This window comes from Gobius niger, assembly GCF_951799975.1.
Source record: "Gobius niger genome assembly, chromosome: 21".
NCBI lineage: Eukaryota > Metazoa > Chordata > Actinopteri > Gobiiformes > Gobiidae > Gobius > Gobius niger.
Genome location: NC_136872.1, coordinates 16,542,499 through 16,797,308, shown reverse-complemented (window position 1 = coordinate 16,797,308; position 254,810 = coordinate 16,542,499). Strand labels below are relative to the sequence as shown.

Sequence of the window (254,810 nt, the reverse complement as noted above, 5' to 3'; positions counted from 1 at the left end):
AATTGTGGTTTTCTGGCCAGAGACACCAGGGGGAGATGAAAGACCCTCCAATCATCCCATTAAAATATATATATATATATATATATATATATATATATATATATATATTACCCCCAGAGGGACTACGAAAAGGATTTATTAAGCCAAACAAGTTACTTGGTATTGCTTTAATGTCACTATGATCATATTTGACAACTTACTCCGCAGCCTGTTGCTTGTGGAAATAGCTGTGAAATAACGCATTTCACAACTTGGTTGCCATTTAGTTGAAGTTAACAAAAGTGTAGGGAAATGGTGAAATGTTTCAAAGCTTTCAAGGATACAAAGGCGATGGTGGTCCAAATGTTTTTAGTTTAGTTTAGTTTTATTTCCAAAATTGACCATGGGTTTTTACAGTCCTAACTTTATCAACATACAAAGAAATAGTTATCTAAGAGCAAGTCAAGTTTAATGAATATTATATATTATATTATTTTCTAGTCTATGAGCACAATGTAAACAAACTACATTTATTTAAGGCATCGGTTTTCATCTGTCACTGCTGTACATCCCGAACAAAGGAACCTGCCAGTCCACCCACCTACAACACGTACACAAAAAGGCAAATGAGCCCTACCTCTCTGCTGCTTTACACCCAACCGTACATTTGTGCTTGTGTAGGGATTAGTCACAATGGGCAGCTACTAGCACTGTGGTACATTCAGTAGCACTATACACTGAAGTTATACAGCGTTGAACTTTTCACAGACAAAACACAAGCACTTTGGATAAACAGCTTCAGAACTTTTTCCCCCAAACTGGGTTACATCTACCCAGTAACAAATCCTGGGGCCAGTGAAAGTAAATGTTTAATCATATACAAACAGTTGGGACCTCAGGGTGTATTTTTATGACACAGGAAATGGGTCCACATGATATGAAGGCACAAGAACAAGCAAAACCTCTCAGACTGTTTTTTTTTTAATTAAGCAAAGCCAGTGAGGAGGAAGTGTGAAGCGCCATCAAAGCCCCCCAGAAACAAGGTCATCTCAGTTCAACTCGGTCTAAAATGTTTACTTTTACTTTCTGTCTTTTCAGTGCTCCATCTCTGTCTGACGAGCACGGAAACTGGAGGGCTATTTTTAGACTTTCTCAAGCTTTTTACACCTTTAAAGCCTCTCTCGCTGGAGTGAAGATCTGACTTTGGGGATAAAATAGCCTGAGATCGTCTCATTGTGCCTGCAAAGAAAGACACGACTCCCAGTGCACACTCAGGGCCACACCCATTTCAAGTGAATTTACGCCAAAGGAAAGTACATGCAAATGGAAAACAACAATGAAAGTCCACAAACTCAACTAGACATGTTTTAGCTAATCCGCAGCTTTCAGTATATAGATAATGAAAGATACTGTTGGTTGGTTTGGTAAATTCACGAACAAATTTTTTTTGAAATACAGTGGGAGGAAAACGTGAGTACACCGTTGGAATTTCTTACATTTCTGCCTAAATTGCTCAGAAAATGTGGTTCTTAACTAGTGTGTGTTTTTCAGTGGCAAGTGCAGCTTTAAGTCATGCCTCAGGTCGGCTCACACCTGACTCTGAATGTCTGAATAAACTAATCATCCTTAGCCAGGGGGTGTACTCACTTATTCCACGCTGTCCTGTGAATGTTTACATGTTATGGCCAATAAAAATACAATATAATATACATTTGTGGGTGGTATTAGTTTAAGCAGACACTCTTTATTCATTCTTGCGATTTTAATAAAGCTCAGACCATATTTTATGAACAATTTAGGCAGAAATGTAAGAAAGTCCTCCCACTGTATCTAGCAAAGCCACAAAACATGCACAACTTAATTGATATTTTTGAATTTTTATAGTTCAAAGACAAAAGTAGCCATCAGTAGTCATGATTCATAGTATGTCCTGTTGGAAAATGTGGTGGTTCTGTGAGTAAAGCATCTACATCTAAACTAGAATCCTCAAATCAATCTTCACCATTATTGTGGCCGTACCACATTGAGAAAGGTTGCCCGCTCGATGCCCAGTGGTTAGTAGCATGATGGAAATACTTTCTGAAAGGGGTGGCACTGCCCCAGTGACAGAGCATTCACCCACCAATCCAAAGGTTGGCAGTTGTCCATGGGCAAGACATTTCACCAGCCTTGGCTCCAGTGTCTGCATTGTGTATGAATTAGGGCGTGAAGAATGTAGAATACATTTCACTCCTGATTCCCTTTCCTGATAAAATCCCCTTCATCTCTTGAGGCTTCGATCAGTCTGTTCCAAACACTGCACTGTTTTGTGAGCCCAATTTGCCACATTCAATTGAAAAGTAGAATTATTTTCCGTGCCTGGTGCTTCTGCAGCACCACCAGCTCTGCAAAATTTAATATTTAACTACCGCCATGCGAGCCATTAGCAGCCCTCATCAGCATTAGCCTGTTGTGCGTGTTATTGGGAAGCAGGCACGGGAGAAGCCGCACACGAGGAGATTTCTGACTAGAATGAATATTTGATTTCACCTTACAAGGGAAATATACCGCTAGTCCCATCATACTCCCATCCCGCACACACACACACACACACACACACAAACGCTGTCCAGCCCAGTGCAGGTGTGACAACAATGGAAAGTGACAGGCAAGAGGAGACAGACGCATCACGAATCGTCTCCGGGCCATAGCAGCATGCAACTACAGACAGTATAAGACACAGCAGACTGCAATAACACAGCCGAATGTGCATGATCAAGGAACAATAATAAATCAAGTACATGATGCAGCTTGGTTAAGAAGATGGATGCTAAGACTGCAGTAACTATGAAGGGTTTATACATTTGGACACTATTATGAAACTTGTACTTCGGGAGGCCCACACCATTCTCTTCTTGTTTCAAATGATCTCTTCCTGGTCACACTTCCTGAATGTGGTCTAGCGCCAAGATGTAATGACTTGACATAAAACACAATAACAACTAACTTTTTGTACCCAGGGCTTAGAGTACAGAAGTAGATGTAAAATATTTCTAGTTTCTTTTGGCGTGGGAACCCACAGAAAATGTTGAGTGCGTCCAAACAACACAGCACTATATTTTCTCATTCATATCTGGGACACCTCTCTTTATTAGTATTGGCACAAGCCCTGTTTGTTGCTGGATTTATGTACTTTGCAAACCATAATGTCAATGTCAGGTGATATGCCAAATAAATGTGTTTAGTCCTGGTGATACATGGTGATTCATGTCCAGTAATTATCATATTCATTTGATTTGAGCCACTTTCTAAGTATCCAAATGCACTGGGAAATACTAAACACTCGTAGCAGAGGTCAAATGAGTTAAGGAGACAGTAAAATGTGTCACGGCTCACAAGCCATTTTAAAACTTTATACCACCCCCTTTTCTGCTGACGTTGGTGTCTGGCGTGCAGGACAAAATGAGGAAGTCCCCAGAGTATTGTAATAAACATGTTAAAAACGCATGTGGGTGTCTTTATGCAGTGAGTAAGGATTTTCCCTGGCAAGGATCGTGTTTCTAACAATGTTTACAGTGAAATCAAATATCTAAAATGTCTATGGGCTGCAGCATTGCAAAAAATAGCCTTGCATAAAGAAATTAGACACTCTCTCTAACCATTGGGAGATAGAGGTTGGCATATCAATGTAAAATGTCTATATTCCTGCCATGTCAGAACACTTTTAAAAGGCATGCCTCACCCAGATAAGCCCAAGTTATGGTAGGTGTGGTCCCTACAGTGCCCAGCTGCTGTCTTATTTGTAAACTTCTCCGATTAGCATTGAAAACAGTTGGCTCATGCTTGCATTTTTATGACCAAAAACATGTCAAAAGCTCGCAGTAATCTCAGTTTCTTCCCTTCAACAAAAAGCAGCTGGTCGGTAGCCAAGCTTTCAACCCGCTTTCTGTTTCCTTGTGTGCACAGCAATGTCAGAAAAGTAACAATCTGTCACAGCGGCACGCCAAAAAAAGAAAATCTTCTCGCACGCCACACAAAACACAAACAAAGCGGAGTGATGTGTAGTTTACTCACCTCACAGGTTTCCTCCGTGGATGATCGCGTTATAAAGGCACAGAAATGTGACTGTTAACTTTCTCCCCCCTCTGCCATGTTTAGTCTCGCTGGTTCCCTCCCCTTCGCTCTTTGCTAGGGCGGATTTTTTTTTTTGGACTGAAACGCCCTGCAAGTCCACCTCTTGACTCTCCCCTGCGCTGTTTGCTGTTTACTGCCCCGTGGTGCGTCTGCGCAGTGGCCGCATGCCTGTCATTAACCACGGTTTACTGTACAACTGGGCTGCAAATGGTTATTTTCGGTGTTTCCCTCTTGGGTTTGCTAATTTATTCTGTTTATTTGTTTCTACAGCTAATTCATCCGCTGCCTACCTTAACCATAACGGTACTGGGGGGTTTCCATGACAGCGAGATCAAAAATGTTCCTCCACAACAGACATTTTCCCCCTGTAATGCTATTTACAATGTTTATTTCTGACCCAATTATGATTTACCCACATTTCAGATGAATTAACGAGCAAACACTGACACCTAAAGGCTGAAAAGCGCAAATGCAGCGTACCTGACTTCCGACTTCAATCCCCACCATGCATTGCGGGAAAAAAAGAATCCCATCATGCTCTGCGCCGGCCTCGCTGTCGTGTGTTTCTTCCGGTCCCCGCGGCCGCTGCTGTTGTTTCATTGAGCAAAGAAAACTCAACATGGCATCCGACGGGCCACCGGGAGCCGAGGTTCTTCCACCCGATTTGGGGGCTGCTATCGCGGCTTTAAACTCATGGAGCAACCCGGAGCTGCAGGCGCGACTGGCGGAGATCGGGGCCCCGAACATGGGTAAGAGCAAACGGCATGAGCCCTTGGGAAACAACTGCGCTGCGTTGCCGACTTAGCTAACTTAGGCTAGCTGTTGCTAACTGCTGGGACAGTTGGAAATGCTTTAAGGCTGTTATGAGCATTTTTAAAACTGCTTCTCAGTGTTGTTCAAGTTATATTCATAAGTGTGCTATAAAATATTTCTTATTGTCAATGTTTTTGACTAAAATCGTTAGTTATGTCAATGAAGCTAACTTTGGTGGCTTTGCTAGCTTGATCTGACCTGTGAAGTAATCAATCAAGCAGTCAAAGTTTATTTCTTGTAATGTTGTGAAGGCAGATTGTTTGAGTGTTACTTCAACATAATGATGTGTTTATTGTCCTGCAGGTCCCAGAGAGGAGCTGATTGACAGACTGAAGGGCTACATGATTCAGGCAGGTGGACATTTGTCATTCACAATCATTGAATGGTGTGATGAATGGTTGTTTGTCATGTTTATCCATGACATGAAGGCTTCTTGGTGAGTTCTCATACATCTTTATCTTATTATAACTTATCTTTATTTTTCTTCTTCATAGACTGGGATGCTTGTTACGAAACCCAGTGATGTACAGGTAAACTGACTTGAGACACCGTCACACTATTTGGGTATTTCTGTCTGATCTGAGTGAAGTTTTATCTACTGTGTTCATATGTCTTCTGTTCAGATGGGGGGTATGCCCATGCCACAAATGCCCTTGCCTCCAGGGATGGGGATGATGCCAGCTATGAACATGATGCCAGGAGGGCCCCCGCCCCCAGGCATGCACATGGGCATGGAGCCTGGGTTGCCTCCAGGCATGTCCCAGGACGATCAGCTAAAGATGGCTCAGCATAGGGCCGCTATGGTGCTGCAGCAGGAGGAGATGGCCAAACAGGTGAGATGGACGGTCAGTTGAGCTTTTGTAGTGTGACGCCTGTTACTCATAACTTTTATCTTACTTCTGTCACAGGGAGATGTCAGAGTTATGAATGAGCAGGACCTCCTGGAACAACAGAAAAGAGTGAGTTTGGATTTTGAATGCTGCGTTTTGTTCCTTTGTTGTTCAAGGAGTCTTTGTTTTTCCTTCCATACTTATTTTATTTGATTGTCATCTGCACCAGGCTGCTGTGCTGTTGGAGCAGGAGCGACAACACGAAATGGCCATGCAGGGAGGTCCCGGCTTATCTCTGCCCACTGCCACTTTAATACAAGGTGAGGTGGATACATATAAAGTTAAAGAACAATAGGTTTTACATTCAAAGTTATTTCAATGAAAGCATCTTAAATCATGATTTGTCCACACTTGTTGATGTTATAAAGTATTTGGTGTCGTATGTTTATAGGGCCATTGCCTCCTGGTTTGATTCCCAACCAAAAACATCGTGGTCCGCTTCTGCCAGGAGACGATAGAGAGGTTGGACATCTTTGTGGTTATTATTTTCTGCTTTTAAACTATATAATATAAAGGTATTGTAAGCTAAACATTGTCTTTCATCTGTAGTGGCAAAATGAGGAGGTGAGTGTGACTGGGCCAAAGATTCCTCAGGCTTTGGAAAAGATCCTCCAGCTGAAGGAGATCCGACAGGAGCAGAACACAGACGCAGCAGGTCAGTTCATTGTCATCTTTATCCTTTCTTCTTAATGTCAGAATGATCTCCATAAAGTGGTTTCTATTCTGGTTTCTTTAAACAGACGATGATGACGAAGGAGATGACGCCAACTCAGCTGCTCAAATGGCTGATGACGATGACGACCTCTCAAAGAAAGATGTGAGGTTTTTGCATATATGAATTGAATCCCTGCGAAGTTGCGACTTTAAAGTTACTCATCAAATGTCTTTACAGAAAAATCGTAGACGTAGAAATCGCAAGAAGAAAAGCAAAAAGAAGCGAGCCCTGGAGAAGAAGGAGCAGGCCGAGCAGCAGGAGGAAACTGGAGGAAAGGACAAAGAAAATGAGAAGGAGCCAGAGGTGGAGATCGAGTATGTTACAGAGGAGCCCGAGATCTATGACCCCAACTTCATCTTCTTTAAGAGGATTTTTGACGCATTTAAGGTAAAAAAACAACAACTCTTCCCTGTATTTTTTGGATATATTCATCATTTAGTGTATGGAAAAATACCTCTACTTTTGAGTATGGTCCTAAGTTTTCCTAAGTAGTCTGTAATATCTTGTTTCCCCTCCAGGTGACAGACGATGTGAAGAAAGAGAAGGAGAAGGAGCCCGAGAAAGAGAAGCACGAGCTGCCCTACCTGAAGAAGAAAGGCGTTGAGCTGCTGAGGAAGGACGACAGTGACGACAGCGACGAGGAGGACGATAAAAACGATGGTCCCAAAATCTCTAAGAAGAAGCTGAGGAGAATGAACCGACTGACGGTGGCTGAACTCAAGCAGGTTTGATTCAGTCATATTTTGCCTTTTGGACCTGTTAAAAGTTAAACCTCACTGCAATATCTGGTGTGTTCTCGTGTTTCAGCTGGTGGCTCGCCCGGACGTGGTGGAGATGCACGATGTGACGGCGCAGGAGCCAAAGCTTCTGGTCCACCTCAAGGCCACCCGGAACACGGTGCCCGTCCCTCGTCACTGGTGCTTCAAGCGGAAGTACCTCCAGGGAAAGAGGGGTATAGAGAAGCCCCCATTCCAGCTGCCCGAATTCATCCGGAGGACGGGCATTCAGGAGATGAGAGAGGCTCTGCAGGAGAAGGTGGGTTGGATAGGCGTCTTTCCTCAGTAATGGGAGTTTTTTTTCTAGCATGGCATAAAGTGTCCCTTAAATTCTATTATGAGTCACAATAACAAGATTTTTTTTGTCTCTCCATCTACAGGAAGACGCCAAAACGATGAAAACCAAAATGAGGGAGAAAGTTCGACCGAAGATGGGAAAGATTGACATTGACTACCAGAAACTCCACGACGCCTTCTTCAAATGGCAGATCAAACCAAAGCTCACCATCCACGGAGACCTGTACTATGAGGTAATGTAGCTCAATTACCAATTCATATACTGTACATAGAAGTCTGACATCTAACATTTGGGGTTTTGTTTGTAGGGTAAAGAGTTTGAAACGCGTCTGAAAGAGAAGAAGCCAGGTGATCTGTCGGATGAGTTGAGAATTGCTCTGGGAATGCCTGTTGGACCTGTGAGTTTACAATACAGTGCTATAGATTGTGATGTACTAACTTTCTGCATTTTGTGTCCACATTTACAGTTTACATTCAATTTAATCGTCACATATGTCCTTATATAAACTAAACCTGGGCCGAGTGTTGATATTTTGAACATGGCACTATTTCCTGTTTAAAGCATTGATTTCTTTTACCATCAGAATGCCCACAAGGTGCCCCCTCCCTGGTTGATCGCCATGCAGAGATATGGACCCCCTCCATCCTACCCCAACCTCAAAATCCCTGGACTCAACGCACCCATCCCAGACGTAAGGCGACAAATCACTATTTTTATCCACTAAGTAATCGCGTACTGTATTACAAATGATGTGTGTATTGTGTCCCGTTAGAACTGCACGTTCGGGTACCACGCTGGAGGATGGGGCAAACCTCCTGTGGACGAAATGGGGAAGCCGCTGTACGGAGACGTGTTCGGGACAAATTCAGGAGACTTCATGGTAATCGGAAGATAGTAGAAGATAGATATTCAGCTGTAACCCATTCCACAAACACACCATTTTATCGCAAACCAGACAATAATGGCTCTGTTTGCTCCTGTGTCCAGTCCAAAGCGGAGGATGAGGAGGTGGACCACACGCCGTGGGGAGAGTTAGAGCCATCTGACGAAGAGTCTTCAGAGGAGGAGGAGGAAGAGGAGAGCGACGAGGAGAAACCAGACGAGACCGGATTCTTCACTCCAGCCGACAGGTACTAAACACACACAGACTGACGCTGCCTACTGCCGGTTCAGGCACATTATTGGGCTTTCGATGATTATTCTGGACCGTGTCGCTGATGCAAGTGATCCTCTTCAACCTCTTAACCCTCACCTGAACCAAGCACATGTTCCCCAGTTTGGCTTTACCCAAATTTAAAAGCCTCTTGGAAAAAGCATGATAATGGCGACAAAAACGGGGAAAAAACGAAGACAAAAAGCGACAAAAACTAAAAAAAAAGTGGCAAAAAACTGACAGCAAAGCAACAGGGCAAGGAAAGAGATACGTTTAGATCAGTTTTGTAGGTCTTTGATTTCAAAAATACACTGGCCTATAGGCTGTAAGCTCCAGTCAAGAAGCTTTAGATTTGGTTAAAGCTGAACTGGGGGAAATCAGAGCAAGAAAGCTCTGTCTAGAATGAAAAAGAATGACGATCTTTTGGCTTGTATTCAGAGCTTTCTTGGTTCTGTTAAATCAATTGAAATAACTAGCACATATTTACAGCACTTAAGAAGAACTAAGTAACTTGTTAATCTTAATAAATCCTTTCCGTAGTCCCTCTGGAGGTAATACAAATACAAGTGTTAATGGGATGATTGGGGGGTCTTTCATCTCCCCCTGGTGTCTCTGGCCAGAAAACCACAATTGCAACTTTCCCCCCACCGAGGCGTAGGCCTCAATACACACTAATGGAATAACGAAGAAGAAGCTAACAGGCTAATGGGCAAAGCTAACTGCGGGCTAACGCCACTTAAACAGTATTTACAACCAAGATTGAGTGAAAAAAATGTTCTCCATTGTGTAATTAGATGTACAGTATCCTTCTCTCCCTTTGTCTTTTCTGTCAGTGTAGTATACGTGGTACGGACAATTAATGAGTAACCTGCACCTGCAGTGGCGCTTCCGGCCTTTAGGGGCAAGAGTTACTTAGTTCTGCTTTAAATGCTTGTAACCTTTTGGTTTATACTGATAGAGGCTGATGTAACTGTGGCTGTTGCTCTTTGCTTGCCATAAACAGCTCGTCTTTATCCCTTTCATTTCCCAATCTCTACAAGCGATACAGAAATACTGGCTTACTCTGCACTCAAGCGCTTTGTGCTATAAAAAGCTTGATATGATTTGAGACCATTTAGAAGCTTTTTGGAGCATTTGTCCTTGTTTCCGTGTTTTTCCAGGGACTAGTGTTTGTTAAAAGAATAAACGGGAGAATAATCCACTCTAATAAATGCAGATAAGCTCTTTGATGGTTACTCTCTCCTAAATTATCCGATTACCATAATTTACCATGTCATTATGAGATGAACCGGCCTGTGAACCTGCAGATTAAACCCTTGATTACAGAGAAGTGTTGAAAATGGGTTCGTTAGCCTCTGTAATGGAGGCTGTAGCTTCAGTATAATCTTTGTCTTTCCTGCTATATGGAAAAATGCCTAATTCTGATGATTATTTAACGACGTGCGCTTCAAATCAAGATTCACCTGGGAGTAAAGTGCTGATCAAAAAACAATATTTCAAAAACATGACCCTTTGTGGAGGCTTTTTTCTAGCATCTCTGCTCTATGGTGTTAATGCACAAGTGATTTTGTAGCTTACGCATCAATAGACACACTTTGCCCCTAGGTTTCAATGCATGAAGCTAATCTGCACAGACGCACATATTGACGTACCCAGGCCGGGATGAAGTACTAATGTATGTTTTTGTCACAGTGGGCTGATCACTCCTGGAGGGTTTTCGTCCGTACCCGCCGGTATGGAGACGCCAGAGCTGATCGAACTCAGGAAGAAGAAGATCGAGGAAGCCATGGACGGGTGCGTATTATAGAACCAATGTACAACTCAATAATATGCTTTTATCTTTTACATAACAAGCCCTGATAAAAGACCACATTATTTGGCAACCATGCACTAGGAAGCTTGAACAAAATGATTTTTTCTTTGACAAATTCTAAATAGAGCACCCAAACTAGTGTCAGTATTTGTATTCATAGTTTACTGTTGCTCAAGTCTTTCAAATATAGTGTTTGCACATGGATAATTAATAATACTACTACTACTATTGCAGAAACGAGACCCCGCAGCTGTTCACGGTGCTCCCGGAGAGACGCACGGGCCCAGTGGGAGCCGCCATGATGGCCTCCACGCACATTTACGACATGTCCGCTGTAAGAAAACCTTTTATGCTGGTTGTTTCATTTTCTGACTGTCTCATAATACTGTGCATGGTACTAAAAACCTCCTAACTCTTCGGTTTCCAGGCCATGGCGGGGCGAAAGGCGGGCGGCGGCTCGGAGTCCCAGGGCGTGGAGGTGGCCCTGGCGCCCGAGGAGTTGGAGCTGGACCCGATGGCCATGACGCAGAAATACGAGGAGCACGTGAGGGAGCAGCAGGCGCAGGTGGCCAAGGAGGACTTCAGCGACATGGTGGCTGAGCACGCCGCCAAACAGAAGGTAGATTCCAGAAATAAACGCACCTTTTTTTTTTTTTTAAATCATCTGCAGCCTTTTGAGGTCATCTTAATGTTTTTTGTTTTTTTTTTGTCTCTTGCAGCAAAAGAAGAGGAAGGCCCAGCCACAGGACACGAGAGGCGGAGCCAAAAAGTACAAGGAGTTCAAGTTTTAGAGGCGCGGGAAAGCAGGAAGGAAATTTCAACATCAGCATTTTCTGTAACACCTTGGACCGCCAATATATTTTCATTAGTGTCTCGTTTGTTTTTTTATCTTGAATAAAGTGCGCTCATGTAATCAGTGTCGTAACCATGTTTGTTTCTGTAAATAAATGAATCGATTACATGAGAACACAGTGATTTTGTCATATTTTAATTGTTTTCTGTCACACTGATCATTAGTTGGAATGAAAATTACACAAGTTACACAGAAATACAGATGTGCAAGTGCGTTTTCTCCAAATCTAAAAGTTTACAGATTTTCCATTGTTGCCATTTCTTTTCATTGCATTTTTGTCACTTTTTCCATCACTTTTTCTCGTCACTTTTCTGTTACTCTTTTGTGGCTTTATCGTTGCATATTCATCACTGTTTTGTCTCTATTGTGGCGTTTTTGTCTCTTTTCTGTTGCTCTTTTGTGCTGTTTTTCTTGCTTTTTCTGTCACACATTTTCGTCTCTTCGGTTATTGTTTGGTTGATTTTTCGTCACTGTGTCGTCAAGTTATTGTCACTCTTTTGTTGCCTTTTCATCCTGATTTTTGTTGCTATTTTGACACTTTTCCCAAGAAGCTGTTAGATTTGGGTAAAGCCAAACTGGAGAAAAAGTGCTCGGTTTAGAGGTTAAAATGATCCTAGTCAGTAGCACATAGTGTGACTTCACAGGCGGAAGGCGTGTCCTAGCGGTTTTTAAAGGGTACTACAATGACACATGGGTATTTATTTATTTATGAAAGCTAATCCTCCATACACTTCAAATGGTGCTCTTCACCGCTAGAGGGCGCAGTTGGACTTCTAACCCCGGAGTCACCTGACCGTCTCAGCCGCAGCCGCAGCAGCAGCAGCACACTGACCTAAATACCTGCGGCAGACTGCGCTCCTCCCGGTCACTGGTGCAACCGAGGAGCAACAACCCCCCGCGAGCTTCACATCACTTAAGCCATGAACTGTGTGGCTTTCACTACGTTTTTGTCAACGTCAGGATTTCATATGTAGGCCACGGAGTTAGTATGAAAACAGAACATTTGTATTAAATTTAAATAGGCTATCAATGTCACACTGACAGCATGGAAGGAATGGTGTTAACCTCTTAACCCTCACCTGAACTGAGCACACTCTCTCCAGTTTCGCCTTACTCATTAAACAGTGACAAAAGGAGGATGAAAACAACAACAATGTGACCAAAAAAGTGACAAAGCACAATGAAAGTAATGGAAAAAGCAACAGAAAACAACAAAAGAGAGACAAAAATGTGTCGGAAAGGCAACAATAACACAATAAAAAAAAGGGCAACAAAAACACGACTAGAAAGTGATGAAAAAGAAACAAAAGAGCCACAAAAACGTGCTGGAAAAGCGATGAAGAAAGCTACGAAAAGATGGGGTCAGCCCTATGTTACCCGGTACCTATTTTCCCCAGTACTATTGATTAAGATTAGGCACCAGCCCACTATCCTTAAGGTTAGTGGCTAGGGCAGGGTCAGGGTTAAGCTGATACATTGATGACGTTTTACTCATGACTTGTGATCGGTTGATGTACCAACTCCCCTACGAATAAAAAATTGTACCCGGGGAACATAGGTACGCACCCCGAAAAGATACCAAAAAAAAAAAAAGAGTTGCGGCAACAATGCAACAAAAAGTTTAGATCACTTTAGTAAGTCTTAGCTTTCAAACGAGGCCAATAGGCAGTAAACTCCAGTCAAGGAGCTTTTAAATTGGGGTAAAGTCGAACTAGAGAAAATGTGCAGTACAAAGTAACTTATGCCCCTAGAGGCCATAAGTGCCACTGCAGGTGTCGTAGCATGTTACGGTTTTATACTCATTATTTGTCCGTGAGAGTAAATACTACACTGACAGACAAGAGGGATATTGTACATCCAATTACACAATCATATTTTTTACAGTTAGCTTTGCCCGTTAGCCTGTTAGCTTCTTCTTCATGATTCCATTAGTGTGTATTGGGGCCTCCGAACCGTATGCAGCGAAGTTGCAATTGTGGTTTTCTGGCCAAGGACACTGGGGGAGATGTAAGACCCCCCAATCAACCCATTAACACTTGTATTACCCCCAGAGGGACTACGGAAATGATTAATCAAGGTAAACAAGTTACTTAGTAGCTACTGCTTTTAGGCGGTTGGGCAAGAGGTTCAAAAAATATAGTTTGCAGTTACATTTTTGACAGATGATATTAAACTTCATGCTAGTTTTTGTTTCATTTGAAATATTAGCCAATAACCAAAACCTCTGGAAACTAAAAGACAAATTCTAGAGTTCTGACTGGTCCTCTTTCTTAATCAAAACAGGCAATGTATTACTTGTAGGGCAATTAAAACTAGTTCTGAGACTGGGCGGTGGTGCCAGAACATTATACACGATGATGAAATTAAACAGAAAGTGATGACTCAATGTACAGGTGTGTGACTTTAGGAACAATGACAACATCTCGTGCTAAAAATACCTTGGCGTGTTGCCTTAGCCCTGGTTCAGTTTGATCGTGGGAAGGCGCTGAAGAACAACCAATCACATCTGGATGAAACCAGGTCTTAAAAAGGGGACTCAAATAGACCTCATTTTTGAACCACTAAATGATGTCCAAACTAGAAAAAAACACAATTCATATGCTTGCTTTCCCAGTCTCGCTTCTTGCTTGAAACGCCCCCACTGGTCACTCTTTGGTTTGGTAACAGCGCTGTGTCACTCGTTGACCGGGCAGATTTGGGCCGCCAAGGGCTAATCCCGTGACCACGGCTTAATCTGGGTTTAATCGCTTTATCAGCAGCAAAAGCGGGTGACAAAAGCATGTTAAAAAGAGCAGGACTTTATTTAAATCCTTCTGCTGATTAAGCAACACGCTTTTGAACGTGCAGCGTACTTGCAAATGTCTCTTTATTTTTGTCTGCGATGTCGGCAACAACACTCACACATAGTTTTAAATACAGCTTCACACTCACAGCAGGAGGACACACAGGGAACAAGTGGGAGCTAAACCTACTTCAGAAATGGGGCTCGATGTGCCCATTGATATTAGAATGTGACCCTACCTAATACTTAGTGAAACCTGCAATTAAAGTTGTCCCATTGGCTCAAAACAGGTCATTAAAAATGGAACAGGCTGCAGAATACGCTCCCGACACCATCATGAGTGGCGTTTCTGTGAGGACTGCATGTTCCCTGGTCACTAAAATGGATCTCAGCTGTACATGTGTGAATTTATTCTAACAACACAGAGTCTGAGGTGACAGCACAGAAGATGGAGGATACATAGCTGGGCATAGCATACACATTAAGGGGAGACACTACAGGCATAACTAAATTTTTTCAGTTTTCAGGTTTTGGGCCAAATTGGTCTCTGAACATATAAGCTTTCACCCGGAAATAGAAAATACACCTAATCTTCACAATAACATGTTTAAATATTGCGCTGATTCAATGTTCCCCCATAGACTTATATGGGACAATGCAATTTCAAGGGCCTTTTTCTTAAAACACATTTTTCTGTCATTGTGGCGACGCTATGTCCACGTCTAAAGACTTCAAATTTTCCAGCCTTGGACTGAACAATATTTGGAAGATTTTTTCAGAGGGATTTTTTATTATTTAATCCCTAGCCCCATTTATTGAGTTTAGAATGTCAAAATAAGGCGAAAATTACATTTTTACACATTTTCCCCCTGAAAAACAGCTTAATTTAAAACTAAACAAGAAATCCCAAATCCCCTCTGAGAAAGTCTTGGTAACTCATAAATCAATAAAATGAAACCATAAATTTGAATGTAGCTCTATCCATTATTCAGATTTTGTCGCCGAAACGATGGGAAATTTGGGGCATTTTTAGGCATAAAACACCTTGTTCTTATATGAAAAGATAAAATGACAGAAAACTTTCCATGTATTTTTTTCTCACATTTATGTCAGTGATCTACAGCAAAAGTTTCAAATGGATATCTGTAATTCACCTGCAGTGTCTCGCCTTAAATCGACAGACTATCTGTCTTTAAAAGCACCACCATCTGTCCTGTTATATTGCAGTGCAGATGCCTTATTGCAGCAAAGCCATGGGCAAACATCACATCTTTTCAGCAGCATCCAGGCGTGCGGTGGCGAGGGTGGAGCAGTGAGGTGCTTTCTGATTCATATTTGGATGCGCAGTTTGGGATCTCGCTCCAGTCGCCGGCGCCGCGGGCTGTTCACACGGCACCTGTTTAATCTAGAGCTGATTTGAAGCCAAAACCGAGGCACAGCGTGAGGCCGGTGCGACGGAGAGATCAGGTAACGCGAGGAGGGATTGTGTTCAGCAATCAGCCAGGAGGAAGACACAAAGAAGCAAGTGTTTTTGTATACAGAGGATGCAGAACAGATAAGTTAACATGAGGTGAGGAAAATGGTGGAAAATGAGGACTACAATGGCCATAGTGAACACTGAAGAACACATAACTGCAGTGGCTGGTGTAGTGTCCCTGAACATCTGTCTGGAAACCCCAAGGTCAAAGTGGGAAACACCTACAAAGGTGGTAGAGAATGACCGAGCCAAGATCCTGTGGGACTTCCAGATACAGATGGACAGAATGGTAATGGCGAACCAACCGGACACTGTGATGGTGGACAAAGAGCAGAAGAAAGACGTTGTGGTTGGCATGGCAAAACCAAGCGATTGTGACATCAGGAAAAAAGGAACACGAGAAACTAGGGAGATACCAGGGGCTCAGAGAGGAGCTGGAGGAGGCCTGGAGGGTGCCCGTGGTCATTGGAGCACTCTGTATCTTTATCTTTATTACGGATCCCCATTAGTTATTACCGCAACAATGACTGTTCTTCCAGGGGTCCCCATAAACAACGACACAAACATGTACAATAACACACTAGTCCATAATGTAAACAAAGCAGGTTAAGCTGACATGATAACTTGCAAGTAGAATTTCCAGTTTTAGCATAGAAATTGAAATGGTGCAGTGTCTTAAATACACACAAATACAATATAAGCCGAAACTTTGGCAAATACTTTAAATGTCTCCTCTGTACTGATCTGTGTTAAATATGGAGGCAGATTATAGACTCTGTGCATCACTTCAAATCATAACAACGCCGCCCAGGAAATGACTTCCTGTTTCGATCCAGCACACCAAAATAAAAGCACCATCAAATTCAACTTTCTTTCTGCCTAACTATTAACAGACAAATCACACAATGTGTGTATTTAATTATATTCTTATAATGTTGCAAGTACCTGCTGAACTAATCAATGACGAGATGTGTGCTTTTATTTTGGCGTGCTGGATTGAAACAGGAAGCAGCGTTGTGATGATTTGAAGTTTTGCACGGAGTCTGTTCCACTACAGCTCTATACAACACAGACTTCTTCAAAGCATTAGTTTTCAGTATTGGTCTTGAGTAATACATTAGAACTCCTTGTCTCGTATGGTACCCAGCTTTAGTCAGAGTCAACTGATTTTAGGGGCATACAGTTTCTTTTGTCAGTGAGAGCTTTTCGATAATTTGAGCACCTGGGGCAAACTGGAGGAGCGGCTGCAGCAGATCCAGGAAACACATCAGGCAATTCAGTACAGAAAAGTGCAGTTCTTGGAACAGACACTGCACAGAACCTTCAAGCTCCAAGGCCTCTGATAGGACCCGAGCTGGGAGGTGTCCATGTGTACTGGACCAAATATTTCCAGTTCTAGTCCTTGAAACACTTTTTATTCAAGATGCTACCAACCAACTGCTCTAAAGGTATATATATATCCAAAGCTAGCAATCAGTATAAGGTATCTTAAGCATGAAATAGACAAGATGGGTCTTTCATAAAACCCAGGCATTTCTGTGTAATCTCTTTCGTAAATCTACAAATTTCCCCAGCTGAACTTTCCCTTCACATGCAGCCTCGTCATGCAGACTTTGACAGAGCTAAAGATGACTTCACAAACCGGTTGAGCTCCATTGCTGCTCAAATGTGTGTCTACAATGTGTGAGTGAGGAGGAAGAGAAGCGCACGTGTGTGTGACTAATGGGCCTCTGCCACAGCACCTGAGACACTGGCCGACCAGCTGCAAGCCCGGAAATAGAGCAATTACAATGTATTTCCCCCTCCAAGCCAATCTATGCACGCTTATATAATGGTAGTAGGTCATAGATGTGTGCCAGTCAGGATAGAACTTGCCATTTGTCAATATTTCTGTTAACACTGGGCCAATATCCTTATGAAACAAAATCTGGCATAAAGTTTAATATCTCCTCTCCCTTTTTTTTACTATTGTGTTAAAAAAAATGTGTGAACCCAATCCCTAAGAAATGAAATGGTTCAGCACATGTTCGGTCATTTCTTTCAAACATCGTCCTACACGATCTGTCCCTGAGCTCCATTCGAAACACGAAAATACAAGAACTTATTGTTGAAATAGGAATTACCAGGTCGATAAACTATGAATATGTGAGTGGGGAGGTTATTAAAACCGCAATCAATGTGCTTTATATGCGAGACTGCTGTGCAATTGATAAAATATTGTAACATGCTGCCGGCTGTAATGAAGGGATACTGGGTTATTAAACTGGCAATAAAATAATCTTGTAAAAAGTACAATAAGACCTGAGCCCAGAGCTGCAAGCGACTCCTTCATGTCTTGACTATTGAACCTCGAAGGCTGTGGGGTCACTGAGTGTGAAATAAATGGAGTCATTAATGTAGAAGTCGCACAATATAATGTCAATTTGTCTTAAACAGTTAGATTCTGCACTGTTTTACCAAGATATAGATTATCATGGCTGGTCATTCACCAAAAGGATTATGCACTTTCATAGATTGCAATATTTCCTGAAGCCACACTCTCAGTGACCACATAAACTTTGATTCATATAATCCTTTGTTCATAAAGAAGGGTAAAGCCGTGGTTCTCAATCTTCATGTTGGACCATAAATAGCCAACTATCTCAAAAGAGGCAAAAACAGATTTAAATTGGAATGATTTATGTCTAGGGCTGGGTACCATTAAATGATATCGCCATGGTATTGAAAAGTATCGAGTATCGAAAGCAGATGCAGGAAAAAAACAAAACAACTTTTATCTTTAGATCCGAGTGTTAATGCTGTTAAAGGAAATGACTTGGTTGTTTCAGGAAGAAATTATTTCCCCCCCTTTTTGCCCTTTTATTTTTTCCCAATTTTTTTGCCTTATTTTTGCCCATTTTCCTTATTTTTTGCCCCAATGTTGTAAATATAAAAATACATATAAATAGCCTACTAATGTTTTCCCCATTTCCCATTTTTTTCCAATTTTCCCAATTTTTTTTACCCCCAGTATATTCCTAGTTTCCCTTATTTTTGCCCAAATTTTTCCCATATGATATTGTAAACTTGCAGATCTTCCACACATTATTGCTCTGTGTTCTGGTTCTAGATGACAAATACTTCACTGTAGTTATCCGATAAAGTATCGTTCAGGTATCGGTATCAAAACCAAGTATCGTTAAAGTACCGGTATTGAAAAAATAATGAACGGTACCAACACTATTTATGTCGAAGCTGTGTGTAAACTATGTCTAAACCAAAAAAAAACATACACGAGATACACTGAAGAACGACACTATTTTCCAACGAATTTTCAGCAAAAGAGGTCAAATGAAGTCCATACAAATCTAAATAATCTCCACTAAAAGCCTGACTGTTGTGATGACGGTGAAGGATTTCAAGGTTTAAAACGGCGCCGTGGTTTAAAACGCGCTGCACAGTCGCAACAATATCCCGTAAAGTCAATTAAAGACGCACTCGCGTTCGGTTTGAACACACACAGCAGCAGCAGCAGTAGTGCGCAGCTCGCCTCCCCATTGGCCCACTGCCTCCTGTGCCGCACGCGCTTACGTCCCTCCAACACAAGAGGCGTAGCTCCGCACTCACAGGGCTCACAGAGCGACCACAGCCGGAGAAATTTCCGCTTCCTCCAAAAACGATAAACACCACCGACACACGCCGCCGCCGCGCGCACCGCACCGCACCACACCGAGCCCCCCGACGCCGAGTTCAGGCTCCGGGACACACGGAGGGGAGCGCGCGCACTCGGCGGTGGGATTAGGAGAGGCACATTTTTCCACCAGCGCGACCGCAATGTGTGCACTTCCAGGCGGCGATTAGCGTTTCAACTTTTGCACAGGACGCTACGCATTCGCAACAAGCTGGATACGAACAAATAAGACAACAACAAAAAAAGAGGAGGAGGGAAGGCACCAGAAGAGGAGCAACAGCGAGGCAGGACAAAAAAAAACAAAAAATAAGCTGGGGTTTCCGTGCCGTTAGCCTCGCCTTGCGCTCAAAGCCTCCAGGATGTCGGAGCGTGGAGGGCTCCCGCGCACTGGGGGCGTCCCTTCCCCGCACATGCAGCCCTCCAAGCCGGTCAGCATCACCTCCAACCGCCCGGTGCACATGAACCTGTACGCTACCTGGGAGGTGGACCGATCTTCGCCCAGCTGCGTGCCCAGGTACGACAGAGCACGCGGGGAATCGTTATAGCTGCGTTTTCATGGGGAGGAAATTACTTGCGTTTACGCAGGGGAGCAGAAAGCCCCACGGGGATAAACCAGCACTATGGTTGCTCATTATCACCTCGTGAATTTGCTGTTGACTTGCCTGGTTGGATTTGTTATCATGATCAACTGGTTTCTTAGTTCAGTAAAAATGTCACAAGAGAGTTTAAAATGTCTAGCACTTAGAGAAATATTATCAATTGGACACAAAAAGCGAGTGTCTGGGTATCTGTTGCATTCATGTGATTCTCCTTCAGTGGGTTTTATTTTGGATGAATGGCCAGTTGTTGCTTGTTGTTGTGTTTCCTCTGGTCACTTGTCACCAACAAAAAGGCTTGTTGTCATCCTTGTTGACATTGAGGACGAGACATTGCAGCCCGTCATTGATAGGGTAAAACAGTCAGTCAGTCTGTGCAATTATATGTCCAGCGAAAGTGCTCGCCGCGGTGCGTTCAATGCTCCAAGGTCGTCGCCGTAATCGCGACACTTTATCCACCCCGTGCGCAATCCCCAACAACAAAGACATTCAAGTAGGCGTCTTTGTGTGTGTGTGAATGAGTCAACAAGCCGGCAGTCTACACAACACAGCGCTGCGAGGGAGCCACACACGCCAAGCAGCATCGTCATTAGACTCCAGGTTTTGTGTTAGTTTTTTGACCGTGCAGTTGTTATAAAGCTGTAATGACAGGGGGCTGAGGCGCATTCAGGGGCACAGGTTAACTGTGTGATGGAGTAGGGCCATTACGATTGATTGCTTTATAGAAAATCATGGGGTAATTTAGGCTAAAGACGGACCGGTGAGGCAGTGTGTGACAATTGCGACTACTCTATGGACCATTTTGTGCAAAAGAATGTATTGAATGAATAAATTAATGTTAAAATCCTCTCACAAAAAGCAATTGCTAAGACATTAACCTTTCCCTCCTGAGGCAGATAGTACATCAGAACCTATTCTTTTTGTCATAGCCTTTTCACAATCAAACCATCCAAAATGATATGCTTCCATGGATGTCTGATGCACTACTTTTTACAGATCCCCTGGGGTAGAACAATGAAAGTGAGGCTGTTAATCTGCGCCATCAGCCCCTCAAAACACCTCCAACTACTCACTGACACTCCACATTCACACATAGACGAGGCAGGTGAAGTGTCTTGCCCAAGGACACACAGCTTTGGATCAATGGCCGCTCGCTGGATGCTCTACTTCATGACCACGACGCTGGGGGCTGCCATTGCTGTAGTACCTCCATGTAGGGGCTGCAGCTAAAGCTAGTTTTCCATTACAAAGCATTGCACTTTACTTTACACATTCCTGGTTTCTAATTTTATTAAACTTTCTACAGCTTCGCTCCTGAATAACGTTGGGTTAGTTACAATTATAGAAACCGGGCTGGTTTTCATGAGGACATTTTTAGAAATCTTGTATAAATCTCGTATACTAATGAGGACCGGACTGTAGACGCCGTTAGCATTAGAGCTAACAGCGTCTACAGCACAGGCCTCCAACCTTTTTTACCTGACGAGCTACTTTTACACAATATGAACATCGGAGAGCTACTTTTGTTCAAAAACACTTGTGAAAAATGCATCTTAGGTGGAGATCACCCAGAAGAATTACTTGCCAAGATGGACTTGAGTTTAGTCCTTATACTTTACTATATTGAACCAACTGTTCACAGATTGTGTTCAGGATGTTCAGAACAAACAGAAAATGCATCTAGAATCTGAGTTGTCAAGCATGTAGACTCGTAGAGATGTGGAAAGTCTTTGGTGAGCTACCTGGAGAGGCTTGGCGAGCTACTGGTTGGAGATGCCTGGTCTACAGTGAAGATGCAGCCCTTTTGCCCTTTTTAGGAACATGCTTGGAGCTGGGTAGGAGGAGTTTTGTCTAGGCTTTGAATCCATACTGTTGTTGAGCCACTGTCGTCCATGTTTTTGTAGCTAAAACTTGTCGCTTCCAATCAATCTCTGTAATATATTGTCAAACTATTGTTATTGCGATATTCGGTGACAGAATATCCATATTACAAGAATCCACACTGTATCGCAAAATCACTGAGGTCCATCTGGCTAAGATTGACAATTGTTTTTAGCCTAGAACAAAATGCTTTAGGCAAACGTTCAGTTTTTGTCAAGTCTTCCTGAATTCCTAGTGTTTAGTTGTTTTGTTGTTTTGACACAATGACAAAACAGAGAAAGGCTGCGCCAGGAGTAGCATCTGGCAAAAAAAAACCCATGCCACCCAAAATTGAATCAACATTGATAATGAGCCTCGCGCTTCCCTGCATGTTACGGTAAATAGCTGCAAACCAGAGAATCCAGTTTGTCTCCACAAAATGTAGGCTAACGGTGGATGTTTAATTCATGTCCCAAAATGCCACAGCACTCCGCACTTTAAAACCCTAAGAAGCGGAGGGAGCATACCCCTGCGGCTTTGCTCCCCAGCTCTGCAAAGCCCCAAAGCGTTTCGAGAAAGCAGCATTAAGATGTCAGCAGCAGCATGTGAGCCTGGTGTGACGGTGGCTTTTAGCAGCCGACGGACTCACCACTAATTGCTAAGAGAGAAAGCAACCAAAACGTCTGAGGGTCTGCTCTGAAGATCAACAATATTGTGCTGTGAGGGCAAGAATTGTTGGAATACACAGAAGTATTTCAATTAACATTCTGATACCAACATTGTTTGAGCCTGATATTAGTTGTTTGCATAGTTTGGGTGATGCATATGCCACAAAAACAAAGAAAATTCAGCCTCGTCGTGATCTATTGGATGCTGCTTTATTTTTTTTGACTGGTCTTTACGGTTCGCCAAATACCTTCGATTTCACTGCGGTCGCTGCACCAGAGAAAGAGCGAGAGAGCGAGAATGTTGCACAAAGAGGAGAAAAGTGTGAGGAGGAGAGTGGAGATGTGCTGAAGCGCTGGCTGTGTCATCTCCATTTAAACAGGATTCTGCCTGAGTCGCTCCAGAGCCGGCCGGGTTCTCAGAAAACGCTGCTGACAAATAATAATCAGTGATTCCCCAAAGCGCCTGCAGGGTCTGAGTCACTCACTGTACATCCGTGTGGGACATCCTACTGCTACTATTCCCCCTGTTATTGACCTTTTTCTGTGTACTATGTGTGTAGGGATGCCTTTTTCCTATCTTTTTATTTCATAGCACTTCTTCTCTTATGATGTTTTGTGGACTATAACTGTTGCATTGGGAATCGGATCCTCTGCATTTGACCCTCCAGTTTCATTTAACCCACAAAAATCTTCCATTGTCTCGTCCAAACTCCAAAACTAGGAGCCGTTTCTGCCAAAGAATAGCCGTAAACCTGCCGATTATAAGATCCTAGGATGATTATTATGATTGACCAAAGTAGGGAATGCAATTTCACTTCAATTTGAACTAATTTCCCAGCCCAAGAATAGGATTTTGTCATATGATGCAGGTCAGTAGACATGGATTTGTTCTGTTTTATTAATTTGTTTAGCTTTTATTAAAAGGTACTAGGTTAAAACCCCCGCCTTAAACAGGCACATTATCTCCAGTTTGGCTTTACCCAAATCTAAAAGCTTCTCAACTGGCACGTTTTTATGATAAGTAATATGTTGATCTTAAAATGTGTAAAAAGAAAACGGTCATGTGTCCGAAGTTAAAAAAGTGTTAAGATTGAAAAAATGCACTAACACAACAAGGGAGTTTATAATAAAAATGCTTCTATGCTTCTAAACACAAGTATTGAAAGTATTTTTTATTTTTTTATATATAGCGCTTTTCTGAACACTCAAAGACGCATTACATTGCACTATTCATTCACTCCATACCCGGTGGTGGTAAGCTACTATTGTAGCCACAGCTGCCCTGGGGTAGACTGACAGAAGCGAGGCAACCAGTCTGCGCCATCGGCCCCTCCGACCACCACCACTCACTCACTCACTCACTACATTCGCTAGGCTTCCTGGTGTTACTTAAACGGTCTCCCATCCAAGTACCGACCAGGCCCTTCCCTGCTTAGCTTCCAAGGTCTGACGGGATTGGGCATCGCAAAGGCGGTATGACCTTTATCAAGTATTGCAATACTTGATAAAGTATCGATACTTAGTATTGCAGCAGTATTGTGATCCAAATCCAATCCGATATATTTCCCAGCCCTAGTTTTCATCCTCGTTTTCGTTCCTATATTGGCGCTTTTTTCAAGAAGCTTTCAGATCCGGGTAATGTCAAGCTGGAGAAATATGGGGGTTAAGAGATCGACAGGTTTTTGACATATCGTGATTTATGCCTCTTGTACTTGTACTATAGCTTATATGTAGTGGAGTTTAGCTGCATTAACATTTTTGGTGATTGGTAGAGAATAAGTATTTAATAGTTGTAACAATTGTAGTAGCAGCTGCAGTAGTAATAGAAGTTGTTGTTGTTGTTGTAGCTGTAAATGATAGTGTCTGGACTTGCAGAAGTAATAGCTGTAATAGCCTATTAGAAATACTTTTCATTACAGGCCTCGTCCATGAAAGAATGAAGCCTGTGTAAACCCTGCAGCTATGATATGTGTGATGTTGACTTTGTATCTGTTGCTTAATCTCGTGCAGAGGGCTGTGAACTGAAAAGGTGTCGTAGCCCTAACCTCTTCCTGCCTGTTGCCCAAAAATGCCACTTGGTATGTTGTTTACACAGAGTTGTGGGTTGCACTTGCCCTTGCAGACTCAAATACACTCACTCTGGGTTTCTCCCTCAGACCAATTTGTTCCGAAACCTGGAGGTAAATGACAAACATGTGCAAGTAAACAGGAAATATTTAGCAACGTCGACTCGGAAAACAATAAGCGACCACTTTGATGGATCTATGCTGGTAATGTAATCAAGCAACAATGCCCCCCTCTGACCATGACCAGGATTTCATGAGTTATAAATGTTAGAAATATGTTCCGTCTCCGGCCTGAGCTCCTCCCTTCCTCAGAGCCACAACAGCACAGCGGCCCCAGAGGTCACCGCTGTGTTGGAACTTCCTGACCTTTTCATTTGTGAAATACAGTGCTCCTTATCTCGCTTGCTCTAGTTTTGAACCTGGGCTTTGAACTCTGCAGGGATTCCTCAGAACTAGCTTTAGAAATACAAATTGGAGAGGTTTTTGTGTTTGTTTTTGTTGCTATTTGGAGTTTTTGGTCCCTTGACAAAAATGAGGATCTCGCTTGAATTATTTTTACTCGTATTGTGGTGAATTTTTGAACTGTTGCGTTTTACATAGTGGAAGTTTGTCTTTGCCTGGATTTGACTGCATGCACGATCCATTACGAAAACATGTTTTCCCTATTTTAAGTATTCAACCACAATTTAGGCATAAGAGTGATGGCACATGACAATTTCCCATACATTTTATACTATTTGTTTTTGTAGCTATTATAAAGTTGTAGGCAAAATGTTGACATATTGACCATAGAGCTGTCAAGACCATTACAATATCAACTTATCAATCAATACAATGTTATTTTTTACCCAAAGTAAGTTGTGTCTAATTGTGTTTCATGTTCATTGCGGGAAATTTTAAGAACTCCTTTTCGAGTTTTGAATATCGTTTATCACGGTAGTACGTGCCTCAATATATTGAACTTCAGATTTTGTTATTGCCCCTCCTGGAGCCGCCACCTTAACGTGGTGGAGGGGTTTGAGCTCCCGAATGATCCTGGAGCTCAGTTGTCGGGGGCTTCGGGCCCCTGGTAGGGTCTCCCATGGCAAACAGGTCCTTGGTGACGGGTCAGACAAAGAGCAGTTCAGAAGCCCCTTATGAGAGACCAACAGGCCCGGTTAATCGTGAGGCCATCCTTCTGTGGACCCACCACCTGCAGGAGGAGCCATAGGGGCTGGTGCAGTGTGATTTGGGCAGCTCCAACAGCTGCCCCCACGACCCGGAAACGGAAAAGTGGAAGAAGATGGATGGATGGATGGATTTTGTTATCGTGACAGGTGATCATACTGAGAGGGTTGTAGTAGATTGGTAGCAGTAGTAGTAGTAGGGCTGGGGTGGGTATTATTACGCCTTACAATTAGAGCTGGGAAATTCCCCCCCCCCAAAAAAAAAAAACCTTTCCAAACCCTTTCTCTAACTGAAAACTCATTGCGCACTGTGCAACAAAGATTGTTTAACATTCAAATTATTTATACTGTATTTGGATTGAGCTAATGAAACAAAAAAATCTGTTGGTGGGCTCTGTTCTTCTTAGCACTTTTGTACTGCAGGACCTTCTTCTTCTGAGGGCAGAGAGCTAAAAAAAAAAGGTTTTTAAAAAATATGATTTCCTTTAACCTACCGACTCAATTTTTAACTCAAATCGATTTTTTTCCCCAGCCCTACTTACAATTTATTACCCCTTTTTATCTGCTTAGAAAATGTTAATTTTTCACTTTTCACGTAACTGTATTTAAATGGGGAAAAAGTGGAACAGCTTGGTCGCTTCTAACTTCACCCCAGTTTGGAGCTATAGGAATATGCTGGGAGAGGCTAAATGCTAACAACATCTTTGGTCTATTTGCGTGACTGAGCCCACACACAAATACTAGACAGTTACGCATCAACTCGTCTAAGCTCAGGTAAGAACATATCTCAGTAAAAATGGTGGAATTCTGCTCAAAACCTGAAGTTGCAGGTGACGCTGCTGTGGCCTGTGTTCTGTTTGTGCGGGTTAATGACATCCTGAACCCGGCCCTGGTCGTAGGTGGTGGTGGTCTCTATTTGAGCAACTACGCATTCATTCCCTGCGTCTCACTTCACTTAAAACCAAGAATAGGCTTTGATCAGGTTGTGAGCCACATAACACCGTTTGTTTGTCTGCATCTCTTGACAATAGCGCTTTGATTATTTTTGATTTTCTGACAAGTTTTTTGTGACTGCTCAACCCTGTATCTCCCAGACAGTTTAATATAGAAAAACTCAGCATCAGCAGTCTTCCTTCTCTCCTCAAGACTTTTGACATTCTTTATTGCCTGACATGACATTGCAAGTTTTACTCTGTGACTGCGTTTTTTCATTCATTGTGGGGCTGACACTAAAACAATGCCAGGTGACTTTCTCAGCTGTTGGCTTAAAGACAGAGGAACAATGGCCCCCTAATGTATATGAGCCCCACAAAAACTATACTGCTTTCGCTCATGAGTGAGTGATAATAGAGTCGGGCTGTCACGGTTACTATATTGAATTATTGCTAGAGTTGAAGTCTGACTTAGTTGTAGATTTTATATTGCAGTTGTTTTCTCGTATCGCGCAGCCTGAGCATAGTCGTCTCCTCCGCCGTGTTCATTGGTTTTTCCTCCTCCACCTTCGGGAGCCCAATCATTCATTATGTTTAACCAAACAATCCCAGCCGCGATGAGAACATGACGTGCCCCTCATGCATATGTAGACCCTGTAGTGAGTGAGTAAGCCCTCTCCAGTGTATAGCACAGGAACAGGCTGTCAGACGCACACATGCTCGGGATTCCTTCAGCATACCATTTATAGGTTGCCTTCTCACAATGCTGTAGCTTTCTAAACGGACCGTAGAGTAGATTACTGGAAGTATTTGCCTTTTGTATGCCATAGTGTAGCTGTTTTGTCCTGGTTTATAAGATAAGATAAGATAAGATAAGATACGATAAACCTTTATTGATCTCACAAAGGAGACATTCACTTGTTACAGTCGGCGTTCAAGAAGAAGTTGTATTATTATGGTTAATAGCATCAAAATATTGACCTGAAACACAAAACGCCACAATGTTAGATGCCTCCCTCCAGTCCGTTGACCACAAAAATGAATATATTTGAAAACTCCCTTGAATTTTGTGCAAAAATATATTTTTTCCTTAACAATTTCAGCACACTTTCACTAAAACGGAACAAGTAGAATGGTTAAAATGGAACTAAATTAGGACCAGAGCAGAACCTTTGCACATTTTTAAGTTTAAGTGAGTGCTTTATTTGTCATTGTACGACAAAATAGTGTTCAGGTGTTAGTCCTGAGCCGCTGCGACTGAGCTGTGCCACCACTTTGGGTTAACCTGACCAGCATGTTTTTGGAGGTCGGGGAGACCTGGCTGCCTTCAGTCTCCTCTGATCCTCTGAAACCGTGCACCGCTTCCTGGGTTTGTCCCTGTTTCAGAGCGTGGTGTCCTGCACTGGTCAGCTCCACCTCCTCCAGCGCAGCTCCCTCCGCTCCACAACAGTTTTTCACCATCTTCTGGGAAGAGCTCAGCAGTTAATCTGTTATATTTTCCAGTGAACGTCCATTAGCCAGAACAATAGAAGGCATGTGTGGCTTAGCTGTGAGCCTTGCCCGGATACCTCCTTTGTCCCTTTTTTGTTTCCTGTAGCGCCTCATGTGACGCCTCTACTGTGCTGCAGGTGTGGGGGGCTCTTGGTGCCTCTTCAGTGTTTCAGAAGAAGAAATGTGTTGGTCTCGAATGGGTTTAGCTCATAAGCTGCTGTTTACTTTTCAAAAGCTGCTTTCTTCAGGACCATTATGGACACTGCAGTAAAAGAAATCCACCAATCCCCACAAAAACATGGCAAAGACGTATAAACGCATCCAGTAAAACAATGTGGAGCACAGAAACCACAAATGCAGTTTGCAGAAAAAGGCAAAAAAAAAAAGCAGCTGCACCAACAGAGGGGGAGGTTGCACTTTGTTTTAGGATGTGTTGAAAAAATGTGCAACTCTTGGTCATATGGAAAACCCTATTGTTATGTAATATGTCGTGGCTTCTTGCAATATGGATTTTTTTGGAGGTCTATTGCAAAAACAGTAAATGTTTCATAAGAGTTTGCCCCCCTCCTCTGCCCTCCGTCTGAAACACACCATCAAACTCTCTGATATGAACCCAACCTAAGGTGCTGCTGCTACAGTGTGTCGCATCAGGTGTTCCAGGAATGAGTCCTGTCTATCTGAGCACGTGCATTATTGAAGACACAGAGCTGTGAGGAGAAGCCGGGGGGGAAGTCCCGGGACTCGGAGCCGAATGATGGATTTGGGCGCTTCTGCAGTGGAGAGATTTGAAGCTCCAAGTGTGGAAAGTTAAGTCGGTTTAAAGTCGAGAAGAGAGAATGGATGTGCTGCTTCTGGGCAAGACTAATGAAGCGAAAAGGCAAGATTTAACTCCTCATAGTACTTTGTCTGTTTCCCACAATGAAAATTAGCCTCAGAGGAAATACAATTTGAATATACAAACTTGTGAAACAATCTCCGCAAGTTTTGTCCCTGTGCACCGCCTCCAACAGCATCCACTGTCTAACAACACCAGAGCGGGGCATTTAACTACGACTGCCTCTATTTTTATACAGAACAATAATAATAACACTCCGTATTACACTGGGAGCATTTAAAACGAGCACAAACTCGCTGCTAAAAATAAGAGCGAGAGTGAAAATTGCAGTTCCCGTTGCATTAAAAATAAATGGCGAAGTCCGGGTCTCTCGTAATGAATACCGTTGGCATAAAGAGGCGCAGCGGAGGACGCAGGATGTGCTGAATAATACATGCCGCATTTGTCGGTCGTTTGCTATAATTGCCCCAGAACACAATGCAAGGACGACACTGTGTTACAATTATCTCTAGTGCTGCCCCCTTTTTACCCTAACGCTGAAGGTAAATAAATGGAAAGTACCTCACAAATGCGTTATCTAATACGAGCAAACAGACTGCTGCGACTAGCCGTGTTGTTCATTAAGGAGCTTGGCCACTTTCTCTGGTGCTGCGGGGCTGATACTCGCTACACGGGCCAAGAAGGGCTGCATTTTCTCCATTGGATTGGCTTGCTGCTTGGAGATAAGGCGCTCCTGTGTGACTGTGAGCAGCTACACTTTCTTGGTTTGCACTTTTACCTTGAACAAGATGATGGTTGGTTCTCTTTGACTTTCATCTACTGTCCAAAACATGTCGGCCTTGGTGTAAAAAAGTCTCTATTCACTATAAATGGGAGGAACATCCGGACATGTGTGCAGAGTCCATGCCCCCTCTGGGTGAAATGAAAAAGGGAATTAGCATGGCAGCAGATAGGAAATTTCGGATTGCTTGTATGAAAGAATGAAATATTCCAAACCAGTGATAATAACCACCTAGAAATGGAAATGGAAGTCGACAGGGAGCAATTTATTTTCAATGGAAATCTAAAGAGAGTTTTTTGCTATTATCTGTCACATTAACGTCAGCAATAGCAGTAGTAGATTCATTACATCATAAACCAACCAGTGAAAAAGTTAGCCAAGCAAATATTCCACACATGTAAGTAGGAGTGAGAACCTCTACGTACCTCACGATCCAATACGCGATACGTGGCGTACGATAATCTCATGATACGTTGATACTGCGATAAAATAACCTGCGATACATCACGATTTTTAAGAAACATGTCATTTTTGACCTTTCTTTTTTACATACTACATATTATTCATCATTTACATTTGTTTTCATGCCCTTTGTACCCCTTGTTCTTAAATCATTAAGTGAATAAATGATCCATGACTTACTGAAAATAGAAATTGATCTGTCAGAAATCACCGTCCTGTTTCAGAAAGAGATAAATCAACCCCAAATGAATCTTATTTTTAATTGCATAAACTATCATTAAAAGTAATATAATTGTGTGACAGTGTTTGGTCCAAGTGCTCCCCTCTACTGCTCTGACACTACCTCATTAATATGCATGACGTCATCAAAATATCGATATCGGAGTAAAAAGTGTTGTATCGTCCTGCAAAATATCACGATATATCACAAAATCGATACATCATCACAGCCCTACATGCAATGATCACAGTGGGGAACAGCGATAACTTCTTCTGTATGAATTATCTGAAGCAAGATCACTTCCTTTGCATCATTTTCATATTCAACAAATGAATAAAACTAATGAAAATTTTTTTAGACATAAAAGTTCTCAGGCAATCTCAGACCATTCACTTCAATGGACAAGAGCTTCTGCTTCACCCAAAGGGGGGACGGTAACCTTCTCATGTAGACATTGCTCCCATATGTAGTAATGTCTGATTGTACATCTCTCAATGATATAACCCTCTAGGCTAGCCTCTTTTGACTTTGAGGAATTTACAATTTTTGATCTCCAACTTAGCTTAGCGCCATGATTGGTGGATGTGCAGTATAGTGGAGTTTAAAAACATCAAATTAAAGAAACACAAGCTAATTTTTTCTCCTTCTGTTTCTAAGTTAAAGCAATAGATTAAGGGAATACTCTGAATTGTGGCTCGGCTCAATACACGGAAGCCACATTAACAGGAAACCCAGTTGTGCAATGTTCATGAGTTGGTATGTGAGCCGTGTGTCGTAATTGGAGCTGAAATGAGTCTTTGTTAAGAGTACAGTGTGTGTTAAACGCAGGTCGGAGCCTGCTGTGAGCGTTTTCATGCTCGGGCTCTCGGCTGCTAAACCACAGAAAACACTTTCACCTCCAAAATACAGTATGAAATCAAAATCCTTCAAACATTCCCCCGCAGAGAAAGCATGATTGGTTCTCTTGGGGCTTTTCCCTATTAGGGCAAGATATGATAATCTGCTTGATCGACCCAATAGAACCTGGGACGACCACTTGTGTGTCCACTGTCATTGTTTTTTTTTTTGGCATATTCCATCAAAACAATAACAACAATCAGTATATAATCAACCTGCTGCTGGATAAAGATCATCGGCCCGTGACAAAGCACAAAAAACAAACAAAAAAACTTTAATCTGATGGATGGCTGATTTTTTTAAAGTTTCAGTTTTGGGATGTGTTAGGGCTGCTCGATTATTGAAAAAATAATAATCACAATTATTTTAGTCATAATTAAAATCACAATTATTCAAAAGATTATTTGTTGCCTTTAATAAATAAATAAAATAAATAGACCTTTTTTAATCAAAAAACTATGCTGAATATTTTCTGTTTTCTGAACAATCATAAAAGTGCAAATGATTTCAAGTATGCCTCGATTAAGGAGAGGTCTCTGTTTCACACCTGCCCCCTGCTGGCCAGCCCTCACACCTGCGCAAGTAAACTGAGCAGCGCGGCCTGATGACATCATCACACAGCGCTCTTTGTTTTTATGTCAGGCAAAAGCATGAGCCATGGCACGTGAAATGCGAAGGGAAAATAATCCCAGCACCATGAAATAATGCAAGTTTGCTTCGTGAGATCACTTCGAGTGGACAAGCGGGAGGGCATCCTTAATAATAGTTTTTACTATAGCAAGTTAAAAGGATAAACATCCCCATTATCAACCAAACATTTACTAAAGCTACTACTATTTTTGTTTCTTTATTTTTCTTTTTAGAATGGATTGTGCTGAATTGCAGTGTTGTCTGTACAGGACTATCGTCTACTCTATTTTGTTGTGTGTTTGACTATGCTTTTTTGTAATCGTTTAGTGTAATCAAAATTTGAATAGAATTTTGATTACTTGGGTAGCCCTAAGATTTGTTTTATGTTTGACGATGCTTTTACAAATTTGATTGCCACTAACATTTTGTGGGTACCGTCTGTGAGGCCCAAAAGAAAACAAGCTGCACAACCAGCCGTGTATTTCATTGTCCTAAGTCACGACATGGGTCCACTGCATTTGACGCAGTCTTCCATGTTACTGTCAGGAGCGAGATTTGGTCAGTCAGTACCAGGCTGGAGGATCATCCCGGGGCCTAACCACTCAGCCATTCCCAATTCGTCTTCCCAGTCGTTTGTCCTGTGGCAGGTGCGCCGTCTTTCCTCCCTCTGCTCTTTTGGGAGGGGACAAATTTATGCCGCTGCAGTGGAGAGGGGAGGCTGCGGTCGATTGGGCAGAGCGGGAGTAGCCAGGGGTCTTTTCTGCTCCTCTGTTTTTAAATCTTAAGGTGCGTGTGTGTTTTACGAGACCTGTTTTTTAGTGCCTACTGTTTACTCCCCTCTCGGCGGTGATGCATTATGGGTGGAGGGGAGGCGGTGTTGTTCTGGCGCGTGTCTCCCTTTGTTGAGGTGTGTCGTGGTGACAGTTTGCAGGCACCGTGGCTCTGACATATGCTCTGCTTTTCCTCAACGTGTCGAGGACAAGGACAGTGGCATCCAGTTACGTAAAAGGGAAAGATGAATCTCACTGATGATTCAAACTCAATAGGAGCTCAATATCAACAGCTTATTTCACATTCATCTTGTAAATGGACCTCGAGAGGAAAAAGCCTGGAACATCTCCATCGCACTGTGGAGATTTGGAAACTGTAGCAACGCGACTCGGGCCCTGAACGCATTACAGCCGCTTTAGTGCTCCACGACCCAGGCTCCAGCGATGCGTTCGAGGTCCTCCCGGCTCCCGCGACTCGAATTTCACACTGTCCCCCCCTGGGCGATAACACCGGCTCATAAAATGTACTTAATACGAGCTGACCTTGACAGGACGCCACAGTGTGAGGGATTTATGGAGTGAGACAGTCAGCCGTAACGTTGTGACCACTAACAGGTGAAGGCAATTACGCACATTATCTGTTCATCCTGGCACTGTTGCGGCGGGGATTAGCCAGCTTCAAGTTTATGAGCGAGAAGCAGAACAATTGCTTTAAGGATTTTGATAACATTGCCAAGGCAGTCGTGATGGAGCGAACGGAGGTGAACTGGAAACAGATGATCTAACTGTCTGATAGGTTTCATCAAAGTAGCGAGTTTTGTTCGTGTGTTAGAAGTATTTATTATTTTTCCCCACACAAAACCACAAGGGCTGGATACTGATAAACCATACCAGCACCATACAGCAAGAACCCCTCGTGTGGCTCTCGGTTCAATTTGACCCGAAAGCCACTGGAGTCACAGCCCATCAAAATCACCCAAAAGCCACAGGAGATTTTTGTAAAAAGAAGCAGGAAAAAAATTGGAATGTATGGTGATTTCAGGCTTTTTGACATTAGAGTCTTGACAGTATCGTGGAGGTTTGGGCTGAAAGAAGTATCGTTATCGTATCAACATCGAGATCCATCAATTAAACGGCACTCTTTTGTATTATGTTTTTATTTTTCTGAAAAATGCTTGGTTTTCACCTAACACACAGTTATATCGTATATCTGGCATAAATAGCGAGATATGAAATTTCGTCCAAATCGTTCAGCCCTAGTGGAAGTATTGGTATCGTAAACCGAATATCGTTGATGTACCCATATCAAAAACTCATGATTCAGTGTTTGGCAACACGTAGGGCAGGGGTAGGCAAGTTTGCTTCGAGGAGGGCCGATTTTCATCATTGCCATAACACCAAGGGCTGAACCTCATCATTGTAGCTCAAAGCAAAGAACCATTTCCTGCAAATGCCATTGTTTTACATTATATATACGACATATTGGGATGTTCGGCCAGGAAACTTAAAGCAGTACTAAGTAACGTGTTTACCTTAATAAATCCTTTTCGTAGTCCCTGTGGGGGTAATACAAGCGTTTATGGGATGATTGGAGGGTCTTTCATCTCCCCCTGGTGTCTCTGGCCAGAAAACCATGTTTGCAACTTGACTGCCACCGGTCCGGAGTCACCAATACACACTAATGGAATCACAAAGAAGAAGCTAACAGGCTAACGGGCAAAGCTAACGGTGAGCTAACGTCACTTTAAACAGTATTTACAGCCATTGTATAATTGGATGTACAATCTCTCCCTTCGGCTTTCCTGTCGGCGTAGTATTTACCCTCCAAGACAATTAATAAGTTGCACCTGCAGTTGCGCTTATGGCCTCTAGGGGCAAGAGTTACTTAGTACTGCTTTAAGAAATACTGACAGAATTTCACAGTTACACATTTCACTTTCAGAGTACTTTAACAGGTATTTGATCGCTTACTTGTGTAATAATATTTCTCAAAATCACCTTGGGGGCCAGAGATTCTGTGCTGAAGGGCCGGATTTGGCCCCTGGGCCTGACGTTGCCTACCCCTGACGTAGGGCATAAGTCATTCTCATTTGCCTGGTGCAGCTCCAAAGTGGGTTGTGTGCCATTAATACTTGTCATACTACAGGCCAAATTATATTAAAAGCTAGACCAAACACTATTGTATTAGACTAATCTGTTGACTTGTAATTTGAATTCCTTATCCAATAATCCCTCCCTTGGTCAAACGTCAAACGTTGCTCTATATATTCTGCCCTGAAAATAGCGGATTATGCAATACTGTCATATACTTTTGGTCCAGATTTGGTGGCAACGCTCAAGGTTAAATCTTGGGGAGAGTCGTAACTGTCTGTCTGTGATTCCTCCCGCGGCCTCTTTGTCGGTCACTCGCTACAACAGAGAAACTCCCCGTGGAGCTGAAATGGTTTTCCTTTCAACCATGCAACATAATGTGACACTGTGACCCAGGGATGTTTTAGTGTTTGAATTGTTGACGAGATTTAGCGCAGTTGGAAGGAGCAGCAGCACAAAGGACTCCAGCGTGGAGGGTAGAGGGATTCTGTACGCTCCACTTCTATTCAATCCCCATCTGTTATATCTTTGTTCATCCAAGAATATCTTTTGCACGTTATTTATATCTAATGCTTCCCTAATTGCCACTGATAAAAATACCCTGCTCCTGCTTTTAGCCACTGCATATTATTGACTTTCTGCTTAGGGCCGGGTGTGACGGGTGTGTGTGTGGACGCAGGAGTGATGTGATTGGCCGATAACCAGGAAGCTCAATTTGGTGTTCGCTCTGATAGAAGCTTCACGCTGCTTTAACTCTTCATTAGGCCTGCACTATTGCTCAAGAAGGCAAAAATATGTAATGGTATCGGAAAAAAGTTTAGTTACTACTGGTGAAGAAAAAATAAAATAAAAGTAGCGAAAGAAGGTACTGAAAAACGTTTATCTCTAGAGTGTTAGGGACAGCATTGAAGAAAGTTACTTGGTTAGCTTTTTGTCTTTCTTTAATTGCTTTATTGTTGTTTTTTTGTTTCTTATTTTGTTGCGTTTTCTGCACTTCATCTCTTTTTTGAAACTTTTTTGTGCCTTTTTTCATTCTTCATTCTTTTTTCCGCTCTTTTGCCACTTTTTTGCTTTCAGATTTGGGTAAAGCCAGACTGGAGAAACTGTGCTTGGGGCAATTTAAAAGGGCAGAAGTAGCTTAGGACAAGCAGTTCTATATGGCAAATATTTTAGTTCAGGTATCGGCATCGAAAACCAAGTATCGTTAATAGAGGCCGATATACCGATATTTGGGGATTTTACAATATCGGCTATCGGCTGATCTAGTGCCGAAAAAGCTGATATTTCCAGGACCGATGATGATACTTCCCGTTTTTTGCATTGGAAAGAGAAAAGTCAGGGCTTTAAAACGACTCCCTTGGCCTCAGGGGAGGTGAGAAACATCGCAATGAAAATTGGTTAGCTTAAAGTTTGTTAAACACAAGTTTCACTAAACCCCTGCATGTCATTTTTAATGTATTTTTGATCGCCGCGTAAAATGCAGCAGCTAGTAGCAATATGCTAATGCTACCGACAACTAATCAAAGCTGGGACAGAAGCTATGATTGGATCACCTAAAGTAATAAAATAAAATCGGCCAGTGCTGGAGCAGCCAAGTATTTATTTTTACAGGATTATAGACCAGACATTTGGAAAAATCGGCCAAAAATATTGGTTAAAAATATCGGCCAAGCATATCGAATTTGGCCAAATAACATCCCAAGTATCGTCATCGGCCTTAGAAAAACTCATATCAGTCGGCCTCTAATCGTTAAAATACGAGTATTTTAAAAAATTAAGTGTACCCAACCTTTTCTGAAAGGTCTTACAAAAATATCACCATCATTGCAAAGAACATTCTACCTTCATTTGATCCACTGGATGCATTCACAAAACATATCCAATAATCGCGCCAGATGTCGGAAAATTTGCAAATCAGACAATTTTCCAACACTCAGGCTCCTGGTGCAGCTGTGCAGTTGTGGCCTCGTCTCTCCGTCCTGAGCCAAACTGGATTAGGCGGGTGCTGCGTTCATTAAAGTGTAATCGCTTTAACGAAGGGTCAGCTGGACGCGTGTCTGTGCGAGAGCGGCGGAGCTGTCAGGCCAGAGCGACGCACGAGTACACGCGATATGCTCACGGTAAACAAGGGTGGTACAAGACTGTATTTGATCACATCGGATTAAGTCAGAGTGGAATACAGTAACAAGGCGTTAGTGAGGATGTAGTATTTTTTTGCTATTTGTTTTGGTGAGGAAAGATGTCAAAGCTGGGGTCTCGGATTTATAGCTTTCATAACCAGTTATACGTCAATAAACAAGTGCTTTAGACTGGCAGAGGAGACTTTTAATGGGACCTGGAATTAGAGTGGGACCGATCCAACTTTTTTGCTTCTGATACAGATACTGGGGGTTTGAGTATCTGCTGATATCTGATATTAACCAATACCAAGAGACTTTCTTCAAAGCAGTAGCTGTGAATGAAAAAGTTGGTCCTCTTTTCCCCAGATCAATAAAGTCATTTTTTTTTTCTGTTAATAAACTGTAATGGAAAACATTAACCAAAAATAACTGGATTTTTCTACATGATTCTACATATTTAGGTTACATTAATATGAACAACTGACATAAATTGATCTGATCATTACAACTTGTGCATAACGATAGATCAGCAATTCCTTAAAGGGACTATATAGAGTTTAAAAATGTTGAAATTATGTATTTTCCTTCCCCTACATGTTCCAGCCATGTCCTAATGTGTAGAATGAGCCCAGACCCGTTCACCACAACTGCCTCTAAAATCTTGCACTGTCACTCAAAAAGGTGTTAATTCGGGTCCAAAGCGCCGTCATGCATGAGCTTAATATAGAGCCTGCAGTTACGCATAAGACCTGAGGTGGCAGTAGTGAGCATAAAATATTCAGCTTGCATCTCGTCTCTTTAATAAAAGTTGCCTTTTATTATACTTTAGGTGATCAAAGCATGCTCCCGCTAGCTTCAGCATACTGTTGCTAGCTTTAGCATGCTGTTGCTAGTCGCAATCAAAAATCTGCCCTTCAAAATACAGCAAGCCTATATTCACTTGGATTTAGTCGATGAAAGTTGAGTTTTTAAAGCGGTGAGAGCCAAAATGGGTATAGGTTCAGTATTGGATATTTGTAGCTTATACCCGATATCATATTTTTCTAGTATCGGCTTCAATATAGGTGCATCCCTACCTGGAATGTTACCGAGTGTGGCTTTAAAAATGCCTCACAAATTCCACACGATTGCTAACACAGTTTGGGAACCAATGATACAGGTAATTGTTGGATTTCATCATTCTTTGTCTTGATACTTAGATTAGATTGACCATTTCATCATATTTATTGCACATATTCAATCTCTTTACATGTAATAACCACAGTTTATGATGGGATATGTTGTTGCCAAAGTAGGACAGCAGCAGTTTTTAGGCAGAAGAGCTAAGACCGCCTTTCACTTGCATGCCTCGTGTTGCTGAACTGCATGCGTAGCTTTCATAACTTCTGCTCGAGTTCACTCCACGCTGCCCCTGCAAAATTTGCGGCTGAATTTTCTCCCTCCTTCAGAGACTTGGGTGCGTCCTTGCCGGTGGCTGTGTGAACTAGAGCAGAGCCGAGGATGATGATGCTTGGGAAATTGGGCTGATAGGAAGAAAAAAAAGAAGAAGAAAAAAAAAGCATTGGACGAGACCGGGAGCCAACAAATCTGTGCCAATATGGATGTACTAGCTGAGACCCGGCCTTCGGCCGGGCCTCGCTAGTTTCCACATGTGATATTCTGAGAGTATGAGTTATTACAAAGAAATGTCCAACCCGTCACACAGTTCAGCTGTAGACCAGTGGTTCCCAACTCAGTCCAAAAACTATGGCCACTACAAATGTGTAAAATAATTAATGCTAAAAATAATTTCAAACAAACTGCAATTTGAGTGTTTGATGCACCCGTACTCCTTTCTTATTAACTACAACGACAATATGTTCGCTAAAAGGGAATAGAATTCAAGAGACAGTGGAATAATTATGGATAAATATTAGGGGTTCAGCTCTAACGGTTCGGTTCACGGTGCAGGGCCCGTGGTTTGGTGCATCACGGTAGTGTACAATGTAAAAAAAAAATAAGTTGGTTTAGAAATGAAATAGCCTAATGATCGTTGTTAGACAGTATTTATAACCGTACAATAAAATTCGCAATGCTTTCAAAGCTGCTTTAGAATAAAATGTACCTCTGGGCTCACAATACGTGAAAGCAAATGACACACATCGCCCTGTTTCGATGCGCGCGCGCTCACATACGCACACACGCACGCGCACACGCACGCACACACCGGCCTGTTGTGATGCACGCGCGCACACGCACGCACACACCGGCCTGTTGTGATGCACGCGCGCACACATACACGCACCGACGCACACACAATCGCGCGCACGCGCGCACACACGCATCGCCCTCTGTGGATGCGCGCACACGCACGGCAGTCAGATCTCGTGCACTCGCGTTGTTGTGACGGCGGGTTGTCCTCGGACAGCAGCACCGCGGTCCATATGGACCCGTGGTCAATGCCCGTGGGCGGCGGGACCGCAACGTGGGGGCCGGCACCACGCACACACTCAGTACTGTCGCCAGGCTTCCTGATGTTCCCAAACGGTCTCCCATCCCAGTCCTAACCAGGCCCTTCCCTGCTTAGCTTCGGAGGAACGGTCTCCCATCCCAGTCCTAACCAGGCCCGTCCCTGCTTAGCTTCAAAGTCGGTATGGGAAATAAACATGGCGGCGCCCAGGCGGCGGCCATTGAAATAGCGTTTTCTATTATAGATATGTGTATATGTGGGTGATCTAAATTTAGCCACGCCAAGAGGATTGTCACACTATAGATTGCCTGCTTCTCTTTCTTTCATTCTGTGATCGTCAGGGCGGCTTCTCTACACTTTAAATGTGCTATAGTTTTAATCGTATAGTCTAGTCTTACAGCTACAAGCGGTTCCGTTTATTGTGCAGCCTGTTGAATCATCTCTGCGTAGTTTTTTTTTCCACCTCCTCTCCAGCAGCTGTTGATTGTGCTCCTCACTCGAGTTAACACTTGTGGGTGAGTGAATAGAGACGCCGTGGCGGTATTGTGTTTTCAAGTCATCGTCGTAGCATCGAGTAGTGACACAATCGGGGGATTTACTATAGACACTTGTGCCGACAGATGAGCTGTTGCCGGGGATACGTCAAGTGTTAACCCCTCACCCCCCGCCTTCACCCAGAGCATTTTCTCCAGATCAGCTTTGCCCAAATCGAAAAAGCTTCTGGACTACAGCTTACAGGCCAGTGTAACACCTCATTTGAAAGCTAAGACCTACAAAAGTGATCTAAATTGATGTTATTCCTCGTGTTGTTGCCGTGTTATGGTCACTTTTTTCAACTGTTTTTGTCTGGCTTTTTTCGTCACTTTTGTTGCTCCTTTGTTGCCTTTTTTTGTGGCTTTGTTACTGCATTTTCGTCACATTTTTGCCACTTTTTTGTTGCTCTTTTTTTTGGCTTTTTATTGCGTTTTCATCACGTTTTTGTCACTTTTTTATTGCGTTTTCGTCACATTTGTGTTACATTTTTGCTGCACTTTCATTGCTTTTTTTTTGGTCACTTTTTGATGCTTTTTTCAAGAAGCTTTTAGATTTAGGTAAAGCCGAACTGGACAAGAAATGAAATGTTTTACACCTTGAATAATTACAAATGCTAATTTCATAGTTGTTGATTGAGTGATTTGACAGATAATGTAAAATACTTTATTTTCCGACAGAATATTGTTGATTTTACGCCCATGAAGCTGAAATGAATAGTTTAGAGAAGAACTAAGTAACTTGTTTACCTTAATAAATCCTTTTCGTAGTCCCTCTGAGGGTGATACAAGGGTTAGTGGGATGATTGGAGGGTCTTTCATCTCCCCCTGGTGCCTCTGGCCAGAAAACTACAATTGCAACTTCCCTGCCACCGTGTCGGAGGCGCAATACACACTAATGGAATCACGAAGAAGAAGCTAGCCAAGCTAACTGCGGGCTAGAGCCACTTTAAACAGTATTTACAGCCAAGTTTGAGTGAAAAGATGATCTCCATTGTGTAATTGGATGTACAATATCCCTCTGTCCCTTTGTCTTTTCTGTCAGCGTAGTATTTACTCTCACGGACAATGAATAAGTAAAAAAACGCAACATGCTACGACACCCGCAGTGGCGCTTATGGCCTCTAGTGGCATGAGTTACTTAGTTCTGCTTTAAACTACTTTAATCTGTGTATTGATTCTGATTACTGCTACATCTTTCAGTGTGCCTTACTCAAACTCACAGTAGGTTGTATTTTCCAGTGGTTTTGCTCCAGGTTGCTTACAAGTGCATTTTCTATGTTGCTATAGATTCAGTTCTTCTTGGTTTGCTTTGCACGTTACATCCGATCTGTGCATTCCAAGTGTTCCCGCTCCGGGCTAAGTGCCATCTCATGTCGAAGCGAAGGAAGCAAAGAACACGAGCGAAGAAACCACTACAAGATCTGCACTGGATTGTCTTCTGAACCCTTAAAGCCAAGTGGATGTTTTGTGACCTACTTTGAACTTGCTAATGTCCCAGTCTAGCCAGTGAGACAGTGAGTTGTAATTTGCATGTGGGTGAAAAACAAACTTGGTGGCGAGCCAAGCTGACACACAGTCACGTTCTAGACAAACTCCCAACCAGCTGATGTACACATTCAAATGTTAAGCTCCATATTGTAAACCCCAGTTCAGCATATTCACTTTTTCTACATTTTAACACTACTTTAACCAATTTCTAGCACATTCATATTCATAACATACTGAGAAAAGAGAACCCTGACCTGCTGCAGAAAGGGTATTGGGGTGAGGCTTGGCTGATTGGTACTGAGAGGTTGTGGGATCTCGGCGGGGGCTTCAGCCTGAGAGCAGAGCAGGGAAACAGGATTAGTCTGAAGTGGAGCAGAGCCCGGGCTGCAGGGACGGAGGTGATTGGTGGTTTGGGAATGAAACTTCACTTCTGGTGCAAAGGGAGGATCTGAGCTGTCTTTCTACATGCAGCCTTTGTGCTTCTATTGATCTAGCACAGTGGTTCCCAGACTCGTATGTCTTGGGCTTATTGTCATACTTTGAGTAACCCCTTTAAGTCTATTTTAGATAAGATTCCATTTGATTGTGTAAAATATTGCAGTCATTATTTATCAACTTAAAGGGATATTTCAGGATTGTTGACATAGGGCCTCATTTCTTATCCAGAGTGTTGTTGATTTCTAGAGATACAGTATATATATACATTTTTTAATTCATGCAGTCTTTATATTTGAAGAGTTTAGTGGTGCTAGGCTAGTTTATGTCTATGGTAACTAGTAGCCTGCATTAAAAACAGTCTGACCCAAGCACAGTGCACCTGAGGCAAATCACTTATAACACCAGACTATGCATATAAATGTCTGTGTTGACTGAATAATTTTTTAAATATTACCATTTTGCATTTAAAAGAACTTATCTCTGAGCAGCATCAGCTTCCTGGTTGTAAGCTACGCAGCGGCGGAGTGATCTGCTAGGTTACCGGATCTAGTTTGTTTACCTGCGGCCGGCATTACTACACGTGGAATTCACAAAGGAGCTTTCTACAAATCAGATATGGCAACGTTTGGAGGACGACCCCATGATTTTGAAGAGGTTTCTAATGCAGGCTACTAGTTACCATAGACATGCACTAGCCTAGCACTAGCCTAGCGCCACCAAACTCTTCAAATATAAGGGCTGCATGAATTAAAAATATAAATGTATCTCCAGAAATCAACAACACTCTGGATAACTAGGAAATGAGGCCCTAAAAATCCTGAAATAATACTTTAATGACTTAATGTAGCAATATGTATAGCCTGAAAGCTTTGTTTGTGGCCTAATTCTTTTTAAAAAATCCCTCTTTCTAATGATGAATTCTCAAACTTAAAGCCTCCCTAAAGTGCTGCTCAGCCTGCGAGAGAGAACGGGGCGGATCTGGATGGGCAGGAGGAGCACGGGGGCATTAAAACTAGTCGAATACATTGAACATTTTAGCAGTACCGCACAGTTTGTCTATGAGCTTTGGGTTGGGCTGTGTAACGTTACCCAGCCCTAGTTCTGGGTTCTGTCAGAAGCTATTTGGCGCGTCTGCCGCTGATATCTGGCAACCCTGAGGCCAGCTTAGTCAAATCAATAATTATTTACAAATCGTTGAATGTCCTGAAGCTACAAGGTGAAGGTGACATGTCAGATGTAATCAACATCTGTCAGGACATCAATAATTTAAGAGCATCTTGGATCTTTGGATCTTTCTTCAGGGGCTAATGCCATAGAAATAAAAAAAATAAGTGTTCGATCCCGTATCAAATGAGGACAGTTGGCAAGTTGGCTATAGTCCGGGAGACGTTTCAGTGTCTGTTAGCCTGTTCTATGTGTTTTTCCTATAGCTGCTAGCGTTAGCCATCAGTCTTCGCAAATTATGAAAGATCCAGATGTTTTCAGCTATTGTCAACCCATCGACCACATCTAGGTGAGGTCAAAGCCTAGTTTTAAATCATTAATGAATGTCCAGACCTTTAGAGATTTAGATACAAATTAGCGCACACAAATATCCTCTGGGCTAAATGCTATCTCCTTTTTTGCTTTTTGTTCACATCCAGGTGCCACTAAAACTTCATTTTATAATATGTTAAAGAGGCTAGATGCAAGTTGGCCATTTTATGCTCACTACTGCCACCTCAGGTCATACGTGTAACTGCAGCTTCTATATTGAGCTCGTGCATGATGGCACTTCGGACCCAAATTATCACCTTTCTGAGTGACAGTGAAGGATTTTAGCGGCAGTTGTGGTGAACAGGTCTGGGCTCATTCTACACATTAGGACATGTAAGGGAAGGAAAATACTTAATTTTAGCATTTTTAACCTCCCTATAGTCCCTTTAATGATAAAGAAGCCACAGAAATGAAATAAATGAAAAGGACAAAACATGCCTCCCCATATGTTAGTATTGCGCCTTGCTTTCCTATTCATTTGTATGGGGATAAAACGTTCAATTTAAATCGGGTCTCGGATTCTATTCAAAATGTGTGGATTTGTAGATACAGGCTCATATAGCGAAAGGAATATGTGTGATTTCTATGGGTAATACGAGTAAATAACGTCTAAACTAGAGACTTCCTACTTCTGTGATTCACAATAGTGTCTCATTACACACAAATTGATATTCACTGGTTGCCAGTATTCTCAAAAACTCACTTTATCCCATTTCTGGCAAAGCTGTCTGCTACTCATTATTATTAATTTTCGACACATTTTGAAGCAGTCCTTGGTGAAATAGCTCCGGAGAATCCCATTTGAAAAATCAAAATTCTTGCCAGGCCACTCTTCCTCTCCTCGAACATCTCTGTAGTGAAGTCCCACTGGGGTAACTGCGCTCTGTGCTGCAAGTCCAGCCCACGCGCTTTCTTCTCTCCCACTGAAAACGCTCTAAAACACGGTCATTATCCGAAGGCCATATGCTAAGCCGGCCTAAATGCTCCCTTTATGTTTACTGATTTTTCTGCCGCTGAAAAATGAGTCATTGTTATCATGGGACGTACGGCAGCCTACACAACTCCATTATTGAAGTCAATTTGGAGGCTTACGTCTGGGGTTATTAATGGCCATCTTCATCATGTCATGTTTTGTTATGCTGTCATGTCTGCAGGGCTCAGCATCAACTCTTTTGCTCACTCTTTTCCGAATGCTGAATATTTGACTAACCACAATTTAATTAGTTTGGGCTTTTTTTTTTTTCCTCACGTAAAATGAAAGCTTGTTGATTGTAATACAAATTGTGCTGGCAACTTTTGAAGCAAGAGCATTCCCACTCAGAACAGACCGTCCGCGAGGTCTTGAAAAGTCTTACATTTTCAAGAAACCTATTGAAACAAAACATTACACCGTAACACAATGTATTTCACATATTCTGCACTTTTAAAGGTTATTATTTTTGTAAAGTATGATCTATTGTAGGCCCAGAATAAGTGTCTTATTATTTCTGTCTATGACCCATAACGTTTTAAATTTGGCTTGAGGAGTCCTAAGCCCTTTATAATATTTTGCCATCTCTACCCACCAAACGGACTCTGATACGGGCCAAAGAAAGGAACCCTGGTCCGGCTGAAAACGTGGGCCTTGGTCCGGCTCTGATGAACATGGAAATGCATGTGCAGACCCTCTATGAACAGTAAATATGAAATTTACACCAAAACAAAGCAGTGACTCGGAAATATAATGCAGAAACCATTGATAGAATCAGCGACAGTGGCCAGTGACCAAAGCCCTGACTAGACCCTTTCTTTTTACCTTGCTCTGTGTCTGTAGTTTTTGATGTCTCTGCCCGGAGCCTCACAGCTAGAAGGTCCTGGGTTCCATTCCCACCAGGACGGGGGCCTTTTTGTGTGGAGTTTGCGTGTTCTCCTTGTATCTGCGTAGGTTTCCTCCTGGCACTCCGGTTTCCCCTTCCACTAAAACATGTACAATAGGTGAATCCTCTAACCAGGTGATTCTGACCCTCAGCCTGGCTCCACATCATAGAGATGGGTCCACTGCTCCTTACGGGTCACCTCAGTGGCGTCGAAGGATGGGTCAAATGCAGAGGACAAATTTCCCTACGGGGACAATAAAGTATACTATACTATATATACTGTCATTGTCATATTAAAAAGTGCAAAAAGTCTGATACCGCGCTATTTTATAAACAAAAGACGAAACAGGAAGTATAGTTTAATCGACCAATCAGAGAGCGTGTTTTCCTGTAGAAGGTTTTGATACAGCCCCCAGTCAAGGGGGGGGGTGCCTTGTCTTTTGACAAAGAAGATGTGTGAACGCCAACCGCGCCAGTTGGAAAGCTGAAACAATGTTGCAATTTTGGTCCCCAAATAAACCGAGTCTCAGGTGTGAATGCGACATAAGACACCTCCATTTAATTGTTTGCACATTTCCTGTCTATTGTTCACACACTGAGTGTTTTTTCTTACAGCTGAATGAAGTGAATTTCTCCTTTGTGAGATCAATAAAAGCTCGTCTTATCTTAACTTAAATGGGGTCTATCACTAGTTGAGATGACCTACTTATGTGGTCAATATAGTCTTCAAAAGTATATATTGATAACATTCATTCATCCAGCAGGCTAGTTTTTTTTCTGTTTTCTTTGGAAAAATGCATTAAACCTTGATCCCATTAAGCCACCGTTTGGGAAGCAGCCTGTGTGTGTCCAACATGTAGCTTTTCTTTCAGATTAAATTGAGGCCACGGGCTGCGATTTGTCCCTATTTCCCAGACAAACATTTCCCGCTGACGTATGTCTGGTCTGTTGGGTGGATTCGGTTGGTTACATAACTCCGTGGCCAGTGCGTTTCAGCGTGTTTGTGGAGGACTTTTGATGTGCTCAGAGGGGCTTGTGTATTTTACAGTCGGCGACATCGCGGAGAGCTGCAGATGGCATCACTGTCTCCCGGGGCAGTGCACACCTTCATGTCGGGTCAGATCTCGTAGTAAATGCTCTATTTTTATGTCCGAGTTCTGTTCTCCGGCTCGGGTCAAATTGTGTCTTATTTAATATATATATTGAAAGGGGCTGGATGCAAGTTTGCCATTTTATACTCACTACTGCCACCTCAGGCCATATGTGTAACTGCACCTTCTATATTAAGCTCGAGCATGACGGCAATTTGGACCCGAAGTGACACCTTTTTAAGTGACTTAAGTGACCTTTTTAGAGGCAGTTGTGGTGAACAGGTCTGATTTCATTCTACACATTAGGACATGGCTGGAACATGTAGGGGAAGGAAAATACATAATTTTAGCATTTATAAACTCACTATAGTCCCTTTAAATGTAACGTACAGTAGAATAACACAATTTGAAGTTCGATATCGAGGCGGGAAAATACCTCTATAAACGACCATTTTATGCCGACATAACTGTAACTAAAGCATAAAAATGACAATAAACCTTTTTTCTAAATGTACCTAGCTGCATTTTGAATATAGTGTAGTAATTATTTTGACAATGTACAGCCTGAATAATTGCAGACTCAAATTGCTAATTGGTAATTATGGAAATTCAAATATGAATGATCGCTGATGCCACTAGCTCCAGCAGAATAAAGTGAAGGTCCAGTTAGTGCCACCTCAGTCTCCTGATCTCAATCATTGAACCATGTGGAGAGATCTCAAACGTGCAGTTCATGCAACACAGCCCAGGAACTTACAGGAACTGGAGGCTTTTTGCCAAAAAGAATGGGCCGCTTTACTATTAGAAAAAATAAAGAACCTCATCCACAACTACCACAAAAGACTCCAAGCTGTCATTGATGTTAAACCCAAATCTGAAAGTTTCTTGACTGGAGAGCAACAGTGTAACGCCTCATTAGAAAGGAAGCTGATTGTTACTTTTTATGCGTTGTTGGCGCAGTTTCGTGAACCGTTTTTGTCTCTTTTTATGTTGTTGTTATTGCTTTTCTGGCACGTTTATGTCGCTCATTTGTTACTTTTTTTGGTCACTTTTTTCATTGCTTTTTTTGTTGAGTTTTGTCCCTTTTTGATTTTGTTATTATCGTCATGTTTTGTCACTTATTTATCTCATTTTTGTTGTATTTTCATCCTCATTTTTGTCGCTATTTTGACTTCTTTTTTTTTTTTTTTCAAGAAGCTTTGAGATTTGGGTAAAACCAACTGGGTAAAGCACGCTCGGTTCAGGCGGGGGTGAAGAGGTTAAGAACTGGGGAATGAAAACTTTTGATTAGGGTCATTGTGTTACTTTCCTCTTTTTCATTATGATTCAAAAAGAGCAAACTCAATTGTTTCACCATAAATGGCTTCACACAACCACTAATTATGAGTAAAAAAAAAAAAGAAAAGCAGATTGATTCGGCAGCGCTAGCGTAAGATAAGACTTTATTAATCTCAAAATTCACTTGTTACATCAGCTCTCAAGAAACTCTGTAAATAGTAGGAAAAATGTGCAATCGACCAAGAACAGAATTATGGGCAAACAAGTAATGAATGAATGAAAGAATAAAAAGCGTATTAGTAATCAAACTAGAGGAGAATATAGGATGTAGCCTAGAGTTTGTGTTTTAATTTTGAGCATTGTTGGCTCTCTCTGCCTATTCGAGAATGTTTTAATTAACTGTCTTTAACCTAACTTTATTTCGAAGGAACTTTATGAAGCGCTGCCTCTCTCTTCTATTCATTTCTCTGCTGCTGCTTCTGTTATTATCCCAATACTCTGCGCCGTGCTGTCGAGCCTGCCCTATAAGGAAAATGCAATTTAAGTTTGACAAGTTCCACTCAGAATTTGCATAATAGTCATTTGCACATGGGGTACGGCGATGGGTTTCTATCTGATCTAGGTCAGCTCCGATCCGCGCTGCGCCGAGACCTGGCACATTTTTCTTCATCCTTTGTCATTTGTGTTTCATTGGGGCGGCGTTGAGGCGAGGCGTGAAGGGACCGGTCGGGGCAAAGGCGTGATGGAGATGTTACTTTGAAGATGGATATTTGTGACTCATGAGCTTAATATAAAATGCTGTGATTTATTATTGCCGTAGCGGGGAAGGGAACATGCGCTGTCAAGGCTGTGTGTTTTTGAGATCCACACAGCCATGACATGTTTTCTTTAATACGCAGCGATACAGTGAGATATGAAAACAATCCATCATGGAAGTCAAGGCTGAAACGTATGAGCAGAAAGCAATAATTGTTTCCCGGGAGTTGTTCCCTCGTCAAAAACATACCTGGAGTAGTATTTTGCTCTCAGTTTTTGAGTATTCCTTATCACTTTGATCTGTATTTCTTGTAGATTTTGTGGTGTCATGGATGAAACCTGAAGCTGTCCTCCATCCATCGCCAGACTGGTTCAAACTGTGTTCATTATACAGTTTACTTAATGCCGTTTTACTGAAAGCGAAAGCTTGTATTCACTGTTCCCCATTGTGCCTACAGAGGGCGCTCCAGGCCAATGCAAAATTGTCCTTTTTGTTTTGTAAATATGTGCTTTATCATGAAACTAACTTCTTAACCCCTTGCCTTAACCCAGCACACTTTCTCCAGTTCAGCTTGACTCAAATCTAAAGCTTCTCAACTGGAGAGCAGCCTTGTCTCGCCTCATTTGAAAGTCCAACAAAACTGATTTTTACTGACTTTTTTACCACATTTTCGTCTCTTGTTTGTCATGTTTTTGTTGCTTTTTTCATTGTTTTTTTATGCTTTTTTTGTCGTGGTTTCGACACATTGTTTTATTTTGGTCACATCTTTGTTATATTATTGTTGCTTTCGGGCACGTTTTTGTCGCTCTTTTGTCGCTTCTTTGTCACTTTTTTTTGTCACGTATTGGTTGCGTTTTCATCCTTGTTTTCTCCAAATTAGAGGAAATTGTTCGGTTCCGGTGAGGGTTAAGAGGTTAAAGGCACAGTGCGCAACATTTAGGACTACGCTGTTGCCATCAGTACAAAACCAGCTCCTAATGACCAACTCCACACAGAAAATGTTACTGCAGTGGGTAATCAAAGAATGGGTTTGGATGAGAACCTAACCTTTGAAATCTGAAATTCAGCTGACTTTAGTCACATCTCCATGGAGACGAGCTGGAGACGTACCCACTCCTGGTAAAGTTACGGTCATGTCTTAGGAGAGCTGAGCCGCTCACAGCAAAAGTACATGTTTGTTTGTACATTTAAGAGGTATTTTTCAATGATGAAAATATCTGCCATACGATAAATGTACTTCTATTTTATATATTGGGTGAAATTCTACGTGGTGTGGCTTAAAGTAACATTTGAATACATGTAGTAATGATATATGAGATATGCAGATACAAATACTACTCTTTACAACTGTGATTTGGTTTGAAACGGCCAAAATGGCTCTTTGGATGCTGAAGCAAACCCCGACCTGAGGGGAAATGTATGTCCTCTGTTTTTGACCTATCCTTCACTGGGGCAGTCCGTCAGGCGAGGTCCCAACACCCAGGGGCCCATCTCCAGATCTATAGCCAGGTTTTATTTTCGGAATAAATACAATTTCTACTTGTATTAGGCTCCATTACAACATTCTCGCTTTCCTCCACATATTGACGTTTCTGATTGCAAACATATTGGAGTTTTGCTAAGGATGATAATAAAATGACTTTCAATCTTCGCCTGCCGCCCACCCTTACTTACCAACTCCACGCTCCACATCACAAAACTGCCTCTCCCCTCTCAGAGAGCGGCCCCCCTGCTGTGGAAACGAGCCCTGGGAAGTCGGCCATTATTGGTCCACGACTCCACACACACACACACGACTCTACGGAGATGTTTTCACCACTTCTTCAAATTAGAAAGACTCTCGCCGGCAAAAACTCATGTCTTGATTGCTAAACTCGTCTCCCGCTGCTTCTCACTGGTGCGGACTGAGCGATTGGGGAAATATCGAATTGATTCAGTTCACAGCGGGCATTTTGAACATGTCGAGGAGCGTCAACACATCATGACTGTCGAGGCCTGAACTACAGCAGCAGAGCAGACATTGTATTGCCTAAATAATTACAGCTCATTGCTATAGTTAGCACGTGTCCCGCCCACTTCTTTATACATTCACGTTTGGCTTTATACCTGCATGTGTAACCTCTGCGCCCCCTCATAGACTCGCTCCCACTCTCTCTCCCTCCACAGAGAACTAATTATACACACTTTGAGTCATGTATTTTGTGCGTTTTGAAATGACGAGGGTGGAAGAGGAGGAGAATTATCAAAAACGTTGGATACGAACTGCTCGATTATTAAAAGAAGCGCATACAATGTTTGGCATCTGCAGAGGGCCTTGTATGGCTTTGGCACTTTCTTCTTCAAATAGACCATTTTCATTGCACAGATGAAACCCAGTCCTGCCCTGGATGTTGCGGGGAGAAGAAGGGAGCGACGTGGACAGATGGAGAATGGCCGGCCGCTCGAGCGAAAAGTGGGCGAGGGGCGGAGAAGAGGGGGGGGGGAGCACATGCTTTTTACTTGGCCCTCGGTGCTGGACAGCTTGTGTTACTGGGACCGAGATAAGGAGGAGAAATGGGGTAAAATTGGAAGCGGCGCCGACAATAAGGGCCCTGCAACGACACAGCAGCCGTTTGGCTAATGCGTTTTGTCAGTGTGGAGAAGAGGGAAGTGATTCTGTTCGCGGTTTGGAGTAGTGGTGGGCAGCTTATGGAAACTTACCAGCAAGTATGGAGTGAATGATTACAATGACTTGGTGTCCTGCTTTACGTGAAGTTTACGTGATGCTCAATATGAGTTTAAGCCATTACTATTATTAAGATGTGATTTAAACCTATGAAAAATAATGGCAAATATACAGAAAAAAAAATCACATGCAACATTATCTTTGATCACAGCACCATTTGTCGTTGTTTCAATGAGCTTCTGCAATGTCAAGAGATCCAGTGTTGCATTAATTTTCCACCAAGATCTTGTATTGATGATGAGAGAGTGTGATCAATGCGCAAAGCCTTCTCCAGCACATCCCAAATATACTCAATGAGGTTAAGAACGAACACACGAATCAGCCCAACAATGGAGAAGGCAACAAAGCTTAAAGCAGCACTGGGTAACTTGTTTATCTTAACAAATCCTTTCCGTAGTCCCTCTGGGGGTAATACAAGTGTTAATGGGATGATTGGAGGGTGTTTCACATGCAAAACCACACTTTCAGCTTTCCCTTCTCCAACCTGGAGGCCCCAATACACACTAATAGACTCATGAAGAAGAAGCTAACAGGCTAATGGGCAAAGCTAACTGCGGGCTAGCGCCACTTAAACAGTATCTATGGCCAAGTTTGAGAGAAAATAATATCTCCATTGTGTAACTAGATGTACAATATCTCTCTCTCCCTTTGTCTTTTCTGTCAGCGTAGTATTTACTCAGACGGACAATTAATGAGTAAAAAAACACAACATGCTACGACACCTGCAGTGTCGCTTATGGCCTCTAGGGGCACGAGTTACTTACACTGCGTTCCAAATTATTATGCAAATTGGATTTTTGTGTCAAAAAGGTAAAAAAAAAAAGCAATAATAATGAAACTCATGGATGGTATCGTGTCTTGGGGCTCTATGAATCACTGACATTAATCTCAGAGACCTGGGATGATTAGTTGTCGGGTTAAGCCCAGTTAAGGGAAAAACTGCTGAAAAAGGGTGTTCCACTTTATTATGCAGATCATCATTTTCAAGCAATATGGTAAAGAAAAAGGGTCTTTCTGCTGATGAAAAGCGTGAAATAGTTGAATGCCTTGGTCTAGGTATGAAAACCTTCGATATTTCATGAAAGATTAAGTGTAATCATCGTACAGATAAGAGATTTGTGGATGATTCAGAGCACACTCCGTTTTGTGCCGATAAAGGCACAATATGGACGGTTTCTGCCAGACAAACACATCAGATTAGGAGAACAGATGCTACAAAGCAGCATACAGGTATTTGAAGCTGCTGGTGCCTCTGGAGTCTCCCAAACATCAAGGTGTAGGACCCTCCAGAGGCTGCAGTTGTGCATAAACCTTCTATCCGGGCCTCCCCTAAACTGTTAATTGAATGCTGATGAACAGAAACGGCTGCAGTGGCTCAGAAATACATGAGGACTCATTTTCAAACAGTCTTGTTCACTGATGAGGCCGTGTAGCCCTGGATGGTCAGATCAATGGAGTAGTGAATGGTTGGTGAATGGCCACAATGTCCCAACAAGGCTGTGACGTCAGTAAAGAGGTGGCGGAGTCATGTTTTGGGCCAGAATCATGGTGAGAGAGCTGGTTGGCCCCTTTATGCACTTTTAGGCTCCCTGAAGGTGTGAAAATGACCTTTGAAAAATATGTGGAGTTTCTGACTGACCACTGTCTTCTATGCTACAAAAAGAAGAGCCGTGCTTTCCCGAACACAATCCTCTTCATGCATGACAACGCACCATGTCCTGCTGTAAAGAATACCTCTGCATCACTGGCTGCTATGGGCAAAAAAGGAGAGAAACTCATGATGTGGACCCCCTCCTTTCCTGACCTCAACCCTGTTGAGAACATTTGGAGCCTCAACAAAAAAAACTTCTATGAGGGTGGGAGGCAGTTTTCATTCAAACAATAGCTCTGGGAGGCTATTCTAACATCCTGCAAAGAAATCCAAGCAGAAACTGTCCAAAAACGTACAATTTTAATGGATTTAAGAATTTTGAAGCTGCTATCACACAAGGGCTCCTATGGTAAAATATAACTTGACCTGTTAATATTTTTTTGATTGAAATAGCTTTTGGTTTCAGTAAGTATGACCTCCTAATGCTGCAAATACAACAAATGACCATTTTCAGTTAAATACAAGCTTTAAAATGTATTGAAACGATGAGTTGCATAATAACTTGGAACAGTGGATTTTGAGGTTTTTACTATATTTATTTTTGAAAAAAATACTGTTATCACTAGGAAATTTTTTCCACCACATTTAAATGATCCTCTACCAGTTAAAGACTTAAAAATTATGCTGACTCTCATTTGCGTTGACAATTTAGAAAATCTTAGAAAAATGTCATTTGCATAATAATTTGGAACGCAGTGTAGTTCTGCTTTAATCCACTAAAAATGATTTGTCAGACAGTTGCAGTCTCTTTTTTTAATTGTAAGTTTAGATGATTTAAATAAAAAAAGTGTGCCTTTTATTAGTTATCTGGCTGCCCGTATGAAAGGTTTACATTAAAAAGAGCCATTTATTTGAACAGCTCTTTGAAATCAAGGGATCCCAAAAACTCGGCTCCCAGTAACGAGCCTTAAAGCCCATCATGAGAAGTCTCATGCTCCCTGAACCGCTCTTTCACAATGTAAGCCCCAGAAGAAATCCATTAATGGAATAACCTGGTCATTCGGGATGTTCAGGTTAGTATAGCATGTGACTGGAATCCATAATAATAACAAGTACTTTTACTTCTACATCAGCACTAAGGCTTCCATTTCACTCTGCGACACTGTGGTTCAACACAATTCAGAGACAAAAACAAACCCTGTGCTTTCATGTAATTCTGTTGGAACAATGCTGCTAAAAATACGATTACCTCCCTCTGCGCTTCCTGCCACAGCGATATATATCTCACTTTCCTCTCTTTACAAATACAAATAGCCTTTCCAATTATAGCCGCCCTTGACACATGAGGTGAGTTTGAATAATTCTGATAACGGCGCAACACCGAGCTCTCTCTCTCACCGACTAATTGCTCGGAGAGACGTCTGAAAGCTCCTGTCCAGGACTAATTTAGTTATTTAGGCAAAACAAATGACAGATTAAATGATAGCCAGGTCGGTGCAGAGGGAGGGGAAAGTGAGTTTTGTTTGGCCAGATTAAAGCTTTTGAGGGCGGATTAGAGCCGAAATAAGCATCTATGACCTCGTCCTTTTTGCATGGACTCATATTAAACGTCTGTGCACGGTTGTGAGGCGGAGAATTTGCATACTCGCATGTAATCGATGTGTCACTTCGAAGAGGACGCTTGCATTTGTCACTCATCTTTTTACGTGAAAATAAACCCCATTCTGAATACACAGGCCCCAGCGCATGTGGGAAGAGCACTGACTCACAGCAGTAGTTAGTGGACTTGTTTTTGGTGCTGAGCCAGAGCCCGCCGTTGCCAACCAAATCGCATCTGCACCTGTGTCATCGCGTTCTCTCTGTTCCTTTCTGAGTCATCTTCACCAGCTGCCAGTCAAATATCTACTTTCGGTTCCTCCAGGGCACCCTTTCTGACATCTGAGAGGGCCGACATATCAAGTAATCAGGGTTTTAATTCGACTTTTTAACCTTGCATGCAGTCTTGGGGGCTGACTTGCCTTCCTGGTCAGTTTTAACTAATCATTCATGCACTCACACTCGTCCTAATAATGCTGTCGGACATGTTGCTTTCTTAGCAGCAAAGAGAGGTTCAAGTGGACACATCATGCATAATTGAGGCTTTGAAAACTTGGCGTTGAGTACCTGTGCATTGATCTTTTTACGTTGCATACTTGCATACTAAACAGACAGTAATGACTGAGACATTGGGCAGGAATAAAGGCATAAAGGACGTAGTGATATTGATCAAAAACAGCTGAAACAAAAATATCCAGTAGTTTCTCCATAGGTTCCTCCCATCCCCCACCTCTTGCCCCCCTGGCTGTGCAGCTGTGTTAAAAGGAAAAAAATGTGTGGCTGTAGTGAAGCTGTGGCGAGTGTTTTTGCTTGGCGATGAAAGGATTAAGCTTTGCAAGAGCTCAAGCGGTGAAGATAGCCTTTCCTGGATACGCAGGACTTTAGAAGGAACTTTTTGGGAACTGCTGTGATGCTAAGAACAGCCGCAGGTACCGTTGCATTTTTTTTCCGATACCGGTATTTTAACGATACTTGGTTTTCGATACCGATACATGAACGATACTTTTTTCTGATATTGTAAATTCATCTTCAATGTCAGGGAATGTGTGAAAAATGGGGAATAATTTGGGGAGAGATTGGAAGAAATTGTGGCACAAAAAAGGAAAAACTGTAAAAACAAACAAAAAACACACAAAAAAAAAGAAAATAAATTGGGCAAAAATAAAGAACGAATTTGGAATAAAATGGGGAAAAAATAGGGGAAATTATACAAATAAAAATGATCAAAAATTGGGTGAAGAATTGGCACAAAGATGCTAAAATATAGTAAAAAGTGGGGGAATTGAGGCAAACATTGGGGGGAAAAAATACGCACACAAAAAAAACATTTATTTGAGGAGAAAGAACTAAGTTATTTCCGTTAGGTCAAGGTTTATTTATTTAACACATTTGAAATACAGTCCACACTGCCCAAAGTGCTGTACAAAACAAGAGACAAAATTATATATACACTGTAAAAATAGGGTAAAAAGGCATCTGTAATGTTCTTTTTTTCATCGGTACCTACTTTCGATACCAGTAGTACCTTAACTTTTTTCTTGGTACCCAGCCCTACGCAGGAGATGAAGATACATAAATGCGATGACTAACTGTCTATGTGAACTGCATGTTTTTGGCGTTTGCAGACACACAGAGACACCTCCACACTGTTGTCTTTCCTCCGCCGACACAAGTTTATTCTGATGGGCGTCTGGACCAATCAGAACATTGCTCTCTCTCTCTCTCTCTCTCTCTCTCTCTTTCTCCTAAGTCTGTGCTGATTGGCTGCTGGGGTCAGGGGTGGAGAATGCAGATTGGGATGAGTCATTGTGCACTGCAGGCAGGTACAGCGCTGACCTCCAACACCGCGGCATCATGGGAAGAATAACTTTAAGGAATGCCAGACCTGTGTCATGGGCTGTGAATTAATTTGCATAGTTTTGCATCAGCCAGTCAAAGCAGCTGTGATGCATCTGGTGGGTGCAAGTCGATAATTGCTTTTGGGAAGTTAATGACTCTGAATGATGAAGGATGATTATGTGAGACTGGCGTGGGCTCGGTGATGTAAAGTTTGGGTCACACTCGTTTGTCTTTTGCATTTGACCCATCCTTCAGTGCCGCCGGGACAGCCTGTCTGAAGTGCGACATCCACGGACCCATTTCAAAATCTTAGGCATGTTTTGGGTCTGTGTGAGAAACCTGCCGTAAACCACGCAAACAAACAAATGCGTGTTTTCTCCAGACCAAAATCCTGGATCAATTTCTGGTTATTTCTCTGAATTTGTCAATAAAGTCTACAAATAAATGTACCTAGTTATTAGTGGTTTGTTACCAGTGCCTTGTAGGTACACATTTTCGGTTAGCATACAGCTAGCTACATCTTGTCCAGCCATTTCTGTAGGGACTTTCGTTTTTTCAAAATAAAAGTTCAGTGGAGCAATATAATGAGAATGTTACAATGTTGACAGATATATATATATATTTTACAATATCGGCCGACGCATCGCCGATAAAAGCCAATAGAGTTCGGGAATGTGATGTTACCGCTAACCATTATGGGATTAGCAGCAACTGTAAACTAATGGAAATTTCAAAAGTTAAAATACTGGAATTATTGTTCACATTAAAGCACTTGGACACCACAGTGTGTTAGATGTGTTTACCAGCACTAACTCGGCAGCTAACAGAGTTGTTCCAAGGCTATTTCCTCCACTTTTTACACTGTTTTTAGCTAATGTTAGTCAATGGAAATGTAAGCTGCAAAGACGGCGGCTCTCCATGGTAACTGGGGAATTTCCCGAACTCCATTTCCGGGACCGAAAGTGATAGAGACTTCCATTACATTGGTAAGAGCGAAGTCAGGGCTTCTAAATGAGTCCTCCCACAACTCGCTAGGCCTCAGGAGAACCTAGAAACATTGAGGTTTCACTAAACCTCTGTCAATGTGGACTTACTGTTCGTCATTTTGAAGCAGAGACCCTGGAGAATTCAGTCGCTGAGTTAGTTTTAACCTCTGGAATTGTATTTTTCATCGCCGTGCAAAATGTCGCTGCTAGCAACAATGTGCTAATGCTAGCGACAGCATGCTAATGCTAGCGACAACTAATCAAAGCCGGGACAGAAACTATGATTGAATAGAAATAAAATAAAATTGGTCCAAGTATTTATTTTTACAAGATTATAGTAGACCAGACATTTGGAAAAATCTGTCAAAATTATCGGCATCGGCCAATAAAAATCCCCAAAAATCGGCATCAACCTTCAAAAACTTGCTCAATTGTTGCCCAAAAGCAGGTACATAGAGTCAGTGAATCCACACTGTCCAATGATAAACAAGCAAACTAAAAAAAAAAAAAAAAAAAAACATGGGACTCGAGACTATGAGGGAAAGCAAAGGCACGTGTATAGAGCACAATTCATACATGACGTCATTCAAACTGATTTACAGAACAAGAATATTGTGTTTCGGTACATAAAAAACAACCCATTAAATTGATTTGAAACTATAAAGAGAAGACAGATTGACGAGCGAAGTCGGGAGCGTCATTGAGGCCTGAGATAAATCAATAGTGATGAGACAATGATGATGTTTTTTACTTTTCTTTTCACTCTACTCTTTCTGCCCGTACTGCTACAATAATCCTCGCACTATCTTCAAACTTCTGCCATACTTTAAATATTTAGCTTGTTACATAATTCCCCAGTTGTCTTATTTAAATGTAGCTGTAAAGATGGGGAAATCTGAGTCATCGCTGCTGTTGACATCTTTATAGACCGTCTCAAGCTGTGCTATTTTAAACCCGCTCTTAGCAAGAAAGCTTGTCTTTTTTTTCCTTCTTCTCCCAGTAAGAGCCCACTTATGCCGTTTTTCTGCTCTTCCCAATCAGGGCGCAAACCAGCTGCCTCCTGAAAATGAAATTGCCGAATTAATTGAATGTACAAATGTGTGTGGTTTTGTAAGGTTAAGTGCGAACAAGCTAAAATGTGGATCAAACAAGACCTCATGCAGAGCGGTAACCAGCTTCCAGTGGACACGGACTCTTCCTCTATTAGTGCAAGACTTCGCTCTCAGAACAGGTCCAGTCAGAGATTTTGGGCTTTAAAAATGTCAAGAACATAATCAAAGTGACCGGATTATTAAAAACTGTGAAAATATAAGAAAAATGCTATTGAAAGTATGTGGGAACAACATGGAGAAAAGCTCAAAAAGTTGATTTTACATGATTCTTTTTAAACATAATGTATTTGAATTATAGGCAAAACAATATAAAAGAAATGAGCTAAAGGCATACTGATTTTGTTAACCCTTTACAAGGCACTCACCGAACTACTTTGAAATCAATAATTTCAAAGTAAGAGTGTTATTGGGGGACGTAACACAAGTTTAGTTCTGTTTTAACGTTTTCTATATCGTGCAGAAAATCAATGTGAGCGGAGTTGCATTTCCCTTTAAGTTCATTGCCCCTTAAGTTGTAAAAAAGTACAAAGGTTTATATATAAAAGATGCAAAAAGTACTTCCAGATCCTGGTGTTGCTGGTATTCAGAAGACCTTGTGTTTTGTGATATTTGAAGGATCACACCGTCATAGGCAAGAGCTTTTGTAATGTGGTTGTGCTTTACGTGCAGTGGGCGGGGTCAGTCACCTCCAATATTGTTTGCCTAAAAATAACCTTTGGCCACATAAAAACATAGTCCTAGGGTTTATTGGTTCTTTTGTCAAGGAGGTGCAACGGCCATGTCGAAATATGGACAAAGCTAATTCACTTTAGGTTTAAGTGAACAGGGCGTATGATCAAATATGGTGCCTGCCTTTTTCTTGCTGTAATTTCACTTATTTCACTACGTCCTCCAAAAGCAACACATATATCATCACTTTGTACAATTATTCACCAATGAAATGTGTGAGTTTCATCAACTTGCAACGGTTAGTTTTCAAGTTATGTAAAGAAATGTGCCATGAATTCAGCCAGACTTGGGTCTTATTCAGCCTTCAGAGAAAACAGGAAGTTTAGAGCGCGACCGGTCTCTGCCGATTGGTCAAATGCCACAGAGGCGGGATCTGTGATGTAGGGTGATCTCCTCTGATTGGCAGAGTGAGGACCACATGCTTCTTTACCTTATACTGATGTGCAGCAGGGAGGCCATATGTAAAGTGTGCGCAAATCACCAACAACAGCCCAACTTGCCCTATAAAGGGTTAAGGAAACCTATTAAGGCACATAAATGCATTGACAGTAGATCAATAGCAGATTGAATTCATTGCAGTTCTTTGCAAATATTTGTCTTGCCTGAGCCGACCGGCCATAAAATGTAATAATATGCTTCTACTTTGTTCCATATATATCTGACCCGTTCACCTCAGAGATAAGCCTTTGTTTGTTCTCCTATTCTTCTTGCATTAGCTCTGAAACGCCGGCTTACCTGCTCAATACTGTTTTCTCTGTGGCACACATTAATTTCCTCGGTCCGGTGAACATTTGGGTCGCCACCAAGGACGCTATTCACACACCCTCCCAAAGTAATGGCGAAAGTTTGTTTTTGTAAACCCTTAATAATACGTGCACGTACTGGAGTGTGAAGGCCAGTGGCGCCTGCTTGTAAATCTGCTACGGCAACAGGATTAGAGGAGATTGTTTGGCCGACTTTGCCATATTTCTATCAGGGCTGTTAGGAAATCAAACAACAAACAAGGACTCTGATCAGACCTGATGTGTTAGCGGCTTCGTGACCATCATTTCCCTCAGTTTTGATAAAAAATAGTATTGAAACTAAATTCTCCGGAGCCGCAATCAAACGATTCTTGTTACTTCCACATTCGAGCTCGACTGGGAGGAGTTTTTGGCTGCTCCCGGCCCAGACTAATCCATGTAATGTGTCGATAATGAGTTCGAAGGAGTGGACGGGAGCGAGCCAATACGCACGAAGACTTTAGACCGTGGATGTTTCTGTCTGCGAGCGCCAAACGATGCCATTGATCACAGATGGAGACGGGGCCAGAGGGAACGCGTGAGGGTGAATGAAAGGAGTTTGGTTATGTAAGAGAAGGAGGAGCTGGGATGTCTTTACAAACGCTTTATGTAATGTTTCCCATGTTTAAAAATTCACAACGTCCCATAAATAGAACTGTTTATGTCCGTCGATCCCACAGGCGAGGGGAGCGCGGCGAAAAGTTTGCTTTCTTTCGATGACTTGAAATGTATCGAAAGCAGGGGCGGAAAATAAATGTGAAATCTTTGTTGATGCTGTATGTCATCAAAATTTAAAAGGAAAGAAAAAGTTAACACAAGTTTAAATAATGTGGCAATGTGGGAACCATTTGAGGCAAAATAATAATTAAAAAAGGTAGAAAAGTTGGGGAAAGAATTGGGAAAGGTTTGGGAAAATTTGAGAAAATTTGGGAAACATTTGGGAAAAAACTGGGAACATTTTTCGGGTATTTGAAAGAAAATGGGAAAAATGGGAAAGATTGAGGAGAAAGGTTTTGATAAAAATGAAAATGTGGGTAATAAAAAAAAGGTGCCCTTTTGTAATTAAAGGAAGTTTTGTGGTTGTTTCACTTCAAACAAATGCTACAAATGCAAACTAAATTAAATAGATGTTTTCTGGTTCTATATGGCCAATCATTTAGCAAAGTATAAAAAAGAATATCATTCAGGTATCGTTATGCTAACGGTATCGGTTAAAAAAAAATACGGTAGCAAAACAAGTTTAAAGGGGCTAGATGCAAGTTGGCCATTTTATACTCACTGCTGCCACCTCAGGTCATAAGTGTAACTGCAGCTTCTATATTTAGCTTGTGCATGACGGCACTTCAGACCTGAAGTAACAACTTTTTGAGTGACAGTGCAGGATTTTAGAGGCAGTTGTGGTGAACAGGTCTGGGCTCATTCTACACATTAGGACATGGCTGGAACATGTAGGGGGAGGAAAATTCTTAATTTTAACATTTTTAAATCTTGTGTAGTCCCTTTTGAAATGGCACTGAATTAGGAAAATCGTAACTTAAAGGAATAGGCCACCGTTTTTACATACTAAAATATGTTCTTACCTCACTTTAGCCGAGTTAATATATCCCTGTCTGGTCTTTGTCCGTGCGCTCTGCCAGGCAAACGGAGCACATACGCAGCCTCTCCCACATGTCACATAGCTCCGAAAAAGCTCACGATGATACGAGGAGCAAAACGTCCGCACAGTAACTCCTAAAGGTTATTGACGGAAGTGAGCGGGGGAAGTCTTTAGGAGTTACTGCGCGGACGTTTTGCTCCTCGTATCATTACGCCTCACAATATAGTCCCCCTTTTTATTTGCTTATAAAATCGACATGTTACATTTCTGTGTAAATATACTTCGCATGAAAACACTTCACGTAACTTTATTTAAATAGGGAACACGTGGAAGAGCTTGGTAGCTTCTATCGTGAGCTTTTTCGGAGCTATGTGACATGTGGGAGAGGCTGCGTATGTGCTCCGTTTGCGTGACAGAGCGCGCGGACAAAGACCAGACGGGGATATATTAACACGTCTAAAGTGAGGTAAGAACATATCTTAGTATGTAAAAACGGTGGCCTATTCCTTTAATCCACAATAATCTTCTAGATATTGTGTCAAAGGCGATAACAATCATTTGGTGACAAAATGTTTAAAATGTGAACTGAATCTTCATTTTAAAACCATGTAATGAAACATTATAAGGTTTGCTTCTTTCACCAAAAGCAAACGTCAACCTTCTGAAATATCACAGGTCACTTGGGAGGAAGAAAACAACCAGATTCTTCCCCGAGTGTGAAGGTGAGCGAGCTGTTCTGGCCCCAGCACGATACGTGCCACGCACACAAGGTCGTCTACTTCCTGACGGGCGGTTGTCAGGGGCAACCATAGGCTCCTCTCTTTGAGACAGCACACATCAAATTCACACGGTCACACATTAACATACGGTCTGTGAATCCGAGATAAGGTCATTCCCCGCTCCATTAAACACGCACTGTCCACACGTCCGTCAATCAAGGGAAACATGACGATGGCCGTTTTGTATTAATGCTCGGAGTCTGAGGATTGATTTAATAGTAATACAGTGGATATTGGATTTTCACACCAAGTATCACTGCGTAAAATGTTTGACCTTCAAAGTACGGACAGGCCCATATTCAAACAGGCAAAATAAGGTTTAAAGGAACAGGCCACCGTTTTTACATACTGAGATATGTCCTGGTCTGGTCTTTGTGCCCGTGGAAGAGCTTGGCCGCTTCTAACTTCACCCCGTTTGGAGCCATAGGAATACATTGGGAGAAGCTAAATGCTAACAACATCTTTGGTCTTTTTTTGCGTGACTGAGGGCAGGCACAAAGACCAGACAGGTATATATATCAACTCTTCTAAGCTCAGGTAAGAACATATCTCAGCATGTAAAAATGGTGGCCTGTTCCTTTAAAGTGATAGTCTGTAAGTTTGCAGAGAGGAGAGACAGGAGTGAAATTTTGAAGTAAACAGTCAAATTCCTCCCCTCTTTAACCAGAAAGGCCTTCTGAATTTGCAAGATGAGGAGGACAGGAACAGAATTTCAAACATAAATGGCCCCCACTCCTGATTGGACCTGACAGGCTGGTTCACAGGAATCGCCTTATTGGTCAACGTGGGAGGATACTGGACTCTGATTAGTAGCTGAGATCCAGGAAGGAGGGACTTCACAAAAATGAATATATATATATATATTATTACTTGTAAAATCAGGTGGTTCATTTTGCACATTTTATGTAATTTGTAAAAGATTTAGACTTCCAGACTATCACTTTAAGGTAGATGTAAATTTGACTAAGTTTTCCTGTCTCAACCAGTAACTAGCTTTAAAGGAATAACGACTTAGGCAAACATGAACTGCTAAATAAACACAAAAATCAAATCAGAGTTAGTATGTTTTTATACATTTTAAAACCCCATACAGACTTGATATTTACACCAAGGACTTTGAACTTTCTAAATTCTGTAATTTCAGCCTTTGTGACTTCATAGATGAGCATTATGCAACACACAGGATCTGAAGTCATCAATACCAATTCATATTTACTTCATAGAAAGCAGTTCCGAATGCTGTTAGTAATTACTTTTACAAGCATTTGATATTCCTTTCTTTGTTTGATAAAATCTGTGCCGTGACTGATGAGTGCTTGGTCGCATGTTAATTTGAAGAACAAAACGGATAAACAGTTAAAAGCAAATGGGTTGGAAAATGAGTGCGAGGCTTCGATAATTATTTCTGTGCTGCCCTTGAAAAAGCAAGTGAGTAAATATTTGCAAATGAAAGACGAGGCTGAAAACCAAAGATGTGGTTTAGAAGCATCGACATATGACACATGTGACCTTTAGAGGCTTTTAAATTATTGATAAGTATAGATTATCAGTCGACGTGTGCCACAACAGACAACATTTCAAGCTGTCTCAGTAGGCTGGGGCTCGGCTACAACTAGGACTGGACGATAAACCAAATTAATTTCTGATGATCTGCTGCTTCACAAAGGCCACGTGTTGTGTTTTAAGAGGACGCGGTGGAGTTTTCTGTCTGCTCCTGTGCCTTTCTCTGCTCTTAGCGGACAATTTAACTCCGCCCCTTTCCCTTCAGTCTCCATGGAGACCGTTGTCAATCACAGCAGAGGCATGAAGAGAAAACTAAACACTTTTGAAAACTCCATATTGGTTTTACTTTTGAGAGCAGGCAAGGAATATCTAAAACATTTTTTTTTTTTAAATAAGGGTTATATTATCTTAAAGGGCCTATACAGAGTTTAAAAATGTCAAAATTATGTATTTTCTTCCCCCTACATGTCCTAATGTGTAGAATGAGCTCAGACCTATTCAACACAACTGCCTCTAAAATCCTGTCTTAATATAGAAGGTGCAGTTACACGTGTGACCTGAGGTGGCAGTAGTGAGTATAAGATGGCAAAACTTACATCTAGCCCCTTTTAATGGGCCTAATTCTAGGCTACATTATGAAATATTAATGAGCAGGACTACTAAATTGGAATCTTCAATTTTTTGGCCATATCACCCAGCCCTAGCAACAACAGACGCTCAGAGAAGCATGATGCATATGTTAGTTTTATTTGTAAGATGAAGCAAAAATAGTAAGTAATTTAATACCTTGTGGTCATGACAATTTTCATTTACATATCCGTAGTAGTAATATTTCAAACAGCAATTAGTTGAGGTGAGGTCAACCTCCCAAACAAACTAACAATAGGAGTAAAGCTCAAATGTAACACACACTTTGAAACTTAAAGATTAAAGGCGCACACCCTACGAGCCAGACAACTCAGATTTACAAAAAAAAAAAGAAAGGCGCTTTCATCTTTCTCTCAGAACTCCTATCCCAACAGTGAAATAGACAAGTGTCCGAGCGTTGATGCAAGACTCGCCAGCTACAAAAACACCAGCAGACTCGCTCCGCTTTGATGTGAGTGGGGCAGGGGAATAAAAAATGAAACGCTATTTTTAAAGCAGAGATGGCTCCTGCACCTGTGGGAGTCGTGGAAAGTGAAATAGGGGCACTTGTTGCTGATGTGTTTTGACCTTAGGGCATCTTTAACTAGATATTAATTGATGCCCTACATTTCCTGGCGCTGGAGTGAGCTCATATACAAAACATCAGAAGTTTTGAGTGGCTAATGGACATCGGACAAGCAAAATGCCCCAGTTTATATCCTCTATGCGAGACAAGGGAAGCCACATGAGCCGTAGACTGCGTTTTTTACAATCACGAAAAAATAACTAGTTTTCCACTTGGTCGGTTTCATAACAGTAAATTGGCGAACGGCCCTGATCTACGGCCTTGCTCCGGTTCCTCACATGACGCCGAGGTTTACGACTCCAGCGGGGCTTTCATCATCGGACCATAACTGTGGGTGATAGTTACAGCGCCTCTTAAAACTGTTCCGATAAATTGTATGAAGTGTGACATGAGGGCCGTATTACTCAGATATATGGGGGTGTATTGTGTTATGTAGCGGCGCAGCACAGTTAATGGACATTTTAAAGGTATTTTAGGAAAAAGGTAACATGATTATAAGCCTCATAACTGTAGGTTTATGTTCTTAACTTGGATTAAGATTCAATTAATGCACCGACAAACTTAAGCCTCTTTTTCCGGCCTTTCTTACTGTAATGAAATGTATTGTCTTTGTGTTAGGGCTCTTGCCTCACTCCAGGGAGTTCCTGGTTCGAGGCCAAAGGGTATATCGTCCAGATGATGCTGTATCTGGCCGATATTTGGGGATATTACAATATCGGCAATATCGACTGATCTAATGCCGATAAAAGACTCAAAGTCAAAGAGACTTATTTTTAACCTCTTAACCCCTACCTTCTCTACAGTTTAGCTTTACCCAGATCTCAAAGCTTCTTATAGCTTATAGGCCAGTGTGACACCTCATTTGAAAGCTAAGGCCTACAAAACTGATGTGTCATTTTCCGTGCGTTGTCGTCACTTTTGAGGGTATTTTTTTTCATCGCTTTTGGCCACTTTTTTGTTGCTCTTTTGAGTTTTTTCTCTCAAGTTTTAGCTGCGCTTGTTGTCATTTTTTGGCTGAATTTTTGTCATTTTTTGGCTGAATTTTTGTCTTTTTTTTGCTTCATTTTTGTCATTTTTTTGCTGCATTTTTGTCTTTTTATTTTTGCTGCATTTTTGTACATTTTTTGCTGCATTTTCGTCTTTTTTTTGCTGCATTTTTGTACATTTTTTGCTCTATTTTTGTCATTTTTTAGTGCATTTTTGTCATTTTTTTTGCTTCATTTTTTGCTTCTTTTTTTTGTTTCATTTTTGTCATTTTTTTGCTGCATTTTTGTACATTTTTTGCTGCAATTTTGTCTTTTTGCTGCATTTTTTGCTATTTTTTACTGCATTTCTGTTTGTAGTCCTGGGTTCAATTCCCAATCCAGACGGCGTCTCTCTGTGTATATGCTCCTCTCTGGTGTCTGGGTGGGAGTCGTTCTGGTTGCTCTGGTTTCCTCAACTCCTGAAACATGCACAATATAGACTAAACCTCCAGCTAGTTCCTCAAATGTATCCACTGGGTCACTTTATTTTAATTTGCTCATCCAAATTCTCCACTTTATGATGAAAAAGTAATCTTAAATAACTTGCTAAAACCTTGATAATACATTGTGGCTCATCATCTTCCAAATATAGTGAATTGAGGTGTGGTGATTGTTTGTTTCTACTACACGACCTTTTATCAAACTTTTGTCCCCACAGAAAAATACATGTTTGACTTTTTTGACAGGGAATGTCACACTGTGTGGCTCAAAACAAACCCGACACTTTTACTTCCTTCCTGTCCATTCGATTTCTCACTCTGACTCTGCGGCGTCTGTCACTGTACAATCACGCCGCATTATTGTCAATCAGAAACAAAAGCGTCGGAAGAATAGGGTAGAGATACAAATGTCACATGACTTTTGAAAGGTTTTGTAGGTCTGATCTGGCACAGCTGCTGCCTCGGTGTTATAACAGGCTGGGATCTATAATGGGGAATAAACAATCTTTCTTTGAGAGCGGCAGCAATTTGATGAAGGATCTGTCTCTCCCGCTCGCCGTATTTTGGGGAGAGTGGAGGCAGCTGGGTTTGTCTGTCTTTTTAGTTTGAAAAAATGGTTTGAAAGAGAAGTTGGAAAAGAAGTATTTATAACTAAGAAATGTGCTCAAGGGATTTCAGAAGAGAATACAACTTTCTCACATTATCCCTACCTACACTGTGTTACAAATTACTATGCTTATGATATTTTTCTCAAATTTCTAAGTCAATCAGCATAATTTTCAAGTCTTAAACAGTTAGAGCCGGGGTGTTCACTGTGTCACTGAGGGCCACGTACAGAAAAATATACAAACAACTGGGCCACACTCAGTAGAGGTCAGATATATAACTTCACCTCTATTGTATTAAAGTGATCAAATTAAATAAAATGTTAACAATGCTTTTTTTTTTCTATTCATGGATTTTCATTTATTTTATATATATATATTCAATTAAATGCATATACTAAACACTCCTGTGTTAGAGGATGATCCAGCTCTCTCCCCATGATTCCATTCCAAAACATGACTCCGCCCCCTCCTTACTGACGACACAGCCTTGTTGGGACATGGTGGCCATTCACCAACTATCCACTACTCCATTGATTTGAGCATCCAGGGTTACACGGCCTCATCAGTGAACAAGGCTGTTTGAAAATGAGCCTTCATGTATTTCTGGGCCACTGTTTCTGTTCATGAGCTTCAATTAACCGTTTAGGGGAGGCCGGATAGAAGGTTTATGCACATCTGCAGCCTCTGGAGGGTCCGACACCTTCATGTTCGGGAGACTCCAGAGGCACCAGCAGCTTCAAATACCTGTTTTCTGCTTTGTAGCTGCTGGTCTATTAATCTGATGTATTTGGCAGAAACCGTCCTCATTGTGCCTTTATCTGCACAAATCCGTGTGTGCGATGATTAAGCTTTATCTTTTGTGAAATATTAAAGGTTTTCATACCTAGTCCAAGGCATTCAACTATTTCACGCTTTTCATCAGCAGACAGATCCTTTTTCTTTCCCGGATTGCTTGAAAATGATGATCTGCTTAATGTGGAACATCCTTTTTCAGTAGTTTTTCCCTTAACTGGACTTAAATGACAAATAATCATCCCAGGCGTCTGAGATTGATGTCAGTGATTCAAAAAGCCCTGAGACACAATACCATCCATGAGTTTCATTGAAAAACTTTTTTTTAAATACCTTTTATGACACTGAAATATCATTTGCATAATCATTTGGAATGCAGTATAAAGCTTGTAGTTGCCGGGTCAGTAAAGCAGAGCAGCATTAAATTATGAAGACAGGCCCATCTTAATGTAGACAATATGTAGCAAATGAATGTTTACAGTAGCCTAACTTACACAAAACCAAACAAACCATAAACTGCATTTGCAAACAGAACATTTAAGACCACAGATCTGCTCTCGGGTTCCTCTGTTTGCTCGCAGCACACAGCGCCACATGATTGATGCAAAACACACCGTGCTATTGACTTTGTCTGGACCACAAGTTTAAAGCCGATGGGGAAGTAACTCGCGCTGCACACTGCTGACTGCTGCTGACTGCTGGTGTCAAAATGCGTCGGAGAAAGCTCTTGGCAATGTCCCCAGTTTCATTTGTACAAACACTCGAGCCACACTTGACTTTCACTTCTACAAATGTGTTTATTGACCTCTTTACAGGCCGCGCTTCGAAAGGCTGAGCATGTAGAGTTGAGTTGTGTAATGGGTTTCTAAGTCCAGTTGTTCCTGGAGTGAAAAGGGTCAAAAGCCAGGATTGAACGAGGTCTAGAGCAGGATTTAGCCGGACTCAAACTCAGGTCAAAACTTAGAGAGACCTGCTGCTACTTTACTATTATAAAATCATTCATGCGGTTTTAAAAGACCTCTCTTTCTTCGTCGTGTCTGCTTCGAATGCTGGTCTGGATTTTCCGGATTTCGTTGCATCATAGAAGGAACACGAACCTGGTCTGCGCTCACTGTGTTCCTTATCAATCAATCAATCTTTATTTATAGAGCGCTTTTCATACACAGGTGCATCGCAACATGCTTGACATTTAAAAAGACATTAAAAATATAATCGCCCGTCAAACCCTCCCAATATATACAGTTATCACAATACACACACTCATCTACACCCCCTAGCCTTTACTCTACGCTCACACTCACACACAGAAGCAAAATCAAGGACATAAGGCTGGGTACAGATGACCAAGGTGAGGAAACCCCATCAGAGGAGCCGTCCTCCCCGGGAGCAGCAGACCGGCTGCGGCCGCCCGGGCACCGACACAAGGGTCCCCATAGGAGGTGCAGCAGAGACACCACCCCTCCCCCTGGGCACCCACAGGACAGCACCCACACAGCCACAGCCAGTCACTGCTCCCGAGCCTTCAGAGGAAACACTGGAGATTCTAAAAATATATAAGAAGCGGTATGAAAACATTAGGGACAGTAAGAAACTAGAAATAAATATCAAAATATCAATAAATATCAGTAAATATCAAGTTATCAAGATTAATAAATATGCTGCCATCGTGAAAGCGAGTGAAAGCTTTATTTCATGTGTACGTCCCTTTTCTTACCACAGAGGGTGCTCCAAGCCAATTAAAATCCTGATCAGCCCCATCTATCACTCTGCACCTCCTATTTTCTTTGCTAAGACGTCATTTCACATTTTTAAACAGAAAATATCAATGCAGAGGTGTCCAAAGCTGGTTTACAAGTAGAGGTCGACCAATTTGGGTTTCTCTAAAGCCGATTCCGATTTTTGGGGATGTTTATTGGCCCATGACAATATGCGCGGCCGATATTTTGACCAATATTTTTGGTTTCCAAATGTCTGGTCTATAATCAAAAACGTTAATACTTTGCTATTCCAGTGGTGGCCAATTATATTTTATTACTTTAGGTCAGGGGTCCCCAACTGGCGGACCTGGGTCCAGATCCGGACCTCCAGAGGCTTTAGAAAAGATGATGAAAAGCCTCAAGACGTATCATCCTCTCAATAGGCAACTTACTTACATATGCCGAAAGTTACGAAAGCAAAGTTTCCTCAAGCCAATTTACTTGGGGACCCCTGCTATAGGTGAATAAATCATAGTTTCTGTCTTTGATTAGCTGCTGTTAGCATTAGTACACTGTTGCTAGCCGCGGCATTTTGCGCGGCGATCAAAAGTACAATTGCTGGGGTTAAAACTAACTCAGAGATTGGACTCTCGAGCTTCTGATTTTCAAAATGACATGCAGCATATCCATATTGACTGAGGTTTAGTCAGTGAAACTTGTTGCTAACCAGTTTTCAGCGCAATGTTTCTGTTCCCCTGAGGTCCAGGCAGTTGTGGGGGCACTCGTTTTAAAGCATTCTCTCTTCAGCTCTTTCAGATGCAAAAATCCCCAAACGCCGACCTCCATTTATGAGCAATTATTATGCATTATTCACACTTTACATTTGGACTGTACTAGTTTTTATTATCATCATCAGTATAAAGAGCCTGCACCTCCACACTGCTCCTCCTGCCTCGTCATCAGTCCGCCACAGTCCCGCTCCCCCTCTCTCTCTCTCTGTCTGTCTTCGAGTATATTCTAGCGGCTGCTTCAGGGCCACAGCAGATGCATTATTGAACAGCTGACCTCTGGATGCTGTTTTGGGTGTGGTATCGTTTCTAAAAAGGAGCGCTCATCGATTTGTGTGCTTAGCTGTGACGACTCAGAATCGAGAACAAATCACTAATGGTCTTTGTACAGGAGACACAGTTGTGGCCATTGACTTCCCCAGTGACGAACTAAAAACTAAACATTCATGATTCCAAATATGATAGAACTACTTAAGAAATGTCCATGCACTGTATTAATGTAGTGTAACTGGACGGTGCAGATCTGGTTTCTCGAGAATGACCAAATATGTGTGTGTATTTAGTGGCATGTTTATTGCAGATTGTATTTTTGAGATATTATCTGTCTATGTCCTAAATGTGCAGGGAGTCTCTTCTTCTTGAACTCATAAATATTAGAAGACTTTAATCAATTCATATGTCATCCTATAACGCTGTGTGGACGTCCATCTTTCCTCGTGGCTTGTTTCTGTTGCTCACAGCCTGAACTCTCAATGTTATGGCGTAAATCAAGCCTTCAAATGAAATAAATAAAGTCAATCAATTGTATTTTTGTCTTTTTTTCTGTTACAGACTCTTCAATCTGAGCCTAAAGAAGCTGATCATGCTGAAGGAGTTGGACAAAGACCTCACGTCGGTGGTCATCGCTGTCAAGCTGCAGGTAAGAAGACAGAGGCGATGTGAATGATGTCACTGCATGGCAACAGACGGCATTTGATTTGACACAAGATCCATGGGCCTGTTCTCTATAACACAAAAGAATGAGTTTTATTTTTTATGTCTCTCAGTCTCTTTCGTTTTGTGTTATTCATGATTGTTTGTTTTGTTTTTTAGGGCTCCAAGCGAATCCTCCGCTCTAACGAGATCCTGCTGTCATCGGCCGGCCTCACGGAGACCGACCTCCAGCTCACCTTCTCGCTACAGGTACACGAAACCTAACCAAAATATATATCGATAGGATGAAGTGCCTGTCCAAATCAAAATTTCATCTGTTTGTTTTTTCATTGCAGTATCCACATTTCCTGAAAAGAGATGCCAACAAACTCCAGATCATGCTTCAGAGGCGGAAACGGTACAAGAACCGCACCATCCTCGGATACAAGACTCTCGCGCTGGGGCTCATCAACATGGCAGAGGTACCGACCATGATCACGTTTACACCAACTGTAAAGAATGTCTGTAAACCTTTGAACCTATTTGGAGCTGTTAACCTTGTTGTTTTGCTATTTCCTTATCAGAGAAAAGGAAAATTCTCTCGCACACTGTATACTTGCAACACCAGTGTTCCTTTATTAATGCAACGTTATAGGATATAGTGAATAAAGCAGTCAAAATATACATATATACAGTAAATATATATATAAAGTAAAAACGTTTTAGTGGCACATGCAATACATATGGGAAATGGATATACAAGACAGCTCAAAGATAGAGAAGATCTGCCTAAATATATGCAAATCAATATGTACACAGGAAGTAAACGCAGCCTATGAACATAGCATGACACTGGAATCTCTATAGAATGATGACATTATAACGTTGCATTAATAAAGGAACACTGGTGTTGCAAGTATACAGTGTGCGAGAGAATTTTCCTTTTCTACGTTTGGCCTCTATGCCTTCTCTTACGCACCTGTTTAAAACAAAGAGATGTGTGAAGTAAACCTTCTTTGCTATTTCCTTATCAAAAACATCCCCAGAATGTTTTTTTTGGCTTCATTCACGCAGTTCTCAGCAATGCTCCTTAATCCTGCTCTCTGAGCAGCTCCGCCCTCTCCTGGTGAACGACTGAGTTGCTCAGTTGTGCCGTCAGAGCATAGCTTAGTGCTCGGCGTCTGTAATGTAATGTCTTAATTATATGCTTACGGCCTGATTTTCATTTATAAAACAGCTTTTTCATTGTTTCTGTTGTAAGAAAGAAATAAAGGGCACTAGCTACAACAGCTAGTGTGTTAGCTTGTGTGTTAGCCATTTATGAAGCTGTGTTGCAGATGTCAAGAACTGCATCGTGAAGTAACTTCACTTATTGCTGTGGAATTTTTATTTTTACTACAGTAAAGTTGTATGAGCGGAGAGAGGGGGCGGAGTTAACTGAATCGAAGCCCTGTGTCTTCCGAGTTTGAAAAATACCTCCAGAAAATACTTATATTTATCACAAAAATGTGTGCTCCATAGTGGTAGAGGTACAATTTATCATATAAATGCCTATACTTTACTTTGGAATGGCTAAAACAGCACGATACAGATAATTTAAATCATAATAAAAAAGAAAATACCAAAATTACACTGACTGAAGTTTACACACCCCAGTCTTTAATACTGTGTATTTCCCCATTAACATCAATGACAGCTTGGAGTCTTTTGTGGTGGTCGTGGATGAGGTTCAACTGTAAACAAATATGCTGTGCTCAAAATAGGTGCAGGAAAGTGACTCTGCAGTGACTTGGCTGAGCAAATTCTCCGGAAGTCCCTTTATGGAGCAGTTTTTGTTTATTGTACTTTTGTTTAACCAGGATCACCCCACTGAATCCCTTTTTTTAGGGGGGATAAGTAATCTATATATAGGCTAGTGTCCTGTCTGCAAAATTCGCATATTAGTCTCACGGCTTAAGGTCCTTTCAACCGACAACAATTATGCTTTTGTGATTGAATAATTGCCATCACATTTTTATACTATTGTGAAAAAATGAATTAACCTTGGTTCAGTATGACCGTCTGAGCTGCCCTCGGCCTCACCAGTAAACTAAATGAACAGGTGATCATTGCTCTTCCACCAACTTTGAAATTGTGTTCATTTCTCGTATGGATTTGTCGGAGGCAATTTTGAAGTCTGATTGAAAGTAACTTGTTTGTTCGCTCAACTCTGCCTGATTATTCTGCCACCATATTGCAATTATTGCGGTGGCTGCGTTTGGCTGAGCGTCTGTTGACATTAGCATAATGGGTTTAGTATAAAACGACAGCCTCCTCTCGGCTCTAACCCGCACCGAATCCAAATGAAGGCGGACGAATATGACCTTTTCTGAACAATAGGAACAAGGTGGCCGGGACCTGTGCCAATGCGAGACAGATGAAGATGGCTGTGCTTAAAACGTCACTGTGACATTGGCCATCGTCGCTGTTCTCTTGAAGACTTTATGGGTTCTCTCTGCTTCTTCGTTAAGTCTGTTGGAATCGGTTTGCCCTTGACATTTTTAGAGATTTAAGCAGTGCAAGTGCCAAGAAAATGTTAAAGTCTGATTTATATTGTTGTGTCTGTTCATGAAATGCAACATAACAAACATAAAATAATGTGCACATTCTGATATTTCCAACTTATACAACATAGACATTAGACAGATAATATATAATAGAATGAGAATATATGCCAATATGAAGCTTTTCTCTTGGTGGAAAGCGTAACCCAGTGTCATACCCAAATAGGAGTTCTGTTACTTTAAAATAACATGACTCAAGTGGAAGTGAAAAGTACTGTATGATAAAAGTTGGCTATTCCAGGAAGTGCAGCTACTTCTACTAAGTTTTTTCACATCACTATATGTCACTATACCATATTCTGTAGCATAACACCCAGCTGAGCGTAGTGTCACAATCTTTTCGGGATCATCTGCCCATCACTGCTGCGTACAGATGTCCTTCCAGGTCGATTTTTAGGGCTCGGCACAGGCAGGATTTAGCACTTTTTTATGTACCGCCAACAAATGCCGACACAAAAGCTTCTGCAATGTCACAAGATACATTTTCCATAGATGGGAGAGTGTGACCTTACACCTCCCAAACACTGCTTAAAAGCCGGGCTCCAAAGACTTTTCGATATCGCTTTAGATTAAGTATTAATAAGCATTAGTAATTATTTTAGGGTAAGGGTTAAGGTTAGGGTTAGGTTAAGGGTTGGCTATGAACAAGTGTATCATTAATGGCCTATTAGTATGTTAACTACAATAAGCAGTGTGTTAATACTTTACAAGCATATTATTAATATTTATTAATACTTAATGAGCACACCTTTATATAAAGTGTTAACGACTTTTCTTTTTTCTAAAGAGCACTGTGACCCATGATGTGACAATCATATTGTTAACCACGCAGCAGGTTTTTGTTATGTGGAAATATAAAGTTTAAGCCTCATGCTTTGATTGACAGGCATCCTTTTTAGGAACATGCCCTGTAGAAGGAGTAAGGTGCGCCATCCTATTTTCACAAGAAAGTGGGATCATTCCCACGAATGGGGCGAAATGGTTGATAATGCATTTCTAAATCTATGTCGGGCTCATAGTGTTGCTGAACCTAGACCTGACCAACTGCAGCAACCCCTGATCAAATCCAGTAAATAATCCAGGTGGTGACTTTTTTATGACCAGGTAGTGCATCTTGAAATTCCTCTTTTTGTTTTGACAGTATCAGCAGAGAATAAGTTGGCAGCAGCAGCAGCACCGATGCCACTGCAGGGAGAGACGCATTTTTTACACTTGTTGACCTTGGGTGTAGCTCCTTTCCATTTCTTGCTAGTTTCCTGACATGCATCCACCGCACGTCTGTCTGAAAGTGCCTCATAACCAAATCTGCTCCATAGTAAAAGTCCCGCCCTTTTTTTTATTATTCATGCTTTAATATTACGGCCCTCTGGCTGTTGCCGCTTCTCTGATAACCTTCACTCAACCTTTTATCCAAACTCAATTGGAGGAAGTGCACTTTCGCAATCAAAACTCCTGTTCCCCTCTCCGTCCTGTTCTCCGCGTCCATAAACACGACTGTAAATCAAACGCACAATGAAATCCAAAGCATCTTCAGCCAAAAGCCTCCAGCAGTAAAAGATCCTTATAAAAAAGAATTGAGATTTATGGCATTGTTTTGTACGTCTGTTCTCCTCGACTGCAACTTAGATGAAGCTTTGGAAGAAATTTACAGCAATAGGTGAGCACAGGTGAAAAGTGCTGAGATGTTCTAATGATATTATACTTCAGTGGCAAATTTGCTCATTACATAGTCAATGGGCTAAACGAAACTTTTTCTTTTTCATTATAGTCCAAACTTTTCTGTGCTGTTACCTAGGGCTTATTACAACCAAAGAAGTTTTTCCATTTCCCCAAAACTTTAATGATGTTCTATTGAAAAAAAATTCCATCTATTGAAGCGCAGAAACAGAAAAGTAAGACTGACATAAAGGTGTTTTCCTCGTTGTTGAATCTGTCTTTTTAAAATAAAAAATCCCACCAGCCGTTGCCTTCTGGACGTCGCTGAGGTTATTTTACGCTGGTGAAATGAAGAGGGTTTTATTCATGAGGCTCCCCTGAAACGGAAACGCTGGAGACGAAGGGCAGAGGACACAAACGCAGGCTGCAACATGACGGCTCCAATCCTATTACCTCCACAGCTCCACATAATGAACTATATGGGGCTCGCATACTTGCAAATGTTATTCAAAGTCACATGGGGGTGTCAGTATAAAGCAACTCCACAAGCAGGCTGCTGTGGAGAGAAAATGCTATTCAACTAAAACAATACCAACTATATTTCATCAATGTGAGGACATTTGTAAAGTTGTCAATTTCTACAAATCAAAAGAGGCTCTATGAATACAATTTTGTTAATATTGTTTGTTGAGAGTAGTAGTAGTAGTAGTAGTAGTAGAAGCGCTAACAACTTAATATGTACATGAAGAAATGAATAAACTGTGCATTTATTAGTAAAAAAGACGATCAAACTTACAATTCACTGTTAGAAGTCAAGCTAATCCACGGCTGCAGCCTCAAAACAAGTCCACATGGTCCAAATATACGTTTGTTAAGTGTGACGCCACGACTTCTGCTTTCGGGTCCTAGCATACCGGCTAAAATGCGAGAAAAAAAACATAAAAAACTCTTAAAAACAACAATCAATATTTCTAGCCAAAAATGCTGCACCTTCTGGTAAAACAGAATTATTTACTTTAAGTCGGTACTTCCGAGGCTAGCGTAGCTGCACCGTTAGCATTTTTCTCAGCCAAACCGGTTGGTAAATATTACTTTTATAGCAGTAGGTGCAGCATTTTTGGCTAATGGGTCTGATAAATAAGTATATTCAGTAACTCTCTGTTGAGTTTCAGAAATATTGATTGTGGTATTAAAGACTTTTTTGTAGTTTCTCACACATCTGTGGACCAGGAAGTAGAGCTGTGAGCTTAAACTCTTCATCCCCGTGTGTGTCCTGGTCCTCTGAGGCTCCCCACGTGTTTTTGTTTTGCCCTTTCAACGAGTTAATGGAACTTTGTATCTGATTTTACACGTAAAATCACCAGGTCCTCTCCTAGCTACCGCATATGCCATCCTGTGCTTCCTGTTTGTTTGGGCCGAGTGATCCCTCCCTTCATGTCACATTTTTTAAGCGTTTGTGTCTTTTTTGTCATGTTTTTGTAGTTTTTTATTGTTGGTTTTTTTGTAATTTTATGTTGCTTTCTTCATTGCTATTTTCTTCTTGCTTTTTGATGTGTTTTTGTCACTTTTTTTATGGTCTTATTGTTGCTTTTCCGGCATGTTTTTGTTGCTCTTTTGTTGCTTTTTCATCACCTTGTTTTCTGTCGCTTGTTTATTGTGTTTTCTGTTGCTTTTCTGTTGCTTTTTTGTTGTATTTTCATCCCTGCTTCAAGAAGCTTTTAGATTTGGATCAAACTAAACTGGAGAACTGTTTTTTTTTTTTTGCCTAAACTGACATAAGAGGGGAAAAACAGTTTGAGTTGTTGGAGTTTTTTGGGTTTCTGGGCCTAATGTGATACATAAACTGCCTCAGCAAATACAGCCAATATTGTAGGGATTTCCAGAACGAGTCGCTAAAAAAGACTGAGTATTAATGTCTCAGCGTACAAGGCTTAGGAGATCCTTCTTTTCAAATCGTTATTGTGCTGCGGCGCCATTTAAAGAACAACGTTAGCATCTTTTTTCAGTAAATTGTCCCTTTCAAACTTATTCAACATCATCTCTATTACTGACTGCTCTGAATCAACCGAAACTGCTATTAAAAACTGCGACAGGAAACATTAAGTTGCGGCAGCTTGTCATATTAAAAATGCAGAAGGACTTAGTGGAGCTTGCATCTCATTTGCATAATTGTTTGACTGACTCAGATGTTTTTTTTCTTATTCTGAGCTACTCCTGCCACAAAATAGGAACACAGTCATTTTATTATCATCATTATTAGCATCTGACACATCCGTCATAAAAAGTATTCTTGTCTTTTAATTTATTTATTGAAGTGTCACGCAGTGTGGATTCAGTGTGTGTTGATTTAGGAGATTATACTTGAAATGAAATACCCATTGTATGGTTTCCTGTAACACTAACAGGTAAGACCCCTTTTCTAAATCACGATGCATATTATGTGGAGCATTGAGTGAAGCCGTAATCATCCTTATCCTCAGACTTCATTAGCTCGAGAAGCGTGAGCCGAATGCTAATGCAAACGGTCTCAAATGTAATACGTGACACTGGCGTTTTTAAAGGCTGGATCCATTCTGTATGAAATAAGTAGGTGTAAGTAGGTCAAATCCTTCCCCTGCACAACCTACCTGAACCAATCTTGGCATGCAATGACGGGCTCTGTGGGATATTTTCTTTTTGTAGAGTTTCCATTGTGACCCATCTTCTAAAGCCAGGATCTTGGTCAGGACTAGCAGTAGCTGGAGGATTAGCGTTCTGTGCATGGCATGTGTTGATGTGGGAAACCAGAGAGTATGGAGGAAAAATTGTCAAAATTACAGTCCAAGGGGTTTTCGATCATCAGGTTTACCAGCTAATAGATACTGTCAGCATCTTTGGAATGGCCCATGTACAGTATGGTCGTGTTCAAAGCAGCCATAGGGAAAACAAAGAAGGGAGAAAACTGAACTCTCACCTATTTCTCCACCATTACTTTAACCTCTGAACCGAGCACAAATCTAAAATCTACATGTGTCAAAAAAAAGACGCAAAAGTGATGAATACGATGAAAAAGCAACAAAAATTTTGAAAAATTAGTAACAAGTAACTTGTTTACCTTAAAGGGGGGGTATTATGCAAAATCGACTTTTTCAAGCTTTACATCATGTTATTATGTCATTCCCTCATTAAAAACATGCCTGAAGTGTTGCCTTGGCACATTCACGTATTTTTGAGTAATCTGTAAAAACTGATGGCAGCCATTTTAGGGATAGGTTTGCCCGAGTCCTCCTTGGAACGCCCCCACCTCCTGGAGACGCCTCCGAGCTTTGGTCACCAGCCGAGTAACCAACCACTGCTCCTCAGCAGAACCCCCTCCCCACTGATGCCACAGACAGCGTGTGGAGGGGGCGTGTCGGAAAGGTTCAGAGGTTCTTAAAGAGACAGAGGCCTATTTCAAGACATTCGCTACAGCCATTTTGAGAGAGCAATTTTATACAAGGCAGTTATTTTAATTTACTGTATTTACAGACCAACAGAAGGTTTGGTCATCATTGTAGTGTGATATAGACTGGCGCTATGTGATTGAAAAAAGCATAATACCCCCTCTTTAATAAATCTTTTTCGTAGTCCCTCTGGGGGTAATACAAGTGTTAATGGGGTGATTGGGGGTCTTTCATCTCCCCTTGGTGTCTCTGGCCAGAAAACCACGCTTGCAACTTGACTGCCTCCGGGTCGGAGTCACCAATACACACTAATGGAATCACGAAGAAGAAGCTAACGGGCCAACAGGCAAAGCTAAATGCGGGCTGGCTACACTTAAACAGTGTTTACAGCCAAGTTTCAGTGAAAAAAATGATGCACAAGTTACTTTGTATTCCTTTAATATGCAATTAAAAAACAGTGACAAATGTGCCGGAAAAGCGACAGACGTAACAAAGTCGTGGTGACAACGCAACCAATAAACTCTCCAGTCAAGAAGCTTTTAGATTTGGGTAAAGCCGAACTGGAAAAAATGTGCTTAGTTAATTAATATATTTTCCTACTAAATAAAGATAGAGACATGGAGAGGAGCAAAGTTCAACGGCCAACGGACAATGCTAACAAGGAAGCTAACAATAGCTTCATTATGCTAACGTTAGCAATGACTGCTGTTTTTCGCCTCTACTGAACAATTTGCAGTGAAAGAACATCCATATGGACCTAATTTTGACCTGACTTTATTGGTGCATGTTAAATGTTTGTATCCTTCCAGAAAAAGGCTAAAAAGAATGAAAAATGGTGATTCCCATGAGAGGTTTTCTTGCCCCTCAGTTTGGCCACACTCCCTTGTATGATAGAGATGATACTTAGATGATACTTGAGTGGAGAGCATTGAGCTGTTTTATCTTATCTACAATCATGAATAATACCTGTAAAGCCACATTTATTTGTTTTTGATCCATTTGAGAGCCATATTGTCCAACCGACTTGAAGGAAATTCTTGCTGTGAGGCGAGAGTATTAGACACCCAGACTGTAATTATAATGGTTGTATATTATGCAAATTTCCATAGATCTACAATGATCAGTTGAAATGATCAAAATGGGAATAAATATGTCCAGAACAGAAAAGAATAACAACAGCTGTCGTTTTTGTAAAAACTCTTCATAGCAATAAAACTGTGTGTCAAAACACTTTATAAAAACATATACTGTTTTCACTTCCTTCTGTGTTTTCCCTCGCCTCTCGACATGTGGCTCACGTCCCGCGGTCTGCGCTTTGCTTGTTTTGTTCACTGAGCTGTCTAGCATCTCTGTCAACCTTCATCAGTTGTCTCATCTTTCATTAATGCGTTTCTCTGCGACGTTCTAGAGTTTCCCCCACGGTGTAACAATAATCTCACGGACCAGAAATATCCTTTTATTGTTTCGGGTTTGTTTTGAGGAATCGAAAGCGAACTTGAGATCACGCAACCTGAGTCCTAATTTGGCACGATGTTTGTTTTTCTCTCTTGTAGGTGATGCAGCATCCCAGTGAAGGCGCTCAGGTTTTGGGGCTCCACAGTCAGCTGAAAGATGCCTCCGTTCCCGTGGCAGAGATCAGAGTCTACTCCTTATCGAGCCAGCCCATAGACCACGAGGGGCCCAAAGCAAAGTTGAATGGTCTGCACACTCGTCCCAAAGTTTGCATTTTGTCAGTTTTATTCCCCATTAATAACATGATCCTGTATTTTCCCCCCCAGACCGCTCCCCAGACATCGATAACTACTCTGAGGAGGAAGAGGAGAGCTACTCCTCAGAACAGGAAGGCAGTGACGACCCCATCCACGGACAAGTACGCTCACACTGCATGCACTTCTATAAAAATCACATTCTTAAATGAGTAAACCTTGTCAAATGGGGCTGAGACATCACTCGGTTTAGACCTGGACCTTTGAAGATTAAAAGCTCTGTTCCTGCTTACAAACCGACAGGGGAAGCGCCAAAGCAAACAGAAGAAGATTGATTAAAATTGTTAGGTGTGGCCCAAAATTATTCCCAACTTTCCTATTGACCTCTGAATTGTTCATATTATACCATGCAAAATCAGCTTTTAACTCTGCTGTAGCATTGTTCCCTCAACAAACGCATTCCTGGAGTAGTATGTACATTCATTGATGCAGTTTTGTGTAATCCTGTTTTCTCTTGTGTGGCGCTACTATCTGTTTATTCTGATTTTGGATCTAACACAAAACAGTCATCTGCAGTTTTAAAGCCCATGCTCTCTCACGTCTTTTAATTATATAGACATTGCATTAAATTATAGAATTGAAATCACCCCGAAGAACTCTTTCACACCTTTTTCAGGCATGATATGTCCACTTTAATGCAAATACAAGACACTGCAAAGGGGTTTCATTCTACAAGGGGCCACTATGGGCCACAGAGCCTTCAGCTACTCTGCAGCGTGACTCTGGAACTCCCTACCCCAACACAGACCCCAACTCAGTTCAAAACCTTCCTTAAAACTTACCTGTGAGTCTACACCCCACACCAGGGATCTCCAGCTGGCGGCCCGCGGGATGATTCAATCCAGCCCCTGCGTTGTAGAGCACAAATTCCTGAGTATGTAAAAAAAAAAAGTACGTCTCTCGCCCATTCCTGTGCAGAGTGATACATTTTTAAAGAAATAACCAGAATCCTCACTCCAGCCACTAGAGGGCAGCTTTAGCAACGAAAGGAAAGAATTCCACACATGTCCAGCAGAGGGCACTGACATAATAGGAGATCAGGATATAAACGACACATTATAGCCACGTGGTAAAGGGACTGTCTGCCCCTGGCCGGCTGTGGCTACAATAGAGACTTGTGACACGGGCTTGTTAAGTGCAATACAAGTGTAAGCCGAGGTTACAGTCCTGTCTGGCTCATTATTGTTCATTTATTGAAAAAAGTTTCCTCAATAGTATTTTCCCAATCAAAACATATTTTATCGGAGCTTTTGTTTACACTCACATATATTTTGACCACCAGCAAAATTAACTTGGAGACCCCTGCCCTACACTGTATTTTAAGCTTTTATCTTTTATATATGTTGTGATTTTAATGATCCTTTGTATCTTGAGTGTCTTGAAAGGAGCTTCAAATAAATTGTATTATTATTATTGTACTACAAAGGGGGGAACCACAGCCCCTTCAAGACCATCTTTTTTTCCCTCTCCTTGTGTAGTATTTCTTTGTGGTCCACAATGCAAAGGTGTTCTGGGTGAAAAGGCGTCCAGTGGTGCAGGAGATTGGAAAGGGATTGAAAAAGGGCAAACAGACGGCGCAGACAGATAAGGAAGAGGCTGCGTGGCTTTAGTTTAGACTCTGAAGGTAAAAAGCAGAATAGTCGTGACTGCCGTTCTGTGAAATATTGAGCTCAAAGTGAATCACCACTTGATCCTGATTTATTATTGCCTCTGACGATGACACACTTCCAGGCAGTGATTTACATGAAGCACCTGCTCGCATGGGGGTTTTTTTAGTCATTCTGCGTCAGCGCCCGATTCCGGTCCGGATAGATCGAGTTCCATCACCCAAAACACTTTTAACAATAAAGAGAATTCGAGTTACGTCTGAAGTCAGTCATAGATGTTGCAAAACCCACTCGTTTCCTCGATGAAGGTCGTATTGCCATTCACTTTCAAAGGGATGTATCAGTCATATTTGTTTCTTTGTCAAAAACACACCTGCAGTAGTGTTTTACTCACACAGGCTTCAGTGTAATTTGGTCGTTTCTTCGAATTCTGCTGAAGTGCTTCTGTAATTCTTGGGATTTTGTTGCACAATAGATAGAATCTGGTCCTCCACATTTTCAAAGCCCGGAAACCATCAGTGGATTTGCTCTGATCAAAAAATAGTCTTGCATCTGGTGTAGTTCTTGTTCCTCCCACTCCAAAATGCTATTCTGCTATTAGTGCCATGCTAAATGTTCTTCATCCTGATCCTGATCCAATCAATCTATTTTCGGCCCTAAAATCATTTATGTTTTCCCCTTTTGCAGTATCTTTTTGACGAAGATGACGAAATGAGAAAGAAGAAAACCACTCGACGCAAAACCTCAAACGCCGCCATCACCAGAGTAAGACCAGGCGCTCCATCCATCACACACTCTCTCCTTGTTTCCTCTGTAAAAGCAATCTGTGGTAGGGACCTACTTTATGAAGAAGGAAAAAAAAAACTCTTTTCAAATAAATTTAATGCATTTCCGGCTTCCTATCTCTCCCCAGAAGACATCATTCGTTTTTCATTTTCAGCCCTGTTTTGTGAGATATGAGATTTTTTTTTTGCCATTACATTTCTGGAAGTTCAGTCGGTTTTTGTCCTGAATTTTAATCTGTTCATAGTTTCGTTCTAGATTGTCTTGGTTTATTTAATCCAGAATTAGTCCTTGTTTTTGACCCAGATCAATTTTACTTCCTGTTTAAGTCCTGGTTTTTGCTTGAAGGGATGTTTCAGGATTTTTGACATATACGGCCTCATTTCTTAGTTATCCAGAGTGTTTTTTGTAATTCATGCAGTTCTTATGTTTGAAGAGTTTTGTGGCGCTAGGCTTGTCCAAGGCTAGCGCATTTCTATGGTGTCAGCTAGCCTGCATTAAAAACAGTCTGACCCGCTCCACAGTGCACCTGAGGCAAATCACTTATAACGCCAGACTAACCATATAAATGTCTGTGTTGATAGAATAATTTTAACCATTTTGCATTTAAAAGAACTTATATTTGAGCAGCATCAGCTTCGTGGTTGTATAAGCTCAGCAGCGGCGGAGTGATCTGCTAGAAAATAGTCCCTCAAAATGCGATCATTCATGTGACGCAAGGTCAGTTATATATATATATATTCTATCGACACAGACATTGGTTAGTTAGTTATGGTTAGTCTCATATGCACTGTGGAGCGGGTCAGACTGTTTTTAATGCAGGCTAGCTGATACCATAGAAATGCGCTAGCCTTGCATTAGCCTAGCGCCACGAAACTCTTCAAACATAAGAACTGCATGAATTACAAACAAGAATATCTCCAGAAATCAGCAACACTCTGGATAACTAGGAAATGAGGCCCTATGTCAAAAATCCTGAAATATCTCTTTAAACAGGCAATAGCGATGCACAAAGTAAATCCCCCTGCCTTATTTCACCTCAGACGACCTTTCCTTCTCTCTCTATCTCCTGTCGCGGCTGTTGTTACTGTCTTCCCTATAAATCTATCCTCCCTGACAGGTAATTTAGGCCAATTTCGTGGGTTGAAAACAGCGCCCCGCGAGCCCCGCTGCGAACACTTCGAGAAACAACTCGCGGCCACTTCTGCAACATATATCGACACACCGGGCGACCGGGCGCGCAGACGTTACAGGCGCTGAAAGGAAATAGATTTGTATTAGGTTTGAGGCAGCGTGAGTGCGTGTCAGAAGGTTATTTATTACGGCTTTGTTGGGGATGATGGAAAAAGGGTCGCTGTGAGTTAGGCTGCTCGATTCTGCCATTACTGAAGTTGTTCGTTCTCTCAAAGGCAAAGGCATCAAAGAGGCAACACAAATACTTTCTCTCTTATTATTAGAAAATATAACGTGGTAAGGGATCAATGATTGGACTCGGCGCTCGCCATTAAGTTTATTAAAAGTGACGTGTCGCGGCTGATCGCCATGGTAACACAAGACAAGGCTTTCAGTGGACTCGAAGTGGGCAGAAGCTGATACATATCTATCTCTAAAAGTTTGAAATTACACAATCAAGCTTAATTACCAGCAGCCCATCCACACACTGAGAGTTTCAAATGTTTACTCGGTAACTTTCAGTCACCGGAGAACTTTTTAGATTGCATTATGTTAGACCTGCATGCTAATCACTGTTGCTATTCACTCGGCAAAATGCTTTGTAATGTAGCTGTAGAGTTCGGGAATGTGATGTCATATCGCTAAGCATTATGGGATTAGCAGCGATTTTAAACTAATGGAGATTTTAAAAGTTAAAATACTGGAGTTATTGTTCACATTAAAACACTTGGACACCACAGTGTGTTAGATGTATTTACCAGCAGTAACTCAGCAGCTCACGATGTTGTTCCACAGCTTTTTTTCTCCACTTTTTATACTGTTTGTAGCTTATGTATGCTAACAGCTGCAAAGATGGCGGATCTCCATGGTAACTGTGGAATTTCCCGAACTCTATTGCTTTAAGATGGCGCTACATTTTGCCTCTCTGTGACAGTTAACCTCTTAAAGGAACAGGCCACCATTTTTGCATACGGTTCTTACCTGAGCTTAGAGGAGATGATGCGTACCATTATGCAAAAACAGTGGCCTGTTCCTTTAACCTTCACCTTAACCAAGTGCATTTTCTCCAGATCTAAAGGTTTACAGCCTATGGGCCAGTGTAACGCTTCATTTGAAAGCTAAGACCTACAAAACTCATCTACACGGATGTCCTTCCTCGCATTGTTGCCATGTTATCACTTTTTTGACATTTCTTTTTATTGTTTTTTTGTTGTATTTTCCTTGCCTTGCCTTGCCTTGCCTTTTTCAAGAAGATTTTAGATTTGGATAAAGCCAAACTGGAGAAAATGTGCTCGGTTCAGGTAGGGTTTAAGAGGTAAGAGGAAAAAACATGAGAAAAGCAGGATAGATGAGCCGTTCGGAGCTTTGTGATTTCAATACAGATATAGCGGTGAAACCAGAAAAATCTGATATTTGGACAAAACACCAACTCTTGCCTGTTCAGTTTCCATTTTGTATGGGTTTAAAATTGCAATTAAACAAATATACCTCCCTTATCAGTTATACACATACAAAATACAAGACACCCCTTGGATTCAACTAAGGCAAATAGGCATTAGATAATTACGGCAATGTTCTGTGCCCATGAGATCAGCTAATGGGAAATATTAAACATATAATCTACAGTATGTACATAACTATTATATATACAGACAATAGAAGAATATATTATGGTGTGGAACAATAGGAAAGTAAATAGTCAGGATTTATATACATTTCACATTATTACTTATTTATTCGACCAGGCGTCTGTGGTTCATAACATTGATTTACTAACCTCGCACTCACCACATACGCTGCGGCTGTAGGATTAGGCTCTGCACATTTCTGCCAAGATAACAATTCCTCTTTATATGACAGAGCGCCTGCCGTTGTATCCATTAACTGCTGTTGTTTTGAGTCACGGAGCGTGAAAAGTGAGCGGCGGAGAAATGGCTTCCTATGTCCTCGTATCGTCGCTACATGTTTCCTATTTTCTTGTCTCCTTTTCCTGTGTCTTTGGCTTGAGCGGGCGATTTGGCAAAGGATGATTAGAATATGAAACGTAAACAAAAAGGGCGCAGGATACACAAAATGCTGCGGATGTTTCAAAATCTCCATTGATTTGTTGAGATGAGCATTTATATGCAAATCAGGTTAGACAACGGAGGGCCTGATTTATTAAGCATTTGTGCATGTGCAAAGTAGAAAGTGGCACAAAAAGTAGATGCGGCTGAGATTTTTGTCATTCATAAAAGGCCACAGCGCCACCAATTGTGCATAACTTCAATTCATAACAACGCCGCCCAAGAAGTGACTTCCTGTTTCGATCCAGCACGCCAAAATAAAAGCACACGGCTCGTCTCATTGATTAGTTCAGCAGGTACTTGCAACTTTACAAGAATATAATTAAATACACACAATAAGTGTTTTTTTCTGTTAATAGTTAGGCAGAAAGAAAGTTGAACTAATGAATAAGATTGTGCTTTTATTTTGGCGTGCTGGATTGAAACAGGAAGCCTCTTCTTGGGCGACGTTATGTTTTGAAGTCATGCACAGAGTCAATTGTATAAGCAAATTTTAATGGTAACTTCTCTACAGCAAACTAAATAGCAATCACTAAGTCATATTTAGCAGTACTTACTATTTTAGCACCTGGCGTAGGAAATCTGGCTCTAAAACAGGGGTTTTCAACCAAGTAGCTCCCCACAGGAGATCCCTGATAAGTCAAATTCACAGATGCATTTTTTATTTGTGCCCCAAACGATTGTGTTTTTGACAACTTTGAACACAATCCGCTAATATTAAGCTAAATATAGAGACGTAAAAAGAGGAGAGTAAACTTCTTTTCCTCCTTTGTGTCGTAAAATCTTGGTGACTGACTATTTACCTCCATTTAAAGGAACAGGCCACAGTTTTTCCATACTGAGATATGTTCTTACCTGAGCTTAGACGAGTTGATACGTACCTGTCTTGTCTTTTTGCGTGCCCCTGGAAGAGCGTGGTAGCCTCCAACTTTACCCTTGTTTGGAGCTATAGGAATATGCTAAGAGAGGCTAATTGCTAACAAAATCTTCTGGTCGTTTTGCGTGACTGAGGGCACACAGTTCTTCCATGCTGTGATATGTTCTTACCTGAGCTTAGATGAGTTGATACGTACCTGTCTGGTCTTTTTAGGTGCCTGTGGTAGCTTCCAACTTCACCCCTGTTTGGAGCTATAGGAATATGCTAGGAGAGGCTAAATGCTAACAACATCTTCTGGTTGTTTTGTGTGACTGAGGGCACGCACAAAGACCAGACAGGTACGCATCCGAATACATTCTTTGATTACCCACTGTATAAATAGTATTTTCTGTGTTGAGCTGGAGCATGTTTAGTACTGAGGGCAACAGTATAGTCCAAAATGTTATGCACTGTGCCTTTAAGTCCCGCAGCTACTCAAGTATTCTCAAAGCAGAAGAAGCTACCTAAACTATTTTCTCACAAACTGTAACTGCTACATGATGCTGCGAACCTACTGATGAAAACACCAAGCCGATTATTATGCGATCGGTCATAGATTTCATCACAATTCTAATATTCCAATTCCTACCTCCTTCTCTCCTCTCCTCTCTCTTTCCCTCAATAACATTTCTTCACCTAAACATCCATGTAGCTCCCTCCAGTGTCTCATACGACTTTCCTGTGTTTTCCCTCCACCAGCAACCCAAAATCAAAGAGAAGTTCGTGGCCCTACTCAAACGTTTTAAAGTCACAGACGAGGTGGGTTTGGCATGTTTTTCCTACACTTTTCCTACACTTTTCCCCCACGTTCACAAAGCACAGTATTTCATTATTTTACACTGATCAGGTACAAGATTATGACCACTCCTCTGCAATCCACTTCACTTCCGTCAGTGGTCATAATGTTCTGGCTGATCAGCGTAAATTGGCTATAAACTCGCGAAGGTGCGTGGGAGCCGCTCGTTCATCTGGCAGCTCTGAAAAGGAAGAAACATTGTAGACAAAAATAGCGCAGAAGTATGTCTCTGTTTAGATTCTTCAGAAGGGAATCCAAAGTAAAAGGCAGCTCACACTTTCACGCGCTCTCGGCTGCTGGACATGTTGAAAAGTTCAGTTTGATTTTGACAATGTACAGCATGTTTCGAGTCCAAAACCTTTAGCAAGTGTTAATTCAGACGTTGTGAATGATACTTATGAGAAACATCTATTAGATATTTTTAAGATGATGAGGCAAAGCTTTTCAAATCAAGGTTGCGACAAGAACCTAATGACAATCCAACGTTCCTCAGTCTGAGTGAATTTAAAATGTTAATGTTTCAAATGCAGGAACTAAGGACTAATATTTACAGTTGTGCCGATACGTTTACACACCCTTTGTGCCAAAATGTGTCACTTTAACATCAGAATATATACAGAACCTTCTCCACAACGACCACAAAAGACTCCAAGCTGTTACTGATGCTAAAGGGGGATATACATACACAGTATAAGGAACTGGTTTTGATATTAAATTAGTTCACACATTTTTTTCACAGTAAATGGCTTCACAACATCACTGGTTGTGGGTAAAGGCACGCACATCCACAGGTCTTAGTAAGTGTGCAGGATCAAGGAATGAGAAATAATAAAGAAATAAAAGCACAACTTTGTAGCTCCCAAGCTTTTTTAATGCTCACCGAGTGACGTTTCGGGCCTTAGCCCTTCTTCAGACAATTGAGCTACAAAGTTGTGCGGATCTATTATTTCTTTATTATTTCACAACATCACTGACCATGAGTGAAAAAAAAGGTTTTTGCGTTTTCACTCATATTCTTTGAGAAATGGCCAAAAAAGTACCATCAACAAGGTGTGTAAAGCACAGCACAACTGTAAGTAAGATGTTCAATGAAACGGCCTGTCAAATATTGTTACATTAAAGCGACACCGCGTAGAATTTTACCCAATAAATAAAACCATGACCATCCATTCAGCTGCTGGGCCACAAAAAGGTCAATTATGCACAAAATCAAGTTGTTTTTTCTTATTAAAAGTTCCATAATGTACCTTTAAATGTAGTTCCATCCCTTTCAGTAAATAAACAAAGCCAGGGCTGATTCGGGACAAAATGTTGACATGTTTGCACATTCTTATGATGCAATTGCAAAGAGATATAAAGATGCAAGAAAAAATAAAATCGACATTGAACTGACTAAATCTGCAAATTGATGACCGATTAAGGACACAGTCTTCAAACTTCCTAAACATCTGCTACTTACTGCCTGCTAATATTTACTCTGTATTTAATAGGCCTATTAATACCTCAGTGAGACACACAGTCTGATGTGTTTGCTCTGGCCTGTCCTGCCCTTGTCCCTGGTGCGTAGGTGGGGTTCGGCCTGGAGCACGTGTCTCGGGAGCAGATCCAGGAGGTGGAGGAGGATCTGGACGAGCTTTACGACAGTTTGGAGATGTACAACCCCAGCGACAGTGGCCCCGAGATGGAGGAGACGGACAGCATCATGAGCACGCCCAAACCCAAGCTCAGGTACTGGATACAGCATGACATGGCACTGTGCTCACCCGGCAATACAGAGCTCCCTCTGCTGGTGACTGGGGCTGTTGCAGCTCTGAGTGTGTGAACGGGGTTTAGTAAATGTTTTTTTACTCGTGCACCTTATAGTTTAAACTATTGTGTGTGAAACTTTGAAATTCTGCGGATATTATGTTAATTAGTTACAAATATAAAACGGCAAATAAAAAATAAAAAGTTGAGATAATTACTTTTTAGTTTTGGTTATAACTAGGCATAAGAAGAATACGGTACTTTGTGCTTTTAAGATCTGCCATTTGGTTTGAACAAAATGACAATATCAGTGTAAATGACAAATATGATTAATAATGAAAAACTATGTATTTGTTTTTATAATATAAAAAGATCTGTCTATATGTTCATCAGCCCCGGCTAGAGCCCCTTTCTTTTGCTTATTTTTTATGATTGAGTTGGAATTGCAGGGTTTCAGCAGGGCATTAAAAAGCATTAAAAGTCATTTAAATAATTATGCTTAATAATAATAAATAATAATGCATCGGTTTTATATAGGGCTTTTCTGGAAACTCAAAGACGCTTTACATTGCATTATTCATTCACGCCATACTCGGTGATGGTAAGCTATTACTATTGTAGCCACAGCTGCCATGGGGTAGACTGACGGAAGCGAGGCAACCACTCAGTCACTCACTACATTCGCCCAGGCTTCCTGGTGTTACCAAATGGTCTCCCATCCCGACCAGGCCCCTCCTGCTTAGCCTCTGAGATCTGACGGGATCAGGGACAGCAAAGGCGGTATGGCTTAAAGCAGTACTAAGTAATGTGTTTACCTTAATAAATCCTTTCCGTAGTCCCTCTGGGGGTAATACAAGTGTTGATGGGGTGATTGGAGGGTCTTTAATCTCCCCCTGGTGTCTCCGGCCAGAAAACCATGCTTGCATCTTGGCTGCCACCGGGTCGGAGTCACCAATACACACTAATAGAATCACGAAGAAGTAGCTAACAGGCTAACGGGCAAAGCTAACTGCGGGCTAGCACCACTTTAAACAATTTACAGCCAAGTTTGAGTGAAAAAAAATGATTTCCATTGTGCAACTGGATGTACAATATCCCTCTTTCCCTTCGCCTTTTCTGTCAGTGCAGTATTTACTCACACGGACAATTAATAAGTAAAAAAATCGCAACTTGCTACGACGCCTGCGGTGGCGCTTATGGCCTCTAGGGGCAAGAGCTACTTAGTACTGCTTTAGATTAAGGCCTTAAAAGTCATTAACATTTTAACCCCCACCTTAACCGAGTGTGTTTTCGCCTCATTTGAAAGCATTAATTTTGACTTATAGTATTACACCACCCCTTACCTCTGATTTCTGCTACTGTTGCTCTCTTTCTATTGCAAAAGTATTTTATGATTAAATGCATTTTCTCATTTAGACCAGAACAAGCCTCAAAGAAAAACAACATCCAGTACAAAAGCAAACCACTCAAAGCAGCCAATTAATCTGACCATCACCACAAAGAAAATGTAAAAAGAAGAAACATTTCAATCTGCTTTTCCAAAATGAAACTAGATGAAAGACTGTTTGAAAATCCGGCACATTTCTCTTTCTTTTCTGCAATGCGCCGGATGTTTTGACAACAAAGCTCCCAAAGATCCATGTGAATAAATACATTTTAAGTGTTTGTTTTGACGAAACACAAGTAGCAAATTCGTTTTCTTTATCCGTCTGCTTTTCAGGCCGTTCTTTGAGGGGATGTCGCAGTCCAGCTCTCAGACGGAGATTGGGAGTCTGAACAGCAAAGGCAGTTTGGGCCGCGACACTTTCAGTCCGGTGAGTAACTCAACTCCACAGGAATCCTCGGCATCAGCAGGAATTTCAATTATTTGGGCTCAGGGGCTTTCGAGCTGCACTCAAAACCCAAAAGTTCATGTTTTATTATGCGGTGAGATCCCCAGGAATATGAACAGGAAAGACCTCGTGAAAATATGCAATAATGAGGCTGTTGCAGACTGCTTCACATCTCTGACAATTTGCTGAATGTCTCCCTTTTGCATTGAAGTGTCCTGTCTATGAAAACATGGTTACCAACCTTAAAGGGATATTTCAGGATTTTTGACACAGGGTCTCATTACCTAGTCAGAGTGTTGTTGATTTCTGGACATATACATATTTTTTAATTCATGCAGTCCTATATAGTATATTTGAAGAGTTTAGTGGTGTTAGGCTTATGCTAGGCTAGTGCATGTCTATGGTAACTAGTAGCCTGCATTAAAACAGTCTGACCCAAGCACAGTGCACCTGAGGCAAATCACTTATAACACCAGACTACCGATATAAATGTCTGTGTTGACTGAGTATTTTTTGAAATATAACCATTTTGCATTTAAAAGAACTTATATTCGAGCAACATCAGCTTCCTGGTTGTAAGCTACGCAGCAGCGGAGTGATCTGCTCGGTTACCAGATCTACAGTAGTTTGTTTCCCTGCGGCCGCCATAACTACACATGGAATTCACAAAGGAGCTTTCTACAAATCAGATATTGCAACGTTTGGAGGACGAATCACGATTTTTAAGAGGTTTTTAATGCAGGCTACTAGTTACCATAGACATGCACTAGCCTAGCACTAGCCTAGCACCACTAAACTCTTCAAATATAAGGACAGCATGAATTTAAAACAAATCTCCAGAAATCAACAACACCCTGGATAACAAGGAAATCCTGGAATATCCCTTTAAGTCTTTCATTTCTACTCAAAGTACCCCTCATCTCTAGTCCTGACTCTGGGAACCACCATGAGACCCCTCCCTGAAGTTCTCTCTGGTTCATACGGCTCCAACATGTCAGAGATGTACTTGTACGTGAAAAGTCTATCCTCTGAGCGACAGGAAGCCTGAGAGACCTGAGCACTGGACTAATATGGTTGTATTTCCTGGTTACAGTAGTCTAGCCTGCTGCAGACAAAATGATCAACTAAACGAAGATTCATGAGTATTTTTGTAGTGTTTTGGGTTCAAAATGAGGCTAAAACACCATTTTACAAGAATCAATTATTGTATTGTGCTTTTTCATAATATGTTTTCAGTCTATGGGGAAAGAAGCACTGACATTTGTTCATATATTCATACATATTCTTATCTATCTGTCATTATGTTACCCATATGATGTATAGTTTTCTTATACATGCATTGACTGAAGTTTGTTTACTCCCCTCTAACATTGATTATGGCTTTAATCATTTTGTGTCTGGAGAGCGTGACTCTGTGTCTAATGCGGTAAATATCCACATCCTCAGCGGGTCGCAAATTAATGAAAAATATCAGTCATGTTTATCTCCAGCATTTCCTCTCAGCGGAGCATGAAACCAATGGCTCTTTGACCGGCCCCATCTGTTCAATACAAGTGCGTCTAATTACTTTGAGCTCAATGGTGTCACACTGAAGGAACGGGCTTTTATTCCCTTTTCATGCCGTTTCAATGAGTGTCTAGACTTCATCAAACATGTCGAATTAAGGATCATTATAAATGTTCTGGTGTGACTGGAAGAGAAGCCAGACATAGACACGGCATTAATGAGGTTATGAATTAAATATTGACTTTAATTCATTACCTATTGGGATGCGCAAAACAAAAGACAAAATCTAGAAACTTGATTATGTTTCAATGGTGCAATAGCAATATTACTAAAAAAATAAATAACACATTGCCATTGTGGAGGGTGCCAATATTAGCTTAGATAAATTTCATTATCTAGTTTATATTTTTGGTTATGGATTTTGTCATTTACCCTAAGCCCTAATAACGCTTGATATTTCACTTCAAATGTACTACAGAGATTTACTTTACCACGGTTGAATTCCAAGGCTAACACGTGTGCATTATTTCTGTATAACATAGTCCGGGAGTTAAATCACCAGAATATCAGATAAACGCTTAATTGACTCACTGTGCATAGCTTCAAATCCTAACAACGCCGCCCAAGAAGTGACTTCCTGTTTCGATCCAGCACGCCAAAATAAAAGCACACGGCTCGTCTCATTGACTAGTTCAGCAGGTACCTGCAACATTACAAGAATATAATCAAACACACACATTTAAAGTGTTTTGTCTGTTAGTATTTAGGCAGAAAGAAAGTTGAACTAATGAACTGCTGAACTAAAGAATATGACGGTGCTTTTATTTTGGCATGCTGGATCAAAACAGGAAGTCACTTCTTGGGCAGCGTTGTTATGATTTGAAGTTATGCACAGAGTCAATTAGCTAACAGTAGGCCTTTCCGAAACCGCTCCCTCCTCCCTCACCCTACCCCCTAACACTCAATTTGCGCGTGCCCGCGGAGTGGAGTTCTGTCCGAAATGGATCACTCAGTGAGGGGGAGTGGGGGAAAAGCTCCTTCTCAGCGAGTCTGCATCGACACCACACTTAACAGGTGTGTGTTACACCGGAGAGCAGTCCCACGAGCGCGTTCATTTTAACAACTTTATCGTCATATAGACATTTATTAATGAAAAAGAAAGCGACAGTGAGACTTAATATGATTTTATTGGGAGAGGAAAAGTTCTCACTTGTGAGTTTGAAGAAGCTAAATTATATAATGTAAATACCACATATTTGAATCTGAATTACTTTGTTAACTCATAAGAGTTATTTAAAAGTATGATCAGTCAAATTTGTGATTTTTGCCACATTATGGGCTGTGCAGTTCGTGGGGGAGAGGGAGAGAGTGCGTCTGAAAGTCACAGCTCGAATTTATCTGTTGAGTGAACCTCTGGAGGTGCCCTCACTGAGGCCTGAGTGGAAGGGTGTAGGGGAAGGGAGGAGGGAATGGTTTCGGAAAGGCCCAGAGAGTGCCCCCTCGCCTGAACCAAGCACATTTTCTCCAGTTCTGCATTACCAAAAATCTAAAAGTCTCTTGATTGGAGAGCTATAGGCCTGTGTAACGCCTCATTTGGAAGCTAAAACCTATAAAAGTAATCCTAGTAATCAGATCCTTTTGTCACCTTTTCGTTGCTTTTTCAGAATTTTTTGTTTCCTTTTTTTGTCTTGGTTTTTGGTTTTGTCACTTTTATGTTTTGTTATTGTTGCTTTTCTGGCACGTTTTTGTTGCTTCTTTGTTGCTTTATTGTCACTTTTTTGTTGCCTTTTCTTCGCTTTTTTGGTCACATTTTTGACACTTTGTTCCAGAAGCTTTTAGATTTGGGTAAAGCCAAACTGGAGGCTATTCAAAGTCCAATCACCAAACATTGTGCTGTTTCTGGCGCAGGATTGGCTTCAGATCCCACGGCAATAACTACAAACAACCATAGATTTAACCACAATCCTATTAAATGAATTACCAACTCCTACTCTGTGATAATCCTGTCCTTGCACCACCATTCACTCACATGTGTCCTGTCCTGTCTCTCCAGCAGGGGGAGCAGCCTCCGATAGAGAAAATGAAAACGTCCCGAAGTCGCAATCTAGAGGAGGCTCTGTCAGAGACGGACACTTTGGTAAGACACATTTCACAATAAAGATGAGCCGGTAAAGGATAAGCTGACTTTTAATGTGTCGCCGCTCAGGAGTTGACGGATCAGGAGATGTTTGCCGAGGTGGGGCCCTGCATCACGGTGTCTGTGGCAGAAAAACCCTGCAACACTCCCATGAAGACGAGCAAGAGTGAAAAGCAGTCCATGCCGTCACCGAGGTACAGTATAGTATATATATATAAGACACAGACAGACGATTACGAACCAGTAGCAGCAATTTCAACCTTCAAATGTCCTATTTTTACCGAATAAACAAATGCAGTGTGTGGTGCTCTGAACTAGTTGAACGGCCTATTTTCTATTCAGCTCAAGTCTTGTTTGTTTGGTGTCTCCCAGGATGGATGGAGGTCACACGCCCAAACAGAAGCGCAGCGGCAGCACGCCCCTGAAGGAGAGGCAGCTGTCCAAACCTCTGAGCGAACGCGCCAACAGCTCCGACTCTGAGCGCTCTCCTGAGCTGGGACACACCACTCCTGTAAGACGCACATGCCCTTCTTTTAAACTGACAAGAGGTGGGAATTTACAGGTGGAACTCGGAAAATTAGAATATCGTGAAAAAGTTCATTTATTTCTGTAATACAACTTACTTTTTACAAGCTGTGAGCCATAATTATCAAAATTATAACAAATAAAGGCTTGATATATTTAACTTTGCATGATGATTTTGGCTTACAGCCCCAAACCAAGTACTATTATGCATGATTATAGTTTTCAGTGGGCCGACATTTCTGTATTTAATATCACTTTTTTTTTACTGATTTCATGTAATATTCTAATCTTCTGAGATTTTTAATTTGGGTTTTTTACAAGCTGTAAGCCAAAATCCTCCAAATTTGAACAAAGAAAGGCTTGTGTCGCTTTGCATGTAATGAGTCTATATCACATATTAGTTTCACATTTTAAAGGGACTAGATGCAAGTTAGCCATTTTATACTTACTACTGCCCCCTCTGGTATAACGTGTAACTGCACCTTCATATTAGCTTGTGCATGACGGCACTTCAGACCCGAATTAACAACTTTTTCAGTGCAGGATTTTAGAGGCAGTTGTGGTGAACAGATCTGAGCTCATTCTACACATTAGGACATTACTGGAACATGTAGGGGGAGGAAAATACTTAATTTTAACATTTTTAAACTCTTTATAGTCCCTTTAAGTTGAATTACAGAAATGAATGACATTTTTAACAATATTCTAATTTCTAGTTTCACCTGTGTGTAGTCTACCAAATAATGTAGAGATGTATGTTTGGAAGATATGCATGTAAATTTTACAATATCAAGTATGGAGAAAAAAGTAAAATAAAAAATTGAGAAGAAAATTTTGGAAAAAATGGGGGGGAATATGGTGGAACAAATTGTAGAAAATGTGGAAAAAAGGTGGAAGAAATTGGAAAAAAAGAACAATGAGGGGATGTGGAATAAAATGTGGAAATCTTTTGTAATCAGGACAATTATCTTATAATAGAAATGAATGTAAATCAAGATGTTTTGCAGTGCTTTTTTTATTTCGAATGGTTTGAAAGAATATCGCTTCATCATTGATCACCCAGCCGTACTTTGCACAATACAAACCAAGTTTAAACCAGGACACAAGCAGGGGAAGTCCGCGCATAACCTTGTATTTGCACAACGTAAATACATACATGTAATTACAAAAGGCTTTTATCTAAACTTTGGGCCGATTAAAGACCTTCGCTTTGTTCTGGTTTACAAATATAGTGTCTACCTCCTATACAGGTCCCTAACATAACCCTCTAAAACATTATACTTGCAGATGTAACATAATTATGTGTATGGAAATCTCCTGTGCTCTGATTCTGCCCTCTGTGAGTCGGTGAATAATGAATGTCTGTGACTCATCAGAACAGGAAGCAAAACTGTACGGGTTTATTTATATAGATCTAGATAATGCCACTGTGAAAAGATTAATGACTCATCACAACATCGTCAAAAGTCCCTCACGCTATGCCCACTTATTAGACCTCCCTGATGATTCTTGTTTGAGCAAAAGGTCTCGAGTGTGAAGGTTTGATAAATAAAGTAAGATTTGGGATTTTGAACACTTGTGGCTCCTGCTGCCATTGAAAGAGAACTCGTATATCAAGAAATGTGCATGTTCTGTCTTTTGAATAGTAAAAAGTTCTCCAAAAAGTGGCTTAAATCCATGAATTGACTTTTTAAATGTGATTTGTGCAGGTTTTGAGGAAAGCAATGTACGACCAGCTTAACCAAATACTCGTGACTGACTCAGCTCTACCCGAGAGCCTGATTCTGGTTAACTGCACGGATTGGCAGGGACAGGTAATTGTGTGTTTTATGATAAACTTAAAGGAATGGGCCACCGTTTTTGCATGCTGAGATATGTACCTTAGACGAGTTCTTTAGGACCTGTCTGGTCTTCACACGTGCCCTCACACGGCATTAGCATATAGCCTCTCCTCCTCTCTTCTATAGCTCCAAACGAGGTGAAGATAGAAGCTACCAAGCTCTTCCATGTTTTCCCTATTTAAATATGGTTCCGTGAAGTGTGACACAAAGTATAATTACACAAAATTAAACAATGTGGATTTTCTAAGCGGAAAAAAGGGGGAACTATATTGTAAGGCGTAATAATACCAGGAGTAGTTCGCCATCCACGCATTAATATCTTCACTTTACTGTGCGGATGCTGAACTACAACATAGTTCCCCTTTTTATCTGCTTAGAAAATCCACATTTTTAATTTTGTGAACTTATACTTTATAGTTTAGCCCTTCACGTAACCATATTTAAATAGGGAAAACGTGGAAGAGCTTAGTAGCTTCTAACTTCGCCTCGCTGTGTTTACGTGACTGAAGGCACATGTGAAGTCCAGACCGGTACAAATGAACTCGTCTAAGCTCAGGTAAGAACATATCTCAGTATGTAAAAGCGGTGGCCTTTTCCTTTAAGTCTATTGTTATACCTGCATGTTTTAAACAGGCGTTGTGTGTTTTAGTACGTGACAGAGCAGCTTCAAGCGCAGAGGCAGCCGGTGGTCAGCACCTGTTCTGCAGCGGAGATCCAGGCCGTGTTGTCCGCCGTACTCACCAGAATACAGAAATTGTGAGTTTTGTTTTATTTTTATTATTTAGTAGCTATTTCTCTTCTCCATATTTGCGTGTAAGTTTTGTAACATTTCTGAATTGACTTCACGAACGCCTTCTGTTCGTCTCTGCCCACCATTTGTTCTGTGTGACTCAGTGAATATGTACGTACTTTCTCTGTTTGTACGCGCCTTAGTTTGACCCCGTTTCCTGCTCTTGTTTTTCATAAATTGTGGGCCGTTTCCTGACATTTCCAAAGGTCATAGCGGTGATTTATGCTAACGTATTCCCTTCTCTCTTTTAATAAAGCTGTAACTGTAACTCGTCGATGCCCAGAGCGGTGAAGGTGGCGGTGGTGGGGAGTCAGAGTTACCTGGGAGCCATCCTGCAGTTCTTCGTCACGCAACTCGCCAACAAGACGTCCGATTGGCTCAACCACATGCGCTTCCTGGTCGTGCCTCTGGGTAAGAAAGCAACAAAGAGATGTACTGAAGATTAAAAGTCTCAAGAAGGAAGAAAGTCCTTATTGAAAATCGACACTACCTGACCAAAGAAAAAGGTGCCACACAAAAGCCTCTATGGGAGATGATGAGAGAGTGTGACCATTGGGCAAAGCCTCCTCCTGCACATACCAAAGGCTCTCAAAGGGCTTAAAGGAATAGGCCACCGTTTTTACATACCGAGATATGTTCTTACCTCACTTTAGCCGAGTTAATATATCCCCGTCTGCTCTGTCACGCAAACGGAGCACATACGCAGCCTCTCCCACATGTCATATAGCTCCAAAAAAGCTCACGATAGAAGCTACCAAGCTCTTCCACGTGTTCCCTATTTAAATAAAGTTACGTGAAGTGTTTTCATGCGAAGTATATTTACACAGAAATGTAGCATGTCGATTTTATAAGCAGATAAAAAGGGGTACTATATTGTGAGGCGTAATGATACGAGGAGCAAAACGTCCGCGCAGTAACTCCTAAAGACTTCCCCCCGCTCACTTCCGTCAATAACCTTTAAAAACGGTGGCCTATTCCTTTAAGATCTGGACGCTCTGGTTGCCAATCCATTAATTTGCTCAACAATTTCACTGTATGAGTTAATCTAAAATAAAAGTGATAGTCTGTAAGTTTGCAAAGTGGGGAGGGAGAGAGTGAAATTTGAAGGTAAACACTCAAATCCTTCCCCTCTTTAACCACCAAGCCCTTCTTAGTTTGCAAAATGAGGAGACAGAATTGTCAAACGATCAAGCCCCTCCCCCTCCCTCCTGATTGGACCTGACAGGCCGGCTCACAGGAAAAGCTCGTCTCATTGGTCAACACGGGAGGATACTAGACTCTGATTAGTTGCGGAGATCCGGGGAGGAGGGACTTTACAAAAAATAATGCATATACATTATTACTTACTTGACATCAAAATGCAAGACCAGGTGGTAGATTTTGGAACATTTTGTAAAATTTGTAATAGATTTTTCGTTTCATTTCATTTTTTTTATTTATTTCATTCAAAAGTGATGTTATGCAATCACAATAAAACCGCCAAGCCAACACAGTATGAATGAAACGGAGCAGAGGAGAAGAAGAAGTCTTAATATCTGCCCCTTTTGTTACTTCACACTTGTCCTTGCAATTTAGGCTGAAATGGACCACATTTTTTACTGAAAAGTTTCCCACTCTGTCAAACCCTGAGAAGTTTAATAAGCCCAGATTTTTTTCTGCATTTGCGGCATTAAAATATGGTATTTGGGCATTAAAAAGCTTTAAATTGAACTTGTTTATGCCAGTATAATCCCTCACTTAGACCTGACCAACTGCAGCAACCACAGATCATAACAGTCACATTCAGGGGGCCCATTCTTGTGTATTGGGGTCCGACTGTGGAGCTCTGCAATCTATCCAACCCTAAAATGTTTCTAACAAAAAATGTTGGGCTTTAATATTTGATGTTGTTACCTTTTTTCCTCAGGGTCCCATCCAGTTGCCAAGCATCTGGGCGGCCTTGACAACCGCTACAGCTCGGCGTTTCTGGACGGCGCCTGGAGAGACGTGTTTAGCCGCACAGAGCCTCCTCAGACAGGTACAACACAGTTCAAAAAGTTAATTTATGATCAGAATCAGGTTGTTTTTATTGCCATTGTCGGTGAAAACCATAGTGAAACAAGGGGAGGAAAAGTGAAGCATAGTGTTCTTAATTGTTCGTTTTTTTGTTTCCCTTCAGACCAGCTGGACGTCGGGAGCAGAATCTGTCAGTACATCAGTGGAGCCACAGTGACGCACCAGTTACCCATCGCTGAGGCCATGCTCACGTGCAAACACCGGACGTGAGTTTCATATTCAAATATCATTAAAAAAAGAAGCAGACTGTATGAATTACACTAATAATATACTGTGTCTCTGTATTAGGCGAGAGGAGGATTCTTACCACAAGTTCATTCCTTTCATCGGGGTAAGCAAGTGTGCAATACTTCATTTTGTTCATTTGATAATAGATACAGACGGAATCTCAGGAATCACCCTCATATGGTCATGTTTGAAAACACTTAAACAATTTGGAAAAAAATCTAAACATTCTCTAATTATTCAAAAAACTACTTTAAAGGGACTGTACGGAGTTTAAAAATGTTAAAATTATGTTTTTTACTCCCCTTACATTCCAGCAATGTCCTAATGTGTAGAACTAGCTCAGACCTGTTCACCACAACTGCCTCTAAAATCCTGCACTGAAAAAGTTGTCTGGTCCGAAGTGCCGTCATACATGAGCTTATTATAGAAGCTGCAGTTACATGTATGACCTGAGGTGGCAGTAGTGAGTTTAAAATGGCTAACCTGCATCTAGCCCCTTTAACAAATGCTGAATTATGAATATAGTTTTCTACTTACTAAAGATACAAAGACATGGAGAGGAGCAAGGTGGTTCAACAGCCCGTAAATACATAAATAATGGAGAATGATAACATGATGCTTCATGTTAGCATCGTGCTACATGCTAACCCTAGCTAGTGCAAGCTATGACTGCAGTTTTTCCGCTTCTACTGAACAAACTGCTGTGAATAAACATCCATATTGGCCTGATTTAGACTTGACTTTATTTGTATGTGATAAATAAGTTTATGTTCTGCCAGAAAATGGTTACAAAGAGTGAAAAATTGTGTTTCCCCAAAAGATTCTGTTTTCCCCCTCGGCGAGGCCACGCCCCCTTCTATGACGAGATGCCGTCTGCATCTATACAAACAGAAAACTGAAGATAAACTTACAAAAATGGACAGATTCAAAAGTTTCTTTTCTAATAGAGTTAAACTTTTCTTTGTTTTGTCTTTTTTTGTTTTATCCTCAGGTGGTCAAGGTTGGACTTATTGAATCTGGTCCATCCCCAACAGGTCAGTGACACCTGAAGCGTTTAGATTAAATGTGAATGTATTTTTCTTCTTTTAATACCATGTAAACAAAGCAGTAAAAGTGCTGTTGTACCTTTTATAAGTTGTAATGTATCCTGTTTATTCCTGCATAGGGGACACAGAGGAGGGTGTTGCGGTGAGTTTGGCTGTCCCGTCGACGTCGCCCCCCACACACGGCTCTCCCGCCGGGATGATCAAAGAAGCAGCCACTCCCCCTTCCTCTCCTTCTATGGGCAGCGTTCTCTCAGTACAGGGGTAATTTCCCTATTAAACGATGTGTAGTATTTAATTCTAAAAAATACAAGACCTTTTAAAAGTTCTCCCTATACCCGATGTCGCGTTGATCATTGTGTCCCTCCCCACAGGAGTCCGAGCATGTCCCACGGCGTTGATGCCATAGGTCTGCAGGTGGACTACTGGCTTGCCTCGTTGGCCGAGAAGCGCAAGGAGGGCGAGAGGAGAGACACAGGCTGCAAAAACACCCTGAAGAGTGCTTTCCGCTCACTGCAGGTCAGCCGGCTGCCTGGAGGGGGCAGCAGCGACTCACAGGCACAGGGCAACACCATGGCCATGACTGTGGTGACCAAGGAGAAGAACAAGAAAGGTAGTGCTACTTCTTTCCACCTCCTAAATGAAAGAGATAGTCATGAGTTATAAGAAGTTCTGTACCAAACATATATTTTTCTTTCAGTTCCTACCATCTTCCTGGGTAAGAAGCCTAAAGAGAAGGATGTGGACTCAAAAAGCCAGATCATCGAAGGCATCAGTCGACTCATCTGCTCTGCCAAACAACAACAGACTATCCTCAAAGGTGACTATATTTATTTAATGTACTTTGATATTTTAACTATTTTCCCATAACATAAGGAGTGCATTTTGTTTAATTAAAATGCACAAACTGGCACTGAAGCTGTACTAACAACAAAACTCTAGCTAGGACATTCCAGCTCCTGTCATTGCAAATGTGGGGGGCGACATTTGTCCTATATTAGCCAAATTCAAATTGACAGTAATGTGAAAAGAGGGTCAGAAATGTCCATGAATAAAAGTTAGAGGGGGAAAAAATCCGACACTGTTATAGATTTGCAATTCTGACAACAATATCAATCATAGAGTAATCATTGTGTATTTTATTTTTTCATTTTTCTCCAAGACCTAAAGTCAAATGAACAAAGTCAGTGAATAAGAGAAACACAAAAATAAGATCTACTTAGTTTACATGGTGCCTGAGTAGAAATGACCATCACAATATGGCCGCCCAAGAGGGACATGAGTTCCACTGGGTTACTATAACGACGTCCTGTCTCGTGTTGAGTTTTTTCGTGTTGAGTAGTTTTTAGTTATTTTTTTCCCTGCTATGATCCACTCTCTGACTGCTTCAAACATAACCATATGGGCAATTCCAGAGATGCTATCTGGATTGTAATGTGACATCACTCAGCATCATGGGATTTACAGCAATAATGAACTAATGGAGATTTTAAAAGGTAAAATACTGGAGTTATTGTTCACTCAACAGCTGACGGAGTTGATCCCCGGCTTTTTTATTCACTCTTTATTCTGTTTGTAGCTAATGTTAGTCTGGGGCATAGAAATATATACAGGTCTGGGGAAACGTATGCAGCCAGAAAACATGGCAGATCTCCATGGTAACAGTGGATTTTCCAAAATTCTATTCTTGAACTGGTGGCCATGGCGATGTGATGTCACCATATTCTCTCATTAGTATTCGTGCACAAGCTTGTCATAATCGCAGTGTGTGTTTACGGATGCACACAGATTTTGACGTGAACGACACCGAACTACACACAGCTAGTGAGCCTGGCCAGCCAAAAACTATTTTGTCACTTTATATTTCAAACATTTTTGAAAGAAAGTGATTAACAGTTTATAAAAAACAAAGGAAAATAGTCTGACGTGTCAAGCTAAGATGTCAGGCCAAGATTTTGAGACACAGAGCCCCATGGACGCATCAGGATGCCATCCTCAGAGCCATCAGGGCACATATGACCGTGAGCACCGGAGAAGGGGGAACTCACATCAACCTCCCCAGAGATGGATCAATCAAGAACCAGGTCAACTTGGAGAGGAGGAGCCGCTCGTACAGGACCTTATGCGCCAGCTAAAGCAATCAAATGCTCAAAATGAACTTCTGCAAGCTCGGTTGCAAAGTAGTGTCCCAGAAATAACATTTCAGGACATACATGTAAAACTTGTGGAACAGACTTGCCGTAACGAGAGTCTGGAACATGACCTTAAAAACACACAGAGGAAGTTGGCTGGCTACGCAACTCAGATGGAAAAACTTCTCAAAGATGCTTTCTCACATCAACCTCCCCAGAGATGGGACAATCAAGAACCAGGTCATCTTGGAGAGGATGAGCAGGACCTTAGGCGCATGCTAAAGACATCAAATGCTCAAAATGAACTTCTGCAAGCTCGGTTGCAAAGTAGTGTCTCAGAAATAACATTTCAGGACATACATGTAAGACTTTTGGAACAGACTTACCGTAACGAGAGTCTGGAACATGACCTTAAAAACACAAAGGAGGAGTTGGCTAAGGCAACGCGGTCCTGTTCAGAACTTCAGCTGCAAAGAAGCCAGCAACATGACACTGCAAACGCTCTACAAACACAACAGCAGAAGGCAGCGCTTCGCAAAGCACAGGATCAACTCAAAAAGGTGGAAGGTGAATACAAGGCCTACGCTACTCGGATGGAAAAACGTCTCAGAGATGCTAACACAATGATCGAGAAAGAATGTGGTTGTCTGCAAAAGAAGCATCAACCTGAAATTAAGAGAGATGATACAAGCAAAGTGTGGGGGGATGTGGCGTTGAAGGAGGAACAGCTTTATAAGATACAAACACAGAAGGAGATTCAGGAAGAGCTTGTTCAAAGCCTTCAGAAGACGCTGAATGAGCGTCAACAAACCATCACCAATCTACAAAAACAAGAGCGTAGGTTTAAGACCGAGATGCAGGCAGAACAGAACAGGAATAGAAATCTAGAGGAAAAACTGAAGTTGTTGAATCAGACCTTTGAGAAAAAGCAGTGTGAGATGGAGGCGTCGCTCCGCAAAGCACAGGAGCAACTCAAGAAGGTGGAAGGTGAATTCAAGGCCAACGCTACTCAGATGCGAAAACGTCTGACAGATGCTAATACGATGATTGAGAAAGAAAGAAATTGTCTGCAAAAGGAGCGCCAGGCTAACGTACAACTAAAGGAACAGATAAGGAGGAACGGAACGGAAGCTGGATCTTACAATGACAAAGTTAGGGACTATGAGGCAGCCCTGAAACAAGAAGCGCAGAGCAGGAAACGGCTCCAGGCCAAAGTCCCAGCCCTGGAGAAGGCACTGGAGGAACAAAGGGGTGCAGTGAGAGATCTGAAGACCCTTCTCAAGTCGGAGAGAGACAAGTTCAAAGACTTTGCCAACACTTACTCAGCGCAGATCAAGGCTCTGGTGATGGAGAGAAATGAGCTGAGCAGGACAGTGGCAGGTCAGCAGCAGACCATGGAGAGCGATAAGAACCAGATGAAGGAGCTGACCCAGGCCCTCGCCACAGAACAGGCCACATCGAGAGGTTTACAGCAGGAGAAAGAAGTTCTCCTGCAGCACATGGAGAAGAAGCGAAAGTCAAAGTGGAAGTTTTGGCAGCGCATTTAATCACCCCCTCCCACTCACCATCCCTTTAATTTTCCCTCACGACATGCCCGACCTGCCCTTTGCCCTCTGATGCACGTTTTGTCAAGAAGTGACGCTCACCCTGCTTTGTGGAGGAGATAGATGAATGTTTGGATTTGTCTAGCTTCACCTAGAACGGTTACGAGTCAGGTCTGCCACATCCTAATGAAGGAGCCGCCTCTTTGCCATTCTTGGCTGTGGGGATTTCATTTGAACAGCCACTTTGCTGCATGTCTCTCTGTCAGTGCTGTCTCAATGTAACGTGCTTTTGGTAGAAAAGCGCTGTACAAATGTGACCACCTACGAAGAGACACAGAGCAAAGTGGCTGTTCAAATGAAATCCCCACAGCCAAGAACGGCAGAGAGGCGGGTCCTTCATTAGGACGTGTCAGCTCAGGTGGAATCCCAGAGTTAACCAGACTCTGGGAATCCACCAGAGTCTGGATCCATCAGTCACAGGACATCCGTCAATCAGGCTCAAAGACAGTCCATCAATTGCTGAGGAGGGATTTTGAATACACAAAAAACAAGGGTTGATCACTCAAAATAGCTCCACAAAAAATATGTAGCTAAGTTGAAGAGCTGAGGCCATAACAATTAGGATTCAAAAGTTTGGAAGAACATTTTATTATCAGGTTTTCTTAACTTTCAATACTATTAACACACTACGATTCTCATTGAAGGCATTAAGTAGTTTATGAATTAATACATAGATTCATCCGTCCATTTTGTTCTGCTTTATCCGGGGCCGGGTTGCGGGGGCAGCAGTCTCAGCAGAGATGCCCAGACTTCCCGATCCACACACACCTCCTCCAGCTGTTCTGGGGGGACCCCGAGGCGACACCAGGCCAGCTCGGAGACATAGTCCCTCCAGCGTGTCCTGGCTCTTCCACGAGGCCTTGTCCCACCAGGACACCTCCCACGGGAGGCGACCAGGAGGCATCCGAAACAGATGCCCTAGCGGCACGGTAGCGCAGCGGTTAGCGCTCTCGCTTCACAGCTAGAAGGTCCTGGGTTCGATTCCCACCTGCACAGGGCCTTTCTGTGTGGAGTTTGCATGTTCTCCCCGTGTCTACGTAGGTTTCCTCCGGGCACTCCAGTTTCCCCAACCACTAAAAACATGTACAATAGGCCAGGATGAATGATGTGTGTGAGTAAATGTATGGTGGTGGTCAGAGGGACTGTTGGCGCAGACGTGTGCAGTCGAGTTTGGAGTGAATGTACAATTGTCTCACGTAAAGGGCTTTGTGACTATGTCTGTGAAAGGCGCTATATAAATAAAGATCTTCTTCTTCTAGCCACCTCAGCATAGATTTATGTAGGAAACAAAAAAAGGTTGAAATAACTCAAATTATATCACATTACATTTTAAATTGTTCCAAATTGGCCACCCTTTATTCTTCATTTCCTCAATGAGCTTCATAAGACAGTCTCCTGAAATGGTTTGTCTGTGGAGTGTGGAAAACCATTTCTGGTGACTGCATCGTGAAGCTCACTGAGAAAATGTCCAAAGTGTTCAAAGCAGTAATCAGAAAAATCATTTATTTAAACTTTTGTTCAAAACATAATTCCATATGTGTTCATTCATAAGTAAATGGCTTCAGTGAGAATCTACAATATTGATAGTCTTGAAATGAAAGAAAAACCAATACATAAAAAAAAACCTAAAAGGATTTATGTCGTGTGGGATGTCCTTTCTGTTTTAGAGTTTAACACCTATCCATAATTTTGTTTCCTGCCTTTCCTTTGCTTCTTAAGTCTAGTAAACATCAGATAAAAATACTGGGCTTTGAGTATTGGCCAATATCCCATATTTACCGATTTCAGGAGACTTTCTTGAGGGGCGACAGGGTCGTCTCGTGATAGGAAGGTCATAGGTTCGAATCCCAGCTCCCGCAAATGCACACTATCGTTGTGTCCTTGGGCAAGACACTTCACCCGACTTGCCTCCAGTGTCGTAGTACATTGGTGTATGAATGAGAGAGTGAATGGGTGACTGGACCTTGCTGTAAAGCGCTTTGGGCCTGATAAAGGCAGAAAAGCGTGATATAAGTTGGGTCCATTTACTATTTCTAAACTTAATATTAATAAACTCTTGGATAAACATTTAAACGATCTGTATCATGCTTTTTTAGCTATCCCAAAGTAAAGTATAGGCATTTATATGATATATTGTACCTCTACCACTATGGAGTACTATTTTTTGTGAGAAATACAACTATTTTCTGGGGGTATTTTGCAAACCCGGAAGACAAGACGCTTCGATTCAGTTAACTCCGCCCCCAACTCCAAGCGGATCTGCACATGCATTATTAGCAGTGAAATAAATGTAAATATCACAGCAATAAGTGAAGTTACTTCACAATACAGTTATAAGGAGTTGACATCTGCAACACAGCTTCATAAATGGCTAACACACAAGCTAACACACACGCTAACACACAAGCTAACACACACGCTAACGCGCGTTTTGACTCACATTGGTTATAAAAGTTAATCCACTTTGAGAGGATTCACCAAACATCCATCAAGAGACACTATTTTGGCTGATAGTCACTGAATCCCGGAAAGAAATTCCAACCCCTGGCGAGTGTCCTCTTCTTTAGGAAGGTTGAATAAAGTCTGTCCTCTCGTAGCCAAACGCGCTTTTCTCCGTGACATTATCGTTAGGTAAGAAAATACAACAGGTGTTTCCAGAATAGTTTAGAAAGAGCTCCATCTTCACATCCTTCAGTGCAAACATGACATCTGTTTAGCGTTTGTTTTCAGCCCTGACCTGGAAGCGCTTCTTTTTTTTTTAAGCTGGTTAATAAATTAAAATCAGACCGTAAGGCATTACATTACAGAAGTTGTGATCTTCCTGTTTGACACTATGACGTAAAAAACGTCAAAGTGTCACAACTCAGTCGTCAGAGGGCGGAGCAGCTGCTCAGAGAGCAGGATTCAGGAGGATTACTGAGAACTGCATGAATGAAGCCAAAAACCACTCTGGGGGTGTTTTTGATTAGAAAATAGCATAACAGCATCTAAACAACTGAAAGCTCCAAAATGTCGATTTTGCATGATATAGGCCCTTTAACAAGGATGACTTTTCTACCCTATTTATCCTCGGGTATATGACAGGCTTTAGGTAACATTAATATAAACAACTCACATCAAGTGATCTGATCATTACAAATATGTGACATCAGTTATGTCTTAAATTAAGATACAAACACTTGGCTTCAGCAGTGGCAAATTTAATTTTTTTATTTCTATTTTAGGAAATAACATTTTCTGTTTCTTTGTTTTGTGCCCAGTAACTATAGACGGCGTGGAGTGGAATGACGTCAAGTTCTTCCAGTTGGCGGCGCAGTGGCCGACTCACGTCAAATACCTACCTGTGGGACTCTTCGGCTACACCAAGCCCTCGTCATAGGGACTTGGATTTGACCTCCAAACCCTCCGCAAACCTTCGCCCCCACTGCTTCTTTTATTCGCCTAAACTAAAAGACAGCAGTGCGGGGCTGTTACTAGTCACTTTATTGCCCCCCCTCATGGTGGTTGTATGTGGTACTGTATGTGCGTGTGCGGAGGCTGCATGCAACTTTACGTGAATGTATGTTTTTTGAGTGTGCTTTGTGTCAAGGGGCTCCACAGCACAAGCTATAAAGCAAACTGCCATTTTCCTGCTATGTTCGGGATGAAAAATTGCATGCTAAAGCTCACCGGTTACTAGCCCTGATGCCATTCCATGAATCTTTGATCTCCTCAACACAACGCCCTGGTTCACTCTTGCATGACTCTGCAGTAAACGCCGCACCTGTGCCACAAAAATATCCAAACGGCTTCGGTATTTGCATGTTAAAAGTCCTCTGCTTACAAATACAAGTCGGCATGTCTCAAATGTCAAGAATCTGTCGTCCTGAACCATTTTTTATCTCAAGGGCTTCCACTTGACTATAATGAATTTCTTTGCTAAAAGAATAGTTGGCTACAAAGGGCCAAAACTCTGTGCATTTTGGTTCCCCTGATCAATGCTGTGCTGTGATTGTGTGCGAATTCAGGGCAGAGTTGCATTTATTTTTGAACTATATATTGATCAGTCACAGCATTATGACCACTGGCAAGTGAGCTGAGTCATGTGTCCCTTCATAGTGGCACTTTTAGGGATTGAAATATACATAAGGCAACCAATAGATTAAAAAAAAGCAGCATTCAATTGGTGATCTGAGTCTGGAGCTTTGCAAGTTGTCATCTAAGCTATATCCGGCCTTTGTTTCACTTCTTTCACTTCGCTTTGAAAGATTGAAAGTGAAATCAATTGATGAGTGGATAAAGATCTTGTAATGAATAGCGTATAACAGGTAAAGCCTCTAATAAGCATCTTGTCTCCCATTAAATAATAAACAGTTGCGATTTGAACAGAAAAATGGGGACCCTTTCATGAAATATTTGACCTTCCAGGTACTACCAGGCCTTGGTTAAGATCATAACAGGACTTATCTGGGTCTAAACAGTGTCTAACATTGACCTACATTGGACTAAACCATGTCTAAGCCAGTCTGCTGAAGTGGTCATAATGTTGTGGCTCGTCCAGGTAACTATGATTTGCTATGCACTTAACAATATACATGTCTGTGTGTTTGTGGCTGGTTAAACCCCTTCGACCGCAGACCTATCAACATATTATGCAACTAATAACAACAATGGAACTACATAACGCATTCTCAAACTGTCCAAATATAGTTAAAGCTGTACGTCTTTATTGCATTTAGTCATCAAGTCCTGCTTCTCCATTTTGCAATAAGCACAATGTCATTCGCCAGGCTGCCATCCCACACTTTTGTTTTCTTTCTAGGCAGCTATTCCTTTACATTACGTGGCTTTCATTTCTCACTCATGGGCCCGATTTCGTTCCAAACTGCTTCATCTGCTAAGCCGTCGTGAGATGTTTCGTGACTCGTGTGACAAATGTGTGTGTGTGGTGGTGAGTTTATGTACCGTGGTCAAAAACTTGTAAAGAATTATGAGAAATAGTCTTTTTTTTTTTTTTTTTTTTTATAATGTGACAGAGGGCATGCAGTCCGTGTGTGTCTGAAGATGTTGGTCAGTATCTATAGCTGCGGTAATAATGTTATTTACTGTGCAGTTTGGCATAAGGCAAAACATCCCAAGTGGTGCAGGATTCTGCAAAGGTCTCAAGGTGGATGTTTTACGGCAATGAAGAAGCAAAAATGTTGAGAAAAGATTAAAAAACGATAGGTCTGGGAGCATTGACTCAAGATTCTCCATGTAAGTTGGATCCTGTGGTCATACTGTGTGACATTTCGTCTTGTTATTACGCTTGTATTCAGGTTTATAATACCAAATGTTAAGGCCTGACTGGTAACTCTGCTGGGAGTGGGACATCACCAGCTCGTCTCCATGGATACAGACAGCGTCTTAGGAAATGGCCACAGTCAAGGGGGGAAATAAACACCTCCTTCACCCATTTCTCCACCACTACTTTAACAAAGGCTGAATTATGGATGTATTTCGTACCATATAAAGATACAGAGACATGGAGAGGAGCAAAATGGTTCAACAGCCCTAAAATACTTAAATAAGGGAGAATGCTAACCATAATGCTAACTTTAGCTTCATGCTACAAGCTAACGGCTAACCTTGAGTGCCGCTTTCTATTCATGGGCAATCTTCTCTGTAAAAACATTCATAATGACCCAATTTTCACTCGACTATATTTGCGTGTGCTAAATCTGCTTATATATCCTTTCACTGCTTACATCATCAGTGACATCAGCTGGAGGCAGGAAGTGATCATGAGAAATAAAATAAAACTAAAACTAGCAATTATAAATTTAAAACTACAACTAAATAATGTGGTCCTGTTGTGGTTTAAGGTGTAAGAACAAGAGGAATGAAATTTGAGACGATAAAATAAGGTTTTGTATCTGATATTTCCAACAACAGTTAGACATTTGTTTATCGTTGCTATGACAACAGCTACAATGGAAATAGATCTACAGTAAGCCTTTAATACCACAATCAATATTTCTTAAACTCAACAGAAAGTTACTGAACATACTTATTTATCAGGCCCATTAGCCAAAAATGCTGTACCTACTGCTATAAAAGTAGTATTTACCAAAATCGGTACATCCAGGTTAGCGGAGAAAAAATGCTAACGGCGCAGCTACGCTAACCCCGGAAGTAGTATTACTTTTTTAACAGTGGGTGCGGCATTTTTGGCTAATGAGTCTGAGAAATAAGTATGTTCAGTAACTCTCCGTTGAGTTTCAGAAATATCGATGGCTGTTTTTAAGAGTTTTTTATGTCTTTCTCTCGCATATTAGCCGGTCTGCTAGGACCCGGAATATACAGGAATCTAGCTTCCCGCCTCCAGCTAAGCTAAGGAATGTTTACAAACAATTAAAGGGTCTATAGTCTGCCTTATAATGTTTAAAAAAAAGGGAGTGCAATAAATAAAAGAGTCCCTTCCCCCACACTAGGACACGCCTCCTCGTATGACGTGTCTGTATCTATGTTGATTATGTTTTAGAATGCTTAACACATTTTCTCTAGTTCAGCTTTACCCAAATCTAAAAGGTGATTTGAGAAAAGCGTAAAATTAGCGACAAAAACAAGAAGAAAACACAACCAAAAAATGTACAATAAACTGAGTGGCAAAACTTGACACAAAAACAGCCACAAAAGAGCACCAAAAATGTGACGAAAATGCTACACAAAAGTACTTTTCCAATGTTTTATTTTGAAAGCCCACTGCTAAAATAGCGTTGTGGAGTCCAGCTGATTGGCATTTTGTTGTATCTAGTTTTTTCATGTTTTGAGTTTTCCATAACGAAATGTCCCACAGTTTGCCCAGACCTAAACAGTCAGTAGATCTCACAATTTTAACTAAATCGACCTTACAATAGCACTTGTTCCTTTAGTTAGTATTGTTGGTCAAACAATTAGACTTTTATTGCTCTAAAACTTGACTTCAAACCTTCGCACAGTCCTATAACTATTTAAAAGTCAAAAATGAAATTGAATGTATCTCACCATCACGACTCAAGCCTTGTGTCACCTGCACCGTAGCGCTCTCCAGTATTGTATTTAGCAAATCAATAGTTTTCTAAATAGTGTTGACGCTGTTGTCTTGAATATTTACTAAGGTTTTTTGAGATCGACTTAAACAGTGTTGTGGTGTCGGCAGCGTGTCTAAAAATCTTTTTACGTGGTTCGAAACTTGGGGGTAGAAATTAATTTATTCGCTCGACCATTGGCCCCTTTTTATCCTTTTGTCAAGATTCCTTATTTTGTAGCTCAGATAATCGGCAAGAAATTTCATGGCCTAATTTTACTGTAGAATTTTCCTTTTTTTAATTGGGGAAAAGTTAAAAGAACCGGGCGCTAAGAAAACTACTGTACTAATGTTGATTATCTTAAAAATGTTTCGATGTTACAGTGCGAGTGCAATGTTCCCTGTTTAAAGAATATTGTGTTTTTTGTTACTTAAAAAAATAAAACATGAATGTTGTTGTAAAACCAAAATACTAAATTCTGGCAATCAAAAGAGTCAATTATTAGCACTTTTAGCGGGTAAAAAATTTGCATTGTAATGATATTTGCTAAAAGATTCCCATGGCCTTGTAGTCTTTATGTGACCCAAAAATACACACAATGTTTTCCTGTATTGGGTTTTGACGCCTTACACATAGTTCGAAGAACCACTGCCAAAACATAAATTTAAAGTTGAATCAAATAGAAAAGTGAATATGTGCTGTCTAAGTAATTTTAGGTGCTGACATCAGTGAGCCTTGTCCTATCATTTCAAGAATGTTATATCCACCCCGGCTGCATTATATTAAAGCTATTTGTTGTGTAGGTTGCGTTCACGTTACGATGTGTGATTGTTTGACCTGGTTTATGCATCTCTACGTGTGCTGGGCCTGTCCAGGTGAAACAAATATTGGTACGGAGCTTAAAGGGCAGCGACAAAATGAAACCATGCATTTGAAAATATCTTATCAAACTAAGTAGAAAACATGAAAACTGTTTTAAAGCAGTACTGAGTAACTTGTTTACCTTTAATAAATCCTTTTCGTAGTCCCTCTGGGGGATATACAAGTGTTAATGGGAGGACTGGGGGTCTTTCATCTCCCCCGGTGTCTCTGGCCAGAAAACCACAATTGCAACTTTGCTGCCTCCGGGTAGGAGCCACCAATACACAGTAATGGACTCACGAAGAAGAAGCTAACAGGCTAACGGGCAAAGCTAACTGTGGGCTAGCACCACTTAAACAGTTACAGCCAAGTTTAAGTGAAAAAATAATATAGTATTTATTCTCACGGACAATTAATGAGCAAAAAAATGTAACATGCTACGACACCTGCAGTGCCACTTTTGGCCTCTAGGGGCACGAGTTACTTAGTTCTGCTTTAATGTCCGTTTTTCAAATCTCCGTCTGAAATTGAGATAATGAATTCTCGATTGTGAACGCAACCTATATCCATTGTTTACATGATGTTTTCCTACGGTCGTTTTACACGTGGATTTGTACCTGTTCGTCTGTAATTTGTAATGTATTGCTGTCCCAAGCAAAATGTTGTGAATACTGATTAGAAACTGTTTGGTCGATCAATAATGCTCGTCTGTGATCAGCAGTGTCTTCTCTTTGCGGAAAAAAAATGTCCCACAGATTGACTTAACTGTCACTTCATGAATAGATGTAAAGGTGAATTTCCTTACTAGCCTGTACATTCGCCCCAGAAATGGTTATTACGAGAGTCATAAGTTTGTGGAGAGTATTTTTGCACACGCCAATTTGTTTCTTTAGCTTTTTGCCTTTTGCCTATAACAATAATAATAATGGTAATAATAAACTAAATGCTTGTACATATCAGATAGTTCTTGTTAAATTGTATTCTATAGTCTTATTTTTTTGTTGTCTTCATCGGACATGTTTTGTAGTTCTGCTTTTTCATGATTACGTTTGTCAATCGAACCAATGTGGGATGGAAAGTGGAAGTGTTCATTGTTTCATTTGTTGTTGTTTTTTAATAAAAATGTTATTGATTTGTAACTGTGTTCTGCTTTTTTTGAAGCCCCAGAATCTTAGTTGTTTTGATGGGGAGGGAATGCATTTATAACCACTGGAATTAGGGCTACAGGCTTAATGCCAGTTAAAATGTGTCTCTTGTTATTAGACGGCCTCTCTTTTGTTAAACTCTTAACCCCCACCTGAACTGGCGGACTTGAAACTTATTTATAACTTACAACTAATTCAAGTCAAAATCTGATGGAGGTTTTTTCACTGCAGGCTGTTGAAGCACTTTGCTCCTCTCCAAGCCTTTGTATCTTTAGTTATTAGAAAGCTATATTCTTCATTCAGCATTAGTTAAAGTAGTTTTTAGTTAATTATTCTCTGCTTTGATCCACTCTCTGACTGCTTCAAACATAACCATATGGGCAATTCCAGAGATGCTATCAGGATTGTAATGTGACATCACTCAGCATCATGGGATTTGCAGCAAAAATGAACTAATGGAGATTTTAAAAGGTGAAATACTGAGTTATTGTTCACTCAACAGCTGACGGAGTTGTTCCCCGGCTTTTTTATTCACTCTTTATTCTGTTTGTAGCTAATGTTAGTCTGGGGAAACGTATGCAGCCAGAAAACATGGCGGATCTCCATGGTAACAGTGGATTTTCCAAAATTCTATTCTTGAACTGGTGGCCATGGTGATGTGATGTCACCATATTCTCTCATTAGTATTCGTGCACAAGCTTGTCATAATCGCAGTGTGTGTTTACGGATGCACACAGATTTTGACGTGAACGACAGAAGTACACACAGCTAGTGAGCCTGGCCAGCCAAAAACTATTTTGTCACTTTATATTTCAAACATTTTTGAAAGAAAGTGATTAACAGTTTATAAAAAACAAAGGAAAATAGTCTGACGTGTCAAGCTAAGATGTCAGGCCAAGATTTTGAGACACAGAGCCCCATGGACGCATCAGGACGCCATCCTCAGAGCCATCAGGGCACATATGACCGTGAGCACCGGAGAAGGGGGAACTCACATCAACCTCCCCAGAGATGGGTCAATCAAGAACCAGGTCAACTTGGAGAGGAGGCGCAGGACCTTATGCGCCAGCTAAAGCAATCAAATGCTCAAAATGAACTTCTGCAAGCTCGGTTGCAAAGTAGTGTCCCAGAGATAACATTTCAGGACATACATGTAAAACTTTTGGAACAGACTTGCCGTAACGAGAGTCTGGAACATGACCTTAAAAACACACAGAGGAAGTTGGCTGGCTACGCAACTCAGATGGAAAAACTTCTCAAAGATGCTTTCTCACATCAACCTCCCCAGAGATGGGACAATCAAGAACCAGGTCATCTTGGAGAGGATGAGCAGGACCTTAGGCGCCAGATAAAGCAATCAAATGCTCAAAATGAACTTCTGCAAGCACGGTTGCAAAGTAGTGTCTCAGAAATAACATTTCAGGACATACATGTAAGACTTTTGGAACAGACTTACCGTAACGAGAGTCTAGAACATGACCTTAAAAACACAAAGGAGGAGTTGGCTAAGGCAACGCGGTCCTGTTCAGAACTTCAGCTGCAAAGAAGCCAGCAACATGACACTGCAAACGCTCTACAAACGCAACAGCAGAAGGCAGCGCTTCGCAAAGCACAGGATCAACTCAAAAAGGTGGAAGGTGAATACAAGGCCTACGCAACTCGGATGGAAAAACGTCTCAGAGATGCTAACACAATGATCGAGAAAGAATGTGGTTGTCTGCAAAAGAAGCATCAACCTGAAATTAAGAGAGATGATAGAAGCAAAGTGTGGGGGGATGTGGCGTTGAAGGAGGAACAGCTTTATAAGATGCAAACGCAGAAGGAGATTCAGGAAGAGCTTGTTCAAAGCCTTCAGAAGATGCTGAATGAGCGTCAACAAACCATCACCAATCTACAAAAACAAGAGCTTAGGTTTAAGACCGAGATGCAGGCAGAACAGAACAGGAATAGAAATCTAGAGGAAAAACTGAAGTTGTTGAATCAGACCTTTGAGAAAAAGCAGTGTGAGATGGAGGTGTCGCTCCGCAAAGCACAGGAGCAACTCAAGAAGGTGGAAGGTGAATTCAAGGCCAACGCTACTCAGATGGGAAAACGTCTGACAGATGCTAATACGATGATTGAGAAAGAAAGAAATTGTCTGCAAAAGGAGCGCCAGGCTAACGTACAACTAAAGGAACAGATAAGGAGGAACGGAACGGAAGCTGGATCTTACAATGACAAAGTTAGGGACTATGAGGCAGCCCTGAAACAAGAAGCGCAGAGCAGGAAACAGCTCCAGGCCAAAGTCCCAGCCCTGGAGAAGACACTGGAGGAACAAAGGGGTGCAGTGAGAGATCTGAAGACCCTTCTCAAGTCGGAGAGAGACAGGTTCAAAGACTTTGCCAACAATTACTCAGCGCAGATCAAGGCTCTGGTGATGGAGAGAAATGAGCTGAGCAGGACAGTGGCAGGTCAGCAGCAGACCATGGAGAGCGATAAGAACCAGATGAAGGAGCTGACCCAGGCCCTCGCCACAGAACAGGCCACATCAAGAGGTTTACAGCAGGAGAAAGAAGTTCTCCTGCAGCACATGGAGAAGAAGCGAAAGTCAAAGTGGAAGTTTTGGCAGTGCTTTTAATCACCCTCTCCCACTCACCATCCCTTTAAATTTCCCTCACGACATGCCCGACCTGCCCTTTGCCCTCTGATGCACGTTTTGTCCAGAAGTGACGCTCACCCTGCTTTGTGGAGGAGATAGATGAATGTTTGGATTTGTCTAGCTTCACCCAGGACGGTTAGGAGTCAGGTCTGCCACATCCTAATGAAAGACCCGCCTCTTTGCCATTCTTGGCTGTGGGGATTTCATTTCAACAGCCACTTTGCTGCATGTCTCTCTGTCAGTGCTGTCTCGATGTAGCGCGCTTTTGGTAGAAAAGCGCTGTACAAATGCGACCACTTACGAAGAGACACAGAGCAAAGTGGCTGTTCAAATGAAGTCCCCACAGCCAAGAACGGCAGAGAGGCGGGTCCTTCAGAAGGACGTGTCAGCTCAGGTGGAATCCCAGAGTTAACCAGACTCTGGGAATCCACATCAGTCACAGGACATCCGTCAATCAGGCTCAAAGACAGTCCATCAATTGCTGAGGAGGGATTTTGAATACACAAAAAACAAGGGTTGAGCACTCAAACTAGCTCCACAAAAATATGTAGCTAAGTTGAAGAGCTGAGGCCATAACAATTAGGATTCAAAAGTTTGGAAAAACATTTTATTATCAGGTTTTCTTAACTTTCAACACTATTAACACACTACGATTCTCATTGAAGGCATTGACTAATTCATGAATTAATACATAGATTCATCCGTCCATTTTGTTCCGCTTTATCCGGGGCCGGGTTGCGGGGGCAGCAGTCTCAGCAGAGATGCCCAGACTTCCCGATCCACACACACCTCCTCCAGCTGTTCTGGGGGGACCCCGAGGCGACACCAGGCCAGCTCGGAGACATAGTCCCTCCAGCATGTCCTGGCTCTTCCACGAGGCCTTGTCCCACCAGGACACCCCCCGCGGGAGGCGACCAGGAGGCATCTGAAACAGATGCCCTAGCGGCACGGTAGCGCAGCGGTTAGCGCTCTCGCTTCACAGCTAGAAGGTCCTGGGTTCGATTCCCACCTGGACGGGGCCTTTCTGTGTGGAGTTTGCATGTTCTCCCCGTGTCTACGTAGGTTTCCTCCGGGCACTCCAGTTTCCCCTACCACTAAAAACATGTACAATAGGCCAGGATGAATGATGTGTGTGAGTAAATGTATGGTGGTGGTCAGAGGGACCGTTGGCGCAGACGTGTGCAGTAACTGAAGCTACAAACGTAGTTTACCACCACCGAGTTTGGAGTGAATGCACAATTGTCTCATGTGGCTTTGTGACTATGTCTGTGAAAGGCGCTATATAAATAAAGATCTTCTTCTTCTAGCCACCTCAGCATAGATTTATGTAGGAAACAAAAAAAGGTTGAAATAACTCAAATTATATCACATTACATTTTAAATTGTTCAAAATTGGCCACCCTTTATTCTTCATTTCCTCAATGAGCTTCATAAGACAGTCTCCTGAAATGGTTTGTCTGTGGAGTGTGGAAAACCATTTCTGGTGCATCGTGAAGCTCACTGAGAAAATGTCCAAAGTGTTCAAAGCAGTAATCAGAAAAATCATTTATTTAAACTTTTTTTGTTCAAAACATAATTCCATATGTGTTCATTCATAAGTAAATGGCTTCAGTGAGAATCTACAATGTTGATAGTCTTGAAATGAAAGAAAAACCAATACAAACAAAAAAACCTAAAAGGATTTATGTCGTGTGGGATGTCCTTTCTGTTTAAGAGTTCATCATCCATCCATAATTTTGTTTCCTGCCTTTCCTTTCCTTCTTAAGTCTAGTAAAAATCAGATAAAAATACTGGGCTTTGAGTATTGGCCAATATCCGATATTTACCGATTTCAGGAGACTTTCTTGGGGGGCGACAAGGTCGTCTCGTGATAGGAAGGTCATGGGTTCAAATCCCAGCTCCCGCAAATGCACACTATCGTTGTGTCCTTGGGCAAGACACTTCACCCGACTTGCCTCCAGTGTCGTAGTACATTGTTGTATGAATGAGAGAGTGAATGGGTGACTGGACCTTGCTGTAAAGCGCTTTGGGCCTGATAAAGGCAGAAAAGCGTGATATAAGTTGGGTCCATTTACTATTTCTAAACTTAATATTAATAAACTCTTGGATAAACATTTAAACGATCTGTATCATGCTTTTTTAGCCATCCCAAAGTAAAGTATAGGCATTTATATGATATATTGTACCTCTACCACTGGAGTACTATTTTTTGTGAGAAATACATCTATTTTCTGGGGGTATTTTGCAAACCCGGAAGATAAGACGCTTCGATTCAGTTAACTCCGCCCCCAACTCCGAGCGGATCTGCACATGCATTATTAGCAGTAAAATAAATATAAATATCACAGCAATAAGTGAAGTTACTTCACAATACAGTTATAAGGAGTTGACATCTGCAACACAGCTTCATAAATGGCTAACACACAAGCTAACACACACGCTAACGCGCGTTTTGACTCGCATTGGTTATAAAAGTTAATCCACTTTGAGAAGATTCACCAAACATCCATCAAGAGACACTATTTTGGCTGATAGTCACTGAATCCCGGAAAGAAATTCCAACCCCTGGCGAGTGTCCTCTTCTTTAGGAAGGTTGAATAAAGTCTGTCCTCTCGTAGCCAAACGCGCTTTTCTCCGTGACATTATCGTTAGGTAAGAATAAAGAACAGGTGTTTCCAGAATAGTTTAGAAAGAGCTCCATCTTCACATCCTTCAGTGCAAACATGACATCTGTTCAGACGCTCAGGGGTGCGTTTGTTTTGTGTTTGTTTTCAGCCCTGACCTGGAAGCGCTTCCTTTTTTTTTAAGCTGGTTTATAAATTAAAATCAGACCATAAGGCATTACATTACAGAAGTTGTGATCTTCCTGTTTGACACTATGACGTAAAAAACGTCAGAGTGTCACAACTCAGTCGTCAGAGGGCGGAGCAGCTGCTCAGAGAGCAGGATTCAGGAGGATTCAGGAGGATTCAGGAGGATTACTGAGAACTGCATGAATGAAGCCAAAAACCACTCTGGGGGTGTTTTTGATTAGAAAATAGCATAACAACATGGCTAAAAGCTCCAAAAAGTCGATTTTGCATGATATAGGATTTTTAATAAGGATGACTTTTCTACACTATTTATCCTCGGGTATATGACAGGCTTTAGGTAACATTAATATAAACAACTCACTTCAAGTGATCTGATCATTACAAATATGTGACATCAGTTATGTCTTAAATTAAAATACAAACAGCAGTGGCAAATTGTATTTTAATTGGCTTCTTTAGGTATTTCTATTATAGTTTCTCACTCAGCCTTGATTGGTTTTCGTTAGCATTAGCATGCTCTCACTAGCTTTAGCATGCTATTGCTAACCGCAGAATTTTCCGTGGCGATCAAAAATACATTGCCCTTAAAACGAACTCAGCGATTGCGTGCCCATATTCACTTAGATTTAGATTTAGATTTAGAACTGAGCACATTTCAAGATTGGCATTACCCAAATCTAAAATCTTCTTGATAAAAGAATCAAAATAAGTTGAAAATACAACAGCGCAACAAGAACACGACAAACCAAACTATGAAAAAGTGACAAAAACACCACAAAAGAGCAAAAGAAAAGCAAAACAAAAAAGTGACAAAAATGTGTGAAGAAAACACAACTAAAAAGCCACAAAAAGCGATAGCCTATGGGCGATAACCTTGTAGATTTGGGTAATGCTGATACAAAGATCAGAGAGAAAATGCACTTGGTGAAGGCGGGGTTAAGAGATATATTAAAAAAAATACACCTTTTTATAGGCTTATCAAAAGGCAGTTTAGCTTTGACTCTGGTGAAAATAAATCGCATTAAAAGTCAAATAATTATGTAAGTTAGCAGCGTCTTCATAGAACTAGAATTAGTCTTTATATCAGTAAGGGTGCTGTGGATAGATTGATACATTTATTTTCGCACTTCCTGTGAAATGACGTTTTATTTTGAAAACCGGAAGTAGTATTGCGTTTCCAGGGAGTGGGCTTCACTAAGGACTGAAGCATCACAACATTGTCCAACCGCTTTGTTCGAGGGACAGAAAACGCCACCAGTTTTCAATGAAGGTAAGAAACTGACATACTATCTTATTATTGCTTTTTTGCTACTGTTTGCACCGTATTTACGCGTAGGGGCGTCTTGTTTGACGGTGATTTTGCGTGTTTTGTGAACGATACAGCCGCGAGGAGGTCCATAAATGTGTCACCCTGCGCCGCTGCTGCTGCTACAAGAAGCACTCCTTAGTTACAGGTTGTGCTTATGAAACGAATAAATTGTACCTATTTATAACACATCCGAGCCAAACATGCACGATTCTTTTGTTTTGTACTATAAACTCCTTGCATGTTGCCTCGAAAAGTGGTGGCCTATTTTATTTACGCATTATTTCTTGGTCATCCCATGACGTTGTGTGCGTAGCAACCGAATTATCATGATAGCCACATTTTACACACGCTTTGGTTTGGTTTCGTGCGTTTTGCATGCGGTCGGTCACCTTCATTGATCGGATGCCAAGCTAAACATTGCCTCCATCATCAACACAGCGCTAGATTAGAGACTGCAGGCCTCACCCGGCTTTTGTCATTCACTTTAATGGCGTCAGATAACCCAGATTACCTCAATGAGCTAGTCCTGGCTTTTACGCACACACTGCACCCTCCTTTACTGTATTTTTGAGGTGTTTTGAACGGGGAAAAAACAACGAAGGAAGCGTGGACAGTGGTGCATTGCAGAGAGTGTCGGGAGGCTGTGTGGATGGGAGGGGGGGAGAGTAAAGGGGAGAGGATGGGGGAGACACAGGAAGAAGACAGGTGCGTAATGGTGATCTGTGCACGACGCAAAAGGCTTAAAATGGACAGTGTCGTGATTTTTATTGGTTCCTTTTCCCCCTGCCTTCTGCTGCGGTGGCGGGTGGATTCATTTACAGCTGCCCCGTCCGATGTCAGACTCCAGGACAAATGGTATAATGTGATATCCTTCAATGTCAAAGGAGAGACGATACGTGCCCGCCCGCTATTATCTCTCCAGGGAGTTTGTGATTGGATGAAAGAGCAGTTTTGGTTCTGCACTCTCTTTCTAAACTTGATATTGTTTGTCCATAATGTGCAGAGTCATATTTAGACAGGGTCATCCCCAAACCTTATGAAGTATAATGCAGGCAAAGTAACACTTAATCCTAAACCCCAGTCTTTGGTGAAGTATTTTTGATATCGCCAGGCTTTCTTCCCTTTCCATTTTGTATTATTTTATTTGGCACAAAATCTAAACTACACGTATCATATTATCAACGTATCATCAGCTCACATGCAAATCCAGTCTTGCTTTAATTGACTTAGTGGTCAGTCACAAGCACGTGCTGTAAGCTTCTGGGAATCCTTCAGGAGTGATCTAAGCAGGAGAAGGCTTTATAAGGACATGACTCACAATGCTACTATGTCATGAAACAACTGGCTTTTGTGCACATTATCTTTGACTCTGGCTGTGCTTCATTTGCAGTATTTTAGTCTATAATAGTGTATAAGTTACAGTGTTGGGCAAGTTACTTAAAAATGTTCTATATTGGTGATGAAGCTTTAAAGATATGATATGTTTGTATTACACGTTGCTGTTTCAAAAATGTAGCTGAGTCAGAAACAACAACAGACTGATTACTCTCGGTGTCCCAATGTATTCCTAAAGTTAGTGTGGGTGCTCTTGGGAAAGGTATCCAACTTGCATAAACAGCAGTAGCTGAGTTACACTACTTTGAGTTACTTTTGAGTTACTTTTGAGTTACTTTTGGCAAAATGTAAACTGAAAATAGTAATAAAGCCGCGGAGCAAAAGTGCAGTCAGAGATGTCGTTTCCCTCCACTTTCCCCCATTCTCGTGTTTTGTTTTGACGACATTAACTACAGACTACAGATCTTAATACACCAACCTCCAACTTGGTTTGGTGCTTTTTCGTTGATACATTTAAATGCACTTGTAACTCGAGTTACTTGAAATGTAGTGACTGCTATATTCCCTTATATTCCCGTTATAATCCTTATACGTTACCCCAACACTGATAAGTTATTGTAGGGCATCACAATTTTGGACAATATCAGCTTTTTGAAAGAATGTTAAAATCTATTATTATAGGTGAAATATTATGTTGCAATATTTCCCTCAATATTTCCCTCAATGTAGGCCTCAATATATTGTACATTTTACTTTTTTTTCCATTAGATTGACACATTTAACAAAAATGCAGGGTAATCTGATTTGTTGAGTTCATGATTTTCCTTATTTTGAAGTTATAAATAATAATCCTCAATCATCCAGGATAACAAGTAATGTCAGCGCAATCTATACTGTTGGACATTTCAAAGCTTCGATGGCTGACATTTAAAAAAACAAAAAAACGTTTCCTTCAAGTTGTGACTCACACCAGGCAGACATCGCCAAACTCTGATTCAGTTTAAAAAGAGTCCTCACAGTCATTCCTCACATCATCCTGCGTCTCTACTCATGTCCTCCTTTGTTTCCGTCCAGTGTGTATGAAAACAGGCCACATGTCCACCATGGTGTACCCGCGCGAGGAGGCCCTGGAGCGGCTCAGCCAGGATGAGATCGTGCTCAACACGAAAGCGGTGATGCAGGGTCTGGAGTCGCTGCGAGGGGAGCACGCTCAGCTGCTGAACTCTCTGCTGGACTGCACTCAGCCGCCCGCCGCTCAGGAGAAGTCCGGGGCCCTGCGCAAGAGCCTGGAGGCCATAGAGCTCGGGCTGGGAGAGGCACAGGTAACTCATGGGGATGGAAGATGGGATTGTTCACGCTTACATAGAAGTGTGAGCCAACATTAACTTAACCTAAAACATGCAGAGCTGGCTTCTTCTCTTGCTACGTACTTGAGTTTACTCTCATGCTGCCCATTACTAGGGCTGAGTAAGATTCATTTATTTTTCCACACTTTAACTTTAACGGTACTTTTTTTTTTTTTTCGATACCGATACCTGAACGATCCTTTTTTTTTTTTCCGATACCTGTACTAAATTATTTGTCATATAGAACCATAAAACAGATTAATAATGCTAATTTGTTTCTTTTCCTTCCGTTTAATTTCTTTCACATTTGTATCACATGTTAGGAGGTGAAAAAACCAAGAAACTTCCTTATAACTATACATAACGATATATAACGATTTTCCCCCCCTAAATTTCCCATGTTCTTTCCACATTTCCCCCTACATTTCCCTTACATTTTTTAATGTGTTTTTTCCCCCAATTTCCCCCCAAATCTTTTCCCTTTTTCCCAATTTTTTCCACTTTTTTCCTCAATTTTTTAAATATTTTTTTCCAAATTTTTCGACATTATTTTTTCCAATTCTTTTCTCAATTTCACCCCAAATTTTGCTAGTTTTCCCTTGTTTTTTCTTTAAAGTTTTTCCACTTGTTCTTTGCAATTTCTTCCACTTTTTTTGTTTTAAATTTTGATGACCAACTGCATCAATACTTCAATATAAAAATGTTTTATTTCTTTTCAGTTCCTGCTTTCGATACTTTTATTTTTTTCGATGTAGTACCTGGTATCGATATATACCAGGTACTACTGGTTTTTCGATACCAGACCGGTATTATTTAACGGTGCCCAGCCCTCGTCGTTACTAAAATCCAGTAACTCCCATGTCCTGTGCTCCAGGTGATCATAGCCCTGTCCAGTCACCTCAGCGCCGTGGAGTCTGAGAAGCAGAAGTTGCGGGCTCAGGTGCGGAGGCTGTGTCAGGAGAACCAGTGGCTGCGGGACGAGCTGGCCAGCACCCAGCACAAGCTCCAGCGCAGCGAGCAGAGCGTGGCCCAGCTCGAGGAGGAGAAGAAGCACCTGGAGTTCATGAACCAGATCAAGAAGTTCGATGACGACGCGTCGCCGTCTGAAGACAAAAACCAGAACGGTGGCGGTGGCGGAGACAAGGACAAGGACAGTCTGGACGATCTGTTCCCCAACGACGACGACCAGGGACCGGGTAAGACCTCAGCAGCTCCGGCCTGACACATGGATTATACTGAACCAAACTTTAAAGCCACTCTGTGAAACATGCTTCTAATAATCGCTAGACTCAGACACTACTTTTTTCTCTGTGGATAATTGTGGATAAAGGCACAAAGATATTGAACCTCTTACCACCCGTCTTAACCAAGTGCATTTTCTCCAGTTCAGCTTCACCCAAATCTAAAAGCTTCTTGACTGGAGTTTACAGCCTATAAGCCAGGGTAACACCTAGCTAAGCTAAGACCCACAAAAATGATCTTAAGGGATCTTTTTCCTTGTTGTCATCACTTTTTGACGCTCTTTTTCATCTTTTTTGTTGCTTTTTTTATTGCGTTTTCATCACATTTTTGCCACATTTTTCTTGAGTTTTTTTTAAACTTTTTTGCTATACTTACTGTGCTTTTTTGTTGCTCTTATGTGCCTTTTTGTTATGTTTTTAGTCTCGTTATTGTCTTGTTTTTGTCGCCATTTTGATGCTTTTTTATCAAGGAGCTTTTATATTTGAGTAGCGCTAAACTGGAGAAAATGTGTTCGGTTCAGGTGGGGGTTAAGAGGTTGAATCCAATGCTATTTACTATAATCTGGAAAATAAACAATTGTCCCTTTTGGTTCCGTTACGCCATAGATTACATTTTTCAGGCACAATCTTTGAGCTGTAGCTTCAGTCGGGCCGGGTTGACCTATTTTTTTTTTTGCGGAAATTGAAATAATTGAGTTAAGCCGGGTTCTGGTTTATCCAGTTTTGAACATGGGCATGCATCTCATAACTCTGATTATTTCCACTTCATAAAATGGGTAGACGACTGTTCATTCCTTTTAAAATGTGCCCTGCTGTTTGACTCTGAGGTTTCCCTGTGTTTTAAATGGTATAATAAACCATTACTGAGGAGTCAGCAGCAGTGAGTAGGCTGCACTGTTTGCTTTCAGAGTTTACACAGGAACACAAGCTGTTCAGAGATTTTTTATTTAGATCCTTGTTTTTTCCGCTGTCGCTCTAAGGTCTCATTTACCAAATGCTAGGGCGGAGAAATCTGGCTCAGTATTCACATTTTTTACATTTGTATGTTTTTTTTTAGACAATATACTACAGAGGTACAAAGGCTAAAACGAAATGTCTGAGATTCAGTTTTCTCTTAAGTGTAGTTGAAAGAGTGAATTGAAGAAACCACATCTCTGCATTTGGATGTACAGCTCCTACACCTACTCATTCTGCTTTTAGCGAACCAGGAAGTGCTGGAGCAGTTGAATTATTGATGCAGTGATGTACAGCAGACTCTTTGAAGCTCTTTCATCTCTCCAGCTCCTATAGAAACAACATGCTCTGTTGAAACGATCAGGCGATGGTTGCTTTTTCTTATTTTCTTATACATCGTGCTTTATTTTAGGCTCATATTGGACGTCTTTGATTGAATGAGCAAAGAAAACACTGGGACTCGCCCTCTGCTCACGCGAATGCGACCGAGGCAGTTTATTTGAATAAAGCTGTAAACAAAGCCGCCTGGAGATTTGTAGTGCAATGAAATGATCCAGTGAAGCAAAGAAAAAACAAAGTAGCCTCACCTCATGACATCATCAACAGGAAGGGGGCGAGCTTTTTAGAGACGGGCTGAATATGCAGAATGTCTCAAGCATAAATAATACAAAGCAAAGACTCCAGTTGCCGACAGTGTGGTTTTCAAGAGGGAGCAACATTTAACCTTGGTATTTTTACACCTTTTTCAAGAAACTCGTTGCTTTTTCATCACTTTTTCGTCGGCATTTTGACACAAGCTTTTAGACTTGGGTAATGCCAAACTGGGGAAAATGTGCTTGGTTCAGGTTAAAAGGTTAAAGAGGTTAAAAGCTGGTTAAGAGCTAAAAATGTGGAAACAGAATGTAACCCTCTACTCGTCTTTTGACTCTTAGATAGGGATAGCATTTCTAAATGAAAACAATACAGCCACAGTTAGTGTCACACTGTCTTTCAGATCATGTGCTGCAGAACAGGCCTCACAGGACGATAAACCGAGGTCATAATGTTGTATCCGTCTCCCTCAGGCCTTTGCTTTAAATAATGTGTCGTGTTGTTCATTCATTCACTCATCAGCCCCTTTTCCTGTCTCTACTTTGTTTAGTAGAAAATCCAAACGGTTTCAAACTGGACAACCACCCAATCTTCCAGGTTTCCTCTCCAGAGCAGATTATCTTATGTGTCTATCCTGCTCCATAATGATTAAGATCTATTAAACGTCTCTTTCCTCCTGCCCCACAGCCCAGCCGAGTGGAGAGGTGGCGGCGCAGCAGGGCGGTTACGAGATCCCAGCCCGCCTGCGGACCCTCCACAACCTGGTGATCCAGTACGCGTCGCAGGGCCGCTACGAGGTGGCCGTCCCGCTCTGCAAACAGGCCCTGGAGGATCTGGAGAAGACCTCGGGACACGACCATCCCGACGTGGCCACCATGCTCAACATCCTGGCTCTGGTTTACAGGTGAGGAGCTGTGTGTGGTTTTGTAGCTGATGGTGTTGCCCGTGAAGGAAAGGTAAGCTGTGCTACGAAGTGGGAGCGAGGAGGTGAGGAGGGAGCGCCATGTTTACGTGGAGCTGCGGGAGAAGCTCATTCAAATACAAGGAGCATTGATTCAAATATTACTCAAACATATGCAAATGACTCAAAACATGACTCCAAGTATGTTTTGATGAGGGACTAACATTGTAACATAGTAAATAGGGCTGAAAAGTTGATTTTGCATAATATCCTCCATTTAAATACTGTATTAGTCACTACTGGGGCTGTACGATACGGAATAAACAGGTGTGCAGTTTTGCGATATCAATATTGTTGCGATGTTTCCCATTTACGGCAAGAAATGCCATATATATCCACCAAGTAAACAATTTATATTCCTTTAAATGATATTGAAAATGGTATTACCGTATTTTCCGGACTATACTAGCCAAAAAATGCCTAATAAAGAATAAAACAACAGGCTGGTGTACGGTATGCTAACGTAACACATTGATGGTTAGCTACATGAAGCATAAACAACAAACTGAACAGGTGGTATGTTAACGTCACATAAACAGTTCAGATAACTATAGCATAAAGAACATACCAAACTCTCCATGACTAAATTCATTGAAATCTTCATCCTCGGTGTCACTTCTGAACAATCGCCTTGGCAACGACCTCGCTCTCATTTGCGAACTCGTTCCTCTAGCTGTGGCCATTTAGCTTTTAGCCTGTGATTAGCTCTGTTTGTTTTCTTCATTGCTGTTTAAAGAGTAGCCTCCACTTTCGGCAGGCCCTCGCAAGTCAAACAATGAAAAAAAAGTGTGAGTTATGGTCTGGAAAGTACAGTACTCATTGATTAGTTTTGTATTAGTTAGTATTGAAGTAGAGCAGTGCTTTCTGCTGATCCAAGTATTTACAACTGAAGTCAAAATACTGACGCTTTTACCATAGATCTTCTGATACAAAACTATAAACACATAATCAATGTGTCAAAGACAAGTATATATAGTTTGTGTATTAACAAAAATGCCAAGAAGATCTCCAAGAAAGTTCCACCTTCAACAATCTCCTGCTTTTCTTTTCTTGTTGGTAATTAAATCCTGCAGTGCTTTGTGACTATAGTAACATCCCTGTTCTCTGTTGGTGGTTCGCTTGTTTTTAAGGGACCAGAACAAGTACAAAGAGGCGGCCCACCTCCTGAACGACGCCTTGGCCATCAGGGAGAAGACTCTGGGGAAGGACCATCCCGCTGTGGCCGCGACTCTGAACAACCTGGCCGTGCTCTACGGCAAGAGGGGCAAGTACAAGGAGGCCGAGCCGCTGTGCAAGAGGGCTCTGGAGATCAGAGAGAAGGTGAGGCACGACAACGAGTCACAGGACATAAAATGATAAGGCTCTTGGTGTAGAGATCTGATTTGATTGTTGTTTTCCAGGTTTTGGGGAAGTACCACCCGGACGTGGCCAAGCAGCTGAACAACCTGGCGCTGCTCTGCCAGAACCAGGGCAAATACGACGAGGTGGAGTACTACTACAGACGCGCGCTGGAGATCTACGAGTCTAAACTGGGAGCGGACGACCCCAATGTGGCCAAGACCAAGAACAATCTGGTATGTATGTGCTGCACCTGACGCTGAAGAGGCTGAAGAGGCTGAAGAGGCTGTTTGTTCTGCTGCTGTGGTGGCCATTTTGATAAAGGGAGGTTTGAATGAGTTTATTTCTAAGAATGGCTTGAGAGGCTAAAGCAGCAGGCTATGATTGGGTGACTGAAAAGTAGAGCCTTGTTTGTGGTGGATTTTTTTTACACTGCATCTTCTTCCCTTTAGGCCACATGCTACTTAAAACAAGGGAAGTTCAAAGACGCAGAGGCGCTGTACAAGGAGATCCTGACCAGAGCGCATGAGAAGGAGTTCGGGTCGGTCAACAGTGAGTAGCAACAAACACTTTATCTCATTTTACAGACAAAAATACACTCACAGACTTCACTAAAGACTCGTTTCATGTAGCGTATTGATCAAACTGAAGGACGTTGGTTTGAAACATTTGCCAAAAAGGGATTAACTCATTTTGATAAGACACAAAATTCTTGTAGCTTAAGGCTCTTATGAATTTTCATGAATGAACAAGGAAGCAAATAACCCTGAGGCCATTTACATTAACTTGCGATGAATAGACCAGTTAGAACACAGTGTACAAACCTTGTTTAACATGAATAACATGCATTTCCACAGCAGTGCAGCCCCTCACAGGACGATGACATGATGCTTTTCTGTTGCTTTGTCATTGCTTTTTTCCCCATTGCTGTTATGTCGTTTTTTTGTGGCTTTTCCGGCACAATTTTTGTCACATTTTTGTTGTTTTCATCTTCGTTTTTGTCGGGGGTTTTTTTAAGCTTCTAGATATGGATAATACCAAACTGGAGAATAAGTGCTCGGTTAAGGCGGGGGTTAAGGGGTTAAATGTTATTTTATTTGTACATGTTCTGTACTGACTTTACAATTCAGCTGCCCGAGCCCATCTGTTCCTCAGTGAATGCCCTCTATAATGTTGATTTATTTTTTAGTTCACCCCTGTCTCTCTCTCACAGCGGGATGGTGGATTACTCCCTGCTCTCTGAAGCTTAATGCCCGCCACTATAAGCCTTCAAAACTCTGTGTTCTGTTCACATGTCTAGCACGAGGGCGGCCAGGAATCTGAACTATTTCACAATAACTATTTAACAAAGTCAACCTGGGGCTAAATCTTAATGGGATTTCTTTGTAGATTGTGAGTTTGTTTTCTTGTTTTTAAAATGTGCTTTGACCTTTTGCAGATGATAACAAGCCCATCTGGATGCACGCAGAGGAACGTGAGGAAAGCAAGGTTAGATGCAGTTTTATGGATATTCTTACAGGCCACACATCAGAGCACTGTCAGTATCCTTCCCCATGTTTATGACCGTGCACTGCTTGACCAAAATAAGAGCCACCACATTAAAAGGTCACGCGCCCTCATATCTTACACAAGCTTCTGCAATGTCAGAAGATCCAGTGTTACATTCATTTTTTCATCAAGACCTTGTATTGATGATGGGAGACACCAGCGCATCCTAAAGATTCTCAAAGGGGTTAAGATCTGGACTCTTTAGCAGTCAATCCAAGTGTAAAAATGAAAAAAGCCCCATGAATCCTTGCATTGTCATCTTTTGAATATGCTCATGCCATTAGGGAAGGAGAATTCCATTGATGGGATAACTCGGTCATTCGGGGTGTTCAGGTAGTGAGCTGATCTCATTCTTTAGGCACATAGGGCCAGATCTTGTACCTGGTGCACAGTGGTGTGCAAGCTTCTAGTGAACTCAGATTTTTCAAGTAGCAGAGGAGGAGTGGAGGTGACTGCTCTGACAGGAGCATCGCTGACATTCATTTCCTTGTTTACATCGTGCTTGCTTGTGTTCTTCCTTAAGCATTACAGGCTCTCAGAGGTCAAACTAAAAACTTTATTTACCCCATCGTGAACTAAACAATGTTCGTGTCTTGAGAGAAAGAGATGTCGCCTATGCCGGTCCCACTTGGCCGTAACCCCCTGTTCCCTTCCCGGCCGCGGAGTCTGATTGGAGGAAAAAGCATTTCTCCAGCCCAGTACTTCCTACTTAAATGCGCTAAGTCTAGGAGCTCCTACTCAGCACAAAATGTTACGCTATAGTCTGCGTTTTGAAACACAAGAATGGACCCTTAGTGTTGCAGCAACCCTAGATCAGTCAGTCAAAACCAGGTGGTGGCTTTTTTACGGTCAGGCAGCGTGTGTTTACCAATGCTTTCATTGTATCCAATAATCTGTTATGCTGATTGACTTTCAGGGGAAGCGCAGGGACTCTGGGCCTTACGTCGAGTATGGCAGCTGGTACAAAGCCTGTAAGGTGGACAGGTGAGAGATGGACTGAACTGCAATCATTTATTTTGCAACACAAGACTGTATAACGACTGTAATATTTACCCTTTTCGAAAAAAAAACTCATTAGTCTTTTGTAAGTTAATGGTTTAATAACTCCAGAGCCATGGACACATTATATGCTACAATAACGTTGCAAATAATAGTTGAACTTATTAATCTTGCCCTATTTTCTAAACCCTGCCCTGTTCTTGCAGCCCCACAGTGAACACGACCCTGAAAAGCCTGGGGGCGCTGTACCGTCGCCAGGGGAAACTGGAGGCAGCGGAGACTCTGGAGGAGTGCGCCAGCAAGTCCCGAAAACAGGTACAAAACTCTGATATATCGCTCTGAGATTAGCTCAGGCTCCCGCTGCTGCATTCATTCAGAAGTCACAAGAACTCCAGCTGAGGTCCGGCTTTGATTTACAAAGCTATAAACCCAACTGATTATTCTTTATACAGACAGTTTTTGCGCTCTTGTAGCCTCTTGAAATGAGCAGAATGAGTCTGATGCAGGTTTATGGGCTTGTGAATGAAAATGCACAGGTACATTTTAGAGTTTTTGGTCAGGATTCGTAGCAAATTGTCCTTTTCCTTTTATGCGGTGTCGCTAAGAAAACGGTCGCTTGCCTGCTGTGTTGCCGTTTAAAAGAGCTGTATATGTTCTGTGTGGCTTTTGTGCTCTGCTCTGAAGGGGATTGATGCGTTTAACCAGAGCAAAGTGGTGGAGATCCTGAAGGACGGCGGAGAGCGGAGACACAGAGACGGAGTGAATGGACCGCAGCATGGCGAGGGCGACGACTCTGCGGAGTGGAACGGGGTCAGTCATGAAATATGTGCACTAGAAGATGTAGCACAAAAGAAAGACCGTGACCAGAACTTTTGATCTCGTTCCAGGACGGTAATGGTTCCCTGCGCCGCTCCGGCTCCTTTGGGAAGATCCGGGACGCCCTGAGGAGGAGCAGTGAGATGTTGGTGAAGAAGCTGCAGGGGAGTGGCCCGCAAGAGCCTCGTAACCCGGGGTAAGAGCACAGACCCATTTATAGATCCTCATAGGGTTTTCTGCTTTACTATTTGATCATATTATCCAGCAGTGGAGGTCATTTCACAAACATTTGTCCGCTGTCCTAAGATTAGACTTGGTTTAGCAACTGTGGCCCATTAAAGTATGTTGTGTCGCAGCAAGATTATCGTTGCATAATGCTGCAATGTTGTTACGCCACTCCCTTGCCATACATACTAGTCTATACAAAAGAGCAATGTAAGCAATGCAATGTCTGTGAATGAAGTTTAACACCTCTCTTTTCTATCATGACTGACAATCATTATATAGATACAAACGGCATCTTTGGAATTGCTCATATATGGTCATGTTGGAAGCAGCTGGGGGAAAACAAAAAAGAGAAAAAAGCAGAACTTTCTCTCATGTTTTCCACTATTACTTTAACCTAGCTTGCTAGGCCCGAGTAATGCCTCATTTGAAAGCTAAGAGCTATAACAAATCTAAACAGTTTGCTGCATTATTGTCTTTTTTTCGTCTCTTTTTTGTCTTGTTGTTGTAAAAAAAAAAAAAAGAAAACTTTGCTTTTTGATGCTTTTTTATCGTGTTTTCGTCACATTTGTGTCATTTTTTCGCTGCGTTTCTGTCGCTTTTCATTGTGTTATTGTTGCTTTTCTGGCACGCTTTTTTGTGGCTCTTTTGTGGCTCTTTCTCATCATGTTTTTGTTGCTTGTTTATTGTGTTTTTGTTGTTGCTCTTTTGTAATTCACCCTCGTTTTTCGTCGCTATTTTGACGCATTTTTCAAGAAGCTTTTAGATTTGGGTAAAGCCGAACTAAGGAAAATGCGCTCGGCAAGGTTAACAAATGCTGAATTATGAAGATTTTTTCAACTAAATAAAGATACAGAGACATGGAGATGAGCAAAGTGGTTCAACAGCCCTAAAATGCTTAAAAAAGGACAATGCTAACCAGGAGGCTACGATAGCTTCATGCTACATATGCTAACTTAAGCAACAAGTGCCGGTTTTCTGAGCATTTATTGAAAGCATTTGCTCCCAAACTCCGAAAGTGCACCTTCACCCCAAAATAACCATTTAATCAAAAATTCCTGAACACATTCTCTCTTTCAGAATGAAGCGTGCAAGCTCCCTCAACTTCCTCAATAAGAGCACAGAGGAGACTGCACAAGTAAGACGAGGGATTGTTCTGCCAATCCTATTAGATCCTTTTATTTAAATCCACGATAACACTCTTTCCCTCTCGCTTTTTCAGGACGACAACTCCGCACTCTCGGACTCCAAAGTCTTGAGCGCCAGCAACGTGGACCTGACCCGACGCAACTCTCTGATTGGTTAGACGGGCTGAGGCGGAGAGGGGGGGGCAGGACTCGAGGCGGTTTGGTCCAATCACTCGTGTAGATGTCGAACCCATTTAGAGCATATTTTTAAACCACATGAGCATCATCATTTTAAGACATGGCCGCTGCTACTATTGCTGTACAAACTGCTAGTAGACCTTCGTAGTCCACGGGTTGCATTCACGCGAAAAACAAATCACTGAAGACAAAGGCTGATGTGGCAAGTTTGTCACAGCAGAAGGTTGTGTTTGTGGGGTTTCTGCTGGGCTATTTCTTTAAAGGGGACATATCGTGGTCAGCTTTTAACTACGTTATATTGTATCTAAAACACACCACCAGCTCGAGTATGTAGCCTAATTCATGCCGTTTTAACAAATCCTTTTTTATTTGTAAAGGACTTTATTTGGTTGTTTTCTTTCTTCCATATCCAAAGAAAATCAATATTTTCTGGATTTTGTTGCGTTATTGATGAAACCCAGAAGTGTCCTCAGTGTTTTCAATCCGCGGCCCAATTTTGAGCAGTCCTGCACTCAAACTAGGGCTGGGCGATATGGACGAAAAGTCATATCCTGATATGTTCAGGTTGAATATCGATATACGATATATATCACGATATTTTTTGCGCAAAGTGAGAGCTGTGAAATTAAATGTTAAGTCAAAGTTAAAGCCAAATATGAGTAATTTTATTGAAGCTCACTCTAAAATGTAAACATAAACACTGTACAACAAAGCTCCGTAAGGCGCACATTTTAATAAAAAAATGTTTAAAATAAAAAATAGCCTATAGATACAGACGGCATCGCTGAAATCGCTCATATATGGTCATGTTTGCAGTTAAGTTAAGGGGGAAAAACATTTAGAGAAAAACTTCCTCTAATTATTCAAAAACTACTTGAACAAATGCCAAATTATTGATATAGTTTCTACCTTGTAAGGATACAAAGACATGGAGAGGAGCAAAGTGGTTCAACAGCCCATAAACACATTAATAACGGAGAATGCTAACATTATGCTTAATGTTAGCATCGTGCTAATGCTCACGCTAGCTAGCGCCAGTTACGACTGCCGTTTTTTCGCTTCTGTTGAACAATCTGCTGTGAATAAACATCCATATGGACCCGATTTAGACTTTACTTTATTTGTATGTGATAAATAAGTCAATCTTTCACCAGAAAATGGCTAAAAAGAGTGAACAATTGTGTTTCCCACAAGATTCTATTTTCCCCCTCGTGAGACCACGCCTCCTTCTATGACGAGATGCCGTCTGTTTGAACAAAAAACGTTTTTTTTTCTAAGGGCAGCATTTATATATAAAGAGATAACAAAATAAAGTGCTCAGTTTAAGGTAAACCTTTTTTTAAATCAGCTTGAGATGACCTCTTTCTTAATAGCTTGTCTGAATTTGAAATAGCCCTATATAATATATGGTCTAATTCCATATCTCATTTAGAAATATATCGATATATATATAATATATAATATCGATATATCGCCCAACGCTAACTCAAACTACTGTATCTTGTTTTTATCACGGTGGTTAATTCCCATTTCTGCCAGCGGAGGGCGCTCCAAGTAATATTTAAATTATAAAATGTGATATTTATCAAAGCTGAGGCGCCCAAACGTTTATAATCCACATTTATGCATGATGTGTCCCACTTTAAAACTGAACCCCTTCTTTAGAACTGTGTCGCCCCCTGCTGTTCCACCACAAAACTGCGCCAAGTGAATGCAACCTATTAGCATGCTGCTTCATAGAAAGTGAATGTGACGCCTCGTGACTTTGCACTGGAGAAGTAAAAATCAATGTGGGCGGGGTCACTTAACGATTGTACATTTCACCTATAGCATGAAAGTCGCTTCATTGGCTTCACCAATCATAGAGGTTTAGACGGACGTGTAAAAATGAAGTTTCAAACGTTAGCACTAACCATTTTAAACCTCACACTTTGCCTTCTTGTTTTTGTACATATGGTTTTAAATTATTGATGTTTTTTTTTTTCTGTTTACGTCGTGCATGTTTGTTTTTCACTTTGTTTACACTGTTTTGGGGAGTTATCTGAACTGAAGGGTCGACTGGAAAACAAAAAGGAAGAAGGATAGTTTTAAATGATCAAACGCGAAGTACCTCGAAAATACATCGACATTGTTAACGGTACGACTTTGTGACTGAAGATTAATTTGCACTTATATCAAAAGTGAACCTGCTATGAAAAATACACAGCTACATTTCAAACCCTTTCATTTCCAGAGCAGCTATGAACCTATTTATGAGGATTTAATTGATGACTATTTATAAAAGTTGAATTCGAGCAGCTGGGAAAACCAAAACCTGCTTTAACAAAACAAGTGTAAATATTTAAACCCAACATTATGGATTTCAACGTGTTATTATAAATCCCCAAAAACTGACACATAATTTACTGAGCCTTTTACCGAACATCTCGATCTGACTGAAGCTTAAATACTTCTTTGTTTACAATGATTTCACTGTATTCCTTGTGCTATTCTTGAACATTTTTAAGTTGTTATTTTGCTGTTTGCTCGAACCGTTTATGCATTTCCTGTGTGGGCAGTGCAGTATGTCAGTGTGTAACACAGTGATGCTCAAAGTCAGTGTCGAGCCTCTTTAAAGATCAGTGATACACAGCACAGAAGTAAACACTACACAATGTAATATTTGCTGCATATAATTAGGGCTGTGTACCGGTAAAAAAAATTGATACAGGTACGTTAACAATACTTGGTTTTCTGATGCCGAACGATATATATATATTTATATATATATATATATATTCCGATATATAAGCTAAATTATTTGTCATATGGAACCAGAAAGCAGATGAACAATGTTAATTTATTCCTTGTCTTTCCAGAGAAACTTTCTTTAACTACAAAAGGGCACACAAAAAAAGTTTCAGAGTTTTTCTTATTTTCCCACATTTTTAACCAATTTCTTCACGTTTTTTTTCCACATTTTTGTTTTTTCACTAAATTTCCCCACATTTTTTCTGTTTTTTTCCTTAATTTTTTTTTTTTCCCCCCAAATTTTCCTTTTATTATTATTATTATTTTTTTTCAATTTGTGTTTCTCTTTTATCTTTTAAATTTTGATGACCAACAGCATAAAACTAGAATATAAAGATTTCTCTTTGGTTCCTGCTTTCGATACCAGACATTTAACGGTACTCAGCCCTACATATAATGTGCTTTTTATCCAAAAATTTAACACATGAATCACAGTATTCTGAGAAGCCTGCATGCATGGAAATATCCCCATATATATTATAGTTTGAATTAGACTTGTTGATGAATCCAGGAGGAGGGGCCTGTGCTGCCTCTGACCAGGGATTCCCAAACTTTTCAGCCCACGATCCCCAGAATGACCATGAAAATTGTCCTGTTAGATAATAGTTATTGCTTATAGTGATATCAAGGGGATGAATAATGTGTGTGTGGATAGTTTTGTCGTTTTACTTCATTTCATAATATATAACATTTTAAATCAACAATTACATGATGACATTTTTCCTATTTATGTAATGAAATCCCCCCCAGACAAAAGCTGAGTCCAGTCACTGCTGCATTTCTCTCCCACATACTGTAATTCTGTTAAATAATACAGGAAGTGTAACATTTTAATACCTGATCTGACCTCCTCCCCCTGCAGTACCTTTGCAGTACAGTAGGGGGATCCCAGACCCTGTTTTGAGCGTCACTGTTCTCTGAATGTTACCTGAAGGTGGCTGTTGCGATTGTGAATGAGAGGCGACTCAACATTTCAAATTGATCCGTGTTGTGTGACCTTGGTTATTTGCTAACTCCAACCAAAGCAAGACAAACACCAAGAGAAGAACCGCCCATAGAATGTACATGTATAAAATATGGGCAACTTTCCTGGTCTTTGATGGCATTTTAATTAAGAAATATTCACTTGGGTTTGCGTTTCAAGCTTGTAACAATCATCCCGGTTATGTAATTCCTTTTTAAAGTTTCCCTCTTGGGTCAGAAATGTTTTATCTATGAGCTTTTTTGATTGTTTTGGAGAAGAATAAAGGACGTGAAAGTGGAAAAAGGGGGATTTAAGTTTGAGAGAAATGTTTTACAGCAAATAATGTACAGAGCAATGCCATTTTGTGATAGACAAGTGGTCACATATTCACTCGAGTAATGTAAAACTCACTACTCCTAGGCTAAAGCAATAGAATGTACAGTTCAACCAGGGCCGTTTCCAGCTTTGTGCATCGTTGGGGGCCCCTCTTCGCACTGTTGTGATTCCTAAACCTCCGACTGGTCTCTCTGACTAATGTCAAAAGAGCTGCGGGGAAAAAAGTGATTTTCGATATATTCTAAACTCATTATTCCACTTTGGGCCCCCCCCTAGTGGACGTGGGGGCCCGGCCCAGTCTGCCCATCGCTAGAAACGGCCCTGCTCACAACTAGTTTAGACTCAGAAACTTAAAATACAGCTTGCACCTCCTGTATCTCAGCACTACACCACTGCGCTCTGGTCATTTTCGATATATGGACACATGTAATGATTTATTTAAAGGCGGATGTAAATATTTCTCCATACGATGTGCATAATTGATCTCTAAATTAAAACCCTGTCCAAATATTTATGGATATATTTTAGCTACTACCTATTACGACTGCTCTCAGACATCTACTGCTGTAACTGCTGCTGTGTTGCTTCTCTCGATGTAAAGGGGCCAATAAATGTCAATAAAAATCACTCCACTTTTAAGCGGATCAGTGTTTTTGTCGGGTTGATTGTCATTTTTCTGGTTGTTTTCATTGCGATTATTCTGGTTCTTCTCACATCTTAGTCACGGGGGTGTTCAAAGCTTAAATAAGGAGAGTCGCTCGCTGTCATTTCCTGTGAAAGGAAATAAAACCCACTGCACAAGAATCGGACACACGAGCTATTGTGCACTTGTCTGTGGCTTCTCTACAACTATAGTAAGTACTTCATTCTGTACTTTCAGTTCATTCTGTTCTGCAAAGGCTGCTCCGTAGTTGATTTGTTAATAACCTTTTTAACACTCTTGGTGAGCACTTGGATCAACATGTTTTAAATGTGTATATTGTTTAGTGGTGGCTTTTTATTCACGTGTGGTCCTGTGCAGCATTGTTTTACCAATTAATGAATGAAGAAGTATCTCATGGTCTACAATACTTATGTACTATAGACTATATTGCTGGTTCATCAGGCTATTTTTCTCGCATTCGTGGAAGTGACCTTTAAAAGTGACCCAGGAAGTTGTGAAATGTGCCTATAAACTTCTCCCTGTAAAGACTAAGGATGCTACAAATATATTAGGAAAGTTACGAAGTTTATTTCTATAGCACTTCACAACAACGCTTGGAAGACCCAAAGTGCTTTGTATAAAAACACAGGGAAAAAACATTATGCATAAAATGACATAAAATATAAAACCAGCGGCACGCAAACAGATCAGTGTGTTCTGGAAGGCCGGTCTAAATAAGTGAGTCTTTAGTCTGGACCTGAACGGCGGCGACTGGGAGTGAGTTCCACAGTTTGAGGCGCGATCGCCCCCCTGCCTGGACCGGGACGTGGGCACATTCAGAGCCGTCTGAGAGGTGGAGCTCAGGGCTCTGCATGGACGGTGAATGGACAAAAGCTCGGACAGATATATGTCCATGAAGGAATGAGTTTAGACCACAACTAACATTTTAATTTAGTGGCCCTTAAAGTCCCTATACATGATTTTTTGATTGAAAACAATGAAAGGGGAAGCCACTAAATTAAAATGTTAGTTGTGGTCGAAACTCATAACTTTCCTAATGCATTTGTAGCATCCAAATTCTTTACAGGGACAAGTTTATCGACACATTTCACAACTTGCAGGGTCATGTTCACACAAATGCTGCAAAAAAAATAGCCTGAAAGTTCATAAAAGTGATGCAAATGTTTTATAATTTCATGCACGCTTTTTTCTCATATTTTTTCTTATCATTGTCATTCTATTTCTAGAAGAAAAATCAGGTATAGCTCCTTTTAAGTAAAACATTTTCCTTAAAGGCACAGCAACGTTTTGGATTACTCTCTTTAGGGTTGCCAGTTCGACGTCTTTTTGCCGCAGGTGAAAAAACTCTGCTTTTTTCTATTGGTTTGTTTTCAGTGTAAAATAGGCTTTTTTTTAGATGATTTCTTGCTAACAACTAATCCAAGAACTGCTTTTTCAGTAAGAAGGGAAGAAGGGGTGGTTTCTTGGAGCACATGGCCCCATGAACTGATAAAAACGGTGAAAATTCCAGCTGCAGATTTTGGGCAGTTTTTCAGATATTTCTGGGCAGGTTCGGCAGCCGAGTCCTGGCTCCCCTGACTCTGTGGCCAATGATACAAAACGTGCTCCTAATCACCAGTTAAACACAGAAATGGTACTTTTGCAGTGGGTAATCAAAGAATGGATTTGGATCAGGACCTGTTTAATCTCATTTTGGCTCATTTTAGTCGACATCACCATGGCAACGAGCTGGAGACATACTCGCTGCCTGTAGTTACGAGTTTGATCTTAGCAGAGCTGATGACACATGTTAGTTAATTATTTTTTGCCATTTTTCAACAAGAAAATGTGTTTATATATGTATTTGTGTGTTTTATATGTATGTGTGTGTTATATATATGTATGATTGTATTTCATTCTATTCAATTGGGTGAAATGTGACATGGTGGGCTTTAAGTTGCCACCAGTTTAGACAATTTAGTTCAAGTTTGAAAACCTCTAATCTAGTGCATGTTTTCTTACACTCATTAAAGTTTAGTGAGTCTTTCCTTTTCCTCTTCTGTCGCACCTTCACCACATCCATAAACTCTGCTTTTGGTCTCACACCTTCATCCATATTTCACTCTTCCTCCTCTGTCCAGTTCATCTCAGCATAATGAACCTTCATCTTCATCACCATCATTGTCATTTCCTCCCCCCAGACGCCGCCTCCATGTCTGCAGAGCCGCCCTTCAGCCCCACACGGGGTCCAGCCCTGGCTTTGGTGCAGTTTCAGCTGGGACTGTACCGGGAGGTGGTGCGAGTCCCGCCCTCAGGCCGGACGCACCGGCACGCGAAGAGACTGGCAGCGGAGATCATCGAGAGGAAGGTAAACTACAAACATGTCAGAGTCAGGTTCAGTTCAGTTAGTTCTTCTTCAGTGGTTTGGTTAACCCTTTCACCCCTTAACCCCCGCCTGGACAGACTCTCACGAATCTAGAATCTTCTTGAAAAAAGAGTCAAAATAGCAACAAAAATGAGACATGAGGATGAAAGCACCAAAAAAAAAATAGAAAAACACAACAAAAACAACATAAAACTGACAAAAATGTGACAAAAAAGTCACAAAAACATGGCAAAAAGGCAGCAAAAAATACAAAAAATACAAAAAAACAACAAAAAAGTCACAAACGCAACAAGAACACAACATACAAAGTGACAAAAATTTGACAAAAAATGAAAAAAAATACAGTCACAAAAAAATAGAAAAACACAACAAAAACAACATAAAAAGTCACAAAAACATGGCAAAAACGGAACAACAAAAAAGTCACAAAAATACAACATAAAAAGCTCCAAAAATACAAAAAAGGCATAAAAATACAACTAAAAAAGTAAAAAACGCAAAAAAACAACAACATAAAAAGCGACAGAAATAGTTGCAAAAAAAAGAATTTGATAAACAACAAAAAAGCAACAGAAACGTAACAAAAACATGACAAAAAAATTAAAACATTACAGAATATAAAAAGCGACATAAACATGTGACAAAAAAATAACAAAAAACAAAAAAGTCACAATAAATGACAAAAAAGTATCAAAAGTACAAAGTGATGACAACATCACGCAACCACACAAGGGAAAAAATCTTCAGTTTTGTAGATCTTTCAAATCAGGCACTACACTGGCCTAAAAGCTGTAAACTCTCCGGTCAAGAAGCTTTTAGATTTGGGGTTGTTAAGGTGGGGGTTAAGAGGTTAAACAGCTGCAGGTCAGACATTTGTGAAGTTCTCTGGCCCCTGAGATGATGATGTGAAATACTGAAGATAAGATACACAGCTGAGATCTAAATACCTTTAAGACTGATATTATTGTACCATTAAATGACCCAACCCCAGTGAAGTATGTTTTAAAACTGCCTGTGAATGAAAAGGGAAGTCCTTTGTGCTCGACTGCTCTGTGGGACCACTGTAGATGTTCAGACTCTGCATGAATGAAGCAGTCGTCCCACACAGATCAAACCTTCATGTTTACGATCGCCTTGGAAAAATAAAAAAGGTCACTTTATGCGACTAAACAGGGCAGAGTGGGACTTCAGAGGAAACCCACCAAACGTGCGAGACTGCCGCGTTGGGTCACTTCTGGAAATCAGAAATAACTCAACACCCACAAGGTTTATCTAAAAACACTATTTAAATTACTGCGAATGGAAAGTCCTGTAAGGCTGCAGCTTTTAGACCGTGGTAAAAAAAAAAAAAAAAAAACAGGAAGTGACCTCCCTCTCTCCTGGTGCAGCTGAATTGTTTGTCTTTTTCAGTGAATTGTTTGCCTTTTTCAGCGAACCACGTTGTTTTTCTGGATACTTTTGTACGTCTTTACCGTGTTTTTGTGGAGGTTTGGTGGATTTGTTTACTTTGAGAGTCCAAAATGGTCCTGAAGAAAGCAGCTTTTTGAAGGTAAACAAACTGCTAGCTTATCAGCTAAACCCATTTGAGATCTACAAACATCTTCTTCTGAGACACTGAACAGTGAAGAGGCACCAAGAGCCCCCACACCTGCAGCACGGAGGAGGCGTCACAAGAGGAGCTACAGGAAACAACAAAAGGGACCAACGAGGAGATGGTGAAAGACTGTGGAGGGAGCTGTGCAGGAGGAAGAGGAAGGTTTCTCCATCCTCCAAGGTCATGCGGGTGGAGTGGCTGAAGGACAACGAGATCATGGACCCGGCCGAGGACAGGAACTTCTACATCACCGTGGACACAACCTGATCATCAAGCAAGCGCGTCTGTCCCACACGGCCAACTACACCTGTGTGGCCAAGAACATCGTGGCCAAGCGCAAGAGCTCCACCGCCGTGGTCATCGTCTACGGATTTCCCATCAACCAGTGCTCCTCCTGTGACCAAAACAGTGAAGATGGCGGCCGCGACACAACGATCTTTCACCAAAGAAAAAAAAAGAGTGGTGCGCACTGAATGGGTGCTGCTGCCGGATGCTCTCTCATCGAATGCAATTTCTCCATCTGTGAGATCAATAAAGTACCATCTTATCTTATCTGAAAGAAAGAAAGAAAGAAAGAAAGAAAGAAAGAAAGAAAGTAAGAAAGTAAGAAAGTAAGAAAGTAAGAAAGTAAGAAAGTAAGAAAGTAAGAAAGTAAGAAAGAAAGAAAGAAAGAAAGAAAGAAAGAAAGAAAGAAAGAAAGAAAGACAGGAAGGGAAAGAAAGAGAAAGAAAAGGAAGAGAAAGGAAGAGAAAAAAAGAAAGAAAGGAAGAGAAAAAAAGAAAGAAAAGAAAGGAAGAGACAAGAAGAGAAAGGAAGAGAAAGGAAAGGAAGAGAAAAGGAAAGAAAAGAAAAAAGCAAGAGAAAAGGAAAGAAAAGAAAAAAGCAAGAGAAAAGGAAAGAAAAGAAAAGGAAAGACAAGAAAGAAAGAGAAAAGCGAAAGGAAGAGAAAGGAGAGAAAGGAGAAAAGGAAGAGAAAAAGAAGAGAAAAGAAGAGAAAAAAAGAAGAAAGAAACCAAAATGGATCTTAACCAAATAAAAAAAAACGTTCTTCTAGTGCTCAAGACAGAGCGAGTCAAAACAAGACTTAAAATAGTTCTGGAGAAAGAGCGAATCTAAACAAGACTTGAAAATGCATATAACTGAAAGTATTGTATCCACACTCTTGCCTCTCACTGTAATTGATTAATTTTATGTTGATGTTTTTATTGATTCTATTTGTTTTCTTATATTTATGCAACTGTGAAGCACTTTGTATTGCCTTGTGTATGAATTGTGCTCTACAAATAAACTTGCCTTGCCTTCTCTTGCATGAATGTTACTTAAGTTTCAGTCCTCGTACCTCCTGATGACACAGAGACAGTGTTTCCTGCAGACGATGTTGCATTACCAGTGTGTGTTTGAGATTGAAGACAGTGGTTATTTTTGGACAGAGCTGCACCTGTAGGTCCTGTGTGGTCTGTCGCTGCTGGCCTAGATTTCCGACCTCAAGGCGGCTCCTCGCAGACTGTCACTGAGCTGCAGCCTCTTTTCGCTGCGTTTCCAGTCAGCCCCGGGTCAGCGCCCAGGCTCATGTGCACCTGTGTCCTGCCCACAGCTCACTGCAGGGGGGCCGCTGCGGTTACTGTCAAATCAAACAGTAGTCATTCACACACCATGTAAACAACTGCGGCATTGTGGGACTTTTGCAGCGAGCATTTGATCTTTAAGTGACCTAGTGCTTGGCCTGGGCGCGTTTCACTTCCATCACAGTGGCGTCTATGATGCTCAAGGATCGATGGTTTTTGAGTTTCTGGTAGGTTTTCATTGTTGGTGAACGCTCTCACCAGAAAACCTACGAAACAGTTGATGGTGCGATGTAGAGGCCACCGTGATGGAAAGTAAAGGCACCATGCTAACCCTCCATCAGAAGGGGGCGTGGCTTTGCCGAGGGGGAAAGATTATATCTTTTGAGAAACACAATTGTCCACTGTTTTTAGCCATTTTCTGGTGGAATATGAACTTATTTATCACATACAAATAAAGTCAAGTGTAAATCAGGTCCAAATGGATGTTTACCAGTCAGTGTTTAAGCTGCTCAAGACGTTAGCATGCTACCGGTTAGCAACTGTCATCAACCAACTGTCAATGGCTTAAACACGATAAACACATGTGTGGCTCATATCTATGAACACTGAGGAAATACTACAGTAACAGAGCTTTGTGTTTATCGTGTTGAAGCTAAATGCTAACCATTAGCATGCTATCATCTTGAGCAGCTTAAACACTCACTGGTTTCTTCACATAAACGTGTGTCTGTGTGTTTTTACTCTTATCTTCTTAAGCAATGATTACGAGTACATAAAAATGCCACTGTCAATCAGTTGTCTTTCATTTATATCCTGAGTATAGATATTGTTACATGTTGTAGTACTGCATAATTCTACTGCGGTATTCAAAATGGCCGCCATGACAACAAAAGTCACATGACTGACAGGCATGTATAGGTTTGTAAATGCCTTGTAATATCCTCGTCCCCTGTGCTGTTGTTGCAGGCGCCTCACTGCAGCGTGGTGGGCATGGGTGAGAAGGTGCTCCTGTTCAGACACTGTCCCGGCTCAGACCAGCTCCTGCACCTGCTCCAGGACCAAGACCAGCTGCAGGACCAGGATCTCATCGAGGTCGTCATCTCAGGTCCGGACTCTCTCCTGCTCGTCCTGATTCAAAGTGACAGTGTCTAAATCTCTAAAAAAAAAAAGTTCATGTAATTTTTAGCCATATTTCGGGATATTGAATAGCTCTTCTTTTGTGCTAATTGTACCATTTTGTTTTGGACTCAGGGTCGGCGTCGGTGACCGAGACGAGGATCCACCCGCACTCGCTGGTCGTCCAGTCGTATCGAACGCCCACCTTCTGCCATCACTGCGGAGAGATGCTATGGGGGCTGGTCCGACAGGGGCTCAAATGCACCGGTGTGAAGAAAGTCTTTACCATTATGTTTATTTAATCTTTGGAAATGTACCAAACTCCCTCTCAAGTCTTGGTACACATTATTAAAGTCCAATACAACACTCTTTTTTTGCTAAACTACCTTAAATATTGTAGGTTGATCCAGTCCTCTTTTGTGTGCAGGTTGTGGGTTGGATTTCCACAAGCGCTGTGCCATACAGCTGCCCAATAACTGCAGCAGGGCCCGGCGGCAGGTCAGCACCAGCCTCTCCCTCTTCCCCGCGCGAAGACCCCCCACGCACTCCCTATCCAACCAGGCAGGGGGCAGTATGGAGGAGGTAAGAGCAGATTCATTCAATAGGAACATACTGTACATGCAAACAGGCACAGATATCATATAATAAAGGCCTTATTATATGATATCTGTGCAAACAGGTAATGACTAGGGCTGGGTTAAACGATACCAGTCTCGAAAAAGAAGGTTTAGGGTCTACTGGTATCGAAAAAATCGAAAGCAGGTACGGAAAAGAAATATAAAATCTTTATATTCAAGTTTTGATGCTGTTGGTCATCGAAATTTAAAAGAAATAAAAATGTGATTTATTTATTTTTTTCTGTCGAAAGTGGAAAAAAAATTGGGTAAAAAAAAAATAGAAGAATGTGGGTAAATTTATGGGAAAAAATGTGGTAAAACACTTGCAAGATTTGGAAAGAAACAATAATTATTTAGGGGAAATTGGGGGAAATTTAGGGGAAAAATTAGAAAAAAATTGGACAATTTAGGAAAAACGTAAAAAAACAAAAAAGGTTAAAAATTGGGTAAATAAGAAAAATTTGAAAGTGCTTTTTCTGCTTTTTCTTTTTGTTGTTAAAGGAAGTTTCGTGGTCAAACAAATGATACAAATGCAAAAGAAATTCAATGTAAGGAAATGGAATAAATCAAGATTATTATTCTGTTTTTTTATTCTAGAGGACAAATATTTTAGTATAGATATCGGAAAAAGAATCGCTCAGGATTTTAGAGGCAGTTGTGGTGAACAGGTCTGAGCTCATTCTACACATTGGAACATGTAGGGGAGGAAAATACATCATTTTAACATTTTTAAATGATGCTGGTATAGTACCAGCAAAAATGTAGCAGTACTCAGGCCTTGTAATGACAACACCTTCTCATCTCCCCTTCAGATCAGCCTCTCGAAGCCCTCCTCCAGACCCCCGTCCTGGGCAGAGCTGGGCTACAGCGGGGCCCTGGTGCCTCACACCTTCCACATCCACAGCTACACCAAACCCACCATGTGCCAGCTGTGCCACCGGCTGCTCAAGGGGCTCTTCAGACAGGGCCTGCAGTGCTCAGGTCCGGAGTATGTATAAAACAACCACAAACATGCACTAAAGCAAATGTTTCAATGTTTTATTATCTCCAGATTGCAGATTTAACTGTCATCAGCGCTGTGAAGCTCATGTCCCCAAAGACTGTCCCGGAGAGAGGAGACCAGTCAACGGTCAGTGCCTCAAGCAAAATACACAGACTATGTGTTTCTAATATGTGAATGTTTTCTCCCAGGATTCTCTGTGTCGGGTCACGTGGCAGCCGCTGACCCCGAGGGGAGTGAGTCTGAGCTGGACGTGACTGAATCTGAAAGCCTCAGTGACGACGACATGTCCACGGACGGAGACTCGGACCACCAGCAGAGGGAGCCCATGAGGTCAGGCAGAATGAGCTTGTTGTTCTCAGTGTTTAAATTGCCCCGGGACACTGAGATTAAATGACTCTTATTATAAATGTGTTCCCTCTTCAGTCCGTGCTTCAGCACCTACATCCCACTGATGCGTTTGGTGCAGTCGGTTCATCACACGAAGAAACGAACCGAGGGAGTTTTGAAAGAGGGATGGCTCCTGCACCACACCAACACCGACTCACTGGTACTGGATTATTATTATTATCAATAAAAAGTCTATTTAACCTCTTAACCCCCACCTGAACCGAGTTTCTACAGTTTGGCTTTACCCAAATCTAAAATAATCAAAATAGCAACAAAAATAAGGATGGAAACGCAACAAAAAAGTGACGAAAACACGTGTAAAAAGCAATGAAAAAAGCTACAAAAACGTGATGAAAAAGCAACAAAAAAGTGATAAAAAAATGTGACGATAAAGCAACTAAAAACCACAAAAATGTGACAAAAACACAATGAAAAATCAATTAAAAAAAGTTCTGAAAAAGCAACAAAAACTGACACAAGCAAAGTGACAAAAGCGTGACAAAAACACGATTAAAAAACAATGAAAAAAGATGAAAACGTGACAAAACACTTCAAAAAAGCAACAAAAAAACATGACAAAAACAGAATGAAAAATCAACTAAAAAACGCTTCAAAAGTGACAAAAACATGATGAAAACGCTTGTAAAAAGCAATGAAAAAAAGGATTGAAAAAGCAACAACTGGATGAAAACAAAACAAAAAAGTGATAAAAAAAAACGTGACGAAAAAAGCAACTAAAAACAAAGAAAAATCGATTTTAAAAAAGCGATGAAAAAGCTAAAAAAAATTGACAAAAATGTGACAAAAAGCTACGATCACTTCTGCACGTCTTAGCTTTCAAATGAGGCGTTACACTGTTGCTCTCCTGTTGACAAGCTTTTAGATTTGGGTAAAGCCGAACTGGAGAAAATGTGCTCAGTTCAGGCTCATAACTTCATAATTTATTTAATCTATAGAGACTTTCCGCTACCTGATTTAGTTGATTAAACACATTTGTATTTCCTCAGAGGAAGCGTCATTACTGGATCCTCGACTGGAAAACCATCACTTTGTATCAGAATGAAAGCAGCGTCAAATACTACAAGGTCTGGACAAACACATTCTCTGTTCACCAAAGAGGAGCTTTCAGTAAGTGATGTTTTCTCTCCGTGTGTCTTCAGGAGATCTGTCTGTCAGAAGTTCTCCAAGTCCGTGGCCCCTCTCTCGACTGCAGTATCAGTACTGACAGTAGCAGTAGTAGTAGTAATACCCATTCCTTCGAGCTGGTGACCTCCTCTCAGGTTTACTGCGTTGTGGCCGGAGACGAGGGCCCGTCCTGGGAGAGTGTCATCAGACAAGCCCTGATGCCCGTCCAGAGCAGCGCCACGGCCAACCAGCAGGGGCAGGGTGAGCCGGAACTGAAGGCATTATTAGTCACGGTTTATGCTAAAATCATAAGCCTGTTATTATTAAAATCATTTAACCTCTTATTGATAACCCCGCCTTAACTGAGCACATTTTCTCCAGTTCAGCTTTACCCATGTCTAAAAGTTTCTTACCGGTAGTGCCTCATTTGAAAGCTAAGACCCACAAAACTGATTGAAATTAATCTTTTTCTTCGCATTGTTGCTCTGTTGTTGACACTTTTTTAATCTAATCTAATTTTCATAAATTTTTTGTCTCATTTTCATCTCATTATTGTCAAATTTTTGTCTAATTTTTGTCAAATGTTCGTCAAATTTGTATCTAATTTTCGTCAAATCTTTGTCTCATTTTTATCTAATTTTTGTCAAATCTTCAACTAATTTTTATCTAATTTTCATCAAATTTTCGTCTAATGTTTATCTCATTTTCCTTTTTCGTCTTTCGTCTTTTTTCGTTGCTCTTTTGTGGCTTATTCAGTGCGTTTTCACATGTTTTCATCACTTTTATTGCCAGTTCATTTTCATCTCGTTTTTTGTCACTTTTTTGGTGCTTTTTTTCAAGAATATTTTAGATTTGGTTAAAGCCAAACCGGAGAAAATCTGCTCAGTTTAGGCAGGTCTCGGAACTCACTCACTTTTCTACCGTTGTTTATGTTCATGTTCATAAGTTTTGGTCTTTTTGTTTTGTTTTAGGCCAAGAACCTCAGCATGACAGCAAGGTAAGTCTGACACTTTACAAACTCCAGCACATTTCACTAAATCTATATTTCTAACATTTGTATCGGTTTTCAGGACGTCAGCTCTGTGTATCAAATCTTCACCAACGAGGTTCTGGGTTCAGGGCAGTTTGGCGTCGTCTATGGAGGTAAGACAAAGATCAACAACAGGCTGATGGTAAATAAACGGTGTAGTTCAGTGCTTTCTTTGTCACACTGTTTTCTTTTAGGGACTCACAGGAAGTCTGGTCGTTCTGTGGCCATTAAAGTCATCGACAAATCCCGTTTTCCCACGAATCAGGAGCGTCAGCTGAGGAACGAGGGGGCCATACTCCAGGTGGGACATGGATTTACATATTTACATATTACCTACAGTATAGTACGTCATGTAACTGTGCAGTGTCTCCCCTCTCAGAGTCTGTCCCACCTGGGCGTGGTGCTGCTGGAGGGGATGTTCGAGACCCCGGACTATGTGTTTGTGGTGATGGAGAAGCTTCACGGCGACATGCTGGAAATGATTCTGTCCAGCGAGAAAGGGCGGCTCCCTGAACGCATCACACGCTTCCTCGTCATACAGGTGCCTGCAGTTAGTGTAGTTTCGGGGGTGCCCAAACTTTTTGTATCCGAGGGCCAAAATGAAAAGGAGCCTGTGGGTTGCATATAATAATAGTTACTTTATTTTGTTTTTCGGTAGCCTATACATTGCATTTGATTCTATCTATGCAAATATCGTGTTACAACAAAACAAATATTGACTATGGCAAAAGCCCAGTTTTAGTAGGACAAAATCATGAATTGTAGCCATATAGTGCAAAATGTAAACAACACCACATGTATCTGCAGCACAGTGACTTTACCTCATTCATTTGTTAACTCAAAGAAAATGCCACATTAGATCATGTTGAAAGTGTCAGTTCAGTATAATGGGCTCTGTGATTGATGAGCACCAGGACACCACAACAATGTTTCCTTAACTTTGTGAAAGGAGTGAAACAGCGCCCCCAATTTGACGCTGGTGGCCAAAAAGTGTACTGCATCCTTATTTACCATTGAGAATGAATGGGAAAGAGTTAGTATTAACCATACAAAAGTAGGTCATTCCTCACTTTGGGCACCCCTGGTCTAGTTAGCCTTATTTAGAAACGGCTATGGTGGACTTTTTACCCCGAAGTGCCGAGTTTTCTTTCCAACAATATGAGTTTCTTAACTTCTTACCCCCCACTTTAACCAAGCACATTGTCTCCAGTTCAGCTTTTGACAAATTTTAAAGCTTCTCGACTGGAGGTTACAGATCATAAGCCAGTGTAACGCCTCATTTGAAAGCTAAGACATACAAAACAGATTGCATCTTTTTTGTCACTGCTTTTTTATTGATTAATTTACAAAACGTGATCATTTATATCATTCAGTTTTGTTGATATTGAGGACCGTGTTGTAAAAGGGAATCCCCAGAAGTGCAATGCTTATGCACAGGGACCCATTAAAGGGGCTAGATGCAAATGTATATGTCTTGCCCTATATGGGTGACTTGTTCCTTGCTGTAAAGCGCTAAATGAGTTGAGAACATTTACAATTGTTAAACTGAAGTCCTTTTCTTTCATATTCATTCAGATTCTTGAAGCTCTGCGTTACCTTCACTTGAAACACATCGCTCACTGTGATCTGAAACCCGAGAACGTGCTTCTGGCCTCCGCAGACCCTCTCCCTCAGGTCATTTTCTTTTACCTAAAGCCTCCTCTTTGGTCCGACTAAAAACCTCTTCTCTTGACATTCCAGGTCAAGCTGTGCGACTTCGGCTTCGCGCGCATCATCGGAGAGAAGTCTTTCCGGCGCTCGGTGGTCGGGACCCCCGCGTACCTGGCCCCGGAGGTGGTGAGCTGCGGGGGGTATAACCGCGCCCTGGACATGTGGTCCGTGGGGGTGATCCTGTACGTCAGCCTGAGCGGGACCTTCCCCTTTAACGAAGACGAGGACATCAAACAGCAGATCACCAACGCCGCCTTCATGTACCCGCGGCAGACCTGGGCCTCCATATCACTGCAGGGTAACGACGATCACAAGAAGTCTTACTTAATCTAAAAGAGAGCAACAGTGTCATGCCTCATTTGAAAGCTAAGGCCTACAAAAAGGGCTTAAAATGACTAGATTAGATTAATATAGACCAGACCTGGGCCCACGACTTGTAGGGCATAAATTCATAAGCATGTCACAAAAAAAAAGTAAGTCTCTAGCCCAGTCCTGTGCGGAGTTATGATTTTTTTTAACCTCTTAACCCCCACCTGAACAAACTGCACTTTCTCCAGTTCAGCTTTACCCGAATCTAAAAGCTTACAGGCCGGTGTAACACCCCATTTGAAAGCTAAGGCCTACAAAACGGATCTAAATGGATCGCTTTGTTGCTATTTTGTCATGTTTTTGTGGCTTTTTTGTTGCTATTTTGTTGATTTTGTTTTTCTTTTACATTTTTGTGACTTTGTTGTTTTTTTTGTCCCTTTTTTAGGATTTTTTTGGTCACATTTTGTCAAGTTGTTTTTTCTAGAAGCTTTTAGATTTGGGTATTGCCAAACTGGAGTTCAGTTCAGGTGGAAGTTTAAAGAAATGACCAGAATGCTCACTCCAGCCACTAGGGGGCAGCTTCAATAAAAATAAAAGGACAGAGTTCCACAGGTGTCCAGCAGAGGGCACTGACATAATGAAAGATCAGGATATAAACAACACATTGTAGTCAAGTGGAAAAGTCTGCCCTTGACTTATGACACAGGCTTGTAAAGTGCAATACAAGCCGTTTTTACGAGGCTACAGTTCTGCCAGGCTCATTATTATTCATGTATTGACAAAAAGTTTCCTCAATAGTATTTTCCCAATCCAATGTTTTCCAATCAAAACATTTTTTTTATTTTGGAGCTTTCGTTTATGGACCCCGGCGAAACACTTCCGATATATTTTGAACCCGGGGAAATGTACTTGGAGACCCTGCTATAGAGCATCGCTTCATTTCCAATAAACTCCATTTGAAGGAAAGGTGTTTTCAGTGCGATGGTTGAAGTTAACGAGGATAAAAAGTTGAATAAGCTAAATAATGATACTCACACACCTTGGCTTGATATGGCTAAATATTTACAGAAAATAATAGTCCTACAAATAACGGTAGGTATCAGCTATTCAAAATACACAAACTCCGACTCAATTCCGCCTTCTCATGTGGCCCTTTATGAAAATTAAATGCCCACCCCTGCTGTAAACTTTCACAATCAGTTATCACATTGTTGTCCACTAGATGGCACTAAAGCACTGCTATATAAAACCAGTAAAACACATTCCTCTTGTTTTTTTTTATCTTAGCGGTGAGTCTGATCAACAACCTGCTGCAGGTGTCGGTGCGGCGGCGCTACAGCGTGGGCAAAGCGCTGGGACACTGCTGGCTCCAGGTCAGAGCTTTCATGCTTTTAATACATGTATCCCTTTTTATATTTTCAAGATGGGTTATTTTTTAATCAGCTTTTTTCTATCATGGTTTCAGCACGACATCTCTGTCTCGTTTTAATGAAATGGTTCTTCAAATACACTCATCATAATTGTGTGCGACTTACCCATGATCCTTTGCTGCAGGACTTCGACCTCTGGCTTGACCTCCATGAGTTTGAGCAGAGGATGGGCTGCAGGTATCTGACCCACCAAAGTGACGACGAGCGCTGGAGGGAATACGCCCGGGAGAGGGGCATGGAGCTCCCCTCGCACCTGCCCCGGGACGTTTGATAACAAGCCTCTGAAGGTATGACTGGGGGACGGCTTGATAATATTCAGCAGCCCCTGTTGTGATTCGAATGGGGCCGGGCAAATGACAAAATCTAATGTGTGGATTTTGTGGTGTGGTAACTTGTTTAAAGCTGCATTATGCAACTTTTTTATGTGGAAATAAAGTTGATATTTGTGTGTATATGACCTTGTAGTGATGAGTGGCCTTTACTTTCCATCACAGTCGTTTCTAAGAGGCTCCGGGATCAACTGTTTGGAGGTTTTCTCTGCTGACGGAGCCTCTCACCAGAAAACCTACAAAACAATTGATCCAGGAGCTTTGTAGAGACCACTGTGATCGAAAGTAAATCCGCCATGTTGACCACTCATACAGCCACAAGGTCAAATATGCACTAATATCAACTTTATTTTCCGCATAATGCAGCTTTAATATTGTGACAGTAATATTGTAAAGTTTCACTAAGAAAATGACTATTGAATATTAAGTTTCTAGCTTTGTAATGTCACATATCAGTCACAAAGTAAGAGACTAAAAAAAAACAACTCGTCAACGCCAGTGTAATAATATAATTTCCCTTTTTTATTCCAACTTTTTCATATTCAATGTAAGTGGTTTTGTGATGACAGAGTGAGTTGGAGGAGAACAGAGCACAGTCAGTCTATGAACTAAAACTAAAGCAGGACCAAAACCCTCCAGTCGTCTTCCAAAGGCCTGCCCTGGTCCCACGTACGGATTCTTGTGTCACTTTCTCTGCCCTCGCTGAGGTTGCCCCGCTCTGCCGTGACCCGCCCGGAGGAGGGAGGGCGCACGGCAGGCGGTGGTGGGATCGCTCTCTTTGGCCAAATCTGTTCATCTTCCTGGCTTCTTTCTCGGTCCTTGCTAAACTCGGCCCATTAGTTTTAATTACCCAGTGTGCTTTGCTCTCTCATATTCGGTTGTTTGCGTGCTCTGGTTCCCCTCCCGTTGACCCTGAGCGTCTTAAGGCTTTAAGTTTAGTGCTAACCTTTAGGTGTCACAGTGCAGTAGTGTAGCGTCTTTAGCTCGATTGCTATCTGGAGTTGCTGTGGTGGGTAATCGATGAGGCAGTCATAGACGGCATTCTTAAACATAGCATGCATCCGCACAAATTCACAACGAACCAAGCCAACTGACCAATCAGCTGTTTATCATAGTTCTTCTTTAATTTCCCTTCTACAAAAAGTGTCCCCGAGAGAAGGGACAGCATCAGGCTTTGTTCAAACACGACTTAAATACGCTCAGTACCTCTTTTAGCAATAGCCTCAATATGTATTCGAATTACATAAACACAAGGCACTAAAGTGAGCGGGAAAGTCCAAATTAAACTACAGGTCTGAGCAAAGCCCTCGCCTGTCCCCTCTCTGGGCAGCAGTGGGGTGAAGGAGGGCTAAAGGGGCAGAAAGTTAAGATTTGAAGAGAAGAGATGATAAACAAAGCATATAGGAGGACAGTAGGGTTTAAATGGCTCTCCAACAGGAGAAATGAGAGGGATGGGGGGGTGTTTATAAGTCGCTCTCCCCATAGAGGGCGCTGGAGAAGGAGATGTAGTCCAGGGCACCGGAAGGGCAGTCGGCGCCGACAAACCGGGTCATGCGGCTGATGCAGTACTCGGCCTGATCTGGAGGCAGCTCTCTGCGCAGCTCCTCCACTGTGATGTAGCTCTGAGGAGGACAAGCACGAGGTTACGAGGTTTCTTTATGAGGGAGCAAGCTTGATGGTGATACATCTTCAACCAAATATCCTGTCTCAGTTTGGCTTTATTGCATGCAAAAATAAAGCTTAAGTTTAGACTACTTAAAGACAACAGTGAAGGGTTTTGCCAAAGGATAACAATAAAAACAACAGTGAGGATCGCACTGTAACCAGCAGCTCCAGCGTCAGACAGAACAGATAAATGTACCTTGTCTGAGGCGAGGATCTTGAAGGAGGCCATGACCTGTTCTGCGGTGTCGGTCTCTGCGGTCTCGCGGGTCATGAAGTCGATGAAGGCCTGGAAGGTCACTACTCCGGTGTTGTTGGGGTCCACGAGGGTCATGATGCGGGCAAACTCCACCTCACCCTGGCACAACCAACAGGAATCAGTCATCTACTGCTGAGCACGACTTTGTACATCATTCAGTGTTTATTGTTTCTCAGTATTGTGTGAAAAGTGTCCTGATCGTTGCTAAAGGCCTAAAGCTTGACTGTGGTTTCAGGTGGGACTGACCAGATCGTAGCCCATGGAGATGAGGCAGGCGCGGAAGTCGTCTGGGTCCATCATGCCGTTCCTCTTCTGTTGGACAGAACCACAGCAGTGTTCAGAACACATTTATAAAGACACGACCAAAGCACATTTATGAGAAGAGCGGGGCGGACCCTGTCGAAGTGGTTGAAGGAGGCTCTGAACTCGTTGAGCTGCTCCTGGCTGATGCCTTTGGCGTCGCGGGTCAGGATCTGGTTCTCCACCTCGTTGATGGTTCTGGCGATGGTGGTGAGCAGCTGCTCCCAGCCCACGCGGATGTGCTGTGGAGAGGACAACAGTCAGAGCCAGGCAGTGTGTCACACGGTCAAATCTGCTCCAAATCTTTTTAAAAAATGGTGTGTGGGCTGTAGTTAGTACCTCCATGTCGTAGTTGGTGTGTGGGCTGTAGTTAATGTGTGGGCTGTAGTTAGTACCTCCATGTCGTAGTTGGCGTGTGGGCTGTAGTTAATGTGTGGGCTGTAGTTAGTACCTCCATGCCGTAGTTGATGTATGGGCTGTAGTTAGTACCTCCATGCCGTAGTTGATGTATGGGCTGTAGTTGATGTGTGGGCTGTAGTTGATGTGTGGGCTGTAGTTGATGTGTGGGCTGTAGTTGATGTGTGGGCTGTAGTTAATGTATGGGCCGTAGTTGATGTGTGGGCTGTAGTTAATGTATGGGCTGTAGTTAATGTATGGGCTGTAGTTAATGTATGGGCTGTAGTTAATGTATGGGCTGTAGTTGATGTGTGGGCTGTAGTTAATGTATGGGCTGTAGTTAATGTATGGGCTGTAGTTGATGTGTGGGCTGTAGTTGATGTGTGGGCTGTAGTTGGTGTGTGGGCTGTAGTTGATGTGTGGGCTGTAGTTAATGTGTGGGCTGTAGTTAATGTGTGGGCTGTAGTTAATGTGTGGGCTGTAGTTAGTACCTCCATGCCGTAGTTGGTGTGTGGGCTGTAGTTGATGTGTGGGCTGTAGTTGGCGTGTGGGCTGTAGTTAATGTGTGGGCTGTAGTTGGTACCTCCATGCCGTAGTTGGTGTGTGGGCTGTAGTTGGTGTGTGGGCTGTAGTTGGCGTGTGGGCTGTAGTCAGTACCTCCATGCCGTAGTTGGTGTGCTTGTTGTCGAAGATGAGCGACTCCTGGCTGAGCTGGTGGTCTCCCTCCAGTTTGTCGATGTTGGATTTGTAGTTGATGATGTTCTGCTCGTACTGCTTCAGGCTGTTCATCTGTTCCTCCAGAGATCCAGCGATGTCCACAGAGACGTGGCTGATCTCCTAAACAACAGGCACAAAAAGGACATACGGGGCTCAGTCTGGGACTTATCACTTTATTCTTTTTGATTTGTAAACATATTTAAATATTTGTGATGTGCTTTTACTGAAATGATTTTTCTGTGCCTATTTATGACTTAATGTAAGAAAACTATTGTGTGATTTGTCATTAAAATGTCCTTTTCCTTCATAGTTTATTTAAAATCACTCGTGTGTTCTTGTCCTTGGTAGAACATAAATAAAGTCCAGCTGTACCTCCATCTTGGTTTGGATCCAGGGTCCAATGATGTTGGCCTGGGCAGCGAACTGGCGTCTCAGCCTCTCGTTGGCCTGCTGCCGGGCCACTTCCTCCTGCAGCATTTGGTCTCTGAGCGGCACCAGGTGCTTCACCTGAAGCAGAGAAATGGTTATATCACATCTTTCTACAAGAAAAGTGCTCAAAATCCTGCTGTATCTTTGATAAAGTGTAATAATGTTAGTGTCATCATTTTAGTCAAAGTAATTTTATGCTAACTAAAATTAGACTAAAACTAAATTAAAAGTTGTTTATGAGACTAAACTGTGACTAAAATGTCCAGATATTTTTGTCACGTAAAATACTGTTAAATAATGAAAAGACTAAAATCATCCAAACTTCCCATGACAGTTTGAAAGAGCCAAAGGAACAGCTCTGCGCTTTGTTAATGTGGGAGAAGCTCCATGAAACAGAGGACCTTGATTAAATATGATTATATTAAATATTATAATCATATTGATCTTAGATTTTGTCAACTAAAATTTAACAGAATTGTTTTATTTGTTCATGTTAAAATTAAATTAAATATGAAATAAAATGAACTAAATCAAAATATGTTAAAAATAATTACACAGCTTTGACATGGTTTGTTGAAGATTATCATGAAGGTTATTTCATGTGCATAATTCATTTGTTATCCTGAAATGCTTTGTAACTTCATGACTTTCTGAGTGACTATGTTGTAACTTGCTGAGCAAAGTATTAGTGATTCCCACAGAAACAGAGGTATTTTTACACTCGGGGCTCAGATTTGATGCAGCAGTGACAGTGGGGCTTCTGCAGTGAGTTTGATTTGCCCAGAGGAAAGAGCCAGAGCTCTCTGACAGCTGACTGCACAGCACTTCTGCATAAAGACTCTGCATGTACGTACATTTGAATTGATATTGAGTACTTTGCAAACATTATTTTCATACCATTAGTAGAGTTTAGTGAATAATATGTGCTGGAACTCACAGTGTCCCACTTGTTGGCGATGTCCTGTGGGCTGAGGTTGGTGTAGGGGTTGATCCCGGTCAGCTTGATGCCGTAGGTCTGAGCGATCTTCAGGATCTCGTTTTGGATTCCTATTGTGGCCATGCGCTCCTTATCGGCCTCGGGGAGGGTGGCTTTGAACTGGTCGTGGGCTGTGATCAAACTCTGTTCAGACGCAAACACATCATTAGTGTAGTTACAATGTAATTAAGTATTTAGAACACAATCAACTTAAAATTACGTCAAATAACAATATAAAAAACTAAATAAATGGTGTTGAAATATTTGAGCCTTGAAATGGGTACAAGCACTTAATACATTTTATTGTGGTTGTCCCATTGTTCACATGTTTTGGGGTCATGACCTGCTAATTTCGTAAAGGAAAAGACGTCCCTGACCTGGATCTCCTCAATGCTGTGGACGATGAACATGTCCTGCAGGTCCTCCATGGCTCCGTCCATCCAGTTGTTGAAAGGTGCTGCTCTCTTTGCAAACTCCAGGTACAACTGATCGATGGTCTCCCACAGTTTCTCCACACGCTGCAAAGACAGACGGGAAGAGTTCACGACCAACAGAGGTGGGATTTACACTGCCCAAATATATCCGGGCTTTTATCTCTGAGCAGAGAAACTTTACCTCCAGAGAGTCCCTCCTCTTCTGGGTCAGGGTGCCCAGGTTGTCCCACTGGTCACAGATGCCCTGGCAGCGGGCGTTCACTGTAGCAGCATCATGGTAGTCCAGCTCACTGAAGACCACACAGTAAAACAGAAAAGCTCAGGATTTTCATGCTAGTCTAGATCATTATTTCTCATTATTTCATTTATTATGGTCAAAAAAACATAGAAATCAGTCTTGTGCGTGCCGAGTCACCGGAGGTTTTTAATCCATATGACGTGCTTTTGAAGTCTAGGCTGATGAATTATAGGTGGATACATTCATATCATATGCAGCACTTTGCAGTAAAAGCGGCGGATGTCTTTGATGTTACACAGTGATGTATGGATCAGACTTTAGTGAAAAGGCCCCGAGGACTGAGACAGACGAGGGAGAGGAGATCACAGACTCCAACTGGCCTTTCATCCTCGCCTCATTAATATGATTGGACTCATCACAGCGGCTTTTGTCCTTGCTGTGGCACATGCACCAAAACTGGGTTCATATCAACAACAGAAAACCTGATCAAGTATTCAATCAGCTCCTGTTATTGTTACTCTATCGATCACATATGACATTATTGGAGACTGACTTGAGCTCCTGGGCGATGGCAGCGATCTGCTCCACACGGTCCTGGTGCGCGGCCAGGTCGCTCTCAAACGCCTCGTGTTTCCTCATCAGGGCACGGATCTCCATCAGAGACGCAGATTCATAGTCCTTCTGAGACAGCAGCTCCTCCTTACCTGAACACACAGGGTCAAACGGGCTGGTTAAAGTCAAGACAAGCCTTTGAAGCTACCACTTTCTTTTTTGAGTGGCCTGAATGCACTTCAAACAGGTCATCTTCAATCAATGATATTGACTTGCTCAAAAGGTTGAATTTTACAATGAGACAGGTTTGAAACTTCAGACAAAACTCTCTCCTTTCTCAGCATCCAGGCCTCGTGAGTTACCTGAGGTCCAGGTCTCGTGCATGGCGCACTTCTGCTTGAATTTCTCGGCCAAATGGTCGAGTCTCTCCAGACGGCGGATCTCTGTCAGCAGCCACTCCTCGTAGCCCTTCTCCACCCCCTCCAGCCCCTTCCAGGCGTTAGCAATGTCCTGCACACACAAGAGGCTTTCAATGACCGCACTGGATTATCAGATGATCAAAGTGAAGTGGGTGAAGGTAAATAAACAATACATTTATTCAATAGAAAAGCATACATTTCTACTTAAGTCCCAGTAAATGCTTTGATGCTGCTCACCGACACCATCTTGCCCTCGGAGGGCATGAAGGCGGGCCTGTTGCTCAGCCTCAGCTTGGTCTGCAGAGTGTTGAAGTTAATCTCCAGTTGGCATTTCTCCTGGACGCGCGGCGGCTTGTGGATGCGGCGATAGTCACGGAAATCCTCCAACTTCTGCTGCATGGACCTCATGGTCTGCTCAGCCACGCGGTTCTCCAGCCACGGGATGGTGCGGCGGATCCACTCCAGCAGCTGCACAGGAGAGCAACATGTGGCAGGGGTAAGCACACAGAATGGGAGCATTAAGGACTCTGAGGCGCTCTGCAGTATCTAAATCTGAATGCAGAGGTGCAGAATCCTTTTGACGTGTTGGACTACAGCAGCGGAGGCAGGATGTGGATGTGTTACTCACCTCACTGGCCAGTTTCTCATACTCCTCCATCAGCTTCTCGTTCTCCTGGTTGACGGCCAGCACTTTGCAGATACGGTTGGCAGCGGTCTCAGCCTGAGAGAGCAACAGACATCTAAATTCAGTGTCTCGTCAACAACTCACATCTGAAATGAGTGGGAAAGAATACAAACGGAAAAAAAACAAACGAAAAGAACTAGGAATTTGCCAAACATCACCTGCTCAGCCCCGGCGAAGGCGTGGTAGAAGCAGGACACGTAGGTCATGATGGCCTTCTCGTCGGGTTTGGGTGTGTTCACAATATCTAAAAGAGAGGTCAAACTTTGTCACTTTTATCGAAATGCATTTCAGTTCACGCTTTCTGCGACATTTGCAAAGATTCACAAAAAAAACAAGGACTAAGCTGAGCGTATTTTACCTTCAGCATCAAGCATTTTGGGGATATCCAGGAACTTCTCAGCCACTTCGAAAGCAGTGTTCAGGTTTCCAATGGGGTCGTCCTGGGATTACATTAGACACAATCATATAAATACTGCAACTATCATTATCTCCACTCATACTTTTATCTTGTCTGCTTATAAAACTACTGAACCATGAGAGATTTCTAATTTAGAGCCTTATATGTGTTACAAAAAGGACTATAGCAAAATGAATATTAGAAGAGCTCAGAAAAAGGAGCTTGAGGAAAAATGTAGTTACTTAAAGTGGCAATGTTCAATATATAAGATGCATGCCCTCTGTACACGTGTAAGATGTAAGATTAAAGGCAAGAACTATAATATCTGAAGGAAGGTGAAAGCAGAGGACAGAGCAGGCACCTTTCTCAGTTTGGCGTAGTCGATGAGGTCGGGTCTGTGTCTGTGGATGAGGGCACACAGAGCCAAACCATCCTTCCAACTGAGCCACGAGAAGAAAGGGAAGAAAGAGGAGAAAATACATGGATGAAAAGGATGAAAACATCACCAGAGAGGTCAGTGTTAAAGGTACTGAAAATGATAAGGAAAAAGTGAAATGGATTTGGAGTGCCCTTTCCTCTTAGAACCACCGTGGGGCGCTGTGGACCCACCTGATGTGGAAGTTCTGCACGTTCACGTTCCTGTAGGGGGCAGTCTTCCTCTGGCACCACAGCAGCAGACCCTCCTTAGCAGAGGTCTCTGGAAAAGACAAGATCAAATGTAAAAGAAATAAAATGTGATGTTTATTTACAGATTTAGAGACTTTTGATTGACGTGAACTTAAAGCGAAGGCAAAGGCTGTGATGTTTTGCTGCTTGCGGCGAAATGACAGAGAATGGGGAGCACACTGAGAGATGGATAACACAGAGAGACCGGCTTTATCACTCGGAGAGATATTGCACTCGAAGCCAATAAAAAGAGGGTTAAGCGGGATCAGGAAAGGTTGGGGCCGGACTCGTCTCTAAATGACAGTCTAAACCAGGGTCAAAGCTCCATAAACAGCCCTAATAATTCATGAATGCCACGCGGCGACCTTTCTGTGGACACGCGGGGCGCAGAGAACGATGTGAAAGGAAAATTTAGTGCGGCTCGGGGAAGTCTTCAATTGAATCAGCGCCTGATTTACTGTGCAGCAAATCACGCTGAGTCAGAGGTGTCTCAAGCAGAGCACCGGGGGCAAGGTAAAGGCCCGGGAAAAAAGTCAATTATGAGGTTGGATCCTATTGAACCTTTTCCCACCGAGCTACCCTTGAGTGTTGAAAGTGGTCAACTAAAGATCAAAACTGTCAGACAACAAGTCTATAGACAAACAAATAACAGAGCTATTGCGGTGCAGCTTGATACAGTGGGATGAAGTATGTAACAGTAGTTCACTATAGCGATACAGACCCTCCACAGAGATGTCCTGGATGGCGAAACGCAGGATGATGGTCCAGATCATACCAAGGGTCATCTTCACGTTACCGTCCACAATTTCTGAAAAATAATATAAAACAATAACACAAGTCAGTTATGTATCATGTGAGAAACTGGATCATGATCAGGACTTCTCTACATGTAAAGAATCCATAGCAATACAAGTCATTATGTTCACACTTGACTTTACAGCACAGTAATGGTAATACGATACACATAGCATGTAAAAATTTATAACAAGAGATAATTAATTACCATAGTGTCCCCTATTGTGCTGATACCAGATCATCACTAAGAAAATACCTGGTTTCCTGGTCATTCACAGTCCTTATAACAGGTTAGGTTTAAGATTTAGATTAAGCAGAATTACAATTGCAATGATCATATAATTACCTTTTTTACATGAACATGCCTTTGCACAAGGGTATTATTGATCATCTCCTCTCTAATATCTATCCACTTGAGTACTTCACCATAAAGTTTCACATTCCTGATATTTATTGCTTTTTTCTGTGCGTTCACTTAAAGGGGGGGTGTTATGCAAAATCGACTTTTTCAAGCTTTACATCATGTTATTATGTCATTCCCTCATTAAAAACATGCCTGAAGTGTTGCCTTGGCACATTCACGTATTTTTGAGTAATCTGTAAAAACTCTGATGGCGGCCATTTTAGGGACAGGTTTGCCTGAGTCCTCCTAGGAACGCCCCCACCTCCTGGAGACGCCTCTGAGCTTTGGTCACCAGCCGAGTAACCAACCACTGCCCCTCAGCAGAACCCCCTCCCCACTGATGCCACAGACAGCGTGTGGAGGGGGCGTGTCGGAAAGAGTCAGAGGTTCTTAAAGAGACAGAGGCCTATTTCAAAAGATTCGCTACAGCCATTTTGAGAGAGCAATTTTATCCAAGGCTGTTATTCTAATTTACTGCATTTACAGACCAACAGAAGGTTTCGTCATCATTGTAGTGTGATATAGACTGGTGCTATGTGATTGAAAAAAGCATAATACCCCCTCTTTAATATGGAGGTGATTTTTCTCGAGTTTCATCCCATGAGCGCGAAATAACTTTACACTGACAGTCAAGTACTGCGCAGACTGTACTCCTTATTTCCACCGCTGCTCGCGACAATTTCAATTCCATTAATTAGCCGTTTGCATGTGATGAAATGAACTGAATCTAACTGCTTCCTGCTGTTGATAATATCCCGTCTCAGATCTTCCTCCCATGGAGCCAAACATGTTTCCATCTCATTGGTGTTTTCTGTAATTACTGTAAACTCTCCCGCAGAGATGAACAAACCTCATCTTTAAATCTAATGCGGAAGAGCCAGACCTCTGCTCCGCCGCTCCGTATGAGGCCCTGACTTTGTCCATTTTCTGAAATCACTTTGCTTATGGGCCGTTTGAAGTTGCAGCTAATTGGATTACGCGCAGCCGGGAGGTTTGCGGGAAAAGTCCAAAAAGGAGACAGAAAGTCAAACTATTTGCTTTTGAAGTGCAGCGATTGGAATGATGCACACTTGAGATGGAGAGCGTGTTTTTGTGATCTCTCTAGTCTACAGTGACGTCCCGCTGAGAGCGAGTCAAACTGATTAACAAAACTCTCACACGCCGCCTCCGCTACCAAATTTCGGCTTTTCAAAACTGCCAGCAAAATTTCAGGGCATAATTTCCCTCAAAACAATGTCAATCATTTTCCAAAAAACACATTTCAAATTGAAATTATGATTAGCAGAGTATTCATTTGGAAAGTTTGGATGATTTTAGTTTACAAGTAAAAACTCCCTGTATTTTAATGACAGTTAAGCTTGTACTTCAACTACACATAACATAACAAAAGATTAGCTGCCATGCTGTTGTTGAGTCTTTGAGCAAGACACTTCAGTCACCTTGTTTGTGAGCATGGGTTTGAGTGAGTACACTTTACTTTGTGCCTGAATTCTTAAAATAAAAGTAGCAGAAAGAGCAATGAGTCAGAATTGTACATGACTAATGTAAGTCACCTCTCGAAGTGGTCAGGAAAGAAGTACACTTACTCATGTACTACACCTACGTTTTGAGCATCTGTACTTTACTAATCATTTTTACTCCACTATATTTGAAAGAGAAACACAATACTTTCAACTCCACTACATTTCGAAAAAGGCTCCAAAGTAAAAAAGGCAGGTGGGTTTTCCTGAAGTATTTGCTGTAAAAATAGTATTACAGCAAATACTTCAGCACTCTCACTTAACAGTTTTAATGGAGTAATATTTGACCAGTAGTATCCGTACTTTTACTCAAGTGATGAAACCAAATGGTAGAAGCATTCTCATTTCTATGGTGGCTCAGAACTAACAAAATGTGGCTTTACAGTGGCTTCAGAGAATTTTCAGACCTCACTTAATTACCCCTAATGTAACATCTGATACTTAATTCATTCATATTTATCTTACTCTTCAATATATTCATGATTTAAAACATCATCCATTATAGCACAGGGATAGAAAGAGGGGTATGAAGACTTCCTGAGTGCTCTGTAAAGTCCCCGGAGCACATTCCCCTGGTACAGTGACAGTCACAGTAGCTCTACAGTAACTTGACCCGGTGGTATTTGACCTTATTGATTACACTCCAGTGGGAGCAGCTCTTACCCTCAGCGCCGATAGACACCAGTTTCACTCCTTTGCTGCAGATGAAGTCCAGGGCTTTGTTCACGTTGGCGATCTTGTGGAAACGCATCTTGCCTTTGTCGGGTTTGGGCAGCCTCTCGCCTGAAACGCACATTATTAATATGATCAATACAAGTACACACAAACTCAAAGTATGTACATATGTGGCACAGGTGTTCATCATGGCTTCATTTGATGGGATAATGCCTGTAGTAAGAATGAGCTACTGTTGAGCACCAGTAAACTGTACATTATTAAAGGGGGGGGGTATTTTGCAAAATCGACTTTTTCAAGCTTTACATCATGTTATTATGTCATTCCCTCATTAAAAACATGCCTGAAGTGTTGCCTTGGCACATTCACGTATTTTTGAGAAATCTGTAAAAACTCTGATGGCGGCCATTTTAGGGATAGGTTTGCCTGAGTCCTCCTAGGAACGCCCCCACCTCCTGGAGATGCCTCCGAGCTTTCGTCACCAGCCGAGTCACCAACCACTGCTCCTCAGCAGAACCCCCTCCCCACTGATGCCACAGACAGCGTGTGGAGGGGGCGTGTCGGAAAGAGTCAGAGGCTCTTAAAGAGACAGAGGCCTATTTCAAGACATTCGCTACAGCCATTTTGAAAGAGCAATTTTATACAAGGCAGTTGTTCTAATTTACTGCATTTACAGACCAACAGAAGGTTTGGTCATCATTGTAGTGTGATATAGACTGGTGCTATGTGACTGAAAAAAGCATAATACCCCCTCTTTAAGACATGTTGAAAAACGTTGAAACGTGACATAGAAAAAATGACATAGAAAGAGAGAGATTTCCATATTTAAAGGAACTGGGACTCGCTCATGGCCCTTATGTGGTATAGCTACATAATGATATAATACAAAATACATTTCATATCCCGTGTCATTTTGCAATACACCCTTTTGTTGTTTGTAAACATTGGAGGTAGTGGGCGGGGCTTAGCTGGAGGCAGGAAGCTAAATCCTTTATCACCCCATTGTATCCGCTGTCATTAACAGTAACGACAAATAAAAGTTAACTGTTGTTGGATATGTCAGATAAAACTTTAATTCACAGCACCGAATGCTCCTTCTGTTCTAGTTGTCTAGTTCCTTCTGTTCTAGTTGTCTAGTTCCTTCTGTTCTAGTTGTCTAGTCAATGCCTACTTCCTGCCTCCAGCTGGTGTCACTGATGATGTAAAGGGAAAGGGTCTATAAGGAAGTTAAATAATAAACACTGAAAAAAAGGCAAATATGATTTTGTGAACACCTGAAATTGGTGGTCTAATCTGTGAAATGCAAATTAATCTGTCAAACGTTTCAAATTACAGTTCACAAAGAACCACTACATGATGTGAAACTTGAAATTTGTTGTAATGTCATGTATTTTCTGTAATGTATTGGAGTAAAACTGTGTATAACTGTGGGCATACAGTCCAGTAGTCATGACGTAGAAGTATTAGTGTTAGGTGATAGTTGTAGTACCTGAGATGACCTCCAGCAGCAGCATGAGTTTGAGGCCATTTCTGAAGTCCTCCTCAATGTTCTCGATCTGTGTCCCGGCTTTCCTCAAGTGGGAGTTACACCACGCCGTGAAGGTCTGACGGAGAGAGGAGAAAGATGAGTGAAACAATTACTAGAGCATCTCAACAGATCAAAAAGTCAACACAACACAAACAAATCAGCTTGTTTTTGGCTAGATATGGGACATGTTCAATATCTGACTGAATACAAAGATTGTTGAAAATTGTGAACTATAGCATCGAACACAGTCCAACGGCAAAGCTAGAAAGTATTGGTATTGGCAGGTTCTGAATCCAATAAGAGAAACACATTGAAAAACCTTTCTTGTAAACTTTTTTGGACCTGGTTTCACCTTTTGTATGTTCCAAAACTTCTAATACGAGAGCAGCCAAAAAGAAAGAAAGAAAAAAAAAATCGATTGAACTCACAATGTCAAACAGTTGTGTGAAATGTGGCGATTCGGTAGTATTCTATTGTACTGTGTTTTCTCGTCCTGTCCTGCAGTCCTGACCGATACCGGCTTTATCTGCCCCCTGCTCCTGTGCTGCACGTGTCCACCGCTGTTACCATCCTTTTGTCTCACTGTGTCAGAGTCTGTCGCGTTGGTGAGGAGCTGCTGATGAGGGCGCGCTGTCCAAACGGCGCTGACGCAAAACAAACTCTCTGCAGCTTTGGGCAAAAGTTTGTGCTACAGCAAATACGTCCAACTGGGAGGCATTTTATCTGCCGAGGACAGACTGTTCCCTCGGAAAAAAGCGATTTGTTTTTTTCTGAAGATAAACTTTGGGTTCGGTCGACCCTTGACAATAGCACTGAAACAACCATTCAGATATGGCAATTTATCATCTATTTTTGTGGGCGAAGTGGGTAAAATGTAATGTCTAAAAACCACCCAGTATGTCACAATTACATTCTTCCATCTGACTGAGATTCCACATTTTTTGCCGACACAGCCTGAAACACAAAAACGCCCGGTAACTTAAATATGTGAAAAGGTTGGGTGTTAGTCGTGATTTTCTGCGTCTGGCTTAAGATCTATGCCGACACAGAAAAAACACCTAAATCACAGCACACTGGGGGGGACACACGGCGCGCTTTTGAAGAGCCCTCCGGGGAAAAGACAAAAGACAACAGAATTTTGTGAGAATAAGCACCAAAGCAGCATATGCAGAGCCCTCTATCTCGTTATTGTGGATTCTGCGCCCAAAGTTTGCCAGTCTGGGGAGCAGAGGAGCAGCGTGGGCGTCGAAGCGGAGCTGAATAACTAACTACAGATGAAGGTGTGGGCGAGCGAGGGAAATGAGGAGAGAAGGGGGGGGGGAGAGGGAGGGGGATCGAGAAAGAAAGACAGAGGAACAGTAGAGGAGCGTGTATCCACATTTGCATAACAGCTCATCTGCAAATTACAATCCTTTTTGTGTTTACATATCTGTATGGAAACACCAGGGCGGAGAAACAAAGCATTTCACACAAGAGGATGCGTCATTTGGGTGAGAGAGACCAGAAAATCAGATCTAATTATTATCAGTAATTATCAAGAATAATTTAGCAGTAGGTTAATGAATGGGTCAAATGCTCAGAGGGCGTCAGGAAGGGCATCTCATTTAAAACGCAGGGGAAACATTCAGAGGCTGAGCTGCTGTCGAGACTAAATCAACAAACCATTTAAAGGTCCCACCTGTCACTTGTTTAGTTTGCTTGACAGTACTGAAGTATTTTGAGTATTTTAAAGCAGAACTAAGTAACTAATGCCCCTAGAGGCCATAAGCGCCACTGCAGGTGTCGTAGCATGTTGCGTTTTCTACTCATTAATTGTCCGCGAGAGTAAATACTACGCTGACAGAAAAGACAAAGGGAGAGAGGGATATTGTACATTGTGCCACAACCCAAATACACAATGGAGATAATTATTGCCACTCAAATTTGGCTGTAAATACTGTTTAAGTGGTGCTAGCCCACAGTTAGCTTTGCCCGTAAGCCTGTTAGCTTCTTCCTCGTGATCCCATTAGTGTGTATTGGGGCTCTGGGGGCGGAGCAGGGAAAGTTGCAAGTGTGGTTTTCGGGCCAGAGACACCAGGGGGAGATGAAAGACCCCCCCCAATCATCCCATTAGCACTTGTATTACCCCCAGAGGGACTACGGAAAGGATTTATTAACCCGTTTATGATTAGGGTTAAGAGCGGCAAATGTAATGTAAGTTGTGTTTCACTCACACAGATCTCACACATATTTTTAGAAACTAGAAGGTCTTGGCTTTCAATTGAGGTATTACACTGGTACATATGCTGTAAGCTCTCCAGTCAACATGCTGTGAGATTTGGATAATTGTTAACCCTAATCCTAACCCTAAAGTGGTTACTTAGTGCTGCTTTAATGATTTATTAGAGAATTTTAGGCAACTTTTTATTGCTTTACTAGCTTTAACATATATTTTGTGGATTCTTTTTATCACCAGAGTGAAGAAGAAGAGTGATGGGTTTAACTGTTTATTTCTATGGAAGAAGTTCTAAATTTCCTTTCCTCGAGAGCTGTGGACATGAAAATAGTACTAGACCGTGAGCAAATTGACATTTTTTGGAGCAAAAACGGCAGAGGTCGCCTCTCTAAACGCTCAGGTCCCGGCAGGTGTCGTCTCCTTTGCCACGCATGACCAAATTTAGACCGCTCCCCTCACCGCACAAGACCGCCGTGGGCCAAGGCGGGCGAGTGAGCGGGCGGGCGGACGGGGCAGAGCGAGGAGCTGGCGCGAGGAGGCAGGGAAGGAGAGGAGGAGAGTAAACGAGGGTGCATGTTGAGTGAGGGGGGGCCGGGGTGGTGTGGGGGGAGAGGGCTAAATCGGGTTGCTATGGGACACCTCGGCGGGACAGCTGAGAAGGCAGGATTCTTCAGGGTAAACTGTAAGGGCTGAGACAGTGATGGCAGCAGGAAGGAATGGATTGGGGCGAATATAATACACACGTAGAACAGGCTAATGAAGTAGTTAAGTTTGTTTTGAAGCGAGAACTTACTTTACCACCAATGTTTAAATGTAAAAGTATTGTGTGCTTGTATTGAATAAGTTTTCTGCCCTCTGTAAATTGATTATAATGTAGCCTACGCTGTTTTTGTACCTTTATATATAATTTCTATGGTCTTTCACTGATATAAGGCGACCTTGAGTGTCTAGAAAGGCGCCTTATTAATAAAATGAAGGACAAAGTAGTCATGAAAGGGAGTGTGAATACTTCCTTTCATGACTACTTTGTCCTCATGTATAGAAGACATCAGGACAAAGTAGTCATGAAAGGGAGTGTGAATACTTCCTGAACCTAGAGTATAATGGTGCACTATCTCATCCCGAGACCACAGTGCTAAAGGAGGTTGGGTGTTTGGGGGGTCTGGGGGTATGAAGTCACCGCTGAGCTCCACACCTGTTGGGCTGGTCTGCTCAGCTCTGGTCCTTCTTGTAAAATGAGGTCAGGGTAGTCTCTCGCTTTGGGAAGAGGGGGGGGGGAAGAGGCAGTGGGAGGGTTATGGGGGAGATGCCTGTCATAGCTCCTCACAGCTGACAGGCGCAAAGTCTCGCGTTGGGCCGCCACACTTCAGAGAGCGCTGTAACGTGGGACTGAGCCGGACTGTCAGTCAGCGAGGAAACAGAGGAAGAATCGAGCGCTAGTGGAGTTGCTGCAGATGTTCTCCGAGGGAAAACCAAGAGCCAGACAGATTTTAGTTGCTGCAAACTGAATCATTTATGAATTTAGTTGTGAAGACTTTGGACAGATGGAGAGCACAAAAAGCCGACATCCACCCGTCTTCTTGAGCTCATCCAGAGCCGGGACGTGGGGTAAAAATCGAAGCAGGCACATTGGACCCTGATGATCACCTCCTCCAGCTCATCCAGGGGAACTCAGAGCTCCCAACCCAAACCGAGACACCCTTCACTGCCCTCTCCTGGTGGGAGGTGTCCAGGAACCATCCAACACAGATGCCCAAACCTCCTGAGCTCCTTTCATTGAGGAGGAGAAGTGGCTCTACTCCAAGCTTTAATACAATTTATAAGAAATGTATGATAGAAATAGGCACAATTTTCAAAACAGCAGAAACCAATGTATTTGGTAAATTGAATATCAGACCACAGGGAGCACTTTTTTACGGCCCCTGAATTTGCCAAAAAGACAACACCCACAAATCAACCCAAGGACAACTTCAAACCTTTTCACCTTACAAAAAAAACAGGCATTCTTCTTCTTCTTATTTAGACACTTGTGGGCTTCCGTTCATTTACCAATGATTTCTGAACAAAGAAGCACCATGTAACTTTTCGCCGTCTCCAACCATTCTTACCAGTCCAGTATGCCCTGCCTTGATCCATTCACATCTACTGTCATTGCATCCGAAATAGCCTTTACTGCCAAAACGAATGCTAAACATTTAAGGCATGTCTAACGGTGACCCACTGACAGCACGCGCCTGCAGCGATGTCCAGGTGCACACGGCGGCACTTTCAAAGTCCTGGGAGCGGAAAACGACTCTGCCATTTACATTTGTGCCATTCTGTGCAGCTCCATAAATAAAAACGCCGCTCTGATTAATAACCTCTCTGCAATGTTCTCTATGGCGTCTATCTCTGCTTCTCTGTTACACAGTCTATTTTCACTAATTACATTCTTATGGCGCTCATGGCCCATTCAGATTATGCAAAATGGTGCTTAAGCGATCAAAAACGACTCAGGAAGATGCTGAGAGGAGAAAAGCTTGACCTTTATGGCATGTCATGTTTTTGAATGGTATTTCTCTGGGCATCTCACAGTAACAGCAGCCACTTGATGAACCAGTTTCAAAATACAACAAATCAGACATTACAACCAATATTGTTTTTTTCCTTTACCAAACTTCAGTGTTATTTTCAGACACCAGTAAAACAGTCGATGATTACTGCTTGATCATTCCCAGGTCATAGTTGACCGGCACATGAGCACAGAGTAATCCTGCCCCCTCTTAAACACGTCCTGTGTAAAAATAGCGAGTGCCTGCACCTGTCCGCGGCAGCACCTCTGTCTGTCACATCTGCTCAGAGCACGGGGTCTCCCTCCCACACACCAAGGGCACGCACAGTAAACAACAGGCGGCCCACGCAGGAACACGGCGTTTATAAGGTCAACAGGGCACAGCGCGGAGCGGCAATAACTGACAACAGCTCAGGGACTGCAGTGCGGGGATTACAGAGCAGAGCCATCTCCAACGGCACGTTTATCACAGATTTTAACATGTTTTCTGTGTTACACTGAGAAATATTATCATTTTTGCGAGTACTAATTACTTTTGTTTGAAACTTATAAAATGTGCAATTTTTTTTTTTTTAATAAATCTCGTCATGTATTGAATGAAGAGCGAGAGAGCTGAGTTTATTTGATACAGAAGATTGCACTGAAGCACCTTAAAGCAGTACTAAGTAACTCATGCCCCTAGAGGCCATAAGCGCCACTGCAGGTGTCGTAGCATGTTACGGTTTTTTACTCATTAATTGTCCGTGAAGGTAAATACTACACAGACAGAAAAGACAAAGGGAGAGAGTGATATTGTGCATCCAATTACACAATGGAGATATGTTTTTGAATTCAAACTTGGCTGTAAATACTGTTTAAGTGGCGCTAGCCCACAGTTAGCTTTGCCCGTTAGCCTGTTAGCTTCTTCTTCGTGATTCCATTAGAGTGTATTGGGGCCTCCAGGTCGGAGAAGGGAAAGCTGCAAGGGTGGTTTTATGGCCAGAGACACCAGGGGGAGACGAAAGACCCACCAAGCATCCATTAAAACCCAGTATTACCCCCAGAGGGACTACAAAAAGTAACTTTGTACTGCTTTAAAACATTGCAGTTAATTTAATCCGAACATGATTTACTACAAGAAATAAAGCATCATTTCTTCTCAACATTCATGATAGACTGCACTCCTGCAATCTGGCCACAAGAGCTCACAAGAAAGAAAAATCTTTGTGCCATTTCAAAGCCTGGATAAATATATATACATCGACTATATGAAGGCGACCCATTAATATCCCAAACCGATTTACAGGAGTGTAAAGTGTTAAACTAAACTGAGGGCTTATAGGATGCAGTCCAAGAAATCCACAGCACATAAAAATGCAAACAGTTCAGCGCCGAGAGATGTGAAATTTTTCTAAAAAGAGATCAGGCTTTTTTCTTTTCTTTTTTTTTTCTGCGAGGAGTGACTTTGAAGCAGTGTTGACACGGCAGCATTTCTCACGGAGCTCATCACACTGACGGACAGGACCCCGAGCTCTCGCACTTCTGACAGGCTCCTGCTGCTGCCCCGGAGTCTCACGCTGCTCGGATCCGAACGGACAAACAACGCGCCTGTCAAGTGCGTGTCGATGCGAACGCAAACGGCCAATTAAGAAAACACCAGTCAGCGTTTCCGCGAGAGGGACCACTGTACGCTCTGTTCACTGACAACTACAATGTCTTTGAGAAGAGGAATGTTTTCTGCATAGCGCTTTTCACGGACACAGGTGCCCCCCACAAAAGGGCTATAGAAATAATGTGCATCCTACGTATCCAACATTATGAAATACTAAACAGTGAACTTTCTAAATGTAAAAACACCACAAAATACATGACATCAGGGCCTAAAGCTTCCCAGAACTTGTGATGAAAGAGCTCCACGCAGTAGTCTGACAGAATTTGAAAGAAGGATTGTCACACTTATTGTTGACTATAATAGACCCTTTCTTTGACTACACATAATTACTTTTTCCCTGACAATTTGCACCCGCCGAGCGTCTCTTGAGAGCGGCTGTAACGACTGAATTTCTCCATTGTGAGATCAATAAAGTCCTATTTTATCTTACCATTGAAATCAATATGACAAGAATTTTCCACAAAGCACAGAGGAGATAATGTAAGTTTTCTGACATTTTGAGATGTAAACCAAGGACGCCGAGTCCAGTCCAACAAACAAATCCTCCATTTCAGGCATTACAATTTTAGTCTTATTGTCTGATCTTATTGTGTCCGATGTACTTGGCAAAACAAACCTTATACTGAAAATCACTATTCCCCCAGAAAGCTGTATTGTGCACAGACTGAGGGTGAGTGTCAGGAGAGTGTTGTAAAAGACAGTTACAGGACGCGACAGGTGCATCCCCCCAAACTCTTCCCCCGCCTCCTTCACAGTGGCTTTAAATATCCCCCTCGGAGACCTGAAGCCCTGAACTTGGGTGCCTCTGGGACAATTTGGCACAATGACACAAGAGCAATGGCACAGTCCCCTGAGAGCACCCAAAACCACCAGAATCAGAGACGAGGGCAGGGTTAGAGCAACTTTCACTCAACTGCAAGAGGACAAGGCTATTGGACTATAATGCTCAACCAGACTTATCTATTTGATTCATAAAGATGCCAGGAAGATGAACCCTCAACTTTCCTTCCTTCGCTGCCCCTGATTGTAGATATTGTTCTGTAAACAATGAGAACCATAAGCCAATGAATGAACTGAACTCATGTAAAATCAAGAATAATAGAATATAGTAAGACTGTAGTTCATGAGCCATATTGCAGTATCAACTCTCCATAGAAAAACATCAATCAACCAAATATTGCACAAAACCACAATATGCAGCAACAAAAGCCACAGTCCGGAGCGTTGATGCAAAATTAATATCGACAATACAGAAAAACAAACGCATAAAGTTCTCTACTTCTGTTTTATTTCTTGGTGTGTAAAACAAAAAAGAAAAATCCTTACATTATCCTTACATTAGGGTTTTCCAGGTAGTCCACTTTGGGAACCACTGATTTGATGATTGTCTTCAATAAACATGAAATAAATAAACCATATAGGACTTAAAAACATACAAGACATACAAGACGAGGGTGCAATGGAGATAAATTGGGAAAATCATGACTATAACTTAACTTTTGAACATGTTTGAGTTGCCATGCAGTTTTGTTTGAGGCTTATTAGCAAAAAAATGTGCAATTGTGATATGGACATTGCACCAGCTAAGATGATTTGTCATATTGTGAAGCCCAACAATCCAATTATAAGACTGTGAGTCAACAGGTGCCACATCAGGAAAGGCATCTGAATTGTAAATGTGTAATATTTACGACAAGGGACAACGAATAAAACGTAGGGCTATAACTTCATACTTAACGCCTATGCCTTTATCAGCGCTAAAGCTTTGTGTTAAACAATTAGGGTTTTCCAGGTGGTCCTCAAAGCTTTGCAGTGGTTTGGGAAAGGCTAAACCTGGATGTGTAAGAGTCGCCCGGCATTAAAAAAAATGAGCCTATTTATAAAACAAAGAGAGATACAATCACCCCATTAATCACTATCACGTCCTACTGTGCGTCGTGGATTAACGAGAATAAAATACCACAGGACACATGACAACAGGGGCCACGCGGGGCCAGTGATCCCTGCACACATCTGAGGCCTGGATTTGAGTCTGTGTTTAGCGGATAAAGGGCCTTGTCTACAGAGAGACGGGGGATAGTGCCAGATGCCAGTGGGATCTCATGTGGGCACGGGGTATTTCGCAAACAGGTGCGGCGAGTGTTTATTTTTTAATAGGTTGTGTACACGTGATGCCGTAGCGTCATCAAGGACCTTGTGGTAGGGAGCGTTTGAAGACGGGGTTCCCGATATTCCTTTTAGTCGTAAATGTATGTTTAATAGAATATAGTATAGTGTAAACACGGTAAATAGTGAAGAGTATTTTGATCAATCGGCAACAAGGTAAAAGTCTAAATCCGTGGAATACATTTCTCTCGCTCCAACTCAGTGAATTCAAATAAAGCAGGGATTGTGAGCGCTACAGCTAAAGGTACAACTCCATTATTCATTTACAGTTTGAAATGTATCTTTTGTAGTAATCCCAAAAACGCAGATATTTGACATTCATTTTGATATAATATCTCAGTAACTAACGGCGGGGAGCTGACATTGCTGTAATACCACCCCCTTGTGGCCAGGGGCGACTCCAAGAAACACTTAGGAGCATTGATTGTAATGAGACTTCCGACCTCCCAAGAACGGCTTTAAAGTCTGGCTCCAAAGAGTTTTTCTTTTTCTAAAAATCGCTATGACCCACGAGACAACGCTGGGGAAGGTGAAATATTTTTAACCACGCTGGTTGTTGTTTATCAGCCTGAGAAAGAGGAAGCATTTTCAGTGCATTGACTGGCTCCAGAGCCCGTCAATCAAACTCTGGAGCTCTGTGGAGGCTCCGCCCACCCCACGAGTGCAGGGCTTCCCGCCTTTTTGGCCTTTTAAGGAACAGGCTGCGGAGGAGGAGTCTGAGCGGCCATGTAAGTTTCACACAGGACTTTTCTATGAATGGGGCTGAATAGGTAATCATCAATCTCTAATTATCATATCTGTGGTCATTTTATACTCACTACTGCCACCTCAGGTCTTATGCGGCACTTCAGACCCAAATTAACACCTTTTTGAGTGACAGTGCAGGATTTTAGAGGCAGTTGTGGTGAACAGGTCGGGGCATTTTAACATTTGTAAACTCTGTACAGTCCCTTTAAACTCATCCCATTTCTCAGTCGTTTAAAATGTATTTGCCCAGACAGTCCCGGTGGCATTACTTTTTTTTCAAGGGAGTCCAGGCCAAAGACTGGGCTCTATTGTCCAAACAAACTGGAGCACCTGGAGGAAACCTAAGCAGACACAGGGAGAAAAATGCAAACTCTGTGTAGAAAAGCCCCATTCACTACTGCGCCATCGTTCCACCAGCTTCTAAGAAACAATAACATAGTTCCAAAGGGTTAGTTGATACTGTGTCTACATTGCCTCTGTAAAAGACATGCACTTACACCCTTTTCATGACTTTGCTTTGTCTGTTATTGAAGGACGATGTACAGAGACATGAAGCTCACACAGACAGAGATGCAGCACCAGATTAGAGCTCCTGCTTACAGAAATTAATTAACAACACAAGGTCACAAGCAACAATATAATCACTATAGCAACTGTGACATCATTATATCTATGCCTGACTGGCTGTCCTTGTTGTATACATCCTGAATGACTCAACATTACCACAGTAGCTCTCACCTGTAAACCTTAAATGGTGAAAAGGTATTCAATAAATATTTGGCACCTAAATTAGATGGAGTGATTCAACAGACAATGGCTTCCAGAGCATTCATCTGCAGGTCTGTGGGGTTTGGTGAGACAGATGGCTGACCTGCCGCGCTTAGTCAGTGCTTCTGACAGCGCTATCCCTCAGTGTGGTTGCATTAAATCTCGTTATGTCCAACACTGAATCATTAAACTGCAGATGTCCCTGAATGCACCGCGGTATGAGACCTGGCTGAGCCCCTCCGTCTGTGAGGAGCGCCTTTGATCGATGGAGAGCACTTACAAACAGATTAGAGCTATGGGGAAGTCATTTACAGAGGGGTGATAAGGGCGGCGATTGTAATGGCAATTTTAAGGTCACGTGGCAAATCGCAGAGGCAGCAAAAGTAGAGCCGACATGAGGCCTCATCATTTAAGAATCCGGTTCAGAAAAGCCTAAGATTCTGGTACTGTATTAATTTAGCAGCTTGTTATTTCAGTCTTCTCTAACTGCTTTATTTTAATCTTTTAAAACCAGAAAAGTCCCACTCAGATTTCAGGAATCGTTTTTTCAGTCATTCTAGCTCCAAAGGGAACCCTATTGTACATATTTTTAGTGATTGGGGACACCAGAGAACCCAGAAGAAACCTACACAGACACGGGAAAACATGCAAACTCCACACAAACGCCCCACTCGGACAGGAACCGTCTAACCGCTGAACCATGTCCAACTATGAAGAAATACAAGTCAAAATAAGCCAGAATCCTGATGGTGATGCCAAAACCTCTGCTTTAAAATTGACACAAAGTCATTATGCAAATCATTTAACATTAGGAGAAAGATGATTCACTGGAAAAGGCATAAAGAATGAACATTACAGCAAAGTCAGCATTTTTTAAAGGGTAAAAGCATATTGCATAAAGACAGATGCTTGTTTCCAAACTCTATCGTGCTTAAAGAGCAGCTCTCCAGCCTGATCTGACCTGCCCCTCTCTCTCTAATGCCGGTTTCAGTGCCTCACAGTGGCTGTGGTCCAGTCCAGGTCTATGGAGCGACGGTGTGATGGATTGCACTGATACAGAGCAGTGCAGCTACACTAGGGGCCACGTCTGCTGTCCTAATGAGAGCTACAGAGACAAATGGCCACATGAACAGCTCCCAGCGACTGCACACGATTTATGGACTGGGGAGGACGGGATGTGTCATATTAATTGGCAATTAAAACTTTTATGAAATAATACGGGGGAAATTGTGCAGATGGAGCAAAAAGTCGGGCGTATGCATTTTAGCTGGGGGCCAAAAATGTGTTGCAGCCTGGGAAAGTAATTTGACACACCTTTGAATTTGTCCATCTTTTGATGCAAAAACAATACTGAAAACTGAGGTATATCTCGTTAATCGGCTTGTTTTGCAGGGTTGGACTTGTACTTCACCAGGCACCATAAACAATCTTTAAATAATAGATTGACATTGAGTGAACAAACATAGCTGAGGAAACTGACAGTGAGTTGGACTTGAGATTGGAGTCGGATTGTAATAAATATTCGACTCACAGTTGGTTTAGTGACTTGGACTTGCACATTGAGGACAGAACTTGAACTTAACTCGCACTTGAGCTTGACTTGAACTAAAAAACAGAGAAACTGGACGACAACCCTGACACATTCATTCACCGGGGCCAAGAGTCCAATTAATGGTTCATCTAAAGCATCGCCTTCTTTGTTCAGTGGGAAGAAGCTTGGGAGAGAACATACAACAATTTATTTTCGAAGCAAAAAACAATTCCGACATTTTTTCTCTGCATATCTCTTGTATTACATAAGTCCGCCACTTTGTAAAACACTGTTGTTTAGAGCTTTTCGGAGCGCAGAGGCCCGGCAGGCAGCATTTGGGGCCATCATTTAAAATAATGATACGAGATGAGCTCAGTGCTTTTCTCAGCAGCTCTCGCTCTGACGTCTGCCTCTCACAAACTATAAATACCTACGGCCTTCCACCTCACGGCTTTGATTTCTGCTTGAGATCGGACTCTTCTCCGAGGAGCTCCCCCCTCAGGGCCCCGGGGGAGACTGCACCTCTTATCATTAGCGCCAGTAAGGACAAATGCAAACACAAATCCTCGAGAGAAGATTCTAAACATGCAGTTCTAGTTGAAAGTACATGGCGGGAATCCTATCTCTATAAGTGACATTAACAAAGACATAAAGACTAGAGACAATGCAATCCCCTCTCACTAAACGCAACCTTAATTCTATTTCCAAGATGGCTGTCCTTACAGGCTATCCATCATGCAGCGCCATGTTCTGACACCGCCCCGTATCCCGTGTCTCCTTCTGCCATTAGCGCTCGCTCTGAAAGTCTCTGTAAACGAGCCCGGCCGTCGTCTGAAGCCGTATTCGAGCATTACAATCGTTTGAAACCCAGTTAAAGTCTCAGTAGGAGCGGGGCATCGGGAGAGAGTGGACACTTTGCTGCCGCGGCCTCTTGGTTCCTGTGGCGGCACTAAAGCAGTTTATAGAAGGCTCCCTATAAGGACAGCACTTCTGGAATAGAAACTGCCATTCGATCTGAGGCAGGCACTCTCACCTCTCCGCTTACGATGAGCCGACACACAAGGCCCAACACAAACGCGCCGCGCAGACTTTTACTTTGTGACTATTGCTAATCCCCAATCGACTTAGAGCTTCCAGCCTGTCAGGGAGCTACACAAACAAATGCTGTGCTGTTTAAAGGCAGGGATTTTTCTTTCTGTCTTTTTTTTTTATCATTTTGGGAATGAAACATGACATCTGGTTATTATTGATACTATCAACATGGCTAAGGAGTAGTGCAATTAACCACATTTGACTCATATTGAAATTCATTCTGTGGTAAACCTCCATTATCAGCATAGAGCTTTTGAATTGGCAGGTCTACAACCAAATCTTTACCAACAGCTCATGATTTCCTTACAGTAGCAAAATGAAAACCAATGGACTAAAGGTTAAATAGTACTGGAAGGAAGTGATTCTCGTCTATGTTCATGAACCACACTCAAAAGACACATTTATGAATGTTTTCTTCTGTTTAATACCTCATAATTTCCCACATAATTGTTTCATGTTGATCTAAAGCGGCATTAAATAGAGTGAAATCATCTTCCTATAGAAGGAAAAACAATACTGTATCTATTTGTTATGATTCCCAACATATTACATAGCTGAATTCACTCATATTTTTCTCCTTGATTGTTGTAGCACTTTATAAAATACAATAGTTTACACAAGTGCAGATATATATACTTTTAATGGTCGGCTCGGCGCTGTAACGAGGGCACATGATCTGAACAGAGGGAACCATGGGATGAGACACGGGTGGTGTGGCTGCCCAAAAGCATTCTGGGATGATTCAGTCATCACAGCTGGAGTTAATGTGAGCCATGGCTAAAGCAACATACAACATACCAAAGCGCTTTGGAAAGGTTTACGGCCCACGTTTCCATGTTATAAAATGGACTTCTTTCCTTATTTTTAAAACTAATGCGGCCACAAAAGCTATGATTCATTTGTTTGACCAGCTCCCACCGTTAAGGTCAACAAAGGGCCTTTTACCTTTCAATTCGGTCGGACATATTGGATCAAACAGTGCGCCGCTATGTTCGCCTCTAATGCAGTCCTTTTGATATTCACCACAACAATACGAGCAGGGGTCAAAGCCGGTACTTCGCGTATCAGATGAATGACCTGTCTGGCTATAGCTCGAAGTTGTTAAAGTGCGAAATGCGATTAGACAAGAATAGATTTGATTATGCAGCACCCAAAGGTCTCCCCCCTCACCCGGACAGGGGCACATCGCGCTGGGATGAGTGGATTAATATTGCATTACAGAATATGACTTTATAACATTTCAATCGCATCACCATCACCTTTTGGGATGCTTCGTTAATCTTATACCTCCAGGAGGAAATATAAAGCCTTTTCTTGCCGTAAAGATGTTTTTAGTTTTAACAGTCACTATCTTCAGTCATATCTGCCCTTGCTATAAAAACAACTATCGAACTATCGAATTATACTATTGCAACATTTTATTTAACTATTTCAGAAGCTATTGCTTTTCATCAAACTGTGCCCAAACAAGACTTTAAAAAACAACACTAAATAAGGAGAAAAACAAAGCCATAATCAGGATAACTGAATTAAATAAGGAAAACCGTGACTCAAGCTGAAGTTTAGCACAGTTTAAGGTGTGTTTTTGTTAAAGAGTCAGTTATTTAGCGATATATATTGAGGCTTCTGGCATTATTGATAAGGTACAGCCCAATATTGCGATAACAATTTGGGAAAATATTGCACAGCCTAAATGCATATCAACCATTCTTTCGCTCCAATCATGACGGATGGGGTGTCATTCTAAGTGAGAGATATTCATAGGTTTCAGTCACATTACTTTTTCTTTTTATGACTGCCATTAAGAGGTTTTCAACATTCAAAACATCAACAATGCCATGGCGAAGGTCTTCACTTTACACCGCTTCAAACCTACGGACAGTCCCAAGCCCAGATAAATGCAGGGCTGTGCCTGGACTCAAACTATGTAGCTACTAGTAAGTAAAGAAGAGCTTTAAGCCTACATACACTGTAGCACAAATGGGATGGAAATAGTTGGCTGACCATCACCTCTGCCAAAAGTACATGTATTCACTGGGGACAACTATAAACTGCGTACAGGACGGCCTCAGCTCTTGCCAAGTATTCACTTAACAATAACACGGCTACCGCAACTACATTAAGTTCAGTTGTCAAGCCGAGCTAACGATCACTTTAGCTCTGATGCAGCGCCATTAAGATGATAATGAAGCATTACATATTTATATGGAACAGCAATGTCTCAGTCAAAGGTCTTAATAATTGTATGTAATGGATATTAATAGATAACTAGTATATGCGGCTGTAAGCAGAGTCACTCAGTCACTTAGCAGCTGAACTCTCAAGCTATGTGAAAGCTAAGAAGACTGTAGTTAGACTTAAGATTGGTTCAAGTTGACCTCATGCAGAAAGCAAAACCACAAAAAGGCATTACAAATCATCCCCCCACAAACGGACACAAAAGCAGCATGCAGTCAGGCACTGGTTGATTGGTGACTGGACCATGGGTGGCATAACTTCCAAACACACAGCTCAGTGTTGATCCAGGCTTGTGACTACCACAAAGACCCATAGATTCGGAATTTTTCAGCACTAATCACATCTTTACAACAATCTCTATACCACATGACACAAATAACTTTAGGCAGTATCCGAGATTCTCAACAAGGTACATAGGACTCTCAACAACAAAAAAACGGAGACTTGGTTTCCAGGAATCTGACCCCTGCTTTAATCTGACCCCAGACTTTGTGCTTTCATTTTAACACCTCACTCAATGACACACAACCTCCACTGTTTGCCAATTTTGATTAAAATTAGGCATGACACACTGAACTGAGCTGCTCATGAGAAAGAAACATGAACCACCACCAAGACATGGAGACACTTAATGCACTGTGTCATCTCAGATTTGGATCAGAGTGTTGACAAACATTTTGCTAACACAACTACGTATCGCGCCACGTTTTTCCTTGTAAAATTTCAAGGGCAGAATAAAGACAGGTGGCACGGAGATTTCCCCTTCATATTCATTACACTGCTAAATGATGCTCTGGCTATATTTATGAGCTGATATCAGCTCCTTAAGCTTGATTTGACATGCCTCAGGAGCCTGATGCCCTCGGGAGAAGGTTAGATGACCACTAAAAGAACTATAGGTCTGCCTAAAGTATTCGGATAGCAAATGATTTAGCACTGGAGAAAAAGAGAAATGCAATGGCAAATCTATAATTACAAGATCACCACAAAAGATAATGAAATGCTATTCATGAATCACTCAAACTGCTTAGTCACAATAGTGCTCAATTTTCTCCCAATTTTCTTTTTTTTTCTTCACTAAAAGAGAAAAATGTAAATAGAACGTTGTCTTGAATACATTAAAAGAAGCAAAAGGAGGAGGAATAGGTCAGACCGAGGCAAAGACAGGCGGTTTGCGGACAGAGAGGGGACAGTGGAGTAGAGCAGTGGGAATGTATTTTTAGGAAGATGTTTATTTGTAGGCCGGTGAAACCCAGCCGGGGTGTATATCTACCAGGCTTCCATCCCTCTCTCTGTGCACTGCCATCTGTTGAGGTCCCTCAGACTGTCACAGAGAGCTTCGCAGCACCTTGGCTCCACACCGGGACCTGAACCCATCTGCAGATTCATATCCATGTGTCATCTGCGCTCACTTAAGTTTTCCTAAAGCCGTGCAGTCCTGGAGAGAGCTGTGTGAGCAACCTAATCAACGAAAAGACAATTCAAACAAGCTAATGTTATATCATTGCCAGCACTGCACTCACATTTTGGAAGAAGACTCAACTTTACTCATTTTACGCTGAATAAATACAATAATTTATATGATAGGCCAATTTATATTCCTTTAATATTGAACCTGGACTGCCTTCCCTAAATAATTGTTTTTTTGTCATTTTAAAAATCAATTGGTCAGCAGTAGATTTCAAGTTGATCATCACATCTGTGCCACACGATTTACCAGCTAGGCTAACTGTAGGCTAATTGTTAGCATCAACTGCTAAAGTCCCTTACAGATAGCCTGTGGCTAAGTCTATCTTGCAGAATGTAGTAATAAATCAAATATTGTACTACAATAGACCGACAAACATACAGATGCTATTTTAGCACTACCTTTGTTTACGTGTGTCCTATTTTAGCCTCGGATGTTGCCGTTTGTTCATCTGTGAATGTTGATGACGTACACCTGGTACGCCAGGTGTCTCCATGGCAACAGCGGTGCGGCTTTGGTGGCCAAAAATAGTAGAGTTTACATCAGCTTTGTATCAAACTACTTTGACACTATACAGATTATGCGCATTTCACTTATTTGAACAGCTGATCAACAAGCGATACAGAGTAAAAAAAAACATGTTTTGTGCAAAACTGTAGCCTATGTTTTACTAAAAGGCAAAGTTGTTGATTTTAATTTCTACAATGTTGAGGCTAATTTAATTGCAAATTGTTGGGGCTATATTTTTTCCACCCTTTTTATTAAAGTGCAGGCTGGATTGTGGGGAGGGGAGATTATATTTAGACAGCCTTCGCAAGGCAATCAGGGGTAACTGAAAGACAACACTGAGAAAGTTCCACGGCCTAAAATATCTGCTCTCACACAGCTTCCAGCAGGACTGAAGTGCCAGGTGCGGCACAGCTCAGGCGCAATCTGGTCTCACAGTGAACTTATACCAAGGAAATACAATGTTCACATCACTTCATTAGGCCACGATACATTAAAGTTCTGCTGTCCCATTGACGGCGAGTTTGCCGTTCGTGCGTAATTACGCACAGAGATACAAAGGTGACTGCCACTATTCCGAGCGCACCATTCCAACTTACCTTCCTCTGCTGTTTCTCCCAGGCAGGGTCAAGCAGCAGGTCCCTGTCCCAGTCGTCCTCTTGGGTCATGTACGCTTCTTCCTGGAGGATCGTGTAGGAGTTGCTGTATGTCATTTGGGTTTCGACAGCTGTCATCGTGCCGCCTGTATCAGGACCGCGAGTGTCCCCCTCACTTTAGGCTAAAATAATGGTAATCAGCAACAGTTGGGGACTGCAGAGAACAGACTCCACTGGTGCGAGGTGCCTGTGCGGAGGTGGTGCTCCCACTACCAGAAGACCCTGTGGCCGGTGCTCCTTTCCTGGTCAAAAGTGCCACACGTGACCGCACCCCAATAAGTATGGGAACCAACTGCTTGGGTATCGGGTTCTAATCCTAAAAAGGTGTAATAGGCGTGGTGCTTTGACAGAGGCAGGCGCCCGGAGGCCCCAGAGTGGCTAACAGAGACGTCCATTACGCCCCTTAGCGCCATAGATGTTTTTATGGCCTGTGCCGTGCACCTGTCGCTGCTAGTGACCTCTCAACTGTAAAACCCAGACACATTTTTCAACATTTACTAGAACCCAACAACAAAGCCGGGTGGATATTGTAGGCTGTGTTATCTTGTAGAATCAGCCATAACATTTTAAAAAGCAACTTGTTTTGTTGAGATGGGATTTTGTTTGCTTAAGTCAAATGCTCATCTTACATGGGTGTAGTGCCCAATCAAATGCAATAAATAAAAGATAGAAAATAATCATATATCTTCAGAGAATAAACCTGTTGTTCTTCAATGAGAGCAGCTTGTCCCCACACAGCATCATTGCAAGGTTTCAGAATCATACAAAACAACACACTTTCACTCACATTCGTCATTCAAATCTTTCAAATGAAAAGCACGAGGAATAAAAAAAGACAGGCAGAATTTAGAAGGGAAAAAAAATAAAGTTTATTAATGTCTTGCATGCGAATATATTTCATAAACATAGATTAAATACAGTATTATACAGGAATTATACAGTAAAGGATTTGTTTTTCACAGTAACCAGTTGTCTTTGATATGAACCCTTTCCTTCTGGGACGACACATTCTCCAGACACTTTACACGTGCCTTGATTTAATTACAGCCATTTTAATGTAACTAAGCTCGGGCTGTTCTACTAACCTACATGAAAGGCTTCAGCTACTGTGAAATGAAGGTACCAAAATACACAGATTATTTTACATATTATACTGGAGAGGTATGACGGCTATAGGTCAAGTAAGTAGAAATGTATCGTGGAATAGACAAAACAAAAACAAAAACCTGCAGCATCTAAAATGAATGTACCACAAAATGCAAGACAACTACACTTAATGTGAATGAGGTATCGTCTACTGTAAACTGGGCTGCTGGTGTTGTCCTGCAGCAGTCTATTCAAGTTGTGCTAAACATAATCACACCAATAATATAACATTGTGCCCACCTGGCTGATAGACAAACTGTGCTTTCCAAACACTTCTATAAAAAGCAGCATTTACTTGAAGACACTGCGGAACATTTCTCACAGATGATGATGCCTGTAATGAAAATCATCGCTTGTACTTTACTCTAACACCTCACACAAAATACACCGTCTGTGCCAGTGGTCATAATGTTATACCAAATCGGTGCATACTGGCCACACTTATTAGTTTCATAAATACAAGGCAAAATGGTTTATGATAAAAAAACAAAAAACAAAAAAAAGTTGTTCTCCACCTACTTTACATGTTATCTCCGTGAATACAGCCACAGCAGATCATGACAGTAAAAAAGGAAAGCGAACGTGGTTTTTTAGAAACGGCACAATCTTCGGTCGTTTTCCAAGCACAGAGACAAGTGGGGAGGGGGGGGGGAGGGGAGAAGGTGGGGGGGGCAGGGGTGTGCTGTGAATTCAGAACAGGGAGAGATGCAGAGATGCGTGGCTGGAAACATCCCAGCAGGAGTAAAGCCAAGACTCTGAGCGAGAAGGCGATGGGAGTGAGGCAGTTTAGGGGGGGGGGGGGGTAACATTTAGCATCGAGCTGCTTGAGCTCTGAGGCTAGGATTTATAATAAAGGGACTATAGAGGGAATCTACAGAAGACTATACTTAATGCAGACGGGATGCTAAAATACTTATCATTCATAAGAAGTACTCAAAAGCTGTGCTCATGCCACGTCAGATTGAAGTATAAATAATTGTAACACAATATGTGCCTCACAAATGATCTTCCTCTGCTGCTAGAAGGCGTGCGCATTGACCCGCATTCATTTCAGAAAGGTTATAATCTCCCGGTGTGGACTCACCTTTTGATAAGGAGACACAGTGGGCTCAACGTGCCACAGAACCCAAATGAGCTGAAGTAAATTCATTCACTCGTGTTCCGACCCTGCTTCAATACTGAAAGACCACGAGGCTCTGCAACTATAGTGAAAATGGGGGTTTTAGATTGGCACATGGCGGTCAAAGAACTGATCAAATATCACAATCGCAACTTTTCTCTTTTCCTTTTTTGGCTTTCGAGACAAGAGAACCGTTCTGGGAAATCAAATCCGGCCACATACCCAGATCCAAAGTGTCAAAAAACGGCGGTGGCGGCGAAACATAATCATCATGAAGCGCAGTCGAAAGTGAACGGCGAGAGGCAAAGGCGCGGCAGGTAGGAGGCGGGGTGGGTGTGGGGGGGTCAGAAAGTGAAGAGGAGGAGGAGGAGGAGGAGGAGGGGAGGAAGAGAGGCCGGCGAACACGGCGGAGGTCAGGAGTGAACTAACAGGGTCTGCTTTCCAAACGGGCCAAGCCTCGGACACCAACAAAACACCAACCATGCTCTCCACGTGCAGCTGGGGCCGTTATTTGCTTATGATTTAAAGGGGAATACTTTACTTTGTGGCAGTATAATAGCATGGTAATAGGGTGGAAAATGCATTAAGGTGTGTCTAAAAGTGTAATAAAATGGTCATTATATGGAAACAGCAGGACTTATCCCTCGCTCTAACCCTAATAATAAGGAAACAGGGCAGCAAAACGCATTGACCCGTTACTATGGTATTACCAGCCTATTGCCATGTTATCACTGTACTGTGATGTCAAGTGTTACCGTTTATGATTTGTAATATATGGCCGTTAATGCTTTTCAGTTGCAGCCAAAATCAAGAAGTAGATCCATCTCAATGCCTTAAAGAAACAGTAAAGTCAGTAAATTTGGTATATTTGAACCTCCTGAAAAAGTACATTGCAATAAAAGGTAAACAATGGTCATACTTAAGGCTTGCTTTTTGTGAATTTGAAATAAATGTACAGATTTCTCCTATTGGATCTAGTTCGTGTCCACTACAGTAACATTTTTGACAATTCATCTTGAGATCTTCCGTCATTGATTGTATCGGCTAACACAACACAAGTGCACGATACATAAATATTGACATGGAGAAGATAATGACGGCCTCACCATATATAAAAATGTTCAAACTGTCACTGTGGTGAGCCAATATTAAAAAGCTGGTGAGTTTATCTTTTATTTGTTGATTATTCTTACTTTTTGATCCAGCACAGACTCAGAACCTGTGGATGTGCATCTCTTTACCTACAAAATTGACTCAGGGAATGTTCCTACATTTTCATGCATTCATGTAAATAATTAAAATCAACTCTCCTCTGCACTGTCTGTAACTTAAGAGTTTAAATACTAATGTCATTATGGATTATTTTCATATATTTATTACTTTTCTTTTTAATACAACATATAGGAAAATCCTCTGTGCAGTTTTTACAAACTGTGACCTTGACTCAGAGAATTTGAGGGCTGATTTGTTGCGCATATTTTGAAGTTAAGTGTGTTACTTTGCCTACACCTTATTGCTACAATTAAGGACTAAAATCACATCTCAAATCCATTAAGAAAAAGTGAATCCCGAGCTTTAAGACTCTCCAATTGTCTTGACATCCCCCCTTTAGACTAATTTACTTTATTTACTTCTCCTTTAAGGCTCTTGAGGTCACTGGATCTGTGGTTGTGTTCACCCAATCGATTAAAGGCCTGTTTTTTTGTACCGTGTGTAAATCTATGGACACTACACTGCATATCTCCTCGAGACAACAACCACGTGAGAGTCAGAGAGGGGGAGGGGGGGGCACTGTTTGCTCCACCAAAGACAGGAGGTGGAGTGGGGGAGTAGCGTGTCCAGTCAAACGAGCAGAGGAGCGGGAGGCGGAGGAGGAGCAGAGGAGGGGGTGAAGGCGCAGGAGGGGTAAAGGCAAAGGTCAAAAAGTGGCAGGTGGGGGACAAGAGGTGAGGTCAGTGCTTTGGTTTGCTTTCTGGCTGTTATGTTTTCATTTACCTTGAAGGCCCGAAGACACAGAGCGAGAGAGACTGTGGATGCGCCGCGCTAAACGTCGTCCCCATGGCTCACGCGTCCCGATGCTGGCACCTAATTCAGTTGAGATAGTTAGTCACATCTGGACCGGGTGGTTTTTGACCTTTTTTTTTTTCATTTTCTTTTTTTTTTTGGCTTTTTTTTTTGTTTTGAGCGGCAGAGTGACAGAATATATCAGACATGCAGGTAGGTTTCAGAGTAGAGAGTAGACACAGAGACACACGGGACGGGGGGAGTATTCGGTGCAGAAGGGAGATAGACCAGACCAAACCAGACCAGAGCAGACGGGACAACCCAGAGATGAGCGCCTTGACAGAAAAAGCACTGCTCCACAGATCAAAATGTCGCCATTCTATCTGTGCGCCTCTCGCCAGCTCTCAGCAAAAACTCATTGCGCCGTTTATGCACCTCAATGATTGTTTGAGAAAAAAAAGCCCTTAATTGTGATTGAGCTTTGAGTTTAGGAGGCTGGAGAGAGAGATGGGAGCGTCACCCGCACTTACCCCGAACAAAGTGAGCAAAGCTGGGGTAGCATCTACACCTGTCTCCCCCTGGATCCCCAGTCAAAAGGGTCTGGTGGTCATTTGACTCAGGAGAAACAGACAGTGGAGAAGAACATAAATAGGAAGGAGGGGAAATGTCCAAACCCTTGCTTCTTTATGACAGTAGTCAGCCAAACATTCTTTATTATCATTATAATAATGATTATAGTATACATATTCTCAATATAAAGCATGCCGGATTTTGTTCTTTTCCTAAAAAAGAAAAATTAAAATACTTTTCTAAAAATACGGTCTTAAACATGGCAAACAAGACATTTCGCAAACCACATATTTCTACAAAGGATGCAACTGGTATGTGTTTGTATACGACACACAAAGATTACAATAGTGAGATGCAAAAGTCACTTAGCCACTAAAAACCACGGGGAGGGGGACGGGGGAGCGGGGAGGGGTATGTCCATGTGCCTCAGACCACTGTCAAAGAGTCTTGCAAAAAATACATCTCCAATTTTTAGAAAAAGAAAAAAAAACTTGATGGAGAACTAGACAAGTGAGATACGCCAGCAGGAAAATGAATGAATACGTGAGGCTTTCAGTGGCGTAACTCATTTGTCTGACTTTTTTGCAACTACAATTTGAAGCATGTCTGATAGAGGAGGATACTTACAGCAACTAAAAGACACTGCCCCATCTCTCACTTCATTGGTGCTATCACTGTTGTTTGCTAAAAGGAACCTTTAAGGCTCACGTTGTGGCTTTTGAAACCTATTACATGAAGTTAAATCAAGTGCAAGTATACAAGAAAGCTCCTGTACCCTCTTTAGAAATGATTAGTAAAGTAAAAAGCACTTAAAATGGGAGAACCCTCCACGTAATGCACTTCACTCAAAGCTTATAGGCACATAGTTACTCATCACATAGATCTAAAGGATACAGAGTAAAGATCCTTTGTAAACAGCTCATTCAGTAGTCACATGGAGGCGTTTGTACAGTTAGTGCCTCAGATTGACTTGTAAACTACACTAAAAACAAAATAAACATGTACTATTTTTAAAAGGCATCTGATAATGTAGGACTTACATAATATATACAGTCATTGTCCTCCCAAACTAAAGCGCTGACTCTGCAGCTTTAGAGCGCAGAGCTGCTGACTGGGTAAAAGTGAAACAACAGACACTGAAGTGGACTGTCAGAGGTAGGCAGCTGTGCCGAGAGCTGAAGCAGTGTCTTTCAGAGTAAAGGAGAGGTTTAGGAAAGGTGAGGAGCAGTCATACATTACAGTACGTTTCACGTGTGCTTCACTATTGTCTGCAAGCCGCAGTTGTAGCTGCTGCGTTTGTGCACTGCAAGGTCAGGAGCTCTCATTCAGTCATACAACTTTACATTCAACAGACACCTTCCAAAGTCACAGCCTGGTTCTGCTGGCAACAGCACAGTGCAGCCAGTGCACAGCTCAGGACTCCATCTGGTACATGAAATACAGTAAAACCATTCAACATAAGGCAAAAGGCTGCAACATAGCTGCCCTAACTGATTATCTAGGCCGAAAAAGAATGGCTGTAGGATTGTTTTGAAGTTTGGCCCTAGAAAATCATGACTGGGTTGCAGAAAATAAAGGCAATGAACTGACTGAAAGGGTCAGTCTAATACTGGCACTAGTGTGAGACTGGCACTGTAAAGTAAATCAAAGAATGCCCATAAATCAGACAAGAGTCGTCTCTGAGGCTGCACTGTGAGTCTGCAAACAGAACCAGCTCTAGCCCTCTTAAAGCAGGTTAATACAACGACAAGCCTCATGTCTGAACCCCACCCCACACTGGAGACCCCAGACACAGACATCCACACTCACACGTACAGCTGCTGAGGAGTTTGTGAAGGGCAGAGATGGGGTTTGGGAGAGGGCAGTGCGACTATCGAAAGGGGGGCTCAGGCGTGTGAAGGGAGAGTTCGGGGCGGCGGAGGATGGCCTCCTTGCGCGTGGGCGGCGGCAACGGCGGCTCATACACCCTGGGCGCAGCCATGGCGGCTGCCACCGCCGCAGCGGCGGGAACCACTGGCCTGAGAGCGTCCAGCGCTGCCACAGGCTGAGCAGTCATCGCCGGAACAGCAGGCACAGTCACTCCTGGCATCCCAGACAGGGCAGCCATCGCACCGGGAGGGTAGTACTGGAACTGGGGGAACTGCTGCAGCTGCTGGTAGTACTCCGCATAGTACCTGTGGAGAGATGAGAGGGTTTTACAGTTCTTAACACAGCTCTATTTAATCCCTACACTTTACTACTCGTCCCCAGGCATTAAAGAATCATAGCTACATTCATATTTTTTCTTTAAGATATTTAAAATAAGTTTTGATATGTATTTATTTTAATTTGGGACATTTGTTGGGAAACATCCTTCTGTACCTGGCCATAGGGTCCTCTGCAGCTTCCACTGCCTCCTCTGCGGCGCGTCCTGCTGGTGTGGGCAGGAGTGGTCGGCGAGGTTTTGCCCTCTGGTATATGAAAGGTTTGATGACTGGGTCAGGCAGCAGAGCAGCAGATCTCCTCAGGGGGCTGCGGTCTCTCTCTCCGGACTTGACAACAGCAGCAGCTGCCACTGCCACAGCTGCCGTCTGCTGTTCAGCCACAACCTGCTGGCCCTGGGCGAAGTAGTGTGCCTGACGTGCAGCTTCGAATAAGGCTGCAGTGGGGTCTCCTCCCATAGCGCTGATGTGAGCGTATGCTGGGGCTGCGGCACTGTAAATAGCAGGACCTACAGTGTAGGCAGGGTTCATAGCAGCGGCTGCGGTCTGCATCTCGAGCCCATGAGCAGCAGTCAGGTAGACGGGCCCGTTGGCCACTGTTGGGGTGTAAACCGGGGTGGAGTAGGCAGCAGCGGCTGCAGCGGCTGCAGCAGCAGCAGGTGTGGCAGCCACCTGCCCATAGATGTTGGGGGTCACTGAGCTGTAGACCTGGGTAGCAGCAGAAGTCAGACCCGCCTGATTGGCCACTGTACCATAAAGCTGACTGGCAACATTAGCACCATACACCTGACTGGCCAAGGCCCCGTACACGGCTGGATTCACCGGGTTCCCATCAGTGCGAGTGCCGGTGGTGATCCCAGTGAGCGCGGCATAGGTGGGGTCGAATGTAGAGGTGTTGTAGACAGAGTTGTGCACACTTTGTTGGACCTGAAGGGGCAGGCCCGCAGCAGCGGCAGCAGCAGCAGCCAGAACTGCAGCCTGGCTCTGATACTGCTCCAGAGAGGGCTTCCCCACAGGACACTCTCCAGCGTAGTGCCCCTGTTTGCCACAGTTCACGCAAGGGATCTTTCCAGTGGGCGTCTGTTTACTAGGCTGAACCTTGGACAGTTCCACAGACAGAGGGCGGCCTTTAAAGGAGGTGCCATGAAGAGCTTCTATGGCCTGTAATGCATCTTCCTTGTTTTCCATGTGAACAAAGGCATAACCTGTGAAAAGAAACAGGTATTGCTATGATTTAGGGAAGAGACATAGTTTGAATCTCATCAACTTAAACTTCTTTTATGTCTCTGAAATGCACATCCTCACATGTGTACGATCTTCTATTCACATTCTTTCTCACACACTGCTAAAAAGCATTTCTTTGCTGCTTCGTTACCTTTCACTTTGTCGCATTCGAGCACCTTTCCGAACGTCTGAAAGAGCTGTTGGAGGTCCTCTGTGGTGCACATGCCGCTCAGGTTTCCCACAAACACTTTGGTGGAGTGCAGCGGCCTGCCCCTCGACTCTTCCACCACCAGATTCCTGCCTCGAAACTCGCGGCCGTTGAGCTCCCGGATGGCGCGTTCGGCCGAACCATCGCCCTGTAAGTGCACGAAGGCGAACTGCCGCAGCACACTACAGCTGACCACTTGGCCGTAGGGTTCAAAGATGGCCGACAGCTCCTCTTGGGTCGTGTCTAGCGCCAAGTTGCCCACGAAGAGCTTCACCGTGTGGCTCTTGTCCATGGCGCTGCAGAGAAACCAAGCCATGTTGTTATGAGATAAGGCTGAGGAGTAAAGTACAGGGTACATCAGATCTTAACGGCCATTCAGAAACCACTCCCTAGTAAGAAGTAAGAAGCGGTTAAGCCTAAAGGGGGGATGTTGTGCGTCTAAGTGTGACTAACTCCTTGCAGTGGTGTCTGGACTTTGCCCATTCTGAATGTTGATTACAAAGGAGTCCATTGATTGCTTGCTCATCTCATTAATACTCTTTTTTTCCCCTTCTTATCAACCCTCCACTGATTACAGAAGACATCGAGGGTGAACTCCCAGTGAATGTAATACACACCTACATCTATTTTATCAAACAAAGGTCTGATAATAAAATCATGCATATTTATTTTCTATTGGTAAAATTTTACAGGGATCTTAAAATAATGCATTTCTTTTTTTCATTTACAAAAACAGCAGGATAAAAAAATAGCAAAGAATCAGACCCTATACAAAAGGATGTCCAAATGTTTGGTTTGAGAGCCACGTGCTGTAAAATGTGGAGGGTCGCTCACTGACAATGAGGTGGATAAGCACGAGCACAATCTCACACATGTGCACAAGGTTAAGCTCGGAGGTCCGGGGTTCAATTCCAACCTGGACGGGGCCTTTCTGTGTGGAGTTTGCATGTTTTCCCCGTGTCTGCGTAGGTTTCCTTCGGGTACTCCGGTTTCCCCTACCACTAATTGTACACCACATGTGCAATAGGCCAGGATGAATGATGTGTGTGAGTGAATGTGTGATGGTGGTCAGAGGGACTGTTGTTGCAGACTTGTGCAGTCGCAACAGCGCTTCTGTCAGTCTGAATCTGAATCTACTGAAGCTACAAACGTAGTTAACCACCACAGAGTATGGAGTGAATGTACAATTGTCTCATGTAAAGCGCTTTGTGACTATGTCTGTGAAAGGCGCGATATAAATAAAGATCTTCTTGAGGTTATGGTGGTGGTATAGTACATTTAAAATAAAGTCATGTGGCACTTTGAGCCGAGGTCATCAAAAAATGTGTCACATGACTGCATTTCATAAGACCACCTCCAGTATCAGATACAGCCATAATGGTGGTCTGAACACTTCCTGAACCCACTGCATGTTAAAAAGTATTTGAGGGATACATGAAAAGCCTCATTCCTCATTGTGTCCAGACTTGTGAGGCAAGGCTCGGCTGTGGGTACACGGTGTCCTGTGTGAGAATGTAACTTTCATTTGAAAGTGAAACTACAGCAGCTTATACACATAATGGACATGATCTGTGTTGCCATGTGAGGCTCCTGCTGCTGCTGCTGCTGCTACAGGTCGGCCCACACCTTGTGTCTCCGCTGAACAATCTTTATGGCAGCTCTAAATCAAAGGGCAAAGAGCAACGCGACACCGCAGAGTGACACTTCTATTTTTCGGTTTGGGCTCCAAGCAGCTGCACTAATGCATGTGCGTTATGCGGGCCCCTACTGTACTGCACAGCCTTTCCCCTCGATCCCTGTACCCCGTGTATTAGGCTGTTACACACGGCTGCAGCACTTCGGGCATTACCAAAAAAAATGATGACGCAGCACAACGTTACACGAGTCGACATTCCTCCCCCCCCCTCTCTCAGAGCACTTTAGAGACAAAACAAAAACCTTTACATGTAATACGCGGGTTACGAAGTTAGCTGTACCTGTTCATAGCAGTACAGTCTACCCACGTTTCTACGTAAGCGAGCGCGAGCGAGGGGGATGCTTAACGGTTTCGGCCAAAGCAAAACAACACAAAATGAAACTGAAATAAAACCGTAAACTACAGGCTAACGCGTACGCCACATACACGCACGAGTAACGGGACGCACAACAAAGGCAACAACAGCGGATCGATACCGTGAAAGAGCACACAATCACATTTTCTTTTTTGCGCAGAGCAGCGGATACAGTAGTGTGGCACGGCGACTCGGTACGGGGAGAACTCCGCGGACAAAGCGAAAACGCCTCCGAAACCTTTGCGCACGGACACCGGCTCGTGCGAAAGGACTCCGTGCCCGCTCGCGGTGACACTACGGGCGAGGTGCGGGAGGTTAAAAGAGAAAAAAATCTACCATCTTACCTAGGCGTTGCTGTGTTTCAAAATGGTAGCGCCTGCTTCCGTTTGGACGTCGGGCATTCTGCTGGAGAGGCGAGGGGGGGGGGGAGGGCTGCTCACTGGAGGATGCTGCTGTACCCTCACAAAATCACACTCGGATCCTAACGCAGCGCAGTGCACGCGCCGCAGGGACGAAGGGGAGGCTTGGTGTGAGAATGATGGGTCAAAAGGAGCAGTGGGGGAGTTTGTGGAGAACAGGCAACAAGTGGGTTTGGTTTGGTTTGGTTTGAGGGGACAATCCCTTTGTCTGCATGTATGATTTAGGTTTAAGAGTTTTTTTCTGTTTTGGGGTTTGGTGCCAGTTGGCTAGAGCTTAACCTCTTAACCCCCACCTGAACCGAGCACACTCTCTCGTTTGACATTACCCAAATCTAAAAGTTTCTTGGAAGAAAAAAGGGACAAAACGAGAGCTGAAAATGCTGAAAACGCAACAAAAATGTATCAAGAAGTGGCCAAAACTCAAAATAGTGGTAAAAATTAGATGGTAAAAATGAGATGGAAGAACAGAAAGTGGAAAAAAGTGACTATAACACAGCAACAACACAAGAAAAAAGATTTGTTTTGAACATTTTTGTAGGTCTTAGCTTTCAAATGAGGTGTTACACTGGCTTAGAGCAGTGTTTTTCAACCTTTTTTGAGCCAAGGCACATTTTTTTCAATGAAAAAATCACGAGGCACCACCACCAGCAGACAAAATGTAACCCTGTAGCCTATATTCAGTCGTTCACATCAAAGTGTCTTGAATAGGAACACTGTATAGTCTCATTACCCACAATGCCACAGTCACCGCCACCTGCCGCATCCATGCATCACTAATTCTCTTGTTTCAAAGAAATTAGCAACCTAATAAGTATTTATTACATGGTTACTCTACTCTAGACAGCACAGACACTCGAAAACGGTACATTATTTGTGGATAATAATGAATTTGTTTAAAAAAAAAAAAAAACTAGGTGAAACTGGATAATTTTCCAAGGCACACCATACAATATCTCACGGCACACTAGTGTGCCACAGCACAGTGGTTGAAAAACACTGGCTTAGAGGCTGTAAACCCCAGTCGAGAAGCTTTTAGATTTGGGTAAAGATGAACCGGAGAAAGCGCACTTCGTTAAGGTGGGTGGTAAGAGGTGAACCTTTCACGTGGAAACAAAGAAATGCTCCATTTTTGTGGACCCTCGCATTATCTTTGCGTCCTTAATAAAGATTGAATAGGCTCTTAACCCCCACTTTAGTCGAGCGTCCAGTTTGGTATTACCCAAATCTAAACACTTCTTGAATAAAGCAAGAAAATGTGACCAAAAAAACCTATGACAACTTTCTTCAGACAAAAAATAGACGAAAACATGGTGAAAACGCAACAAAAAAGTCACGCTCAGTTTTGCAGGTCTGAGCTTTCAACTGAGGCTTTACTCTGGCCTACAGGCTGTGAGCTCCAGTCGAGAAGCTTTTAGATTTGGGTAAAGCCGACAGGAGAAAAAGCACTTTTGTACAAATTGACAAGTAATACACAAGCCAAGATATAGAATCATCTAAACGTCAACAAAATAAACCTGCTGTATCAAGTCGTACAGATTCTGTCCGTTTCAGTGCATAATACCATGGCTTATTAACACATGAATATATGTAATTACAGAAACCCTGCAATACCCGTTTTTCCTTCACTCATGCCAGAAGTCTACGGCAAAAGTTGAAAGTGATATCTCTAATCTTATTTATTATCCCTCTTCACGTGCAGTGTCCCGAGTATAAAGACACAGAAGTGCATCAGAGGGAAATGGCTTTGGACAGCGGTCATTTTGTGCGGCAGATCTTTACCACATCCAGATTATTGACTGACTGGAGAACTAATCGTCAGGTACAAGTCAAGGCAGGCTCTGTGTGAGGGAAAGAATGAATAGGATGTGGTTCGACTGACGGAGCCAACCTTTTGGAAAGTGCAGGAGAAATGTTGCTCTCTCTGTATAGGTGGGAATAGATAATAGATAAATTACTTTCACAATAATGAAGTAAGCTAAATAAGCTACTCCTTAGGGCTGTTTTCAATATTACGACAATAGAAGCGCAATATTTTACTAAACCATTTCAACACACCGGCATGATCCTTTCAATTTACACAAAAATCATATAGGCAAGTGTTTTTTTTTCATCAAACTGCATAAAAAAAAACACTTAAAAATGTAGAATTAGGTCAAATTAATCTCTCAAACATGTAATATATATTTCATTTTAGTGTATTGTAGACAAATCTGTCATCTGGGTTGTTTTAGTGTTGAGGATGTTTTGCCTTCTTTGTTATAAAGATACCCAATATCAAGGTTAAACCCCCCCCCTACTAGATCAGCATACAGCATATTCAGCCTGCTGCTAAAAGTGTGTTTGCTGACAAAGCCTCTTGAGGTGAGAGGTGACATACTAAAACAACCCAGTACAGATGACGGATAATTCAGAACCTTTGTCTAAAGATGGAAAGAGACAGAGTGTAATAAAAAAACAGTAAACTGGAAACATCGATCAATAATTTTCTTTTCACTTCTTTGTAGCAAACTGAATGAACTAATGTGCAAATATCACAAACTTAAAATTCTTAGTATTATCTTACAACCTCCCTTAACCGAGCGCATTTTCTCCAGTGCAGCTTGACTCAAATCCAGAAGTTTCGTGAAGTTTACAACCTCTAGGCCAGTGCCTCATTTGAAAGCTAAGACCTACAAAACTGATCTAAAAGGATCTTTTTGTTGCCGTGTTGTCATCACTTTTTCACGTTATTTTACATCTCATTTCTTGTTGCTTTTTATGGCGTTTTCATCACAATTGTGCCATTTTTTGTTGAGTTTTTGTTACTTTTCTGCTGCACTTTCATCGCTTTTTTGTCACATTTTGGTGCTTTTTTGTCACATGCTCTGTAGTGGCTTTTTGCCTGTTTTAGTGTTTTTTTTGTCACTTTTTGATGCTTTTTTTGGTTGCGTTTTCATCCTGGTTTTTGTCGCTATTTTCAAGACGCTTTTAGATTTGGGTAATGCCAAACAAGAGAAAATGTGCTCGGTTCAGGTGGGGTTGAGAGGTTAAAATCGAATGAGCTTCTGCCAGGCTATCCAATGTATAAATGTTTTGTTAATGTAACTTTCATTGTCAAAGCAAAGGTTCAACATCTCCATGGAGACGAGCTGGTGACGTCCCACTTCCAGTAAAGTTATGAGTTAGACCTGAAGAGAGGTGAGCCCACACACAGTGAAGTGAAATCACACATGATGGATCAAATGTTTGTATTATAGTCTATAGAGGAGGAGAAGAGGAGAAACATTACCCAGTATGGCTTTAACTACAAGGCAAGAGACAATAGAAAATGTCATATGAGTGTGAGTACATTGCGGTTGTACAAACATGAACACTGCGCTAACTCTATATTGAAACTCCATGTTGAAAGAGCAGCTCGAGCCCCCTCTCACTTACACTGACCCCTGATGCTTTCACTCCAGAGGCAACTTGACCCGCCCTCCCCCCAATAACACTCACACCACCTTTTGGATACGAACAGAAAAGGCTCCAGTGGAAAAGAGGGGCCCGGCCTGGTTTACCTGACACGAGACTTCCAGAAATTCTGACCCCGAAGAGCCGGTGTCGCCTAAACCCGAGCGCTTTCCCTTCAGCTCGTGAGCCTGTAGCTCACTCTCACTCTCAAGGTCATTTTAATTTGAATAACTTTCCCCGTCACGGCTCTGGAGTGAGACCAATCTGCAGCTAAAAATTAATGGAGTGGAACTAAATGTTTAGTTACTGTATGACCAATCGTTGTCATCATTCAGAAAGTACTGTAGAATTGTTATAATGTTTTTGTATGTATGAAAGAGAATAAATAATACATCGTCATTGTGTAAGTATCGCCATTGAACCCTGTTTGTTCTTTTGGGACATTTCAAAAGAGGCACACCTACACTTTGGCAGAGCAATTTATATAGTGCTTTTCTACTCACATTCGGCACTCAAAGCGATAACACAATGGTATCAAAAAAAGGCTTAGGTACTACTGGAATTGATAAACTAAAAGTATCAAAAGCAGGTACAAAAATATTCATCTTTAGAGGCCATGTTTTAATGCTGTTGGTCCAGGGACAGCACTAAAGGAAGTTACTTGGTTGTTTCAGCTTAAAATAAATTATACAAATTAAAAGGAAATCATCTTTTATGGGATTAATTAAACGGAATGTTCACTTCTGTGGTTCTAGATGACAAATATTTTAGTGGGAGTGTCAAAAAGCGTATCGTTCAGGCATCAGTATTGTAAACGAAGTATTGTTAAAGTACCGGTATCGGGGAAAAAATGCCTGTATTTAGCTCACAATACATTTTGGGAAAAGTACCTTAAAGCAGAACGAAGTAACTCGTGCCCCTAGAGGCCATGAATGCCACTGCAGGTGTCGTAGCTTTGAGAGTAAATACTACGCTGACAGAAAAGACAAAGGGAGGGAGATAAAAACTGTTTAAGTGGCGCTTGCCCACAGCTAGCTTTGCCCGTTAGCCTGTTAGCTTCTTCTTCGTGATTCCATTAGTGTGTATTGGGGCCTCTGACCCGGTGCAGGGAAAGTTGCAATTGTGATTTTCTGGACAGAGACACCAGGGGGAGATGAAATACCCCCCCCAATCATCCCATTAACACTTGTATTACCCCCAGAGGGACAACGAAAAGGATTTATTAAGTTAAACAAGTTACTCAATTCTTCTTTAAGTTGACATTAATTAGAAAAAAAGTACATTTTCATCATTACGCAAATAAATAATTTCTATTTGCAAGCCAGTTGTGTCCTATAAAAGCCTTTGAGCAAATTAAGTGCTTGATATCTCCTGCTGTATACTGATTGAGATGCATCACATGACCACAGTTAAGTGCTAATCGTAGAGAGTGCAAAGCTCGATATGAAACAAACAGGACACACACAAAACGACCGTCTTATTGCTCCAGTCTGGAACTTCAAACTGGTGCAGACAATTACCTGAGCAGTCATTAATCTAAGGCGCAGATTAAAAGCCGGTGGACGGATCGTAGTTTGCAGCGCTTGTGTTTTGATGAAGATGAAAGGTTGTGGCGTGGCAAATCCGATTTACATCAAAACTTTGTGACTAATGTGTCTTTGCTGATTAGCCCAGTGGCTGATTTTGTTTCTGTTGGTTTCTGGATCCTCAAAAGAACAACTATCATCTTTGCTGTCAATCAGAGGAAGCAATTTTCACAGGAAACCTTCTGTCTCAGTCACCTGCTGTCCACAAAGGTCCTCTTCATCGTTATACAGACTGTCCCGGGTGTAGTGTTCACAGATTGGCGGCCGGCGTCTCCACGTTGATCTTGTTTCGACCTTTTCCTGCGATCGGTCTGTCCCTCTCCTCCCACAGCGTCACCCCGTCGCACGCACAAATCCTCTTTGGGTTTTCGAACAGACCCGCTGATCGAGCAATGATGCCACAGGCCAGTCTTAAAACAAAACAATGAAGGAAGACAGTAAAGCCGGATGTAAAAGTCAGGGGCATTGAGAATAATTAACAGCTAATTAAAGGAGTACAGTGGTCCCTTGTTTATCGGGGGGGTTACGATCTAAAAATAACCCGCAATAGCAGTAGTCAGATTTATTTTTTTTACAATTATTATCTATGTTTTAAGGCTGTAAAACCCCTCACCACCAGTGTTAATTTTGACAACATATTTTAATTTAGTTTTAGTCTTTTAGTCGAGATTTAGTCAAAAAAAATCATTTCAAAATTGCAAGTAAAATTGCAAGTAAATTTAGTCAACTAAATTTAAGACTAATTTAGTCGACTTTGCATTTAAAATATTCATTATAATCATATTTAATCTTGTTCCTCTGCTTCATGGAGCTGCTCCACATGAACAAACTCAGAGCTGCTCCTTTAGTAATGATTGTAAATGATCTGAGGCTCTTTCAGACGGTCAATAGAAGTTTGGATGATTTTAGTCTCTCCTTTTCATTTTTATTTAGTCTTATTTTAGTCGACTAAAATATCTGGACATTTTAGTCATAGTTTTAGTCTCATGAACAACTTGTAATTTAGTTTTAGTCCAATTTTAGTCGTCAAAAATATCACTTTGACTAAAATTACGACTAAATATTTTAGTCGACGAAATTAACACTGCTCACCACATACTTTATACACTTTTCACTAGTTCACATGAATTCTCCCTTATGCCTGGTGTACACTGTGCCATTTTTTTTGTCTTATAAGATTTTGCACAACAAGGAGATGGCAAAATCATGAGTTGCTCTCGTCTCCGCTAGGCCTGTCACGATAACACATTGAAGTTCGATATATTGAGGCAGGAAAGTATCGCGATAAACGATATTAACGACTCCAACGATACTCGATACCGTCAACTCTCACACATAAAAATGACAGTGAACCTTAGATCTAAAAGTGCATCATCTTTTCCCTAAAATACCACACAAGCTGCAATAAACATGAAATATATCAAAACTCAATGTGCTTCAGGGAAAAATCCAAGTTTACAAAGACAGAATGGGGGGAAATAATGATAAATATCGAGGCCAGAAATGTATTGTTTATCTGTTATTTATCGAACTATAGATCGATATAGTATCTATTGTGACAGCCCTAGTCTCCGCCTTGATTTATGAACAAATTAATGCAAACCTGGACTAAAAAAAGCCAATTCCCATCCAGCTTATCTATACAACTCCACAGCAAATGCAGGCTGTAATCAAATTTAAAAGCGGCACAATAAAACAACAGGATGTATCACCTCCTTTTTATGTAGTGTCTTTTTTGGTCTGTAATCGCTCTGCACTTTACCCTTTGCTATTACACATTTATGAACAAGCTGGCTCGAGGAATCCCCAGTTTGACCGACCTTTCTCCCGAGTTCCCGGTCGCTTTGGACAGGGGGTGACTGCCCCGTCCTAAATCATCTTCTCCTGCATCCACGACCAGAGACCGACCGATCACATCCCACACCTGCAGCAAAGCAAACATTCCCCAACACAAGCTATTACACGTGAAACACAATGTCATGATATGCAATGTTTATTTTTTTTTACCTTTAGTTGTTCATCTTCTAATCTAAACGAAGCTCTTCCGTCGTCTCCGGCTACGATGTTTCCCAGATCTCCAACGTGCTGCAATAGACATTAAAAGATGTACTAAAACACCTGGCTGCTTCGGGAGAATAAATAAAGCTCGATACAAATCATTCTACAATTTATTACAAAGACACCACCTGCAGCATGACTATTAAACATGGCACCGATGGGGACAGGGACTTCCTCTTTTATGACTGCTGCGAGGTGATGTTCTTAAGATTTACAATAGCACACTCCATCACTGACTGTATTATGCACAGTCATTATGCTCCTGGCACCATAGATTTATGGCACAGAGTCTCCACACAGATTAAAACTGAATTATTATTAGGCCAGGCATCTTAAAATGATCCAAAAGTAGACAGTACCCTTTCAGAGTCCCCCGGTCCCCCGTGCGGCTTTCCAAATGGGTTATAGTGCTCCCCGCAACTGTAAAAAACACAAATGTCACCTTCGATCTGGGGAGTTCCATTCACCGTTTGCCAACGCAGAGGTGAGTGGCGTTACCTGAGGCAGTCCTGCGTCAGGTCTCCGAGCGCGTGGACGTGGAGGCCGTGGGCTCCAGGCTGCAGCCCGTCGATGGTGCCGTCGATCAGGCAGCGCTCGGGAGACAGCTGCAGGAAACGCACCACGCCCTGCACCGCGCCCGAGCCGGACAGCATGGCCACGGCCGCACCCAGGTCTGACGCGGGACAGAAGGGATCATGTTAAGAACACAGCGGATTCAGTGGTCATTTTAATTAAAAAAAAATACTGAAGCTTTAGTTATAGTGCTTTGATGACGACTTGCGCTTCCATACTATACTGCGAGTGGTTCAAGGACAACGACCAGATGTGTTGTTTTGAAGTCAAAGTCTAATGCAGTGGTTCTCAACTGGTGGGTCGTGAAATTAAATGTGGGTCGCATTTTCAGTGGATTATGGAGCCTCTTTTTGCCTTTAGGGGCAACAGTGAGGCTTAGTTAATGTTTTTTCAACATTCATTTGTGTGGAAAATACAGTGTACATTTTTCCCACATTTTTGCCCATTCTTATTGCTAATAATACTCAATTTTCCTTCTTTTTTTTTACACAATTGTCCTTATTTTTTGCCAAAACATTGCCCATTTTTCACACATTTTTGACATTGGAAATAATCCTGATATTAAATTTGCAGATCTTTCACACATTATTGTTCTGTTTTCTGGTTCTGGGTGATAAATATTTAAGTATAGATGTCGGAAAAAGGCTTCTGTGTCATAAACCAAGTATTGTTAAAGGAATAGGCCACTGTTTTTACATACTGTGATTTGTTCTTACCTGAGCTTAGACGAGTTGATGTGTACCTGTCTGGTCTTTGTGCGTGCCTGCGGAAGAGCGTGGTCGCTTACAACTTTACCCCCGTTTGGAGCTATAGGAATACATTGGGAGAGGGAAAATGCTAGCAACATCTTTGGTCGTTTTGTGTGACCGAGGGCACACACACAAAGACCAGACAGGTACACATCAACTCGTCTAAGCTCAGGTAAGAACATATCTCAGTATGGAATAATGGAGGCCTGTTTCTTTAAAGTACTAGTATCGTCAAAAAAAAAAATAACGGTACCCCGGCCCTAAATATAAGAAAAAAATGACCCCAAAAGTATTAGTATCGTATAGAGTTTTAAAAAGGTTGTTATCGCCCATCATGATCTACAATCCTGGATCAAAAGTTTCTCAAAGCACAACACTGTTCTCATTATTCATTCATTCCATATTTAGTGGGAGTAGCTGCCCGGGGATTGACTCCCAGAAGAAGCGAGGCTGTCGATCAGCGCCATCGGCCCCTCCGACCGCCAACAACTACTCTCACGAGCAAGTGAGAGTACAGAACTATGATGAAGAACTGCACCTTGCCGTGACAATCCGATGCCCTTCAGCACTGCCCTGCGCCCGGTGGTCTCGATCAGGCCCTGGACTTCTGCACTGGTCAGAGCCGTCTCCACCAGGACAGACTCCCGCTCCACATCCACACTGACGGACTTCACGCCTGGCAACACACCAAAGAGTTACAGTAACGGTAGATATAAACAGGCAGCAGTTTAACTAAGTGAGAAAGATCTGAATCATAGACGCCAGAAGTCATAGACATTCAAGGTCTGAAAAATATTCCAGACAAATATTGAGAATATGATGAGATGATGCCGTATATTTCTTAAGATCCAATTTACGAAGGGCATTTTGAACTCGTCGTTTGAAAGAAGACTGAAATGCTGCTGCATATAAAACGTACACAGGAATCACATACATTTCAAAACAGACACCATTTTTGCTTAATTGTAATAACACATTTTCAAGGTTTTATGATATGGTTTTAATTTAAACGGTGACCAAAAAGAAAAGATGCATTATACCAGGTTACAGCAAAAATGCTAATTTCCACTGAAGTTCCTGTAGTCCCTGAACACAGTATGTTATGATACATTACAATCCATCCATCCATCCATTTTCTTCCACTTGTCTGTTGCCGGGTCGCGTGATCACACTGCACCAGGCCCTATGGCTCCTCCTGCAGGTGGTGGGTCCACAGAAGGACGGCCTCATGGTTAAACTGGCCTGTTGGTCTCTCATAAGGGGCGTCTAAACCGCTCTTTGTCTGACCCGTCACCTAGGACCTATTTTCCCTGGGAGACCCTACAGGGGCACGAAGCCCCCGACAACAGAGCTCCAGGATCATTGGGGCGCTCAAACCCCTTCACCACGTTAAGGTGGCGGTTCCAGGAGGGTGATACATTACAAAACTGATTTAAATGTACATGGAAACATGAATTTATGCAATACACTTTTAACATCTTTTACCACCCGCTTTAACTGAGCACATTTTCTCCAGTTCGACTTTACCGAAATCTAAAAGCTTCTCCTGTAGGCCAGTGTAATGACTGACTTTCATCTCTATTTTGTCTCTTTTTTGCTGCACTTTCATTGCTTTTTGTGCCACATTTTTGTAGCTTTTTCGTTGCGTTTTCATCTTTGTTATCTTCTCATTTTTGTTGCTTTTTTTTCCCGAGAAGATTTTAGACTTGGGCAACACCAAACTGGTTCAGGTGGGGGTTAAGCGCTCAGCATCTGCATTTACCTACATTTAATACAATTTAGATTGAAGCATTGTCATATTCAAACTCAGATAATAAAATGTATTACCATAATTTACCTTTTTCCTGGGAAACAGACACTCACTCATCAAGAAGACTCTTATGCAAACAGCCTTTAGCGTGATAATATTAAGTTCATGGAGCAAATACACCAGATTCAACACTTCAGGCTAATCTGCAGCTCCATGACAGGCTACCATGAGTAAGCAGAAAGAAATGTCTTGCTTGGATGCATCTGATAATCCAAACTCTTTGATGACGAACACAGAAACCAAAGAAGTGTCAAAATGTGTCGAGTCATACCTGGTTTTCCTTCTAACGCTCCCCTGACTTTGTTGGCGCAGCTCTCACATGTCATCTGCACTGCAAACTCCAACTACGGACAAAAAACACGGATTATTAACAGCCTGAGATCTGCTTCCCCCCAAAGACCACGCTAGCATTAAGCATTAGACAGAATCATAATAACAAAACCACCTGCGGATGACAACAGCTTGTTTTTGTTTTCATTGTATCGCGAAAAACGGCTGTTTAACGTTATAAGTTAGAAATGCGTCATAAAAAGCCAGACCTTCGCTGTCCTGTCAGTGTCCATTTTCACGTGTGGCGTCGCCGCATTTGCGATAACAATCGAGTTAAAAAAGCAACTTCCCACTTTGTGAAAAAAAGAGAGGAAGCGGCTGTTTCTGATGGGCGCCGCCATGTTTCCTCCACATCAGGATCATCACTGCCGCCTAGCGACCGTAGACCGGAAGTGCAGTGAAATGCATCCTGTGTTTAACCACATTTTGATCACTCTTTTGGCGCGTTTTCATCCCTTTTTTTTTGTTGCTTTTTGTCACGTTTTCGTTACCTTTTCCATCACTTATTTTTGTCGCTCTTCTGGTGCGTTTTCATAATTTTTTTGGTCTAATTTTTTATTTTTTTGCAGAAAATGTCGGTTCCGGTGAGGGGTAAGGGGTTAAAGGAATAATTCACTGTTTTTACATACTGAGATATTTTCTTACCTGAGCTTAGACGAGTTGATGCGTACCTGTCTGGTCTTTGTGCGTGCCCACAGTCACGCAAAAAGACCAAAGGCGTTGTTAGCATTTGGCCTCTCCCCGTGTATTCCTATAGCTCCAAACGGGGTGAAGTTGGAAACTACCACGCTCCTCCACGGGCACGCACAAAGACCAGACAGGTACGTTTCAAATCGTCTAAGCTCATGTAAAAACATATCACAGTATGGAAGAACTGTGTGCCCTCAGTCTTGCAAAAACACCAAAGGCGTTGTTAGCATTTGGCCCCTCCTAATGTATTCCTATAGCTCCAAACGGAGTGAAGTTGGAAGCGACCACGCTCTTCCACAGGCACGCACAAAGACCAGACAGGTACATTTCAACTCGTCTAATCTCAGGTAAGAACATATCTCAGTATGGAAAAACGGTGAACTATTCCTTTAACCAGTTTCCAAATCATGATTTAAATACATTTTGTACAATTTATTGCGTTTTCATTCAGCTGATCAGGAGTTTGAAATCGGAGATTGTCCATTGGTTGCATTCACATGATGCCAGAACCCTCTCTTGAACTCACAGGCTAGTGTAGCATTTGTGCAAAAGTGACTCTGAAAAGTGACCCTTCAAGTTGTGAAATGTCCCTGTGAAGTATTAGGAGCTTTTAATACCTATGTTTACAAATAACAGGTGTTTTAGCCCATTTGTACTCCCTAATATTCTGTCATACACATTGAATTGAGTTTATTGACTAGACTAACTGAAATGATACTAAAGGCAGTACAATAATGGTGATTGTGGTGTATTTGGCGTGCAGGTTACTTTCATAATACATTTACATTATTGAGTGAATACCCACAGATTAACCTTATGCCCTTAATATGAGAGTGGCCGCTACTAAGCTGGTGCTTATAATGCGTTTGTTGGTTAAATAAATCCTTCTCTGAATTTCTCAGAGTCAAAATTGCTGCTAACCTCAAGCTCTGAAAAATGTCCACAGACGGTCCACGGCGGGACAAAGATGCTAAATTATGTCAAGCCTTTATGTCTTTATATATTACATTTAAGCCCTCAGTTGCTCATAAGCAAAATGGATGAAGAGCTCAACCATGTATCAATCAATCGACTATTCCACTGTGCCGAGCTATGGAGTCAAAAGGGTCTTGGTCCACTCTCTGCTTTCATTTCAATTCTCATTTTAGAAATATAACTCACAGTGTTGTTAGAGACAGTTTCATCCAACTCAGGACCACACGCACATTCAAATGCAGTTTTTTGACGCACACAAACAATAGGCTACCTAAAGCAAATGTATTGGTACTCTAAAGGACTATGTGAATTGATATACATTCATACATTTACATACAAACACTCTTTATTTAAGCTCTTAAGGTGCGTTCACACCAAACGCGGCAAAGCGTCAGGTTTACATTGAAAATACCTGGAGGACGCGCCTCAGGGAGCGTCAAAATATCCCGCAGCGAGTCACGCGCCTCCTGTGCGGCCCACGCTAGAGTTGGGAAATGTTGAACTTTTTGGAGAAATTTGCGAGCGTCGACCAATCAGGAGCTTTCTCCAACAGTGATGTACGTTGTAGCTGAGCCACCGGGGCAGATTCTATGCTGGCCAAGAAAAGAAGACAAACAAGAAAAACAAAAACAAAAACAATAACAAAAATGAAATCAAGTTCATGGTTAACCGGAGCTACTGCATTTCTGGGACTTTTACAAGGTAAACACCCAGGATTAAAAGCGGCGACAAGAAAACTTGTCTTAAAGGCTGACGATGACTGTTGTAGCTACGAACACACGCTGACGTACGGACAGACAAGCGACTGACTTCAGGTAAGCACAAGCGTCTAACTACGGGCTTTAGCCGCGTTTTTGACTACCGAAAAGCGTTTAGTGTTTAGTTTTTTTCATTAACAATCAAACAACTTCTCTCCAGTTGTTGGTTAATTGGTTAATGGTTTTCCATTGCTCCAGAATTCATTTATTGACTTTGAGTCTTTACTCTGTCCCGCGGCCCTCATGACTCCCTCATCTCACATCAACAAAAGGGCAATTGGGCCTTCACTGTAATTGCCCCTGAACTTTCGAATGGTGAACAAAAAGCCTGCAGAGAATAAGTGCATCTGAGTGCTTGACATTTTAAAGTTTCAAAAGTGGCATTTCTAGACTTTGTCACTTGCATTATGTCAATTTTCCTTCTGCCCAAATTTACAGCCTTCCTTTGGCCCACATATCAGCGTGGCAGATGGGCCTTGTCTGGCCCAAGTGTGCAGTATGTCTGTGGGACTCAACATCACCAAAATGCAGTCAGGGCTCAGGCTCCTGTGGCCCATATGTGGCTAACTCACAAGAGAGCAGTCTAAAATGTGGCTCAATGTCAATTAAAAGTAGATTGTCATGGCCATTAGTGAATTTGAGGAGAAAATTGTTGGAAGCAGGAAGGCAAGAGGAGGTTCAAGGCTCACTTTATACGACAATGGTGGACTGAAACGCCAACAAGTTTTGAAACGCAACGTAAATGTTTTCATCAGGGCCCAGATGACGACTTTTTGGATTTTTTTAAACTGTTTTTTATTAGTCAAAAGCCATTTGAAGCACTCGCATCTAAGTATTTCTACATAGAGTGTACCAAATGTGCAACAGTGGAAACTGAGCCCAAACAAACCCACAGTTAAAACAAAACTATCCTGAACACCAACACTTTTCTTAATGCCTGTGGGTGACCTCTGGCAAATTTCCTATGGTAATTTTCTATTGTGCTGCTCTGTAATAGGAAAAATGTTAGCTTGAAATCCCTTGCTATGATGGAAAACTGTTGGACGACTGAGAGCATGCACAAACTGGAAGCTTTTCAGGCGTGACGTTGAAGTGACACACAGTTCCTCACCTGCCCAATCCATTTCTCTGTTGGCCACTGAGAGACACTGTGGAGTCGTCACTGCCTTTGTGACAAACAGGTCCGGCTGTTGTCCGCTCTGTGCCACGGCCTGTGCAGGTTATAAAACCGCATTAATATCTGGCTCAGACTCATTCTGCAGCTTATGAGCAGATAGATAGTTAGATGAGATCATATAAACCCCAGGATAGATGAGGATTTTTGTTTTATGATCTGTCTACTGTTAAAGCAGGGGAATTGTCTGTTTTATGAGGCTTCAAAAGGCCATGGAGCTAATGAGAGACGTTAATTCCCTTGCAATATTAACTTTGGTCTATTAGTTGACTAATCATTCAGGTCAGACTGGAGCGGTGATTCTGAAACAGGTAATGCTCGAGACAAAGAGATGTACAATGTGTCCCTTTCTCTATTTCAAACCTCTTGTTATGACACTGAGCCGTGTTAAGGCTCATTCATACTTCACAAGACGCAAGAACTTCTTGTTCTTGCACTGTCAGAAAATTAGGGTTAACACCTTGGTTTTCCAATTCTGGAGAACGCTTACTTGAAAGAAACGACACAGAAATCAGTACTTTGGTTGGCTTGCAGTTCACCACAGCTACGCAGTGTGGTTCTCCTGCACCCATTCTCAAAGAGTTAATTTCTGCACAGCCTTTAATTTAGTTTTTCCATAGCATATTACATACAGAGGTGGAGTTACATTTTACATCGTCCAATACATCTCAGACACATGAATCACACTATTTCATCTAAGTGGGGAGGCCCGGCGCGTGCAAGGCCATCTGCTCTTAGTGATACACAGTTAGACTGCACGCTCCGGGGTCCCACTCAATGTCCTCCTGTCTTTGCTGTCTCGTTATTTCTGATAAAACATTTCTGACAGATAATTCGGGAAGAATGTGAAACTTATGCTAACCTTGAAGATAATTTCAAATACTTGATTATTGCATCATTCTTATACCAATAATTGTATTGCAGTTATTTCCATATTTACAATTCTATTACATTTCCCTCCTGTTTATCAAAACGTTAGCATATTTTCTCACATCCAGATACACCATTCCTTCCAGATTTCAGTGAAGTCACGTTTGCCTTGTTGCCATGGAAAAGTTTTGTAGCTGCCGACAGTTCCATGGCGATAAGGCAAAAGTGACTTCATTTTGTTCTGCAGCTCAGGGTGCAAGAACTTCTTCTTCTTCTTCTTCTTCTTCTTCTTCTTCTTCTTCTTCTTCTTCTTCTTCTTCTTCTTCTTCTTCTTCTTCTTCTTCTTCTTCTTCTTCTTCTTCTTCTCCTTCTCCTTCTCCTTCTCCTCCTCCTCCTCCTCCTCCTCCTTCTCCTCCTTCTTCTTCAATAGGTTCAGTTCCTCCTCATTATGTGGCACTTAGCAATGTCATATTCAACAAGAATGAAGCTTATCTACAACAACTAAAAAGAAGGTCAAACTGAATACTAATTGAGCATTGTTTTCAAAATAAAACAGTTTACATGATTTAAAAAAATAATAATAATAATATATATATATATATATATATATATATATATATATATATATATATATATATATATATATATATATATATATATATATATATATATATATATATATATATATATATATGGAAGCTCATCTTTTCAACACCAACTGTCCACAAAGAGCCTGGACTGTGAGGAGAAGTGCAGCTGCTGCAGAACGCTCAGGGGAAGTGCAGGAGACACAGTTCCTCGCTCAGCTTCACAGAGTCACAAGTAAAGTTTTAGTCCATGCAACCAGAGGGTGTCGATGCTGCGAACTGGCTACAGAGTTGACCACTGAAGCTGGTAAGTGCACAGAGCTGAAGGGTAAAACTCCAGAAGTTGTGCAGATTTAAAGGAAATTCATAAGGAATGTGCTGCATCTTTCCACATCAACTAAAATAGTCTGATGATCACATTCTGGATGCTATAAAACCTTTCTTCTGACCCAGGTTTGGTGAATGTTAGCCAATCTGCTGATCTGTAGGCAACAAGTCCTACATGTATCAACAATAGGGATCCTAAAACTGTGGCCCAGTGAACGGCACAGTCGGTAGATCGATGGGACCGTGAAATGTCCTCATGTGGCCGGTGTACAGCGCTTTCAGCGGGGGGTAAATCTTTGCCACATCACAGGCGCAGACGCACGCTGTTATTGGCTGCAGGGGTGAATAGAGAGCGCGAGGCAAGGGGTGGGGAGGGGAGGGGAGGGGAAGGGGGTGGTGGGGGGCGCGCGCATGGAGAAAGAGAGGGAGACTCCGCGACAGCCCACCGCTTTTTGTAGCACGAGGAGTCTCTCCGATGACAAACGCACAGCGGACATTTACGAGCGCGGAGCATCACGCCGTGTCTGCGGAGCGAAGGAGCGACGCGGAGGAAGAAGAAACCTGGGGGGGCTCGAGAGGTTGGGACGGCGCGGGGACATCGGGACACCGGAGCTTCGGGGGTTGGGGGGGACAGATCACGGAACGACACGACCCCCTCCTCGCATCACGCTACCCGAGCTCGGATCTGAAATGACAAGGGTGCGTATATGACGGTCGGTGCGCCTCTTCCATTGTGCTGTAACGATCTCGCATGTCCTGTAAATCTAGCGGTTTTACGCGCGGAGGTGACGCTGCTACTCCGATGAGGCTTTAATTGAGATGTCGGGCTTCACAATTAGGCTGCACTTTGTTTGTTTTCTGGAGAGGGGAATGCGTAGCCTACATTTGTGGAATTTTGGAGGAGCGCGGTGGAGAGTAATGTTATCTCTCTCCCAAAATCTAATCTGAGCCGGCCCGTGTGTCTCGCTCCAGACAGTGGCATGTTTTAGGGGAGGGGGGACAAGGGATTTGTGTTATTGTTTATTCCGGGTGAGGACTGGGGGGGGGGGGGGCAGCCCGGGGGCGTCTGCCGTGCGCGCCTTCGATGGTCCAAGGAGTGATCGATCCACGGCGTTTTCTGCCGTTTGAAGCGCGTGTATGTACCTGTGTGTCCAGTCAGCGGAGGCGCAAGGGCAAGGACAGACCAGTGCCAGCGAGACTTGAGGCGGAAACGCTCGTGCTGTTGGATTTCTATGGAGAATTGAAGCAAAGTTCACGGTAACTTATGCCACAGTGTTTCCCATTAGTGAGGGAGGGTCCCTAAAGGAATGGCAAACCATGTCCCCCATCGACTGACAATAAAGCCAATTGTAACTGCTTATTGGCTCCTATATTATGTGAAGAAATAGCTTATTTGTAGGCTATGAAGTGTGTAGGAAAGCTGTGCAATTAAGTGTATTGACAAGCAGGTAATTGTGGGAAACACTGTAGTTTATTGCATTTGTGCTGAAGGAATAGTTGGCTTTTATTGCAGTGTTAAAGAGTTCATAGTAAGTTATTCAGTGGCTACATCAGTCTGTCCTGCACCATCATGCAGCCAGGATCTGACCAAAATGTGCAATAGCCGATGCTCAAAAAAGCAACTGCTCTGCCACTACAGCCGTGATGGGAAATTAGTGGGTGAAGTTTGTAGGCCACAGCGGCGCAAAAAATAGAAATTTATTACAAAAGTGCATTAGGTGCTGAATCAAATTGCCCTGGTTTCAGATCATTGCAGAGTACATGACAAATCATTTCATTATCAAGCCATTGAGGCATTATAATGAAGTTATCAATAGTCTGGGCTCTCACCCCCCCTGCTGTGTGCACGTCCCGTCCACTCTGCTGTCAAATTTTCTTGCTCTCTGGTGCTCTAAATTAATTAAACACCACACTCGGATTAACCAGATTAGATTATCCGTGTGAACCTTTGCTGCCGGTGCCCGAGGAGGGGCCGCGCTGCGATTAATGACAAACTATTTTTATCTGGCACCTCATCGGCGTGTAACCCTAATTATCACAAGTCTATTCAATAATTTCCACAGTGGTAGTGGAGACGCATCATCCTCTTTGCGATCTGTTTGTGTGTTGTTTTCATTCAGTTATTGAACGGAGAACGCAGTGGACTCCCAACTTGTAGCTCGTCTGCTCTTTTCATGACATTCCCCAACATTTATCGAGACCAATTGGATGGCTGTCATGTATAGATGCTTCGTCTCATTGTGCATTAGAAATATACCGGTTAATATAAAGGTAAATCCAGTTTCTATCTGAGATGTCCAGGCTGTTATATATCTCTCTGCTGTTGTTGTGTTGTATGAGGCTGGAAACCTTTGCCTTATGTCTATTATTATGCCTTAACTCTTCAATTCAGCCTCATTATTAACGGCTTATGTGGATCTGGTGTTAAGATAAATGCAGCACTTACACTTTAAGTCATGGCTCTTCTCACACAGATCCTTTAGTACAATCATGCGCATATGTCATTAAGCATTGTAGAGTCGTCAACTGGACCGGGTGTCAGAAAGAACAGCTCACAATGCAGTGCGATATGGTGATAGACCGCAGCTCTTTGCTCAAAGACAGACACTTTCCCCCACTCGTGCTCCTGCTGGTGCGTCTGAGTGAGGGACAGTGATTTAAGCCACTGATTCCCAACCTTTTTTGGTCCCACGCACCTCTTAAAGCATTCATTTTACACTCTGAGTACCCTTAATCCTGAGTGAGCAACTTAAAGCTGCATTAAGCAACTTTTTATGCGAAAAAAAAAAAAGTTGAGATTTGTGCGTGTTTGATGTTGTAGTGACCGAGCTGTATGAGTGGTCAACATGGCGCATTTACTTTCCGTCACAGTGGTCTCTACAAAGCTCCAGGATCATTCGTTTTGTAGGTTTTCTGGCGAGAGGCTCCGTCAGCAGAGAAAACCTTCCAAGCAACTGATCCTGGAGCGTCTTAGGAACCACTGTGATGGAAAGTAAAGGCACCACGTTGACCACTCGTACAGCCACAGGGTCACTACAAGGTCAAATACCCCCAAAATGTCAACTTTTTATTCCCACATAAAAAGTTGCATAATCCAGCTTTAACATAGGCTTTTCAGTATGTAGTCGAGTGGCATTTTCAAAAAATATAGCTAAAATACACTTTCCTTTACCCCCAGCAAAGTGCGTACATGGTTGGGAAACACTGATTTACCCGATCATGATGAAGTGTGAACTGTCAGAAGAAGCAGATAGCTTTCATCGTCTCTAAACGGCGACGTAAAGATACCAAGCGCTCATGAAACGTGATAAAATCTTAACTGTGATCTAGGTCAAAGAAAACCGCGTTGTTTCTTTGCCCCGGATTGCCGACTTCTATCTGTTCTCTGTAATTGCTTCTCTCACAGAGCGGAGGAGAGTAAAAGCAACAATAGCTGGAAAGTAATGAATCGCAGTGGAGGCATTTTGAGCGCTGAAATGACCAGATCGCTGTCTGGACTTGAAAAAACGGTGTCAAAGTTGTTGTAAAAACCTGCTTTAAGTATGATTTTTTGACCTTTAAAGAACAGCTACACTGCGGTACTGTCACATATCGAGCTGTCCATCTTGTCCACTCCTGTCTCGGTCCCTCCCCTTGAGTTCTCTGTAAGTAGGTTAGGCAGCGAGATGAGGCGAGCGACTTAATAATAACCCTCTTGCGGCTGGTCATTTACAAGCCCAACCCTCCACCCCACCCCCCCAAAAAGCCACCACCTTTCTCTTTTTTTGCTCCTTTCCCTCTCCTGGCACGTCCACAAGAAAGGCACAGGACCTGGTGACGAATGAATGCGCTCTCTGTTTTGGGCATAGCAATGCAGGGAATAACAAAGGAGCGGGGCCATTGGGAACCGGCGGTGGTGGTGGTGGTGGGGGGTGGGGGGTGAAAGGGTGGGGTACCTATAGCGATGCACAAAAGCCACAAAAGAAGAAGAAGAAGAAGTCACCGTGATTGAGTGCATTGCGCCGGCTAAAGATCGGCCTCATGGCAGGAAAAGGCGACCTGTAAAGGGACAGCGCCCCGGGGGGATACAGTAGTGTTTATTTATACGGTATTGGACAATGATATACAGGCAGCAGTGCGGCGCGGCGCGCGACCGGAAGATGGACGTTTTCTAGGGACTCGGCCAAAAAATGCTTACTGCTTCATTGGCCGCGCAAAAATGTTGATCGGCGGCTTCAAATATAGAATGATTTATGTGAAAGTAAAGTTTTGTGGCCCGGACTCACCCCTGTTTCAGTGAAGATGGCGTCACTGATGTTTTGGATGTTATCTTTTATATCCAATGGCTTTAGTAGATGATGCCCTTTAAATCTAGAAACACTTTCTGTGCACCTGAACTAAAGAAATGTCTCTTGTGTAGAGATGCACAATTCATCGGTTTGTGAATGAATCCCACAAACCTCTCAGTTGGTTTAAAAGTACAGATTACAAAAGGTCCTTTGTCCTGCTACTGTATCGCAACATCAGTTCTTCGACCATAGCACAATCACCTGCAGTAGATTCAAAATCACAATATCAATGGCCACAAAGACGGCAAGACTCTGAGAAAAAACATAACTCCGTCTCCATTTGAATTGATCATCTATAAAACCTGCTAACCCTGTGCTTTAAACCTCTGCAAACCTATCCTGAATTGTACATGATTCTTGTATTATTTACAAGGTCGTATTTCAGTTCACAGAATATTTTGCGAGTAGTGCAGTGGAGCATCTGACTGCTCTTTCGCAAACTAAAGTTGAATAGTTTGGGCGGAACACACAATGTCATGTGTGGAGGAAAAATGGAACAGCACCATCAACATCAAAACCCTATCCTCACTGTGAAGAATGGTTAAAGGGATTGTACGGAGTTTCAAAATGTTACTAAATTAAATATTTTCTACCCCCTATATGTTCCAGCCATGTCCTAATGTGTAAAATGAGCTCAGACCTGTTCACCACAACTGCCTCTAAAATCCTGCACTGTCACTCAGAAAGTTGTTACTTCGGGTCCGAATTGCCACCATGCACAAGCTTAATATAGAACCTGCAGTTACGCGTAAGACCTGAGGTGGCAGTAGTGAGTATATCTAGTCTCTTTAAGGGAGAATCATGGTGTGGGTCTGTTTTGTTGCCTCAGGGCCTGGACCTCTTGCCATCATCAGTAGAAAAATGATTTCACAAGTTTATCAAGATATTTTGCAGAAAAACCTGAGACACTCACAACAGCATGTGAATAAGTAAGTGAACCCTTGTGTTAAATAACTAGCTGACCCTTCTTTAGTAGCAATGTCTGCTTTCCTGTATTTGCAGATTAGACGCTCACAACAATCAGGATGAATCTTGGACGATTCCAAGTTCACTTACTTCCGGGTTCACTTACTTTTTCCTCCCTGTCCTGTGAAAGTTTACATTACATTATGGCCATTAAAAATATGACGAAATGTAAACGTTTGGGTGGTATTAGTTTTAGCAGACACTGTTTGCTCATTCTTATCATTTTAATAAAGATCAGACCACATTTCGTGACCAACCATTTAGGCAGAAATGTCAGACATTCCAAAGCGTTATTATATCGAGTTATTGTGCAACCTAAGTTCTCTCACATTAGTGCTCCTGAAAATTAAATTGCATGTCTAATTGCAATTGCATGCTCTTCTCAGAACGAACACAACTGGGCTTTTTCCAAAATCATGCAGGCCCCTATTCTCCACTGAACAGGACGATACAGAGCTTTCATCCCGGAAATACGACATGACAACAGTGGACAGACTATAGACAGACCTTTGTGCTGGTCTGTCTATAGCATTTCGCTGTGCAGGTGTTGACTGGTTTGCAACACGGGCCCGTCAGCCGAGCGGATGCATTTACTTGTGGGCATCTCCGCTTACCTCACTGGATCGAGAGGGCGCGGTTGTACAGGCAGAGTTTCGACAAGAGCTCAAGTTATTAATGCCACGAGCTGTTATTGACAAACATCTCCCCGGGCCGTGCCCTAGAAAACTGGACACAAAGCACAAACAACGTGAAGTCGGCAAAGGCTGTAAGGCACAACAGGCTTCAGAAGGAAAACGCAGAGGAGGATGCACACACGCTGATCCCGGGCAGAGGAGCGGTTCTGAAGCTACCAGAAAAACACACCTTTCTGCATTCATCTGGACTGGTGTGCTTTTAAGAATTAGAATATCTATCTATCTATCTATCTATCTATCTATCTATCTATCTATCTATCTATCTATCTATCTATCTATCTATCTATCTATCTATCTATCTATCTATCTATCTATCTATCTATCATCTATCATCTATCATCTATCTATTTATCTAAAGTCTATCTATTTATCTAAAGTCTATCTATCTATCTAGAGTCTATCTATCTAGAGTCTATCTATCTATCTATCTATCTATCTATCTATGTATCTATCGTCTATCTATCTATCTATGTATCTATCGTCTATCTATCTATCTATCTATCTATCTATCTATCTATCTATCTATCTATCTATCTATCTATCTATCATCTATCATCTATCATCTATCTATTTATCTAAAGTCTATCTATTTATCTAAAGTCTATCTATCTATCTAGAGTCTATCTATCTAGAGTCTATCTATCTATCTATCTATCTATCTATCTATCTATGTATCTATCGTCTATCTATCTATCTATGTATCTATCGTCTATCTATCTATCTATCTATCTATCTATCTATCGTCTATCTATCTATCTAGAGTCTATCTATCTATCTATCGTCTATCTATCTATCTAGAGTCTATCTATCTAGAGTCTATCTATCTATCTAGAGTCTATCTATCTATCTATCTATCTATCTATCTATCTATCTATCTATCTATCTATCTAGAGTCTATCTATCTATCTATCTATCTATCTATCTATCTATCTATCTAGCTATCTATCTATCTATCTATCTATCTATCTATCTATCTATCTATCGTCTATCTATCTATCTAGAGTCTATCTATCTATCTAGAGTCTATCTATCTATCTATCTATCTATCTATCTAGAGTCTATCTATCTATCTATCTATCTATCTATCTAGAGTCTATCTATCTATCTAGAGTCTATCTATCTATCTATCTATCTATCTATCTATCTATCTATCTAGAGTCTATCTATCTATCTATCTATCTATCTATCTATCTATCTATCTATCTATCTATCTATCTATCTATCTATCTATCTATCTATCTATCTATCTATCAGTGGTGATTTGCAAACTTTAATGTGGATTAAGTTTGAAATGTGATTATTTCTTGCCTGTTGAATTGAAGCGGCTCTTTAAGTACTTTTTTTAGTCCAGCTCCATCTGGAATAGACCTGGTTTGGTTCTTGGCTCGAACAGCTTTGCTTGGATCCAGTATCCCTGTTCCTAATATCCTCAGATTGTGCTTGGAATGAACAGCGAGGATGTCCATGTTTTTAACCCATCTGCACGCGGAGCAATTGCACATTACTGCACCGGGTCCAAGCTACAAATGCAACACCTGTGCTTCTATAATATAAATCAGATTTTGCAGAGTACTGTGTTTACCGTAAAAGCATGTCTGAGCATCCACAGCGGATTGTGCCAGATGCACGGGGACAGATGGGCAGGGGTTTCGTTGGGGTTTGGGACGGGTCCAGGGAGCTGCCCTCGGCGCTAACGTTTTCATTTACTCGTAAATATCCGGCAGCCAGATTTCAGTCGACCCAGGATTAAGCAGTCTGAATGGGATTACAGCTGCCCTGTTTATGTGTGGCCTTGATGCTCTGAAATAAAAAAAATATATAGAAGCATAAACTTTTTTTATACTGCACACATTTTTATTATTAAGATGAAAGAATAATGAGGTTTTTTTTTACTTTTTTATCTCACACCAAGTGCAAATATCCTCTTCAGTCACGTCCGTGCTTCTGTGTACATAGTTATAAGTAGTTTTTCCTTTTCCTCCCCACAGTTCTGCTCCTATGACACCTGCGTCCATCGCCCCCACTGAGAGACCCACGGCCGGACGGAGACAGAGCCTCATCACTTCACTCTGAGGCCCACGAAGCCCACCACAGGTCGGAAAACCCTTCCTCCATCTGCACACACATGTTCACAAAGCAATATTTAAAATGTTTGCACGACTAGTCTTTTGAAGAGACTTTCTACTCATTCAAAACCTCCCAAACATAAGGCCGAGTGCAGTACTTTAACTCTGTATTTACACCAGCTCTGTGGCCTCTTCGATCCACATTAACATACAGAACTATAAACCGTATAAATAAGATAACGAGGCGCGCTTAGTTCAACTTTTCTGGCGGCGCTTGTCTTCCCCTTCAACAAACACCTGATTAATGATTCATAATGTGTCGCTTTTGTTAGCACTGTTTTCCTCCCCCGAAAATGCTGAAAAGTCTAAAAATACGACAAACACAGGGGACTGAAGTTATGATGTAACCGCATGTTAAGTTTCCTATCTACAAGAACCAATCTGACCCCCTCTCCCCTTTGTTGTGGAGCTTTGTTGCTGCACTGGCAAAGGCAAACCGGCTGTTTGAATAGAGCGTTTATATCATCCATTGTCCCCGGTATTTTCAGTATCTTTTTTTAAATCTTTATTCTTTAGTGGTTGTCGTCTTTGGCTGCATATAAAGACGGCTATTGCCAACCAAATTATCTCAAATCTACCCACGGGCAAAGGCATTTGTATGATAACAGTAGCATCATTTGCATGTGTTTAGACAAATGTGATAAGCTTCTCCAGCTGCACGTGGCCCTGAGCGGTCTCGGCTTGTTTCGGCATTTGTGATTCGCTTCGTCGTGACTCTGCGAAAGGTTAGCTCAGGTTGAGATTTGGGAAGGTTGTTGTTTTTGTGAATACAGGCCAGTGAAGTGATTATACACAGTAGGTACAGTGGCTCACAGGGTATATATGCGGTTACGGCATAAGTATCCACAGATCCATGGGTCAACTGGAGGAAATAAAACTTCATTTATAAGGAAGAGTGCTTTATAGTGAGTGCCAGCTTGGAACATACAGCTATTTTGAACATTTGAAATTGCCAATATTACAGATCTGATATGTAAATGTGAGAATGCTGCATAAGTAGAAATAGCATGAATGATCCTTCTGCCGATCCACTTTTGTACTGGCTACTCGTTTTGTCCATGAGCAAGCGCCTGGTAAATGACCTCCTCCTACCAAGCGTTGGCAAAGTGTCAAAAAAAAAACTACAAAGAAGCCACAAAAAAGTGACAAAAAATGTGACAAGAAAGTGACATAAAGCAATGGAAAAAGTGGCAGAAATGTGACAAAAGAGTGATGAAAATGCAACAACAACGCAGGCTAGAGTCACGCTATCACCCTATGGGCTAGCAGGGACTGGAGCCCAGAGGCCTACCATAGTTCACCACCATAGCCAATCAGAATTAAGGAAAAAAAAGAAAAGGTGATTTGTTGATTTTCATGTCAATCACTTCACTTTGCGGCATAACTAACTGTATGAGATGATTGTGCTGCTCCTATGTGTGTACCTGGAGTAGGCCTGCCCTGCCTGGCCCAGAGGAATACATGTAGGAGTAGCAGGGTTACGGTTTTTAGGGTTAGGGTTATAGGTTAGTTTTAAGGTTAGGGTTTGCGCTGAGAGGGGGGGGGCTACAATTCTGTTTAAGCCCCGGGGGCTATGGTTACATTAAAGTGGGCCTGAACGCAGCAACAACGCAAGAAAAAAGATCAGTTTAGATCAATTTTGTAGGTCTTGGCTTTCAAATGAGACAAAGACCCTGGCCTATAAGCTGTACGCTTCAGTCAAGAAACCTTTAGATTTGGGTAAAGCTGAGCTGGAGAAAAGGTGGGGGTTAAGAGGTTAGAGTGGACATAAAAAACAACAACACATCAATCCATCTCAAATCGTCCCTAAAATGATACGAGCTGTGGCTTACGGCGTAATTGAGGCCAACACATGCTTTACTCCCACTGGACTCCACACCTGTTCTGTTTGGGCTCTGCTGAAAAGAAGTCTATAACTTGTAACTCTCCAAAAACATTCCAAATTGAGTAGTTCTATTTGATAATGTTACCCTAAAAAGTCCAATTGATATTCACAGGGGCGCTGCCAGACATTCTGGGCCCTATGGAAGCAAACCTTTCTGGGCCCCCTACAGTTTTTACAGACAAGATTTAACCCAATAAACATACCCTGTTTATTTGTAAAAATGGGCAAAATACACACATTGAGTGCACGTTTAACTTATGTAAAAGGAAGAAAAAGGGTCTGCTCTTCTGGGCCCTTCTTCAGCCTGGGCCCTTAGATTCGTTCTAACCTTCCACCCTGTTGCACCGCCCATGGGTGTTCATGACTCAGATATTGGTTTAAGGATCTGTGGAAGGAGCTCCTGGACATGCACTGATACTCATTAAAATGCCCCTTTATTAAATTTCTATCCTCCCATTTGTCAGGGTTTAGAATCACTCCAATAAAGTCCACCTTAATCTCCACCTTTCTATGAGGTTGCTTTTCAGCCCGAGATGCTTGGACGAAATCTGCTTACCGCCTCACAGCTTGTGTGGCAGGCGGGAGGGCACCTTTTTTTTGTACTGTCACTGCCGTCTGTCTTGCCCCATCTGGCATTTTACCCCGGGACGACAGCTCCCCCACGGCCCGTGCTTAGCCTCCCGGGCGCTCGATAAAGGGCATATGCTGCTGTAGGCCTCCATCGCATCGCCAATGTACGGTTTCAGAGGTAACGGTAAATGTGTTTATTCTAAAAAGCAGTGAAGTGAGCACTGACTAAACCATGACTATCAAACCTTCAGGACATTCTGCCAAGTGGCCTTTTACTGTCACGCGATATAAGTGACAGCTGATGTAAAGGAAATGATGGGACTGACTCTCGTTGTGAGTATTTACCTAAAGCCAAAGGGATGGTTCAGTCATTTCAAAAGCTGATGATATTTATAACTCAAGTGAGACGTAGTTACTCACTTAACTCTCTCAGGCAGTAAATGCAATTGGAAACGGAGACTTATCTTAAAAAAAAAAAAACAGATTCACTTTACTAGGAGGTTGCAGGAAAAGTATTCGACAGCACTTCAAGGATCTCATCAAGTATTTCCCCGTTGCTCCCAATGCCCTTCAACTTCAGAGCTCCCACTGGACCTTTTCATGCACAGGAACGGGGCTAATTCTGGCAAATGTCAGCGGAGATCTTCTTGTTAGGACTCTACTTGTGAATTTAGCGTTCGGAGCCGAAGCATTAGCGGCGAAATGACATGGCGTATCGTTGCGGTTTGACCTCATGATTATTTCACGGCGCCGGTGTCAGCCCCGAGCTCCCTGCCTTCAATCAGCTGGCAGCTTCTCTGAGCCTGTCTCCGCGATCTCGCTACCAAAGTGTTGCCGCAAGCAGCGAGCCATCTGCCTTTGACATTTTTAGATTGAGAGGGGGGAAACTGGGTGAGAACACTGTGCTTATTGTTGAGTTTGTGGGTTAAATATTCAGCGAGGAGCTCTGTCTTCTAAAAAAGAAAAAAAAAGGGGGTCAGTTATCTGGAGGCATCGCCCGACACAAGGCAATCCAGATCTGCACCGCCAAAAATGTCAAATATAAAAGTTTCATTTCTAACTTCAGAATTTCAGCCGGGCTCACAGTCATGAACGCCATTGCAGGTTGTTCTATTCAAAGGCCTTTTCGACAGAGTGTAGCCTATAGACTGTCCAGACTGGAATATTTTCCGCCACCATGGGGAGCGGTGGGTTGGTGCTGGTTTCTGATGATGGAGTTAAAGAGATTTAACCTCTTTAACCAAATCTAAAAGCTTCTTGAAAAAAATACTCCATCTAAACAGCGATAAAAAACGGGACAAAATGTGAAAAAAGGCAACAAACGACAGACAAAAAAGTGACAAAAATGCACTAATAAAGTTGCAAAAGACCAATAAAAACGTGATGAAAATGTAACAAAAAAGTGATGATAAAAAACGTTCAAATGAGGCGTTACACAGGCCTATGGGCTGTAAAGTCGAGCAGCTTTAAGTTTTGGGTAAAGCCAAACTGGATTACTATATGTGCTCGGTTAAAGGAACAGGCCACCGTTTTTCCATTCCATGTTCTTACCTGAGCTTAGACGAGTTGATACGTACCTGTCTGGTCTTTGTGTGAGTCCTCAGTCACGCAAAACGACCAAAGATGTTGTTCGCATTTGGCCTCTCCCAGTGTATTCCTATGGCTCCAAACGGGGGTGAAGTTGGAAGCTACCACGCTCTTCCATGGGCACAAAGACCAGACAGGTACGCATCAACTCGTCTAAGCTCAGGCAGGTCTCAGTATGTAATGGTGGCCTGTTCCTTTAATGTAAAGAAGAGGAAACAACAAGCGCCCATTGTTGTCAGCGCTGTTTGTAGACTCTGGCCCTCAGGCTAACAGCCAAAGCACTGGCGCACCGTTGTTTGTACGCAAGATACCAACTTCGTCTTGAGCAACACTGTTGTTGCGCCAGGTGGATCAGTCCCATAGTGTGTTTTAGGATTATGTTTAAACCATATTTCAGACTTTAAATCAGCCTGATTGACGTGGTATGAAAAGGCCGAAAACCACTGGTATGTGTGGGATATCGCTCAGCAGAAGACAAGGAAAAGCCTCTCAAGCCATCATCTGTACTGGGTTGTTTCAGACTCTTGTATGACTGAAAGCTGAGACAAAACTGTGCTTGGATGAAACCCACCCAGACACAGGAAGAACATGTCCTCAGAGCCGGTCAAAACAACTCAGTTTTATGTGACTATGACTAATCTGTGTTGAGTAAAAAATGCGTAGAGTGGTATTTTCCGCCGTGGCTGATGCAGATGACTGGGTGCTATTGAGCGCAGAGCCGTGATCTGTGACCTCTCCGCTATGTAAGGGCCAGGGACGACAGGCAGTGAGCAACAGAACGAATAAGACAGATAAATTTCTTGTTATTGGGAGAACAAGAAAGAGTGTCGTGATTGAAACGCTTGCTAAAAGTGGAGCTGTGGGTTTGGCATTAGGTAAGAACGTAGTTAAAACATATTTATTGAACTTATTTGTGAAAGATTTCTGCACTATTGTAGGCCTACCAATTTAAACATCTGCATCACAATTAAGGTTAAAACAGACCTTTACATTGGTGGAGCTGCAGCCTGTCCAGATGACATTTAAAGTCAAACATTTACACAATAAATAAACCACACACTAAGTATACAGGATGTGTAGCAAAGATCCTAAACCTACTTTCTTGACATTTCTTGACTGAACGATGTGACAATGTTGTGACTCAGTGTGTGTTGACTTGCTAAAAACCATTCACACTCTAACATGCTTTACCTTTGCTATACTTTCATTCATAATTGGGCAAAGTCAGTTAAAGATATAGGAATGTGCAGAGAGGTGCGAGTACTTCCTTCAGTGTAATGAAACGTTTCGTAATCTCAGACTTTATTGTCCCTGTGAGGATATCTGCTCTCTGCATTTGACCCAATCTTCCACCAATGGACGAAACCTGTCCGTAACCAACACAGGGCGACCGCAGCGCAGCGCCCCGGGACCCATCCGTCAGCCGTTTAACCCACGGTGAATGTTTTAGGTTAATGGGCGAAACCAGAGTGCGCTGACCTCACACCGGGAGACGAGACATCTGACCACAAACGCCACGAGCCAACCCGTCAGCCAAACAACTACAGCCGCTCTGACCAATACGAGGGATTAGGTATGGCTTGATTTGTGTCATGTTGTGATGCGTGTTTCTTAATCCAAAGCGTTAAATTGATTGGTTTTGGGAGTAGCCTATAGTAGAGAAACGCAAAAGTTGAGACCAGTGTGGTTTAGTTAGGGTTTAGGGTGTTTCGACAGTCAAAAGTGAACCGCTCAGCTCCCATAGGGGGGTCTAAACCGCTCCAGTCCACTTCAGCCAAGGGGTCTGGAGCGGTTTGCAAGCTAGACCGGTTTGGGGGGAAAGGGGAGGGGGGCTTGTCCCCACTCTGATTGGTCAGGCCTGTGAAAGACAATAGTCACCTTGCATATTCAAAGTCAGTTTTCTCTTCACACATTTAAACCAGGCTCTATCATGAATTGTTCACAGTTTTTAAGTTCTGTTTGAGCGTCTGAAAGTCACTGTAACTTCCAACTCATTGCGCTTACTTGGAATAAGTTGTAAACCCGATGCATAATTATTAAGCCCGATGTCAAGCAATGTTTACTACTAGCGCTAGTATGATTAAGAGGGCTTTCACAGTATTCATGACTTATGATGCAAGTTCTGATTACGAGACGTGTTAGTACAGGCAACTGGGAATTCCTAGTACTGATTACTTTTGTTACTTAAATATGGTCTTAACCTGTACTATTATTCTTGTAGTTTACGAGACAGTCAAGTTCCCGTTGCAGGGTGGCAGTAGAGGACACTGGGGAGGTTAGTGAGAGCTCCTAAAACCATGTACTGGATAAAGAGAAAAGCAAGTAAAGCCAATGTTAAGCCTGTATTATTCAATATTGGCAAATCCTAGTAAATGGGACAGAATCTTATAATGGATACTTTAGAATGAGCGTGAGCACAACAGGACGACAAATAATCATTACTGGCATCATGTAAAGTTAGTAAATACTTGCAAAACCCTGTTATTGGAGCGGAAACATGTTGCTGTAAAATGAAAAATCAATTAATCACAATGTTCTCTTGTAAATGTACCCCTTACATGGAATACAGGGTAAATGCTGAAATTATAACACTTTATTTCATGTTACCACCGTAATCGGAATTCACAGTGCAGCCGATTTTCACTTCTGTATGGATTGAGCCGAGAGGCCAATGAGAACTGGGCTAAATTTTATAAATGAGGATAGGAAAACATTCACATATGATTTTTCCTATCGCTGTTCAATATAAAGGACATAATACAGAATAACTGCATAGTATTTTTTGTTGATGAGTACTCTGTCCCACCTAATGGCCAAATTTTGCATATACAAAGGTGTTTTGATGCAGGACTAAAGCACAGTGATGCCACATGCATATGAATGACCTCGGCCACTCCCATAACGACCCAGACCACTTTACCCCAAAGGCACTTGAAACACAGGTTTCAGGGTGCTGCCCTTCCTTAAATGAACCGGTCTCAAGTGGACCAAACTGGTCTTGTGCTGTCGCAATGGGCCTACTGTCCACTACGTTATTGACAAATGGCTCTTTAACCTCTTAACCCCCACCTGAACTGAGCACAGTTTCTCCAGTGTCGCTACCAGTAAAGAAACATGTTTTACAAAACCCTGTGGAGAATCGGGATGTTCACAATGCAAAGGAATGAGTTGGACCACATGGAGTGACATGAAGGACCTTGACATTTTTCACACTGTTAGAGAACTTTATAGCTTTTATGTTATTGTTTAGTAATAACTGTTTATTTCCTTTACGTTGGGCGACCTCCTCTTTCACAACGCTGCACAAGAGGCTTTGTTTAATAAATGTCTGATTAACAGAGCATGAGCTTAGCCTTCTCTCCCCAATAGCAAGATGAATGAACTGATTTGCCTGACTGCGGTAATAATCAACAAATTAGAAGTCCAATTAGGCCCGTTTGACCTGCGTGTAATTGGGTTGAGTCGCGAGGGCGCCTCCGCAAGCCTTTTCTTTCCCCTCCAGTCGCTCAAAGGGATTTTCAGCGGCATTGATCTCGTATGTATAGACTCGACGGCGCTTCTTTTGTTGAAGGGTTATTGCTGGCGACCTGGACGTAAAAGGTCACAGGTGAAGGCAGTCGGAACGGAAAAGCTGCATCTTTGCAAGCTGCACGAAAGCAACTGATCGAAGCTTTTTCCTTGTTATGATTCCCACGTTTGTGTTCTTTTTGGTTGTGTTTTCATCAGGTCTTTGTTGTTTTTTTTGACATGTTTGGGTCACATTTTTCTGGCTTCATCACAGTTACATTACACACAAGAAAACCAACAAGGAAAGTCCCACTGAGATTAAAAACCTCCCATTCCTGGTCAAGATTATGAAAAACAGCTACAATTTAACCTCTTACCACCTGCTTTAAAGGAATAGTCACAATTTTTCCATACTGAGATATGTTCTTACCTGAGCTTAGACGGGTTGATACGTACCCGTCCGGTCTTTGTGCCCATGGAAGAGTGTGGTAGCTTCCAACTTCACCCCCGTTTGGAGCCATAGGAATACAGTGGGAGAGGCCAAATGCTAACAACATCTTTGGTCGTTTTGCGTGACTGAGGGCACGCACAGAGAACAGACAGGTACGCATCAACTCGTCTAAGCTCAGGTAAGAACATCTCGCATTATGGAAAAACGGTGGCCTGTCCCTTTAACCGAGCACATTTTCTCCAGTTCGCTTTTACCCAAAACTAAAAGCTCCTCGATTAGAGCTCACAGCCTATCAGCCTATCATATAAATGGATCTATTTCCCTGCACTGTTGTCACTTTTGATGTTCTTTTCCATCGGCTGATAGGCTGTTCACATTTTGTTGCTCTTTTGTGGCTTTACTGTTGCATTTTCGTCACATTTGTCTCATTTTTGTCACGTATTTGTCTCCATTTCCATCCATTTTTTGTCACATTTTGTTGCATTTTTGTCACATTTTTGTCTCTTTTTCATCCAATTTGTGTTGCTTTTTTGTTTGCGTTACCATCTTCATATTCTTCTCGATTTGTCGCTTATTTCTCAAGAAGCTTTTAGATTTGGCTGAAGCTGAACTGGAGAATATGTGCGCGGTTCAGGTGGGGGTTAAGGGGTTAAAGAGGTCTACTCAAGCGCTCTCTCAATCCGTATTTGAAAGCGCTCGATGAAATAAGCTCAGTTATTTTCCAGTCTTGTTCTATGTAGAAGAAGCCGAGTGAACAAAAGCCCTTTTTCCCCAGTTCTGTGCAGTAAAGGGAACAGCGAGCAACACAATGATCGCTTGAACGCAAACAATAAGAGCCAACACTCCTCCGTCAGATGAAGTTACAGATGTAAGAGGGCAGGAATCCAAGCATGGCCTAATAAATAAAAGTAAACCAATGACCCAGCCTCCTGGAGGACAAAGCAGGCCATCCCACTGGAGAATACAGTTCACAATGATGGGTCAAGGCCTAACAGTTAGTAATGAACCTCAGAGAAGCAGTGTCAGTCGTGTGGAGACGTTGAGCAGAGGCTTTCATGTACAACAGGTCTCCATAGATTATTATTTAATAACTTAGCTGAGGCATTACACTGGCCTAGAGTCGACAAACTATCCATCCTTTATAGACACAGGCCCTCCGAATTCTCCACATCAGAAAGAAGGAAACATACTTTTCTGCAACAGGTGGAGGTACCATTGAACAACGAACACTCACTACAGTTCGTCAACATAATAAGTAGCACAAAGGATCGGACTCGACAAACTTGTACATTTCAAGCGCTGTGCCTCACTTGTCGTTGTGGTCTTTTCTTTTTCCGAGGCCGCGCGAGTGCTCTGTCCACTCCTCCCTGATCAAAAGCATCTGGAACAAGGCCTTACATATGGCTCTGTGGAGCTGAGAGGAGCCTAATGCTCCCCTCCGTCAACCGCCATGACAGGGCCTCAGTCTAATTGCAGAGGCAGCTCCACTTCGGTCGGCTTTGGGCTCAGAAAGTCCCGACGGAAGGGAGCGGGGAGAGGGCTCTGAAGAAGCTGGATTAAAAATGTACAGCGCGTAGTGGTGTATATGACAGAGAATACGGGAGTGTAGGGAGTTTCTAGATCTTAGAATTTAATATAATCAGGGCTAAGTGAAGGCAGCATGCTACAAAGACAACTCTTTTGATAATCCATATGGGACTAATTTGCAAGGCGTATTTAACTTTATACAAATTCAAGTAAAATCGACTTATTGATCTAGACATACAGGAATAATGTAAAAATTGAAGCTCTACTTTCTTGCCTTGTAGTTTTGCACACTTCACATAATATATTCTTCCAATAACCCTGACGAATTTATCAAATGTATCATTTATCAAAGCTTGGAACTGACTGAGAGGGCAGTGTCTCCCAACCAGGGGTAAGGACTTAGCGGGCGGTACCCATAACAATTTCAGATTTAATTAAGTGAGTGCTTTATTTGTCAGAGGAAACCGTAGCACCTGGAGGAAACCTGGCTTCAGTCCTCCTCTGATCCTCTGAAACGGAGGATCAGAGGATCCTCCGTTTCAGAGCGTGGTGTCCTGCACTGGTCAGCTCCTCCCCCTCCTTCCTTTTCCTCCTGTGCAGCTCCCTTTTACCATCTTCCGGGAAGGGCTTAACCTGTTTTATTTTCCAGTGAACGTCCATTAGCCAGAAGAAGAGTAGGGACAGAGGGCGAGTGTGAGTCTTGCCCGGATACCTCCTCGTTTGGCCCTTCCTTGTTTCCTGTAGCGCCTCTTGTGACGCCTCCACTGTGCTGCAGGTGTGGGGGGGCTCTTGGTGCCTCTATCAGTAGTAGAAGTAGATTATTAACATATAGATTACAAGTCACATGTTTTCCAAAGATCTTAAACATTATACAGTAACAAAAACCTGCACATTAAGAATTTAAGCGCTAAATGATGCCTGTCCGAAAGGGTTTATGCTGAAGTCAAGACTTATACTGCCTAACCCCTTTTACAACCGTGACACCGTGTCCTCAGATGACACATTATACGGTTTCTCTTATGCCAACGATGGTAACACAAAAGCACGAGACTTCAACTTCATCAAAATTATGTTATGCATCCTAGATCAACTTCTTTTCTAATAATCTTCATTCAAGTGTTCTATACTTCTCCATCATGTTTAATACATTTTCTTAAGTCGAATAGGTAAACCGTTCCATAGATCAACTCCTTTGACTGATGAGCACCTCCTCTTAGTATTACTCTTCGCCATGGGGTTTTTGTCGCAGATCAGTTCCTCTGAGGTTGTATCTAGATTCTCTAGTTTGAAACATCTCTTGTAAACAGTGAGGAAGCATGAGATTGGGAGCCTTGTACATCACAACTGCAGCGTAAACATCAACAAGATCATGCAATTTTAAGATATTTAGTCTAATAAAAAGTGGATTTGTTAGAGTAACGGTATTCTGCAGGGCTGATCACTCAAACTACTTTCTTTTGCATTTAGCAAATAGGTTGTATACTAGTTTTATAGGTATTCCCCCATATCTCCACACAATAGCTAAACTGTGGAAGGATGAGGTATTCCATGTTTCAGAAGACAAAAGGTGAAGGTCTCAAATGTCTTTAGTCCAGAGACTGAATGGTCCAAGACAAAAAAGCTTGGAAACTACTTCTACAGAGCGCACTCGTCAACCCTTATTTCAACTGAATTCAGCTCGCATTCGTATACAACAGTACAACAGGTAAAGATTAGCATGAAAAGGAACTTGTATGCGTGAAGCTTGAATAGAGAACATTTGCAAGTGTGACCATTGACATTGATAAGAGGAACACATGCTAATTGGTGACGTGTTGGGGAAGGATATTAACAAGTTGCTTAATTAAAAAACTATTGTCGTTGGTTAGCAGTCGTTTGTGTGTCAATATAGAAGCTGTTTTTCCATGGACATTGCCGTTAACAGACGTGAAAGCCTATTAAAAGATGTGAGAAAATTGTATTAAAGAACGCGGGCTGAATAGAGTTCTTATTTGCCTTTGCCTCCTCGTGAAATTAGATTTTACGACTTGTTCATGGAGGTGTTTGTGGGCGCTGGTTTCTCTCGCCGGAGACCCCCCCCCCCTCCCTCCGGTACGAACCATGAAAGATACTTTGGATCTCTCTGTTCCCTTTGCCCACTGCTGGTAATTGGTCCTGAGCTCCAGCAACAAAGCAAAGCCGCGGAGGAGTCTGAGGGGAAAAAGCAAATATGCAGCGTGTGACCGGAGCAGGACAGTGTGGGTAAACAGGTTCACGCAGATCATGAGGCGCATGATCCTGGCATAACCATCATTCAGTAATAAAGTCATATTTGTGCTGATTTAAATTAGACTAAAAGTATATTAAAGGAAGTTCATGAGACTAGAGCTATTGTCGAGTAATGAAGACTAAATATAAATGAATATTCTGTCATGTATTCTCTTGGAGTGATTGAATTCTCCAGGTTCTTCCCGAACAAAATGGTATACAGCATGTCCATATTCACGTAGATTGAGTTGGTTAAAGCAGTACTAAGTAACTTGTTTACCTTAATAAATCCTTTCCGTAGTCCCTCTGGATGTAAGACAAGAGTTAATGGAATGATTGGTGGGTCTTTAATCTCCCCCTGGTGGCTCTGGCCAGAAAACCACAGTTGCAGCTTTCCCTGCGCTGACCCAGAGGCGCAATACACACTAATGGGATCACGAAGAAGAAGCTAACAGGCTAACGGACAAAGCTAACTGCAGGCTAGCACCACTTAAACAGTATTTACAGCCAAGTTTGAGTGAAAAAAATTATCTCCATTGTGTAATTGGATGTACAATATCCCTCTCTCCCTTTGTCTTTTCTGACAGCGTAGTATTTACTCACGGACAATTAATGAGTAAAAAAACATAACATGCTACGACACCTACAGTGGCGCTTATGGCCTCTTGGGGCAGTATCGGCTCCGATGTCTGATACCGGTATCGGATCGGTGCATCACTAGTCCTGAGAACCACTGCTATAAAGCTTTCCCCATCCACTGATCCCATCACAGTGAAGGGCAATGTAGGGTGACCAGACTTCCCAGTTTGCTCTTTGTCCCCTATCTCCATGGATTTCTCCAAAATCATCTCATCGGTCCCAGTTTTACGCAAGGTCTGTCCCAGGTGTCCCGGATTTGGCCGGCTTCGCTTAAAAATCAATGTCTTTGGGCCATATGAGTCTATCATCTCTTCAATGCTGAACGGTGCATGTCATTACCATAAACCAGGAAGAAACTCTGGTCACCCGAGGGCTACGCCTTGCGGCAAATCCCTAACCAACCCTCGTCAACACTATTACAATCGAATCGAGTTAAACTGCATCTTGAACTGCGTCAGCCCACTCCCAGCTCCACCGACACCACACCCGCCGATGTAGAAAGCTGCAAATTCGATGAGTCAACAAGCTCCGGGGCTTAACAGAATCAACTTAATTCGCCGAGGAGGAAACCAGGAGACTTATGTAAATGAACGAAGCAAAAAATGCATCCCCTAAGGCGGAGATACAGTCCAATTTTTCAACAACACCCACTGCATCCAGCCTCTCGAAACATAAAAATCACAGAAACAAAGCGGCCATTTTGAGAGCCTGATTGAGTCCACTAAGTACTAGCCTTGGAGCGTAAGTAGGAGCCTGTTGATTGTTCACTGAGGTCTGGGGCCTTGAGGTAAATTGAAGGGGTGCTTTCAAGCCACTTCTCTCTCTATATCTCTAAAAAAAAAAGAGCATTTCTGTTGCACACAAACAACTCTCTCATTATTGCAGCAGTGGTTCTTCATATAACGACATGGAGAGAAGCAAAATCTCATTACTGTATGGAGCTTTCTTTGAACTTTTCCCACCATTATTTTAGCACAGGCTTTTGAACAGAGCGCGCCATGTTTTGATCAGAAACAACACCAACGAACACCCAGAAAAGGTAGAAACAGGACACAGTAGTATCACTGTTTTACTTTATCATTTGTGTTGCAAAATTAGTGGTAAAGCTTCATCAGATTTTAGGTGTGGGCTCTGGTTGTGATGAGGTCGACGGTAGGGCCTGGTTTTTGGCCCCCTTTTGTTTTACTCATGTTGGACAAAGTCTAGATTTTGTGTAGAGTGTTGTTGCAGAAGAATTTCCTCTTGACGACTGATTATATATGTATTAATAACAAGAACACTTTTTTATTAGAAATTACCAAAGACTATCTAGATTTGACCCACAACCGCATCCAGGTTGCACTCTATATTTCCGAGGACGATGTCTTATAATCGTAAGACTGGCATCTCAAAACTCTGCTCCAACTGGTGCAGACTGTGATTGTGTCCTTGGGCAACACACTTCACCCTCCTTTTCCTGTGTGGATGTGCCTTTGAAAACAACAAAAAAGTGACGAAGATACGCAATCTACACAATACACAAAAGCAACCAAAAAGAGAAGAAAACACAACAAAAATTTGACAAAAACACAACGACAATGCAACAAAAAAAGTTTAGATCAGTTTTGTAGGCCTATAGGCTATAAGCTCCAGTGGAGAAGCTTTAAGATTTGGGTAAAGCTGAACTGGACAAAATGTGCTCGGTTAAGGCAGGGAGGTTAAGAAGGTTCCAAGTAGAACTTCAATATGCAACAAGAAGAAACGGGAGTGAGACAAGTAAGGGATAATGATCCTTTACTTAATATATGGATAATGACCAGCGTTCTATACATTATCCCGCTTATTATCCGGCCATTTGCCAACTGAACACACACAACATAGACTTCACACACTTTTATGCAGGCTGAAAGGTTTATTTAATGAATTCCACGACAAATAGTTCCCAAAAGTTTGCGCATTGCTTGGCAATGTTTGGCTAGGCTAGCAGCAGCAAGGCTAGCCTAGCTACTTAGTTGAAGGTGCAGTGTGAGAGGAGGAATGGTGGTGAATCTCTGGGTAAGTTGAAAGTCAGACTCAACTTCACGAGCGATTCCCCCAACTTCTCTCCCAGAGACGAGGTCCTCTATCAGAAAATAATGACTGGTTGAACGTTGGAAAATCCTATTAAAATCAATGGAGTGTTCTACTTGCATCGTGAAGAGCCGTATAATAATGTTGAATAACAACAGTTAACCTTTTCTGTCAGGTATTCACACTGTCAGGACGTCCTGATGGCAAAGGCAAAGAGACGTTCTTGTTTTGATCGTGGTCGGGTTGTTGAGCTGCATAAGAAGGGCCTCTCGTGTGCGCCATCACTGCTGATGCAGTAAGAGTCATTTACAATTTCTTCAATTGAATTGGATTTTTCAAAAAAGTCAAGTGGACGAACTAAAAAATTGTCACCAGCCCTGAGCCGGACACTCCAATTGGCTCAAGAGACTGGACGATCCTCGACCCACATAGCTCACCACCACCACCAAGTATGGAGTGAAAAAGTGATTTCCTTGAATCCCTTTGAGAAGCTTGTCAAGTTTGTAATGAGCTGGGCCATTATTATAAGAGTGGTCTATTTAGCTGGATACAGCGAACCATTTCGACCTTAATGTGAATCCTTGTGAAAATGTCTCGTACAAATTCTGTTTTTACTACTGCTCCAGCGCACTGCAGCCTCATAAAGAGACAAATATCATAACATTCTTTATTGCAGTGCAGATTTTTCCATCGCAACATAAGCTTCTGCAGAATGAGATCGTTTCGCCGTCCGACTTTCGGCGGGGCTTCTGAGGTCCCCGACTGCCTGGCTCTGGTTCTGTCTGAGTCTGACACAGCGTCCCCTCACTCAAATGGGACACTCCAATATTGCTGTTCGTATTGCATTATTCATCACAGTTATTGCATATTGCATGTCGGGCTTATAGGATTTTAATAGCATTGCACAAGTGACCTAAATTATTAATGTCAAACCTAACAGGCCATGATGCAATAGTAATAACAGAGGGCAATGCAAGGTTGAGAAAAACAAAACGAAAGAGTGTGGATATGAGGGGATTGGGTCCGATGCAATTTCCACAGCGGTTGTTTTGCTTTTCCTGGATGCCTGCTTCTTTCTAGGTACTTGTTTCAGGAGAGAAATTTATCCTTTGCATTTGACCCATCCCTCAAGGGCAGTGGGGAATCTTTCTCGACATCTTAAGCTTAAAGTTCGTCAATCTTTGAATCAAACCCGGGAGCTTTTTGCTGTGAGAGAGCTAGTCATTCCATGCCGACTGTGGTGAAATTGATGTTTTTTTCCTTTAAGTTTAGTGACATTTTTTTTGCACAAACATTTCTTTTTCAATCATTGAAAAAAAAAAAAACTCACATCCTTCCCATCGTCTCCGTCCCGTCCTTTCTCGTCTTTTGTAAACCCTCTCTCTCTTCTCCTCGGGGGGTCATTTAGGGCCAGATAAAACCTCATTTCTCCCGGCCCGCGGGGAGTCCAACCCTGCAGACAAGTAATGATCCAGACACGCTTTCAGGCACACAACACATTAACATACACGGACTTCTTTTCTTCTTTCCTCTTGGCTAAAAAGGTTCGGGGGGGGGGGGGGCGTGAGGAACCGGATGCTCAGAGTGTAGAGGTGCACTTTTGATTAGGAGTAAAGAAAGTTTAGCCATAAGGGACAAAGCGATAAGGAAATATAAAATTGTTTTTAGCCCCAGCAGCCAGACGACGGGCCAAATAATAAGAAGGGAATCGCAGAGAGAGGCGCAGTCCACTGGGGTTTGGGATTATTAAGGCCAGCGCAGAGTTTGTAAAGTGAAGTTTACAAAGTTTTGTAATAACATGCAAAAAGACATCAGCAACTTTCCCCGCCCGGCCGTTCACTTAAAGGAGGAATAACAAATCTGCTTTTTGAGCTTTTCAACACACTGGTTTGAGTAATCTCTTCTTCTCCTGCAAAAGTTCTAGATTTTCTGGATTTTGTTGCATAATTACAATATGGAAGTGTCCTCTGCATTTCAATAGGCCTTCAACCATTGCCAGGCCCGTTCTGAGCAGTTTCTCAAATACTGTTATCAGGGTGTTATAGTTTTTGCTGCTCTTCACTCTTTAACCTCTTAAGTCCCGCCTTTTACCGAGCTCATTTTCTCCTGGTCGGCTTTACCCAAAATCTAAAAGCTTCTTGACCGGAGCTTACAGCCAATAGACCAGTGTAACGCCTCATTTCAAAGCTTAGACCAAAAAACATCAGCAACGATCCATCCATCCATCCCATCCATCCCATCCATCCCATCCATCCATCCATCCATCCATCCATCCATCCATCCATCCATCCATCCATCCATCCCATCCATCCATCCATCCATCCATCCATCCATCCATCCATCCATCCATCCATCCATCCATCCATCCATCCATCCATCAATCCATCTTCCACTTGTCCGTTGCCGGGTCACATTGCACCAGCCCCTTATGGCTCCTCCTGCAGGTGGTGGGTCCACAGAAGGACGGCCTCATGGTTCTAACCGGGCCTGTTGGTCTCTCACAAGGGTCTTGTGAACCGCTCTTTGTCTGACCCGTCACCTAGGACCTGGTTGCCATGGGAGACCCTACCAGGGGCACGAAGCCCCCGACAACAGAGCTCTCCCAGGATCATTCGGGTGCTCAAACCCCTCCTCCACGTTAAGGTGACGGTTCCAGGAGGGGCACAACAGCAACCAAAAAAGTAAAAAAATATATATAATATTTTTTAAAGCATTTTTGTAGGGGTTTTTTGGTCTTTTTTTTTTTTTGTCGCTTTCTTGTTGATTTTATGTCACTCTTTTTTGTTATAAGTTTTTGTCGCTTTTCCAGCACGTTTTTGACACTCTTTTGTCGCATTTTTGTCACATTTTGGAAGTGTTTTTGTAGTGTTTTAATCACTTTTTTGTTGGGTTTTTGTCACTTGTTTTGCTTTTAGATTTGGGTAATGCTAGAAAATGAGCTCGATTAAGGCGGGGGGTTAAACATGTCACTATGTTCTACTACTGTCTTTCCTTTACATACTCTTAAAGGAACAGGCCACCATTTTTCCATACTGAGATATGTTCTTACCTGAGTTTAGACGAGTTGATCTTTGTGCATGACTGAGGGCCCGCACAAAGACCAGATGGTGACCTGTTCCTTTAAAAATGTCAACACAACCCAATAGAATGTTTTAAGCCTTAATTATGTACATATCTTTAAAACTGATCAATTCCCCAGTTTCGTCCTACGTGAGTGTTTTTTGCAAGTCCTCTGAGAAGTCATCTCTGTGATTGGAACTTTCGAATGCGAACGTCTTTAAAAAAAAAAAAAAAAACTGATTACTTTCTTGTTTTTGCTGATTACACTTTACATGATCAAAATGTCGCCTCATCACCAAATGACTCAAAACAGCGGCAGGGCCTTTAAAAGAAATAAAAAAGAATCCGTGAAAATAACTCCCTGCATCTGCGATTGAGGATATTGGAGATAGAGGCTTTTGACGTCAGCAGAGAGAAAAAAAAAAAAAAATCTTCTTAGAAATGAGTTTATTTTCTTCGATTGCCTGGAAAAGCCTGGGAGGATTTCTTAGAACATCTCTCCGGCCCGCGCTCACACCCCTCCCTCTTATCCTTATGAATAATGATGCGTTCAGTCGTCCTTGGAAAGTCGGGGAAAAGTTGCTTCTGAGTTGCAAATGCGCGACTGTGAAAGTTGGGAGACCATCTTTGAAAACTCGGCGAGCTAATCATCACATGACGTCACATGAATTTTGATTCCACATAAGTCTCTCAGTCTTCTAGGATGTATCCATTGTCAAGCTCAGTAAAACTCATCGTCTAAGTCTCGGAAAACAGTTGTTGTGTGTTCAATCTCTCCTTCTTCCCCTGCAGTGAAGCAGCGCATGGCTCGGGTCACCTTCTGCGTCTCGCCTCGATGAAACACTGAAAATAATCGGATGCGAACACCTTTTTAAACTGTCAGATTCGCCGCCTTGAAGTCAAATCTCAGGGCTGCGACGACACTTAGTGCAAGCGTCTCCAAGGGCGTTTTAGTCACCTCTTCTTTAATAGAAAAGCGTCTAGACGTTCGCCCCTGTTCTGCAGCGCGGTCAAGCGAGGGGAAAGTTTATGTTCGGGAGAGGTGGGGGTGGTTTTGCTTTCTGTTTTTTTGAAGAGGTCAGTTTGATGATGTTTGTAATTTGGCGAGTTGTAAAACGCCGCAGTTTTCGTGGGGCGTTCTTGGAGGTCGAATCAAGTGCCAGGGGAAGGCCTGCTTGGAAGGATGTTTGAACTGTGTCTGAAGCGTTGTTTGCTCAAATTAAAGGAAGGTCTGGGTTTTGTTTTCAGAAATTTGATGATGCTGAGTCCATGTCAAGCTAAATTATATTCCTCCTTTAAAGAAATTATACAGAATAACACACTTGACTCTTGACTCCCACCTGAACCAAGCACATTTTCTCCAATATGGCTTAAAAGCTTCTTCAAAATACCGTATTCTCCAGACTATAAATCGCTCTGGAGTATAAGAAAATGTGTAATGAAGAAGAAACAAACATAAGTCGCACCAGCCTTGGCAACGACCTGGGCCTGGACGCGAAGCTGCACCATTGCCAAGCCTCTCCCGGCAGCACGATGTTCAAGCACCCATTTGCGATCTCGTTCCTCTATCTGTGGCCTCCAGCTTTTAGCCCACGATTAGCTTTTTTTGTTTTCTTCATTGCAGTAAGAGTAACCTCCGCTTTTCGCCAGTCCCTCACAACTTTCTCGCCCACTCCACGCTTTTTTTCTGCCACTTCATTATCGTTTTTTTTACATTTTCAGTGATACAGGAGTAGCAGATACTGGTACACAAGCCTAGAGCGCCCTCTAGTGGCGGTCAGTGTGAAAATAACATGTAAAATGATGACTTTTTGATATATAAGTCGCACCCTCAGCCAGACTATGAAAAAAAGTGCGACTTATAGTTCGGAAAACACAGTAAGCTCCAATATAACTTTGAAAACTAGACGTAAACAAGGATGAAAACGCAATATAAAGCAGCACAGATTCAACAAAACATAACAAAAAAGCAACAAAACGGAAGGAAAAAAAAGACTTTAGAAGAATTATGACAATGAAAACCAAAAAATGACTAAAAAGTGGCGAAAAATGCAACAACAAAAGTGATGATGTGGTAACAACGCAGTCGAGAAGCTTTTAGATTTGGGTAAAACTGAACTTTGAAGGGGCTAGATTCAAGTTGGCCATTTTATATTCACTACTGCCACCTCAGGTCGTACGTGTAACCGCACCTTCTATATTAAGCTCGTGCATGACGACACTTCAGACCCAAAGTAACACCTTTTTCAGTGACAGTGCAGGATTTTAGAGGCAGTTGTGGTGAACAGGTCTGGGTCTCTACATATTAGGAGTTTCTGAGCTTAAAGTTGCAGTGTTTTTCGCTCCCTAAATGTCCCCGTTGGCCGTTGAGCGCTGGACTCCTGCACCTGTCTCGCTTCGACGCGCTCAAAGAGTCATTGTTTGTCGAGCTAAATTAACATTTGCCGCCCGCGTTAGCAGCTGCCGACACACACGCTACTGTACCGCGAGGAATATTTGCAGGATTAGACACATGTACCGTGCGAGACGTGCTTTAATCCCAGCCCGTAAAGCTCCTACTGACTGACACATTCACGTTCAGGGGCTGTGGTATGTCACTGAGGGCGAAGTTCAAGGTAAATACAAAGGACTCCAAGGCAGCTGCTGTCGACCCCTGTGCGCACTTTAAATCCCAGAATTAGCATTGCTTCCTCAGAGTGAACACGTTAGTCTGCAGTTAGTAATAGTTAGATGTGGGTTTGGAAATTCAAGTTAGCGCCTTAAAGCTAAAGACATGATGAATAAAAGATAAATGTTCTGAAATTGACTGAAGAAATAAAAAGACTGGTTTGTCAATATTTTCTCACTTTTGTTACATAGGAGAAAGGTTGGAGAGGATAATGCCAGTGCTTTGTCTTTCCGATAATGATCAGATACAGGAGTGTGTTTGTTCAAAACATATGATGTGATTAATTCATAATTAATGCTCTAATGATTTGTTGATTAACCGTGAGTTTGATAATAATGCATTTTATCTGTAGTGCACTTAACATTTGACACCAAATCTCAGAGTGCTATGAGTGGACAACAGAATTAAAAGCAATACAATATACAATATAACTAGGGATGCACTGATCCGATACTGGCATCAGATATCGGAGCCGATACTGGAAAAAAATACGATATCGGGTATCGGCTACAAATATCTGATACTGAACCGATACCAGTTTTGGCTCTCAACGCCTTAAAAACACACCTTTTACCACCTAAATCTCAGTGAATACGGGCATGCTGTATATCATTGTAAAGCTAAGAACATGGAGAATTCAATCACTGAGTTAGTTTTAACCTCCACAATTTTTTGATCGCCGAGCAAAATGCCATTTTCACTCAGAGAAAAACACTTTTAAGAAAGTCTCTTGGTATCGTTAAATATGGGATATCGGCACATACTCAAACCCCAGTATCGGTATCGGTAGCAAAAGGGCTGGATCAGTGCATCTCTTAATATGACACAACATATATTAAAGCAGTACTAAGTAACTCTTACCCCTAGAGGCCATAAGCGCAACTGCGGGCGTCGTAGCAAGCTGCGATTTTTTAACTTATTAATTGTCTTGGAGAGTAAATACTACGCTGATAGAAAAGGCGAAGGGAGAGAGGGTTACTGTGCATCCAATTATACAATGGAAATATTTTTTTTCACTTAAACTTTGCTGTAAATACTGTTTAAAGGGACGCTAGCCCGCAGGTAGCTTTGCCCGTTAGCCTTTTAGCTTCTTCCTCGTGATTCTATTAGTGTGTATTGGTGGCTCCGGTCCGGTAGCAGACAAGTTGCAAGCATGGTTTTCTGGCCAGAGACACCATTGGGAGATGAAAGACCCCTCCAATCATCCCATTAACACTTTTTATTCACTGATTTATCAAGGTAGACATGTTACTTAGTACTGCTTTAAAAGACAGAACTAAAAACAAGTATTAGCTGTGTAAAAAGGTGGGTGTTAAGTCCACAGGAGGGGAGCGGGTCCTGGTTGAGGGTGCGTGGGGTGAGCAGTTCGGTGAGGTGAGCTAAAGTTAAAGTTAAAGCTTTAACTTTGACAGCCCGAGTAGTTTTATAAATGTAAAGAGGAACAGGCTTCATCTGAGTCATAGGTCATACACAACAGACCATTATCGCCTCACTCTCCCCACACTCGCTAATGGCCAGTCACAGCTACCCTGGAAGTCGCCTGATGGAAACGTGGCAGCCAATCCACACTATTAGACCAGTGGTTCCCAAAGTCGGGGTCGTTGGACACCGAAGTGGAGGCTGCAGGAACCAACTTTAAGCACATTTTGTCTCGCTTGTATAATACCCAGCCTATAATGAGGAACAACTATTAAAATACAGACTGAATTTAGCCGCAGTGCGTGGCTTTCTCCCGTCTCTTTGTCCTATTTCTGTCCATTTCACTTGATTTAAAAGTGTTCGGCCTGCAAATCCACCTGACAGCTTTCCCACTGTCACCTATTGATTTGCGAGCGGCTGACATATTGAGATACCGATAGTTTCACAGAGGAGCAGGTTGGAAAGATGGAAAGGTTTTTTTTTTTTAACAAGACGGAGAGAAAGGAAAGTTTAAAATAGACCTCGGGGAGTTTTAACTGGACCGCGGCCTAAATGCCCTCAACAAAGTCAAGCTCATTAGAGAGGCAAAGTCACGATGTAAACAGTAAACAAGAGACGAGGCTCTTTTTTTAAATACAAAGAGAGCGCGGTCATTACTGCGGTTACGCCATGGTTTTAGCTAAAAGGCAAAACAAATGCATTACGCTCCACTGTTTTAGTACGCACGTTTGCAGAGGGATTTCAAAACACGATACAGTCAAGTCAAACATATTGCCTGCCCTGGTCTAATAATAATATCTTGACAATGAAGTAGCTAAAGACAGGGTATGTAAGATAGTTTTAATACACAAAAACATCATCTATTGGTGCCAGATGTCAAATATTGATTTTACTGGAAACAATGATGTTGATGTGTTCACAGATAGATGGTATAAAAGTTGTTGCTAAAGCCACTTTGGAACCAGATGAAGACAAAGGGACTCTACAACTTCAAAATCTAGTCACCCATCAAGTCCTAACTAGCTCATACTTACTGTGTGGTTTGTATAAAGGTCTGTTTTAACCTTAATTATGATAAACAGATCGTATTAGTTTTACATAGACATAGGTGTGGCCACTTCATAAACACGAAAACCAATGCTTCAGCCGGTTTTGGTCAAACCATATTTGAATCCTACATTTAGGTGTAGGCTACAGTTTATATGCTGTTACATTCTTGTTCTTAAAAAGCTTGAATAGTACATCCCATACATTTTCACAAGAATCGAGGCAAAGGAGTCTCTAGAGCTTTGCATTTGTCATGAACAAGTCTGTAAATGCGCACGGCTCATTTGCATCATTGATTCTGCGAAAATAGCGTGAGCGACCTGTGGGTTTGGTCACAGTTTTGGTCTGATGGCAGTCGATGAGAGTAAGTAAAAGGAAAGGGAAACTTTAGCGATTAAAAGAAGGAGAGAAGGAGTGAAGAGGGTGGGTCAGGGGGCACTGCTGACCCGCCCTCAGGAGGAACTCTTTACCATCGGTTAGGGCTGGGCGATTAATCGATTTCATTTGATTATCATCATGAGAGATCGATCGATCGATCGATCTCTCATGACAAAAGCCAGACAAAAGCCAGATAGATCGATCGATCGATCGATCGATCTATCTATCTATCTATCTATCTATCTATCTATCTATCTATCTATCTATCTATCTATCTATCTATCTATCTATCTATCTATCTATCTATCTATCTATCTATCTATCTATCTATCTATCTATCTATCTATCTATCTATCTATCTATCTATCTATCTATCTATCTATCTATCCATCTATCTATCTATCTATCCATCCATCCATCCATCCATCCATCCATCCATCCATCCATCCATCCATCCATCCATCCATCCATCCATCCATCCATCCATCCATCCATCCATCCATCCATCCATCCATCCATCCATCCATCCATCCATCCATCTATCTATCTATCCATCCATCTAATGATTCTGTATGTTGACATGACACTTCCCATTCATCCGCTCTTGTTTTGAAGTCCCTTTGTAAACTCACTCCTCCGTGTGGATTAACCCTACACTTAATCGTTAAATCAATACAAAAACACAAAGCCCAGATCTCGCCGCCTTCACCGCCGCGCGGCCGTCCATTGTCGAAGATCCAATTCCCCCTCTTTCTATCAAAGCCGTTATGACATCGTTAGAAACTTAATCAGACTATTTTAATTAAAGGGGGCCTGTCTATCTGTGAGGCCTGATAAAGGAGTTGGGTGGAAAAAGCCACTTAAATCCCTTGTGCTTATAACCAAGGCGTGTTATTTGATATGGTTATTTCGCTATCACAGGCTGCCAGACCCGGGCCACTCCGGCTAAGAATGGGGGGCTCAATTTCCACTACTTTCCCCACTCCCGCTATCGCCGAGCACCTCAGGGATTAATTTGAGAATGGCTTAATTCAAAACAGGCTTTAGACTGCCAATTCCTCATGCAAATTTACCTTAAGCTCGGAGAAAAGAGAGAAATAGGTCGCCACTGCCCCGTATAGGTGACACATGAGGCACTAGGTCTGCACTAATGCAGGAAAAGGAATAAAAGAATAAATGGAGGAGGACTAAACTGAATATTTAATGTGGCTGATTTATGAGGTGAAATAATATTAACAAAGAATTCGTCTTATATGGGTTTATTTCCAAGACAACGAAACTTTCTGTTTGATTCTAGGTATTCTTCATTTAGTCCATATACAGTAGAAGATGGGTGACAGTTCAGCTTATCTTTTAACCAGGAAGTTGGTGGTTTGAATCCGAGGTTCCACAGGTGCAGGCTATTGTTGTGTCCTTGGGCAAGACATTTCACCCACCTCACTTACAGAACCAGTTAAAAGTTTTTGATGTTTTTTTTTCAAGTCCATTTACATAGTAGATTCTCACTAAGGCGTTCAGTTATGAATGAACACACATGGAATTATGTTTTAAAGCAGAACTAAGTAACGCATGCCCCTACAGGCCATAAGCGTCACTGCATGTTGCGGTTTGACTCATTAATTGACTCTGTGCATAACTTCAAATCAAAACAACGCTGCCCAAGAAGCGACTTCCTGTTTCATCCAGCACGCCAAAATAAAAGCACCATCTTATTCATTAGTTCAACTTTCTTTCTGCCGAACGATTAACAGACAAAACATTTAAAATGTGTGTATTTAATTATATTCTTGTAAAGTTGCAAGTGCCTGCTGAACTGATCAATGAGACGAGCTGTGTGCTTTTATTTTGGCGTGCTGGATTGAAACAGGAAGTCACGGGAAGTTATGCACAGAGTCAATTGTCCGTGAGAGTAAATACTACACTGACAGAAAAGACAAAGGGAGAGAGGGACATTGTACATCGTGCCACAACTCAATGACACAATAAAGATATTTTTTTCACTCAAACTTGGCTGTAAATACTGTTTAAGTGGCGCTAGCTCGCAGTTAGCTTTGCCCGTTAGCGGAGGAGGGACCCCAAAAAGTGGCACGTAAAAAACTCGGGACCCCCGTTGTATGAAGCTATTGTGTGTTATGCTACTTTAGGTCAAAACATTTTAAAATCAAGATGTATTTTAATAGTTTAAGTATTTGAATGGATTTCACAAATTATATGACGTTTTACACTCAAAAATATACTTAAAACAGTAGAATATCATATTTCATTTTGAAATTCTCTGGGGACCCCCAACCCAAGGCCTCGCGACCCCCTGAGAGGTACCAACCCCCACTTTGGGAACATCTGGTCTAGAGGATGGAGTCCGGACTTGTATTTATCACGTGGCTGTCCCCCAGAGGTACTCTCAATGTCCTTCGCTCACCATTTTAGCAGTTTATGCATTTAAATGTATCAAATAGAAAAAAAATGCAAAGCGAATCGCAAACGCAAGGCCGCAAGTCACTGGTCTGAGCCTGAATTTGTAGATGAATATTCCAACCACTGAGCCAAAGAAACTGAGCTAGTTTTCCCACATTGACAGACAGCAACAGTGCTAATAATAGACATATATGAACAGTTTCACCTCTTTACACGGATTCGGTTATTACACCATTTTCTGGCTGCAATGTTCCCAAGTGTCTTCATTATGTAGCAAGAAAAATCTGGTCATACCCTCAACGCCAGCACTTGACTGACAAAGAAAAGAGAACATACAGGTAAAAGTCTCATTGTTTCAACCATAAACTTCCAGTAAAAGCCAAACAGGTCAGCTTTCCGTCTACCGTCGACATCTCTGATCTCGCGAGCCCCCGAAAGATCTTTTAAAGTATTTGTTGTTGTCTACAAGATGCTAAATTGCAGCTTACCACTTTGCACTAATGGCTTTTGTCAGTAATATTAGCCCCGCTGTGAAACGTTTTAGAGTGAGCAGCACCTCCTGGAACTGATCCCATCGGTTCCAGGGGGAGTCAGGTTGATTGACAAGAGACGAGACGCTAATCGGCGTGAATACACTCCGGTCCAGAGGCTTTCAGAAGAAATACATCAGAAATATGTCAGGTGCAATAATAGCATGTTGCTCAGCTCCTCAATGTGAGCTGTTGTTTTTCAGCGATTCATACGGCGCTCATTTCCTCCCATTACTTCTTGTTGAAAGTGTGCTTTTCTGAACCCCATAAAGAAAATATGTGATGCCCTTTTTTCCCCCAGAAATAGTAGGCCACTTTGGATCAGCTGTTGCCTGTAGCCTGCTCCTCAACTTGAGCAAATTTATACAATGAATAAGTTATACTCTGCCTTTCTCTCTCGCAGCTGTCATGGTTTCTTCAAGCCAAACTCTGCTACTTTCACCAAGCAAACAAACATATTTAGAAAGGGTGTAGCAATACCCAGTTTCATTATATGGTGCTTGATGCAAAACTGTGGGAGAAATGCTAATTCTCCTTATGTGTGAAATGGAATGGAGCAAGTAAGATGCTACTCATTTCAGCATTTCCGCTATTGTGAGCAACAATAATACATAATTCACTTAATACAAAGAAGACTATAGAAGTTTCTTGGGTTACTAGGATTGCATGCAGAGACATAATTGCTGATGTTAACCTCTTAACCCCCACCTGAACCAGTGTTTTAATTAAAATATGTAGTCAAAGTAATAATTTGGCTGATTAAAATTGGACTAAAACTAAATTAAGAGTAGTTTATGAGACTCAAACTATGACTAAAACGCCCAGATACTTTCGGCGACTAAAATGTTGCTAGATAAAAATGAAAAGAAAAGACTAAGACCCTTATGAGCCCGGCGTTTTGGGCGTCTGTAAACGAACATTTTCCAAACGAGGTCCCTGAGTGGAAAGATCTCAAAACGCCGTTTACGTGGCGCCGTTATTACGTCGTCTCCGCAACTTTTACTAAAACGGTGACATCACAGCTCCAGAGTGGTGTCTGTTATCCATAATCTACTGACCTTATAATGACTTTTACTCATGGATCTATGATGGTTTTACTCCGCTCCTCTTTGCTCCACTGAAGTCCACAAGCCACAGGTGACAAGTAGAAAAACACGGCCGAGACAGTCTGTGTTTTTCAGGAAAAGTCACTGACAGGTTTTTCTGCTTTAGTCCCGTTACGTCTGAAGAATAAACTCGCCTCCTCATCTCTTCTGTAGATCGTAAATCCTTGAATCAGTTTCATTTCCACAAAAGTTTACTGCACATGCTCTACATCCTGTTCTATTATCTGTGTTAGCGTCACAGCGCCTCACACAGGCCTGGAAGATGAATTGCGCCATTTTCACAGACCTGAGTCGACCCATGTGGACGCACACATTTACTAACCTGACTCCGTGCTTACAAAGAATGTTTCTGAAACCATGAGTGTAGCCTAAAATCATCCAAACTGACTGAAAGATCCTCATATCATTCACAATCAGTGGGAGCAGCTCTGAGCTTTGTTCTTGAGGAGAAACTCCATAAAGCAGAGGACCATGATTAAATAGGATCATAAATAATAAATATTATAAATGCAAAGTTGACTAAATTTGTCTTAAAGCAGTACTAAGTAACTCTTGCCCCTAGAGGCCATAAGCGCAACTGCAGGTGTCGTAGCAAGTTGCGATTTTTTTACTCATTAATTGTCCGTGAGATATTGTACATCCAATTACACAATGGAAATCATTTTTTTCACTTGAACTTGGCTGTAAATACTGTTTAAGTGGCGCTAGCCCGCAGTTAGCTTTGCCCATTTGCCTGTTAGCTGCTTCTTCGTGATTCTATTAGTGTGTATTGGTGGCTCCGGTCCGGTGGCAGACAAGCTGCAATTGTGGTTTTCTGGCCAGAGACACCAGGGGGAGATGAAAGACACTTGTATTACCCCCAGAGGGGCCACGGAAAGGATTTATTAAGGTAATAAGCTGCTTAGTACTGCTTCAAATTTAGTCGACTAAATTTATATGCAATTTTAGACTAAAATTAAAAGACATTTTCGTTACTCGAAGTAAATTCAAATATGTTAAAAATGAACACTGACCTGAACTAAGCAGTTTTGTTGAACACTGGCCTATAGCGCTCCAGTCAAGTAACCTTTTCGATTTGGTAAGGCCGGCCGAACTGGAGAGAATGCACTCGGCTAAGGTGGGGGGTTTAAATCTGTAGTGGATTATTGTGTTTATCAACCAGCAAACATAAATGGTGCATCTGCATTTGCAAATGGGTCTCAGGATTATAAATTCAAGTTTGCCAAATGTATCTATGGACAGAAAAATAAACAAATTAAATAATGAAATGACCATGCATAAGTTCATGGGGGCGGCCGCCCATTTAGTGGTGACATTAAGAGATCAGCTGGAGCCAAACTATTGAATTAGTTTGAGAGCATTAGCACTTGTTATGTGGCTTCTGTCCATCTGTCCTCTGTGTGTTCACATAGAGCTGGTCACAGCTGTTTGGGGCTTAGAGCTGCAGCAGTTTTTTTTATTATTATTTCTAACAAGGACAAACCTTTTCAATAGGAGACAATCCAGATTAACAAAATGATTGCTCCACATCTTTAAACCAGCATCAAATATCAGTTCATTTTATGTGGAGGGTGCATTAGGATTTCAAATAGATATATTACTTTTGCAAGAGCTGTTCATGTTCATTTTCTCAATATCAGCAACAGTCAAGATGTGAATTATTAATGTCACAGCAATTTTCCATCATGGTTTGAATGTAAATGTCCCTTAAAAAAGTCTGGGCAGGGGATTACACGACTGTATCGTGATTTCGCTGTGATTTGTTGGATTTAGTCCCCAGATATTACGATCAATTTACTAATCAAGATATTGCAGGATTCAGTTTTTGCACATTTTTTCTCATATCTCACTTGTTTTATTCTTGGTTTAACATGGCAATTTCACTTTGAATCCAACACTTGTCCTGTGTGCATGGGCTCCTATTATAAAACCCGCACACCATGTAGTTTTTGACCTCTACAAACATTCTCCGAAGTGCTAAGATTCTTGTTTATAGCTCAGTGGTTCATGTTTACATCTTCTCTCAGACGTTCATGCCCCTGGACCTATGTTTAAAAGGCAAAGACATGAACTGAATCTCAATCTCATCATCAGCCAGTCTAAAATCACTATTACATGTTCTCCCTGCGCTGTAAAACCGGCTGCTTGTTCCCCTGCGCTGGAATGAGGTGGACATAGCTCGGGTCTACTGTTTCACTGGCCTCCCTTGAACCACATGTTCACTGTAATACGAGCCGACGCTCTGAGGGCTGCTGGCACTGGCCCGGGCGCTGGACAGTAACTTAGGCAAATGTAATCACCAAAGAGGACATTAAAAACCATTGTGATGCAGATTTGATGCGACGGGGAGAGAGCTTTGGACGTCCTCCCAGGTGTCAGTGCCGCGGGGTCCGGTGGCTAAACGAGACTTTCTGAAATGGAGAAGTCTGTAATTGGATGTGCCCATTGAAGTGGGATTAAACTCTTGTGCGCCATTACAAAGGCAGGACGCCTGAATCCGTCTGTGTACAACTAACCTATTAAAATTCATTTCTGTGTCGTCGCTTGGTTTTTAATTCAAGACAAAATTGTGGCCCGTGTGCGCTAACGTAAACTGAGTGAGACCACATGTAGAGCTGGGCACCGTTAAATGATGCTAGTCTGTTATCGAGAGAAAAAGGTGCTACTGGTATGAAATAAAAGTATCAAAAGCAGGTGCTGAAAAGGAATATAAAATCTTTATATTTAAGTTTTAAGACTGTTGGTAAAAAAAAAAGGGGAAAAAATGTGGGGAAAAAGTGGAAAAATGGGGAAAGACAAGTGAGAAAAAACTAGGAAAATTTGGGCCAAAATTGGGGGAAGAAAATGAATTTAATAAAAGAATGGGAGAAAAAAAAATGGGTAAAAAAAATAAAAAATTAGGGGGAAAATCTGGGAATAAAAAAAAAAATGGGGGAAAATGAAAAATAAAACTGGGGAAAAAATTGTGAAAAAATGGGGGAATAAATTCTGGAAAATTTTGGGGGGAAAAATGGGGAAAATTGGTTGAAAATGGGGAAAAGATAAGAAAAATGTGGAAAGTGTTTTTTCCACCATTTTGTAGGTAAAGGAATAAATTAACATAATGTATTCTGTTTTATGGTTCTATATGACAAATCATTTTGTATAGGTATGGAAAAAGTATTGTTCAGGTATCAGTATCGAAAACCAAGTATCATTGAAGTACCGCTATCGGGATTTTTTTTTTTTTACGGTGCCCAGCCCTATCCACAAGTCACTGTTTTACATGAAGAAGGAGCAGTGAGCAGTGTATTTTGTCATTTAATGAATCATGCCAAAAATGAAGGGCTTAAATGTCATTCAAAAGCATTAAATGGATTCAAACTGGCAATAAATATATACTTAATGACTTCAATCGATTGTTTTTCCTGCATACGTTTGTCAGAAATACAAAAATTCTCGTCTAAAACACATTCAGCTGGAGTTATGGCTGAAATTATATACATTGTTTTCCCTCAAAAGTCTCCTGTTGGGTCCAGTTCGCTTCTGGATAACAACATATCCCCCGTCTGTTTATTGGAATGTTTACATATCTTTAGAAATGTTATATGGACAGAGGCTTTTTGTTTGTTTATGTCAAAAATATAGTATTTGGGCATTAAACACTAAATACATTAACTGCCAAACACAACAAAAACAATACAATACAAACACAATAAAAAGCAGTCAGATAAAATCAATCGATTAAAAACAGAAGCCACAGTTCAATACTTGAGTCATGAAATGTGTTCATTGTTTTATACACTTATAACGTCAAGGGAAAATTGGGAAATTCCATCAAAACCTCGACCAATATGTATGTGTTTGTTTATTTCTAACCGTCTCTCTCTTCCCCTCTTTCTCGCACAGATTTGCTGAAAATGTGGCAGAAGAAGATCTTTCTGTTCTTCGTGATCATCAGTACTGTCAGTCTGCTGCTGCACCAGGGAGGACACTGGAGCTGGTGAGAGCCTTGTCCATTATCAGACACATAAACTAAATAAGACCTAGTTTCAATATGATTTAGCCCTGATTCTGTGCTGTTTCTCAAAATATATAAGCCTCCCTTTCTCGTGTTGCAGGAACATAAAGTCCTTCCACTTCGGCTGCCCCTCCGTCCCCCGGGGCCCGCGGGTCAAGCACACCGACGTGGTTTTCCTCAAGACCCACAAAACGGCCAGCTCCACCATGCAGAACCTGCTGTTTCGCTTCGCCGAGCGCCACAACCTCACCGTGGCGCTCCCCATGTCCACCTGCGGACACCAGTTCTGCTACCCGCGCACTTTCACCTCGCACTTCGTCCACCCGCACACCCTCCCCCCGAACGTAGTCACCAATCACATGAGATTCAACAAGGCCGAGCTCCAGCGGCTGATGCCAAACAACACGACCTACATCACCATCATGAGGGAGCCCAGTTCCATGTTCGAGTCTTTGTTCGTCTATTACAGCCAGTACTGCCAGAGTTTCAAGCGTGTGACCAACGTCTCGCTAGAAGCCTTTTTAGACAACCCTTGGCGCTATTACCGGGCAGAGGAGAAGGACTCGATGTACGCGAGGAACACATTGACTTTTGATCTGGGTGGCGACAAGGACCGCCCCGCCACGGACATAGCCTACGCCAAAAGCTTCACAGCGCAGGTGGCGAAGACTTTCTCCCTGGTGATGATCTCCGAGTACTTCGACGAATCGCTCATCCTGCTGCGCCACCTCCTCAACTGGGACCTGGAGGACATCGTCTATTTCAAGCTGAACATGCGGACGGAAAGCTCGAAGCAGAGTTTGAATCCGGAGCTTTCGGCGAAGATCCGCGCGTGGAATTCGGTGGACGCTCACCTCTTTGACTACTTCAATGCCTCTCTGTGGCGCCAGCTGTCCGCCTTGGGCTTGGACTGCGTGGCGAGGGAGGTGCAGCTTCTGCGGCATGCTCAGGAAAAGCTCATGAGGACCTGTTTCGCCGGGCAAGCCCCGCAACTCCGCTCGGCGGCGCAGATCAAAAACAAAGATTTGCGACCGTGGCAGCCGAACGGTAAGGTTGACATTGTCGGGTACGAGCTGCCTTCGAACATCAGCGTCGGCGCCTGGTCTCCGCCTGACGTGTGTTTGAAACTCATCATGCCGGAAATCCAGTACACGAAAGTCTTGCTACGCTCCCAATCGATACGCTATCGGAAGACCTATCAATACCGGGCGCATCTATCGCAGCAAGCAGCGCGTTCAGTCGTGATCAGGCATCCCCAAATCCACCGCATAGAGACGATACCTGCTGGTGCACCTGTGCCAGTCACCAAAACAACCTCAAGTCCCAAAACCACGGGAACGCAAAGCCAGACTGCGAAGCAAGAACCACACTGACCTGAAAATAGAAACATTTAATAGCCCGTTTAACTGCAGCGTCCAGCCATAAAGGCCCAGTGTTGGCCGGAGTGGATAAAACCAGGGAGACATCGCCAAGTCTTAGCGAGGGAGGAAGTGGAAAGAGGAGAGGACTCGCGAACCTGCATTGAACTTCCCAAAAATCTGTGAAACGGTATCAGCCCTGGCGAGTGTCCAGCGCGGTCTGATGGCTCACCTCTGCGATGGTGAAAGGGAAGGCGAAGCTGGGAAGGAAAAAAAAAAGTTCTCTTTGACGACAAAAAAAAAAAGAAGCACTTTACCCTTTACCTTTGAAGCAAATCTGCCTTTTTGCAACTGCGGTATAGGAGTAAAACAGGGATCTCTCAGCCAATTGTTCCGCGCAAGAATGGCCTCTGTGTGTTGCTCGCCCCCGGTGTAGGATCGCGTTGCGTTCATTTCATTCATCATGGCCGTTCTCGCTGTCTGTTGCCACATTATGCCACTTCTCAGTCGCTTGTAGACACTCACACGGACGTTACAATGGCATCCTTGCATTGTGAAAACCACACACAATGGTACCTCTGTATCCTGTCTCGACTTGGCTTCTTTTAAGATGCAAAACGAGCTAGTCAATGGTTAAGTATATTAGGCTTGGTTGACTATTATCAAGGCACTTAACTCCCAGGATAAAGCCAGTATCTTCTATCTTGCACCTATCACCCTTTGGACAAATGACAGTCTCCCCATTCAGGGAAATGGGTGTGCAAATCATAGGCAATGCAATACTACTAAAAGAGACTGGATTTTTTTCGTCTTACCAGCAAGAAACCAACCCGAGCCCTTCACAAAGGCACAGAAACAACTTTACCAAGACAATAACCAGAGACCTGACCTTGAATATTTCATCGGGGGCCATTCACTGCACCCTATGGGCAGCGTTCTTGGGTTACGCCGCTGGGCGCTGGCGTGGGAGAAGAGGCGGAAGTGCTTCAAGTGAAAGGCGACGGAGGCGGTAGGCGCGATTGTAAAAGACGTTTGAAAACTATGAGTCATTTCAGTGCGTTGTTCGCTTATTTCAGATGTGTAAAGTCGGTACTGTGCAAAGTTTGGGCAACGAAGGGCGTGTCTGTGTTGAAGAATACACGCGAAATACTCAGATTTAGCCTTTTCGTACGGCGCATGAGTGGACCTAAACCTTATCAAACAATGACCAGGTCAATATATAGATTTGCTGTTTGGAGATTTGACATTAAATTGACCATTGCCCTGGTTTTTAAGATTCGACTTTGCAAGATTTTAACTTCTAAAATCATCTGGTTACGGTTCAAAACAGGCATTTCCTTTTGTTCCTTTTGGGTTATGTTATACCATAATTTTGTCTAATGTAAGCCTTAATCTGGACCTGATTCAATCCAGGTTTTGACATGGCTTGTTTCAGATTGGCTAAACCTGCTAAATCTGGTGACACTACACACAGAGATTTTGGTATTTCTTTATAATAAGGGGTGCTTATTAAGAATTAACAATGTATTAATAGGAATTAGTAATCAGTTTAGGGTTACGGCTATTAAGACATGAATAAGCATATTATTCATGGCCCATTAGCATGGTGGTTGATAACTTTATAATGAGCAGCTTAATAATAACTTTACAAGCATATTATTCATAAGCTTTTAATTACTCATCCTTTTTAATACCTTATTAATACTTAAAGTGCAAATGACAGGTTTTAATGCTTTTGAAAATATGACTTATTTAGATGGATAACATCAGTTGCTAGTTCATCATTTATTTGAATGAAGCAGCAATTTTAAAGGACCATAGGGAGTTTAAAAATGTTAAAACTAAGTGTTTTCCTCCCCCTGCATGTTCCAGCCATGTCCTAATGTGCAGAATGAGCCTAGACCTGTTCAGCCTCTACAATCCTGCACTGTCACTCAAAACGTTGTTACTTCGGGTCTGAAGTGCTTAATATAGAAGCTGCAGTTACACGTGAGACCTGAGGTGGCAGTAGTGAGCATAAAATGACCAACTTGCGTCTCTTTAATGAAGAAATGTTGGGCAGAAAAGTTTTTTTATTTGAATTTTTACGCTCCCGGCAGGAAGTGACATATGGGGTAAAGTAAAGAGGTAAAGTTCCTCAGCAGTTTGACTCATCTCCCATTGACTTAACATGGTTGGCACGGCAACAATTGTTTACCTTTTTCCACTTCCTGTCTACGTCCAATAAGGAAGTGAAACTATAAACATCACAAAAATCCAAACCTAAGAAAACTGGTTAAAATCTTTAGCAAAATCTTAAATGTAATCGTGTTAATTATGTTTTAGCATAAATTGTGTCTAATGTGTCATATGCACTTTAACGAGCACCCCATAGTATAAAGCCGAGATCATTATGTGTCTCATAACGTGGAAAAAAAATATAAAGGCTTTAAAATTGCATTTATTCCCAAAAAAATCTGTGAGTGAAGTTGTCATTATTACACTGTATATCAAAACATTACTGTAAATTGTAAAATCTATCTATAATGTGGCCGGATATGATCAGACGTCATAGGAGAGTTGCTGCTCGTTCTCATTGCAAAAGCGAAAAGAAACATTTGAACTAGGATTTAACTTAAAGCCTAAAACTTTTGCACAGTGCTATATGTCTCCAGCTGTCTGCATCGCGCCGCCTGTAACTGGATAAGATGAATGTGTGTGTCTGTGTGTTTGCAACAAAGGGTCTTTCCTGCTTTGTTGGCCAGCCAAGTTGGCATTACAGAGCGCATGAATGATTTATTTAACTATATATTATTTATTATAGGGATCTTGCTTTTCCTTTGTAACTATTTTTGATGAATCACCTGATTTAAAACGGTACCACCAACTGCGTCCGGGCACGAGTTGGCATGAAGCGAATGTTGTGAAATATTAACGTCCTGAAAACCGCACATCAAAACACGCGTCGTTGCTTTAAGTGAATCTTTCATTGGGGCAGTTGTTAAGTGCTCAACCACACACTGCTTTTGTGGTCTCAGTCGATAGCGTATAATGAAGAGACACTCTCTGCTGTCTGCTGAACAAGGGTTTGAAATCGACTGTGAAAATGCACAATTAAAATGTTAAATATTCATGAACAACTTTGACAAGTTACATCAACCTGGCGGGCACCTGTTAGTGGGTGGGATGCATTAGTCAGACAGTGGGAGCACATTTTGTCCTTAAAGTCGATGTGTTATAAGAGCAAGGAAATACGTAGGAGGTTTGACAAATTGAGATGGTTAGACGGCAAGGTCAGAGCCTTTCCAAAACGGCAGATCTCCCGGTCTGCAGTGGTCAGTGTTTATCAAAACAGAAGTGAACCTGCAGATGTAAAGGCGGCTTTTACAGTGAGTACAGGGAGAGCTCATTCCCTTTTTCTGTATTCCTGTGCTATTATGTGAAAGTCTGATGCTGCTTTTTAATAATTTTCTTTCTATCTATCTATCTATCTATCTATCTATCTATCTATCTATCTATCTATCTATCTATCTATCTATCTATATATCTATCTAGCTATCTATCTATCTATCTATCTATATAGTAGAGCGATCACTACTATTCGAAAACTAATTAATAAACTACTAATTTAGCGATATAAGATTTGTTAACCCCTACTGTTCTGGTTATGCCCTTATGT

The 254,810-nt window shown here is 42.0% G+C and overlaps 8 protein-coding genes across 10 annotated transcripts; 5 read left to right on the top strand and 3 right to left on the bottom strand.

Annotated features, from left to right (window-relative positions):
- Positions 1-4,646: 4,646 nt before the first annotated feature.
- Positions 4,647-11,504, top strand: sf3b2 (splicing factor 3b, subunit 2). The gene is made up of 21 exons (XM_079580515.1): positions 4,647-4,841; positions 5,209-5,255; positions 5,400-5,435; positions 5,529-5,738; positions 5,814-5,864; positions 5,965-6,055; positions 6,187-6,257; positions 6,345-6,450; positions 6,536-6,612; positions 6,688-6,897; positions 7,029-7,235; positions 7,318-7,545; positions 7,667-7,816; positions 7,892-7,981; positions 8,168-8,275; positions 8,357-8,464; positions 8,572-8,714; positions 10,430-10,531; positions 10,785-10,884; positions 10,978-11,169; positions 11,270-11,504. Exons 1-21 carry the CDS (start codon positions 4,712-4,714, stop codon positions 11,339-11,341), a joined length of 2,529 nt encoding a protein of 842 aa, XP_079436641.1. The 5' UTR covers positions 4,647-4,711; the 3' UTR covers positions 11,342-11,504.
- A 7,725-nt stretch (positions 11,505-19,229) lies between these two features.
- pacs1 (phosphofurin acidic cluster sorting protein 1) lies at positions 19,230-109,411 on the top strand. The gene is made up of 24 exons (XM_079580349.1): positions 19,230-19,846; positions 70,977-71,064; positions 71,238-71,327; positions 71,414-71,539; positions 80,292-80,436; positions 80,517-80,608; positions 82,799-82,876; positions 87,749-87,808; positions 89,413-89,573; positions 91,312-91,405; positions 94,983-95,066; positions 95,136-95,260; positions 95,439-95,577; positions 97,301-97,405; positions 98,082-98,188; positions 98,479-98,633; positions 100,129-100,239; positions 100,381-100,483; positions 100,566-100,608; positions 101,497-101,539; positions 101,671-101,812; positions 101,923-102,161; positions 102,249-102,368; positions 108,545-109,411. Exons 1-24 carry the CDS (start codon positions 19,692-19,694, stop codon positions 108,661-108,663), a joined length of 2,724 nt encoding a protein of 907 aa, XP_079436475.1. The 5' UTR covers positions 19,230-19,691; the 3' UTR covers positions 108,664-109,411.
- An 11,478-nt stretch (positions 109,412-120,889) lies between these two features.
- klc2 (kinesin light chain 2) lies at positions 120,890-134,159 on the top strand. Of its 2 annotated transcripts, none has more exons than XM_079579789.1 (14): positions 120,890-121,039; positions 123,488-123,735; positions 124,634-124,955; positions 127,233-127,449; positions 128,637-128,826; positions 128,907-129,080; positions 129,297-129,396; positions 130,283-130,332; positions 131,309-131,376; positions 131,598-131,706; positions 132,097-132,201; positions 132,279-132,403; positions 133,513-133,570; positions 133,655-134,159. In XM_079579789.1, exons 2-14 carry the CDS (start codon positions 123,493-123,495, stop codon positions 133,736-133,738), a joined length of 1,845 nt encoding a protein of 614 aa, XP_079435915.1. In that variant the 5' UTR covers positions 120,890-121,039; positions 123,488-123,492; the 3' UTR covers positions 133,739-134,159. The 2 variants fall into 2 exon arrangements, with proteins under 2 accessions (XP_079435915.1, XP_079435914.1); XM_079579788.1 differs by having other exon boundaries at positions 120,891-121,039; positions 132,076-132,201; positions 133,655-134,157.
- A 4,522-nt stretch (positions 134,160-138,681) lies between these two features.
- prkd4 (protein kinase D4) lies at positions 138,682-155,385 on the top strand. The gene is made up of 20 exons (XM_079580366.1): positions 138,682-138,701; positions 140,692-140,858; positions 145,002-145,140; positions 145,287-145,418; positions 145,579-145,733; positions 146,581-146,749; positions 146,820-146,897; positions 146,960-147,101; positions 147,195-147,318; positions 148,166-148,243; positions 148,319-148,544; positions 149,255-149,280; positions 149,354-149,426; positions 149,508-149,614; positions 149,693-149,854; positions 150,889-150,987; positions 151,054-151,321; positions 152,620-152,705; positions 152,887-153,049; positions 155,248-155,385. The coding sequence occupies exons 2-19, from the start codon at positions 140,703-140,705 to the stop codon at positions 153,031-153,033; spliced, it is 2,367 nt and encodes a 788-aa protein (XP_079436492.1). The 5' UTR covers positions 138,682-138,701; positions 140,692-140,702; the 3' UTR covers positions 153,034-153,049; positions 155,248-155,385.
- Positions 153,593-183,969, bottom strand: actn3b (actinin alpha 3b). Its single transcript, XM_079580351.1, has 21 exons — positions 183,676-183,969; positions 166,104-166,218; positions 164,603-164,722; positions 161,943-162,029; positions 161,165-161,252; positions 160,917-160,995; positions 160,517-160,598; positions 160,317-160,402; positions 160,102-160,194; positions 159,711-159,941; positions 159,417-159,564; positions 159,056-159,206; positions 158,446-158,554; positions 158,208-158,348; positions 157,792-157,974; positions 156,798-156,932; positions 156,366-156,545; positions 155,408-155,554; positions 155,259-155,324; positions 154,953-155,111; positions 153,593-154,713 (listed from the first exon to the last, which is right to left on the bottom strand). The coding sequence occupies exons 1-21, from the start codon at positions 183,808-183,810 to the stop codon at positions 154,555-154,557; spliced, it is 2,694 nt and encodes an 897-aa protein (XP_079436477.1). The 5' UTR covers positions 183,811-183,969; the 3' UTR covers positions 153,593-154,554.
- Positions 183,970-187,621: 3,652 nt separating this feature from the next.
- On the bottom strand, positions 187,622-194,730 carry rbm14b (RNA binding motif protein 14b). 2 transcript variants are annotated; one of them, XR_013794045.1, is made up of 5 exons: positions 194,601-194,730; positions 192,149-192,501; positions 190,934-191,978; positions 188,533-190,746; positions 187,622-188,083 (listed from the first exon to the last, which is right to left on the bottom strand). XR_013794045.1 is itself a non-coding variant. In XM_079580197.1 (4 exons), the coding sequence occupies exons 2-4, from the start codon at positions 192,495-192,497 to the stop codon at positions 190,443-190,445; spliced, it is 1,698 nt and encodes a 565-aa protein (XP_079436323.1). In that variant the 5' UTR covers positions 192,498-192,501; positions 194,601-194,730; the 3' UTR covers positions 188,147-190,442. The 2 variants fall into 2 exon arrangements, 1 of the variants encoding a protein (XP_079436323.1); XM_079580197.1 differs by lacking the exon at positions 187,622-188,083 and having other exon boundaries at positions 188,147-190,746.
- A 4,665-nt stretch (positions 194,731-199,395) lies between these two features.
- On the bottom strand, positions 199,396-205,569 carry ccs (copper chaperone for superoxide dismutase). The gene is made up of 8 exons (XM_079580514.1): positions 205,423-205,569; positions 205,155-205,227; positions 203,612-203,749; positions 202,250-202,424; positions 202,111-202,171; positions 201,701-201,778; positions 201,514-201,617; positions 199,396-200,103 (listed from the first exon to the last, which is right to left on the bottom strand). The coding sequence occupies exons 1-8, from the start codon at positions 205,552-205,554 to the stop codon at positions 199,944-199,946; spliced, it is 921 nt and encodes a 306-aa protein (XP_079436640.1). The 5' UTR covers positions 205,555-205,569; the 3' UTR covers positions 199,396-199,943.
- A 5,697-nt stretch (positions 205,570-211,266) lies between these two features.
- gal3st3 (galactose-3-O-sulfotransferase 3) lies at positions 211,267-251,383 on the top strand. The gene is made up of 4 exons (XM_079580399.1): positions 211,267-211,293; positions 218,572-218,677; positions 249,683-249,776; positions 249,895-251,383. The coding sequence occupies exons 3-4, from the start codon at positions 249,694-249,696 to the stop codon at positions 251,165-251,167; spliced, it is 1,356 nt and encodes a 451-aa protein (XP_079436525.1). The 5' UTR covers positions 211,267-211,293; positions 218,572-218,677; positions 249,683-249,693; the 3' UTR covers positions 251,168-251,383.
- Positions 251,384-254,810: the final 3,427 nt, after the last annotated feature.

What these genes read in the sequence shown, in the direction of transcription:
- sf3b2 (XM_079580515.1), top strand. Translation starts at nt 4,712, where the DNA reads ATGGCATCCGACGGGCCACCGGGAGCCGAGGTTCTTCCACCCGATTTG. An exon ending in ACGGAGACCTGTACTATGAG is followed by an intron (nt 7,817 to 7,891) that starts GTAATGTAGCTC and finishes TTTTGTTTGTAG; the next exon opens with GGTAAAGAGTTTGAAACGCG. An exon ending in TGGGAATGCCTGTTGGACCT is followed by an intron (nt 7,982 to 8,167) that starts GTGAGTTTACAA and finishes TTTTACCATCAG; the next exon opens with AATGCCCACAAGGTGCCCCC.
- pacs1 (XM_079580349.1), top strand. Translation starts at nt 19,692, where the DNA reads ATGTCGGAGCGTGGAGGGCTCCCGCGCACTGGGGGCGTCCCTTCCCCG. An exon ending in GTTTTAAAGTCACAGACGAG is followed by an intron (nt 87,809 to 89,412) that starts GTGGGTTTGGCA and finishes CCTGGTGCGTAG; the next exon opens with GTGGGGTTCGGCCTGGAGCA. An exon ending in AGCTGGGACACACCACTCCT is followed by an intron (nt 95,578 to 97,300) that starts GTAAGACGCACA and finishes TGATTTGTGCAG; the next exon opens with GTTTTGAGGAAAGCAATGTA.
- klc2 (XM_079579788.1), top strand. Translation starts at nt 123,493, where the DNA reads ATGAAAACAGGCCACATGTCCACCATGGTGTACCCGCGCGAGGAGGCC. An exon ending in ATCCTGGCTCTGGTTTACAG is followed by an intron (nt 127,450 to 128,636) that starts GTGAGGAGCTGT and finishes CTTGTTTTTAAG; the next exon opens with GGACCAGAACAAGTACAAAG. An exon ending in CAAGAGCCTCGTAACCCGGG is followed by an intron (nt 132,404 to 133,512) that starts GTAAGAGCACAG and finishes TCTCTCTTTCAG; the next exon opens with AATGAAGCGTGCAAGCTCCC.
- prkd4 (XM_079580366.1), top strand. Translation starts at nt 140,703, where the DNA reads ATGTCTGCAGAGCCGCCCTTCAGCCCCACACGGGGTCCAGCCCTGGCT. An exon ending in CGGAGATCATCGAGAGGAAG is followed by an intron (nt 140,859 to 145,001) that starts GTAAACTACAAA and finishes CTGTTGTTGCAG; the next exon opens with GCGCCTCACTGCAGCGTGGT. An exon ending in AACCTCAGCATGACAGCAAG is followed by an intron (nt 149,281 to 149,353) that starts GTAAGTCTGACA and finishes ATCGGTTTTCAG; the next exon opens with GACGTCAGCTCTGTGTATCA.
- actn3b (XM_079580351.1), bottom strand. Translation starts at nt 183,810, where the DNA reads ATGACAGCTGTCGAAACCCAAATGACATACAGCAACTCCTACACGATC. An exon ending in AGAGGAGGGACTCTCTGGAG is followed by an intron (nt 158,349 to 158,445) that starts GTAAAGTTTCTC and finishes CTGTCTTTGCAG; the next exon opens with CGTGTGGAGAAACTGTGGGA. An exon ending in GGATCCAAACCAAGATGGAG is followed by an intron (nt 156,546 to 156,797) that starts GTACAGCTGGAC and finishes CCTGTTGTTTAG; the next exon opens with GAGATCAGCCACGTCTCTGT.
- rbm14b (XM_079580197.1), bottom strand. Translation starts at nt 192,497, where the DNA reads ATGGACAAGAGCCACACGGTGAAGCTCTTCGTGGGCAACTTGGCGCTA. An exon ending in CGAATGCGACAAAGTGAAAG is followed by an intron (nt 191,979 to 192,148) that starts GTAACGAAGCAG and finishes TTCTTTTCACAG; the next exon opens with GTTATGCCTTTGTTCACATG. An exon ending in GCAGAGGACCCTATGGCCAG is followed by an intron (nt 190,747 to 190,933) that starts GTACAGAAGGAT and finishes ATCTCTCCACAG; the next exon opens with GTACTATGCGGAGTACTACC.
- ccs (XM_079580514.1), bottom strand. Translation starts at nt 205,554, where the DNA reads ATGGCGGCGCCCATCAGAAACAGCCGCTTCCTCTCTTTTTTTCACAAA. An exon ending in CATCGGATTGTCACGGCAAG is followed by an intron (nt 202,425 to 203,611) that starts GTGCAGTTCTTC and finishes GTCCCGCGTCAG; the next exon opens with ACCTGGGTGCGGCCGTGGCC. An exon ending in GACCGGGGGACTCTGAAAGG is followed by an intron (nt 201,779 to 202,110) that starts GTACTGTCTACT and finishes TGTCTATTGCAG; the next exon opens with CACGTTGGAGATCTGGGAAA.
- gal3st3 (XM_079580399.1), top strand. Translation starts at nt 249,694, where the DNA reads ATGTGGCAGAAGAAGATCTTTCTGTTCTTCGTGATCATCAGTACTGTC. An exon ending in CAGGGAGGACACTGGAGCTG is followed by an intron (nt 249,777 to 249,894) that starts GTGAGAGCCTTG and finishes CTCGTGTTGCAG; the next exon opens with GAACATAAAGTCCTTCCACT.